Genomic DNA, 240,285 nt, shown 5'->3' on the forward strand with positions numbered 1-240,285 from the left:
CGACACAGCTTAATGAGACTGTTTCCCTAACAAGTTACAACTAAGTGCAACTGGAAGCAGAAAACTTAGAATAAACCCAAAAAGGTTTTGTTTTGATTGCTTTTGCATATCACTATAACTAACTGAAATAAGAGTTGCAGATCATTTAAATGATTACTTACCCTAGAATTACATGCCCTAAAGTATCTTCTGTACATACCGTTTGTAAAACACAGATTTTGCTTCAGCGGGTTATTGCAAGAGGTATTTAGGCATATCAAAATGTGTTTCTGTTGCTATTTCCAATGGTTTCATTAGGAAAAAAAATGTCTTGCCTTTAGTATTGAAATGAAAGCTGAGCCTGGAAAGATGCTAGCAATATGACAGATGCTATTTGTAGCTCTAGAAATATAGTTGTCACTGCAGGGGATCTCCTGCATTGAAGACCCACAGGAGACCAGAACCAAGGGTGAATGAATTAATCTTCTGGCACATCTTATAAAAAATAGCCTGTGCTTAATAGTAAGCAACAGAAGGACAGTTGAATTTCTCTTGTAATTTTTTGATCTTTCCTTACAAAAAATGAATATTTTCATAATCCTTTCAAAGCGTATGGCAGTCTTCAGGATCACTGCTGATTTTTATTGATTGGGTTTTACTTATGCATTCCAGATCTACACTGTGGGTTTTGTACATTTTAGGAACTCCCTCTGTCAGCTTCAAGGGAGCAGCCAGGCTGTCTCTATTTTCACTTAATGAAGCACCACTCTCACTCGTGGTTTTGCTTAATTTTGCTTCTCCTGTCTAGAGCATGACCTGAATTTTTGTTCAGTTATTTCCAATTAATATTCAAGTAAACATCCCTCTTTTCATTTTCTGACTTGCAGCAGTAGAAACGGTTAATCTTTGGAAAGGCTCAGCAATATATGACACAGTTTGGCACAGACAGCTTAAAGAAACAGGGGCAGGTTGAAACATGGCACCGCAGTGCAGGGGTGGCTGCGAGTGCTAATTTTTCTCAGGCACTTGCAGCTACCACTGTTCCCATATAAAACGTACACAGAGACCCGAACCAAAAGCCTGGATTTGAACCCCCAAGGAAAAGCCTGGATTTGAACCCCTGTACCTGCAATGAGCTGAAGTAAGAGATGGCAGATTTGGAAAACTTCAGGTTTGTGTGTGAATTTCAGATCATAGAATCATCAAATCATTCTAGTTGAAAAAGACCTTCAAGATCATCAAGTCCAACTGTAAGACCCTCAATGCCATACCTGCTAAACCATGTCCATAACTGCCTCATCTACACATTTCTTGAGCACTGCGAGGGACAGTGACTCACCACTTCTCCGTGAAGCCTGTTCCAATGCTTCACCAGTGTTTCCATGTAGAAATTCATCTTAATACCCATAAATTTGAGAAGGTTTGAATGACAGGGAGAGGCAAAAATTTGGTTAAAAAGTTGACAAGAGCTACTTGAATACAGTAGGTGAGATCAGGTCTGTTACTAGCTTTATCAGCAGATCCACAGCTAATAAGGAGCACCAACCTGCATGAGGCCTGCTAAGGCTCTTTTCAGGTATGTTACAAACTCTAGGAAAGAAACGAGGTGGTCCTACAGCTGTGTTTTGCACCAGCACCTGAATGATCCTAAACCCTTTTCTGAGACAAGGGTTTCCTGTCACTGTCCAGCAAATTTAGCACTGTTCGAGTACTCCACAACTCCTAGTGATATCTAGGACATAACAGAATAGCCTGCTAATCAGAAGAGCTAAGCCATATAGTTTTTAAAGGGTTTAAAAATGAATAACTAAATAATACTTGAATAATAAAATAATACTGTGCGCTTTGGACTCGTGAAACATACAGCCCTCAGCTCAAACACATGTGATTTTTTGTCCAATAGGTTCCTTCAGTGGATTGCCATGCAAAAAAATGCCTTCTGGGATGTCACAGATGTTAAAAGAAAAATACAGGAGGCAGTATTAATTTCTTACTAAAAAAAGAAGGGAAAAGCATGATTTTTAAATCAATTATATTCTGGACCCTTTATTATTTGGGTCATTAATGATAGTAGCCAGGCTCATTTGGAATGAGATGCTGCAGGGAATCGTGATTTGCCTTTTCTAAAGAGTAGAGTAAGGGTTGATGTGATGCAAACTGACAATCTTATGTAATAACCATTTCCTCCTTCTCTGGAAAAGTTGATCCTAAAGTAAAAATATATTCACCTATCTTGTTGTCATCCATTTGACTCTCTGTTTTTAAGTGCTTCAGACAAATGACTCATCTTTGATTGTGCTAATTGCTGGCACAAACCATGGGGCCAAGCATCGAACCTGCGGCTGCAGCCTGGCTCCGTGCTCGCCTCCAAGGCCAGGGAAAAGGCTGCGGCTCTCACCGGTCTCTTCTTTTCCTGCTCACTCTAATGGAGTAATTTGGTCCAGATCTAATACAGCGTGTGAATTTAAATTCAAACGGGGGATTGCCACAGCTGCAGGTGTGAGAGCCTGTCACCCTCCCCAGAGCGTGCAGAGCTGCGGGTGTCCAGGTGTGATTTAGATGCCCTGAATGTGGTAATGGGTTTCAAAATATATTTGTGTGCAGAACCTGTGGATTCTCCATTTGTCCTTGTATTGTAGGACTGGAAACTTGGTCTTTTAAGGAAAACGAGTTGTGTGGATTTTCTTCTTTTCTGGACTCTTTCATGAAAATCCTGGTCTTTAAATCTTGGAGTTAATGTAAAACTAAATGTAAAAATGCCAAACTTCGGTAATATGAGTGAAACCAGGTCACTTATCTTAAACAGATGATTAATTCATTTATTTGTTTCTCTTACAGAAACGTGGCATCCTGAATAAACAGAGAGAAGAGAGTCAAGCACTCAGTCTGTATTGTGAATAGTAAGTAAGTGAACTAATTACATACTCTGGTGCTGAGCACTATTTGTACTGGCACCCTGTGTATTTTTCCCTCTTTGCACTTATTTTAGTAAGAAGGAGAAGAAACTAGTGCAGTGAACATTCCTGCCTTCTGTCCAACTCAGTTTCATTTCACAAAAGTACATTTTTATTCATCCTATAATCATCTAAGGTAGGAGGCAGTGTATCTCTGTTGCTGCCCATACTGAAAATACAGCTTTTACTTCTTCATAAAACGCAATTGTGTTGGAAATTTTGCAGACCAGTGTCTCAGTTTTGGGTCAGTGAAGTCAGTTGATGTTGGGTGAGAACATAACGAAATAAGAGAGTTCTACGGGTTTGTGTTTGTTATTGAATACTGTTTCAGACCAATCACCTACAAAAAATGCACATCTACTTGTAAGGATTGGTCTTTGATAACTGCTGTTTTATAGAATTTCAAGAACTTAAGACTATCTGTTGAGACAGGAAAATGAGCCGTGTTTATGTTGTGGATGATATTATTGATGTTGTCCTTTGAAAGTAGTCTCAAGTTGCTAAGTAAAGTACCAGTTGTGATACAGTGGAAAACAGACAGTGCTTTTATTGCAGATCCTGGGTGATAGCTGTGGCAAAACAAGCAGGGGATATGGCTGTGCTGCCTTATCGGGTATTGAAGTGTGGCAGTTTGGGAACCAGCATGTGTGAATGCGTGTTAAAGCATTTCTACTAGCAATTCAAAGCAAGCAGTTCCTCTGTGTTATGTGCTAGCAGAGGCTGCCTCTTTGTGGCAGAAGGTTGGGGACAGTATGTGCTGTCCAGAGGACGTGTGCAGTTGGGTAACATTTTGCTCATAGAATATATGTCTGAAAGTATAGCATGAAGTGGAACTGAAAAAATACTGTCATATATGAAATCTTTCTTTAGCCAAACAAGTGTGTGGAACAGACTAGATGTGGATGGGAATACATCTTAGATATTTTTTGACAAGGAAATAAAAAGAATACTCAAAAATGTGGTAAAAAATGTAAACCAAACATATTTTCGGCAGAAGAAAAAATACCAAATGTTTCTCTGAGCAACCAGGTTCAGTGACAGGTCTTAACATTAAGTTTCATCACTGACATCATGAAAGGAGATGTGTGACATTTAACTGAGACTGAAGGTAACATAACTCTTCTTTGAAAATTGGATGCTATATATGTATGGTTACTTATGTAATACACCCAACTGTGCTACCAGCCATATAATGAGTTCCATCAGATCATTAAAAAACAAGTCAACTTTTAAACAGCTCTAAAAAATCAACAGCACTGCTGTCTTCAATTTATTCATTCCTTTTAACTTTCCATTGCTGCTTCTGTCAATCTTTCATTTACAATCTTGACATTCTGTCAATCCTCCGTTTTCTCTTTCCTTCTCACTTCTGAGGTTGACATTGTGCATATACTGTCATACCTCTCCTCACCCTTTATTTTTCAAGTCTTCTATCCATACAGGTAAACCACTTTAATTGAGTAGCTTCTCCTCTTACTGCATACAGTGCCATCCTCTTTGCAGATTTGACTTGTTGAATGTTCCTGATGTTAGACAAATTCTGAGCTCGCCAGGTGTCTATAGTATGAAGTAGATGTACTGCAGACCGAAAGAATCCAATAATGCACAGAACAATGCCATATACCTATGTCCAAGGAATTGTGAAGGGTTGCAATTTATGAAATATATATTGGTCAGCTCTTGCAATTTTTATTTGACATGCAGAGAAATACAGTGGGAGTTTGAGGATTTGTTATTTAAATCTCAGGATACCTTCAAACAAATCAGTTATACTTTTCCCCAGGACCTTAAGTTTTGGCATCAGATGACTGATGGAAACGTGTATAAATGTTAGCAATGCCAAGCAAGTCATATAACATAAATGATGTAGGCATACAACAAATTGAGAAGTTGCTGTAGATGTGTTTGTAGGAAGTGAATTTCCCTGTTACAGCCACTCAGACATATTTTCTTTTTCTTCATATTTTTCTTGCATTCCTCTGTCAACCGCCCAGAACTCACAGACAGATTTTGTTCTAGATTAGCCTCGGTTTATTTGTGTATAGTGAGAAAAACTTAATCAACTCTTGTTGATACTCCATCACATACAAATTCTCTCTCCCCTGCTGGCAGAATAGGTTGATGGAACCTTTTCAGAGTATCCCATCAGTCAATTTTATCAGTCATGGTATTATGATTATAAACTACAAATGTCCTAACAATGAATATATAATTACAGAAATGAAACTATATAGTGGTTATTTAACATTTGTAATGTGTAATTTATTTAGCTCTCTCTTCGGAATATACATGAGAAATTAGAATAATAAAACAGAAATAAATTAGGTTTAACTTTCATCCATCATTGGTGAGGAGAAATGATACCCGCTTCAGCAGAGTATACATTGAGCCATGAAGGGAAGTTCATGTAGGCTACCTTCGGGTCGACTGAAAATACATCCCTTGTGAACTGTATGTTATTTGAACACTAAGGAGTAATTCGTTCTCTTGACACTGGGCTTGTTCAATTATGTGTCTTCATCTTAAAGTATTTCTTTTTCTCAGCTATGTTCCTGAATTAAAAGCTGAATTTGAAAAAAGAGCTAAGAGGCGAAAATGCTGTTTTCCACAAGTAGACAAAATTATTTTTGTTGTAAGTGCTTAAGGAAAGGACAAAATAAAAGCAGTTATATAAACTACATTTTATGTTGTTTAATTTTTATAATCCTTATTTCAAATATCAGGCCTTTGCCATTTGGTTTTGGTATTTCAAAACATTTTGTTGGAGGAGGGAAAAAAATCTTGTGTTCGCACATAGTTAGCAGCAATCAAATTTCATCTGCCACATGCTTTGGTTTATCATCTCTTTGACATCTCTGATGGTTGCTGGTTAATGATAGTTTTTCCATTCTTCTTGCATAAATGCAAGTTCAAGTAATGTCATATAAATTAGAGCACTGCACAAATTAACAGCTAGTGCCAATGGAGGATGGTGGAACTATAATCAGCTGAGAGGTGGTTTGGCCTGTCGAAAATGATTGTGTGGGCAGTCTGACGCCATTACATGTAGAGGAGCTAAATTCATGTTTTACTTGCCATTAGCTCACGAGCACCCAATATTATAGTTGTTTACCCTCATTTCTATTTCAAAAGCTACCGTGATTTATGTTTTACCATTTACCATATAATATCCGGAGGTATGCGGTGTGCCAGAGGTAAGGCAGCTAAATGAACAGATCCTTGATTTTGGAAGGGTCAATTTTGTATAAGTTGAATTTATGAGCCTTCGAAGAAGAAATGAGCCTGCGGTTTCTGAATGTTCTCTGCTAATCACAATAATCTTCCATTATATTACAGTTTCAATATTTCATTGCAATACAGTCATCTAGAAGCAGGATGGAAGTGCCCTCATTACCTGTACTCCTAGGTTTTCTCATTGCCCATTAAGATTCATGTGCATATACTGCAGGTTTGGGTATAATAGTTCATTTGACTGTTCACACTACTTGAATTCTTTAATGAGGTCTTCCCATAAATTAGTTTCACTCTCCTCCCCTCTCCTCCCCCCACGGAAATATAAACTTGTTGATAAGGTATAAAGTAACGTTTGCATAGTGTAACGATTTTTGGTCTCTGTTTTTGTTATCCTTTTAAGACTATTCAGAGTAGTATATTCCCTGTGACTCATTTGCTTACAAAATTCTGTGCCTCAGAAGCAGATTTTTCTTTTTTTTATCGATCTTGTATTACAGCTTCAGCTTTGCATTTTTTAATGTGAGATCTCTGGCATGGATTTAGACTCTGTAGTGCTTTGAGGTATGCTAGTTATGCAACCTAATTTTGCAAAATGGCTCTGTGTATGTACTTCCCTGGGGCTTCAGTTTAGTTGTCATCTATCATTTTAGCACTGTGATTGATTACTCCCCAGTATTTAATTTATCTTCTGCAGCTTTTCAACTTTTTCTTCAAATGGTAAACACATGGTTTTCTAGGCACATTTTCAAATGGTGTGTTTTCCAGGTGCACCAGAAGTCATGTAATCACATTTTTCTCAGCCAGGAATTTAACCTAACCATTTAAATGGGTGACTGGCTGATATTTTATCTTAGATTCCATTATTTGGCAGCTTTGCACGTGAAATCTGTGTTGTATATTTCATTTTTAAATACCATTATTTTGAATTATGCATAATATGCATTTACCAAATAACTCTGTCCATAATATAATAATAATAAAAGGATTGAACCCCCTTTTTAAAAAAAAGTCTCTGGGCCCTACGCATGGCCTGATTGTATCCCCAGATCATGCCAACAGAATTTAACATCTTTACACAATAGCTTTCAAAAGCTGGATATTTGCTAGTTTGATTTATTTGTTGGATTTTCACAGGATGCCTTAATGTGGTAGAGTTAAAAGGTGCTTAGTTTCTTATATACCATGTTACTGTATTGTAATGAGCTACTTTCAGACATTAAATTGACTGTCAGCTTGGCTGTGATTTTAAATAAGGCCCTTGCACAGTCATAGTAGCCTTCCATTAAAGAAAATAATGGTGGGTATTTTTGCATTAAGTCATACTTTGTATGCTTGTGGCTGCAGTTTTACACAGTTGCTGTGGTGACTTCCAGGGACGTGCTGTAGTGAACTGCTTCTGTGATCCGCTGGTATGGAAGCTTTAACTTCAGATTTCTTCCCTCTTACAGTTTTCACTGTGTCTCTCCACTATTTGAGTTTTAGATGGGGACCTTAATCATTTGTTTTGGTTTGTTTTACTTTTTAGTTACAGTCTATATTTAATAGTTATTATTAAAATTTCTTCATAAGAAAAAATTGTTTTTTGTTTTAGTGAGTCATATATTTTGGAGTTTTTCCTCACTACTGCCTGATTCCATTCAGTGTCCTTCAGTCGCATGTTTGAAATCTCCTAAAAGTCAAGGCATAGAACTGCATTCTTCACTGAAAGATGGGATTTTGCTGTATCACATGGATCCAGGAGTTGGCGCTTTCGGGGAACTTCCCCAGACATTCACTGCAAAGTCTGGAAATACTCTGTAAAAGGTATGATAGCCTGGAGAGCTCGACTCGTACTGTACAGCACTGCTCTTTGATCTTTCTAATAATAAGTCTCTCAATACCTTTTCACTTCTAACAGAAACAGTGTCCAGGCTGCTCTGATGCCACGAGCCTTTTTCACTCATCCTTGTGATGCCAAATGAGAACATTTATTTTAGGGAAGAAGAATCAGGAAAAAAAGGAGTGAGATGTCATGTACAGTGTACAGCCTTAACCCCCTTCAATGGGATTTTGCTGTCTGAAGCATGTCTTATGGTTTGTATCTTTAAGTTAGTTAAAATAGGTATTAAAGCATTAGCTGTTAAACTGTTAGCAGTTTATCCTGTTGATAGCAGTGATACATTCTTAAGAGTTGCTGTCTGTTGGGCAAATACAAATATATGGAATTTTTAAAATGGGAATTACATCTAAACTTTGTAAGTATGTACTTAGACATTTCTTAAGCAGCATAGAAGCAGTGGCTGCTTATGTATAAAGCCATATGCTTTTCTGGAAGATGTAAACTTTGACAGTATACACAGCTATTCTTATAATAGGGAACTGCTGTATTAGTTGCTATAAAGTCATTATTTTTAAATTTTCACAAAGTTTACTTATTTGTACTTCAGAGCTTGGAGGTAGGACCTGTCAGTGTAGAGACTCCAGTTGCACCTCTTTCTTTAACTAGTTCTTGTCTCAATTCTTATGGACCAATTACATATTCATTTAAAAATAAACGTAAATGATGCTGGAAAAATTTGAAATCCATCTACCTTTTAAAAATGATAAAGCAGAGAAAGTGAGTTCTTTGTGTGCTGTATGTGAAGGCATCATTAAGGCACAGGAACTTTGCAAACCTTCCGTGTTTGTATAATTTTCACATATACTTGAAAGAGTGCTTCCTCCAGAAGTAATAACTGTCATTTATATTAATAATCTACTGAGCAGGATCATTACATTAAATCACAACTATAATTCTGCACACACTAATTGTCTGTGAAGCTAAATAGTGAATTTAAGCATGCTGAAAGTTGAGCCATGCTATGCCACCCCAGCATGGATCTTATACAGTGGCTCTCACAGCTGTGTGACATTGAAGACGAGTTTGACAGCCATCCTTTCCCATACAGACACAGGCTGTCCTTCGTGTCGGGTCTTTAATGCAGCAGTTTCTCTGCAGCAGTACTAGTAGGGATCATACTCTCAGCCCATCTTGAGTTGCAGTGGGAGGTGTTTCTTGCACTTGTCAAGCACTTTTTGTGCGTCTAGCAGAAGTGCTCCTGTTCATTACTACATACCGCTCTTCTGCCACATTTTACTCATTTTTTTTTTCCCAAAAAGAACTTCAGCTAGCTAACTTTGCTTTCAGTTAATCTGAGGATTGTTTTTCCTGTAAACTTTCATTCTCTTAAGAAAACAACAGATACTCCAAGCTGGAATAGTGAGATGAGGCCATGGAAGAGGAAAGCTCTGGTGCTGTTACCCTGATCCATTACCTACTACTCTGACATCTATCCCCATATTGTTTAAGACTCTCTCTTCTTCCTTTTTTATTTATGTTCCTGTGAACGTTCCTTGGTTCCCCTTCTAGACCTACTTTCACCATACTAATGTCCCTATTTCCCATAGTCACCTAATGTCCCTAATTAGGGACTAAATGTCCCTGACTTCCCACAGTCACCTGATCTGTCACTTCACAGTTTCTGTGGTCCCAAATCGTCTTCATTACTGTGGTTTCAAAGAGATAATAGCAAGGACCAAAGGAGGCTTCTTTCACTTCGTGTCTGCGGGAGATGCATGACTGGGTTGTGACTGACCTTGCAAAGAGGTGCTCGTGCTGGTGTGGTGCCTGTTCGTGTGATAAACGCTCCTTCTAAGCACAGAGACAGCAGCCAAATTTAGATATCCAGCCTTTCCTCCTGGTGCCCAAATATCTTACTGCCATGTTACAGAACCATGAGGGAACCTGACATTTATATGTAAATGATATTAGCTCAATGCCAAACCCTTTGGACCTCTCAATATCCCAGACTACTACTACCTACTCCCTATTCTATGTTTGCTGGACATGGGACAAGCCAGTTTATGTTGCTTCGGATTGAATGCTCTAAATTGGCTAATAAATGACACTCTAAATTGTCTTATAAATGATGCATGACTACAGTACCTGTATTCCCAGTGTCTTTCTGTTGGTAGTTAAACTGTTAATTTGGCATATAGGATTTTCCTAAATAATCTGCCTTTAACACATTATTTCTCTTCTGCTTGAAGAGATTCTGTTTTCTGCTGGTTAAATATTTTAACAAGAGCTGCACAGAACCCCGTGTTTGTTTCTCTGCTTCTCTCCTGTATGCATGCATGTGCAATCCCTCTGTCTCTCTCGTTTGCTCTCGGTCTCTTTCACTCTATTTTCTCCATTTTGCTGGAACATTATGTCCTCAGTTGTCAAATAACTTTCTCTCAGCTGAAGTTCCCATGCAGAACTGAAAGAAATCAACTAGAAGGCCTGGAAAATGGTTCATTTTTACCTCAAGACAAAATTTTAGGAGGCTTAAATTAAGAAAGTGTGTTATTAAACAAATTCGGTATTAGGCTTGCAGAAAGGGATCTCCAAGATTAAGCATCTGAAAGCAGAAATGATATGACAAGATTATGGAACCTTGAGGGTTTATTTTTTAATGATACTCCTATTTCTACAGACTAAATAAAGCTCAGTTTTATTGATCCTAAGTGTCCTTTTATTTGTTGCCTTATATTAAATCAGGCGTAACACTGCAAGGTCCGGCCTTGCTTTCACATTACATTACTTGCCAGAAGTAACAGTGCCAAAGTGCAACTGTCAGGCTGCTGATGAAAAATAAAGTATGGTTGATACCGCAAGTTGATACATTTTCAGAAACTACACATTCTTTTCTGTGCAGTACCAATAAAAGATTCGTAAAAATGTATATAATGTTCAGTAAAGTCTTGAGCAGTCTGTGTTGGTGGACTAATAAACCAATTCTGTGAGTTAATCAGTTGGTTTTTAAGGGAGAACAAGGTTATGAGTTACAGACTTTCCTGAGTTGCCCGGTACAAGGAAAGCAGTTAACACTCCAAGAATTATATGACAGTTGTGAATCCTCGCTGCATAAAGCCGTCATGGGTACAAGGATGGATTAAAGCAGCAGTGTGTTTTCCTGTGGAGTCCTTTCTGGATTATTTTCAAGTATTCTCTTAGTCAGAAATGGAAATTCCTCTGTCTTGTAGGTAAAATCATGAATAAGGAAAGTTTTGCTATGTTCCTTTCACAGAAGGTCAGAGAGCCTTGTGAGAAGTCCAAAAAAACACTTTTGGAGTGTAAATCTACTGGAACTATTGTATGAGGATGACAGATATGTGAGAAAAGGCTTTTCAGTAGCACGGTGCAGAGCTGTGCAGCTAAACATAATGGGAGGTTTTTGGGGGTGGTGAATCAGCATGCAGCTTACCTGTCCCTGATTAGCCTGTGTCTTTCTAGACATATGTTCCCGTTACCAAAATGTTGCTTCACACATTTATTAGCTTAGGAATAAAGTTTAAGAGCTGTGATAGCTTCTCTAGCAGACAATACCCTTGAAAACTATGACTGGGTAATTGGACAGTTTCTTTAACAACTTCAAATTCACAGGTTTACAACGAACTGAGCTCTGATTGCTGATATTGAGGTATCGTGCGCCTGCTTCATGAAAGTTACCTCAAATTGGAGTTTGAGAAATGCTTTGCAGGAGATTTAGATAAAATTTGCTGAGCATTCAGTTCATACTTCTCATATGCAAAGCAGGAGAGCTGATGAGTCCTGGGTTTCAGTCCCAGTTTCAAATAGTGTAGGCAAACAAACACCCCACCACCACAGAAAGAAAAAGAAAAAAAACCCAAAAAACAGAAAAAAAGGCTATATCAAAACATTTGTAAATAGAGCATGCACAGAAAGATTCATAAGATTTTAGGTTTCTCCTTAAATTCTTCTCAAATACTGTGTTTGGACTTAATGTGCTGCCAGCAGAAAGGATTTCTTTTTTTTTCCTTTGGATACTTATGCTTATAAAATACACTGGACAGTACAGAAAATAATTAGGGACATGCAGAGATAATACAAAGAAAGAAGGATGAAAGATGCCACAGTTCCTTAGATTAACAAGGGATCTCCATAGTAACTGCATTTATCTAAGGCATTTAACACTTGTGTTGTTACTTCTTACTCCTCTGAAGTCTAAGAGATCAGGTGAAATTTATTTGGCCACACAGAATTTAATGTGACTGAACCATTGATTTATCTCAGAAAGGACAAGAAATTGAAATTAAAGAAACAAGGATAAGCACATATATCTCGGAAATGTCACTGGGAAAGTGATGACTAAATATATATGTAAGTTCACGATATTCTTTGTTACGAAGTAAAGGTGGTATATGTAAAAACAGAACAGAGTCAAGAATTATTTTCTAAAGGCTTCTAATAAAAAGACATGGTTGAAACAATTTCTGTTACATGTGCAGGTTAAGTATATTGGTAAACAAGAAGAATGGCAAGAGAGGACTTAAAGGATGAAGGTACAGATCTTGTCAAAATAGCACTAAGCTAGCAAAGACAGACTGATGAAAAATTGCTGGTAGTTGATTTTCTCTTGCAGTTTGCCTTGACCTCCAGTATCTCTTTTCTGTAGAACTTGTTGTTTTCTGCAGGGAGCAGTTGCTATACCCTGAAATGTTGTAGAATGCTGTCCTTATATGCTTTCACGATTTGGTATTTGTGACATATATTTATATTTGTTCACAGATTAAACAGTTTTAACTGTGTTTTGGAGGTATATTTTTTATACACCTTTAGTGAACAATTGTAGTACATTGGGGATTTGGGAAAAATAATCACAGAACGTGAGGTCCTATCGCTTGCCTCCATGGGATCCATGTTGCCGCAGCCTCATCACACTAGGGAACGGGTGCATTCCTGTGTTTTACCACTTAACTGCTTGTTTGTTTCATATCTTTTTCTTAATAACTGCAAATTTCTGTCCCTTGTAAAGGTTGTCGACAGGAGCTTATCCCTGGTTTGGTTACCTTGTCATTTTGTGGTGCTGTTAGGACAGTGGTGCTTCTCTGATGGGTGAAACATGCAGGCATATTACCCTTCCTTTTTTTTTTTTTTTTTTTTTTTTTTTTTTTCCTGGAACAGTGAGTTAAAATGTACCACTTTACTGAGAGAAACTTGGAGTGAGTGAGATTTGCCACTTGGCTTTTGGATAGAGTTTCACTTGTCAGTGCTGCTAATTATCCCCTTATGCCTGGATCACCAGCAAAAAAAAGAAAAAAGAATTAGCACAGTTGCTGTAAACCAGAACTTATTCTCTTTTGATTTTCTCTCCTTTCTTAGTCACGTATACCCAGCATCTTATTAACTCTTATGTAAGAAGATAATCTTCACATTAGTAGTTCCTAAGATAATCTGAAGTGAAATCAGTGACAGTGCTGCATGGAAGAGGTAAATGCGGGGAGCTGCTCAGCTCTCCTGCCTGCCTATGGAGAAGAGGCTGGCAGAGCCTTGGTGGCCAAATGTTGTGATCAGGGGACAAGGAAACGAGTCTACCCAGATGCATCTGCTAGCACGGCTCACCGTCTACAGAAACATCCCCTAGAAAAATGGGCAAGTTCTGTAGGCAGAGAGTTCACTTCTGTTGCCTTGTGGCTCTTTCCTGCAACTCTGAAATCTTCCAAGGCATTTTCTTTCCCTGAGTGGAGAATAAAGCACATTTGCACTGTAGTTAACAGTTGTTGCTAGGTAGGATGGGGCTTGTAGCGAGGTAAGTGCTGCTAGTAAAGAAGAACAGTCAGTTATAGAGGTTTTATTCTCTGTTTTATGCTTATTTGCCCTTTTTTGTTGCTTTTGCTACTTGCGTATGCTTAATGCTACATTGTTCTTTGGTGTTACACACCCTACTCTGTATTTGCTTTTTTGCACTTAGTATTTTATTCTTTATTTAAGAATTGTATTAGAATGTGCAGATGGCATTTAATATTTGTCAGTATCAATACAGTCTAACGCTATGAGTGCATAGGGGTCGCTTTCACTAATTTTCATTTTCACACATTTCACCAGTCCATGGTGAAAGATACTTTGGCTAAGAGCAATTTGCTTCTAGAATTTTTCATGGTGATAGCATGTGCCCTGTGCTCTAAGCTTTACAAATGGTTTCCCTGCCTTAGTGCCACAGTTAGGTAATTGCCAAAGATGTCAATGATATCCATAGGAGGAAGTCACAGAATCTTTCCTTGTCTCCATGTGTTTGTTCCTGTGCTCTCCTACTGCTTCTGGATCTTCGTTTCTGCCGGTTTGGGAAACCCAGAACTTCAGGTGGTGCCTGCCATAAGTAGCGCTTGTCACCAGGGCCAGCAATGAGCTCACCCCCAGGTTACAGCAACGCTGCTTCTCAAAGCAGCAGCCCAACCACAGGTTCCTGAGGATAGCCCATGAGATGGCCTTTCCCCAGGGACTGAGCCTCTCCCACGCAAAGCACCGTGTGATGCCTTTGAAATATAAGTACTCAAATGCCACCCATTTATTCCAGCCTAGCTGTCAAGCCACCCAGGTAAATTCTGTAGCATTTTAATTAAAGGTAGATGTCTGAGGAAGCCCAGCAAAAAGCACTTCTCTTAATTAACTCCGTTTGGTTCACCACTCTGTCAGCTGCTGCTGGATTTCTTTAGGTGGATGATTTAGCAAAAGAGACTAGCTCATTGACATGTTTTTCATTAGGGTATCTACTTGGCCTCTCCAGATGCATTGCACCTTAAGCAGAACTACCGAAGGAGTGCAAAGCAGTGCATGTATATATATATATATATGACACTTTGAATTTTGTCCCAAGATGATGTTTCAACTACTGAATGTGCAAATCAAAATAAATAGATATATATCTCCATGCAACATGCTCACCTTCTGCAGTCTTTTATAAGTGATTCCTGAAAAGGCATTTTTTTTATTTTTTTAACCTACAACTATATTTTTAAGAGTCTGCTTGTTGTAGGGCATGTTCATGGTCTGTTGAAACTTCAGGCTATAAAAGAGAGTGGAAAATGGTCTTTAATAGAATTGGTAAAAATATGTAATAGCCCCATATGAAAGGTCACTAAATAGTAGGGCTGTTTTCTAGACCGCATGTAATTATCCCAATTTCAGTGGGGGCAACAGGCAGCTGTGAAAAAGATCAACTCTTATTGCCTGCACTGTTATTTTCTGTTCTATGGTAAAAGTTAAATTCATTCTTTATACCTAAATTAATATTTTATGTCAAAGCTTGGGGAAGAAAGAAAGGGCTTGGGGAGAGGAGATGAAGTTTATATGTATAATTGAAAGCTGCACTGGAAGGATGTTTTGGTTAATGCCAGTTACCATGGTAACTTGCAAATAATTATGCAGTTAAAAATACAGATTTTTTGAAGCCTTCTTCTGGGCAGATAAGTATCCATAGGTTAATTACCATTAGCTTAGTAAGAAGTAAATCATCATACTTTATCTTCCAAATTCAAGTTAGTCTACATATTTTATGCCCATGCATACTGTGCTTATTGGCTTCACTAAGATTAGATTTCAAGTTAGATAATTCTGTTTCTCTAGAATAATCTTATCAGTTCACCATCGCAGTTTATTCTTACCTCCCAAGTTTTACTGTAAGCTATGGATGCCTTTAGAGAAACAGATTTTGTTTTCTTAACTAGCATCTATTACCCATTTAAGACTTTTTCTCTCAGTGCCTTTTTTATTATCTATTTTATTATCTACCTAATTTTATTAAAATCACTTAGATCATGGAAACCAAGATGAAGAAAACATCTTAGCCTGCCCTAGGCTGGTAAGAGACCACTGTTTTTTTTTTTTTTTTTTTTCCTCCACTAATAACAAGTACAAGTTTATCTTGTTAATAATAGGAATAAAATGATTATTAAAGTTGTAATACCATATAGACATGATGTGAAAAATATACAGATTAGATTGTTTTCCAAGTTTTTCTAACTCCAACACTTTTTTGTTGCTGTCCTACATTGTCTTGAAACAGATAGCCTTAAAACTGAAATTTTTCATAATTCTGAATATCTATTTTGAGAAGATTTTGACATTTCTGATCCCTGATTTTCAATAGTGTTTCAGAGGAAAAGATATGTAAGGAGTCCTATTCTAATGATATTATTTCATTTAGAAATGTGGTTTTTATGTTTTCATCAGTGTCTTTATGATTTGTTAGAAAAACAAAGATAATAACAAGATATGTCATTTCATATTAGCCCTACTGGCTTCCTGTTTGCCTTTCTTATCTTTTTATTTTTTAATCAAGGCATTTGGATATTTAGGGTAATAAATCATTATTTTCATAATTAATACCTGCTATAAAATATTCTCTTTAATCATTTTGTGTAATTTTAATTTTTACAGTATGATAATTTTTCAGTTTATAATTAGGTTAATTATTCTCTTCGGTTCCAGCATAGCACATAGATCTGCAATACAGTAAATCTTCACAAAGTACTGTGTTTGTTTTATTTTTTTACTGAAAATCTTCTAATCGAACTTTCTCGTTACCATGAGATGTGATGATATTTTCACAATGAGTCACCATAAAACTAATGGATAAGAAAACATTACTTATTCCCAATACTTATTTCTCATTTTGCCTAGTGAGGCATGATATTCAATATTTATATCTTATTCAAAGAGAAAAATAATTACAACATTAGTAAAGGGATTATGGATTTAATGTTGTGGGTGTGATTTTGTTTTTGTTTTTTTGGGATTTTTTTTTTTTTTTACCAGTATGTTCTTAGAAGTTCACAGCAAGAAAGCGACTGAATCGAGGGATGTTCTAGGTGAAATATACTGTAGACACACTTATAAAAATACCCTAAAGAACAGGGGAGGAAGGGAATATTTTACTAACTATGGTAGGATGTGAAGTTGCAGTGCCAGTTGTAGGTGTGAAGAAAGCAGCCTCTTAAGCGAATGGAGTGGTAGGTATGACATGCTGACTTCAGGTGGCATGTCAGAAGATTTGGGAGGTTTTAACTATGTTTTCCTTGTTCCACCCAAAAATGGGAGCTGACACCAGCACGTAGGTATCTCTTGCAAAGGAAGCAAGAGAAACTTCCTCTCAATTGACAGGAGAAACTCAAGCTAGTTAAGAGAAAAGGAGTTAAGGAAATTTGTTGTCAAGGAGGCCATTTATTAAGTATAATCAAAGTAATTAATCTCCCTTTCTGGTTCGTAACTTTCTTCCATTATTGTGTTAAGGAAATGTATTATTTTATCCTAGGATTTCCTAACATATCCTAACATGGAACTCCATCCCAAGAGTAGCAATGCAGCTCCCATTCCTCAGAGAGCTGGCAAGATAGAGATCTAAGAAGAGATGTGGACGTCAGGATGTCTCCTAACCCATCCTCCCATGCAAAGCAGGGTCAACACTAAATTCAGACCAGGTTATTCAAAACTTTGTCCTGTCAATTCTCTGTGTCTGGAAGATCTCCATGTCTGGAAGTTGTACAGCATGTCAGGGCAACCTGTTCTACTGCTTAATTATTCCCTTGCAAAAATGTTTTTCTTCATATACAGTCAGGACCTCTCTGAGTCAATCTGTAATTATTGTCTCTCATTCACCCACTGTGCTTGTGTCATGTACAAATAAAAACCATCCTGATCTGGAAATACAGTTGACTTAGTTATTACTACATGAAATAGCAATAATGAAATAGATAATCTGTCATGCCAAATTTTGATATAGAAATATAGAAAGAGATATAAAAATCAGAAACAGATTTGGAGATATAATTCAGAAATCTTCCCAAAATACAAGTATCACGAATTATACTTGTGTTTTTAAAAGTGTATATTTGGGCGGAGTTTTAGCAAGGTCAGTATAATTTCACAAACAGTATTGTTTTTTTTCTTTTCCAGTTTGCTTGCTAAAACACACCAAAACACATCCTCAGAAAGACACTGTTGCAGATTTTTTGAACTGCTGTTTAATCAAAATGCAACATGTGGCCCATAGTATGAGGAATATATTTGAACCTGCCATTCAAGAAAAATGAGAATTCCTTATCACCAATAGGTACCTTACTGGTCTGGAAATCTTCAATTCCAAAAAAGTGCAAAAACAGATGTAAGACATGTCTTGATTTTAGTCATATTAATGAACTTGAAAGCGGATTATAAGCTTTTCTGTCATGTCAGTTGTTTGAGCAAAGGATAATAAGAATGACCACACTAGGGTCAGTTCTGGTCAGGGGAATGTGTCATCTTTACTCTGTCAAAAGCCATCACTCTTTTCATGTTTTTGTAGAACTAGCTGAATTATTAGTAATCCTTAGATTCAAAGGGTGAGAAGGGCAGCCTCCACTCAAAAACTACATTTTACTTTTCCTATTCTCCCTTTGGTTTTCTACATCATTTTACTCCTCTTCATACTAAAGTAAATTAGTAAATTTCTGACCTCCTTTCAAATATTCACTTTATGTTCTGCCCTTTTCCCTGTTGGTCTGCTTTATGCCTTTACCATACTTTTATTCTCAGTATTTTCTCCTTCTGTCCTATCTTTCTTTCCAGTTTATTATTGTTACTTCTCTTTGTCCAGTCACATTTGGACCACAGCATAACCCTAGCCATTTTGCCCCTACAGATGCTGTAGAAAAAAATGAGTGAAAAAGAGATAGAGTTCTCCTGAGCATAAGAATTAGTTTACAGACCTCCACAGAGGTTACTCAAAAAAATCTTGCTGCCTGTAAGGCTGAGAGAACAAAAACTAGCTTGGGTAAATGAAATGATACACCACAGTAGGCAACAGAACTGTACTTCAAAATAGTCAGTGCACTGGATTGACTGCAACTTGTCAATTTGAAGGCTGAAATGAAAATTGTCTTGCCACCTCAGTTCCCTTATACATGCCACTGAATTTGTGAAGCGCAGGCATTGTTCAACCTTGCTCTACTGTAAATTCTTTTTGTAGTCTGTTCTATCAGTAATTTTTTCTTCTTTTTACCTTGGAAATAAGAGTAGCTAAGGTCTCCTCTAAGTTTGTTGATGGAGCATAACTGTTGTTTGTTTGTATGTAACAGGAAAACTCAAGTGATTGTAAAACTCCTCTTATTTTTTCAACCACCACTGTAATGCATCAGTCAAGGAATTCAGAATTTGTAGACTTGGGCCAATTCAGTTTCAAAAGACTCAAGGAAGAAACATAATATTCTTTTAGAGCCATTTGATTAAATGTCCATGATTCAATTTAGAGTTGTTTAGATTGAAGTTATACTTGGACAAATTGCATGTTTAAAATGAGCTAATGGGTTATAAATCAATAGATTTTTAATGGTTTGGAAAACCTAGCCTTCAACTTAATATGCATACATCTGAATAAATAAAATAATAATCATCTCATGCAATAACTGTTGCAGTTGAAAGAACACATGGAACAGTCTCCAAAATGATTGGTGTATATGGTTTTCAGTATTACCTAAAAATAAGGCAATTGAGTTCTATGCTGTCATAACCTGTTTCACTGGAACTTAGTGTTATCCTTTATATGTGAGAAGAAACAAGGTACAATGGAAAATTAGTGAATATACCATGAATATGAAAAGGCCACCAGTACAGGTGAGAAAAAAGTTTTTAGCGAAATATTCTTCCTGATGCAGTATTTCTTAATATTTATTTTGAATTCTGCAATGACATTAGAAACATGCCATAACAGACTGCAGTAGCAAGTAAAGTTCTATTGATCATTCAAACTGTTATCTGAATTATTATAAACAACATTTTCATTATTTTAGATTTCATTTCTCCTTGCGTCCAATGAACATTCTTGATAAGAGGCTATGAGGATTTTAACAGAGATGCCAAAATACAGTATATGGCACATTTTCAATTCTGTGTAAAAAGATTTGGTGTTTAGAAACGCTTTTTCTAGGAAAAGAATTAAATCTGAATTTTGTTCTTGTGGAAGTGAACCTTGTGTAATAGTGGGATATATTAACATAAAATTGTGACTGAAAAAGAAAGAAGAATTATAGAATGCTTAAGGCTGGAAGGGACCTCTAGAGGTCGTCTAGTCCAACCCCCCTGCACATGCAGGGTCACCTAGAGCACGTGGCACAGGACTGCGTCCAAGCGGGTTTTGGAGATCTCCAGAGAAGGAGACTCCACAACCTCTCTGGGCAGCCTGTTCCAGTGCTCTGTCACCCTCACTGTCAAGAAAATTTTCTTTAAGTTCCTGTGGAACTTTTGATGCTTCAGTTTCTGGCCTATTCTTCTAGTTCTGTGGGTGGCCACCAGTGAAAAGAGGTCAGCACCATCCTCCTCACTCCCTCCCCTGAGGTACTTATAGACACTGATCAGATCCCCTCTCAGCCTTCTCTTCTCCAGGCTGAACAGGCCCAGCTCCCTCAGCCTCTCCTCATAGGGCAGATGTTCCAGGCCCCTGATCATCCTTGTAGCCCTGTGCTGGACTCTCTCCAGCAGCTCCACATCCCTCTTGTAGTGTGGAGCCCAGAGCTGGACACAGTACTCCAGATGTGGCCTCACCAGGGTTGAGTAGAGGGGCGGGATCCCCTCCCTCGACCTGCTGGAGACAAGTTAATGAACTTTACTTATGAAAGTTTTATCACACCTGTATGTGAAAATGTGCATGTGTATATACATTTATGTATCTTAATACATAGAGGTGCATGCCCATGAGAATACTACTTTTATGCTTCTCCAAAGTTTTGACATTAAAACTCCAAAATAATGACCTATTCCTATGCAGTAATCAGGATACTAAAAGAAGAAGCAGTTCTTCAATATTTAATGGCCAAAAGCCAAAGTCTGGATTGCAAATAATTTATCAGGAAAAAGCATCTAACAAATTTTTCATGTATTTTTCATAGGATTCATTTAATGTTACCACAATGCAGTATCATCATATATGCATATAATTCATACATAGACTAAAAACAGTGCTGTTTTTAACTCAAACATTTAAAAGCCAGGAATTGTTAGAAATAGAGAGGCCTTTCCACTGGCTTTAGCATATGCAACTTTAGTTGTATGATCATATACTAAACTGAATGAGGCAAAGCATTCTAAAATATGAGCAAAATGGAGAGTGTTCATATGTTAGTTTTATCCTTTTTTTAGTGGGATATTTACCATGTGTTATTCAAATCCTCTCAAGACAAGATTATTCTTCCTGTGGTTTTATCTGTGATACTTAATACAACAATACTATGCAGTAGGTGTAATGCTATAGTGCACAGATGCTCAGAAACTTTGAAACACCCATGTAAAAAGAAGAGGCATTAGTTCCATTTTATGGGCGGTAAGGCATGACGACGTTAGGCATCGGACCGTCTCTTCCTTTCATGTGTGTTCAGTGAGCACAAGACTTTCACCATCTTGAGATGTGCAGAATGCTTCATCTTTTTATAGCATGTATTGCATTCACACCCTGGGTTCTTACATATACCATCCTAGAGATACTCCTCTTGTTTTCTCGTTCTTTAGGGAAAAAAGTGATGCAGATGTTCCTGCTCATCTCTAGTCTGCACCTAGATGAGCAGGCTCATTGTTTAGTTAAGTTTAGTCACTTCACATAAATTGGCACATTTCTGGTGCCAGGGTGAACCTTCTAGAAACCTTCTAGAAAGATTTTTTTTGCCCTCAAATATCTTTTTCCTTTTTCACCTTACTTTTAATTCCATACAAGAAAGATATATATACCATGTTGATATTTCAGTCCAAATACATTTGGCTGCATAAATCGAGCCTCAGAATCAGAAGTACTGACAGCTCTTAAAGAATGAGCCTGAGGTTATTGCTTATCACATAGTATTTAAAATAATTTTGTCTGCATTACTTCATATGATAAAATTCAAAAGGAATTGGAGATAAATATCTTTCAAAGTAAACTTCTAAATCTACTCCTTTATAAAAATCAGTATATAAATCATACTCATTAAGCTGGAGGACAAAGGAAGAAAAAATTCAATTACGGGTTCTAATACTGCTGTATTGTGCTGAGATTTAAATGACTGCCATGGAAGGATAAATGAAGTATTTGTTAGACTTTCATTAAGTGACAGTTTACTTCTATTGAAGAATTTAAGCCTGTTTTCAAAAACTCATTTAATATTGTGCTGTCTTCCTTTCTCTGGAAAAAATCTGTTTGGTACATGTTTACAGCAAACTGTTGCTGTTTTGATTGTCAGAACCTTGGAAAATATCAAGGTCAAATATAGAATTGCAAATGAATGCAAAAATGCATTTAATATACTGATAGATGATCTACTCAAATGCTCCTATTTTTACACTTACAATTTTTTAATTGTGAAAGAGAGGAGTGAATTTAATGAGCTGAAACTCAGAGCTTAGTGTTACTAGTTGAAGTTGGAACACTTTGCTACGGTGATGTGCAAGCTTTCTCACAGAGGTCTGCCAATATCATCCAGTCCGGAGCTGAAAAGATTCATGCCAACCTAACTAATATTTAGCACTTCTGGGCCAATATTGGCTCAACAGAAAATGACTTTCACTGAACATCAGAGGAGTAGTGGAGGAAAGGAAGAGAGCAAGTGAACATGCAGGTAATAGGGGTCACAGCACTGTCTGATGGGTCTCTTGATCAGGCTGAATTCAGGAAAAACTTTTTAAAATGACAGATCTGACCACCTTCTCTAGCTAAAATGAAGACACACTTTTTTTCCTTTTATTTTCCAGATGTTCTCTGGGAAAATTCACCATTCTGTTGAAGTGTGTTCTGGAAAGCTCTTTATTGTCTCCATAAGCACCCAAATGCTTGGTTTACATCTTACATGCACTATTGTCTGTGGCATGTTTCTGTTAGTATTTTAATGCTGAGACAAGAGTGTTGGAGTCCGTATCTGTGATTTTTTTCTTCTTTGTATATTGGAAGAGAATAAATTATGATTTAATGTGTAATAATTTGTGTTTCAATGAGTCTCTGTTGCAGTGTCTTTTTGCATAAAAACTGGACATTGTGAATCTATTATAATACCATGCTATTCTCAGTTCTGAATTTTCAAAAATAAAACAGGATTAATTATAAAACAACTTGAAATACGTCATGTCACAGTGGTAATTGTATTGGAGGCTTGGATAATAAGGTGTCAAAGACCATGTACAAGTAAATCTAAATAGGCATGACTTCGGAATTGATTAAGAAAAGAAATATGTATATATATATTTGGAATTTCCTGAGTTAAGCCCTTAAAGGAGTACAAAAACTGGGCTTAGAATAGTAGGGGGTGACAAAACTGCAGATTGAGGTGTTTACAGAGCAGGGGATGGTTGGAAGTGAAGAGGCTCAGTATCAGCCTGGAAACAGCCGACAACATTTTGCGCCTTGCATTAGCCCCTCCAGTTCCCTTTTGTGCTCTAATTCTTAGGGAAGAAAAACTGTTGTGAGTTGTCTGACTTGTCAAAAGAATCGTTTTAAAAATGAAAAGCTGCACGTCAGTTTTGGCCATTTGGCATAGTGATGTTAGCTTATCTTTGAATAAGGGCTCTCTAACTAAGGAAAATTAATAGCTCCATGTATTTCTAAAACTCCAAGCACTTAATCGGTGCGGCGGTTTCATTTTTGCTTTATCTTCTCATTTAAGCCCTGCATCGCAGTTGCCATATGTGCCAGTGGAGCGGGGAGGGAGAACTGTTGGAGTGTGCTCTTCGTGGCTGTCTGGAAGGACGGCCTGTCCTCAGCCAGCACACACAAGGACGCTGCGCTGTCAGTCAGGATACAATTTTAACTTAGAGACAGGATAATACCAGCCAAATGGAGAGCAAAAATCACTTGGGCAGAGGTTAGATATATTTCCTTGCTTCCCCCAAATAATACATGATTTCAGCTTTTGGGTACACTGTGTGATCTCATCCTGCTCTTTTGCTCCTCCCTGCTACTCCCTTCTCCTGCATAGTTTTTCATGTCATTGCAATAGGAAAAGCTGCGCAACAGAAATAATCTTGCCATGTATGTAAACATTTGTGAGCCAAACATCTGTTCTCTCTGCACCTCACTGCAGCTGGAAGAATTTTACCAAACAATCATCTCCAGAAACACTGTAAGCCCCCAGCTGCTGTCATACACCAGTGTAGTCAGCAGAAGCCCAAGTTTGTTCATTCATACAGCTTTGTGGTCATGGTGAGGGTGGTTAGAACGTGGGGGAAGAAGCTGAGCTCAGATTTTATAACCCTGCTTCATGTGCAAGATTCACAATTCCTGGAATAAGAGCTTTATTTGCATGAAAGTGAAGATCGGACTGAATATTACTTTCTAGGGATTTGCAGTAGCATTAAGCATGTGATGTTGTTTTCATACAAAATTCCTGGGAACAATTTGAAAGGAAACAATACAGTAGCTTAATGCCCATAGTTTTAAGTATAAGTTATTAGGCAGCAGGTTTGAAGACACTGCATTTAGCACCGCAGAAAAGGAAAGAAGATGCAACTTCCTGTTGCTTCCACTGGGAGCTTATCTTTCCCTTTCAAAAACGTCTTGGTAAAGGGATAGCTTCCAAAAGAGGGTAGAGAGCCAGTGCTGGCCATGTGTGAAGGAAAGATGAGCAGCAAGCGAGAGGGAAATAAAATGTAAAATTTGACAAACAGCATGAAGGTCAATGAAATCCAGCTGGGCAGTATTTGATTCCACATATATTAGCCAGAGCTAGCACAGGAAGAGAGGTTTTCTTTGGACTCTGGATTTGAGAGTTGTCTTTCTTCTTTGGAGTTGAAGGGTAAAAGGAACAGAACAGGATTCCCAAGAGGTGGAACAGAAAAGGTGGAAAGAAGCTGTGTAAGGATCTCTCACTATCACATTGGGAGAAAAAGTTTGTTCTTCTCTAGCTTTTCCTCCCTCCCTCCTCTCATCCTGAGCAGTCCACTAGAACCTGCTAATGGAGGAAAGGGCAAAAGAAAACAGGAATGAAGCATCACTCACTTAGATCTTCCTTGCAGATGAATTGTTCTTTCCAAACATTCATACCCACAAAGCATGCACAAATGCTGGCAGTAATAAATAATGGGCCACTGTGGGGAGCTGCTAACACTGGATGCCAACTTTCGTATCTTTTATTTTTCCAGCTGAGTGCTTAGTCAGATAAGCTTTGTAAAGTTCAAAGTTTCTCAAAGGGACATGAGAGCTGCCTGGCTGCGCGTTGACGTTCAGAGAGAGCTTAGCCTAGAGTGGAGGGCTCTGGTCTCCTGGATGGGCTTCCCCGCCAGACCAAAGAGTTGGGTGGATGGATGGATGGATGGATGGATGGATGGATGGATGGATGGATGGATGGATGGATGGATTGTGCGTCTGGCCTTGGGCTCTGGTCAAGTATCCACGTGTCTCCATGCCCTTCCACCAACTCCAGTGTTGGAGGGAAGCAAATGGGAAGTGTGTGAACCCATCTCTGCTCTGGCAATAGCCTGAGGACAAAAGTAAGTCGTTTGATTGAGAAGAAGGGTGATCCACAGCTGTGGCTGTGTGACTAGTGGAACGATACGGTCCCTTCCTTCCTGACTGCCTGTGCATGGATCACTCCCATAAGGCATAGTAATCACAGCGTAGAAAAAATTATTCATGTTTGATGCTCTCTTAGTATGTTGATACATAACTCCATAGTTTTACCCTACCAACTGTTGAGGAAAACTGCAACTTCAAAAATTGTGTTTTTAGACATACCTACTTTTCAAATTGAAATATGAGACATATTTATTCAAAATTCTAGTCAGATGCAGGAGCTATGCTTAATAGTTGCTTGGGAAAAAAAATAAGTGCCTTGGAAGCACAATTGAAGGAAAATAAGTGCTTATTGGAGATCAAAGTTGAATGTCAAGCTAACTGCTGGGTAATTTTGTTTTCAAAAGATGACTTTTTGATGACCTGAGGCTAGTAGATTTCTCCTTCCCATTATTTCATCAGCTTAAACCTGGAATATGAAGTATGTTTATTAGGAACCAGTCTGGTCATTGCTTTGAAAGCACGATGCTGACAGTGTAGCTCCTTATAAACTATTTGTGTGTTGCTTTGTCTGGAATTCGGACAAGCTAACTACTGAAGCAGAAAAAGCACAGCCAGCGTTGTCAAATATTATTGGTGCAATGTGCCTTTATATGTGCCTGGCTGAGCAGCATCAAATGGCTTTTGACATGGTTCTTTCCCAAGGCCACAGTTTGCTGCATACAGCAGCCTCAGTTAAATCATTTTTATATTTTATATTTATGCACACATATACACACATCTCATTTATAATCCATCAGGGTGATTTGCATGAATCTGTAAAATATTCTTGCACCTACTCTACTTGATTTTCTCCATTTCATATTAAAAAGTCCCTTTTACAAAAATACATGGCATCTTTCCCAAATAATATAGTTGGATTGAATAAGCCTCGAAACATCTCACTATGCTAATATACAGCAGTCACAAATACGTTTTTTAGAAGTAGTAAAAAAGAGCTTAAATGAGTCATTTAGCAGCTGTTAGATTATAAAGTGAGTTTTTTTTTCTCAATTCCTTATTGGGTGAAGACTTTCAGACCCGTAAATGTTTGTTTTTATGAAGCACCGACCTCTTTGGTAGCTATGGCTATGAGGAAATCTGAACATCATTTACTATCTCTGCCCTCAATGCAAATAGAATTCAAACTCCATTACATAACATATCCTACACACACACATCATGTGGAAATGCCACGGTTTGCTTTTCTAGCACTATTTTTCCACAAGCTGTTGCTTTAATAGGATATGTTTTTTTTTTTTAATACAACTTTCCTCTCTTTACGTAAAAAGGTATTTTTCATGTTCCTTTGTTGACTGTTCCTTTTGGAATTCATCAAAATTGTGTTTCAGAGGGGTAATAACTGTGATGCCCTGGCTGTGCAAATTTAAAATGTAATAGATGTTGGCTTCTCAAATTTTACTTTTCTGTACAAATCTCTTTCTATCCACATAAATGATGTGAGGAATGGATCTTAGCAATGAGTGCAGATACTTCGTATAGCTGTGAAGAATTCAACAAGCATTTCTATTTTAGCTGAATTTCGACTCATCTGGATGGAGTTAAGAGTGGCATCTTCTCTGCATGCCTTTTTTTATTATTATTTTTCTGTTCACTTTAGACTAAAATGAATAGCACCTGCCAATACATATTGAACAGGTTTGCATTTCATTGATTGCTGCCTGCAGATTCAATGCCAGTAACGACTGTGTAACAACTTGGACATGACTACGGTCTGTCTTGTCTTGCATGGGATAACTCCCTAGGGAGAAACACAAAATGGTCCAAACGTCACTGATACTCTGCGCTGGATTTGTCTCTTCAGTAAGACTTTGTTTGCTCTACCTCCTGCCTGCAAACATCTTTTTTAGCCTTGGCTTATGAGCGTATGGTTTTATTAAAGCCTGCGCAGTATGTTGTTAACTTGGTAAGAGAAATCTCTGCACTAACTTTTAATAACCTAGGTAGTAACCTAGGCTGTTTTATTTTAATCCTACCTACATCAAATTCAAAAGGAAGAAATATGTGGTTGATTCTTTCATGAGCTAGGAATAAAATTTAGTGGCAAGCATGTGTTTGGGAACATCCTGTCCAACTGTTTAGGATTTATCAGTTTGTCACCTTATGTGGGTGATTATACACCCTATAATCTTTTTTAGTTAAAGCAGTGATAGAATCTTGGTTCTAGGATTAATTTAAAATATTTTAGACAGGAATTCAGTATCCTCTTTCAAATGTTGTGTAATAATAAAATATAAATAATTATTTTCGTATTTCGAACTTATTATGGTTCAAAATTGTTTAAAAGGATTATATGCAAACTACGCCATGGCATAAATTTTATAAACACGTATGCACCTCTTCCAAGGACGTCAGAATCTAAGGATGACTGCTGTTTTTATTTTAGCTAAAAATCGTGGTTTCTAGATACTTTTCTTTAATGGAAGTTAGTTTTTTTTCACTTGGTGAGACGTGTTGCTGTTGTCTTTTAATATCTTAATTCTAATTTCTGAAACTGAGCTATTAACATTGAATGGAAACTTCAAATTTGTGCTTCATTTCTTTGGGATTGCTCAAGTCTTGTAAAGCACTGAGGTGTTTCCATTGGATGTAGCCTGCTATTTCTTTTATAAGCACCTACATACGTATGAGAATTATCTTAAATTTTTTAAATCGACTATTGTTTCCAACATAGGAAAAGCTTTACTTTTCTTTGTTCTGTAGTTGCTTATGGCTTAGACATTCTTGCCAAGATTCTTTAGAGAATTCAGTGATTTGTGAGTGTCCTTCTTGCGGTGGTTTAGAGGAGCAGGATTTTCAGTGCACAACAAGCATTATTTCTTTAGGAAGTAAGAGCTCTTTACCACAAGCTCTGAGGTTCCAGGAGCCCTCAGTGCATAGTCATGGGCTTGTACGTTTGTTGCAGTCTTGCTGGAGAACTGCATAGCTGTGGTGGCTTCTTTAGTAAGTTTGGCTTGTGCTTGAGTGCTCTCGTTTCTTTAGTGCTGATACGGATTTTCCAAAGGTGGAGCTGAGTTAAGGAAAAGACTTTTCATGATCTCAGCATTGATGGCTTCCCACACGTTCTTTCAGGGTGTGTGAGCAGCACACTAAGCAAGATATTCTGGAGAAAAATATTGAATTGGTCCAGTATATTAGTATTGATCTTTTTTTTTCTTTTTTTTGTCTTTTGGAGAGTCACTAAGATAAATGTGGGAATAAATGCATGCAGTGCAAACCAGAAGCTACCTTCTGTGTAGGTGCACCTCTTAGCATGGCCTGCTTATGCTTGATACCAAGACAGCAATAAGATTAAACTAAGGTTAGTGTTGTTTAACACTTATTTGATGCCCAGAGAGCAATAAGATTAAACCAGAGTTAGTATTCAGGCCAGCTCACATCTTCAAAGCAGTATCTTGGACAGGTAATTCCACTGATTTCAGGCTGTCAAATATAACCAGACTGCTGAAAACTCTGCTAGCATTAATAGAGTAAGCATTTCTTCTTTCGGTTCATGAGAACAGTTTGACCTAGAAAATATGTAATGGGAAATTTTATGCAACTTTAGTCAAATGTCCCCTTCCATCAAAATTGTTGAAGGTGCACTAAGTCAAAAAAAAAAAAGAAAAAGAAAAAAAATCATTGCAAGCCTACATTTTTGAGGAAAAAATAACACTATGTTAATGATTTTTACTTCTCTAAAAAAAAAAAAAAAAAGGCTCAAGATATCATTTCTGATCTGGGAAACCCCTTGTAGAACTGCCTTTATAAGTGTGCAGAAATCTGGAATAATCACCCAATAATTTATTTGGGGAATAAGAATGTTACATTTATAGTAGTATAGTAGTTTTGTGTTTGAACAATAGGTTTCAAGCAATTTTTTTTCCTAATTTGATTCCAGTGCTCACTTTTAGAAAGCAATCACCTATAGGAGGAATAAACCTTTCTATTTAAGTTTTGTATTTCTTTTAATACAAATTCAGAACAAACGCCCAGGCTGAAGTAAAGATTTTTTTTTATACTCTTTTGGGATCATTCTGGGTGTCTGCAAGAAGCAAGGAAATATCTTTTATAACAGGAAACTATTCTGGACTGAGCAGATCCAGAATGTTATCGTCTGGAGATAAATAGGAAGCCACCTTGCTACTCATCTCATAATATACACTGCATCCAGGAATGGACTGAAAAGTGCCCAGGATGGGCAGCAATAAGGAAGGGATGACAAGAGATAATTAATGCAGTTAGACCTCGCAGAGCTAATTCTGTTTGCTCTAGAAATCCTCTGTACCTCATATTTCTTGCTTAAGGATTAGACTTTATAAGTTTATAAGAGCAGCAAGAAAAGAAAATAGCCCCACAGAATATTGTAATTTTACTGTAGGGACGGTAGGTGGATTTTGTAAAGAGACTCAGAGCAAGTTGACTCATAAAATCCTCTATCACTTAATTAGTCATTTAAAAAAATTAAATTCTAAAACATGCATGAACAACAAATTGCAGCATTTTATAACTGTCAAATTATTAATCTAGCAGCTTTTCTTAGATTAATTCTGGTTTTAAGTGATTTAATATTTTATTACATTTATTTAGGACAGTATTCCACAGGTATCTCATTCAAATTGAAAATAAATATTTTATGCTGTTGTGCTGACCTAAAAATCAAGTACTAATGTGACTGTCCAAATAGTTATTAAGGAAACACTAGATACTAACTGTTAGAAGATTTAAGGGTGCATGTTAAAAAAGTCAGTATTTAGATTGAAATATGTAGAACTACTTTGATTTATATTGCTCAGGATTTTATTTTCTTTTTGTACCTATTTTTTCTGAGAATGTTGCATAACATAAAGTATTAGTTAAATAAACCATAAGGAAACAAAATAGAAAAGAGTATTGAAAGGTTTTTGAAATATTTCTGTAGGAAGAAAAAATGCAACATTCAATATGAAACGAATGCAGTTTGCAAAAAAAAAAAAAAGTCTTAATGAATCTGCACCATTTTAAGCACGTGGTGATCTTTGCTATTATTCCTTCTGTGAATCGTAGAATCATTATGGTTGGAAAAGACCTTCAAGATCATTGAGTCCAACCGTAAACCCTTCGATACCTTGTCTGCTAAACCATGTCCCCAAGTGCCTCATCTACTCGTTTCTTGAACGCTGCCAGGGACAGTGACTCCACCACTTCCCTGAGCAGCCTGTCCCAATGCTTCACTACTCCAGCCGCCTAGAAATTCTTCCTAATATCTAACCTGAACCTCCCATGGCGCAACTGGAGGCCATTTCTTCTTATTCTATCGGTAGTTATTCTGGAGAAGAGATGGATCCCCGCCTCACTACAACCTCCTTTCAGGTGGTTGTAGAGAGCAGTAAGGTCTCCCCTGAGCCTCCTCTTCTCCAGACTGAATAACCCCGGCTCCCTCAGTCGCTCCTCATAAGGTCTGTGCTCCAGCCCCTTCACCAGCTTCGTTGCCCTTCTTTGGACACACTCCAGCACCTCCATGTCTTTCTCATAGTGAGGGGCCCAAAACTGAACACAGTGTTCGAGGTGCAGCCTCACCGGCGCCGAGTACAGGGAGACAATCACTTCCCTGGTCCTGCTGGCTACACTGTTCCTGATGTCATGTTCCTGTGAATTATATTTAATTTTCATGTTCAGAGGCCGGTGGAGGTCTATAGCTGTAATTTCCAGGACCTCCAAAGAAATTTATCTTAATTTAAGCCCAAATGTTGGACTGCCCTGTGTATTTTCAGGGAGTTCAAGTGAATCCTGTTACACCAAAATTACGGTTCTGCAGAGAATGAAGCTTATCGTAGCTGTCCTCTGTCCCTCATTATTCAAGGGCAATTTAATACTTCTCATGCGTTTCTACTGTTAAACTTGAACAAGATACCAGGTATGGTGGAAAATGCGCCTGCTACCAAAGCACAGTAATAGTGTGGTGGTCTGCCTGAGTGCTCCTTAGGAATCGTGTTTGGCACTGAGAGACCTTCCAGTGTATCATTCACAATGCAAAATACATTTAGGTTCTCTGTTGTCTCTGTTTGTCCTTTAACTTTCCCTTTAGAATGAGATACAAATAAGTGAGATATAGAGCTCCCATTAAACGTGATTCTCTTTTATTTATCTGGAACTCCCACTACAAAAAGGTGGACACTGCTCATGTCAAACTATTTTGAGTTATAGCAAGTTGATAACTAAATAACAGATCATCTGGTGGGAAACTTTGATTGCCTGTCAAGGCTAGCCAGCCTTCACTGGTGTGGGGAAAAAATAGAAGAAACATTTATTCCAGCATTTTTTTCCTTGTGTAGAAATGGTCAAATAATCCCCCAAGCCCTCCGAGTTGAAAACATCTGTGCGGGGTACTGTAGCTGTTAGGAGTTACCTTTACATTAGTAGATACAGAGAAAATGCTTTCCCTTTGACTCTACAGTTCTGGAGCTCCCTCTCTAAAACGCTGAAAATGGAGCTTCATCTTGTTCTTAATCTTACTCAATTGAAAGCAGGACCAGAATTGCATTCCTAAATCAGCTTTGTCAAGAAAATAAAGGTGATCATTGAAATAAATTGTGAGAAGAAGAAAATAAACTTCTGTCTACATCACGAGCAAAGCAGAAAGGTTGTGGAGAGAATGAACACAGCAGAAAATCACTGCTCTCCATTTTTTTCCAATCAGCATTGTGGAACAAGGTCACCTTTGAGTTGAGAACATCTGCGTTTCGGATCTCCAAAACTGTGTCTATTCAGAAGGCTTCAAGCCGGAGGCCTGACGTTTCATACCTCCATTTATTCAGTAACACAGGAATACTGAATTCTTGATTAAATACAAATAGATAAGTTATCTCTCCAATGAAGAGCATCTCATTATGATCCTTGTTCTTTACTGAAATTTAACATAAAAAGCTGACTTGAGGTGCTTTTGATGACCTTGTATTTTCTCTTTACTCCAAGTCTATTGCAAGACCAGGATCTGCTTTCAGCAGATGTACAGCAGTTGGGCTGAATTGCATTTCATCCGATGCTTAACCGAGTTGATTATTACTATGGTAGTAAAAAGATCTCATTGTGGATCAAGAGTCAAGTCGTTCAAACCTCATGCAAACCTGAAAAAATGCAGTCCGTCTCTGAAAGAATTTGATATGGAACTATGTGTCCTACAAACGTACTAAGCCTTTCGGGAGGGCATAATGAACTGGTTACGCTCAGATGGTTCCCAGATCACGGGTAACGCCATGAAAGGAAGGATGACTTCAGTTCTACCAAGCTGCTGCACCACTCTGTAAAGTCATGGATTCTGTGTTGGCAGTCTGTCTTTAGGGTCACCTTGTTTTATTGCTGTTTCAGAATAATCAGTCAAAGTGTGGCTACCGCTTCTGCAGTACTGCTCCCGTGCAGAGGAGACGCTCCTACAGACTACTGCTAAAATCTACCTTTTTGTACTGAGAAAAAAGTACAAGAAAGCCACAAGATGCTGTTGCTTTTAGCCATTATTTATCTAAACTGTCCAGATGGAAAATTGGCTTGAGACTTCCTGGTCATTTTTCCAGATTGCGGTAGCCTGCAGATGAAGATATAAGTTGGGAGATTTTAGACTCTGTCACTATTCCAGTGCCTGTGTGGTAATATTCAAGTGGCTTTCCTTCTTGGTGAGAAGATTGATAAAGTTGAAGAATCCGTAAGAGAATGAAATGTCTCTTAAGAGAGTAATTGTAGTAGCTAACTGTGTCGTGGAATATGGATGTAGTACTAAGTATACCAGTAGAGCACAAGAGAGGAAATATAACATGTTTTTTGCAGTGGATTTCAATGCATTTTTTTACATATTAAAAATACATATTTGTATGGCTTCCATAATAACTCCTGAACTATTTGCATAATAAGATTTTATGAAAATTAGTTATTAAAAATGAATTGCTTGAATTAATAAAAATTAAATGTAAGTATTAACTTCAAATCACTTTTGTGGCAAAAGTAAAATGTGGTTAGGTCAGAGAGTAAATTAGAAGAATGATGTAAAGAAGGAAACAGCGATGGGGAAAAGTATAAATGGAGAGACAAAGGAATTGGACTAAAAGACAGATATTCATCATGAAGAGTGGATGAGGTACTTTACATTTAGGTCAGTCTATTTTAATTTAAAGCTTGTTTCAAAATTCAAACAATTTTCACCTACTTTAAAGGAATTTTGAAGTTCTTTGTTGTGAGCTAGAAAAAACATCTTTAGTTACAGGCACATGCCTATGAAAGCATATGTGAAAAACATATAGATACTTAGAAAAACAGACTGTCCCTTACTCCAATTCTGTTGTGTAATTCAGTACCTAACAACTTCAGTTGTTTACAACTGAAATTCTATTATTGAAGAACAATTTCAGTATAAACCATATGAGTACAAGCTTCTATGATAGTAAAATATTTCATCTCTTTAGGTTCATCTCTTGATGTGAAAATAGGTCAGCTTTGTTCTCCGATGTCTATCAACAAGTGTGTCAATCAAGCAGGTGATGAACATAGGTCTGGTAGGGGTTATATTTGAGAACATCAACTCATTTCATGTAGGCTACTAAACAGATGGTTTCTCTCGGTCCCTAGAAACATTATCCAGATTTGAACCACTGATGTGAATGTGAAAAAGTCTGTTTATATTCACCAGTTTCCTCAGTCTAGATAGTCTCTCATCTATTAAAATTTTAAAGGTGCAGATTTTATTCTACATGAACAAAGCATATGAAAAATCACTGTACTGGATTAATAAGTAATTAATGGAAATTCCTTCAATTAAAGCTGAACATAAGCCTGCAGCTTTGCATATGCAGTTCATTCTTTAAACCAAAGTAGGTTCCAGTATAACTTGAGACAGAACTGTGATGTAAAATTTGCCAGCATATATTTGTCTGATCAATTTTGAAGCAGATTTGCTTTCTGTGCTTTTCCTCCCCTGATGGTTCCTTTTAAGCTTTTCTGGGTTATGTTTTCTACCGGACTTTCTTGAAAAGAAATGGTTGAGGAACTTGAAAGTTTCTCGGCCATTTGGCAAATAAGGAACTAGCATTACATTCGGGATGAAAATGTACCACTTGAATTATTTCTGGTAATGCAAATAAAATATCAAAGTCATCTCATGGATTTCTCTGTGAATGAGAAATGACCTCCTCTGGTTTCTGTGATACTCCTATCAGGTGGTGACAGATATAAGTTGCAAACCAAGATCCCCATTTTTTTATTTCATTATTTTTTTTCCCTCCTTCTCCCTGGTGATGCAGTACTCCTGAATATTTTTCCTGCTGCTTGATTTTCTGTATTTTTTCAAGCAAAAGGCAGGTTTGACATCCATGGGTGATGGGTAGTCTTTTGTGTTGCAGAATTTAAGTGAATTCCTGGGATACCCAGGCCAGTCAATCAAGAGAAGCATTAGACTTCATTCAGTTATTTACTACCCTTTATTTGATATAGCCTTACTATTAGTAAAGATAATTCCTGTGTGACAACCTGACAGTGTTATGGATATCTCCTATACATTAATGTGAGTGCTTCTAAGTTGCATATGCTACAGATTTATGTAATTGTATGTTGATTGTACTATAAAGCAGTGTCTTGACTGTTTACATAAGTAAGTTTTATTCTATCAAAACATCAGCCCTGACTGTCAGAACTTCTCAAGCATTCAAAATAATAGAGACCACTGTTACCGCTGTTCTAATGGAAATCAATCTTCTGGTGGAAAGCAGCTAGTAATGACTACAAAAATCATTATCAGAGAGCACAAAGGCTAGGAAGTGGAAAAGAAAAACTCAGCTAAAATGCATACTGCTAACATTAACACGTAGCTAGAGAGCCTTTGTTTCTGGAAAGTATTAGTACTCTGTCCAAGTCATAATGATGAGTCTGAAGATACAGGTTAGGGGTTGATACAACAGTCATGCAGTGTTAAATTTGCAGAGTGCTCCAGGATGCTGCTGACAGTTGAGAAACTCACCAGAGAAAGCACTTGCATGTAGATCATCTAAGAAAATAGAATTTTTAATTTACTTTTATGGGCGTGTTTGTCTTTTGCCAAAATTCAGATTTTGGTGTTTTAAAAAATAGTTACCTCTGAATGTATTTTTTGATTAACTTATGCTAAATTATGTTTAAATACTTAAAAAAACACAAAAAAAAACTTTCTGAAAACATCAGAATTATGTTTCATAGGAATTCCTGTTATGATATTTTATGGTCCAGATTACAGGCTAAACATGTCTGTTACATGACCTTGTTCTAGCTTTGGTGTCTCTGCATGGCAGAGCTGCAGCACCCATGCATGGAGCCATTTTGAATCAAAAGCATCTATGTTTTTAGCTAGAAATACTTCAATTTTTGCCTCATCGTGAGTTGTAAGTAGAAATCAAAAGAGCACTCAAACTACCTGTTAAAACATAACCTGAAGCTCCTGCAGTGTGAGGGCTGCATACTGGGTGTTGTGTATGTTAAAAATTAAATGGGTTACCCATGGCAGACATAATTCACAGATGTGTTCACTGTAGCCATGCTTCTTGCTGTGGACTATCAATCTGCTACAGATAAAAGGTAAATTTTTATCACAGTCAGTAAGCTGCTTCTACTGGTGAAGGATAGTATATATCCATGGGGAAGAATTTAGCATCTAAACCATGCTCTCTTTTACTGGGTTACTGACCTAATAAAATGGAAAGCTGTTATCTGTGCTGGATGAAAATATCTATATCTAAATTATTGCATAGTGATACACGGTGAAGCTCTAAGTAGGAAACTTACACTCCGCACTAGTAAAAGTAGTGGCAGACTGGCAATACCTAAGTCTTTAAAGCTGTGAGGGATCTCTCAAATTTAGTTGTGACAAACTCCAAGTAAAAACTTTATTTCTTAAATATGTTAAGTTTGTAAGAATTAAAATCCTAGAAGAAAGTTTCAATGGCCTTTCTCTTCTACTTTTTGTTTTACCTTGGTCAAAAATGAAGGAGAATGTGAAAGTTAAACCTTCAAGGGATCAGAAGTATTAAAAATGTTCAAGCCTATCACTCTTCAATTTTGGTAGAGTGGAAAGCTGAATTTTGCTCCAAGCTAGAATTCATCATCCATACAAAGGCAACAGGCTAGCACTTCATGGAAGTTCAGAATTGAAAGCTCTAAAGCAGTTATTTCCCTTTAATGTATGCCACACATATGTGACTTAGTCACCCTTAGCTGCTGTAGTCAGCAGAGAGAAATAGGTACATCCATAGTGGATCATCTTTAGATTTCTACTTTAAGAAAGACAGCGAAGTCACTAAGTTGGTCCAAAGTAGCTAATAGCAACTCCATGATGCTGGAAAGAGACTTTAGGATGGCTAATGCAGAGGAAGATACCTAAATTGTTGCCATCAATGGGGAAGCTGTAGATGGAATTAATCAGCCTATTTTTTAGATCTCTGCCTTAGAATGGGAGCAACTGTGCTGTAGGCACCATTAAATACCTTGATTAGGCTTCTATTAGTCACCCCACAAGGCTGACTAGCTCAGCTGTAAATGTCTGTGTTGTGGGCATCTAAGATTAGACAAGATGAATTGTTGACTCATCTCTTGCATGCTGAAGTGCCTTCATTTTTTAACATATTAATTTTTTAAAGCGGAATGCTTTGTATTTATTTGTTTCTTATTTATAAAGCATTTATTTGTCCTTTACAGAAACTCTGTAGCTATTTTAGCCACTGGTGATTCAAAATTCAGCATATTATTCTTGTGTTTGTTTTTTGCTATAGGCCTGTAATCTTAGCTCAGTTTTAGCCAGCAATTTACTTTGTGTTTATCTTGGCTTGTCTTGAGACTGTCTAATAAAGTATATTTTCATGCTGTGTCCAGGACTGCTTTCCTTCTGAAATCTTGCTCCTACCAAGCTAGAAGTGGTTATGCTTTGGCCGATAAAATAAACTGTCATGTTCTTTAGCATGTACAGAGCTTATCTCTTCTGTTCATCTTTAGCAAAGATACTAAAGAGTTGCAAAGATCTTTTGTATTTTCTTTCCTCCCAAAATGTAAGGTATTGCTTCTCTGGAGTCAGTTCAGAAGAGCAGTTCTTTAATGGTGATTAACTCCTCTTCACCATGCACTACTTTTCTTTTCAATGCATTCATTATTTTTCTTCTATTTTTCTTTCCCTGGACAAATTGTACAATTTATGGACTTTGGGACACAGATGCTATTTTTGACATACCAGGGGACGTAACTGTTGGTCCTTTTACACTAGACTCATACCCAGTATTTGCCATGACTATTGTTAAGGTTCACATTAGTAAGATACAATTTTTTGTCTAAGCCCGCCAGGAAGGAGGAGTTGCTGCCTCCTTATTTAACTTAGAATCTAAACGATGACAAATTAAGGTACTAATGTCTGTCTAGCTAATCTCTTACCTCATCAGGTCATCAGAGTGAGGAATGAAGGAATATGCTGCTGCCTCTTGACTAATGCAGGTAACAATTACAGCTCACTTAAATCATTGACAATACCAGTTATCTTTGTTGATATTTCTCTAAGCCAGACAATATAGTTTTTAAAACATAGCAGATGATAGGTTTTTTGTCAGTATTGAAGTAAATGCACTTGATGCTACAAAAGTCCTGTATAAAGGCACTGAATGTGTCAATAAGTTTATGGTAGAGACCGTTGTAGTTTAGGATGTCTTTATCTATCTTGTTTAGATCATCTAGTTCATTCCCATAAAAGAGATGAACTAGACTTGAGAGTCTTCCCATTAATGAGTTTCCCAGGCTGTGCAGAATAGCTATTAAGATGAAAAAATTGTGACTTACTGAGGTTAAATTAGATTTGTTACTGCTCACAACTGAACTCTTATGGTAGCTGGAGTGAGCTTCTATAGCAGATGGAAAAAACAGAGCATGAGGCACACAGCAATTTTTCACTGTTATTACAGATGACATATCTAAACTGGCAGTATGCAGGCATGGGAAAGGTATATAAATTAGACAAATAAAAGAATTTCTTTAGACTTTTTCAAAAGCACCAACAGAAATAAAAGAACCAAACTTCAGTGTGATGTGTAAATGAGTATCTTCATCATCTTTTCCAAGCTGTCTTTCACTGCCAAAAAAAATGTACAGAAAGGAAGAGTAGTTTTGGACCTTTGTCCAAGTCAAAAACCAAATATGACATTCAAGGAAAATCTGTACTAACTTACCTTAGTTTCTAATATCATGTGCATATTACAGTCATTTTTCATTTTGAAAAGAAATGACCAGATCAAGGAAAACATTTTTTATAGGGTGGATGCATCTTCCTTTTCGGTGGATATTACTAAAAAATTGTGCATTACACAAAAGAAGTAATAAACATTTCCTGCAAAAAATCTAAACCTTAGGAATTTCAGTAATATTCAGAAGTAAAGTTTATGTGGGGTTAAGAGGTAGAATTTCCTGCCATGGCACCTGTGGGGAGAGTGTTTGACCACAGCAATATGGCACTACCAGCAAAACCGAGCAGTGGCTAATTAAGATACTGCCTGTGCTGTTCCTCTCTTTTCTTGATCTACCTAATTGTATCTGAAATGAGGCTTTTGTACCTGAAACACTTCTGCAGTACTTGATACAAAGGCATAATTAAAACACAAAAAGATATGTGCAAAATAGATTCCGGCCCTTAAAGGTGAGAGTTCTCTTTACAGAGCAAATGAAGAGAAGACCTTTTCACCTTTTCTTCGTCTTGTTAACCTGCTTTAGATCAGGCATGAGGTCTTCATGCATTGAGATTGCATAGTACTTGCTCCCCTTTTTGAAGACCCTCCTATCACACTTGTCTTTTCTCTCTCTTGCAGGAGGTTGATAGTTAGACATTGCTGTAGTTAGACATTGCAACAGGGGATATTTTTAATATATATGGAGTCAGCTTCCTAACCTAGCTGCTTAGCCGCCTGGTAGTTTCCACCAAGTTATTGCTTTTGAGTGTGTTAGACTTCCATAAGGAAGAAACTCTGTCCAAGCAAGTAACAAAGTGTCCCCAGCACTTGAAACTATAAAGCAGGAAATAATTTATTACAAGCTTGAAGCCACTCTCTCCATTTCTGTAATATAGTCTTTTCCCTCTTCTTCTCAAATACAGTGGAGTTTTTTTGTTTGTTTGCTTTTTTCCAAACAACAGGAAAAATGCATGCATTTGTTCTGTCACTGTCATGGTAGTGCTTGGAAATGATAGTATTTGGATTGCATGGTATATTTGCAGCCTGGATGAATGTGCGAGTTGTGCCATAGTCCCAGTGGGGTGAGAGCCGTGAGAGGTTTCTCGGGGCATCCTGGCCCGCAGGGTCTCAGGACCGCGCTGTCGCAGGGCGCTGGGGCAGCACTGGGACACCGGGATGGATCTGGGGCTCTCCATGGTTTTTCATGCCTTCAGCCCACCCGATACACAGCTAATTTGTCACGGTGTGCTGTGTGGGTGATGCCTTGACAGAGAATACACCAGTCCTCACTCAATTCAATTTTTTTTTTTTTTCTAAACTGGTATCAATCAAGCAATAATAACTAACTTCAGTCAGGTAATAGTCCTGAACAAGTCCCCACCTAAACAGTGATTACAGCTAGTAATGCACGTCTCCTCCCTCACCCCTGGCAGGTTACACACTGCCTACAGCCTGTGCCAGGGCTACACCAGGAAAGTCGTGACCTGTCCAGCTCTCTCACCAGGTGACCAGCTGAGGGCACCCATGCCAGCTGAGAAAAATAGGGTTGTAGCAACCGTGGACCAAGTAAGGCTTCCACATGTAACTTTCTTCATCCTGGGACCAGTGCTTCCTCCTGTGAGGCCACAGCCTCTCTGCAGCAGTCAGGCCTGCAGGTGGCCGCCCCCTCGAGGCATTCGGAGGCCCTTCCTAGCGCATCTCCTGGATCTCTCAGTCACCCACATGTTGTTTTACCAAGCTGCTTTTTTTAATGACTGGTCTCCTGGTCTAAGCATTTCATGGGCTGCTGAACCAAATATTGCTTTTGATGATTTCATCCATTTGTTCTCCCTTTCATCCTCTGCTGTCGCTCTCTTCATGCCTTGTCTGCAAGATTTGCATGTTTCATTGTTTGTAGGTCCCGGTGCCCAGATAAGCTTTGTATAGTCAGGTGCAAGCAGAAAGCCTTGATGTTTGAATTCATATTTTGTTTTCTCAACTTTCTTTTTTCATCTGTCTGGATGGTGTGTAGGCTCATCTCAGAAATTCTGACACAATGATGTGATTTAAGTTCCTTTGTAAGCAGTGTTAATTACTGATGCTCATTTCTGATATATCTTGAACTTTTTTTGTTAAACAAATATGCAATGTTACAGGATTTTTGGCCCTTCTCTAGCAACACTGCTTTATGTAACATTTATTTTTTTGCATGGTTCTTACAAATTTTCAGCTTTTTCTTGTTTTCAGAGATTAGCTTCAGTTCAGTCTTGCCACACTGCAGGAGCACCCTGACATCAGAATGTAGATGTGATCAGATAGAAGTGCTGGTTTGATATGTCTTAACATGAAGCATGAAGGTGAAAACTGCAGTCAGTAGTATCAGTGAAATGGATTAATACTGCTGCTGAAACTAGAAAAAATAACTAAGGCAGGGTAAACTAGCCATTTATGGTAAACTCCTGCAAATTGTTACAGTCTCTCACCTTACTTTTAATGATTTGTGAACTAAGGAGTGAGCTTTATTTTGTGCAGTTGTGGATACTTGGAAGTTGCATATTGAAGTTTACAGTATAGACCTCAGTTGCCTTTACAGCCAGTGGAAAGGCAATTCATCTTATTTTATTTCAACCTCTATTGTAGGATAGGATGACTCATCTTCTGAGGGAGCTGTTTCTTGCCATCGACTGTGAAGAACATAGTGTCAGTCAATTAAATTAGGGCAGATGAGCTTGCCATGCAGCTTGCAGTGTTGAACTCCAGGATATATAAATCATATCTGAAACTCAAAATTCTTAAGGGAAATATGCAATTTCTTCAAAGCAGTGGAAACAGCAAATGTTTCAGTGGAGTATGTACTGTGGTAGTGAATTGAAACTTTAGGTTAATATTTATAGATAAGATTTTATTTTGTGTGGTTATCTTTCCCCCACAGACAGTGTATGACTTCTGTATCGAGAAGAAAGGAACATGGACCTGAGGTACTTTTTTCCAGTTACGCAGCTGGTTCAGTGGCTGGCTCGGACGTGCCTTTGTCACATGGATGTGCAGTATTCGGAGAAAGGAAAGGGAAAAATATCTGAGGAGCGTACAGTGATTTTGCTTGGTGCTGATATATGACATCCTTACTTAGTGTAAACTTTACTTCTTTTTTGCCATAGTCAAGAAGAGGTGTTGAATAAACTGTAGTCTTGTAAGCCAGGTTCTTTAAAAAAATAAAGATATAATGTAAAATTTAGATCACAGTGCTTGACTCCCTAAAAAGCAATGCCCCATAATTTCTCAAACTTCTATCCATTTAATGTGTTTTATATTGAAAATTCCAAATAAAAGCAATTAAAATTAGCTTTGGAAGCATCATTTTACAGCTACTGATATCAACAGGAAGTCTCTTTCCACAGTATGTGTAGCCTTCGTCTGTTTTTTCATGGGAAGTGGAAGTGGTGGCTGCAAAGCTGTGAGTCAGAGGACATGGTTTTATGTTCATATTAGACCAGCTTCACAATTAGAAGAAAAAAATGCAGTCTGAAAGATCTTACGTTAATCTTTGAAAGTGTTTTGTGGACAGGCAGGAGTCACAAATCATTTGATTTCTCAACCATTTGCAATTACTGGATTTTGCAAAGGGAAGTGCATTAAAAAGCAGCCAGTACGAACTGGGCATGATTTTTGTCTCTTGCTTTCTCAGAACCTTTTTATGATCTCTTCTATTGCTCTTTCTTCCCCTGATCCTGTTGCCTCTGGACATTTTTTCCCAGCCCCTTTTCTGCCTTCTCCTTTGCATTTCCTAAAGAGATTAGGAATCCACTTAGAATCCAGGTGAACTTTTGAACTTAGCATTCTTGTGCTGATTAGAAAATTGACCTAATGGGGAATCTCATTTTTAACAGTGATTTCATGACAGTAATTGAATAACATCTTTCAGCTGAAGCCCTCAAAGAGCTTTGGGAGCGTGAGGCAGTAATATTATTATTGTTCAACAAATAAAAGAGAAAGTGGAACAGATAAATTTAGGCAGACTTCTTTAAAAATGCACCTTTGAAGTAGGAGTCTGAGCTCTTCTTTAGTATTGAAGCGTTCGGTTGATTATATTGAAAAATGATAATTACCTCCAAGTTCTCTCTGGGTCTGCCGACAGCTGTGGGAACTGAATAGGCAGAAAAATCAGGGGAAAAAAAGAATGAGGAAGAGAAAAAAAGAAGAAAAAAAAGGAAAACAATCTCACATTTATGGAATGGAAAAATGAACCCAATACACAGGCAGTTTTCATCTTCTAGACGTATATGTTTGTCTTACCTGGTAACTTTTTCACGGTCACACAGCCTCAGATGCTTAAGTATGACATTAGAATGGTATTTCAAGCATTTATCTTTTAAAGTCTTCACCAAAGTAATTTTTCTAAGGTCCCAGAGGACTCAGTGCACAGTAACTTTCCATCTCTAATTTTCTTTAAAGTCGGAGCGTACAAAGCAGATTCTAACGGCTTGATGGGCGAAAGGAAGAAAAGGGTTTATAACTGAGCCATAAACATTTCACTTTACAGGAAAGAGAGCTGGATGATTTAATTAAGAAATTAAATAAAGCTGTTATCTGTATTGGAGCTGGGATGATTCAAGGGATTTGGGGGGCTATGAAAATTGGAAGCTATGTCTGTGTCCATTCTATTCAGCTTATAATGGGATCACTCGGAGATTATTATGCTTTCAGTGGGGCCAGAAACAGAGGCAATTTTAGTATCATTTTATAAAGCCAAGTAACTATTTTTTTTTCCATTTCCTTTATTTTCAGATGGAAGAGGTACAGCTGTAGCAGTGTCTCAGACAAAAGCATAGCCAGACTTCATAGTGAACAGTATTTTTAGGAACAATAATAATATCTTTCACGTTCTGTGTTGGAATACTCAGCCACTTGCAATCTACCAATTCATATAAATATGCCATTTGTCACATGTTGTACCTTACAAAATAGGATTTAAGTTCTCTCTAGAGTATATGGATGTGTATGTGAAGAATTAGGCCATGCAAAAACTTTACAGGAAGATTTATATCTTCTCTATAGGAGAAGTATTGAAATGATGTACTAGTGTCAGAGATGAGTTAACTGCTTTTGATCAGTATGGATCAAAGCTCCTTTATAAAGACAGTGGCCAAGCTAAATTGTCTTTTATTGAAATATTTTCCTTCCATATAATTTCTGTTATTATTTTATATGGTTTTACATCACTCTTGTTCCATGTACTGGCAAGATTTTATCTTTGTTAATGGGAAAACCTCTTGTTCTTTTCTCTAGCTAACAAGCGATTTTTTTTCTTCATGAGAGGTAAATCTATGATTAAAGCATATGTTTGGTTCTGAAATTGTTAATGAGCAGGGTTTGCTTTTTAGAACATATCAAGTGAAACGGGAAAGGCTGACCAGTGGCATTTTCCATCACCTGCCATAAGGCTGTCACAAAGGGGCTTTTCTCCTGGAGAATATTATGCAAGATAATGTTGAGGATTCTTTGGAAAGACATCAGCATTTATGTGTGGTGGATGAAATTTGGTGCTCCTAAAGTCAGCATGATGTTTGCTGCTGACTTAGGAGGATCAATATTCCTTGAATAGTATATGTTTGGCGTGAAGAATATACTTTTTTATGGTTGAGTTGGAGAGTTATAGAAAATTTAAGAGATTGTTTGCTATTTTATATTTATGTGCTTACTCAAGCTTCTAGTACTTGTCAATGACGCTTAGCTCAAGTAATGCAGACAATGTGCTTTAAGATTTAACCTTAATCTTTGTAACCACGGACAAAAGTATCCGTGAGTCCACTAAAATACCTAACCTTCTGGTCTGCTTCAGAGCAAAAACTAATCTTATCTGGTTAAAAACTGACTGTGAGTGCATGTGTCCTGAGTTGGATATTGGTGAATTTCTTGTTGCATGCCCATATCTACACATAACTTAAATGCAATTATGATAATTAGAGGAGGTGTATACATAGGGAATTATAAATAACCGTTGTTAGCAGTCAAAACTAAAACTAATAGAAAATTAAAATTTACTTCATTTTTCTTGGACAACAAGAAACAACATGCTATAGATTCAGCAGTGCAATCTAATTGCAGAGCTAGATCTTACAGCTATGTTTCCACTTCAATTTTGTCTGTACTATGTTTTCACCGAGACCATTAGTTTACCAAGCTAAACAGAAGGGCTAGATGTTGTATTGCTAACTGAATGAAAGCCTGTAACTTGCAAAACTAACCACTAAAATAAATTCTTGAATCTTTGTCTTCCTATTGTTGTTGAATACTCTGTTACTAGATAATAATTGAGAGGACAAAATTTAAACGTAGGTAGTATCATGTCTTACTAATTACAATTCTAGTGATATTAAAGTGGTTGTAAATTCAAGGAGTTGAATTCTTTTTGTATTAAAATGGAATAATGCCGTGCAAAGGGTAGAAAATAATGTTAGTGAGTATGACTAAGCCTATATGTAGATTCTGCTTGAGTTCTATGTTTGACTTTCAGGGAATGTTGCGGAGAGCTGCTTGCAAGTATCTGTAGTAGAATAGAGCAATGTTATTACAAATTTAACTTTGCACTTGCATACATGGGTCCTATTCTGCTATCTACGTTAACATTCTCTTCTGCTGGCGCTTTCAACAAAACCTTTCAACAAAAGGATATCAGGATTATATCAAAAAGAGTTGTGAGCCTCATGGCCTACTATAGCTAACTGGAGTCGGATGCTTGTTTATTTTTTCCACATTTTTCTTGAATTCTTTTTCTCTTGTAGTAAAAAAAAAAAAGATTATCAAACTTTTGTCATTTGTGCTGCATATTATGGGCCAGATGTGACTCAAAAAATCACCCTGCTACATGTTGCTTGTGAATGTTGCTGATTCCACATAGAGCGAGTTATTTCCATGGTACTTCTTCTCTGTTCTAAAACCTTATCCATGACTGCTTATGCATTTTTAATTTACCAGCAAGCAAAAAAAAACAACAGAAACTGTACAATTTTGGTGTAATGCCTAGTAGTACTGTATGGGTCAATGTCAAGCTAAAGAATGAGTGACCTCTCTCCATGATTCAGAGATCGCATGTGTGCAGGCTTTTTTTTTTTAAGCTCTTTTTTTAATGAATTCTCCCCAGCTGTGACCTGCCAGGTATTTCTTAAGTTTTGAAGTGCTTTCCATGCCTCTGGGACCCCTTTGCTTCCCATTTTTTGTTATTAAAGGTCCATCATGAGATGCTATTTTGAACCTGCTAAGAAATTCATTCACTTGGCTGCAACTTTGCAATAAATTTAGTGTGACTCTGCTAAGTCAAGTCTTGCAGGATTTGTTCTTTTTTGCTTCCATAGATAATTAGACAAGTGTTTAGCTCTTGGGAAAGAAGAGTCTGTAATATTTTTGCAGATGTGAAAAATGAATCTATAGCTGCCTAAACTTCAGAACTCTTGGGGAAAAGCTTTTTGGTTACTGACCTTTCTCGACATGATCTTCTCATTAGAGCCTTTCTTCTTCCTGAAGAATATCTTTAGCTACAGTTTTCTATGGCTGTGTCCAAACGTGCATGTTTGAGGTGCACTAAGTTGGATCTACTTTAGTCCCATCTCTGAAAATGAATAAGCAATAATAATTCAATTAGCATTGTAGAAATGATGGTTCTGATCGAATAACGTCTGTGGCAGATGAAGAGGAATTAAAGCCAGAAGTGTTTCTAAATATTTCTGTTCTGTATTTCAGAGTAAGCTGGTAGTTGACTACTATTGCATCATGATTATGAAATTCTTTTTACTGAAACAATCATGAATGCTACTAACGCTGGACATGTTAGGTCAGTGTATTGGCATAAGTTACACTGAAATATTTTTAGAGGGTTAGAGAAAAAACTCTCTGGATTTTTGATATTGATTTTCATTATATCTTGGAGCACTGGGAATGTTTCAGAAGCCTGGAAGGTCATGCTAACATTTTTTTAAAGATGGGTAAGATAACCTAGGCAATTATAAACCTGTCAGTCTGGCATCAGTTGCAGGCAAAATAATGTAAATCCAGATGTGGAATTTGAATAATAAAGAACTGAACTGTGCTCAAGCAAACAGTATATTTTAATAATAACATGTTTAAGATACGAGGAAAGCAAGTCAAAATGCAGAATAGGAGATGCTAGCCAGGAAATCCATGAGAAGCGCGTAGGTGTAAGAATGGATAGAAATCCGAGCCTGTGTTTTCCATCCAGAACAACAGGCAACAAGAGCTAATGTAATCACCAAATGTGTAAACAGGGGAATATAGAATAAAAATAAGAAGGTCATGTATCTCTTTAACTCTGTCTAGCTATTAAATACTCCTGTTTCCCACTGTTTAGCAAGGATGTTGAAGACCTGAAGAGAGCTCAAGGAGCCACAAGACTAAGCAGAATATGTGCTGCATAGCAATATAGTTTTGAGGTGTTTCATCCAATTTACTTAGCAAAGAAAACGTTAAGGAAAGACTTGATATGAGGCCATAGCTGTCTGCATGGGGAAAAGAAACAGTTTGAAACTGAGACAAAGCAGTAAACAGATTGGAAGGCAAGCAGATTAATTCATACAATAAATAACTGTTGTGACACTTCTGAAAATAGTGCTGGTGAATTCTTCATGCCTGTGAGTTTATAAATCAAAGTAGTTTTCTAAGAGATATTCTGGGCTACAAATAGGACGTTCTTCGGGGAATTCCCAAGCCCTTGTAATACCGGAGGTCAGGCTGCAGGATAACAATAGTCCGCTTCAGCTTTATAATCTTCCTGCGTGTGAGTTAGCAAAGAAAGCTGAAGACTCAGTGGTGCTGGCGCGTCTGCTTTGCAGTTATTGGGTCTCAGCTCTTGGCATCTCGTAGATGAGGCCGTTATACACAGGCCTGCAGGGCGATACCCTCTGACCAATACTTGATCCAGAGAAGAGCACTGACAGATCACACCATTTCTGCATTGACCATAAAGACGTTGTTTTAATTTCGGCCATTTACTTCCAAAACAAAGAATAAGGCAAGAAACCTCATGCAAATGACAATGCGAGAAGAAAGGTCTGCTCACGTCTGGGATTGGGAAGGCCTTCCAGAGTGGTTCGTCCCTGCTTTATTCCAGTGGTTCATTGCATACACAGCTCCAGACCTTTTGCTCTTTCACAAGACCGTTAGCTTCTACCAAGAGTGTGCAGAGTATGGCATTAGGGTGTCTCACTTTCAGTCATAACTATATACATAACTTCCAGTAAATTATTTGCAAATTACTGACCACAGTGTAAAGTTAAAAGAGTTGCAGAGAGCAAAGTTGAACTTAATTTGCTCCCCTCAAACAAAATTTTTAGTATTTCATTATTTTAGTTTTTCAGAATAAACATATGGGGTATTTTAATTGAAATGAAATAATATAATATGTTTTTTCTTTATTAGCCTAACATTGTAAGGTTTTTTCTTTACAAAGATATTCTCGATAGTACCACTTTAGCGTGTGTTGGCAAATATCTGCATATATCTCTAAAAATATGCACACACAAAGATAAAGAACTCACACTGACATCAAGAACAAACTATTTTATCTATTCACAGTAGAGGGATTTTTAATCATTTGCTTTAAAGTAACGACTTAAAATACAGAATGTGTGCATCTTCTGATGTCTCTTTCAAGCTAGTGGTTATTTTTCTATGGCTCTTTTGCTATGGCTTGTTTTGTTTTGGTACCATGGGACCAAAATAAATATACAAGATGTAATGTTTTATTGTACCTATGCATTTATGTTGCAGTGACTTCTAAAACATGTTCCAATGTATGAGTCAGTGATTTTAGGAAGTTTCTTTTGTCCTCAGAATTTTGTATGAATTGTGCCGTTGGTAAAGTGAGCATGAGCTTGAAAACCTTTGGAAAGAAGTAAAGATACTGAAGTGAGAATATATTCAAGAGTGTTTCAGAATTAATTACTTGGATTAATTTTTCCATGCCCTGTCCTGACTCCTAAGTAAGAAAGAGTAACTTGTAATATTAATATGCAATTTGCAGATTAGAGAAGTCTTCTAATTGCAGGCAAGAAAATCCTGGTGCGCGAACTTGATCATCAAGTTGTATTCATTTTTGTATTAACTTTTCTTTTCTATTATTATTTATTAAAAATCTGCCACAGTTCAGATCTTCGTCTTCAGACTCACTGACTGGGTGACAGCTCCCAAGTTTTGAGGGCAGATGTTGGCTGCGCTGAAGCTGAGAGTAGGTGGGAACATTGGGGGCTGTATTAACTTGTGCCACCTTTCCCTGACATCCTTAGGCACTCATGCAAACTGGTGTGAGGTCTGCTCTGCTGCTATGGGAGCGATGCAAGAGCCAGGTATGTGATGGGAATTCTCACTTAGCTACTTGCATTCTGTCTTTTTTATGTTTTATGTTGCTCAGGTGACTCAGCAGACCTGATACTTGATCAGCTTCTGAGTTACAATAACAAAAATTACCTATGATCACCTGAGACCATTGGCACCTTTATATGTGCCTGTGCACTCTGCTTAAGAAGCAAGGAGTTAATGAAGAAGGGCCATTGGAAGAGAAAAAACAGTCTGAAAATAACAGAAGATAAAAAAGATAACTCCGCAGAAAAAAAAATCCATATGCTGCCCTTTTTTCATTATTGTTATTAGTAATTTTTGAATGCTGTCTCTGATTTCTGGATCTGCAGATATATATGCGTGCAAAATGCACTGTAGCGTAATCAAAACTCAGCCTACCTGACCAAGTGTCTGAGTGGTTAACAGATTCTCAGGGGCTCGAAATAGGTAGTTATGGGAGGTAATCAGACTTTAGTCCCGATTTCCTCAGTATGCAGGACTTTGTGCAGGTCTGTTAGCTGTTGTTGATGCTTCTCTTGTGAAGGAGACAGATGAAGAAAAGGCGTGAAGCAGTTACAGCATTCCTGATATTTCTCATACTGATTCCATTTGCCGGTGTTAGTTGTGAGAGAAGCAGTAGGAGGTTGATGTTAACATTGCCAATCACTGCCGCAGGTCTGCTTTAAGAACTATAAATCCCAGATGACTTGCCTCAGCTAACATATCATAGAACCTATGGATTTGTAGGATGTATTTTAAGGCCTTAATTTGTTTATTCAGTTGCTTGATTCTTTTCATCATCTCTTAAGTCTCAGGAATTTCTTTTTTTTCTGAATGGGTAGCCAGTAGCAAAGGGTTAGGAGGATGTAAAGAGATCTCTTAGGTGTATAAAATGCAGCAGAAGAAAACAGTAGAAAAGCTGTTTTTGTCACTTGATAGCTGTAGATCCAACGGAGTGAAACCTTTGCCACACTGGCTACGTGATGATTTGAAATTGCAGTAGTGATTGAGCCATTTAAGGTGCAGCAAACATAAGCACAAAACCTCAGTCTCAGCTACCACCAAACTTATCTGTATCGACATGGAAGAAAAAGGTCCTTTTTGGAAGCCCTTTCAATTGCCCTGTTTCAGTGGACACCTGTGGAGGTCCAGGTTCAAATTGTAGCTCTTCCTTTTTTTTTTTTTTTTTTTTTTTTTTTACAGAAATGTTGACAAGTTGCCTCATTTGCAGTCTTCCCCAGTTGTTTATCTGAAAAAGATGAATAGTCAGGTTTCCTGACTGTCCACAACAGAGGTTTTATCTCTAAGTGCATGAAGCTGAGGTTGCTTTTGTTTACCTGAAGCTGCCGCATCTTGCAGAAGAAAGCCCGAGACTTCTTTGATATCTGTCCTATGCACATAAATGAGGTATTCATAGTTGTGGCACTTAACTGTATTACTTGATTTTAAAGAGTAATTATTGTAGTAAGTGGCTGCTTACTCAAGTGTCATTTAAGGTAAGAATGTTTTCGAGAGAAGGCTCTAATTGAAAATAGTAAAATGCAGGAAGGATAAGGCAACATAATGAAGACAGAGAAGTAAGAACAGAAAAGGCTGAACACCATAAACTGGAATCTGGCTTCCTTAATTATCATATGCCTTCGCTTTCATGGTGATGGCTGGTTTCTTTAAGTGGAAGAAACAGGACTGGGACCTGTGTATATTGATAGACAACTTCACCAGTGGTGTGAAAGTAGCGTTAATATTGCAGATGTGAGAATAAACAAGCAGCTTACCTCTCAAATTGAGTTGCAGCCGGCCACGGCATGACTTGCCGTGTGCTGCTCTCACGCAGAGACACTTGCCGCGCTTGCCTTGTAGCACTTCATCAACGGCCGGCTGCAGCGAGTTAAAATGTCATGACATATTCACTTGCTGCAACCCCAGTATGTCAACACGGCCCTGGGAGTGCTCAACGACGCTTCTGTCCTCACGTCTCTTTTCACCCTCCTTCCTGGCTGCACAAGAGGGAGATGAAGAGAATTCATCAGGTTGGTAGTTCATATTTGTAGGCAGGCAGAGTGGTCCAAACCCTTGGTCTGTTTTCCCTGGAAGTGCTGTGGAATTGCCAAAACCTGCCTGCGGCGAAGGGGCTCAGGTTAAATCTACGTGGTTGTCCATGATGTACGAGATGGGGAGATTTATAGGAGGTGAATCGAATTGCTTGGAAGTCACAAGATTCTATTTTGACAAGGCTATATTATAAACCCAGTGAAAGAAAATTCTTTCCATTATTCCCCAGACAAATATTTTATAAACGTAGAAATTATTAACCGTAGTGGATAATTAATGTTGTTTGCCTAAATATTGCTCTGTCAGTGCTGAACTTCCCTATTTCTCTCTGTGGTCCCATAGCTCCCTGCCACCAAAATCAGGAGCATCTACTTTCCCCTTCTTGCACTCATCGAATCACATTAACTCTGGGACTTTAATGTTTTACTAATTCAGCAAAAAGATAACTTACCAGAAAAAAATAGCTAGGCCAGTCCTTTACTAATAAGTAGGATTATTTCACAGCAAGAGCTAATGAACATCAAAGTGCAAAATAGTTTGTTGGACCACACAGACAACAATAGGGAAAACAGTAAGGAGATGTAAAGATGGGACCTCCTCCCCTTTTCAGCACTGGCAAGTCTTTGAATTAGGTCAGTTCCTCCCAACCCCTCGGCGTGAGGTGATATATCCAATATCGTGTCCCTTTTCCCCTGCTGTCTCAGCTTGTGTCATGACAGCTATTTCTTCTCCAAGCACAGCTTCCATTTTCTTGAACCAGCAAAACTACAACTGTAGGACCTCCCCCTTAAAGCACTAGGGGTCAAGGAAGGCATCACTGTAGTGTCCATAACATATTTAACTCCAGTAATAAATCACCATAACATATTTTCTTTTATTGATAATAAATTTTTAGTACATGGCATTCATAATTGGATATCTGGAAAATTATAAAAACACAGGAAGTTTCATCTCCATATGAGGAAGAACTTCTTTCCTGTGAGGGTGACAGAGCCCTGGAACAGGCTGCCCAGAGAGGCTGTGGAGTCTCCTTCCCTGGAGATCTTCCAAACGCTCCCGGATGCCACCCTGTGCCACGTGCTCTGGGTGACCCTGCGTGTGCAGGGGGGTTGGACTAGATGATCTCTAGAGGCCCCGTCCAGCCTCAACCATCCTGTGAGTCTGTGAGTCTGTGATTCCGTGATTAAGAATATCACAGCTGTAGTTTCTACCAGATAAAAATAATCGGTCCTTGTTCAAGTGTCAGCAAAGGGATTGCTAGTTACAAAGTACATTTTTTAAGTTTGACCACACAGCGAATGTTTTGCATGCAAATGTATCATGATGTATCAGAGAAAGAACAGGCTAAATTTCCACTTTTTATTTTAAATGAAATCCTTGCAATCCTCTGTGCTTCTCTATCCTTATCTTGCAAAATCTGCTAGTAAATATTTCTATATATCATGCATACTGCTTAGAGTTTTTATCCCTGTACAAAGAAATGCTTAGCTTTCTGAAGAAAATAACTGCTAAGTATTTTTTCCATTATGAAATCTGTTACTTTTGAAGTGCTGTTCCTTGTGTTTCTGCATATTCATACAACTGCAGCAATGTTATATAAGTTCAAGAAGTATTAATATAAAAGGTAGCTGAGCTTTATATGAAACATAGAGATCATAGCTGCTACAGAAAGCCCGAAATAAGTTGTTGGTTTATCCAGACATGTTTCCTGAGGAGCTGAGGAGTTATGAATTTGTTGCAAGAATGTAGTCAAACCTTTAGAACAACATATATTTTAGAGGATTTTTTGATATTGAAGTGGTAAAATTAAGTTTTCTAACTTAAAAAGCAGCTGTGCACAAGCAATGAGTGTGCTAAAATCAAATCTCTACTAATTCCATAATAAATCTTTTTTTCTGTATTCTTTAACATGATTTTAATTATTTGTCAATAAAGCATATATATACATATTTGTTTATCTGTATGAGTGAATAATATATGTGATGTTATGATATGATAATGATATATTACCTCAGCAATACTGTTCATTATGTTAAACAGTCTGTGTCGTTGATTCATTTCCTTTGTTGGTGCATTTGGATGAGCACCAGGACTCAAGTTTAGCTGGAGATATGGAATTAGCATATTGTTTCTTGGGGAATGCCCTTGAATGTGCTATCTTGTAGCTGCCTTGTGTGAGATGTGAGCAGCATTGCTTAAAGAAAGAATGAAAATTTGCTTCAAGCAGTATGCTGTGCTGCTGTGCCTACTGTAAAACCTTAGGAAAGCTCCTCAGAATGCCCGGATCCTCACTGAATGAGCAGCAAACACCAATGGTGGATTGGTTTGTCACCTGGAAAGTCAGTGTTAGGTCACTTTACAGAGCATTATGGTAGAGCTCTGAACAGCACCTATACTGGAGCCATGTGAGAATCTAATTTCACTTTTGGTAACTTAAACTTGTCATCAAGCAAAAGAAAGGCAAACCTAAGCCCTTCCTGTTGCTTCTACTGAGAGTGAGGGGAGGATGCATGTTCTGAGGAAGACATGCAATATAATCTGTCAAAGGTTGGGGGTTGTTCCAGAGTTGCATTTATTTTCAGAAATCCGCTTCAGATTTAAATAGGGATATGTCTGAAAAAGTCTTACTGCATACTAAAGGCTATCAAAAATCAACCTTGATGTGACCAACTGAGAGAGACAAGCAACACGACTTTTTATTAATGTCACCTGCCAAGGAACATTGTGTTGCTTGCTAAGATGAATAGAACAAGATGTTTCCTTTTGGCACAGAGCTTAGAAATGGGTAAAATTGCAATCGATCAAATACAGCAACATTAGTGAAAGTTGGGTGAAAAATCTAGTAGAATAGTAACTGTGTAACTATCTCCCAGTATTGCACATTCAGTTCATATGCAATCCGATTGTGGGACTTAAATTTTATTCTCATTGCACTTCTAATCAAGACCTTATTGTGAGAAGTACAATTCCATTGAAATATCCAAAAACTGTTGTTTGAGTGCATATTTTCTTCTGTATATGTCACATGATTTAAACTTGAGAAGGTCTGCATGTGCAATCAGCGTAACATATTTTAATGTATTTAATGATGGTAGTCGTGTCAGGCATAGATAGAAGGGTAAAATGTTTGAACTGCTTAATAAAAGATGACATCTTGCAGAGTTGCAGGGAACACCATGGTCCATATCAGCAAGTGCCATTTTATACCTCAGGTAAACCCAGCTGATGGCAATGGATGTAACAATTAGGACATAGAGAAAAAAATCAGTTGTAGAGCTTTTGTGTAGGCTTGCTTTAAAATTGATGAGATCTTTTATTGCTGTGTAAGTCATTTAAAATACATTTGGGTGTATGCACGCATATAGGCAACATTTCCCTATGACTCTTTCTGTAAACGGCATCTTTAATAAGCTTTGTTGAGTGAATTTTGGAGTAAATAATGTTGCCAGGAGCTTTTTATTTCCACCCTAAGGAACAGTAGTCGTTACATGTACGACTTTCCGTATGTGTAGATGAATGATCATCTTCCGTTATGTATTACTATGTTGTACGCTATGTTCTCAGTGTTTCTTCCAGTTTGAAAACCGGTAGCGCTTCTGGGGAGCAAAAAGGAGCTGGATTTTAAATTAAACCTGCAAACAAATAATGATATTTTATTTAGCTGTTATTTTTTCTTATTACTTTGCTATAAAATAGTAACTGTTTACTGATCTTAGCTTTTACGTTTCTTACTGCAGAAAGCGTTTCAGCCACTGTAGTGCCATTGTGCTTGGTGGCCTTGGAGGGAAACAAAGCAGAGTTATTCACTGCTAAAACTTGCAATAGTGCTGTAACCACCATTCGGGCTTTTTTTTTTTCCCCTTGAAAATCAAGAGGATTGAATATTGCTCAAGTTTATCTTTTTCCACAGGAAAAATGAGAACAAGAATGATGAGAAGACTAAGCTGCACATGATGAAAAAACACACGTTCAGGCCCGGATTCCAAGGCATTTTTAAGTCTACATCGAGTAGATTTTAATGATTCTTAAAAGCCTTTCTAAATATAGGTCATAATATTTGAGGACCAAAAAACCACATTTCTAATAGGTGATTTTGACTATTTCTGTAGAACAGATGCTGGTGTGAATGACACCAAAAGAAGTCCAAAGTATCCTCTTGAATCAATCGTTATTTACTTTGGATTTTTCTTTTATAGTTTGAAACGAGACCTTTTCAGATCTTGTGCTAGCAAGCGTTATGCATTAATTACTGGTTTTAAATAGTGCTTAAAAAGAATGCAACATTACAGAAAGCCATTCATATACAGATGAAGTTCTGACACTCCATTGGATAATATTAGATATACAGGGATAAACATTGCTCTGAGTTATGTAAGTGTAAGGGTTAGCTCTATTGAAATCAGTCATTTTTGTATTTTATATTTTTATCACTATTTCTGAGAATAAAATGCGGCTTGCATGTTTTTGGATGAAAAATGTAAAAGAAGACTCTAGAAACAGCATCTCTCTACTCCCTCATAATCTCACTTAGCTAAATTAAGTAAAGAAAGAGGGTTTTATCTCCTTTAAGTAGCTACTTTCATTGAAGTCAAATTGTTTTTATAAGCATTGAGACTCAGTGAAAACAGCTTTTTTACTTCTTTCTTTATTACAGAAATTCTTTTTGTATTACAGAATAATTCCCTCGTATGAAAATTTATTTGCCTAATTATTGCATTTTCATAGTTTCTGAATAACTCACAAAAGTGTTTCACTGAATTTCATGTATGACTGCTCTCTCCTACCCCCTACCTCCAAATCAAAGTATTTTGAACACATTTCCATTAATTTCCATCACTATTTTGTTCATTCTGTTATCAAACAGCAGGAAGTAGGCGAAGGGTAATAAATAGTCTGCTTTTCTTATGTAAGACAGCCTATATTAAAATTAATAATGGTAGATTTACTTTTATCTTGTGTTTATTCTTCCCCATTCACTTCCAAACATCTTCTACTTTCATTTGGTCACATCCTGTAGCTTGTCTATCACTTTGATTTTAAATTATTTTTAAGACAGCTGCATATGTGTAGAAGCATAGCTTGGATTCCAGAGATTTCCACCTTCTCACCACAGTCAAGTTTTGACATGTGTCAAGGATCTGACCATAAAAGTTTCCAGAGTACAGTATCACTAGTAAACGCAGATTTTATTAGTTTAGTCTTTGTATACAATACCGAGATTTAGTCCTTTGCATTCAAATAAGAGACTTCCAGCTACGATTTTTTTAACTTTCTCAAAAGTCCGTCTGCAGGTGTAATATTGTGAGCTACTGGACTCAGTGATTTGAGCAGTGGCAACAAAAATCTGGGCTATTTTAGCCATGTATTGTCAGTCTACAGGAAATTGTGAATATTGCTATATTTGCTACTTTATTATCTTTTTTTTTCTAACTTACCAGCTAATCACGAATGAATCACTTATCAGCTGATCACTAAAATAGTTTATTTTTCTCACTTTTAGTAAATGATAAGGCTGACAAGTTGTAAATTCTACTGAAACAATCTTTTAATGGTCAGTATTGGCACTCAATGTATGCTATGGGAAAGATAAAAAAGGAAAAGTTTTTGCTGTGGAAAAGTCCATATGAAAATGTTTTTGTTGATAGAGGAGGAGGAGGAGGAAAAATTAACATCAATATTAAAGTCCAGTTGGGCTCGATCAGAATCTTCATAATGCTCCTGGGAACAGAATAATGTAAATCACTGCAGGTATAATTATGAAGGTAATTGCAATGCAGTATAAGTAGTACCAAAAAAAAAATTGCAAAGCAAATAAAATCACAAGCAGGCAAAAGACAAAAAGTTTGTGATAAATGGTTCATTTAGACCTGCAGTGCTGTGTGGGCAAAATTGGATTGCAATCATAGCCATTTCAAAAATGAAAACATTAAGAGAAAAGGAAATTGGACAGAAATGGCATGGAAATTACAGCCTTTGATCCGTTTTTGAAGAACCTTTTATGAGACATCATCATGAGTGGGCAGCAAATTCTTTCCAATCTCCTCTTAAAGCACTTGTGAAAGCTTGGAGACCATGAGACTGAAATGAATGTTTAAGCACAGATTGTAGGAGCATATCTCTCTCTGCTGACCTTTTTAGCTTTTATAAGCAGCATAAAATTGCACTGAATGTTTAGTACTGTAATATCGAATGTATATCATACATGCAATTGTGTAGAATATAGCTTAGCTTAGATACATAGAATAGAAATGATATTTTATGTGGTAGCACTAGTATCTCATTCATCTTCTGTTAATAATTGGACCTACAGATGGGGCACATCTACAGGTTGTTCTCAGAGCTGTTTCTCAGGTAGAAGTGCAGATGTCTTTTGCAGCGTATGATTTTGAAAGCTCCTTTTGTGTGGGCTGATCGTCCCTGTCCAAATTTGCCCAAGTTCCTTACAAGGAAGACTCTGTCCTTTTCTTCTCACTAATGCATAGTCTTGAACCTTCTGGGTTATCCTTCTGTCTTAAGGGAATTATGATATCCTTTGAAATATGCAATAAATGTATAATTTCAGTATATGTTCAGAGAAAAGGAGTAAATTGTTAACATGAATAATATACCGTAATTGCCAAAGTGTAGCCCAGCTCGGCATTAGCTAAAATTAGATTAAGCTCTGAGGCTATAAAGCAAAGATGATCATAGACTTGTTCCATCACTATTAAAATATCTGTAATTCTGTTGTAAAACATTAATGTATGGATGTATTTGGCTGCGTTCTTTATTAAATACTAGTAATTAAAATCAAAATACTTTGGGTTAGCTGTCCTGTTCTGTAAAATCTGAGCAATTATCTTTCAGGTAATTGGTTAGATTAGTTACTGTACATAAATGTTCTCTTAGATTATTGTCAATAGCAAGAAGTGTGTTACATCCTGATTTGAAGGATGAGGAATGCTGTCACATAAAAGAATAAGCACAGTATTTTACATTTCAGTAAACAACAGCTGGATTCTTCCAGAAGTGCTGCTTAAATCAGATTCAAGCTGCCTGAAGCAAAATCTCTGTTTATTTTCTCTTTTTTTTTTTATTTGACTTGACTGGGTTCTGTTTTCATTAACATTTTCTGTCTGACCTTTCGAATTAGAGAACCTTTTTATTCTGCAGAAAAAGTCAAGTTTTCCTGGAATTTGTGAAATTTGGGATCTCTTTTTTTGACTTTTTGTAGCATTATTAGGGTGGAATATAGTGTATTCAATAAATTCAAATACAGTTTATAGGGAAAACAAATGTAAAAGTAGTAAAAAATGTGTTCTGATTTGTAGACTATTTGTTTTACTTTTTATCTTCCTATTGGATTACTAAGTGGGAGATGAAGATGGAGCTCTGGCTTGCCCTTGTGCTACTGCTATTATTATTATTATTAATCATTTATATAGTTTATATATATCTGCTGTTCACATCGCAGGCAAATAAAAATGTCATCCATGCCCTGAAGTGTTTGTAATCTAAAATTAGACAAAAGAGTAACAAAAGACATAACAGATAATAGTGATTAGCTTAAGGGATGGGAAGGTTGGAAGAATGCATCATTGTTTTAATTACTGCCTTCTTGCCACTTTCAGTTTGCAGTGCCTGGTTTTTGCAGAATTGCCGAATAGTTGGGTTTGAAAGGGACATGTGGAGACCTCATCCGGGTCTAGTCCAACCTCCCCCAGCTTAAAGCAGGATCAGCTAAGCAGGTGGCCCAGGGCTAGGTCCAGCTGGGTTTTGAGCATCTCCAGGGATGCTCAAGAATCTCCAAGGGTGGAGGAGGCAGCCTCACTGGCCAAGCTGTTTCGATGTTCAACCAGCATCACAGGCAAAAGCCTTCTGATAGTTAAATGGAATTTAGTTTGTGCCCATTATTGCCCACTGAGAAATGGGCACCAATGAGAGAACCCTGACACCTTCCTCCTCAGTCTTCCGCCATCATGTACTTACACCCATTGCCAAGATCCCCCAGAGTTTTCTATGCTCCAGGCTGAACAGTCTTAGTTCCCTCAGCCCCCCATCTGAGAGTTGCTCCGGGCTCTTAATAATCTTTGTGGCCCTTTGCTGGACTTGCTCCAGTATGTCCATATCTTTATTGTACTGTGGAGCCCAGATCTAGAGGCAGTGCTCCAGATGTGGTCTCACCAGGACTGATTCTACAGATTGTCAATAAGTAACAGATGGGATGAGAGGAGGTCGTGATTGGCGTGTGAGTAGTAAGCATTTAAGAAAGGTAATAGGAGAAAAGTTTGCAAGAAAGAAGAGGGAAAGAAAAAGTGAAGTCTGAACAGTGAAACAGAGAAAAGTCAATGAGAGAGAAAGCACAGATAATTGGAAGCAGGAAAATAAAGCAGAAGGATGAGATACATATACTGGTGAGGTGAGTAGGAGGGTGAGGATAAGAGGAAGTAGCTAAAGTCTGACAAAAAGTTAATTGAAGTCAGTGGGAATCATGGTTAGAGAACAGGTTGTACAATTGGCAGGATGCTAGAAATAAGACAGACCCTTGTGAAGACTTCACATTTCCAAAAGTTCAGCCACAGCAAGTGTGTCTGGGGCTTTGAACTAGTTTTCTTGCGTTGGTGGTTGATGGCAGTTCAGTGGGATGAGCTTAGAAGAGGAATCAGCTCTAATAACAGCTGTATCAGGAGGAAATTCTAATTTACAGAGGTCATTCTTCTGGGGAAGAAAAATCTGCCCAGTTGTGGCTGAGAAGTCAATTGCTCAGATGCTCCAAAGAGTGAGAATATATGTGAGTATATATAGTGAATATATCTCTTCAGAGCACAGAAAAGCTGCATGAAATGAAAACAGGGCCAAAGGGATATTTTTAATTCCCAAGTTCTCACTGGGAAGATAAAAGCCAAGCTTTTATATACTGCTTAAATTATACACGTTTTTTTTACTGAGCCACTGAACTGTTAAGAAGCTTAAATGGTCTTAATAAGGGTAGCATCAGGTTTGTAATGGGTTTATTGTTTAAGAACTGCACCACATATCTTGTATGTGGCTGAGCCCTGAGGACTGGGAGGGCATGGGTCTTAGCGCCCTGTCTGTGGGATAGTTGGCTTTTTAAGTATTTCCTTCTTTGTTGTTGTTTTTATTTTTGTTTTACAACTAACTTGAGATTCAGTTCTAAAGTGTAAAATATACACTAGCCATTCAGTTTTGCTGCTATAAATTTCTTCAACCCTAAATCTCCAAAAAGGGGTTGATTTCTCTTTGGACATTTCTGTGTTAAAGAGTGTTGCTGCCATGGTCATCTCCACGTGGGAAACGACTAATGTAGTAAGATGTCCAGTGAAAGAATAGCTGTGTTAGGTCTGTGTCCATGTTAGGTCTTTGTGAAATGCTGTGATAAAAATACCTATTTTATTTATTTATTCTGGTTTATAAACTCCACAAATCTCTGCATAATGTTTGATTTCCAAAGCATCAAAACCCTTTTCCACATGAAAAAAAGGGAAATCCCTCAAGCCTCTAGATGCCACATGTTGTAGCACACACAGGAGTTTTGTGTGATATATCCAGGTAGTTGGCAAGTCAGGTCTTTTGTAAAATGGAGACAAGTGAAGAGAATGAATTCCAAAGGTTAGGGGCAAATAAAATACTTTCCTTCAGATCAAGAGAGGACTTGTTATATCCTTTCTACTGAACCATTATAATAGTACCGTAAGTACAGATGTGCCGGTATGTGAGAACAGGATCTCTTCTAGAACAAAACTGTATTAACTATAATAGATATTAACACATATTTCTTCTCATAGCAAATAATAGATAAGTGGGAAAAGGGAAAAAGGATTCACAGATAACTAAGGCAATACTATTCAACCAAGGATTTCATATACTTGTGTAGGATTACGTACAATAGGGAATGGTGGAGATTTCTTAACCGTTTCTCAGTTTCTCATATCTGGGGCTGTAGAAAAGCATGACAAGTTTCGAATACAAAATGTGGAATTGCTTTAGTGATAGCTGAAAGCACGTAGTGTTTTTCCGGTTTGTGCTGGGGAGGTACTGAAGATGTTGGAGACTAGGGGCAAATCTTTTTTTTCCATTCTACCTAAAGCATTGTGTTATGTTAAGGGTTCTTACCCTCTCTTCAAACTTCAAGCAGAAAATATGGGAAATAGCTTCTATTACTATTCAGCAATATTTCTAAGGCTGGTGAAAGAAAAGCTCATAAAAAGATATTTCTAAAGTCTTAACATACTGACTTTTTCATTACCATAGCAGGTGGTCATTTTCATATAAATGAAACTTGTAAATAGCAACCCACCTTTTCCACATAGATTCAATCACAGTGAATATTTGGAAAGGCCAACTGCTTGGAAAAGGCTTCTTTTTCATTCTCTCTCTAACCAAATAAAATACATTTTAAAATCTTCTTTCTGCTCATAGTTTCTTTCTGTTCGTGTTTACTGTTCATAGTCTAAGAGCAGTAATATATAAAATGGTACTGAACTGCTTTGTATTTTTTCTCATATCTTTTTTCTCTTTATTCTTCTTTATAGTTGTTAGTAAAGCTGTATATTATCTTTTTACTAAAGTGATACAGCTTAAGCCAAAGTGAAATTTACTTTTTCTGATCACATATATGTAAAATACCTTTAGGTTTCTCACAGAATGATATTTACCATTGCAGTAATCTTCCTTTTCCTCACTTATATGTTCATAAAATTCACCCTATTATTTGGGGTAATCATTATTTTCCTTTCTGCTGTCTTCTCGAAAACAAACCGAGTGCTATGTATGGCGCCTCATAAACTCCCCAAGCACCAACCTAGTAGAATTCATCTCACTTAATCTCAGATGTTTAAACCTTAGGTGTCACATGAAAACATATAAAAATCAGATGAAATTCTATGCACTTTCCTCTGCAGGTGTCCCTTTCTCTCCATTCTCTATTCTCTCTAGTCAGATGTTGGCTCTAACTTGGTATCTAAAGGCAAATGAGACAAATCCTATTCTGCAGGTCTTCTGTACCCTAGGAGTTCTAGCTAAAGCACTAATCTGTCTAAAGATTATTAGTTATATGAAAAAGAACCAACACAAAGTACTGATCATTGATAATGCTAGTATTGTGTGCATGAATTATATTGCAAAAGTTCATAGTATTTTACGGAGTCCGTAAAAGTTGAAATGATATTTCTAAGTAAAATGAAATGCTTCGTGAAAAAGCATCGAAGACAGCTAGACAACATTTTAAACAGCAATTCTTAACTACTGCTTAGGGGAGAAGAAGTACAGCTTATCTTAGAAGTGCAGTATTTAACCTGTATGCCTCTAGGACCAACAATGAAAGTAAATACTGCTCCTGGTGGGATTTCCTAGCAGAACAAGGTCTAAAGAAATCATTCCCCAAGATAAATTTACAAAGATATTATTGGTATAACCATGAGGAAGCACTGTCTTCACTCAGGAGTAAAACTGCTCGCTTCAACTCTTTAGGTTCTGCTGAAGAAAAACAGATGAAATTGCATGAAGAGTTTGCACAAAATTGGTCAATTTAACTGGGACTTCTAACTCTTCCAATCTGTCCTTGCATACAGTAACCTGCTGGCGGACAAAGATGGCAATTTAAGTCCTTCGCATATTAGATCATTTTAAACACAGCTGAAGGAAGCTTCCTCCACTCATCTTGGTGGGAAAGGTTTCTCAAGCTGTATATATCTGCTGGGCTTCGTTCAAGGTGGCCAATATACCTAGCAATTAAAATTCCGTTTCCCTGTGTAATCCACTGTAATTGAAATTGCTCACCCTAAACTAGGCTAGCTTCTATCCTAAGCACACTGGCACATTAGCACATTGCAAAACAGAAAAGTTAGCCCACGTCACATGATGGTTTAGTGACTACTTCGACGCATGGTTCATATTTTTTCAAAATTATTGTTCTTAAGGCCAACCGCTGATGGAAAATATGTATTCATTAATTAGTACATGGAGTGATAAGCATATTAAATCAGGCACATTATTTTGTGCATATAAATTATGATATTACAGAAGAAATGTTGTTGAGCTGGACATCCAAGTGCTAATAGCGCTGATAGTAATTTGTAAAACAATTTTTATAATGAAAAGATGTTCAAGTTTATTATGAAAGGCAGTTTCAGAAGTAAGCAGTAAATAACCTTCCTTTTCCACGTTTTCACCCTTCCTCATGTACCTTCCTCACCATATACCACTCTCCTTTTTTTTTTTTTTTTCCAACAGCTCTATTTGTGCTATTGAAGCATGAGATGCTGCATCCAAGTCCTTCACACTGACCCTAAACAAAGATTCTGGAATTTCATTTCAGATATTGTGGGGGCCTTGTCTTCAAAGGCATGAATGAGCTTGTTACAGTGTCTATGACAGGGAAGACCGAGATTATTCTATTTTGCAGTTTCTCACTACAAACAGAGCATGTAAATCTATTACACTTTCCAGTTAAATAACCCATAAACTGTTACTTGAACTACAGAGATAACTGTAAGTTTCTCATTCCTCTCACATAAAGATTTACTGAAATCTAAGCCACAGGCAGATTTTAATATTGTATTAGCACCATTTCACATGATTCCTAAGTCAAATCTTTCAAATCTTTCTACAGGAGTGTAAAATAATATTGATATGTCACTAAAAAACAATATCACTGATTTGTATGAAGTCCTTTCAGTGGAAATGGTTTTGTTAAAACCAGCAGCCAAATATGTCTGTTCATATCATTTACATGTTTATACAATTTTCAACTCAAACCACATCTAGAATATTTTGCAGATAACACATAGCTGTTTAGTTGATGGAAAGTCTGCCTGAATAAAGATTTTTGCCTCGTGTTCTCTATACACAACAAGTGCTACTTAAATAAATCTGTCTAGCCTGAGTTTCTAAAGGCAAATACACAAACCTGCAAGATCTGGAAGCTGCCTGAATAAGGCGTCTGCTTTGCAGTGGTGGTGGGAACCCAAGCTGCCATTAATGTGAAGAAGTTAGTTACATGTGTGCAGCAGCTCTAAATAGTACATCCTTTGCTTATGGCCCTGTTCTTTGGCAGAACTATTTTTCAGGTGTCAGGTTAGGCTTATGTTCCATAACCACTTCTCCTTAGTAAACATCATGAAATGCCAAGCTGGTGAATCAGTTCAGCTGGGGCATGAAACACTATAGTCTAGAGATCCTGTGTTTGAGGATAGCATCTACCTTTCTTCCTGACAGAAGGTTTGTACTAGGCAAGAAATATTAATACCCCAGAGCAGCAAGCCTGAAGATTAGATATTTGGTATTTTGGGGTATGCTTTATTACGTTAAAAATCATGTTAAGCAAAATAAACTGATAAAAATGTATCTTTAATTTAAAATAATGTGTTTGAGTAATGAGCATGGGTAATACACGTGATTTTTCAGAAGTGGTAACATATTTTGGAATTTTTTGTTTTCTTTTTAATTTATCATGCCTATTTTCATTTCATATTGCCTGTGATTTTTTGAAAACTGTAAATAATTTAGAGACGTCCTAGATTTAGAAAACGATGCTTTAAAAATCCATAGTTTAAAGTGTGTCTGGGAAATACATTTTATTCTACATATTTTTTTCTTGCTTTCCTATAAGAAGATGATCTGAGCAATGGCAAGAAATTCCCACTTCAGCAACTGCAAGGATTTAAATGATGTTTTAGTGGAAACAATAATTAAGGACATGGATGTAATGGAAGCACATGTGTAACTACCAAAGATAGAGCATGACAGACTAAACTGATAATGTTCTTTGTTGAAATAACTCTCTTTTCTTAACACAGAAGGTTCAGTAGAGTTTATCTGTATGGATTTTATTGCATTTAATATGATACATTAAAAATAAAGATTTTATACTGTAACTATTCAAAAGCTGTAAAGTGAACGAACTGGCAGAATGGGAAAACATTATAGCTTTGTTGAAAGTTATTAGATGAGAAGGAGGTTATTAGTACAGTTCTTAAAGGAATTTAAAGTCTTGGATCAATATTATTCATTTAACAACTTGCTCTAGAAAGTGAAGAAGAGAAAGATATTTGCTGATGATGCTGATTTTAAAAGTGTTGGCAGCTTGTGGGAGGACTGAGATATCATTCAGGAAGAGAGATGTGATTAAGGAGAGGATCATTAGGAATGGGTGGCATTTATAACTACAAAAGGAAGGATAATCAATGACCCCCCCCCCCAAAAAAAAAAACCTTCCATGTCTGGGATCTCATCCCGTGAAAATGACAAAGAAAGAATAAAAGATCAGGTGACTAAAGACATCTACGTGAAAAACTGAAAGATTCCTAGGAATGATCAGGCAAGGTATTGAGGAAAATTAGAGATGTGTTACTTTAATAAGACATGGGTAGAATTCTAGTTGCAATATTGTGTACAGCTCTCACCATCAACCATCAATAGCAAATAAATTCATACTAGAGCAGTTCCAGAGGTGGGTTATTAAAATGGTGGAAGAAGAGGGAAAATCCATTGCACAGGCAAGATCAATTAATGATCAGACATCTGTCAAGACTGTCTTAATAGAAGAGGGTTGGACAAGGACCCCAGAGGTGCCAGCACAGTGTGGAAAATAAGTTTCAAAAGACCTCAGATGATAGAGAACAGATATTCCATGTAGTGTTTGAATCCCTGTGCAGAGTTTTCTGTGTTCCTTAATATTCCTTGATGCCAGTTCTTATAAACCCTGCATAAACTTGTGTTTGTTTTTGTGATTAAGCAGCATCTTGATGGTCTGTCATTTTAGCAGCTCCCATCAGTGAACATGTATTTTCAAATAGTGTTGCACCGAGATATTCAGCATCCTCTGAAACATCATTTAGTGACCTACCAAAGATCACATCATTTCAGTGATATGGCTTAATCTAAAGTCCAAGACTACCATTTCAAAGACTGATTAATTATTTTTGTGATTTCAGTTATGGTGGTACATATGACACATAAGTTCATTAGCAAAAAGATGCCAACAGAAAATCCCTGAGAGTTCAGACTTACTCTTTCTAAGTACGGAGTGCTCTTTGGTCTGATAGTATTATTTCAATATTTTTGAAATAGGTGAGTGGTACAGCATTCAGTTAAGTGATCAAGGCAAAAACTGCATTATTGTTTGTGGAAAAAATATTGCCTCTTCTAAAAAAATTACATTTTAGAATAATGTCATGTTATTTTAATATATGAGGCCAGACTTTGGTATAAGGGGTAGTCCTGTAATTCATTTATGTAGATATTTACATTGAGCAGGGCCTCTTCCCTATTATTCATTGTTGAAGATTGCTCAATACTACAAACTCAGGATGAATCACATTGTGCAGCTTTGAAAATGCCACATATGAGTCAATAGTTGTGGTGTTAATCTGTACAGTTCAAGCCAAATTTTCTTCTGTCAGGGCAAATACTTTTGAAAAAGGGTTGAAATCCTGCTGGTATAAAAGACTATATCGGACTGAATTACTTGGACCAGTCTTTGCTGGGGAGATGTTGCTGGATTAAGGACAAGAAAAACAAAAAAAAAATAATTTTATGGAGATAATGGATCCTTGTTCTGCTTTTTTAGATGGGGAGGACTGGCTGCTATTTAAAATGCTTGCCTTCATCTGGTAATTTTAGTTTGCTCCACAAACTTACCACGTTATATCAACTGGAGAGTTTCCCCAGCGTTAGGTTCATAAAGCCAGATCTTCGAAGTCGTATACAGCAGCACAGCAGTGTTAGTATGCACAACACATGATGTGTTCAGGGTGCTATTCTCAGACATAGCACTAAATTTTCAGCAGATGTTTAATTCATTGAAAATTGCAAATTTGGAAATTACTGCTGATTAAAAAAAAAAACCCTTTGTCTGTTATAGTGGCTGGCATTTCATATATGAAGGGATGCTAGGGGGCTTTCTCTGTTTAGAAAAGATTCAAGCCACTTGTTTTATCAAATCATCTTTTCTCCTGTTCTGATGTATGTGGAGCCTTCGTTGTCATCCCTGCGTTCAAGAACTGAGGTATAAACGGGTGATTATCTGTCTTTACCTAGGCAGGCACTGCTATCTGAAGTAGCTTGGTGCTGAAGTAGCTCAGCTTCCTGAGCCTGCCGTGGAATTCCATTTCTTCCAATTTTCTTTCTAAAATTTGAAATGCAAGTTTAAAACCCTCAAAAATATTGCTAGAACGGTTGCTGTTTCAAGTCTTTCTAAACTCTTCATTTCCCTTCAAAACTGGATCTCTTCACTAGTCCTTTATGTGTTGTGACTTCTCAGACAAAGTCATTTTATTAAGCTTTTAGTGTCATCGAGTTTAAGAACAGCAGCTCAGGCCTTCTGCCAAGTCAGTGTTTTGGGACTGAAATTGCCATTGTTTTCCTTTGTTGGTTTAAAAAAAATAGAGAAGTTCAAAGCTGAGGCCAAAGTCTTTTTTTTTTTTTGATAGAATAAATAATTATTCTGGCATAATTTGCAGCTTGTATATTTGGCTTTTATTTAGGTAGCAGTTTCTCATAGTTTTGAACTGAGAGTTCCTTGTGGGAAATAAGTTCTGTGTATTGTGAACTCTCTTATTTAATGTCATATTTGGACTTGCAAGAAGCTTCATGTTTCCAGTGCTAGACATTTTAATGGCTGGATGCAAAATCTTTTACCCTTGATGAAATGGTATCCGGTATTTCTGTACATGTAAGGACTATTATCCTCATATTGCTGCGCTTCACATTACTATCTAGAGGACTGACTATGGAAAAAACAGTATCACACCCTTGAGTGTTAGCTATATATATTCACGTCTCACTTAAACATTAAACCCATTTACCTCCAAGGTCTGAAGACATTTTGCTGCCCTGGTACATGTTACAGAAAACTGAGACATCAGAGATGCTGAAATTTGAAGGAGATAAAACGTGCTTGCAAGGAAACTGCATCCGAGAGCATTTTAAAATTTGTCTCAGTTTTGCTGTGCTGCTGATTTTGCTTATTTGTTTTTATGCTCCTGCTTTGCCTTTCAGGATAACATTCTTGTTTTATATTGGCACTTACAGAGCTATGGTGGTACAATATTTGGGTGTAAAGATACTGGCAGGGGTAAGCTGGGAATCAGTTTTTCCATAATACTCTATGTGACATTGCTGAAGTCCCTAATTTTCTGTGCTCCAGTTGCCCATACAAAACAGAGAGAATAGTTCCCTGCTGCCAGGCATCCTATTTTCGCATTCCCCCTCTGGTAAGAGATACTCAGAATAGTTAGCCTAAGGGAACTCAAGACACACATGTGGTTGAGGGTAATCGAGCAAATTCAGAATCTTAAGAAAAGGGAGGTTTTGCTGCTTGTTTACAAATGATTTGTTGCATTTATGTGCCTCGCCAGTATGAAAAACTCTAGCTGGCTTTTTAGGGGTGTGCATCACAGTGCAAAATAATGAGGGCAACTTTGGATGAATCCTGTAGCAAGGCAGAAGGTACTAGAACAGTCTCTTTGTGATTTGTCTGAGCATATAATCGTTTTGCAGGATCAGGATTCACCTGTCATATCTGTCCTTACGTGGAGGTGACAAATCAGGGGAAACAGTGGAGTGCACTTTTCACATAAAATTATTTTTCAAATAAAAGGGAAAACATATAATATGCATATTCAGTTGGGATCACAAATATACATTCTTTAGAGAAAAGCAAAGTGCAAAACTTGCTCTAGTTCAGATATGCAGCCAGAATAAATATACCAAATTTTAAAGAGAGACATTAGCTGCAAATGAGAAGTTCCTATTGTGAGATTGTGAGTTGTTGCCTTGCAAATACAAGGGACAAAAATCAAGGGAGCCTTGTAAGTTTGCAGTGCCAACAGTGAAGGCCAGTTGCCACCTGCCTCCGCTCCTCTGCTGAGGTCCTGCCAAAACCCCAGCCTCACTCCTCAGAACATCAAGTTTTTTGGATAGTTAAGACCTGCGGGTTCAAAACCATGGTCAGGAGTGTATGTGTAGTCGTAAAGGGATGAGGAAGCAACAGAGACTTGCCAAGCACCGGGTGGCTTCAGCAGGGGCTTGGTGGCCATGGGACAACCTCTGCTGTGGCTGGTGGCTCCTCGTCCACCCCCAGTGCAGGCTCTGAGCACTGGCCGCGTGAGCGGGAGCAGAGTTATTTCAAACTTTGCAAGAAAGGACTTGCTTGAATCCATCTCAGTATGAAAAGGGGAAAATTATACTTGATATTTTTTTTTGTTCGATTTCCGTGAGAAGGGGCTTGCTTCCTGCTCGGCACCAGGCAATTTGAGGCTGCAGGTCTCAGGCACGTACAAATACACTTTCACAGTGCTTAACTGCAGGCTTTGGGTTGGAAGCACTTCAGAGGAATATCTGAACATTCCCATTGGATATTTAAATAATACAGAATGGAGATTTTTGCCTCATGTATGTGTATGCGGGTGTACTTTCACTGACCTCAATTTTAGCACAGGGATGAACGGAAGGCATCCCTCTGGAAAGCTCCTGTCTGGGTAGGAGCTGGTGGAACTGGAGCTGTAGTGCCAGCAGCTCCTTCCCGTGCCCTTCGTGCCTGCCAAGGCCCTGGCATGCGGCGGGACCCGCGCGTGCCCACGGGGGCCGGCACCGGCCTGCCGGGCCAGGCCGCTGCGTCGCCCTCCGGAGCTGCCACCCGCGCTCTGCTCCTTCCGCACTCACATAATTACCTCGGCCGGAGGAACAACTCAAATATGGCAAAGAGTAATTAACAAAAGAAAACAAAATCTTACTGCTGTTCTTTTTCTTTTCCCCCCTTTCTTTTTATTTTCCCTTCCTTTTTTTTTTCCCTCCTCAGCCTGCTGGGAGCATATCCACAGCCACGGGCTGTAGCTGACCCACTTTAAAGGCGTGCAGCAGGAATGACACTGAGGGCGCTGATGCCATCTACTGACTGAAGCATCCTTACCACCAGCCTTGCCGGCTCCCGGGTGTCACAGTGTTAAAATATTCAGGCCTTTATGTCCACCTCTTTGATTAAATATAAAACGGGCTTGAGAATCAACCAGGTGCTTCAGAAATCAGGAGTCGCTTCTGTCAAGTTCGCTCGACAGCAGCAAGGAAACATCTGCTAAGAAGCCTAAAATAATCTGATGTTAGAAAAGCCTCCCAAAAACCTGATTTTTTTTTCAGAATTGCTGAGTATGTTCTCTGCCATCGTCTTCAGTGACATTTTGTGCATTCTCAGGATCTCGGAAAATCTGTGCTGATACTGTTTTGCTAAAAATATACTCAGTTAGCGTGGGGGGAAAAGTGCCCCTTCTTTTTCATCTCCAGTGATCACTTCAAAGAATTTTACCCAACGGTGCTGCCAAGTGGCTGTTTTCCCTTCACAGGTGAGACTGAGCGGTTTGATCCCTCAGTCTGCATTAAACACATAATCAGTATTAAGTAGGTCTCTGATTTATGGTATCTGCAAATAGCCACTTAAGTCAAAATATCTTTTTCTGTGTTTAAATTAAGAGATATTAAATTTTATTTTGATAACTTTAATGCAATATATAGAGAAAATTTGCATTTGAAATAAGATACTGCTAAAAATCATTCAGTGAGCAAGCTGGATTACATGTAAGATAGCAGCAGCCTCCAGGTTAATAACAGAGAACATTTTCCCTAATAATGAATAATCACCTCTACACAGTAAAAGCAAATCACTGTGCTCAGCTCTTTTCTTAGACAATTAAATAATAAATCATAGTCTCATTAAAGGAGATGAGCTACTTCAGTATATTTTTAAGCGAGGGGGAGTCACTTACTTGAACTGGTGTCACTTTTCGGTGATCTGAAACGTTAACAAAATCCAGCTGGTCTTGTAGGACTTCATAACCTTGCAGAAAGAAATGCTGCCTCCTGTTAAAGTGCAGTGTATCTTTTCAAGCCACCATTCACCCACCAAAGAAATACTTGCTGGATTAAATCAGAGAATCTCTCTCTACTTGGGAGTTGATGCCCAGCTTCAAGACTTTTTTTTGTATTCATATTCAACTTAACTGCTCACAGGTGGTTGTTTATGAGGAAACAAGGTCCATAGCTAACTTGTAGATAAAGGAACATTACATAATAGAATATACAATTTTCTCATCACAGATCTTTAATTATTTTCCTGCAGAAGTATTTCACACAGATGAGAACAAATTTTTATATGTATCTATATATAGGGTTGTAATAAAATATTCTGTACTCATTGTTAAGACATTTTTCACCTTTCAAGGTTGCAATTTCCACATTAGTTTAAAAATATACAGTCTGTGTTATGGACAGTACAGCTGAGCAGCATGCATATTGAATAGCAGAATAACAGTGATCGCTTCTGCTTTTCTTTCAATAGCCCAGATTCTTTGCAATCCACCTCTTGTCAGGTGAGGGAGGTCTAGATTTTGTTTTCTGTTTGCCATGGACTGTCCTCTTTCACAGAAGTTTACAATATAGCATCTCAGATTAGTCTTGACTTGATTTTCACTCTGGATGAGCAATGAGCTTTGGGACAAGGATTCAGACTCCACGACCTATGAATAAGGCCTTCACCTAAGACTAGGCAGGACAATTATAACACTACTGCATTATGCAAAGAGAATTCTGTACAAACCATGAATTATGATTTTGTTTCTGTAGAATTTTTAAATCAGTCAAATGGCTGTGTAATTTTCTATTGCATTTTTATGGTTCTGAAATGGTGTTGAAAGTCTTTAGGAGAGGACTTTTTTCTCAGTTATGTTCCATTGGTTCTAATAATAATTATAAATATATAATATATAAATTATAAGTTATATATTTACGCATGTAAATGGTAATTATGTATTTTTTTATGAAGAGTCTATACTTTATTGGAGTTTTCCTATGCAGAAAGCATTTTTTGGAGACAGATGAACAGTATTTTTATTGCTTTTGGTAAAGTAAAAATGTTATCTAGTATTGGCTGAGGATAATATTAAGTTTGGGTTTTCTAGCACTGCTGAGATTTGTTCCATGCTGTTTTAGCACATAAAGGCAATAGGATGGGGATGGAGGGGGAGGTTTGTTGTTGCACTAGTTATGTGGTTGCTTTGTTTTTAGAAATTTGAGTAGTTTCTCTAGTCACATTCAAAATATTTTTTCATACTCACAGAGGAGATAGAGCAGAAAATATTGAAGGACTTATTGCAAGAATATGTACAGTAGTCAACTCTGTTGTTTGCTGTATGCAGGTATTTTTAAACAAGTACTTTACGAACTGCAGCATGTGCAAGCATGGGGAGTATACTAGCTCATAGAAAATGGGGTACTGGTTTCAGAAAAAATATGCTAAATATTATGCTGCAATTAGTGGCTGTCTGGGAGAGATGAAGATTATGCAAGCAGCCCCCAGGAAGATGTTGTATTTGTAAATAGGACGTGAAAGCCCATTTTGAACTACTTCATGAAATGTGATGGCTTCAGAGTAACCTTTGTGCCGTACAAACTGTCGGCCTTGCTTTTTAGAGGCATGGATTAGAGTGGGATTAGTGCTCGGGTGGGAGGCTCGCGCCACAAGTGGGTCACCGGGATCATCCCAGCTAGTGGGCAGGAGGCAGCAAAACCCCCCTGTGCATCAGAGCAGCCACGAGCCCAGCCGTGATAACCTGAGAGCAGCCGGGTGGTTTGGTCACGTCGTGGTTGGTGTCGCTGAATGTTTTGCCCTGCAATTTGAGAAGAAAATTCCCCATTGCTGTTGGCTCTCTCTCCCGGGGGTTCTGCAGCGCTGCGTGCCAAGAAATAACAGGCTGGGATCTTCGTTAGTCTTTCTGGTTAGTGAGGTGTTACTGGTGGGCCTGAAATTCCGGAAGATGTCAAAAATAAACTGTGATTTATCTTTATTTCACTTCTTAGTTATGTAACCCAGCATGTTCCACAGTATTGTGAAGAAGAATCAGAATAAACTTAACATTTTTTAAAATAGGAAGATATGTAGAATATATTCCAAGGATGGCAATTAATACACATCGACTAAATGAGACACTTCCAGAATTGCATCCTTTTTTATTTATGCATTCCTTTCACTTCTAGCTTTCCTTCTCGTGACCTTCCTTGAGACCTGTGACTCATCCTTCTGTGGCCTCTTTTCTCCCTCTTCCCTATCTCATCTTTTCCCTTCTCATCTGCTCACTCCCACTGTTCCTCTTCTTTGGTTTTCCCATTCTGTCTCCTAAATTTCCCTCAACAGTTGCCCCTCTCTGTCCGTCACCTTCAGCAATAACTATTTTATTACCTGGAGCATTTTTTAAGCAGCTTCTTCTTCTTCCCTTGATCGGTGCCCCTTTCAGGATTTCCTCTTCCCACCACAGGCCTTTTTGAGGTTATCCTTTTCCCTGCAGATCTGTCTCCTCTCCTTTGGCATTACTGAATTCCCTCTGCAGTAGCAAGAATGGGGGCAGACAGACACTAATTCCATCCCCAGGCAGCATCACCTGTAAGCGAAGGCGAAGGAAAGCTTGCGGCTGGATTTAGCCCCGGCTTTTCCTTCCCCTCTTGGTACTGCTGGCGTCAGGGGAGGGAGCAGACTTCACAAGCCTGAAATGCCAGTTGGAAACATCAATGAAGGTCAACGCGGAAAACAGCGCTCGCCCTTTTAAATGCTCACTGGGTGTAAATGTTAATATTGAGCTTCTGTGAGATACAGAGTTGGGGGATTTGGAGATCATGGCCATTACTATTTAATTAGTTATTTCTCTTACCATAAGTTGAGATCTGCTTTTGCTCTTTCTGGCATTTGATTGCTACACTCCCAAGTCTTCTTAGCCAAAGTTTGTTAATAAATATTACATAACAGGAGATGGGGGATGATGTCCTCTGGTGGGGTGCACTGAATATAGAAATACTGCATTAGGCACCACTTGTTTGTCTAAGTCAAGTCTTCATTTATTTTGTGTATATTGCGTCATCTTAGTGTGCCTCTTTTTTCTCCTCCTACGGAGGAAGAGAGCAGAGAGTAAAAAAATCTCAGCAGTGAGATGAAAAAGCCTCATTTGGGAATGCCTCTTCCACATATTGTCAGTCTTTGTATGAGAAATACTGTATGCGGTCTGATGTAGGCATCCTAAATAGTTCCTTGGAAACCTTAATTAAAAGATTTAGCTTAGGTTGTTTAGGGTTTTTGTTTTGTTTTGTTTGTTTGTTTGCTTATTGATCAAGCTCATCATGACAAAGAAAGCTGTGGCTAGGATAAAAAAATATAAAAGGTATAAAATTGTTCTTCGGCTTTGAATTATTGTTTCCCGTTCTGTAACTCCTGTACCCACTACCTATTTACAAAGCGAGGATCCTGAGGTGCCAAAAGCAGGCCCTGGGAAGGGATTCAGGAAGCAGGGCCTAAAATAACACTTAAAAAGTAGGTGTATAATGGAGAGAGGACAAAGATGATCATAGGTAGCAGCTGCACAAGGCAAAAGTGTATTTCACAGTAATTGTGCTGGGCTATTTGTGTCATCACAGGCTCAGTGCTATCCAAGATGCTCTCAGTACCTCTCTCACCTTCTTTTGAGATCCTCTCTTTCTCTATCAATCTCTGGTCAATGACAGCAGGTGCTCTCAGGACTAGTAGGATGTATCCAGAGTGAGGAGAGAGTGCTGAAGAATAGAAAAATGTCTAATAAGGTAATCAGAGGACTCGATAACCAGAATTTTACAAAAAGCGAGTAAGAGAACAAACTTATTAAATTAGGAAAAAGAAGGATGAAAGGAATATTGAAAAATACTGTTGGCAAAAATAATTACAAGGGCAAAATACTACAGCAACCTAAAGAAAGGGCTGACTAAACTTAGGTTGGAAATTAAAGGTAGGTTTCCAATGATTGGGACAATGATCAAGATTCAGGAACTATCTTTCTGTAAGAGTTGGAGAAGAAACAGCCTGAACTGTATTTAAGAGGAATTTTGACAAATTTCAAAAAAGGGGCTGCACTTTGGCTTGAAGTAGTAGCGTACTGGAGTCTCTGGCTTTACTTGCCTTATTTCCCAGCTAGCTTTCACTTTAGGCTACATTCTTCAAACACTTAAGAGTCTTTTTTTTAAATTTTTTATACTATGTCAGAGCATTTTTCCAAAATGTCTTTTTTTTTTCTCAGCTCACATGAATCATCACTTAACAAGATTCTTCCAGGGAATGTTTTTGGGGAAAGTCTTTTTTTTTAGGAAAGCACACATTTAACCCTTTTCATTTCACCCTCAGCATTTTTTACAATTGTTTTAGGCTTCCTTATATCCATAAGTGGGAGGAGCCCAGTTGGGTTGATTTTGGAGCTGGTGCAGAAATGGATAGCTTTTTCTAGAAATGCAAAACTAATTGCTGATCCATAGCATCCTAACCATCTAACGCAATAGATTGAGCCCTTTGAGCATGGGAGCTGTGAACTAAGCTTTCACAACTCTGAAATGATTGTTCTTGAAAACAGAGGTTTTCAGAATTTTTTTTCCTTTGTTTGTGTTTTGGTATAATTAGGATGAGCATTGGTTGAGCCTATCCGTATAGCCAATGCGAAGCCATGTTCAAAAATGAATGCTTTATTTCTAGACTATACCTCTTAAAAATCTCTAAGCTGTAGCTCTAGGACATGACCCTGTTTTGTCTATTGTCACTGGGTTGCCCTTAATTATATTGATATATTCAGAGACTTCCTGTATTTAAAAGACTAAAATGCTGCATCATATTTTGCTACTATGTTTTCCTCCCATCTGCATTTCTTAAAATGCCTTGGAATTTTGTCACAGTGCCTTCATGCATATGCATCACATGCCACTGCAGAAGACAGAACTCTTTATTTTTAGAACTTATGAAAAATGCATCCAAACTTCAAAGATGAGTTAGAAATTGAGTTTTCTGATTAGATATTTTGGGATTCAAATCATATGAGACCACTGGAATGTAGACAATAAAAAGGCTGCTATTAATGTATCTTTACAGAGAAAAAAATATAAGATTTTGCATAAATCCCAAGCAGTCTTCTAAGCATCTAGGAGACAGGAAATAGATATGTGAAGCTAAAATGACACTTGGAAAGCCTGCAGTTTGCAGCTCGCAATAGTTTTAGTATGATTGGCTATTGTTTTTGGCTGATACAACACAAAGCATGTGAAGTGTCCTGGAATAATCTGTGTTCTATATATAATTCACTGAAACACAAACAGAAAGCCATAGCGTAACGTTTTAAAAATTCAGTAAGCATTATTTGCAGGGATAGATTAAATTGCAGGATTTAGCTGCTTTACTAATGCCTTTATCATGAGTGTGACATTATTACATAATACTATCTTTACTGTAAATATGTGTTTTAGCACCAGGTGAAAATCCACTAAGCAAGGTTGGAAATGTTCTATTAATTTTCAGCTGTCAGAAAATTAGAAATATAAATTCTTTACAAATGAATGATTTTAATTAAGAATTTAACATGTTAAACAAATAGCACAGCCCATTATTAATTTGTGCTTGCTAAATTTGGCAGTATTTTATATTACAAACATTTCATCTGACTTCTTAAAAATAAATTCTACAGATGCTGTTATGAAACCTGTTACAAGCCTATGGGAGTGAAATAGTGAGCTAGTAGTATAGAAAATACACAAGAAAAAAAAAAGGAGGCTTCTGTATTTATGAAGCTCGTGAGGTCTTTGAACTTTGTCCAATGCCTACAGCTTATGAAATTCATAAGCTTCTCCATTTGAAAATGATTCACTCCTCTTCCAATGATTGTGTAGTTTGCCAAAGAAAGTATCATCTCTTCCGTGCTGAGGAACCGAAGGCACAACGAGCCCCGCTGAGCAGTTTATAAGCTGTGCAGCAGAACAAAGGTGTCAGAACAGAATCTGCTTCAGGATTTTCTTTTTACAAAGAAAGTTTTCTCTGGTCCCAACTCTTTCTCTTTGGGTCAGTTCATTAACAAGTAGCTGGTTGTCTGCCCAGAGCTATGCCCATTTACAAAACCTGTGTATTAACTGTCATATTTAATTAGTTCTCCTTCACAGTTATTGTAGTCCCTCCCAGAGTAATAAAGGTGCTGCGTGCACAAAAATCATGCTTTTAACTTCTTATAGCATATTATCTGTAAACAACAAAATACAGCTATACCTTAAACATTTCAAATTTGCTACTCAAATTTGTGAGCTTCACTCACAAAATTTTGTCTTCAGGCATTTAAAATAAGAATCAATATTATTACTGAGTGACTAATGGGAAGACCTTATTTTCAAACATTATCCCTTCCATTTTATCTTCTTTATATCCGTACCCAATATGGATTGCACAGTAACAGAATAACAATAAAGCAAAACCAAAGGATTCCACCCCAGAGAATAAGAAGGGAAAGTGTCATTCAGATGAAATGGTGATAGGCAGGAAAACATGAAAACACTGATGTAGTTGGCCTTGAGCATAGTAGGAAGGGATGGTGACCATTAAAATGACTTCAAAATTTATCAGGATGTGGTACTCTAAAATTATCAAGATGTGATGTGGTACTCTAAAGTGGTAGAAGTAGTTTTTGCAACACTAGTGAATTCTGAGCTTTTTGAGCATTATAGGCAGTTTAGTATAATTAAATGAATGGGAGCTGGATGTTTCCCATATTTACAGAGCCTTGACATGATTCATAAATAGTGTGTAAAGTATGCAACACAAATGCAGTAGACCTTGCAATATGACCAAACACAGATCCATGTATTCAGTATTCAGTACTCAGATCTATAAAGATTTACTGTATGAGATTAAAACCTATATTCCATCCAGGTTAGTACCCATCCCACATGACAGGTAGCATGTGGCAGTGCTTAGAATCAGATGCGTCAAAAAGACATGCAAGAAATCTTAAAACAGCTTGTCGGGGAGTAATGTATCATACAGGAAATTTCTAAACCTCTATTGCTCAGAGGTCCATAAGTGCACCAAGGAATGAGATTTTGTAGCTTTCCAAAGGTAGTGAGGGTATTTTCAGAATAGACAATTTAGTCTGTGAGAGAAGACTTTGTGGGTCACATAACATTTCACTTCCCCAAAAGTATACTTGATGTCTCTCTGTTTATACAAAATACTTATTTTTTCAATTACTCTCATAACTCAGGAGAGAAAGGTTCCTGATCTTGTGTGCCTAGAACATTAGATCTAAGGCATTTATTAAATTATAAAACCAAAAAAAAATTATTGAGATTTTTATTAACAAAAGTTTTAAATTGTTCCTGATAGATGCCCAAAATACAATTTTATTTCACCTTTTCAGTGCCAGTTTCCATTACAAGTAGAGAGTTAGGCTCAAAATATAGCCAGATAAGTTTTGCACAGCATCACTATGATAAAATGCACAATGAGATATACAGGTTTACTAAAAGCAGGCCTTCGTTTTCTGTACTACTATTTTAATGAATTTTCTTACGCAAGTTTTTTAACAGTTCAATGTTTCAATGAGACAAACATTTTAAATTAATATTTCCATCACTCCTAAGCAGCTGTGATTTATGAAAAAGATCTGAAAAGATCTGATTCTTACTCAAACCAGCTATGCTAAATGGAAGTATCGAACTGAAGTTAAATTCCCCAACCGAACCACTTCCTTAGCTCATTGGATAAACACAGAGTATCAGCGTCCGTAAATACATTCTATCAGATATTTATTTCGCACAATAATGAATGTTCTTCATTGCCTTTTTAGATTCTAGAAGGACAATCTCTGCATCACAGACTGTCTAAAATCTTGTCTTCTGCCGCTGTTACTGCACTGACTGAATCCCGTCTGTGTCATAGATTATGTGCTAGAGAAGAGGCAGGTTTGCTGGTGGAGTTGTACTTCCTTATGAAATAAGAAAATGCAGCTGACAAAAGCTGCCTTCCATTAGGATGACTACACACCTTAGCAGTTTTGCTGGCATAATCTGCACTGCAAAGATTTGCTGGGGAAGCTGTGGCTAAGTTAGATAAGCAATAAAGGATAAAGAGAACAGAGAAAGGAAGGGGCAGATGAAGAAGAGGAGAAGACTTTAAAGCAAAAAAGGGTCCTGCCTCATTGCAAGAGAGCTATGAAGATGTAGGTGGAGATTTTTGGAAAGACATGAATGATAGCTGTGTTTAAATTTCCCTTTCTGCCTCTGAAAAGTCAGCACATTAGGGAGAAGTAGAAACCAAGTCTTCAAAAGGCCCAAGTGGTTTGTCTGAAAAGCCTTTGATGCAGGTTATGCTGGGATATCTGATGTGGACAAGGTGAGTGCTGGGTTGAAAAGCAGAAATCCAAAGGCTTCAGAGGTAACTTCTGAGAGCTCAAGATTATAACTTCTGCACTTTTATGAGGTTATAATTGCTGCACTCTTGTGACCCAGCCAGAGGTGGGTTCCCCTCTGCAGTGAGCACTGGCCCGTCAGCACTGTGCTGCAGCCCAGCTCTCCTCAGCTGCAGGGTCTCACCACACAGGTCCCCTCTGTGAATCCAGCCCACTCTGCCAAGAGAAAATGCCTGCAGCTCTTCAGCTGTTCCCATGTCGCAGACAGCAAGTATTTTCTGAAAGGTTGTAGCATCACAGCTTGCTTTGGTGAAGTTGTGCTGAAGGGCTGCATAACCTCCCTGGGTTTTGTTCCTTAAGCTGTCCCCTACTAATTATAAACTCATGGGACTAGAACGCAGGGTAAACACATAATTAGCGAAGCCGTCACCAAGCTTTAATCAGGGTTCTGCAGGCACAAAGAATAATAAACGGTTGAGCAAAAGAAGCAAAGAAGAGAAAAAGAAGCTTTACGCTACACAGTTTGGGCTCGAGTTCTGTTTGCAGGCAGGCACAGTGCTTCTGCCACCCTCCTGCTTCCTACCTTCTTCTTACACTAAAGTTACAGCCTCCGATTTATGTCCGTTATCAACCCCAGCCATAAGCCAGTGGCGGGAAGATATTGCAGTTCTTTCCTCTTTAGCATTTCTTCTGTAAGAGCTGACAGTGTTTCACGGAGATGACACCCGTGCTCTTTGGAGACACCCAGCTGCCACTATATTTTCTTCTCTCCCAGTGGTGTATTTTGGCAGTAGATTTCCTTTGCAGCTGTGACTACAATTTGCATTTGGAGAGTATTGCTTTAGAAAGAGAAGGCATTTAACAGAGCTAACAATTATTGTTTTCATAAGCTCGGAAAGGTGATGAAAATTCCCGTCACTGCTTGTGCTCATGGTTTAAACACAAATATCACTGGTTACCATAAACACTGCCTCTCTCTCCTGCTGTGACTGCTGAAAGCAGCTCAAACACAGATGCCACCTTTGCCCATGTTTTGGTAGGAAGGGACTTTTGGTGGAGATTTACTCCCCAGCCGGAATCCTGGGTTGTTCAACTCTTCAAGGACTACCTGACTATGCATGAGAAGGGCAAGGAAGCTGCCCTTGTCTTAACCTCCATGGGGTAACTTGACCTTTCTGTAGGTGCTCTGCAAACTTGCAACTGTTATTTTTATAATGGGCAAAGGACATGAAAAAACAAGTACCACTTACTGTGTTAAAATGATCAGATACTACACATTTCTATTTGCGGAAAAAGTCCTTAGTGTGTGTTTAAAGAATTATCTTATGTACATTTTTTGAATAGCAAAAAATGTGAGCAGAATGAAGTCCAAAGTTATTTTAAGCTTTTATCTCTTTTTTTTCCCCTAGCAATTAACAGTAAACAAGAAGTACAAGCTTATAATTAAGGTTTTAGTAGTTACTGCTTGGTTTAAAATGGCCTTGAAGTGGTAAAGTGGTATTCTTACTTTTATCTTTTTTTTTTTTTTTTTTGCTAATGTGCACTCCAGCAAGGCTAGTTCACTTTCCTTTCTCCAAGAGCTTTGTTGGAGAGAAGACAAAACTTTGACTTTCCTGTCTTCATATTTATAATAATCTTTTTCTTGTCACGCTCTTAACATTTTGCTGCATCCACTTTTATTCCATTGTGAATGTTCCTTCTGCCATAAGTCCAATTTTCTGCTTTTACCTCACCGTGCTTAAACTATCCATTCTATTCTGCTCTGTTTTCATGAACAACCAGCCCTTGGCAACTAGATAACAGCCCGATACTGCAGATTTCTTCTTTTCACACACTATAATACATCTTTTCTCTTCCAAAGAGATTTCTGGAGCTCATCAAATACCCTTGCTGCAGAACAATGCAGCCATGCGCTTTCTCTCTAATATCTTTTCTCTTCACAGAACTTTGAGGGAATGGTAACTTATTTATTACTCCCTTCTAAAGAGAAAGCAAACAGTTTCATCGCTCATGTTGAATTCTTTTGTGCTCCCTTTTTATAATGCTGCAGTTATCTCTGGAAAGCTCTTGGCTGCACGTTCTTTAAAGAAAGCCAATGATTTCTTTAATAATTAGTGCTACATTTATCATGCAGGAACAAGGTCTGGCAAGTAATGCTCTTGCGTTGTCTTTGATTTCAGTCCTGTGTTTTGTGCTTTGATGAAGACAAATGGCCCATGCCACAGAGCATCCTTCCCAGAGCAAAGCTCTTTGGTTTACAGATTGCAAATGGCAAAAAAGAAAGCAGCTACAAGAGGCTGGAAATGAAGTCAAGAAATCCATTGTCCGAAATCTTCTTCCTAGCAAGCACATGCAGCAGAATTGAGGCTGAGCGAGGGAAGAACCACTGTTGTCTCAGCCTCTTTGGTAGTCACGTTTGGCAGCCGGGAGGTGGAATCCCACCTCGCTGAACGGCGTCCGTCTGTCTGACTGCTGAAGTTGTCTGGCTGCGGTCTGCTGTGCCGCAGAGTGCTCAGCAGACCACAGGTCCTGCAAAATTCATACTCTTTTCAGCTCAAAGTTTGATGAAGAGGTGTAGTTGTCTACACCTTTGCCTTTAGATCTATTGTGATCTAAAAAAAGTGGGAACCCATTGTATAACTGTCTTTGTTCTCTGCGCGCTGTGATATTTTGCTGGCTGCATATAAGCAAAACTTCAGTTTCATGTGTAATTGGATGATGGTTATAGGTTGAGGATCATCACCAGGAGATGGTTATAATGTCATAGCTGAATATAGAGCAAAAACTGAACAAAGAAGTCAAAAAAACATTCTTATGTTGAAGTATTCGATTAGACAACATGAATGCAATCACCACCAAATAAATTAAGACAGAAGAAACAGAAGAGTTTTTTTTTTAATTATATCAATAAGAGGTCAAGACAGAGTAGAATTCTTGTCTCATTTTCTATGTCTTTACTCACTTAAGCTGTTGTTTTTGTACCTGAATGCTTAAAGCACAGCACTTGCCATACATGCAGTCTTCCTGTATCTTTCCTGATGTCCCAGCTGGACGATAGCTCTAGCAAGTAAATCTACAGGAAACGTGCAGGGTATGTAACAGCTCACATTAAGGTGTCTGACTGCTACAGATCTCCACACAGCAGCAGTACTTGCTGCTTGGGGTTAAATAGCCACATTCCTGGAACTATGCTGTGATCAATCAGGTGCTCCAGCTCAATTACTACTTGGTTCTTTCTGGAAAGTGTAAGTAAAATTTGCTCAAGTTGCTATACACAAACTTGAAAAATTGCATTTTCCTACTTGCAGGTTCTTGATGAACAGCCTTTTGTCTCCAACCAGTAGTGAGTCAGTTCTTTAAACCAAAGGACTGTACTGGGCAGAAGAAAAGAGCACGGAACAAAATTGGAAGAGCCAACAATAGCAATAAATCAGCCATGCCTGTTAAGTAGCTCCCCAGGTTGTTTTGGCAACAGTGCTAACCTTAGTTGCCCTCCTACAGCAGTAAGTGGCTAATGAGGCAGCATGGTCTATCAATCACTGCTTCAGCCAGAGCAGAGTTACTGCAGAGAGTTGTCCAAGTTGGGGGTAGATCCATCTCTCCATCTGAAAGGGCGCGATGCCCTGAGACTTTCCCTGCTCTCCCAGATGAGGCAATCTGATGCCAGGCAGGAGAGCTGATTTCAGAATTCAGCCCAGGCATTTTGCCTGGCCTCAGTCTTTCAGCTGTCTCGATCTTCCAAGTATGTTTCAAAGCTGTGCTGAACTCTCCGATGGAAATGAGTGATACCCACGACCCAGAAAGGGCCCTATCATCCTAGACAGAGAGACTCCAGACTGCTTTTGTCTTTTTATCTTTGCAAGCGGAGCAAATTCAGGTTGTGAATTTGATCATAGGCTCCCTATGCTGCGCTTATAAATATCGCTGTTCTCTACAACCTTAGGCATCGTGCTAGCTGTAGACCCAGCCGCCCGTGTGTCAGGGAGACGTGTTTCACAATGGGATGCTCCGCAGCCGCCTGCTGAGTGCGGAGCTGCCTCATCAGCAGGATACACTAAAAACAGCCGTGACTCATAAATCCTGCTCCTCCTCAGAGCTGTCTTTCTCCAAGGTGAGATTTACATCCTCTCCTGAATGCAGGTGCCCAAGCTCTTTTTCTGAAGAGACTCCTGTCTCTCCGTGCACACGCAAAGGCCGGCAGCAATGCCATTTTAGGCAAAACCCAGAGATGAGAAGAGTCACCTCAGTGAAGACAACCTGAGGTCCAGGTCTGCCATCCATCCAAACTGATTCAAAACTATGTCACATCAGCTTTTGTTAGTCTAGGGAAGAGATGGGAACCTAACAGTCTGTCAGTGGCTACCTAAGAGGAAAAATCACCTCACATTGGACTAGATGATCTCTAGAGGTGCCTTCCAACTACAAACATTCTGTGATTCTGTGATTTTAGGAAAATCTCACATTAGGAAAATCTATTTTCACCTGAGAGCCACTACACACTTACAACTCTACCTTCCCTTAAGGCATGTTTAGACAAGCATCTGTCAGAAGTGGTACAGTTCCTGCAGGACTGTCCCCACATATTGCAGATTCCTGCCTTTGGTTGGAATGGTTTCACTGTAGACTTACAGAGAAGAGCAACATCAATAAAGTAAGGAGTTGTTAGTGCCTGGGAACAAGAGGTAGAATTGTACCAAAACCCCCTCTGCACTACTCCTCATATTATTGCTAAATTGTCCCAGCGCATTATGGAGCAATTAGTCATTGAATGACCTTTCTACCATAAACAGAATATTTTGTTGCCAAGACTGACTCAAGTAACCACATCCAGTGATCCGACATGCAAAAATCCTGAAAGTTTTAAGTTTGTGAAAATCTCTGAGTTACGTTTCTGTCCCCAAACAGAATGAAACAAAAATCCTAAGTGTTTTTTTCCCTTAGGTTTTCATGCTTCCACATCTTCATTCTGAAGTTATTTTCTACTTTACTATTGATACATTTTAGGTATTGCCTTCCTGTGACTAGGTTCCTTCTGAGATTGTTCATCTATAGAAACAGCAACAGAATAAGAAATAATAATACTTACAAAAAAAAAAAGTAGTGTTTATATGGATGTTTTTTAAAGTGCCACAGTTAGGAGTTTTCTGTTTCCTTTAAAATAATTCCAGATGTAAATGTTGATAAGGACACATTTTAAAAAGATGAATTTTCAAAATGTCATGAAGGATCCATCATTTTTGATCTCAAATTAGGATCTTTTTTCTTCTTTTCAGTAGAAAAATGTTACAAGTTAGAAATTAATTGTCTCATAATTGATTGGTAATTTTCTCTCTTGCATGTGGAAAGCTACTGGATGACAGGCATATCACTCTACAGAAGAAGAAAGTATCAGTCATTATGGGACAATTAGCTCCAATTTCCACTATTTCCCTTTCTATGTGCTGGTAGGATTGCCGTCAAAATGTCAGTACAGTAATTAACCATAAATATCAAGTAACTTTATTTTTATTTTTAACTTAAAAAACAAATCTAAATGCAGATGCTTCCTGCGCACCATGCTATTGTTTCTTGGATTGGTGGCATTCATGAAATAGTAATTTCCATTTGGCTGCAATTAACAGGAGCTGTCACAGTCAGTCAGCTTATACTCATGGCTTTTGCAAAGTTGTTCCCAGTTTTAGTACTGATATGATATGGCTGAGAAAAAAAAAATTAATCAGCATCACTGTTCATGAAAATTATTTATTTCCTCACAAAATCATAATCCCTTTATAGGAAGACTCTTGGATTGCTTGCTTTTTTGTCAGTCAAATCCTAATACTTGCAAAGTCACTTTATAGCATGGTAGCATATCATTAGTGTGCACATGGGATGTTTATGCCTAGGATGCATTTATATAGAGAGATGTATTTGTACACAAATAGGTACTTTACATATATGTATTTGAGATATATGAGGAACTACTGAGATGTTTTTTTTAACCTGAAACAACAGAATCCTTTACCACACACAACTTGCAAAGCTTGATCCACAAAAATCAATCAATCACAAGTATTTTTCCCATTAGTACACTTGGGTGACACAAGTTAAATCTTTAACACCAAAATCCAACTGTTTACAAGTGCAAAAACTTTTTCTAAATATCAGACATCTAATTTTATCATATGCCCTGAAAAACTAGTTGAACTGTTTACTTCTCCCACCTACCACCGGTAAAGCAACCCAAATTTTATGTGTTTGGCTGCAAGGGTGTCATCTCATACCATCAGGTATAACTAATCTGTGATAGGTTCTTAGAGATATAATCAAGTGGCCTTTGAAAATTAATAATTATATTAGTGATGCAAAATCCTGCACAAGTTCTTCTACAGTTTTGTTACTGCAGGTCTAACAGAAAAAGAAGCACTGGGTAGTGGAGTCGGAATACAGTAGTCATTTAATTCAGCATATATGGCTGAATATACACAGAGAGCGGATCTTTCTCGGAAGGAAGGTGCCATTTTTATACAGTCGCTTGTCAGAGTAGAATCACACTCAGAGATGCCAGTTATTTTGAAACTGAAGTCCAAGACTTAACTAATCCGTGAGGTAGCACTGAATCGCGTGTCTCCGCTTCCCATATTTAGTTGCCTGCATCATCCTTTTGTTCCTAATTAATTTTACTAATCCCGTGGTTGCTGAGTGCAGAAATTAGACAAAGGAGGCAATATCAACAGAAGGAAAATTCAAAGGGGAAATAGTGAATTGTGACCTACAGATATGAAAACAAGAATATTAGCAGTCTCTCTCTCTATTATCTTACAGTTTCTGTTGTATTCTTCCTTATGAATTTTACTATTGCTTAGTTAATCTCTATGGCACTTCACTGGTTTCTAGGCTTTATTAGGGGCATTGATTGGACAGTAGCCAAATATATGAATATAAATTGATTTTCTGCAATGTAAACAACAGGAATTTATTGATATAAAGGGCTTCATTATTTGCAGGATTACTCTAAAATGATTTTGGAACAGCTAGAATTCTCTGTGGACTATATTAGAATTTCATGCTTAAATGCAGTTGAACACTAATTTTTATATGAATCCTTTTGTCTCCTATTGCTGTGTAAAGGAAGTCTGGAAGTAAATACCAGGGGAGTAGAAATGCAGATTACAGCTTCAGGAAACAAGATGCAAGTGAGAGAGATGACAGAAAGATCATGTGGGAGGAAATTACTGTAGGTTCTCTCTTTCCTTGATTCCTATTCATAACTCTGGCAAGTATCAAGGACCTCCGTGATTTTGATGCAGCATTTGCAGTAATAGAGGAAGACAGAGGGGTTAATTTACACATATTTTACACATATTCTGACACTTGGACTGGTTTGGTAGCCTTAGCACTGCTGAAACATGACAGGAGTGTCAACAACCAGAGAGACAAGCCTGTCTGCAGCCCCACTACCTTTAAAAATCAAAAGAAATATATGACCAAGAAATGCCTTATACTTAGGGGAAAAGCGTATTTTCAGAACACAGTCAAGGAAACAGGCATTTATATTGGGAATCTGCGCAAGGGACTCGCACCTCCTGACTTGCCGCATTGTTACCTGCTCTTGATTTTTATGTTTCTCCGCACTGTGACTCCCATGGCTCCTGTATGCTCGTTTGCATTGCAGGAATGGAAGCTTGAAGTGCAGTCAAAAATTATGGCTTCTAGCTGCAAAGAATTTACTGTTGGCCTCGCTGTTCTCATTTAAATCAACAGCACTCTTATCAACAACTTAAGGGGTGATTCTGAAAGTGCCATTTTGCAGAGCTCGGTACTGTAAAATATGCATGGATTAACTCTTCATGGATTACATCATCAGACTGAGGTTTTTTTTTTTTTCCTGAAAATCAGAGCCAAAGTTTCTCTTGCACAAACTGCACCAGGAGATATTTTGGAGCCCTGCATGTTGACAGTTCCATCTTATTTAATAGCAGGTGACAAGAAAATGTAAACATGTGAATTATGCAATATACTAAGGATTTTGTCTTTCTCCAGTTTTCACTGTATCCATATCTCTCCTAAAATAGTTAAATGCTTTGCTGTCCACTAGGCTTCCTGTGACATTTTATGGTTATTTTTGAAACATGTATAGAGGTGAAATCATAATATCTAAGAATTTTGACTAATGTAACGAGTTGGTCATGGCAGTGAACTGTGTACTCTGCCTATTCCACATGCAGGCTACATTTATTAAGCATTTAGTAAACAAAAATAAATGAAAATAGTAAATAAAGAGCAGACTAAGAGGACCCAAAGATTTAAATATTATTTGGTTATAACTCATACTCCAATAACAGGTTTGCAATATGAACATTAGGCAGGAAATCTTACAAGATTTCGTTTTCCTGTGACTCTTCTTGTTGTTGTTCTCTCTGGATATTAAAGGAAGACCAGCATTGAAACAGATATCTCAATGCACAAAACTTCTGTAGAGTTACACAGGCAGAATCACCTATAATAATAACTAAATGCCTGTCTCGAGAGAAGGCAATATGTTTGAACCTACAAACACAGAGAATAAGTTTGGGTTTGGCCAAGTTAAGTTTGAGGTTTTTTCTTCTATTTTTCTAAAGATGTTTGTTCCTATTTTAAGCAAATTCTAGAAAATGATACTGAACTGATGACTAATATTGGGAAGATTGCTGCCTCGTTCAGGACTGTGCTGTAGATAACTTGTTCTAAGTAGTTATTGGCTCCCAAAACTAACAGTTTTGATTAACTGTCAAAAACTATTTCTGCCAAGCTCTCCTCCTCTCTACTCCCTCCACATTGCAGCTCTTCTGCCTGGCTGGGTATGTGACTCCTCTTCCACCTCCACACTTGCTTAGACCGAGGCTCAGAAGTCCCCACCTCCATGCATGTGGATGCTTCATCCCTACTGACTCACCACCTCTTGGTCCTCTTCCTACCTACAGCACAGTCTTCCTCCATCCTACTCTTGCTACTCTTTTGTCAGGTGATCAGTGTCATCGCCCTTTCTCAAACTGAACAATAAAGTAGCCAGGGACCTTTAGAGGAGATTTATATATTTTATCTTGCTTATTCACATGGTGTGTTTCCAGCTAATCTGCCACAGTCACAGCCTAGGTTTGGAGCTGTTCTGGAGTCATCTGCAGCTTGTTGTCCAAGATAGAAACTCTGTGTTTTGTAGGGCACTTGCTTACACTTATTGCTACCGTTAGTCCACATGGAGTCCATAAACACAGTGCTTTGCCAAAGGAAGTTCATAAATGTTTTGAATGAAAATCAGCTGTTCTCATGTGCTGTCAAGTGCTTCTGAAGCATCATTAAAGAAGAGGCTTGTTGGTATGATCTGCTTTGCTGTTTTTCAGTTTTCTACTTTACTGTTTGACAAGAGAAAATGAGAATTTTAATGTATTATTCCTCTTCAGGACTCAAAAGAGAGTGTTTGGGGTGTTTTACATCTTTTCTGCCTGTGGTTGCTGCTGCTGTTAAACTGGCGATTATATTAGGTTAGATTGAAAATGGAGGCATGACTTTCATGTTTGTGACTTGTTTTCATGATCAAACCAATGAAACTACTGATATAACATTATTAACGAGCATGGAAAGCAGTTTTAAAGGGCTACTGTATATCTGAGCTCTAGAAAGCATCAACAGAGTTGATGGTTTGTATGTGGCAGCAGGAGAAAGGTCTCTTCTCCACCAATAGAGACTTCAAGATGTGATTCTGTGGGTGCTGGGACATTTGTTGTGCGTCTGTGGCAGTACAGACACCAGGACACCTGAATTCCCTCACCCAGGTTCTTTCTTTACTTTTTTTTTTTATATATACAAGAAATGTTGGGCCTTTCCTGTATCTTCTTGAAAGCAGTACTAAATACAGATTGCATTTTATGCTTCTTGTTGGTACTGAAAAGGCTATTTTGATACGACATCTTTGTCATGACCTTCCTTTCTTCCGAAAATGTAGTTACAAGCCTATCTTTATAAAAGGCCAAGAAAGGCTCTTTTCTGAGCTTGTCTTTTAAAATAAATGCCCCTTACTGAAGCTTGAAAGATAGCATATTTCATTAATGTGATGATGAATCAGTAAAAAATGTATTATTAACACCCCAGAATACGTAAATCTAGGAAGAGATCGCTTATTGTAGATATCTTTAGACATTCTGGTAATGTTCCCATCTTCTTAATGATGAATTCATTTCATTAAAAGCATTCTAATGGAATAGGGTAAATTTGCTGTGTATGTGGTATGAAACCTTTCTTTGTTAACGGTGCATTCTTACCATGAACATATCATCACTGCCAGCTGATAGTTCCTTTCTCAGTGCACGGCAGCTGTAAACACAAATGACAGGAACTCAAGTGATATGTACATGGGCAATATTTCTTTTTGTCTTGGATAAATTTTGTGACTAGGTTCTAAGCAAGATGCAGCTGTGGAGGTGATCATATTTGGGATGCTGAATAAGCTGTACAGAAAATACTGTTTAAAAACCTAGATGCAAATTTAGAATTTTTCCTGCTTATTGAGGTACAGTGGCTGGTTTTGTAACAGTTACAGCATTCATCATTGAAAGCATGGTAACAGTCACTGCAAACATCTGAATTACCCATAGAAACAGTATATCCATAAGCTTTCAATAATTTGATTTGTTTCATTTTTTTAGTGTGGTAGAAAAATCTGAGGGGCAAGAAGGACACTCTCCAGTAAATCTCTTATAGTGAGAGAATGATTTGGCCACGGGAGGTCTGACCTATCTGTTCTCTTTTCACTCTGCCCAATCTGCATTCAGGTGAAAAGAGAAGGAGCAAGAAAAATTAAATTATCTGAAAAGCACCATGTGGTAAGGATGGCAGCAATTTCCTGTCAATGGAATTAAGAATCTGCTAAATCTACCAAATTGTTGGCAGACCATCTGTAATTTAACTGCAAAGAAATCATAAACAGTCACTGTGTTTTCTTTCAAACTTTCTTTTTTAATTCTATAATGAATCTCCCCAAGGTTTGACAGGGGATGATACACCACTCTGAATTTTACCTTCATACTCTGTAATAAACCATGTCCAAAGTCCTTCTCTCTTCTCATCCTCTCGTACGTGGTGGGTTCCAAGAGAGCTCTTACAGGCACGATCCAAACTAGAATATTAAAGGCAGTCAGCCAATACTTTGTATCTCCGTAAGGAAATCTCTTGCTTCTGGTGAATCTCCACAGTGCATTTGTATATTATTCAGATCCGAAAACTTAGTAGTGCTTGGCTAGTGTGATGGGGGATAACCTTGCTTCCGTTTCAGAAGAAATGACACAGAAGATTAAGCTGATATTTATTTTTGTTAGAATTTTTCTTGCACAGGGAAGAGCGGGATTCCCTGGTCGCATTAAGGCCATCATCTCCAGCTTTTTAGTCAACACTTGCCTATTCCTGTGTAGAAATTACAACAGATATTTGTAGTTTCCAACATTCCATATATCATCTGTTCAATGCTTTGCTTTCAATCTGCTTTGTAATCAGCATGCTTAAGGAATATAGAAGCACATAAATTAAATTTTACACTTATTTATGACTATAAATGCACGTGCAACTGCAATGTTTCCTACCTACCAGGATAATCATTATAATGAACAATGGAAATGGAAATCATAATTGAATTCTATGCCATTTCATTTTAACCTACATGTAATTTTTTATGCTTATATTTGCAACTGTCATTTCATAAATGGCACATAATCTGCTAGTATATTATAGATTTTACCTGCAGTGCACTGCAGAATTAAAGTAACCCTTTTCTATATAAAAGGCCAATTTAAATCTTATTATCCCCGTACTCTACAGTCTCTAATAATACCACAGCGTTTATACCATTACTGTGGAATACTGCAGTATTGAAATAATAGAAGCCATTAGATGTTATCTCCGTGAGGGAGTTGGCATGTGCTCTTTCAAAACTTCTTTCCTGTAGAAAGCTCTTTCTGAGACAAGATCCTTTTTCAGTCCCTTCACACCTATTTAAACTACTAGGACAGTGTCACTGGCGTGTAGAGGTTGAAGGCTCTGCAGCAAGTCTCCGAGCATTCGTGCATGCCTCATTACATGTAGTGACCTCCAGCTGCACTAAGGATCTGCTGAGGGTTCTTCCTGTTGTTTTTTCTTTCTTTTAAGTAAATGGAAGTGTAACACCTCAAATTGCTTCTTGTAATATATTTTCAAAATATAGCTCCAAAACTGGAAGCAAATAAATTACAACATTTGCCTTAATTTTTAATTAGCTGAAAGTCATCACTGCAAATTGTGTCTTCCATTACAAAACAAAATAGTCAACTGCCAAGCCTGAAATAATTAAGCAATATATTATAATTAAGCAATTTAATTTTGATTTAATTATGATATATCATGCAATTTTTCTTCTGATTTAACTGACATTCATTGACAAAATGCTGTAATATAAAACAACACTAACATTTATAGCTGATGGCTCTGCATGTTTTGCTTCATGGTATTTGGCATTCATCAGAGCATATGGAAAAAGTCTCCTAATCCAAAATAGCTGGCACATTATTTCATAGTCCACAAATTATGCAGTCCAGGTTTTCCCTGTTGTTACTGTGGGAGACAAGTGGAGAAATCTTTGCAGACATCGGACCTGAGCCAAAGTTCATGGATATTAACTGGAATCTTTCCATCGCCTTCAGCCTGCTTTAGACAGTGAACTACTCCCGTGTTGTTACAGGCAAATAGATAGGGCCACCTGCTTGTGAAATATTTATGGGGCTAGAGCACGTATGTATTATGTGTCAACATCAACATGATTTTATGTGAGGTTTGAGACTGGAAGGGCAAAGGCAGAAGCGACGGGCAGGCAGGGAATACAGCTTCGTTCAGTGCTGCGGCAAAAAATTGCCACAAAACAGCCACCAAATTGCTTCTTCAGAACAAGGCTGGTCCCCTATTCGGCAAAAATCTTTTTCATAGAGTGAAGGATGCCACAGGATGGTATCTACTCTGGAAATCACTTTCACATGTGTCCCTTTTTAATGACAAGAATGGACTGGATGACTTCGAAAGGTTAATTCTGCCCAGTATGTGCTCTCAGGCTGCCCAGCTGCAGCCTCAGGGGAAGGACGAAAAGCCAACCCTCGTTTTGACTTAGTGTTTTGAACACTCTCAGCCACATCCATGTAAACAGTCACAGAAGGCCACAAAGCTCATGATTCATCACACTGTACACAGGCAGATGCTCTTATGCCCCTTTAATTTTGATGTTTTGCAGCGTTTTTTCGTATGATGATGTTCAGATTTCTCAGCTTTGACAGGTCGAAGGCCAAGCTTCCTTTGGGACTGGGAGCAATTGTGTACTCAGAACAATAATGAATGTTTGCTCTCTCTCAAACTCCTTTCTCTCTTTGTTTTTCTGGAAAAAAAATAGCATGACTATTCAGATTGGAGATATTTAGGATGCAGCAGAAAATCAAACAGCGTATTCAAAACCGTGTAAACATTTCAGCTGACCTTCTTGTGATATGGAAATTGCATGGTGCATCTCATCTCCACCTTCACCCTGCTGGCCCCAAATTCATTGCTTTATACTGAAAGTTCAAGGAAAGGTTTTGCAAAATGCCCGTTCAACAACATTAAATCCAAAATATGCTGGTGTGGGATTTTATTTGTGACAGGCTTTCTGATTCTTCAATATAGCAGCATTTAGATATCCTAAAGATGTCATAGCTTCACAAATACACCGATGAGACCTGTGAATAATTTAACAGAATATTGTGTGTAGCAAATGTCATGCAAAGTAACCAGAAGGAAAATTGCCTTCAATAAGTGAAGATAAAAATGGATGCAAATCAATTTCTGCTTAATGTACAGCTCACTTAAATGGGAAACAATATTTTATTACTTTGACAGGAAAGTTGGAAGTGTTTTTATTACAGCCTTATCACTTCATTTATTTTATATAGAAACTTCAGCTTTGGATCTGCTCTTCTGTAACTCTCATAGATAAATAAGCCTGTAAATACAATGTGAAATTTGCTCATAGAGAGCAGTTGTCAGGCAATTTACTCCTACTTTCAATACTGAAGAGCAAATGTAAATCTACATGAGAGTTTTATAGGAATTTTGAGGTTTGACATTCAGCAGTTTAAAATTCAGCACTATAGGAGAAGAACTGTAAGCAATAAAACAATTGTGGCTGAAATTAACCCTACAAAAGTCTTTTCCCTCTGGTCTAATAAATATTGTATGAAGAGTGAAGCAATATGCTGATGCGGTTATATTTACCCAGAAAGCATGAGCACCGAGTGATATGCTGCCTAGTTAGTATTTTATTGATATGAGAACCATTTTGATGATTTAAACATTTTCTTTTGTTGTTTTTTTTGCCTCCAACAGCTAACGCAAGGGTTAAAATGGTGAGTGAAAGTCATCATGAGGCCCTGGCAGCACCGCCAGCCACCACGGTAGCAGCAGCCCCTCCGAGTAATGTCACCGAGCCAGCCAGTCCTGGGGGAGGCGGCGGGAAAGAAGATGCATTTTCTAAGTTAAAAGAGAAGTTCATGAATGAACTGAATAAAATTCCACGTAAGTAAAATTTGCTTGATTAAAAACTTCTCATGGGGTAGTAGATTTAACTTGGGGTTTTCTTCTCTGTCATTTGTCTGGAGAGCATGCTAAATATTTTCTAGTCAAAAGTTTTCGTTTTTAAAGGTTAACATTTGTAGAAAAGAATGATGTATGACTGATAATGACAGATAACAAATTAGAATATTAGTCGATTTTTTATCTTTAGAGCGGGTCTTGGCAATGTGGCAGATGAAGTTTTTGCAAAATTGATAGCAAGCAGCTTTGCTCTGTCACTCAAAATTCTCACTGGCAAGAAGAAAGGTGTTACAATGTTAAGAAGTCTTATGTCATTAGCTTGGTAATCTGCACAGTCCACTGCAGACTATATTCAAGTGAAATTGCTTGATGGGACAAGGAAACTACTGGAAGAGAAGGGGACAAAAAACAAAACAAGATCTAGAGGTAGAAATGCTCAGCATTTGAGAAATGGAATCCTCTAATTCATAGCTCAGTGTGAGATGTAAATGAGGTAGATAGATAACACTTGTAGATATCCCTTTATTTTTCAGCTTTGATTTTAACATAACAAAGGTGTAAATGGATTGCACTGTGTGAAACTCTGTGGTTGGTAGGTGTGGGGAAAGGTCTGTAGATTGAGATGAATTTTAAATTCACTGGCACATCCTTTTATAAACAATGATGAACACAAATGGAAAGTTCAGTTTTGAGAATCTTTCCAAATAAGACTTTGATTTGTGCAAAGAGCGAACATTCTAGTACATAACAATAAGTTTGCTCAGGAAAGTGCACTGGGCCATAGAACTCTATTTATTATGAAATACACTTTAACAATTAAAAAATGTGGTAGGTTACACTAATAGAATAGAACATGTGGTGGCTCTCCTTTTTTCACTTAGAGAAGTTCTTTTCAGCATCATGTTAAACAAAATAGCAATCTGCATCCTTAGAGCACTGTGGTGCCTCCAAATAACCCAACCAAAACAACTATCCTCATTTTGTTGTGCCTCAAGGCAGAATTAATTGAGTAGCTCGATCATTTTCATCACACAAGATTATTTCTTCTATTAGTTTATTCTCCTGCCTGTAATAATTCCCCCTGTTTTGGCAGAGAGCCCACTGCATTCTCTTAAAGTTTCCACCAGATCAGTGTTTCGGAAGACAAGTCCCAAATGTTTAAAATCTTGGCCCCTACTGGGTGCCCTGATTGCTTCTTGCAGTTTATGCCTCTCACTTTTCATTTCAGTAACAACAGAGCTTCATCTGCCACCTAACAGTGCTCATTTCCACTCACGTCTCTCGTTCTAGTTTTGCAATAGAAACTACTCTTGACTGTTTAAAATATAATTGGCAAACTCAAACTCAAGTTTCAAAATAGTTTTTGTTTGTAATGTTCAGCTATTGTTTGGAAACAAATATGCTGTTGACAATTTGGAGCATATTATGTCCCAAATATCTTCTGCTTTCCCTTTGGAGAGCAAACCCTCCATGTATGAGCTACAGCAAACCAGTCTAAATATGTTTGTTGTCAAAAAAACAACTGTCCCTCACATTGCTAATGGCAAATTTGGGGGGAATCTCTCTTAAACAAAATCAGACTGTATGCTTGTTCCAACCAGTCCTTTTAATAGGCAATTTCTGATCCAGATGAAGTTTCTTGCCATGTGACAGTGGAAAGAGCAGAGAGGTAGTGAATAGTCTTCCTTTGGATAGCACGTTTCCTCAGCTCCAAAAATGCCTGTGGCATGTGGAAGACCATGGGCCACGTTTTTGCTGGAGCAGAGTCAAACTGGAGGCTTGACCTTGAGTCTTACATGTGCCAGAGGAATGCCCATAGGGAGCAAGTTCTCTCATCTTTACAGATGGGACACAAGCATGTTTTCTGTCATATGTATTTTTTCATTAATAACTTCCAAAGTTGTCCTATTCATCAACACATGACAGGAAGGCTTTGAAAGCTCAGTGGCTACTGAGAGAGGATTTTTTTTTCAGTGCTGTTTTGTGTATATGTGATACAGAATTAATTAAAAGGAATATTGCTGCCTTACTGCCTAAAATGTCTGCAGATAGAAAATAAGCTACCATGATTTAATGGATGCATAGTATGACAAGATGTAATGTATCCGTGCTGGCAAAAAGCTCACCAGTAATCAACTTGGCTAGAGCGATTAAAAAAAAAAAGTGTTAAGGGCATTTGAATACAGCCTCCTCATTAAAACTTTCAACAGAAGATCCACGATAGCAAGTTATACTTGCACTAAAAGTTGTTCAATAGTGGACTCTAGGAAGCAAAAATAGAGGTACATCATGCTATATCCAACTGAATAGATGCTGCTCCTTCTGTGTGGATTAAAATAGAATAGTCATCTTTTAAAAACGATATATTTTGTAGAACGTATAAAGGCCACAAGTTAAATACGCTAGACATACTTAGCTAACTAAAAATGTCAGGATCCCTATTAACATTTCTCTTTACAAAAATCCAAAATAGGGTCTGTACAGTTAAAATAGCACTGATATTTTCTCCTTTAGAGTATGTACCACAGAAGCCTTATTTTTATTAAAAACAGATGATTTTTAAAAAATGAGGGAATTTCAAAAAAAGCAGAGATGCCATTTGTAGTAGTGTGTATATCTAACAGTAGTGATGACATATGTAAACCTGTCAAAATATTGATTGATACAAGCAGAATTTCTGATATTCCTTTGTTTTGCTTCTTTCTAAAGAAGAACACATGTTGGATTTTGGGTCAGAAGAGTGTAGACTTGGGAAAACACGTAGATCATTGGGAACAGTGATGTCCTACTACGTATCTACTCTAGGAACCAAAGGAATTGGGATCGTTTTGTAGCAATGACTCATACAATTAAAGAGCAAGAATCCTATAAGGTTACTGAAGCATAACTGTGAAGAATTTTTTTCTCAGTTATGTAAATCCCTGCATTTTGGTTTTGAGAGGCTAATCTGCATAATCACAGTACAGTTGTTTCTCAATAACTGCAGTGTGTGTAAGTCATTATATCTTAATTGGTTCTTCTCTACTATCTTTCCCAATTTATCTTTAATCTGCAGAATTTTTAAACTGTTTGCCAAAGAGAGAAAAAAAGACCCCAACCTCAGCTTTTACATTTTTCATTTTAAATGTATTCCATCACCTTAATTCCAACATGTTAAGCTGGTAAAATGAAGCAGATAAAATGGAACTTAAAGTTTTGAAAATGAAATCTAATTTAAAGTATTTTTAAGACTTTTTTAGTCTTTCCTTCCTCTCACTGCTTTTTCCATCTGGGTCCTTGTCTACAGGCTAGCAATATTCCTTTTTTTTTTTCAGAGTCTGCCACATATTCATGTTAAGCAAGTTCTAGCTTCTGCGTGAGTATGGCAATTCAAGACAGCAACAGCTTTTGGGCTGAGGCTCTAAATGTCAGAGTAACGATAATAACTATACAAAGATTAAACTTAACGTTAGTCAACATAATTTACTTAATAAGTGTTTTGTAAAATCAAAGTGATCTTGATATATTTCCTAAAAATACATTTCTATGCAAACAGCTGACCTTGTTCCACCTACACCGTAAACAGAGCGCTCTGCCAGTACAATCCCAGCACAGCTCTGACGGATTAATAATACTCTGCTCGTGCTTGTACTGCACTTTTGAATAGCTGTAATATCTGACTGCATTAAATCCAGGATATTAGTGCTAGCTCATTAATAGGAAGTTATTGCATATTTATAATGCTTTTTGCTGTCCTAATTGGATAAGAAGGTCTGTTTCTGCACTAACTTTATTCTGAAATGTTTGGCTGGCCTGCGGCTCCACTTGGCCTCTGTAGCTGCTGCTCGAAACCCCTAGGTTTGATTTTCATCCTGCACGGCAGACAGACAGTCCTCAAAGCAGGTGCTTAAACGCGGGTCATGGCTCAGGCTAAAAATCTGTGTTCTGTTTAGACTTACTTCACATCCTATTTTCAGCTGTGCGGACAAAGACTTATTAACCTCTCCTTGGCTTAGTGAGTAACTCTCGAAACAAAATGGGGCTGGAGGGCAGAGAGGAAATAAAAATATACAAATAATCATAGGAAAGCAAAAGCAAACCGTAAGAATCATGTCTGGGTTAATTCCAAGTAACAGCTCAGTAAATCGAAGTGCAGGCTTGCATCTTTCAGGCTGTATATCTGTATTTGGGTAAATTAGCAAATAAAATAATCCTTGATTTATATGTTCAGCCATTAAGGTTAAATATTCAGGTCTTGCTCAGTCTTCAGCTATCGGTATAGACACAGTTCATCATTTATTGCTTCCTGCTGCTCTTCCCTTTTCCATCCTTCTGCTTTTCTTCCTTGATCATTTAAGATTGTATTAAGAGTTCTTATTGGCAAGCCCCTTTACTGGCAATAAAATTAATGCATTAATTTTCATTTTTGTTTGGCATCAACATTCAGGGTTTAGGTAATATTGGCTTGTGTCTGTGATTAGAAAATTGAGGATTTTGTGCATAGGGTCATTCTGAAATCTAGTTCCTATGGAACTGGCTAGTTGATGATGTGCAGAAAGTGAATTCAGACTCTTCCTTGCACTGGCTTTGATTTGTTTTTTACAGCACTGGCACTGACACAGAGGAAGAAGGACAGGTTCTTTTCTAAGTTCATAGCAAAGAAGCAAAATACTGCTGAGGGAATCCTTCCAGATTTCAGTACTGGATTAATAGAGAGATAAATACAGAAAATCAGCTATTGTTTATATAAGCACACCACATATTAGTGATAGTCTTGCTGCTCTTGTCAGGCAAATATATGCAGCTTTTGCACTGAGGAAGAAAGAAACATGAGAAATTAGAAGCAAGGATTTGTTTTGCAACACGGAATAGATACAAGAAAGAGATATTACAGTACAATGCAGTACAATGCAATGCAGTACAGTACACGAAAAAAAAAGTCAGTATTTCTAACTATAGCACTTTAAATGCAACACACAGATTACTTTGATTTTTTTTTTCTGAAACCTCCACTTTGAGAACTTCAGTATGTTTTTTGCATTTAAGAAAAGGGTTCCAAACCAAATGCTACTAGGGAAAGCTTGAGCATGTCATCTACATAAATCCATAAAACACAGAAATCATTATGCAAAGAAAAGCAGTTCACTCTGTGTTAGTCTATACTCTCATAATATAAAAATATATCAATTATTTTTAAATGCCTAACATATTTTGAACAGTTGAAGTTAGGAGTTCTGACTTTTAAGCCAAAGTGTCTAAAATAGATACTGAGGGATGGAAAGAGGAAATGAAAAACTCTTGGAGCAGAACATGGATGAGAATCCTTATTTATGTGAAAGGAATAGTGCACGATCTCAGCTCCTGCTGCATTTTGCTCTGTGTGGAGCAGGCAGAGGCGAGCCCACATGCTCGCCAGCACATTACTCGTCTCCTGTGATCCGAGGAAGCTCATCCCACACATCTGACGCATGTCGGGCTGAGCCAGGACCCTGTTCCTGGGCTGGCCGGTGCCTTGGCTGTCAACGGGAGGGTACAGGAGACAACAGCCAACTCCTAGACTTTGAACAGCACAACCTGGCACGCTGTAACCTCAAGGACTTTTCCACAGCACCTTGTGAATGTTTTGTCCTGTTGGGAAAGAAATACAGTCTCTTAACCAGAGCCACGCTGGGAGCACAACCTCAGCGTCAAACAGAATTATCCGCTATTGATCGCGCCGTCCTGGAACATCATTTTCAGCAGCAGCTGTTGTGCTGGAGCTGTGTAATCTGAAACAAGGGCAAAAGGAAGCAAGCCCTCCTGTAATATATGAGGTGCCACGAACATTTTAGCAAGTGGTGAAAAAACAAAAACCCTCTCCAGATCAAATTTTACTGCCATGGGGGTGAAATTCATCTATTGCGGAAATGAGGGTGAGCACCTACCTTGTGTTTGGTGACAAGATTTTAACAAGGGGTCCCTGAGAACCCTCGCCATGTCCCCTCTGGTCCATCATTGTGATTATTATTCTATATGTTACAGTGTGTGTGTAGGTATTTTATTGCACTATAGATATGTCAAGTTGTGCCAGTGCCTTATAAATTGAGGAGAGAATTCAATTTACAAGCAGAAAACTGAACATGTTTGCCAGCTTACATGCAGTACTGGGAATGTCTCTTAAAATTTCATTACTTTGTGAAAGAAGAAGCATCCATTAAAATTATGTTTACGTACATAAAATTGCTGCAATCTTTGCTAGTCTTTTTCAAACTTAAGTGGGTGAAATGTTTACCAAAATTACCCATTACCTGTTATAATTCAGTTCATAATCTTGCACTGAAAATGCTCTATAAAGAGAGTTTAAGGAACAGTTGTTCTCAACTTAAAATTGACAACACATTCAAAGATTGCTTCTTAGAAACATACTGCGTAAAAGAAAAAAAGCACTTGGGACTCTGTTTAATAGATTTGCTTTAAAAATATAGTCTATAAATGTGCAATAAAATATAGGAATTAGTGGCAAGATTGATATTACTTCCATACCTCAGCTACATGTGCCTAGGCATTATGGCAAGCTATAAGATGTTATCGTGCATTTTTATGTGAACCGAGAGTAGATAATGAAACCTCTATGTTTTAAGTGGGCACGGATTAAAAATAGAATATCATTCTTGAATGATATTGTTATGAATTCTGCTTAGGACCGAGTGAGTTTGATGCTGAAAATTATCCAAAATAATCCAGGACTTCTCTGAGGGATTATAAATACGTAATCTCTCACTTATTTTAGTTGGTGTGTATTTTCTAAGGTATTTAGCTTTAAATTTTTTAATGATACCTTCTTTGGTATCTGTTGTGTTTTAGACTTCTGACAGTCTCCCAGGTGGACAGAATATTAAGCCCCAGAACACTCGCAGCCGCTTTTGGGAGCTATGTGGGTGCAGAGAGTGCCCTTTCCTGCATTTTTCCCATCTCTGCAGGCTCAGCTAGTGTTTCAGGCAAGCTCTTCAACTGCCTAAATGAGGAAGTCCCTGCTGCTTTCAGAGCACCCAGCCAGTTTGCACGAGTCCGGAGGTGCCCTCAGATCTTCAGACAGATCTTGCCATGCGTAGACTTTGCTCTGGCTCTACAGGAGCTGGCACTGCTGAACTCGAGCGGCTGCCGGAGGAAGGCAGAGCTCCAGCTGGCAGCTGAGCAGCCATCTGCTCGCTCCTGCGCAGGTTCCCGAGTCTGAAGATAATCTTAATTATCAACTTCAGCAAGAGCTCCCTAATTTGCTCACGGCCCCTATATCATCTGGGGACATTGTTTTAGGACTGTAGCTGGCACTGTTTCCCTACAGCTGTGAGAGCCACCAAAGTTAAAGATGGGGTTTGTCCTTTCGAGTGAGAAAGACATGTCAGCCCACGTCTCCAAGTGAACTTCAGAAATGCCCAGGATTCCTATGCTTAACTTTTAAGAATCGAGCTCTGGAAGTCAGATTCACAAATCTGAATTGAATGCCTTAATTCTCTGCAGAAGCCTCCAGAAGTAGGGGGCCCAATTTGTCCCAAAGGGAAAACTGGAGGGAGATGTGCCTGGAGTCATACTGATCTCACAGACTTTTGTACCTAAAGAGAACCCTAGATGAGGCCTTCGCAACAGACAACTTCACAGCCTGAAACCGTTCTCCCTGACTTGGAGACCTGATTTATCTCCCTTTGAGAGCAATTGGCTCACTCACTTCCATCAAAGTCCAATCTGATGAAAAATGAGATAACTTAGTGGACCAGAGAGCTGACTCAAGGACAGCATATGCATTTTGCAGTGAAATGGCATTGGACTAAAGCAAATAGCAGTGGGTGTTGAGGGCTCCTTACTATTAAACTAGTCTTACTAGGCTACAGAATCTGGCCCCATGAATCCTGCATTTGTTTTCTAGCTGTTTCCACAGAGACACATCCAAATTAGTTATTCAGCTTGATCCTTTGATCCCCTTTAGTCCCAGGAAGAGCAAGAACCCCGGTGCTAGGCAGGCTATAGCCTAAATGATATTCCCCAGCCTGTACTGGCAACTCCTATGTTGCCTAAAACCACCTGTTTGACGCTTTCTGGGCATGGAAAGGAGAAGGACTATCCTAAAGTTGGTGAGCTGTTGATAGAATTGAAAGTCATTTTCACACAAGTTTTCTTGCCCTAGGTCCATTTCTCAAAGGGCAGCACCCTAGAAGGGAGAGAACGTCCAGGAAGAACTGGAACATTTTATTTCTTTCCTTTTTTTTTTTTTTACTGCAACCAGTATATAGAGAGGCAGTGTATTTATTAACACTATTTTCCTAGCTGGAACTCACATTTAAAAAAAAGTGCAGAAAATATGCTTGCTATCCCAACATTTAGACTCATTTCTTCTTTAGATTTAAAACCTCCCTCCTCTTCCGAAACCAACTATTTTACAGTGTTTTCCAAGACCTCAGGAGGCAATCTGCAGCAAACACTAGCTCTGAGCTGCAATGTAGCGTTTCAGGTCTCAGCCCAGCAGCCAGTTATGTGTCTGTAATATTCCATGGGTGCAGACTGACTTGCAGCAAGGGCAATGGAAGGATGACAGAGGAAGATAAGGCAAACTTACTATTCATAAATTTCAGTCTAGCATAACATTTTAGATTACAACTCTGTGATGGTAATCACCTCATATGAAACTGTTCCAGAATACCAATTTCTAAACTCTGTTTCTTCATAAAATATTTATTGATGGGTTTTAAGTCCTAGGACTGGTAGGTGTCCCAGCTGAGAGAAAATAGCATGCAGGGATAGGGGTGAGGGCACAGTGGACAAATGAGAAAGCTTAATGTTATCTGAACTCAGGGCATAACATTGAGGATGATAAAATAGCATGAAGAAATGTCAAAATTGACTTGACTGGCAGCTATTCTGAGACAGTCATGCATTTATCTAACTGTGATTGTAGAGTACAAAAATACTTACGCACACTGCTTTTTTGATATAAATATAGGTATGTAGGAAGATACAGAATAGAAGAGGGAACCTACTTAAATCATTTTTCTATGGAGTTAATGTATTAACTGAAGTGTTTAATCTGTGCAACATCTTTGATTTGAAACAGCTCATTTTCATTCGGCAATATTGATAGTTGAATTTTGATTTTGCACAGTGCGTGGATCTGTCCAACATTGCTACTACTTCTCATTGCCACCTGGAATAAGACTTAATAAGAAAACTAGATATAACTTTATATTGACAATGACAAGAGGCATTTTTATTCTGCTCAAGTGAATATTTATCACAATAATTAGTAGAGCAAGAACAGAACAGGAAGATTTTATATATATAATATAAATTGATCTTAATTCTGCTTATTAAAACTCTGCAATTATATACATGATGCAATTTTAGAAATATATATTACACACAAGTAAGGTGGTAGTAAACAAATCTCTTTTCATATACTTGTAAATACCAAGGTATTTTTTCTCCCAGTTCATTTTAGGAGACTGCTTATTAAGCACTGTACACTTCATTGCTACATGACCCGTGACCGATTATCACAACATTTTCATGATTACAGTCAGAAGAGACAGCATTGGGACAGGTGTTAAGCTTAAATGATCAGTGCAGTGCTACTATGAGATGATTTGGGGAGGGGGAGGATTTGAAAATTTCCAATGGAAGCTGTTGGAAGAATGTAATTACTTCACTTGGGATTTGGGCCAACCTTGCAAACATCCCATTTCCACACAAGTGATTGAGATTCCTTCCATTTAGTTTAATGAGAGTTGAATGGGGCCATAAGGCATGACAGTCCTTTTGGGAAAATCCCAGGGGATCTTCCATCAACTCAAAAGCTTGGGGCATCCATTTAATGCCTCCAAAGCACAGAAACATTAGCATTAGTGCACTTCCAACAGGGTTCCTCAGCACTGCTGGCTCAGAAGGGAGCGTGCCACCATGGTGCCACGTTCCGTGCTGGGAGGGATCCAGGAGACTGGCAGATGATGTTGTTTAGCTTTCTCCTTTTTCACATAGTGTAGGTCACCCATGAACTTTAGGGAACTGTTTAGCTGTCTGGGGGGTATATTGGACAGTCTGTGGCAATAAGCAGGGAGTCAATGTGATGCCTAACTATTTCTTCCCTCCTTGCAGTTTCAGTGCTGAGAAACATCTGTAAGTCAGCTTTCGAATTTCACAGGCTTCAGGACCTTTTTCAGTGGTTGAACACCGGCAGTACTTTAATCCTTGCAGACAAAAGTCTGGGGTTGCCCCCAGTGCCAATGCCAGTCCTCTGTTGGGACAGACTTCTTCAATCTTCCCCCTAGTACCAGGGGGCATTATGAAGTACTAGGACTTTATATCACAGTCATGCATACTAAGATAGGTCATTTTAAGTAGACCAGCAAGTGTTAAAATGCCAGTCTGCTCAAAGATGGTTTTATTTGTTTTAAGATGTAGAGACAAGGTATAAGGCACTTACCTCAACACAGGATGCGAATAAATGATGTCTGTGCTTGCAGTTGTTGGGGAGGGTACTTGGGACCCAGTTCCTGAGCTTAATGAGGCTGCACCCAAATTGTTAGGATGCTGAATTACAGCAGTTTGTTACTCACTCAGCATTGTCAGAATGATGGTTGGGAGCCATTAGGAGGCTGAAGTGGCAATGAGGATGCTTGCTGTTGCAAAGCAATGCTGATGGTGTCTGTTTTTGCAAAATATTTCATGGCACAATGGAAATAGGAGGGGGTTCAAACCATTATTTTGTTCCTACTGACATTTGGGAGTAGAGAATTAAAAGCTGCAAAAATGTCTATGTCCCTATCTTGATACTAGATTATCTTTCATTAAATGGCCTTTTCTAAGGAAAAAACAATCAGTAATTGTGATGGCAATTAGTCATTGTTATCTGTAATAATAAGACATGATCTAAAAAACATTCTTTGGAGTATGCCTGGGCAAAAATCTTGTCAAGTAATAACACAGAATAATTTTCTAAAATGTTTTAAACTATGCAGACTCTCACTAAGAAATACCATTACCTTCCTTTCCCTTTGTCCTCCAAAAGGATTCAGCTGATGTATTTGTTTCCATGAGGCAGATGACCACTAATGACAGTATATGTCTTCACATCCTCGGCATCAGCAGGGCGATGTCCTGAGAGCTGCTGTTGCGAACAGGCTGATGAGATGTATGGCTCGTAAGCATTCGAGGTCACATCTGCCATCTGAGTGATCCTAATTTGTGACTTGCAGCTCCAGTACTTCTCCCAAACTTTCATCTACTTCCTCTTTTCCCTGGCTTGCTCATCACACAGCATGTGTCGTTTCTGCTTCCTGCCTCTCCAGAAAAAGCCGAGTTTTGCCATGCTAAGGCTTTCACAGAGAATACAGCTGCTTCCTCACTAATCTACCAGAGAAAGGAGAAAAGTTAAAGTCTCTGAAACTTTTTTGACATATGGCTGAGAGAGGCATAAAACTCCCTGTGGGTTCTAGTCTGTACTTCATTCTCTATGTTATGTGTCTGGCATAAGATACTTCTAATGAAAGATAAAAAACGTAAACCAGTTTCTCCCTTCTGTCTATTGTGTCCTAAGTACTTATCCTTCCACTTCACACAAAGCATGCTAAAGAGTGAAAATCATTCAGGTAACCTTCTAGCAAAACATACCCCTGAATACTGATGTTTATTTCTTAGTAGCTGTAGGTCTAATGTACTGTAAAATATACCAATTTTTTCCTGTCACGATGGAGAGAAGGACTAGCTCTTTTTTTGCTGCAAAATAACAGTGCTCCTGTCAATGATTGCCCCTTACAACATGAATATGATGAACATCCCTCCACTGACCCATGAACTAGAAACCTCATATCTCCACTCAAGTGTTCTCTAAATGCTAAGCTACTAAGTTGGATGAGATGAATTTCTGGAAGGAGAGACAGAAGGGAAAAGTGTGTGGTTTATGCTCCAGCGGTGTTAGTGGTTGTCAGTAAAGCCATGTGTGGTCTCAGGTAAGGATCATGGAATTGAGACCAGCAACGATAAATTTCATCATGGTCAAAATTACAGAGAGGCCAAAGTAATCATAGAATCATAGAATGCTTAAGGTTGGAATCCAAAATTGGTTACAGTGCTGGCTTCCAGAAAGAAGTTGTCTTTCTGGTATGACTTGACTTACTTTAAGGCATGTGAGGCCAATTAAATAGTCCACTTCCAAGGTGTGTGTTTATGCAAAAATTATTTTCAGGAAGGGAAAAAAGACTTTCAAACAAAAGACAGTTCACATGTTAGCCACAATGTTCCCATAACTGAAATATTATGCCTGATAAAATAGAGATGTTTAATAGGGTTTGGATCGTTGGTTTTGTTTGTTTGTTTGTTTTAATTCTCCAATGCTTTAATCTGTAAAAGCCACTACAGAGATGCTGGATCTGTAAGCCATCCACAGTGAGCTAAATGCCTGCCTGCTCCAGAGAGGGCTCACTCTTCCATCATGTGTCACCTCTGCCATGATGGCCCTGAATAAGTGTAACTCACTCCTGTTAGTAGTCTGCTGGCACGATACTGCCAGCATAAGTTATTTATGGTTTGCGATGGGTTGAATACTAGTCACAGCACAGAAATAATATTCCCTTCCAAGCTCATTGCATAATGGAGACAAAAACTTTATCCTTCCTAAAGGACAATTTCACCATAACAATATAATTGATAGACCCGTTTTTTTCCCATGCCAACTGCACTTCTCATATGCTCGAATGTTCACTGTGTAGAGTCATAACTTTGGCTTGGAAGCACCAATGAAGGCTGTTATTGATGTGGTCTTCCTTTCCCTCAGCTCAAGGGCAGCCTCCTCACTGCCTAGAAGATTCATGAGTTTGTGATAAGTCTGATTAGAAGCACTCCAGCTGTCTTCTCAAAATGAGCTGAACTTCTCTACTAGTTGCTGGAAACCTCATTTGAGTTTTACCCAATTAGTCTTACTTCCACTGCAGTGCAGAACAATATGCTAGTATCAGTGATCAGAAAGCAAGGCAAATATCTTTCTTCTGAAAGAATTAGGGCAAGTTAATCATGATTTCTCTGATGTCTTTGATTCTTGAAAATATTGCAAAGGCAGCACAGATTTGAGATTCACAATTAATTGAGTAGTGGACTCACCAAGTTATTAGTGCTTAAAGTCTAACTAAAAAGGTACCAATTTTGACTTCCTTTGTTCTTTTCAAAAATAATTTGTATCTATCTCCTTACAATAATGTCTTGGGGGTTGTTTTACAACATATAACTTACTATTTGGTATTTAGAATATTCTTAACCTTCAAACTCTAGACTGATTTCATGACAACTCACAGGCTGCTGAGCCATAAAACATTTATCTTATTATATATATATAAAATATATATGCTCTATATATAATATATGCATATTACATATATATTTATATATATGTAAAAGACATTATAAAATCTATTTGTCTTACAGGTGCTATAGATTTAGCTAACCCAGGAGCAAAGAGTAATTAAAGTTATGCAAGCATAATCATAAAGACAAGTAAATAAGCAATACATTAATACTAGATAATAGATCACTAATAATAAAAAGAGTAAAATAAATACAGTGTACATATACAGGCACTTGCTTTTACCACACTTTAAAAAGTACAAACTGCCCTGACATCAAAATAGGGTGTAAAAATAGCAACATATTTTACAATATCTTTTTCACTCATACATTTATAAATGTATGAAACCTAGATAAAAACATTTAAAAAATGTATCTGAATAATCTGAATCTGGCGCAAAGTTAAATGTTTTCAAACTTTTCTTTATGCTATGTATTTAGTGGGAAAAAAATATATTTTTTGGAGTCTCTGTTACCCCTTAGCGTTTTACAGTACTTCACAGTGCTATTAGCCACCAATGCACATATTCACAAGGTGGATATTCATTCACAGGACTCTCTGACAGCCCATGCAGTACATAAGCGTCACCTCAATGTACGCTTGGAATTATGAAATTTGCCTTTTGCAAGCTTCACATTTCAGACCAAGATATACAAAAAATGGCATGAAAATTACTACTTGCTTAGCAATTTCACACTGACATTTTATTTTTAAATTACTTATGACTTACCAAGATCCCCTTTTCTACAGATCACCACACTTACCTTTCCAGGTTAAAGGAATTTTGTCAAAAGCAGCCAATGAATTTTTCTCTATACACCTCAGGACCTAATCCTGAAAACACACTATTTCTGAAATTAATGGGTCTAATTACAGTAGAAAGGACCCAAATCAGACCTATACTTCTCCAGAAACTTCAGGTGGCAAAGAAAACGTCTTTTGAGAGTTTTCATCATTTACGAATTCTGTTTGACCATAGAGCCCTATATGTACGTGTGTCAAGCAGCAGACGCTGTTTTCATGATCGGATTCACCTGCATTGGGATCTTGGAATAGGGAACAGGAGATCCCTATAGGAGATGCAACCTAGCCTCCGGCCAAGTAGCTAAGGGTAGCAACCAAAAAAAAAAAAAAAAAAGAATGCAGAGCTCTACCCTTGAGGTTATTTCAGTTCTTCATCCAGTGACTATTTTATCTAAAACAGTAGAAAGAGCCAGTTTGCTTTCCTTCTAGGAAAGTCTCATATCTACAATATAATTTTACATCTTCTTGCATGTTCTCTTTGCATGAATCTTACTTTAACATGAAGTGTAGCCTGATGTGGAGAACTTGCCAGCAGTATAGAGCTGTAGCTGTCCTACAAAGTAAGGCCATATTGGAATTAAATATTTTAGCAATTTGGTGAGCATTGAGAAATGATGAGAGGAAGCAAACAACCAGATCTTGACAGGCGATTTTTCCTGCATGAATTCAGACCTACCAGGAGCCCATTTAAATATATGCAGTATATTAATATCCAGTGGCTTCCTACAAGCTTATTTATTTTAGGCTGCAACAACATCAAGGCAGTTTGGACAAGCTTTCTTTTTCTCTAAGACATGAATAGACAAGAGTGTCTATAATACCCTACGGAAGTATATCATGAAGAAGAACTCCTTCAGGTTTGTCCTTTTATGACTCCTTTTTTCATTTACTTTAAGGATTTTTAAAACAAATTTATAAGATGAAGGGGTTTTTTCCCTTAAGCCATGAAACCTCTGCAATGTATTCTTTTCCACTGGACTCAAGTGGAGACCAGCATACAGTCTCATTTTTGGAAGAATGTATGACCGGGCACAGGGTCACAGAGTTTAAAGCACAAACATATATTGCATATTTCATTTCATATTCTTTGGTCATTTCATATCTTAATACTAAACTCAGTTATCGCAGTATTCAAATTGGGAGCAGTAAGTTTTCATACTGCATACAGTATCTGGGCGTATTTATTTGCCAGGAAAAAAAATCAATGGTAAGAAATATTTTAAAAGAACTCACTTAGCAAAGAAGAGGTTTTGATCACACCTGATTTTGCCGGGGAGTTTGTGTCAGTGAAACAACACCTCTGCATTAACGTTCCTTTGTATGTGAATTCTGCCCCAATTAGTAAGGCTGCAGGATGACTTATGGCTTGAAGCTTTTTTTTTTTTTTTTTCTCCAATAGTATCATTTTGTCTAATGAAAGGATATTTTCTTGCCCAGTCAACTTGGCCTCAGTTGTTGTTGTGATGGTCTAAAGGTACCTTATTACTGCTTCTGTGAATGTGCAATTTGAAAGCATCCACATGGAATTCATTTGCTGATTACTCACCTGCTATTAAAGTAGTTCCAAATAAAGTTAAATGGCAGCCTGACTAGCTTCTTGGATGCTCTTCTCACTATAAAAGAAATTCTATGTGTTTTGTGCAGTGCTCAAGCTGCTTTACAGATGCACCATATTTAATTAGATTAGTTTTAATTAGACTACAGATGCAAAGTTGCATCTGTGTTTCACGATTAGTCTGTTTCTAGGCTCTTTCAGCCAATAATGAACCACCATCTCATTTGCATTCATTTAAGTGTGTTAACCTTTCGTTTGCTGGAGTAATCACTGGGGAAGAATGCAGATAACATACAGATTAATATGTCAGTATTGCAGTGTGACACCATATACATACATATACAGAAAGTGAACTGGCCTGAGAGAAAACCAGGCAAGGAAAGAAAGAAAGAAAGAAAGAAAGAAGGAAATTGCACCGAAGAATTAATTCACTCTTAAATAAGTTTTTCTGATAATTCCTTTTATACTTATTTAAATTCCTCTAGAGCCCTTATTTTCGAAGTTGCAAGCTTTGGACTTTATTGATTGCTCTTTTACCCTTAATGTTTGTTTTCTTTATGATCTTTTCATTTATACTTCTTCATGCATCACAGAGCCCATTTTCTTTTGCTGCTTCTCCCTTTTCTGCCATAACTAGCTTAACTCACTTCTGAGGAGACTCAGAATTAATTGTCATTACTGATGATGCCTTGGGTTTGAAGGATTTGTCAATTAACTATTGCAAAGTTGTTGTTATCAGGAGAGAGCACAGCTGCTTCTGTAGCTAATGGCAGAGTGCTTGCATGAGAAACTGGGAACTTGGGGCAGAGTCGTAGTTGTACTGAAATCATCAGGAGCTTTGCCGTTGATTTTGGCAGAGTGAGGCTTTTACTCTGACTTCTAATTCTAGGAGTTACTATTTTTGCAGTTTTTAATTATGGCATTCCCCTTTCATTTATATTTATGCTTTTTGAGTAAATTTCAGTTTAATTGCTCTAAGTTTGACTGTATTTATACAGGGGCAAAAGGAAGAACTTTGCTGTATGCTTTTAATTTTAAGATGTGATTTTTTTTTCAGCCTCTTTGATCAGTAGCAATGTAATGAATCCAATGAGGAGAATGAGTTTTAATTAAACAAATTTAAGAAGTGGGATGAACTTTTAAGCAGGCAGGGAATAAAGAGGGTTGTTGAATAGCAATAGGAAAATGTGTCTGTGTACAGCAGCCACAAAGAGTGACTTTAAATTCTGGAGAAAAATACTACTACTACAGTGGAAATATGATGATTTCAGGAGGCAAATGTGTGCTGAGCACAGGGTTACGTTCCCCATTCTCAAGATTTAGTGATGGATCACAGAGTACTGGTCATCTTGTCCTGGTTATACTCTGGTTATGACAACTAGCAATTTGGCATTCATAAAGCCCTTCAAAGGTAAAGGCAATGACTTAATGCCACGGAGCAATATAATTCCATGAGCATTGAGTTATGTAACCTATAGGACTGTAGATCCAGATCTGTTATAGAACTTTCAGGCAGACTCTGATCACCATTTACTGAAATAAAGTCAATTCAGGATATCTAATGACTGGTTTTCATAGTCTGCATAAGGTTTGGATCCTGGATTCAGTTCTCTTCCCACTGAACAGAAGAAACTGGCAACATTTCAAAGGCTGAGTTTTCAGGACGCCCTAACAGGGATGCTTCACGTGGTGGAGAAAGTCTGGCCTGGCCATATCTGTAGGATCTGTACTGAGCACATTCAGTGTCAGTAAGATTGGATAGAAGAAGACAGGAAGAAAATGGCCCTTCTGTGAATTCAGCTTGTACAATGAGATCCCGTAAGGGACATAAGTGCCTACAAATGTCTGTTTTCAGCTGAACAGCATAAGACAAAATTGATGCCTACTGCACAGATAGTCGAAGGTGAGCTCTAGTGCTGAGAGAGGGGATTCATTCTTTCTGTCATACCCAGGAAAAATGATGGAATCATTTGAGGAAACCTTGCATCCTACATTGTTTTGCATGACTGGACTTCAAACTCAGCATAGGAGGGAGTCAAGGGGTCTCAAAAGAGTAAAAAAACCTCTCAGACTGCCTGCCCAGGAGCCAGCCAGGGAGAGGGGTGAAGGAGGATTTCCTGCGGAAAGGTTCAGCACCTGGCTGAGAGCAACCAGCGGGCTCCTAGTCCACCTAACTCCGGGGAGAGCAGATTCCCCTCTGAAGCACAGGTGCTTATAGCCATTCTTTTGGGAGAATAGGAGTAGAAGTGGAACAAGGATGAGTCTTCTAATACTGGGCTGGTAGCGCCTCTCTCCACTTTTTATGTTAATCTGGAAGTTGGAGTGTCCCTCCAGGAGATGGGGAGACATAGGTTAAATTTCTTTATCATCACAACGTCAATCATATAGCCCATATAACCATATAACTCATATAACCATGAGGTATATGTCACTCACATAATATGTCACTCACATAACCATATAACCCAGAAAGATGCCCTTCTTGTTAGACTGGAAGCTATAATAGATAAGAGCACTCTGAACCCCTGTTGAAATCATGCCATTGTATAGGAAACAATTCAAAATAAAAACCAAATTGCGAGAGAAGAAAAGGTTTCTGGTTGTCATTCTCAGCATTGCTCTATTTTAGAAAAAAGCATTACTCTATATATAATCTAGTTGTTTCTGAAAAGGGCCTTCTTTCTGATAGTTCTTGCTCTGTCCCAAAGCTTGCAACATCATACTTCACCTCTACTTCATGTCAGGTTTTAAAAAAAGGAGATAAAAATACCAGGTGAGATGTTTTTTGTGAGAGTTGCCATTGTATGAGTCAAACCGCTAACAGTTGCTTTTGCTGATGGCCAATAAGATTAACAGGACACAGAAAGCATGGAGACAAACTACCTGCATTAATCCACACTGGGCAAGGACATTTTGTGCTGCCCTTTAGGGTGATATGTGTGCTTATAAAAATAAAAGTCCTTTCCAGAGATCTCTCAGGTTGCATCATTCCCAACATCTTCAGTATTAACCATGGGTTATAGCTGTAATGTTTCCTCATGGTCTAGCTAAATACAGTGCCTGACTAGAGCTTTTGTAAATTAATTATTCCAGCTAATTAGCAGAAGTCTGAAGCACAACATGAGAGGAAATATATTCCAGGAATGCTAAATTAATAACTACTAACATTGTCCTCAGTTGCTAGATATGCAAAGTGAGAAGCACAGCAACGGTGATAATTGCCTTACAGAAGTAAAAATAAAGGATTAGGGAAAGTGTTTGGGTAGCATGTAGGAGTAAGAGGTCAAAAGACAGTCTGCAGCATTTTCGTGTCACAGACGTGGACTAAATCCATACAACTGTGTAATTTTAATGTAGATGTCAACATATTAACATGAAATTCCAGGCATGTATAAACAGAGGTTGTGTTATTTGTTCCTACTGCAAACTGACCACTTTTCCAAGAAATGCAGTTTCCTTGGCCTTCACAGAAAGGGTGACTATGTAGTGCTGAGGTCTCCTGAGAAGAGTTTTGCCTTGATCCAAACTGAACAAGTAAGGGAAAAATGAATATATATAACATTTACACAAAGCGTTTTGAAGAGATTTCTCATCTTACCTCAGTGGGATGTTTCAGCCTTCATATTTATGGAGGCCAGGAAAAAACACTCTGAGTTCTTGTCCTAAATGATAGTCCTCCTTCTTAGAGGGGCATAACTCCAGATTTGATTAGAGCTATTAATGAGGTCAAATGATGCTTTTAGGCTGGTAGCTAATGTAAACCAAATCTATTTATCACTTTGGCAGTAGTTCCTGCAAGAAAGTTAATGACCATTACTGCACGGCTAGCTGGCCAATCAGGAACCCTGCTTCTTGTGCAAAAAGGCCGACGTTAGTAATCAATCATCATCATCCTCATCATAATAGTGCTGCTAAATGAGCTTCTAAAAAAGAACAACGTGGCTATTAACCTTAACTGCATCTTGAAAATAGATTTCTCCCTACAAAGGCCATCACCGTTATGTGGGTTGCAGCCTTGATAGTTTCTTGCAGAATAAAGGAGGTTGAAATAGTAGGCAAGAGCACAACCTATATTTAGATTCCCTGCTTCAGTCTTTTAAAATAAAAATGAAGGTTTAAAAGAAAAAAGGTCAAAGCCTACTTTTTTTGCTTTTTAATAGCAAGTGAAAACAACATTCCCCCCAAGAGACTTCAGTTGTATTGTCAGTTAATAATAATAAAAAAAAAATTGCCTTTGCAATATGACTGTCTAGTAGCATCCAGATTCCACAAAATTCTGTGTCTTTAAAAACATAACACATTTTCATATTGACAACCATATCACATGATGGTAGAAGTGGTTGTTGCAAAAAACTGCTGTGCATATCCTGGTATTTTCTGGGAGAGTGTGCCGTGGCCAGGAAGGAGTGGGAAGAGTTTTCTGTCCTGGTGCTTGTTGAGACAGAAGTGAGGAATGCCAAAGGAACGCGTTCCTCTTCCATCCCAACGTTATAGCAGTGCTCAGAACAGCAGGGCCATTGGTGCCAGCTCCCTCAAAATTTACGAATACCAGGAACACAGTCTAATAGACTGAGGTTGTGAAAACATTTCAGCTAGAGTGCCCAGGATGGCCTTGAGACCTTCAGCGCTTGCACTTAATTACTCCATCTTGCCAAACGTTCCACAAACCAGGGCAGCTGAGTCCACACCATTCCTGGCCCCATTCCCATGACCCAGTGCCGCTCGTATAACGTGCTGAAGAAATCTGCAGTGCAGCTGGCTTATTCTCTCACATTTACTGGGCTGACCAGGCTGCCGCATCAATGCTAGAGATGCCTGCCAGGATTGCTCTCCCTCATGCTTCTACACAGCTGAATCAATAGACAATTTGATCCCCTCTGAAAGATCAATGTATACAGCCACAGCCAGCCTGGCTTAGTCCCGTGACGATGGATGGAGAGCCAGGCAGGCAGGGGAACAGCAGGATCTCCGTGCTTGCATCCTGCTCTGCGGCACTCCGGCTCTGACACATGATGTGAGCCCTTTCTCACTGTGTGTTAGGTATGCAGGATCACAGGCACCACAACCAAGAGTACTGAGCAATTCAAGCATCCAATTGCATCCAGATTTGACCAGACCAAATTTGACTTTAGACCAACAAAATGTGTGTTGTTGACGACCCTTCTGAACATGTATGGCTCATGCTGGCTGCACCTATCAGCAGCAGCACATAACTATTACAAGGACATACATGGGTTTATGGACACCCTAGAAACAAACATGGCCCTCTGAGATGTTTTGGTTCTGGTGACTAGAGATAGGTAATTTTCTTTCATACAGAGGGTTCATGTGATTGAGGTACAACCATTTCTGTGAAGAATTCTTAGTCAAGTCCTTTGAATTAAATTAGCATTGTCAGAATATGCAATCTCTTGATTGCAGGTCTAAAAACACAGTGATTAAGGCTTCATAAATGACTATTGCCTTTAAAGACAGTTGGTTTATTCTTGTATTTTATTACCAATTCTCTGTCTCGGAAGAGTCTTCTTAAGACCTGCCTTGGATTATCTCCAAAATCAATTCTAATGTAAGTCTAACGCCGAGGTGACCCAGGAGCTCAAGTGCCAGATATGCCTTCTGGGAAGGAGTGGAGCTTGCAGACAAGACTGTGCAGTCTAAGGAGCTATCGAATGCACCATATTTTTATTTGGAGCATTCCTGTTATGAGTTCCATTCTGCCAGCTGGTTTCATAGTTGCTCAAAAGCCTGAGGACCAATCCTCTGTCTTGATCTGGAGGTTGGTCTAGGAGACCAGAAAGGTCTTCTGAAAGGCTACCAGAAAAACTGGTATCGCAGTCAGCTCAGATATTCTTTTCAGCAGGTTCCAGCCAAAACCACTTTCTCTCTTTCAGGGCCCAATCCTGGCAATAACTCTGGCCGCTGATGAGCTATGCGGGCTCCAGGCTGGCTTTCCAGCTTCCCTTGGGAAAAAAAGCGATATTCATTTCCTACATGGAAGGAAGGGGTAGACTATCTTGTGATGATGAATTGATTCTGGCATTAGCACCAGGCTGCCCAAGCCCGGTGCGTGAGCACACTGACTCTTCCCAGTGCAAACTGATGCACGTGTGGCAAGGGCAGCGCAGTGAGGGAGACCAGCGGTGCAGAGCGCCTGGCACTTGCCCCATGTCAACAGGTTTTGATATAGAACATCGGTGGGTCATGGGCTGTGCATGACACAGAGAACCTATGCAAGGAGGATCTTGTGGAGGTGCTAAGAGGGTTATTTAGTAAGTGTGGTGCACGTGAGGCAGTGTGGTGGCGCAGATGGGATGTTGCAGTGTGCAAGCCTGGCACGTTCTGCAAAGCTGAGATGAGGACATGGCTTTGCGAGTGACTCACCAGGCCCCATGGAGATGTCTCTGTACCCTGTGGCGCAGGCTTGGGAGCGTGCGCCGGGACGCCTCACGGGCAAGGCTGCCTTTTCATTCCTCTGCGTGCGCTGTCTCATCTAGCGAGTCATGTCTTCTGAGCTGGTGCCTCTAGGTACTACCCACACACAAATAAGTGCCTATTAATAATGATAATATTTAACTAATCTTGTTCTCTCAAAGTTACAGCTGCACATTTAAAATGACAGATCAAGAAACGCAGGCATGCAGTTGATTTCACCGGGTAAATGCTGTTGCCCAGCAAAAGAATCACACGTTTATAGATACAATCCAGTCACAGAAGAAAACATGGCTCTTCATACTAGCACTTGCTGCCTACATCCTGCAGCTGGCCCATCATTCAGCAGGAATAAATTTAAAAACAAAGGTTTGATGCTACCTGGAAGAAAGAGGTTGTTCTTAGTTTGCTCCTTGATTGTTTTTATCTCCACTTTCACCTGGAGATAAAGTACATTTCACTAAAAAATTTAGTCGGTGGCAACTGAAACTCAGAATGGGCAACAAGGCTGAGGAACAGGAGAGTTAGCTGAGTAGGTAAGTTCATCCAGTTAAGTATATATGAGAAGCAGGTTTATGCTCTGCCATCCCATACTTTGCCTGAATCTATGAATTCTGGGCACAACATTGCCATTTTGATAATAAAATGGAAAGAGTCAGGAAAAAATGATTATTTTAATAACTTTAATAGGTGAAAAATTATTATAAATATTAGCACATCATGATATATAAAACTGCTAGCCTGTTTACTTAAGCTACCTCTCTGCAGTGATAAACAAAATTGATTATTAAGGGTCCAAACTCTCTTCAAACATGGTACATTTTGACTGTGCAAACCAGGAACATTTTCACTTTTCATGAGACAATAATTACCCTGCTGACAGTAATTCTCCACAGCCAGGTGGGAAGTGCTATGTTCCAGCCTTTCTTTTCATCAAGGCCGCTATTTTAGATGAAAATAGTCTTGGATAAAGCATGGCAGCAGTCCCCTGACTTTCTGCTTGGGAAGGAGCAACCAAAGAGAGGTGGCCGAGAGCTGTGTGAAGCTCCCGGTGCTGGAGAACTGATGCTCCACTGAGACGTGCGGGAGATGTGAGGGGCCTGGAGCTGGGACTGAGATGGTTGTGGCTGATGCCTGGCTCTGGTGCCTGGCACTGCACCAGTGCACCCACCTTGTCTTCTCTACAGTGCTATCCAAAGTAGTGTTATTCTCTGTGTTTTAATGTCTGCATTTCTATAGATGCAATGCTTACTGCTATTGTGAGACCCTTTGAGATTTACTGAAGAAAAACGCTATAGACGAGCCATTTTTATTTGAGACCTTCTAAATGAATGTTAAATCTCAGTAAGAAATAAAATTGGTAATTCTTTTTAGTGGAAACTAAGTGTCTGAGACCACTGATGGTCACTTCTTTTCACAGGAGCTGTTCTGCTTTAAAACCTAAGCCTATATCAAATAGCATTCTGTGTATATATTCTTGTATATATTAGCAGGTCATTGACTTACAGATAGAATCTGTATAATATCATCTGTCAGAAATCATACATCCAGATCCTTTTTTTTAAAAAAGGCACTATACCTGCATAATGTTTTATAACAAAATATACAGAATTAGCTTTTCCTTTCTTGGAAAAGGAGTTTTAAACTAATTTTAGAACTTTTAAAATTCAACATGGTCTATGTGTGACTAATTCTTCTGGTATGCAAGAACTGCCATTCCTGTTTTGAAAAATGAAGTACAATCCTAGCCTCGTATTTTCAGGGGAAACCCTGACAATGTGGCATAAATACATTCCCAAGTGCCTAAGCACAAAGCAGCAGAATAAAAACCAAAAACAGCATTCATTGTATATAATGAATGTAATCTGCTAAGAAAAGCTAAAGCATAATTAATTTTTCCCATCATTTTTGTTACTTTTTAGTCTCATTCTCTTCAATTCGGAATCCTGGGATTGATATGGCTAGAGCATTTTGTTCCTTTGAAAATGCCAGTTTAAAGTCACAGGCACGACTCCTTTTTTACTGCTCTTTTCCTTCAACCTATCAATCAAAGTTTTAAGTGTAACACACAGTAAATGTCACAGGAAAAGTGAAATGCTCTTTAACCACCAAATACCATTGTCCATAACATGATTGGAAACACTCATCTTAGGCTTCTACAGTTCTTTTCTTCTGTGCTGAATATTCGCCCTTTGAGTTGTTTCATCCCTTCTCAGGAAAGTATCTAGCCTCAGCTGCTGCTGGTGCAAATATGTGTTTTTGGAAAGCCTTCAACACGGCTGTCTGCCTTCCAGGTTGGGTATAGAAGCTCCAGCTTTCTTCATCTTCCCCAGCTGTTCAGTGTGTCCAGTGCTTTCTCTGGCAATTACCTAGAGCTTGAATTCATTTATTTTATTTTAAATGCTTTATGCCAGCAGGTATCGTGAGCTGGTTGGAGGCATCAGTCTAAGAAATTACCTGCTTAGTCAAAAAGCGTCCTCCCCAGAGGTCTTGCCTTTCCCTATTCCATTTTTTATAGTAACCAGCCTCAGGTTTGGCCAGAGAGAGGAGACTTTATTTGTTTGTTGGAATGCACAGCGATATGGAGCTTCACAGCGGGGACATGTCTGTCATAAGGGACATGTCTATGGAACAGGCAGCCAGGTTTCTCCTCTGGGCTGCTGTTTGTCACGATGGGGAGATGTTCACGATAGTGGGGATATGGCTTGTTTGCTGAACGCTATGGAAAGTGCTCAGGGGAGAAACACTTACATTTGGGCAAGGCAGGGGGTAGGAAGAGCGGGTAGAAGGGAAGCAGGTACAGTGGGAGGTGGTGTGGCTGTAAAAGGCGCTGCTGAGCAGGTCACGGAGCAGAGCAAGGAGGAGGACACAGAGCAGGGCACGGAGCAGAGCACAGAGCAGGGCAAGAAGCAGGCCAGTCAGGCATCAAAGGCAACAGCAGGAACTTTTCCGGGGCACCATGCTGTGTTCGCTCCCGCTAGGGAAGCTGCTGCAAGGTGGCCAGGCTGAAAGCCAGCCTGCAAGAACTGATCTGCTGTGACACAGCAGGCTCAGCTCAGTTTTAACTCCTTTTTATTTATATTCTGTTTCATCTTAAATTTGGGAGGGAATAGGCTGATTAACAGAGGAGCTATTTGTATTATTATTTATTTGGATGAAACCTGGCTTCTGAGCTTGAAAGCCCTTGTGATCTCTCTGAAGAGAGGCACCTTGGCAGCTTCACTTACACTTTTTGGCTGACTCACCACCGTGTCATACCTGGAAACTCCTCTGCCTCACGCTTGCTGTGGTCTGTCTCCAGAGATGAGGAGCAGAGGAGTTGATCAGACTGAGCAATGCGGAAAGAGAGGGAGAGCCGCAGAGGCAGGAATAGTTCTGCTCTGCAGAAAGAAGACATGCTGTTGAGTCCTGGTTTTTACCAGGACACAGAACCTACCATGTGCCCTATAAGCAGAATTAATATTAACAAAGTATTAACTAAATCAGAGTGCCCTTCAAATTCCAATAGCATGTGTGGCTTCGCCTTCAGGGAAATATCTGAGTCACTTCACGCATTTTGGCCTCCAGCTTTGGAAGCAGGTAGTAGGCACATCAGGTGCAATAGGCTGTCAGGAGCAGCCCAAGCATCTTGGCCAAATCTGTAGCCATGTTTAGGGTTACGGCTAGATTCAGTGTCAGTTTTCTGGGAAGACGGGACTTTTCAGCTGCACAAAGTTTGGATAATTTCATATGATTATGGCTAACAAAATAAGCTATAGACAGGAGAGTATTTGATCGGTGAAACCCATCTGATCAGTTTTAGAGGGTGTGGGAAACCCTCACTGTCCAAAAACACATTTCTTAGCTCAGCTAAGGCTTCAGTGACTTCCATAAACTATCCTCAGAGATAACCTTATGCAACAGCACATTGAATGCTGAAATGAGAAAGAGGAGAAATGTCAGCACGAGAGCATTCATCAAGATATTTAGTAGTAGTTCCTTCTAGTGACAGGTCAAAGGTACAGCCATTAATTTGAGTCACATAAAAAAATCTGAGATAAACATTAAAAAAAGGAAATAATATTTTTCAAATGTGCTGTTAAAGCTAGGTATCATATATAATCGTGTTTGGCAAGGAGATGTAGCTGTATAAACCTGAAGACCAGCATTAAAATTATCAGTATTTGTGTGTATTGGCAGTTTTTATCTTCTTGTTTTACAAGCTGTTCTACCATGTATCAGCATTTCCTTTTCTTTGCATCGATCACTCCTGTATACCTTCTTCTGTGAATAGTGGTATCTATTACTTGGGCCCTTGCTCTCTCAGTACATTTTCTTTTTTTTTTTTTTTTTAAGTAACTTCTAATGAAAGTCAAACCAGTTCTCAGAACATGGCCCCTGGGAAGTTTTTATAAAGAAAATGTAAATGGGGCTATATATTACCTTTTCTCCCTGATTAGAAGCTTTAAGTGCAAAAAAAGCTAAGATAAAACTACAGTTTAATAAATGAGAACTGCCACTGCTCTCAATGTTCGGGCTACCACTGGTTTAGATTAATGTGATGCTCTTCACATACAACAGTTTGGCAATTGCAGCTTCCTGTTTATTATCACGTCCCTTCTGAAACACGGAGTATTAATATTTATCAATTCTGATGTGGCAGTGGCCTTTGTAGAGTAATATGGAATCTGCCATCATCAGATAGTCCTTTTCTGTCAGCCCTGGTTTAAGTAGGGCTGTTCTTGCCTATATAAGAGTCATCAGAGGATGGACAGTGTTCTCAGTACAGCAGTCTTCACTTTGTAATTCATCTCCTCTATTCCTTCTTGACCTTCCCTCTCTTCAGATCATTTTTTAAGACAGAAAAGTTTCGCAGAGAAAGGAGGGAATATTATTAGCATTAAGGGCTTTATTCTGTCATAGAGACCACAGCACTTTGATGGTGTTACACATTTTCTGTCTTCCTTTTTACTGTCTTTTCCTTTGGAGTCAAATGTCCTCTGAGGCATTTGATAATTTTAGATAGTCTAGCTAAAATGTCAGTATTAAACCCAAGACCCTTACCTCTCCAAGCGTTTTGTAAAGCTAAGTAAGGATATCTTTATATAAAGAGCATAATTTTTAGCTCTTAAATTGAATAACTCATTAATAAGTGTTTTCCTTTGAACCCAGTGTAGTCAGTGGAATAAGATTTAATGACAGGTTGAGACACAACCTATATTTAGGGCAATAGAAGAAATCCATAGTGTGAAGCAGTTGATCTCAAGTGCGAAAGCACACTGCAGATGTTATGGGGGTGATACTGGAGAGGTCTGCCCTGGTGGGCTGTGGGTCTTCTGCAGTCAGAACATGGATGCTCTGGGGGCATGTATTCCCATTCAGTGCCTCCAGGCACTCCCATACTGCTGAAAAGCACAAGTCCAAGAATGGTAAATGGGGATGGTCTGGAGATTTGCCTCCTAAGTGCACTCATAGCCTAAATGAAAATGCTAATGGCAGTGTACTGTAAAAGGTCTGCGTAATTGAAGGGCCAGGAATGCACCAAATGCCCCGCAACATGCACACAACCCACACTGACATTAACGGTGGGGAAGGACAGAGAACGGAAGGAGAGCTCAGGATTTCTCTACCTACATCCATGTTCAGCATGAGTGAAGGGTGCAGGATTGGTGCCTGAAATGCCTGAATATCAACAGTCTTAGTTTCAGTTCCCTGCTATTGCTCTGCCAAGCATTTTATTTTCTCTGTGGTCTCCTTTTGCAGATAGTAGGCTCTATTCCTGCATTTCTGAACACAGTCCTAGGTTGCATCCTGTTTTGACTGGATCAAGAAGACTAATTCAAGCCCTTACTTACCAAGTATGCTACCGTGGCAGATCCCCTCCCATAGATTTTCTTTAGCAGCCTTTAAGAATCACTGAATCATGTAGTGATTCACGACAGCTTTTTCTAAATAAGTATTATTTATTTGCCCACAGGAACTGTGCAGAGAATATAGCATTGGTGCGCTGGAAAGCTTATACATATATTAATTATGCTTAAACCTTAGCTTTTCCTTGATAGCATAGGGGAGTATTGCTGGTTTCAAGGCACCCCCTTGTGCTGGCACTGGGTAAGACAAGTTGTACAAGAAGATCCCAACTTCATTCCTTGGTTAAGGTCTGTGTTTTTTATGTCACCCGTTGTCCTACATCTACAGCACAGGTCTGTCGTTCAGTACTCATGTCCTAAGACCCTTGAGGTTTCATGCTGAACTACAGAACCTGATCAAGCTGATTTAAGACAGATTGAATTAGTGTTCAAACTGCAGGGAGCACCAGGGAAATTAAGTTATTTGAAAATTATGCATATGGATAGAAAACTCTTAATTGTTTAATAAACTGCAAAAATGCATTATAAACATTATGCATCTCTGAAATGATCCATTCTGCAATAACAGGAAGGTTCACACGCTATCCATAAGCTATTAGTAGATACAAGTCCCAATTGCTATCCCAAAATATTAAAGGCTGTAGGTATGAGTTTTCAAAATTGGTAACTTAGTCATTTCGTTCTGGGTGTGCACCACACTTTGCAGAAAAATATTTTTTAGGAACTCAGCTTTTGCTGAAAATGAATCTCCCCTGGCAGTTTCATGAATTGGGAAGCCCAAAAAAATGAAAAGCCTACAAGACTTTCCTCATTCTGGAAAATCTTGTCTGTAATGTGTAAAATGATTAACATTTGGAATTACTTAAATAATATTTTTGAAAGGAAGCAAACACCACTGCAAAGTCGGTGCTATCTCTAGGTTTCACTTGTCCTAAATCTAACATGTACATCAAGCACCCCCAATATTTGCTTGAACGTTCTCTGTCAGTGGCAATATTCTGATGAGCCATCTGCTTGACAGAGATAGTGCACTATTATTAGGAAAAACATCTCTTTTTTGCTGTGCTTTTTCAGAAATGAGTGTTGAAGCTTTTTGGAAATGTCCAGATTTTGGGTAACCCTTCAAAAATTCTTTCTTATTTCTGCTTTCTTTAACAAAAAATAATAAAATTAAAAAGAGGGCATTTTCTTTGAATTCTCAGATATTAATTTCATGATCATTTAATTGTATCACAAGACCTAGTAGGGGAAATTAAATTACAAATAGATGAGAGCAGATAACACATCACAGAAGAGCTGCTGAAGATACCCACAAGTGTTTGAACTGCGCCACGGGCTCCCTGCATTGTGCGCTGGAGATGCAACGCAGTGATGCCAGAACCCACTTACAGGCACTGACTCCACAAGCTTTTTCAACTATGGCAGTTGTATATGGGTCATATACAGCCCAACTTAATTTTCTGTGGACTTACGGATGTTGACTGTGTGCATTTTCTTTCCTACCGTGGTGCCACCATGCCCACATGGTCCCTTCCCATGTTCCAGCTCCCTCTTCCCTGGAACTCCTGGATTTTAGAGCCCTGCTGACAAGGCAGCAAAGCAAAGAGCAGGTGCATTTAGGGTCATCATTCATTTCATATGGACAAAATTCCTCTAAATTAGCTCAAATAGGAAGCATAGCATTATTTAAGTACAATTTAAAAGGCTTTGTCTAGCACAGGAAAAAGTGAAGTATGGGATTTGGAAAGAATGCACAACAGTGAAAGGCACTGGTTCTTTGATGTAAAAGTAATATTTTGTAGCAGGGCCAGTTGTCCCATGAAATGTTACAACACCAGATTTGAGGATAATGTTAAATCATTAATGCATGAAATATAGGAAAGTAAGTTGTGATAAGTGCAGATCCAAACGCAACTTTAACTGCAGAATTGTTGTTGATGACTTCATAAAATACATCCCTTAAACAGCTGTTAATCTGTTCACTGTTTATCTTTTAGCATTCATTTGTTTAGTAATCAGTTCTCATTTGTTCTACATATGGTGCTGCTCCTCTCATAGAGCAGCTGCATTAAATGAACATTTGGAGGCACAGTAAGTGTTACAGAAATTATTGATTATTTTTGTATCTACCACCAAGGACATCTGAATAAAAGGTAGAAATATGGCTGTTAAACTTAGGATAAGGAAATTAAAAATATTTTATCCTGTTCCTGAAATGGTATTTTCTCGTGCAGCTTCCTGTGACTATACTTTACACTCTGCTTAGCTCCTTTAAGCAATTAATTTTCTCTATTTATACTGTCCGTTCTCTTCTGTGATTCACTGACGTCAACATGTCAAATTTGATTCACTCTTCGGTTTTGCTCTGTATCGTATTAGAGACCTTTGGGTAATGCATTGAGAGACTATCTTGCAGACCCTATAGACTGAGTACATTTTGAGATTTTAGAGAATGACAATTTATAACATTTTAAGTTTTGTCAGGTATTTTGGTTAAATGTGAGAAGCAGTGGTCATTAAAGCTGATTTGTATGAGGATAATTCTCAGCTGAAGTACTTGCATTTAAATGTCATCTTACTTCCTTATTTTCCAAAATCCTGATGTTTAGCAAGAGCACTTATCATAGTCAGTGTATGGTATTATTTATTTATACTTCAGCTATGTCCAGAACCCTGAAATGAATAAATAAACTGAACATAAGCCTTCATTTGTAGGAACATAGGTGGAAGTCTAGTTATTTACTAAAACTGTGCTAATGTTAGGGCATGATGACTAATAGCATAAATGCCCTTGGGCTGGACAGTCCTCTGTCCTTCCTCAGTGTTTACTGGTGACCTTGACCTGCATGTGCAGTAAGGACTGTGCAAGTCTGCCAAGTGCAGCAGTGGGCACAGGAGAAGGGCTGTTTGTTAAAACCGACTGCTGGGATCGTGTGCCAAAGGGAGATTCCCAGAGAATCCCACCCGATCCATCCGCAATGCCAGGTGGGTTGTGCAGACAATTCAAATAAGAAGCAAGTGAATTCTCAAATGTGCTGAGCGTTTTACAGATTTGGGCAGTGTAAATATTTGGGGTATATTGTTTTAACCTGGTTGATTAATCCAAATAGCTGCGAGTTAGCTTGATATTTGCCACCAGGCATGTAAATAGATCCCACGTGATGTGTTAAATTGGGGTTGTGTGTGCAAATGCTCATCCAGGAGAAACATACATGTGATTACAGGGCATCCTAGAAAGCATCTTAGGTATTTTTGCATGGCATTTTCATTGAAAAAGCCTTAACTGTAAGAAAAGCATGCTTGTTTCTTAAATTAACCTAACTAACACTTTGCTGCTTTCTGTTTGTGTGTGTGTTTCTTTTTCTCTTCCAGTGCCACCTTGGGCCTTAATAGCCATAGCCATAGTTGCAGTCCTATTAATCCTTACCTGCTGCTTTTGTCTCTGTAAGAAATGCTTGTTCAAAAAGAAGAACAAGAAGAAGGGAAAGGAGAAGGGAGGGAAGAATGCTATTAACATGAAAGATGTTAAAGATTTAGGGAAGACCATGAAAGACCAGGTAAAGTCTCCCTCCTTTTTTTTTTTTTTTTTTTTTTAACTCTTAGGTTGCATTTGAAGGATTCTGCCTGATATGTCTACCAATGTGTCTGCTTGTTGCCTCTTTAGGGGCTCTGTGAAGAGGGGACAGATTGGCAGCACATTCTCAGTGGTGTCACTAAAGATGGCTTTGGATGTGGCACCACTGATGAAGCCATCAGCCAATTTCCCTTCCCTGTTAAAAATAGTGAATACATAATGATTTCTATGGAAAGTGCAAGAGTATCTTGGTTGTCCCCATAATGCATCTGTAAGCTATTCTCACTGTCTTTTTGTTTCAGGACCAAGTATGGTGTTTATATATGTTTATATTTCTAGCAGTACTTCTGAGCTTACGTGATAAACAAGTAGTTCTGCACTGTAAATCTCTTTTCTCCACCAGGGCAAAAATTTAGCTGAGAAAGAAACAAAGAGAATAGTATAGTAGAGAAAAATGGCAATCAAAGGAACAGGGGAAAATAATCAAAAAGAAAGAATTAAGTAGAATTCAACCAAGTGATGATGGGAAAATTATATTTATAGGAGAGAGAAGGAGGCTGAAGATAACAGAATGTACTTTTAGCAGCAAGTCAACTGAATAACCTGTAGGAAAAGATTAACATGGTGTCCTTTGAGCAGCATCTTTTTCATAGTGGCAGAAAAACCTGTCTATCAGATATGCTTCATGTCAGAAGAGCAGAAGGTTGCAGGACTTGTTTCTAAGGACTACAGAATTAATTAACATGTTATTGGAAGAAAATAAAGCTTCTTCCAACTGTCCTCTTATCTCATGATTAGGGTGCTACAAATTCATGTGGCAAACTGTTGAGATTAAGTAGAAGAATGAATGGGAAATAAATGTGAAGCTGACTATATTTACTGCATGGCCAGATTTCCTAATCCAAAAAGACAGAGCCATATTTTAAATAGAAATAATGGGGGAACTTGAACTACTGCTTTGAAAAAGCCTTTCAGTGGGAGACAGTAAATTTGTATGCTCAATTTTGTGTTTCTAAAATCCATGGTAAGGCTGAACCAGAGCAGTGCAACATTGCTTATCTAACTGAAGAGAGAAGATGAAACATGGTAAGAAATAAGCACTTCCTCCCACAGGTTGGGATCTAGAGTGTGCAGAAAGCCAGGCTGGAGACAGGTTGATTAGCAGCACCAACCAAAGTTGGGAATGCAAGGACTAGGAAGAGCTGGTGAGGAACAGCATCCGAGAGAAAAAGCCTAGAGCACAGTAACGGAGAGGCCCCCAGAGCAGTCTAGAGGTGGTGGGATACCACTGTACTGCAGTGGAGCAGCCTCTGTTGTTGCCGCTCAGACAGTCCACATCAGCCAAGGACAGGCTCTGAATAGAGCGTGAAAGCAGAGAGTAGAGTTCTGATCCCTGAAGGAAAATAATGGATAAGCTTTAAAGGTACAGAGCTACTTCCACTTTCAAGTAATGGCCAAGGAACAGCTTTTGTTGTGGTTCACTGGAAAAAGAAAATCGTTGTAGATCCAGATGTTTTGTTCCTAGTAGTGTTGCTTAATCACAGAAGCCACTCTGGAGATGTTGATGTACTAGACATCAGTTAACTTAACATTTAATTTTACATTGATCTTTTATAGTGACCACAGTATAGTGTCATCCGCTGAGTCCTGAGGGAAAGAGTGAGGTTTCACTTTGATTCTCAGACTGTATGTATACTCTGCCTGCTTACAGCTAATGAAGTTCACACCAGTGGCCCGTCCTAGGCACGCATCATGTTTCTGCAGCTAGTAGGCAATGCAAAGCAGATTTCTCTGCAGCCATCCCATACTGCTGTATCACGACTAAGCATCCTGGCAGAGAAAGCAAATGGCTGGAGAACCTGGCATCTGTGGACAAGTGGAGCACATTAGATGATAGATAGATAGTACTCTGGTGCTCTGCTTCAGCCCTGGCTCCGCCATCAGGGAGGACGTTTCATGAACAACTCCCATGTGCTGGAGCACAAGCTGCAGGACTCCAAGTGTAGGCCCAAGACAAATTCACAACTGAATTGAATCTGTCCCGTGCATTAAATCACTATCAATCAGAGACAGACCTGTAAGTCTAGAATGTGAATTCCAGAGTTAGGATCAGTGAGTTCGAGCTTAGAAAACACTTGAGTAGAAATATCAAGTCTTTGCTTGAAAAAAAAAGTGTACTATGATGAATGTGAAGTAAATCTATTTTCTTTAAGCACCTTGATTTAGCATTCATGGCTTCCATGTATTTGATTTATAGACCTTGTTCTAGTTTATTAATATTAAGTAATTATGGGATATTTTCCCTCAGCCATACATGGAAAATCAGATCAACTGCGAGGGTACCTTGGGTTCTGTTAGCCACATTCCTGCCATTGGAGCAAAAATAATTTGGAAGAACTGTAATTATATTTGTGGAAAAAATTCCTTGTGATGTTTGTTTGTTCTACAAATGATACTAATGATAACAAGTGCAATACTTTGTTGTGGGACAGGAAATGTACAATTTGTTGACTGATATCTATGTAGAGTTTGTTCCATATCATGTAAGATCATTGTTGTATTTACAATATACAATTAAGTGTTTTTAATTATATTTGTTGGAACCTGGATAAATGACCGAGGATTCTAGGAACAAAAGTATTATAAATGTAAAATCATGTTACAAAATAAATAGTTTAATATTTTTCTCTTGAAGAGGAAAATCGATTTAAAAAACAGAATAATTAATCTCTTCTCTGTACTTTGAACTATTGTACAGATTATGTAGTTATTTGAAGATTCCATTTGAAATAATCTGTGTAGTTATTTTCAAGTATTTTTGTCCAAATATTTAGAATATAATCAATATATTTTAGTTCTGCAGAGTTAAATCTAAAGATGGTAAAGATGATACATTTAAATTTTACCATTTAAAATATAAATGTAAAATTTTTACATCAAAATAGTTGATGTAATTGTCGTATTTTTAGTAAGTGAATGGTTACATCACAAACTCTCCAACCAAGCTTCCTCTCCTGAAACTGTCTGGATTTTCAAATACAGGCTGTTTGAATTAGCCTCTTAAATTCATATCTAGCAGCTAGTCTGATAGCGTATTATCTTAAGCCTTGGCATTCAGCAGCCCCTTTACTGATTTAATTCCTAATTTGAGAAATCTTGCTTGACTTTTATTCTTTTTTCAGCATGACTGATATTGATACTTTAATCTTGATTTATGCAATGCTAAATATAAAATATTTCAGTAATGAGAAGTGAATCACTTTAGTGCTGTCCCACAAACTAGTAGAGGGAAGAACGCTATTTAAAGAAGCCAATTTTAATATAAAAAAATAAGTTTAGTTGAAAATTAAGGTGGAAATCTCATGCCCTTTTAAAGGGCACAGTACAGTACAAAAGATCTGAAATGTTGTCCAAAAAAAAAAACCCAAAAACTTATTCCAGTCCCTGTTAGGACTGAACCTGCAAGTGCTAATCACCTGCTGCCTTTAGCTGAGAGCACGTAATAGCAGCTGAGAGGCACTTGGCATCTTGCAAGATCTCAGCTCCCTGAGCACCACACTGAACTAGAAAGGGAGCAGCATTGCGTAAATCTGAAATTTGCAGTCTTGAAACCCTTCTGCACTGCAGGCAATTGGTACTTGTTCAAGTAGAGCGCACGGCTGTGCAAAGGCCAGTGGGAGGAGGAGATGCTCATTACAGGAGGCAAATCATTATAAGAATGGACTGGTATAAAAGGTCATTTCTCCGTGGTTTTTACTAACGTTTGTGTGTGGATGTTTTAATTTTTATTTCTTCCTTCTATGTCCTCCTTGTCTATGTTGTGTCTCATGACTGTTCTGGATTATCACTTGCGGTAGGTTTTTCTTGCTATTTGGACGCACCTACTCTAAGGTGTTCTGACAGCTCTGGCTCCTCAGCTGAGATTTATACGTAGCTTTGACACACACATCAAGAGGCTGAACTAAATTGATTGCGTATTTTCTTTGAGGGGGGCGAGGGGTGCAAGAAGAGGCAGTAGAAAAAAATCGTCTTTTTTCTCTATAGTTAAAACTTATTCCATCAAACTGTACTAGAAAGCTCAAGTTTAAAATCAGTAAGCACATAAAAATAACTTGTGAGTTTTATTTCCATTTTTGTATAAATGCCACCATATTAAATGTAGGCTAAAGCAATATGTATTTTTAATGTCTTTTTCTTAGTGTCACTAAAATGACTGATACCTCATGAAAATTGCTGAGGGCTCTCTCGTCATCACATACAGTGTGCACAAGTTACATTCTTAATCAAAGTATGCTCCTTACCAAACTGTTTTAAACAGTCCTACTCCAGAATTGTGTTGGAGTACCTGTGTGAAGACAAGCAAGAGCACTTCTAGAACACCTTCCCATCACGGTTTTCATCTTTAGAGTTTTCCAGTACCTGCCATGCCTTTAATGTCTCCCACATTTTTTTTTCTTCAGAAAAAAAAGGACAGCAAGTGCTCAGCTCTAGACATATTGTAATAGCTGCTGATTTATTGGGTCTGAGTTTAATGCATTAGTACAGCAAAATTCTTGCTTAAGCTCAGCCTGTAGGCTATGGAAAGGAAGAGACTTAATCATTTAAGTCATGTACAGTGGAACTGAAAAATTACTAAAATTTAGCCTTTTTGCTTGGAGAATAATTGCTGCGGTGGTCTGAACCTTTTATTAGGTCACAACACATTTGTGGAGAAGGAGATTTAATATCTCAGTCACTTCTCATTGCATCAGGTTGAAACAAAGTCACAAGTGCAAGATTTTGGTTTTACAGAGAATGAGTCTGTCTGTTAGGTGAAACGGGAGATTTGGGGTCAGCATATGGAGTATCCCCTGGAGTGTACCGAGTATATTCTTAGCTCTGCTGCTGTCCTGTTGTGGCCTTCCATCAGTCATCCGACTTCTCTGCGTGTTTTCCTTCTATATAGGCTTTCTTTGTACATTGGGATAATAATGCCAACCTCATCAGAATGGTCTGATTAATGTTCATGTTCATCTGTGAACTATTTGGGCATTACAAAGTTATATGCTATAGGGAGATGCAATTGCATCCAAACAATCTTCAACATATAACAGTGTCCTTAGACTAATTCATCTTATGATTTTAGCTCTTGAGCTAAAACAAAATACTAAAAGAAAAAAAACTTTCTGTTGTTACATACCCTCAGAAATATTCCAAAATGATATGTGCTGACCTGTAAAGCATAAGCATGATCCTAGCCAATATCAAGTCAGTAAAATGCACAGACTTTCATAGAGGCTGGATTTCTCTTGAAGGATCAAATGGTTTTATTGCCAGTCATAATCGGATAGGATCTATCTGGAGGAGAGGAATTTCCTTGCTGGCATTGGTCCTTTCTTCTGCACCTTTTCTTTGCTTGCTTGTTTATTTTCACAAGTGAATCCCCAGGGAGTAGTGTGTTTATTCCACCTATCTCAACATGCCATTTGCCATTTGTTGACATCCTCTAGTCTGTGCTGAAGTTTATGCATGTTGGCCATGGCTTATAATGTAGAGTGCATATGTGCTGCAAAGCCATTACAGAGTAGTCAATTAGTCAAAAATAATGCAAACAGGTCATTTTTTTGGGGGGAAAAAATGCTTAATCAGTCATCCTGCATTTTCTCCTGTCACAGACACCGTGTGAGATGCAGAAGACCTCATGAAAAATGTGAAATTACTTCATTTATTACTTACATTTATTGTAACTTATTTTATTGCAAGGGTGATTTGAAGATACAGGCCTTGCTCCTTTCCTTGCGTATCTTGCTTTCTGTACTACAGGTCTAGCCACTGGAAACGTCCATAGTTAAAGATTTTTCCTTCTTGTCTTCTCTTGCTTAATAGACCAAATTTTGAACTCCTTTTTCAAGACCAGAGTGTGCAGATAGGAGTGATGTTTAGGAATTACATTAGCAATACACAATTATTGCTTAAATAGAGTGGACTGAATCATTGTCTCAAGGCATCCACTAATTATATGGGAAGCTAAACTTACCCTAAGTGCCTGAAGTTAGTAGATATGAATACCTACAACAAGAACAGCAGGTCCTATCAATGAGCTATAGACTTCCAACCCCATGGGGAATATTTAAACATTTATTTCTTAAGTAAAGACATTTATTCACTGCAAACAAAATGATAGATGATAAGTATGAATAGCAAAGTTGTCTTCAAGCATGAGAAAACCAGATAATGATAAAGTCCTGTTGTGAGGATGCTCAAAGGATGATCTTACCTATTTTCAGAGCAGCTAAGCCAAAGGACAAGTCTTTGCCAGCTTTTTTCTCTGTATATAAATTGGGCACCCCATAAATCATGTCTGGCTATATTTAGGTTAATTTTTACCACTAAATAGATAGCAGCTCTAATGATATAGTATGACAAATTGTCAAATGGAAATAAATTCAGTGCTCAGAGCAGTCTTTTCATACCCAGGTGCCAAAACCTGGCTTCCACATGGCCCCTGCCATACATTTGGGGAGGATGAGGAGGGATTGCTTGGGCAGCACGGGCTGGCCAGGCAGCCTCAAGCTGCTTCCCTGCTATGCACAGCCCAGTGCTCAGCACAGCCAGCCACAACCATCTGGGGATGGAGGCAGAGCTTGCAAGTGCACTTGCAAGATCTCTTGCTCCCCTTTGTTCATGCATGTGGGCCCAGCATCCAGAGCAGAGTCCTGGCCCGCAGGATGGGCTTCCAAATTGAGTCCTCAGGTTGAGGCTGTCTGCATCATTTTTTCAGCAAAGAAAGGCTGACTGCAAGAATAATGTCTGACTTAACAGCTCCAGCTTGAATATACTTCTCTGTATTTTATATTAAATCCCCTCCAGCATTTGCTAAATTGCACCAAGAGGAGTCAGTATTTCAGTACCCAAACCATCCCAAGAGTTCCTAAGCAGAATTCTATAACCTGTGTCCTATGTCACAGCTCTGCTAAAGGACTAGAGACTTTTGAATGATCCAGCAGACCATTTAAAACCTGGATAACAAGCAAGAAAGTAATGGCAAGGCATCGTGTGCTGGACACAGCAGGGCTGTGCTCATTCTGCGCATCGTCGTGGGCTGCTGCTGGTGCACGAGGCCAACAGTCCTGCGGCACTAACGGCAAAGTGGATTTCACAGTGACCAAAGCTTGGCTCAGCCCCTGGAAACCCAGGCATAACACGTTCCTTAAATTAATTCATGGAGAGAAAGCAGATGCCGAAAGAATGAAATTCTGCCTTTCCTTCTGAGGGACTCTGATAGACAACGTTTTACAACTGCAAGAAGAGTAGGCTTTTCTGGTGAAGCAGACAGGAATTTTTAAAGGTTCTTCTTGGTCCCCTGGGATAAGAATCGGCCGGGTCAAAATAGTGTTGTTCTTGAATGTGAAAGAAATGGATAAGAGATGCACCACCATTAGTGGAAATACAGCTATTCCTAAGCATGGACATCAATAGAAGGAAAAATTGTTTTTGTGATAAATTCGTTGTTGGACATGGCACAGTACATTCCTGCTACAGAATAATATTGTTTCCTTCTGTTCAACTCAGCAGACATTGCACCAGCCTGAGGACTGGGCATCATTCACACATTAAAAAAATATCCCCTTCACTGTATGAACAAAAAGAATGACTGATGGGATAGACTTAGGTGGAATTCAGACCACAAAATGCACCGTGCTGCACATAAACTTACAGGCTGCCAGCAGCGTGGTATTTTTCCTGCCTGAGGTGTCTCACTCTTGTTTATTGGTAACTGTTTCCTTAAAAGTGGAATCATAAGTCACCTCTTCCATCAAGGAAGGCAGTCATAAAAGTACCGTTAATGGATATATTTCTTTGCATATTACTGTGTCCTAAATAGATTGGGGAATGAATGAGGCATTAACAAATGCAACACCAAGATAAGAGGGCAGAATCGACGAGCAGAGTATTCTTTCACGAAGCTTTCTGTCATGTTGGTGACTCAGTTGTGGCATCTGCCTCACTTTACATGGTGTAAAACAGCCCCCTAAGCCCCCTAAGCAGAGTTAAGCAGTTTTGACATTTGAACCTTGTATCAATTTGCTTTCTTGGAGTTTTTTCACGTACAGAATCTAAAGACAAATAAAAGACCAACAGTGATAAATTCCTTGCAGACCCTCCTGGTTTCTATGAGAAATTTGGGGAGGCATTAAATGAAAATATTCATAAAGATACTTTAATCCCCGGAATCCTCCTTATGCCAGTAGTGTAAACCTGGTCATTGGGTGCAGGACTTTTGGTGGAGATGAACTGGGAGGAAGCTGCAGAAGAGCAGCCAGCATTGCAAAGTGGTTTTTGTTGCCTTGTAGGGTGGAACAGTGAAGAAGTGTAAAATGTGTTCCAGCCTGCTTTCTTTTTTTCTTTCATTTTTTTTTCTTTCGTTCTGATGAAAAAGACGAGTCTACAAAATATGAAAATGAAGTATTTTCTTTAACAACTCAGAAGAAAACAAGAGGCTGTAAAATTACTCTTAATCATGTTGTAGAAATGAAGAAAGAACCATCAGATTGAAACTGTGTATCTTGAATTGCTGTAATTTAGCCCTGTTTTTTTGTAGGAACTCCAGCACAGTAGGTGAGCTTGAAAACAATTGACTAAGCGTAAAGAAAATCCTAATGGCATATGTAGATTCTGATCTGCACCCTTGGCTAGAACTAGTTACAGAGCTCATTCAAATGTGCATCAAACAACACATTGCTCAAAAAGATTCACTTGCCTTCAACCTATAATAAAGTACATATTGCCTTTTGTGTGGCTCAGCTGAGGTACTTGACACAGCAGAACTTTTTTACTTTCTGATTTCATTAGATATAAATGTATCACCTGGTTGTGTTGGATGAGCACTTTTTTCATATGTTTTTATACCTGCTTACACATCGGCGTACATTTTTCAGACACTTATACACGTGTAAGAGTATATGGTAGTTCTGCTGCTGTGTGTTTCCGCATGTGTTATGCAAACGAAGAAATCACTTGAGTGAATTTCATAGTCATCCTAAATTAGAAAAAAAAATCCTTTCTCAGACACTATCGAATAATGTGTTTCCATGCTGCATATTTCACAGAGAAGGCATTAAAAATGTCATGAGATTAAAAGAAATACTAGGAAAGGAAAGCCTTGTATTCCTCTGCATCTAAATACAGTCTTTCTGATCTCAGTCATGTCAGTTGGAGGGGCTTGAGGAAAAAGCTGGCTTGTAATTAAAAATATTCTATTGTCTCCAAATCCAAGAAAATATAGCTGCTTATTTTAATTGATTGTAGCAATACAACAGCAAGATCCAATACAGTGTGATACAGTGTGCTATAAATTGAGGTTTGCAGTGCTATTCCATTAAATATTGATCTTTTGGAGAATCTCAATACAAAATGAAAATCCCTACGGGGTGTTTCAAGTACTTTGAAGCAGTCTAATTCTTCTTCCCCTTTGGAACACAGCAGCTGCATCAAACATGAGAAACTTCTGTGCTTCCTTTGACTCCTAAAGCATTGGCTCCTAGTTTGAAAGCAAATTCCTCTCTTAAAAGATAAGAACTATTATGTACAGACTGCTTTAGAGATAATCATTTGTCATTTCCTCCCTTCCCTGGCTCCACGACCCTGGCAAAATCAGAACACTCTGTCTCGTTCTTAGTGTTTCATAGTTCTTCAGTATTTCTGAGTCAAGGTCAAAAAGAATCACATAGCTCTTCTGCCAACGTGAGTAATGTGAAATGTTTTGTGTATCCTGGGAAATAGCTTTCGCCTTCCGACAGGCCTGCCATAACCTCTGGTGAAGAGCTTCCCAGTCCTTCGGTATGTTCTTACCTGCACTTGAGAACTCCTGTACAAGAAGCACATTGTTTACTCTGCTTCCCATATTTTTCCCTGGAGCCATATAGGAAGAGCTCCTTCATACTGGGTTACCCGTCACTGACATCTCCCAGATTGTTTAGCTATGCAGAAGAGCATATATTTTTTCTAAGGAGAACACAGAGATGTAACTATTTTCTCAGTGCATAGCTTACAAATGCCTTATACCTAGAAAACAACATTATTCTTTGCATTATTAGAGAGGCAGGTCCCTTTTATCCCTGAGGAAAGAGTGTAGAGTAGTCCCCCTCAAAAAAATCCCATGACAACACTAGATGTAGCAGCAGAGAGGCCAGTACTTATCCCAGCAACTAAGATATATCTGTCTGGATAACTATACAGGTGCTGTTAATCACTCTTCTACAGTGAAGTCCTCTCCTGGGGCAGTACTGAGATGATTCAGAGCAGTGTCTCTCAAGAGTTAATGTCCAACTGTGAATTACTGCTTCCTAGTGTCTCCAGACTGAGACAGATGTGGTTGCCTCAGTTGCACTGAGTCACATCTTCATAATTTTTCATGATCAGAGAGTCTTGAAGCTTATTTTTATTACCAGGGAAAGGAAGGAGTCTGATATGATCATCTCACTCCATCGCCGGAAAGCCCCATGCATGGTCCTGCAAGGACTGAGCCTCGGGCTGGCTTCGTTCCAGTCCAGTTCACTCCTGCCTTAGAGCCTGTCAGTTCTGAAGTGCCGTGTTTGTTCCTCTGTTAACAAAAGTGTTGTTTTGCTATGGCCAGGGATTTCACTAGCAGCTCAGCGATTAAAATATCTCAAAATGACTTTCATTTCAGGCAGTTTAGCACTTCCAAATAGAAATGATCTGGCTCAGAATCACCACAGGTGATTCTCATCCACTATAAACCTTCCTCTCCAATCTCATTCACATACACTGTAATTTATTTTCCTAGTAAAGAGTCCATCATTCACTCACATTCACATATTTAACGCTAACCCCGCTTCTCAGCTTGCATAAATCAATGTTTTTCCATTGATTTCAGTTGAGCTGTGCCAGCTGAAGTTCTATTTTATTTCAAAAGTAGAAAAATAATTGCTTAATTCTGTGCAATTTTGAGTCTGACCTTTTGAATTTAAAATTGGCTCCTGAAAAACAACATTTTCTTCTTCAGAGATCAATCTTGCCTCTTACCCCACCCAGACCATAGTCTAAAAGTGCTAACACTTTTCTTTTCTTACTTCCTTTCACCAACTAGCATTAACCATGGGCAAAGCATGGCTAGAGCAAGTTTCCAGTCTTTGTTCCAACCTCTCTCTCTCCAGATATAGAGCTGCAGCTGCAACCTATTATTTCTAACTGCTGTAGCTTTCTTCAGACCATCCAACACTGTGAAGGAAGAGAAACAAAACAAGACAGAACAAATCTTATGCCTGCAGTTAATAATCTGTCTGTGTAGGCAGAAACTTCATGCTGAAGCCATTTTCATCCAGATAAGGCTCTTATAGATAACCATCGCCTTCTGTATTATGCAGATAGTAATTCTATATAAGTGCTCAGCATCGATTCTTTGTTTTCACATTTTGAAATTTATTTTCACATTTTCCACTTTTTTTTTTTTTTTTTTTTTTTTTCTGTTTGCCTAATCACTTTGGACCATTTTTCAATTTGTACTCAAGTAAGAATCTGGCTGAATAAGAACTACACAGTTATTGTTCTATAATCATAGAAATTCCCATTTTCACAGTGCAAACACTTCTGCTTTCTGGTACAGCAAAAAAAAAAATGATGATATCACTTAGTATTTTAATTGTGCATAGAATCTAATATAACTGCTGGGTCCTTTAAAAGTAGCAGGTTTATTTAATAGACAAAACTACAAGCAATTCCGTATTTCTTTACTTCTGTGTTTCTTTCTAAGCAAACTAAAATTAGTTTTCAATCAATTTGGTTCAGCCTAGCTTTATAGTGAGAATGAATAAAAAAGGAAATGGGTCTTGGGAGGGGGGGAAAAGGAGAAACATGCATTTGCTAATGGCATGGTGATAACTTTGCTTCCATATTCATTCTAAATAAACATAAAAAATGTTTGGCATATGATTGTAGGAAGAACTCGTCCACAGCACATTGTCTTTATCATAATAATCCTACAGAAACATGTTGCCAGTTGCAAATGATTCACAGCATGCACAGCTAGGTTTGACATTGCCAAGATATTTGTAAGTTGAATGATGTGATTTTGCTTATTTAATAGCATGTTTGCCTCCTTGTGCCTCTTTAAAAGACAGTTTGAGTCCAGAAGATTTTTTTCATATCAAGTTGATATTTTCTTTCTACTTCCAGGTTTATAACAGTTGTTGCTTGCAATATTCCAAGAAGCTTTCTTCCTACTTCCATTGCTTGCTTGCTGGTTTTAAAGTTTTATTGAGCAACCTAAATAGACTGCATATATGGATTTCTGCTGTCATGCTTGCTTTTACTGGCTTTACAGTAGATCTGAGGGCAGTGTCTATTTCGAACTGGTGCTTAAGAGCTAGCCTGTTTTCATTAGTATTGTCTTCCTTCTTTCTAGGCTCTTAAGGATGACGATGCTGAGACTGGGCTGACTGATGGGGAAGAGAAAGAAGAACCCAAAGAAGTGGAGAAATTAGGGAAAATCCAATATTCTTTGGATTATGACTTCCAGAATAACCAGGTTTGAAACATAAAGCATGTACCATTTCATTTATGTGTTGGCGAGGGGAGAGTAAAGTAAGCCGTTTAGGTACAGTAGATACTTCTGAAATGATTATTTGCTTCCACTGAGTTGTGAGTTAATCTAAGACTGAATGTTTGTGATGGTTCATGACAAAGTATTACTAAACTGATATTTAGTGTATTCTGAAACTATATCGTACCTTTAATCAAAATTGATTATGTGGTTTTATCTAATTATTATTAATAATTTGTATTAAAGTGTCACCAATAAATGTCAAGTCACATTATACTATATAGTTTACATGCAGACAGTAAAAGACAGCATCTGCCTTTAGGCAGTTAAAATGTAAGTGAAGAAAAGATGGGGAAAAAGAGAAGAACGCAGAAGTGATTCATCGTATGTCTTTTAGCAAGGTTAAAAGACCCTTGGAATAGCTTCCTGTCACTATATGAAGAGTCCACTTTACTTCATTAACCTGCTGCATCCGATTCTGTTGCTCTCCATAAAAGTACATCTATCAGCCAACAGATGTTTAGTTTGAAACTAGAGTCCAAATAAAAAGGTCTGTCTCCCAAAGAATCATAGAATCATAGAATGCTTAGGGTTGGAAGGGACCTCTAGAGATCATCTAGTCCAACCCCCCTGCATACGCAGGGACACCTAGAGCACGTGGCACAGGACTGCATCCAAGCGGGTTTTGAAGATCTCCAGAGAAGGAGACTCCACAACCTCTCTGGGCAGCCTGTTCCAGTACTCTGTCACCCTCACTGTTAAGAAATTTTTCCTTAAGTTCCTATGGAATTTTTGATGTTTCAGTTTCCGGTCATTTCCTCTAGTCCTATCAGTGGCCACCACTGAAAAGAGACCATGACCGTCCTCTGCACTCCCTCCCTTGAGGTATTTATATACACTGATTAGATCCCCTCTCAGCCTTCTCTTCTCCAGGCTGAACAGGCCCAGCTCCCTCAGCCTCTCCTCATAGGGCAGATGTTCCAGGCCCCTGATCATCCTTGTAGCCCTGCGCTGGACTCTCTCCAGCAGCTCCACATCCCTCTTGTACTGTGGAGCCCAGAACTGGACACAATACTCCAGATGCGGCCTCACCAGGGCTGAGTAGAGGGGCAGGATCACCTCCCTCGACCTGCTAGATGAAGAACAGGAAAGATGGACAGAAAGAATCTCTAGTCAAGGACTAGTTTTCCTCTGCACCTCTCTGAAGCTGAGGTGTTGCATGGATAAGACCAAACTTTGGCATATATCCCCAGCTTTTAGCCACTCTAAGGTGTTGTAAACATAAACCCAATGCATTTAGCAAGCCTGGTGACATCCTAGGCTAGCCTACCCTGTGGCCTCTTGCCATGGTTGAGGCCACCTTCATCAATTATTACAGTTTATAGACTCATTAAAACTCATTGTTCTTCACTTTGGAGTAAGTGCACAGAAACATCTTCCTTACTTCTACTACATGTATTCCTGTGAAATTGAAAACATATATCATGTTTTTCAACAATGTCAGCCAAAGCACATCATTTTTCTCTGTTTAGGGAAGGAAATGACTACTGCACTGAAATCCCTGTTAGTTCCTACTCTGTGTCTAAACAGACTTCTAGATCTACTTGTGATTTATTTCCACAGTATGAATTCAGTCTTTATCCGATGCTGTTTGTGGAATGAAGCAAAATCACTTGTTGCAAGACAAAGAACAGAAAGAGAAATTAAGAAAATTTTCCATGTCAACAGTAGTATATTTGCAGACAGCTATGATCTGGCACAATGCATAATATTTCCCTATGTTCTCAACTGTCTTCTGACTACCCATGCTTGTTTGTCAAAGCAAAAGACAAAAAGAATTCAGAAGCCTTTCAAGAATCTATGGTTAAAGCAGCTTTTCCTCAACTCCCAAAGCAAAATCTTCAGCAAAATCCTTTTTCCTGTCCATGCAATGAGTCACACTGATCCCTCTTGAAATCGGTGTGAAATGTTAGATCCTTCAAAAGCAGAAGATCTAAAGGGGGAAAGGAAAAGCTGCAAATGTGTTCTGACAAATGGATTTTAGTTTCCTTACAATATAAAAATAAGCTTTCTGTGTGAATTTCATTAAGGGAAATGTCATGTTGATTTTGAGAGCTATGCAAAAGAAAATAGGATGAGAAAGCAACAACTCTGTAAAAGTGTGTAGTATTTAATTAAGGTAATAAATTCTGTGAGTTGTGAATTCGTATTTTATTTTGCTACCCTAAACTGGCTTGCACTCTGGAATTTGTTTGGGGAGTATAAAAGAGTAAAACAAGAGATTCTGTTAGGTTGGTATAGCATGGTGGCATGAAAATATGAACCAGAAATTCAGTTATTAGTCAATATGTTGCACAGGATTATAAATGGCGGCAAGATGGCCAAAGTACTCTCCGGAGCATGATGTTTCAGCTTTAGGGAGAAAAAATTTCAAAGGGAAGTGAATTGCTTTTCCACTGTAAACTAAAAGATCTTGAGCCTATCAATGTATTTATGAACAATTTTGCATCTAGAATAACAATGAGAGAGAAAAAGGAGAAGTGTTTGATACAGATAAAGAAAAATGCCTCATGAAGCTTAAGGGTCCACAGGTGGGAAGGCATGCAGACCATACTATGAATTTAAAACTGGCAGAAATAAATTCAACTTTAAATAATTTCATGAAGTCATAGCAACTTCTTTATAGCCTGGCAAGTGTTCTGTAGTCCAATTTTTGGATCTTCTGTTTCAAATTTTAAACAGGTCATCCATGAGAGAAGCACTTTTCTCAGATTTAGCAACCAGTTCTCAATCTCTTCTTTTCAGATTGACTTTAATGAGTTGCTTGAATATTTATATTAGTTCCATGTAGATGAAATGAGTGTTAAAAATACATTCTTCCTCCTAATTCCCTTGTTCTAATGAGGCCTAACATAGGCTGAGAGGTCTCGATATTATTGTAACACAAACTGTATTAGTGACCAGTTTAGAATAACGTGAGCGTTCTTTTATAACACTCAAAAATGACCACAGCATTTAAAAGCTTCAAATGTGTTTCCATCTTATTTTTAAAAAGTTGTTTAAGAAACTAATATTCCCATTCTGCAATGAAAGAAGAACTGATATTAGAACTTAGTTACCAAAAGTTAGGCCTGATTTTTTTTTAAGACTTTGTCCTTAGGTAATCACTTAAGCTCCTTTGTGCACATTGCGATGGAAATTAAATATAAGGAAGACTGCAAAACTCACCTGCAGAGCTCAACCTGAAAATTTTCTGCTTTCTATATCTCCTTCTTGTGCTTGAGAGTGGGGGTGGGTGTTCTGTGTTGAGGATTTAGAATTCAAATTTTGTAGTTAAAATTACACATTCTTGATTGTTTAATAATGTGATTTCTATTCATGGTGCCCAGCATAGGAAAATAATACACAAGAGGCAATGGCAATTGAAAGTTATTTGATTGCAGTCTTTAAAAAGATTAATTCTGTATTTAGCCGTAATCAGCAGCCCTTTAAAATCTCTTTTCTGCTTAAAAAGAGTCTTTGTAGAGCCAGCATCTGCCATAATTCGTTTGTAGTCTACAGCTTTGCTTCGTTTGCTTTTCTTGAAGAGTTTCCTTGAGGGGCAGGGGAAACATTTTTTCATAGACCAGATATGTATGTATATGTGTACATGTGTGTGTGTATTTTTCTGTTAAATATTTTTTTATAAATATCTATTTGAAGTTACATTTTGCTGTTTTTTTTTCTTTTTTCAGCTTTTGGTTGGGATCATTCAAGCAGCTGAGCTACCTGCATTAGATATGGGTGGTACCTCTGATCCCTATGTAAAAGTTTTCCTTCTGCCTGATAAGAAGAAGAAATATGAGACAAAAGTCCACAGAAAGACCCTTAACCCTGTTTTCAATGAGCAATTTACATTCAAGGTATTTCTGCTATTTATTGAAATATCTTTCTTTAATCACTTTGCACACTAACAAGTCATCTCATGCTCAACTACCAAGACACATCTTAAGTTTACTGGTAACCAGGGCAATTGGAATTTTTCAGTTGCAGAAACATCTGATATTCAATCTAATGTCGAGAATGGTATTAAAGAGGGATAGATTCTCAGCAGGTGTAAAAGGCTGGAGCTATCCTGATTTATGACAGTCTGATTCATATATTGGAGACTACTTATATAAAAGTTGGAGACTACTTATATGAAAATAGGAAAAGAGTGACATTTTGAGAAATGCCAGGTGAATTTCACTAAACCAGCATTTTCTTTAAATGTCTTTGTTGTCTGATTTATGAAATTCAGTATACCATTTCATTTTCCCTCAAAAATAAATTAAAACTCAGGGAAGGCAAATGGATGAAGGAAGACACATCAGATTAATCTTGTTATATTTTGCCTCTCTCCTGTCATATCAATTCTTTACCATGCCACTTTACATATGAGAAGAAATTGTGACTCTGGTTAATGATATCAATATTAAATAAATATAGCTAAGCTTATATTTTAATATTTAAGTTCTTCCAATAGTAGCTATGAACAATGTCTTCCTAAAATTGTAGCCATGCCTAAACTCCAGTTAAATTTAAAAAAAAAATGGAATGCAATTCTGCATGTTTCAAAGGGCTTCTCCTAATATACATTTGTCTGCTGTTACTTTAGGCCTTTCACTCTATGCCCAGTCTTATAATGACAGCTACAAATTGAAAGCAGGAACAGGGAGAGACTCAGGCTGTGTAATCATTCAATGAGAAAGATATCCCTGGAGGTCACAGCTACTACTGCATACATAAGCTTATTTTTTTCCCTTGAAGATGTTCATAAAAATAATCTTTTTGTGGGAAGGTATTTTTTTCCTTGAGCTTTCCTTAGAGAGTATTTAAAAGAAAACAGAGTTATAAATTACAGATTCCAGTGCAGCACACACAAACAAACAGAAAAAAAGAAATAACCAGTAATCCTGTCATTGAAAATGAAGGTACAAACTATAATCAGAGCATCCACTCCTGGGCTATAATGTCCACTCGTTTGAAGTCACGTCTTTGATATTCAGATTTTACTCTTCAGAAGAAAATTACAGCTTTCTAAGCAAGAATTGGCAGTGATGTTTAGGTGCATCCCAATAGGGTACTGGTCATCCCCTGGATACTGCTTTCTGTACTTAGGAGAAAGCAAACAGAACATGCCAAGTACTATCATTCTTCCAGGGACTGTACTAAAAAAGACAAGTGACCAAGAATACCCGTGAACTGGTGCTGCAGCTTTAATAATTATCTTGTTTGGGGACCACTATATTTTGTTTTATTTATTCTGGCACAGCCTTACTCATGTGAATCATTTGCACAGTTTGTGGCTCCCCTTGGCAGCCCTCCTACCCATGTCTGGGCAAAGCTGCCGATGGGGCACCCCAACTGGGCGCTGCTGCCCTCTCCCAGGCTCGCAGATGTGAGCCACCTGCTTTCCTCTAGCAAAGGGTTGAGGGGGAAGAGATGGGCTATTTCTCTGCTCTGCTACGTCTTCAGACCCAAACCCCATCCCTTATCTTCTTGAGGTGGCTCCTTCCATTTCTATTTCTCAGACACCTGCAGCACAGCTCTGTGGCTCAGATGTCTCTCAGGGCAGGTTCAGCTCGACCTGTCAGGGCAAAAAAAAAGACTCCTATATGTGTCTCCTTACCAAGGTCTCACCTGCATTGTCTGAGCTTAAACTGAGCATCTCTGAGCTGAGTAGAAAGCTGGGAGAGGGAACAAGCCTTTAAGGGAGCCAAGAACATCTTCTGCTGCCCCGAACAAGGCCAACGCTGCATTAGAGGAACAGAAATGGAGGAAGCCTAGATCTTCTTGCAAGATAACTGAGCTTTATTGAAGTCAAGTTAATGATAAAAATTAAAAAAAAAAAAAACAATAAATGTAGCCTTCTCATGCCCATCCCAAATTATGGGACCCATTAAGCAATCTTGTAAACTGGTAGAAAACAAAGCTTTAAAATGTCTCTAGTTTTAATGCTATGTAAAATGCATGTGAAATTATTTAGAGTTTTGTCATCCATACACACTTATCTTCTATAGCTTTTTAGAAGGATAATTACATAACTAATTTACATAATCAAAATAAAATTTGCTATAGTGTTTATTTCCTTTTTAATATAATACTCAGCCCTGCAGCTCCTTCATTGATTGTACACAGGAATGGAAACAAGAGTTGGCCCTCAATTTTAAAAGTTTCTTGTGAATGTTATGTAACATGAAGTAGAAAAACTTCTTATGTTATTATTTAGCATTTTAAAAATCAATTTGAAGCCAAACAATAACAAAATGTGTGAGGCTCCTAAGGTTTAAATAGACCGGAACATACGGCTATTAGCATGGCCAATGATAATGCCATGCTTTCATTTCTCTTTTAATACAGACATTTAATAAAGAAATGTCTACTGAAGCCCATGGAAACCATTTATACTTCCAAAATATATTCAAACTGACCAAGGGTTCAATGTTAAGTCCAAATAATTCCTAAATAAGGCTTTTCCAGACAGCCACTCAAGTGTAACTTACCTGAACTGCACAGCTTTGTCTGAATATTAAAAATGTGACTCATAAACATCTTAACCTACAGCATCTGTCTGAAGTACATCAGAACAGCTGGAGAATTAGTCAGAACTTGGCTTTCTGCCACCACAATTTCTAACTGTGCACTGTGACTTTAGAACAAACCTCAGTGTCCACAGTGTGAAAGGTATAATAATGAATAATATGTCTTGGCAAGTAATAGGTAGTTGTACTGTAAGGGAACTATTCAGTGCCTAATTAGTTTGTGTTGAATACAGTAAGCCAATTCTGTTTTTTTTCCATCAGTCTGTGAGCTAGCCATTTCCAAGTAATGACAGTTGATTTATTGAGGAAAAAATACTCTTGTGCGGAAAGTTCATATGTCTTAGGTGCAAATAATTGAGCTTCCTGTTTCAGTTTCATCATCCACAGAATAATTTGGAGTAGAATGGAAAAAAACCCCGAAAGTGATGAGTGAGCTGCCACCTTGTTCTATTGAGTGCAATAGCCGAGTCACACAAAATGCTGCAGCTGGTGATGCTGAAACAAATATGCCCCATAATTTTCCCTGCAGTTCAATTTACCTGAGATGACAGCTGATAAAGCAAAGAAATAGATTTGCATTGTAGTGGACTCATCTTTATTGTCTGAGCGTTTGTCATTTTTCTCTCCTCTGCAGGTGCCATACTCGGAGCTGGGTGGAAAAACTTTAGTGATGGCAGTTTATGACTTTGATCGTTTCTCCAAACACGATATCATTGGGGAATATAAAGTTGCGATGAACACGGTGGACTTCGGTCATGTGACGGAGGAGTGGAGGGACTTGCAAAGTGCTGAGAAGGAAGAGGTAGGAAAAATCATTTGTTTATATCAAGACACTTTTATCCTCAGCTGGAGAAAGAGTCAAAACAGAAACTTTTTTTTTTTTTCTAAAACATTCTCATCTGCTATGAGCATTTCTCAGGTTGATAAATTTTTGATATATCCTGTATTAATCCTACTTTTAGGAGTTTTTTAATCAATCCTTTTGATACTTTAAGCAACATATTAAGGAAATTTTCATGAGTTTGACTTGAAATGGTGCGGTTTATATCTTACTGTGCAGGAAGGTAATGGCAGATCTTAATTGAAATACTTCTGCCGCACAATAATAACCATTGATTAGAATTGTGTGTTTAACAAAGATCTTGGAATGAGCAGCATCTATTAGCTCCTAATAATACAAATATTAGCTCCTTCTACTATTTTCCTCTCTCTGCCACCATCCTGTGTGTTCTTTAGTAGATATATGTACACAAGACACTTTTTCGAAATATTTCATAACAAATTTTGCATTTCGTGAGATTCTTCATCCTGGCAAGTCCACCTTCTTGCTTACTATGGGAACATTTTCTGCTCAGTTTTACTTTATTTTTCTTTTTGATTGCTAGGTAATATCTGCCCACTCATACTAGTCAGGGTGCACAGCACGCTTCATTCTCTAGTGAGAGGAGGATGAATCTAAGCCTGACTCCCTCATTGTCTGATTTAGCTAATAAACTGCTTTGTATTCCAACCACTGCTTCTGTAATTGAAAAACCAATCTTTGGTTGACATTTTTCCTTAATACATGTAATGAAAACCTGAATATTGTATTCAGAATACAAGTTGAGAAAATTCAGCAAATAATTATTTTCATTCCCCCTTTTAATTTTCAGCAGTACCGTGCTGCCCACTCAGATTTTACAAGGTGGTAGATTTTATAGTCTTGCTTTTTGTAGTGTTGTTTTTTTAAGACTGTGTTTTCAGTTCTGTTTCTTCTGCTTCTTGTTAATTTGAAAGCCATTGCTACACTGAGGCTATCCTGCATAGCATTTTTTTTTTTTTCATTGGGACATCATGTGCAGGACTCTAACTGTAATTGCTTGTGATGGCAACCACACTATACAATGTATTTTGCTTCCACTTTGAGAGCTAAAGATGAATATGTCAAAATGTTTGCAGCTCAAGGACCTTTAAAGTCTGGACACGCTGAAAGATGAAAAAGTGAAATCAGAGTGTATTAATCCTTCCCAACAGTATGAAATATGACTAATTCTGAATTCTATCACCTAAGCTTCTGTTCTAGTACTGTAATATCAACATGCATACTGCTTTCCTGTTGCAAAAAAAATGTAAAATATAGACCAAAAAAAGAACTTAACCTCTCTCCTTTTAGTATAAATTTAACATTTTAGAACATTAGCAATATTCCCATATGTAGGTGACTGATAAAATGATATACAGTAGAGTGGGTTTTTATTTACATTGAACAGCAAAACATTGAACTTGCTCACTCACAATGACAGATTGACACAATGACAGTCTCTGGTTCCTTCATAAAGTTCATACCCTCCTAATACAAAACAATGTTAAAGTGACTTGAAATAGGTATTGACCAGTGTGAGCTACTTCTAGTACCAAAGTATATATTGTAAAATAGAAGAAGCACAAATGCATTATGACTTGAATGGAACTTGTTGAAATAAAACAAGGTAGTTAAATGAAACAATTCTGACAGTATTTGGAAATTGGAAGAATATTTCAAGAAGTTCAAACAATTTGCAGCAAGATATAAATCTAAAATGAAGCTTATTTGTGCTTTCAGAGCTCACGTAAAGTGACAGATTTGCATGTATTTGTCTTTTGTTCATGCAAATGCCATATTTGCATGGTAACTGGAAGCTGCCTGTCCTCAGTTCTCATTTGAGCCTTTGCCCTCTCCATAGTCATATTTGAGCCTCAGCCCTTCTCAGCCTGCCTTTATATTTCCTGTGCTGCATATGCAGGGGAAAAAATGCCATTTTTGCAGAGTGTTTTTTTTTTTTTAATAGGGACTTTTAGAAGCCATAACTCAAGTGTTATTTTTAATAAGAAGCCCAGCTTATGAGCCTGTGAAAATATTCTTGCACTCTTTTTTATTATTATTATTATGTATGTATGTATGTATTTATTTATTTATTTATTTGGTAATAGTAAAGGCTTCTGTTTCACTTCCACATCTCTGCTCACCAACATCCAAAGTATCCAGTGAATATGGAAAATTGTCATAGCATTAGCTGGAGACTTAGTTAATCTTGAATTTCCGTAAAATAGAATTTGACCTGATAAAAATGAAATTTGATCCCACAGAAACCAGTTAGCCAAGAGTTAGGTAAGACAAGTGTATTCAAACCAAAATGTCTTCGTTTGTGTTTGAGCTAATTTATGTGTGTCACACATATGTTGAACCTCATCTAAATAATTGCTTAGCACAATTTAGGGAAGAAATCTCTACCCAAGCCAAGAGAGTTATGTGTTTAATGGTTTGGGGAGCTGTGGTTCCCAGGAAATGACGTTTCCTGGGAAATGTGTTTCCATATTTGATTATTGCCAAGTCACTGCTCCTTTGCTCGGCAGCAAAGACGCCAGCCAAGCTGTTGGTCGTAAGTCTGTCATAACAAGCAAGGGGCAGGGAGGCACAGAAGAGATGGGATCTCCATTAAGCTGTTATCAGCTAATACAGCAGGCATGCAGAATTTGCAGCAGACATAATGCACCAAAACCACAAATTAAATGCAGAGCCTATAGTAAGATCAGGCATACCTGATACTTAGTGGGTTTTGGTCTCCTGCAATGATTTGGTCTCCTGCAATGATGCTTTCACAGCTTGTCTGAAGCTATGTATAAGCTAGCATTTCAGAACACTGTTAGCTACAAGGAAATGTCTAAAACTTTAGAGTAATACTACTTTACTTTGTCTGAAAATGTGATCTGCCTGGCATTTTGGAATTATTAGGCAGTAAGGAGTCAGAGAACACCTGGGATACTCTAATATGTTAATAGAAATGTTTTATGCATACTGCATATATGTAACTTAAAGACATTTTTAATATTTCACAATTGTTACTATGGGCTTTGGCTTGCAAATATGCACACCAAGCGGTACCCTCACTTCGGAACTAACAAATACCATACTGCAAGTACAAAGGCTAATATGATTTGCCTAGGCTAGATGTGTAGCAACAGGCGCATCCTTACATCTTGTTAGCGATTACAAGCATGGTGGGGCAACCTGGATCTGTAATTCTAAGAAAACATAAACTTGGAATTAAAACCTTAAGCAAGTAGATTTCATCAAGAATAGTATGGCAAATATAATTATGTTTTATTAACATGAAAAATCTCTTGCAGTAGTCCACATTTTATAATTACAAATCGTGAATTTGTCCCTGAAAAGCATATCTGTATGTAGTCTACATAATTCGAGAAATAGCAGTTTTTGTCTTTTTTTTTTTTTTGCCCTTACAGGATTTAGATAGATTTTTCAGTTCCTTACAACCTACCACTAATTTAGAATGCTAAACCTGTTATCAATTAAGTGTACCAAACTATTCTTTATGTTTTAATTATGAACCAAATACAAGATATATGCCAAAGCACATCAGTGGCAAACATGACCAGTTTTGAAATAGTCATCTAAGTGGCATCAATAGAGTACAAAAATCTTATTTTCATTTCACTTTATGTAGAATTCGTTTGTTGCACATCACAGAATATACAATCTAATGAGCACTATAATCATAAAAGAGGAATTCATTTTACAAGCAGTTATTCTTCTTTTTTACTCAGAAAGCTCCACTGTACTTTCCATGCATTTTTTTTTCTATATGGGCTTAAAATTCCTAGCAAAGGATGAAGGTTTAATGAAATATTTGAAGCTTACCTACCTCTGCTGGCCCAGCTATCTGAATGTCATCTCAGTGACATTCCATTTGCTTCTGGGAAAGCTCTTGTCAATATATGTATTGGTTAAGCACTTGGAAAGTAAAGGACTCTGTAAGCTTTTGTTATGCCTGTGGAGTGCTTTGGGAATGTACAAGTCTGCAGAATGGTTGCTAAGTATTGGGGAGGCCACTATTAATGAGCTACATACTTGAATCCTTTTTCCTGAGCTGTTTTTAGTTCTGCTACCTTTGTGAAGTATGGTGGCAATTTATCTAATAGTCCTTCAGTCTCATATGACTGAGGGCATGGGAGGGAAGAGAGCTAGATACTGAAAGATTATTCCCTTTTACCAAGTTTGACATATAATGGTTTGGGCACAAAGTGTAAAAAAACAGATGATAGGAGTTTGCTCCTCTGTGTCATCTACCAGATGCCACTGCCATTAACTTTATCTGAGTACACACTGCATCCAATATCTGTTATCACTCCAGTACATAAGGCTAGACAGAGCTCTCCTTCACTCCCAGCAGTATGAATCATTCTGAGAGTCATCTCCTGCATACCTCAACCGATTGCTCTCCAGACGCTTTGTTATATTGGCACTTAAATTAAAAACCTGTCGTAGCAAATATTCCAAGAAATCTGGAGGATTGTGGGAATACCAAGAGGAGCAGAAAGGGCTCCTCTTTGGAAGTAGTGGGGAAGCAGAACTTCCTTCTATAGGGAGGAGGATCTTCAGCCTGCAGAATCCACCCCAAAGACTTATGCAGAACCTCTAGGAGTCCCCACAAGTATGACAGTGGCCTGGGAAATGGAAGGCTGGATCTGTGAAATGTCACATGTATGCTCTTCATGCGGGTTATTCTTTCCTCTGTCTTCGAAAAGTAAAGCTGAAAGCAAGAGTGCCTGTGGTAACCTTCATGGAAGTTGAAGATTGACAAAACTAGTAAGCCATCTAGCTCCATGAATCTTCAGCACTGAGACGTGCAGAGAGTTTAGAAGAAAGGACATTGGTAAAAATGTTGCCGTCAAATCACACCAGCAAATCACTGTCATTTTGCGTTATCCCAGAGACGGACGGATGATCTAATAGGCCTTTTCCCATCTCTAATAATAACACTTAGCTCTTATACAGCTTTGCAGATATCACCGTGCTTTGCAAAAGAAAGTATCATTATCCCTATGGAGATGCTGTCAGAGTGTCCAACATTTTAAAATGTGAGGTCACCTTTGCTTAGATGCATGTTAAATGGGCTCACTATGTTTGCTGCATGGTATTCAACTTTTCCCAAGTTCACTCCATCTTATGACTACTTGAAATTTTAAATAAAAGGTTTTTTTAATGGTCAGATTTTGTGGCAGCATAGTATACAGTAAATGAACTGTGAACGGCAGCAACTGTCCTCAAGAGGAACTGAACTTGATAGGGAGACAGGGAGCAAAAGAGAGGTTGTTAAAATGTGGGAGATGGCTTAAATTTGGGGAATAAGCATGATGTGAAATTCTTCAACAGCTAGTTAGCTTCTTTTCCTCTTGAAATTTAAGAAGTTAAAATGCTGTGATTTGAAACGTAAAACCCTATGACTCAAATGGAGCGTTTGCAACACTTTGTTCCAGGCTATTAGGATTCTGCGTTTCTTTCCCTGCCTTTCATACTGATATTTTTGGCACTCCCACCGTATACCTTTGTCTTCTGTTAATACACACCCTCTCTGGAAAAGAAGCCAACCTTCGGAGGTCAGAGGCACTGTCTTCCTTTACAGACATTAAATTGGAATACAGAGACAGTAAAAATGAAGCAGAAGTTCAGAGATAGTGCTAAACAATATGCTCTCCAGAGACCAGAAAAACTTGCATTGCATATTTGTCAGAAAAGTACTTGTTACCATTTGGCTTTCAAGTACAGAAGGTCATCTTGAGGTACAACTGTGCTGACAAAGTGAGACCTAGGTCTGAACATCTATACTTATTGTGAACATCTAATGATCTAATAACATTTACAAAATAATACTAATAATTATTCTCAAAAAGGCCCATTCATAAAGGCCTTCCAGAAACTCACTGAAATATAAAGAAGTTATGGGGAAGATATAGTGCAAGAAAGATTCCCCATCTTTGCCTCTTGTAATGTAGTTGTTTTGATTTTTTGTTGCTCAAGTATAGGATATTTTAAAAAGCTTAACAGAGAAAACAGGGCAGGCCAACCGAAAGAGATTGAATAGCACTGGACTTGTATGTTAAGCATACAGGAGGATTTGGAAAGCAATGTTCTAAAGAGCTGAGAAGCTTTCTAGAAAGATGGTGAAAGAAAGCCTTAAAAATTCATTTAGCAAGACTTAAGTAGAATCTGCATTGCTTAGATCTTGAAAGTATTCTGCCATCTACCTACAGGTAATTTGGTCAATTATTATATTAGCCATCTGCATGGCTTGAAGTACGCTCAGAAAGAAGGTGCTAAAGGTTTGTGACACAGAAGTGTCTTGAGTTGAAGCTGTGAAAGGACTTCTGGGGAATTCAGCCATAATCCGTCATGGGGTCCTCCCAGTTATTAATAATAGCTCTATAATCTGGGAGAGATTGTAAATGCACTTGCAGAATGTGTCATTCAGTGTAAAAGGACCATGGAATATGCTATAAATGCCATTTTCCTGCTTTAATCTTCACCCTGACTTTTATTTATTTACTAATTTTTCTGATTGCCAACATCTGTAAATACTTTGTCCAAGCGCAGAATTTGCAGCCCTTACTAGGATTCTGCTCAAAAGCTTTGCACTAGTCCATGCTATTATCACATATCCTTTTGTCCCCTTCCTTTGCAAATGGCCAGAGTGACATTTATGTTTTATGAATGAGGGTGAGGAGCTAAAGGAAAGTGTAAGATGACTATATCAAAATACTCCATGATAAGTGTCATTAGCAGGAAACCTTCTCAGCAACCTTCAGAAGAATATGTTTTAACAGAAGAAGTGTTTTAACCGAAGAAGTGTTTCAACCATCAGGAAGAAAGAGCAGTTCTCTGAAACAAAAGACAACTTGCTCAGTAAAGGTTGAGACACAGGATGTGCCTGTCTTCTCCTATCTCTGTTGTGCCCACTCCATGCAGAACTAAAGGGCCGTAGTCTCCAGATGGATCAGAGAAAGATGCATTTTTGAAAAGGGTGAAGACAAAGATTTAGGAATAGTAGTCTAAGAGAGATTAGTATTCCTTCATCTTTTCTTTTTTTTTTTTCCTCTTTAAGCTCTTAAACACCGATTTAGACCATGTCAAGGATTACCATAGTAACCATTTAACCTCTTTTCAGAGCCTGTTGTATTTCAGTTTGGTTTAACAACGTGCTTAACTGGCACTTGAAGCACTTTGCATTATGCCTATGGCACAAATTGGCACCAAATGCCCTTATTTTAGAAAAAAAAATCACAGAATCTGGAAAAAAATACTGTATTAGAACTCTGAAGATATTAGACTATTTTTTTTTATTATGGTAATATTTTTAACAGGTAGAGGGCATGTAGATAGGGATACCAGGTCTTCTTTCTAGTCCAGATGATAATAGATAGAGAAAACTTGTTCCCGTAACTACCTGACAGTTAAATTCCACCAAAAGCCAAGAAATTACTCACATAGACAATTGATGAGGCTGCGTGTCTTTAGTACAATCAACCCTGTACCTCTTTCCTCTTTTCTTTGCAGCCTACTCTGTGATTGTAATTAGCATAATACAAAAAAAAAAAAAAAAAAAAGACATCATGATTTAAAATAGATTCTAAAATACTGCTGGAATAGCACAGCCTTTTTCTCTTGTTCATGTCTAATTCAGTCTTGGCAGGATGCTGTTATATAAAATAATAACCTGCAGAAAAAGCCTTTTTCACAGAATACCTCTGTTTCTGCATTTTATGCATTCCTGCCTTGTAGGTTAATGGAAAACTGACTGTCTAGATTTCTGGATCTTGCAGTCTGTGGCATAGACATAGGTCTTTCGAAGGACTGATTATAGCAAGGCTTTCACTTTCAGTCAAACAGACCAAAGCAAGTACTGTTATTCATGGATGTTCATAGGTAACTGTATGTGATACATAAAATTTAAAGAGGAAAACAAGATAGATATAAATGCTTTTCTGTGGCTTATCTGAATGTGTACATTTGTAATATTGGTGCTGTACAATTCAAATTGCTTTTTAACCTCTCTGTCATCTAAACCTCTAATAGTGAGGAATTTTAGTCCAAGAATGATGCTGCTGTTTAAATTCAAATCATTTGCCCTCTCTCCTCTGCCATTCTTTCTCCAGTCACTCATATTCTGGGCCGCAAAATGGGACAAAAAATCGTAAAACGGCACTGATTTCTTAGTTTGTCATTCTTTTAGGTTCTCTTTTTAACCTCTACCATCATTCCAAACACCTGAGTAGCCAGTTAATAATAATTAAGCGGGACTGTTTAGCCTGCACAGCCTTAAGCTGCTGTCACCTGTAGTGTCTAAGCCAGAGGTCAAACTTCTGTGGCTCATTCCACCACCCCTCTCCTCAGCGTGTTCTCCTTCTGTGTGTGGGGGAGAGCGGAAATAGATCCTACTTTCGTGGTACATTTTGTGGTGGAGCTTAAAAAGCTTTTATGAAGACTCTAATAATTTTGGCAGCAGCCTTTAATTGCATTTATGGTGACCTTTTTTGTTTTGGATGGCTGCCTAGATGAGTGGGTGCTCTGCCCCTTCCACCCATGGCTTTCAGAATTACGGCTCCTGCTGTCTGCTGAGAGCCGAATGCAGCTCATGTTGAGCTGTGCATGAAATTCTCTTCTGATCACCTTGAACCCAGGCACCGTCCGGCTGTTTCTCAGAACTGCTTGGCGGCCTAGTGCCAGGTGAGGGGAAATACCTGGAATTCAGTCCTGGAGGATGGCACCTGCAATTACTATGGTTGAACTAGCACCAAAGGCAGGAGTTTCCAAAGCAGCATAAGAGCTTGAGGCCGTATGGCCTTGCTGTTTGGTCAGCCAGATGCATTCTGCTATTACCTACCAGCGTTAGGGCTTAGGGCCTCTTCCACTGCCACAGATAATGGCAACGAAATTTGCAAGCCTTTCTCCAGTGCCTCTTTCCACTTGTGGCTGACCTTGAGTTCAAATCACTTTTTCTTAGATGAAAAGCTTTCTGGGAAATTCTGGCTTAAATCACTGCCTGGAATATTACCCTTACACAGAGTTTAGAAGTTGTTTGTGACGCCCTGAGTGCAGAGCTGGGCAGCGGGGCTTCTTGGTGGTACAGATGGCTGTAGCCAGACAAGGCTTGATGAGGCTATGAACAAATTTTCAGTGCTGTTTAAATCGTTCCTGGTAATCTTCAAAGATACGGGGTTGCCTGGAGCCTAGTTATTTTATGCTTGTTTTTCCACTTTTTCCATAGTAACTGAAAAATTGCAGGTGAGTCTCTGCTGTCAACAACTAGAGTTTGGGCATCTGAGCTGGCAGCAGTGCCCAAGATCTGCAGCTGACATCTCCGGTCTCTCTTAATGCCCAGCCCAGAATTAGGTAGCAGCGGATTATCCTAAAAGTATTTGTATTCATTCAGACTTTCACATTAATCAGTCAGGCTGAACATTAATTTTCTCTGATGCGTTAGAGCAGGCAAATTTTCCAGGAGATTATTTGAATTAATTTTGATTACTCTTAATTTTGGGGGGGCTTTTACTTATTGTACAGAAAATAGGCACAATTATTGCAATTCTGCGACACAAAGGAAGAGCTTCGCTTCTAACAGCACATCATTAAAACCCATGCTTCCTTTCTTGAAATATTAGTTTTCAACCCTGTTTTTTCTAGTTGTATCACTCCTAAAGACTAACTTTTATGTGACAACGCATGTCAGAGCCTTCAAAAATCCCTGGACGTTGCCATCTAAATATGATGTGCCATCTAAATATGTACCAATGCACATGCTTCCTAGTCAATTTTTGCAATGAGGAATAATTAATCTCATCGCAATTTGATATAGTTAAAAATGAAGTTTCTCCAGGTGTAGAACCATACTTTTCAACATATCCTTGAAATTGTTGCAGCATTTAAAATCACTTGAAAGACATGATCATTTCTTAAGAATGCCCGTGACAGTTGATTCAGTCAATTATTTATTAGTTGATTTTTAATGGACAATAGGAAAAAAATGAATGTGCAATGTATTGAAATTTACAGATTTTTTATTTAAAATATAGAACCCAGTAATTAATATATTCTGATATATGATAATTTTAAATGAGAACAAGTTTAATTAAGCCTTACTACATTTGCAGCAGCAATCATTTGCTCCAAAATGACATGAGAGTATTACCTTCCTGCTTGCATTTTAAGTTTAGATTTTTTACAGATGGCATGAGCTAGGAACTTAAGACTCTCAAAATTTCCTGTTTATATATTCCTTGTCTTGAAAATTGACTGTTTTTCAGTCTCCAGAATAATCACTAAATACAGAGCTGTGAATATCTTATATCTAAACACTGCAACATGCTCCTTAGACTTTCTAATCCACCTGTTCATTGATTCATTGCACTAAAGAACCACCACTATAGGAGCTCTTCCGACTTGCTGAGTGTGACAGCTCTTTACGTTTTGTCTATTTTGTATAAATTGTAAACTAGCAACTAGCTAGCATTAAAATTCTCTTTCTACAAAACAAAACAAAAAATCTACTATTTCAAAAAACTTTTTTTTTGAATTAGAAATGTTTCTATCAAATTGGATGTTTCCTAAACAAAATGAGATTGTCTTCCCTAAATCAGAGGTCTCAAAAGTCTATTAGGAGCATACTAAAGAATCCTGTATAATCAATTTAGGAAACAGGAAGAATTTGGGAGATAGCATGTTCTCCACCATGCCAGGTTGGGAAGGAGGGAGCACAAGGCAACCCTCTGACAAGCTTAAAGTTAGATATGCTTGTTCCGGGAGCAAAGAACTAGGAACCATCTGATTTTCAGACCATGACAGTTTGTTATGTTTACATGTCTTAGACTACACACTTTGAAAGCTCAGATTTCCTCATGTCATTCTGCCTTTCAGCATTATCCAGCACGTTTTTGATGGAAGACCAGCAAAAGCCACCACCATCCCATGAAACATTTTGATAGAATCTAATCAGAATTTTTTGGAAATTGCATTGGAAAATTCTGCTTGGGATGTCACTAATAGAAGATTATTGTCAGTAGACCTGTGTTTGTTATAGATAGCTTTGAACCTCTGCTGAAACAGTCTTAGAGGGTCTACAAATCAAAATAAGCTGCAAGTTACTGATCTGAAAACTTCGGGAGATGGAGAAACTTATACTTCCCTGAAAACTTCAGCAGTTTCTCTCAGTTAAAACTGTATTCTTCTTATCTAAGTGTTTTTGGAGCCTGCTTCAAGTCCTTGGTACTTGCCTTTCTTCACTAGATGCCTTCTTCACTAGATTCAAGCCCTTTAGTGCATGGTGCTTCCTCTTCATGTGTGTACTTATGCCCTCTAATCAAATCACTTGCAATCCTCTTTTCAAAAAGCTACAGAAATGTATATTTTATCACTATCAGGCTTTTTCTCCCTTTTTCCAATAAGCAGTGTGACTTTTTACATTTTTTCTTAGTGTGCAGCATCTTTAAAACTGTTTACATAAAAATGGTATAAAGTATTCCAGATACTCTTGCCGAAGGCATATACTACTTCTGCTGACTTTTGCTGCTGAGTCCCTTGCATACTGTGGCACTAGTATTTCATGTTCTGGGGCTTGTAATCCTAAACCCTCACCAGGAGACACTGCCTTGTCAAATACAGTTCCCGATCCAGTAGATATTTAGACATAGTCCAAGTTCTTTGTGTTAGGATGTAAGTTTTAGGATATTTGCTTTTGGATGTAAGAAAATGTACTCTCTGTGGCTGACTCCTGCTAAGTGATTTAGCCCTTTCTTATTCATTCATCGTTTCTTCATTAGCTTATGCTAATTCTTGCATCACCTGCTTACTTTATCAGTAGAAATTTTATCTTCAACTTTCGTAAGAATAGCAGTAGACCTTGAACAGAACAAAAAGAATGGCAAATTATTTTTTTTCTCTGAATACTTTGAAATAAGAAGTTGAAACAACTTAGTCCTGCTTTCTTATTAAACCAAATATAGAGTCTTTTCTCAGAATGTATCTGGTTTTAGTTGAAAAGACATGTTTTCCATAAAACCATGTGAGTACATATTCATGATATTTTATATTCTTTAAACCATAATTAATGCAAACTTTTATGAGTTCTTCCTTTGTTTTACCTCGTCTTGATAAAAAACAAATGGCTGATAGATACTGCCTTCATTCCATTTGGCTTTTGTGAGTAATGTGGGCATAACACTAGCAGTGTTCCAGTCTTCTGGAAATTCCCTTGTGATCTAAAATTTATTAAAAATGAACAACATTGAGCCAGAGATCTCGATAGGAGAGTTGTCTTTCCTAGATTTTTATAGATGACTGCGGTGACCTCTTTCTTCTTACTGAAGAGATTAATGAAATTCAGTGTGTAGTACTGATTGCTACAATGACCTTTGATGAGCTGACTTGTCTTCCTAAAGAATGTGTTAAGAGAGTACATTTTTCAAAGTGATGTAGTCAGAAGTAGAGTAATAAGAGTTTTTTGTCTGTATGTTTTTAGCCCCTCAAAATAGAATATATTTCAGTATTTTCATGAAAATAACTTTTCAAAAGCTTGGTTTAGAAGTGGACACGAGTCTGGTAAGGAAAAGTTCATAGGATTGAATTCACAGCAGTAGTTTAGAAGCACTTCAGTATTGAACTGAACATAAATTCTTAATTAGCTGAACTTTAAACTTATAACATGGGGTTGTGGAGAGAGGCATGTGTTAGTTTCTTCATTTCAGGTGGGAAATTATATTGAATATTGAAATGATCTGAGAGAGCATTTTACATATTTCTGGAGGCACTAGAGCAAGAGTGTTTCCAAGCTTTCGCTAGCATTTTCCATCTTGCCTCTTTTCTAAATCTCTATCCTTTACCCTATCTCATCTTACTGGGATATTTAAAGGCTCAGGAAAAATAGCTAGTACAAAGGTCAGTGAAAGAAGACGATTTAACACAACTTTCCAAATGAAGAACAGAGAGGGATTTCAGCCCCTGCCTGTGCTTCTGGCACAGGGGCAGCAGATGGAAATAGAAGATTGGCTTTGGCTGAGATGAAATCACTCTTGAAGGACAAAGTCGTCTTCATATTGCTGAATTACAAATGGAGAGATGTCTTGTTGTAAGACATCACTTTTCAGCTGTTAACTCACAGTAGTTGAACATGGTTTTGCTGTTAGCAACCCTTTTCAGCTCTGTTTCCTGAAGACGCAAAGCTTGTGCAGCCCTCATTCCCAGCACTGCCATTAGAATACACTGTATCACCGAGGAAAACATGTCACATCCTGCCTCCACCTTGGATGGCATCAGTGTTGTGAGGTCCCCAGGTCCCAGCCGCTTCCGCTCCACCGCTACAGTGCACACAGGGTCCTCACCTGCCCATATGGCTCAGGGTTCTTCCTGTGGAAATGGAGGTGGAAAGTTGTGGGTTTGGTGCAGAATTGCATTGTGTGCTGCCTTGGAAACCAGAAGGTGTGATAAGAAGACTTCTGTAGAAATGATGAAAATCAATGGCTGAAAGAGGAAAGAAAATCCTACCCTGTCCAAGAAAACTCTTGAGCATGTGCTCAGGGTCCTTAGGTGTTTTATATGGATAGCTAACCAGCATAGTTGTGGTTTTAAAACCATCAAATATGTTTAACTGTCCACTGAGGAGATATTGGAAGGGGCTGCTGTGTTGTGTGGGTTTGTGATCTGCAGTCCTGGAAGTAAGCTGAAGGTAGCACAGGGAGATGTCGTGATGTTGTGGAGGAATGAGAAAGCTGAACTGGTACTAATGCAAGCAGGAGATGGGAGAAAATAGGACATAAATCCACAGGTGAGTGAATTAAACTGTGTTGGTGTCACTGCACAGGGAACTATTTGCTTCTCATGAAGCTATGACTAGTCAAGGCGCAAAGTCTTCACCTTCAAATTTTGTTGCAGAGGAAAAGTGAAAAAGAAGTGGTCATCTGTGAAGGCAGTCCACAAGTTCCACTGAATTTTCAGTCTTTCAGATCAAACAAAAATATATGGTGCAGCTTCAGTAATGGCATCAGTGAATTCACCTAATACTCATTGAGCAGAGATGTTGGATTTTAGCAGCATTTGCCAGTAGCTATAGGGAATTACTCATTCCATCATTCCAGTCATTCCCACCTACTGGTTTGTTTAATCTGTCTGTTCTGTCTTATCATTAATTGAAAATGTGATGCCACTGCAGCAGGGACTCTGTTCATGCCAAATTTTTAATATAACACCGCCTACAATGGAATATTGACCCTGACCAAAATCTGCATGTGTTATTTTAAGGAAAAAAAGTACATAGTAAAGATGCTATTTGGGGTGTAAATAAGAAATCTGTAATTGATTTAGTTCTTTGGCTTTTTATTACATTTCTCTGATGTCTGCTGACCCTCCATATTTTCTGATGTACGCTGTGATTTCAAGCCATAGCCTGAAGCCTTTGAGTCAGTCACTTTGAGAATCCAAGGCAAGCTTTAGGTAGTGCCTTAACTAAGCATTGAAGTGCCCATGCTTACTCTATGGCCGAAGTGAAGCTATTTTCACTTCCAGTGAGGGTGCTGTGCTGTAACTACCGGTATGCTATCACAGTAGGACAAGGATTATCTACAGAGTGACTGCAATGCACATGTAATTTTCTGATAATTATGGGAAAGCTTTGTGATTTCACTTCTCACAGTGTATGATAATCCAGAAGAAATCTTTTGAATGTATTACATTTCCTCTCAATGTTGTACTTAGGCTATTCACTCCAAGGCTACCTTGTGACATGCTGTAGTTAATAAGTTTTCCATGCTGTCAAAAGTAATAATATTAATGTGCCATTCAGTTAAATTAATTTTGTTTTGTGCACTAGCCTGCATAAACGTGAGTGACATTTAGAAATACGATCAGGCAGGAGCTGAGAAGAAGCCAAGTAGCAAAACAGAACGAGATGTAATCATTAGAGCAGAACAGCCAGCTGCACGCATTTTGGGTAGGCAAATAGTCACAGAAAGCCAGCCTGTGATGTGTGGGGGTACATATTTGTTTTAATTCATTCTTGTGTATTGAAGAAAATTATTTTCCTCTTGTTTAACTAAGAGCTCAGTATGTTTCATAGCATGCTGTCGTGTTTGGCAATCAAAGGGTGTGTTTCTGCTAATTTTTGATATCAAGTACCTTCAGCCACGGCTTTTCTAATTTTGCAAGAGGCAACACTGATTGTAATGCTTTTAAGCTGATGACCATGAAGTGTCATCTTCCACTAATAATGATGGGTTTTATTCTTCCTATTTGTTCAGCTTTTAAAAAATGCTTTCTCTAAGCTGTTAAAAATGAGGAGTAAAAGAAGGAAGCTGACAGAACTTGACTTGTTATTTTTTTTTAATAAAGATTGGCTCAAATCATTGCCTAGCTTGCTTTAAATTCTGATCGGAGAGTATTACATAATTAGGACAGTTAAACTAAATGGAATCCACTACTTATGTAATATAATATGTATATATATACACATATATAAATATAGAGATAGATTGCAAAAGAAGACAGAGATTTGTGAAGAACTGTGATAATAATTTCTGTGCCAAATGGTGCTGTTCATAGTGAAAAAAATAGATTTCATTTCCATAGGAAGATCCTGCCAGCTCTGTTCCCTTTAAGCAATGGTAAAAAATAGTGCTGGCTTACAGAAGTTGTATGACAAAGGAGACACAGAGTAGGACTATAGTAGGGAAAGCAGTCGAAAGGAATATGCAATTAAAGCTGTTTCACTTGGCTCTTCCACAGTCCTGCTTTATATCTTACCTGTATCCCCACAGATAGCACCTCCTGATACCTCTAATAAATTCACTTTGAAAGATTGTTCCCGGGCCGCTCAGAAACTTCTGTCTTTTAAAAGTTCCCTTGTGGACCTTTGATTCTATTTCTGTTCTCTGTTCACCTAGCATCAGTCTCCTCTCTCTTCCCTCTTAGTCTGTTGTCCCTGCTGGTCCCTTTTTTACCGCATCTCAAACAGGCTCTCTGGATCCTTGCTTCAGGCAGCCTCTGCTTCTCTGTAGCTCTCCCGTTATCACTTATTTCACTTTGCTTTGCCTCTTAATCCACTTGCTGGGTGGCTTGTAACTGAACGCTTTAGCGGGAACTTCTCTTTATGGACAAGTTTGTACATTTAGAGAGTATGACCTCTGAAATGCATTTCTGAGATAACATTGCTAAGATCAAAGAGGGGAGTCTTTTGACCACAGATATTTTGTACTTCCATTATGGAAGACAAGTGGGTTATTCCTGTGAATAAAGACTGATCCCTGAGTAGGGGAATGAACAACAGGAGACTTGTCTCTTGATACTTGTATTATTTTAAGATATTTTCTTCCAAAGAGCAATACATACAACCCTGAAGAAGCTTCCTCCTTATCTCCAGAGGCATTTAGGCCCTTTTCAGTGCTGGTTCTCTAATAGTGTCGCCGCTGCTCACACGGAGTTGAAATTCTTTCAGATGCTAAAGGAATTGGTCTGCTTGTCAGGCTGGGGATTTCGTTGTTAAAATCTTTCAGTTTACATTGACTAGGTTTGTAATTAAAATTTCCTAAGTCTGAAATATCTACTTCTATAATGAGCCTTTAGATTCAAAAGGCAGGGGAAAATTCTGCTTTTCCCATTCACCCTCCATAGTTTATTCTCCAGAAACTAAACTAGTCCATAGATCTGAGGATGTTGGTATGCATATTCAGGTGAGAATCTGTAAAAGGGACATAGCAGTGGGCTGGCATATCAGCTGAAATATCCTTGCAGCTTTTCTGTCTTTTTCCTGTTCTCCTTTTCCTTTCTCTCCTATACCATCTATTTCTAGCCTGTTTATGTAAACTGGATTTTAAGAACTTCTTGCTCACTTCCCACTCCTTTGCTAACTGTGGCAGAATCATCTTCATGTTGTGGGTCATCTGTCTCCTTATTTGCAGGTCTAAGAAAAAAGTTTTTCTTTCTTGCCTGACACCTATTGCAGGGCTAAAATTTTCTGTTTTATTCTTAAATCATGTATTTATCAAAACTATAATGCCCTTGAAGCTGGTAAGGTTAAAGACAACTTTTGCAGAATAAATTTTCATGTTTAGAGAAAAGGGAGCCCAACAAATCAGTATCTCCTTCTCCTTTGCTCAGTATGTTCCTTATTTGTAGTGGTGGGGGAAAACACAGAATATTTTCCCAGTTGTAGGTCATGGCTACGTACATGGGTCGCTAATTCTGCCCACTTGCTAATGAAGTTATGGCCAGTCCACATTACCCTTTTCTGCATCCATGTGATTCTGCTGCTAGTGTTAGAATGACGCCTTAGGGGCTTCGTATTCATTGCTGACATGCCAGGATAACTAATCTGTTGGATGTGAGGTCTCTGTAAGTAGACACAGGATGAAATGGCCTCAAAACTAACTGGACCCCACGGATGTGGGATTTTCACTTCATGTTGCTTAGAATTAGAGAATCACATCCTACTGTGTATCTCTGAAGAGAGAGTACCAGACCTGGTACTGGATTTGGAAACCCTACTGTGTGTTTTTATTCTTCCATTGACTGTTTTGGAGTCTTAGATTCAATTAGAAAAAAAAAACTTAGGGTGTTGTGACTGGTTATTTTGAAGGCAAGCATCAACTTTTTTGTATCCCTTTACATGAAAAATATGGAGAATATTTATATTAAGAAGACAGATATTACTGCTAGAGATTCTGCAGTGTGAATGAGAGTAATCTGCATAAATAGCATTTTTCTCAATAGCTCATTAGAACAGTTATCAAGGCCAAAATGAATAGTGATGAGTAGAAGAAGGAACATGAGACAAGCAGGAATCACTCAGAGTCTTCTCTGAAAGACCAGATTCTCAATAGGACCTAAAATAGCCTTTTATAAGCTGAAGAAGTGGTACCAGTGCTGTCTATGCCATTTATGTCTTGTTGCATCGCATCCTCTTTAAATGTAATGAAATTATGAAGTTGCCTAGATGGAGGGAGTCTTTTGATTGGTGTTTAGCCATTATACATGAATAGGTTAATGCGTGTGAACCTCCCAGTTGGAAGTTTCTAACATCAACTTGCAGTTTCCATCAGAGATCAAAGTAATTTGCTAACATAAATTATTTATATATTGGGCTGAAAGAAATTCATAATAACAATAAGGCACCTCCATGCGATAATCACTGTGCCAGAAGCACTCGGCTGTACCTCATAGCCCTGCAGGGGTTTGTAATTATCTCCTGCAAACCACACCTCTAGTGATTGCTTTTTGTGGCTTCCTTGCAGTGCTGCCACTCGCAGTACTTTTTGCCTGACAAATATTTTAAGGTCTTGCAGAAAAAAAAGTACCAACCAACTTAGGAACAAAGAGCTTGTGGCAGTCATGCAAAAAGAAAACGTTAATATGCAAGAAATATGGAGGAATGCAGATAACAGATTTTATTAACAACAAAAAATGTACTAAATGCCATTCTGCTGGAATCTGAAGAGGAACCTATGCTTCTGTTTTCAAGTTTTTCACTGGAATGAGTCCATCATCTGCTGCCATTTCCCATAGCTTGCTGGTGATCTCCAGAAAACTGCTGTTTACAAGGTGTTGGCTTCTCCCCCATGCTTCCTGCAGCTAAAATTACAATAATAGACGCGAAAAATGCTCTCATAAAATTACCTTTCTGTGTAGACAATTGCAGTATTTGCACAGAAGTGTAACATGGTTACAGATGGAAAAAGGCTGGTGAGAGATGGTGGTCTCTGTGGCAATACCTGTGCTTGTAAAGCACCTCCTCCAACCTCTGCCGAAGCACTCAAATCAGAAACAACTACCCCAACACAATTTTGTGCCTCCTAAACACACTCAAATCTTAACAAAAATACATACATACACACAGAATACCTGGATAAGAACAGTCCAAGGAAATGTATATAGGAAGTGTTTTATTAATTTAAAAATAACTACCAAAATAAATGGTAGTCAGTAAATGAGTTATTGTTTTGAGGATTACAATATTCCCATGCTGCTATGACCAAAGTTCTGCCTCCTGAATCTGGGTGCGATGGCAGAGCCCTCATGTGCTAGATGATATGTGAGCAAAAAGGTCTCTGAGACAGGGCACGAAGAAGAGCTTTCAAATATGTTCTGATTCAGTCTTATTCAAAGCGCTATAAATCAACCTGGCTAATTTAAACCAAGTCTACCATGTAATAGAGCAGCTACTGCAAAGGACACAAGGAGGCTTGGTTATCTATGGTCGTGATAACACAAATCAATAGGCAATTGATTTCTTCCATTCGAAACAAGCCGCAAGTGATAGATCAACTTCACTGTGAGCCCAGCAAGCACAGTCTGCTCCAAAACTGAATGTCAAGAGAGCAGAAGTGTGCTTTGCCATCACCAGGTCATTGCATGGTCAGTTAGAGCCAAGTATGAGATATGCAGATTGAGCAGCCAAAATCCATATTTCCATGGTCAGAACCTACACTGAGATTTTTACAGCCTATATGGATAGATAAGAGTGGCAGGTATCTGTAAAAACACAGTCCAAAGTATCTTGAGTTATTTAGATATGAGTAAAAAACGTAAATTTTGTGATACCAGGGTCTCTTCTTTTCAAAGGTCATAATATCATTATAGCTTTGTTATGGCAGTTGCCCCTTCCTTTCCAGCCTGAAGAATTGTACTCTACTTAGCTCTTCCTGATACAGAAGCTGTGTCGTATCTTTGATCATTCCTGCTACTCTTGAAGTCTTTCCAAATTTTATCATATTCTCTATTTTTTTTTTTTTTTTTGGCAGAGGGAGGCACAGGAGACGTGAAGCAGGGGAATAACTAATTTACTATTCAAGATAATAGTGCACTTGAATTTATATAGTGTTTTTATGCATGAATTTGTACATTTAACATCATGAGCTGTTTCATCTTGCTTTGCCTTTCCTCTTTTTTAACTTTATGTTAGTTCTACATCTTTTCTGGCCACTGGAGATCACTGAGCTAATGTTTTATATGGAGCTCTCTATTGCAACCCTTAAGGTCTTGTTCTCAGTTTGTAATGATTACTTGAGAGTGTATTGCCTTAGCGGTGTTAGAGTATCATCAAAGTTTTTAAGTTTTCGAAAATTAGAAGGAACAATAACTACATGATGCCAATATATAAGGCTCCAGTCCTTCATTTAGAATAACTAGATTCCTGCATTTCCAGGAAAGTCTTTTAAAATGGACCTGTGCACCCTTTGATACAGGAGGGACCTGTAACCTTGAAGCATGTTTGAGTACCTGGCACACATCCTTCAGGTGGATATACTGCAGGTTCTTATCTAAACCTGGATAAAAAAGTGATGATGTGAAAAGAGATGTTGAGAAAAAATGCAAGGAAATGACAATATGTAGAATATATGCTATTCCGTAGGAATTTAATTTTCAAAAATGCTAATGTACACAGAGATATTCAGATACTTGATTGCACTAAATTGCACAATGAATAAAACACACTTTAAGGTAGCATATGCACTTAATTTTTATTTAAAAAGTACTTCTAAAACATGGTCTTATGTATCTAGATATCTAGATACCTATATCTACATGATGCCAAAACTCTGGCCTAGTAGTTAAAGCTCAGCTTCTCTCAAATGACTTAGAAGTTTAAGCTCCCAGTTTGAGAAGAACATTTTGGTAGATTTTACTTGGGAAAACTCTTTGAAAATGGTCTGTCTTTTCTCTGTGAAATACTTGTGAAAAGTGGTGTTGCCCAGGCTCCCTGGATGAAGATCTGATTTGTCTCTTTCCCCTTGACTTTTTAGTCACCGTGTCTTTTTGTATTTGCAGAGGGAAGGTGGGAGTGCATAATTCCTCCAAAAATTAGCTCGTGTCTTAGCAAAGAGCTTGGATATACCCCCAAAACTCTTCAACAACCAACCTTGCAGTACATTCCAAAAAAAAAGATAAAAAAGAAAGGAGAAGACACTGGAGCCTTATCTTGACAGAAATGTACTTTATAGTCTACTGCCAGAATAAATTGTGCAAATAGATATGTGCCATAAGCACCGCTGCCTTTGAAAGAGGAACAGTGCTGTCAGAAATGCCTTTCGGGGCTGTTTAGTGTGAGCTGATCCGCCTCCTCTCCAGAGCACTGTGGTTAACTCCCCAGAGAGACCGCAGTGCTGCAGAAAAAGGGGAACAGCAGCTCTCATGGTTCTAATGATTTTTTTTTCTAAGTGCTGCTCTGCTCTCTTCTCTCTCTTATATCTGCAAGTCCAAGCAGTCCTAAAATCAAGTTCCTGTAATTCTGGTGTGGAGGGAAAGGCTTAATTATGTTCAGACTTGTTGACGAAGTACAAAGCAATGAACCCTGAAAGGATCCCAGGTGATGGGTGAGAGTCTGAAGGCAAAACCAAATCCAAAACCAAAACCAATTTGTGACAGCAAGAGGGATGCACCTTGAGCCTTCACCCTCCTCTCTTGCCTGTTTGATGGGAGACAGAGCCTTTTTAGACTGATTCTTTGCACTCAGTGGTTATTTTACCTTGCTGCTTTTGGGACACAATGTGATGAGAAAGACCCATGTCGTTATGTCATGGGAAACAGCCCGGTGAGTTCGTACACCTGTGTGTTAATGGGCTTCCACTGAAAGACAGTCTGAGGAAAAAAGTCGTGCTAGGGGCAATCTGAAATGTCATCCTGTTGACTGCGGCTTTCAAAACTATATTTAAAAGGTGCAAACAAACAAACAAATGAAAAAAAGGGCAAAAACAAAACAAACTGTCTTGTTTGCTTTCCAGCAAGAAAAACTGGGTGACATCTGCTTCTCCCTCCGTTATGTGCCTACTGCTGGCAAGCTTACTGTCGTCATCCTAGAGGCAAAGAACCTGAAGAAGATGGATGTCGGAGGGCTATCAGGTAAGAGCATCAATATCTGCCTGTAGATCATGCAGGCTTGTAGGCCTGAAAAGCAACTCACTTTCCCCTGGTCATCTCACGAATGAGAAGGTAAGGTCTCTTATTCGCAGTCTGAAAAATGTTCCTTGTGTTTTCTGAGACTCGATGAAGGACTTGAGCCTATCAGAATTGGTTCTAGCTTAAAAAAAAAAAAAAAAGGGAATTTCATTATGCATTACACTCCACGACGAGGTCTGAAGAGTTAAGCAGTCAGATGGCATTGCAAGCTCTCTGCACCTTCCTGCTTCCCTGTTGCCTGGAGATAAATATGGACTATTCAGGCAGGAGAAAAAAAAATCTGACTACAATTCCTATTGTCTGTTTAATCTCACAAAATGTGAGCATTTTCCTGCAATGTTGCTGATAATACCTAATAGAGGAACTTACAACAGGTCACGGCGCTGACTGCTGGTTGAGGGGCTGCGATAGCGCTCGGTACATCTCAAGGGCTCAGGTGCGAGTGGCCAGTGCACAAGGCTGGGAGGGAGGGATGGGGCCTCGTTCTCCTCACGGAGCTCCACGTTCTCGGCTGCATCGGGAGTTCTTGGAAGCCGACTACTGTCTGAATTAGCCGAGGACAAATTAAATAACAAGATGTTTTATCAGGAGAAGTCTTTCCGGGAGAAATTTGCTTCATATACCTGCTGTTCAAAAGGGGTAGTAGTGAGGATGAGGATGTTTCCAGAACAGCTCTAGAATGAAAATTTCTATTACTGTCAGTAACACACAGAGGTGATTTCCCTTTGACAAAGGACAGACAAAATTAGTGTTTCACTTTTGTTTCCTGTCTTTGAACTAGGTAGGAGTTAAACTTAAAATATGCATAGAAATGGGAACCTGATCCAACTGAACCCAGAGGTCTTAGGTACTATCTTTGATGAGCAGTAGCAGAAAGAATGGTCACAAAGTGAGAGGGAACAAGTCCCTTCCTAGTTAGAAGATATCTTTATTTTCTTTTGCTTGCTTTTGAAGTCTTTCACTGTACAGTAAGAGCCTCCACAATGTAAAAGTCATCAAACACGACATTGTTTTAGTTGTTGTCTGAATCGATCTAGCTTTTTCAACGACTATTTTAAAATGTGGACACTAGTTTAGGACACACCACTAATAGTTTCCCTGACATCTCTACTGGACCAATTGCAAATTAATGTTCTTAGACATATGACCTTATAAACTGTATCCTAATGAAAGATTAGACTCTCTCTCGCTAATGAAGAGGCATGATTTTTGTGACTCGAATACAGGCTGAAAAGCCAGAGCATCTATACTCTTTTCCAGGATTGCAATGAATGTGATAAATAATGGCTACTCAGCTTGTAAGAAAATAAAGGGGCAGGAGAAACACTAATGAACTGAACACATTTTACAGATTTCAGGAGGAAAATATAATGCACTGGGCTGCAAATAGCTAGGAGAAAATGGTCATTTGCTCACCTGTTTGTGCTAAAATGCCAGAACAGTGTAAAAGGACATTTAAATATATTTCTAGAAGATGATGGGTTTTGTTCTCCTTTTCTTAGGGCCATTTCAACCTAAAAACATCATGTTCTCTCAGAGACAAACAAACCCAGTGGGATACTGCGGTTGTAGCAGGAATTCAAAAGTCACTGACAGTGATAAATAGCGGTTAGTATGGTATTCCTGAGGCAGTAATTATAGATGAAATAATGTTGGTTTAAAGTGAATCCAGTGAATCTTTCATTAGGGAATTTTTCTTTGAATAAATTATGCAGAAATAACTTTTGAAATCAAGCTGAGATTTTGTTTTCATAATTCACAATAAATAATACCTTCTCTCAAAGTAAGGCACTGTTTAATTACAATGAAGGTGGCAGGATTTTATCTCAATTAGTGAGCACTTTTCCCACTAGTTTTGTTATTTTTCTCTAAAAACTAAAATTGCTTCCCATTTTGCAAAACTGAAAGTTTTGCATTGCAATGGAGGTGGCAAATGTTAACAATCAAATACATTCTGAATGTTACCTATAGACTCAACAGCACTTACTGTTACCAAGCAAAGGCCATTACCGGGAGATAAAAATTATGTGGGTGTCACAAAATAAAATGAAATGCTAAAAGTCTGTCAAAAATAGGCAAAAAAGTGCCTGAGTTTTCAGTTTAAAATATGTTTTTGTTGTTCTCGCCTCTTTTGGAGAAGATGCCAGAAAAGCCAAATGGAGATGTTTGGAAAGAGCAGGGCTTTTTCTCCCACCTCCCAGGGGAGATGAGTCATGCTACAGAAAGGAGAGCACTTGGGTGCCCACTGCCCTGCACATTTTGGTATTCCTGCTTCTGTTGAGTATGTGCTATACCTTTGCTCCTCAGCAATGCTTGAACATATCCTCAAAGAGTTGTCTTATTTTTTGCATCTGTAAGCGTGGTTAATTTTAAAGCATATATTTATGCTTTAAAGCATAAAGCATATATATTTATGTTGTCCTGAAGTAGAGCCATCCCAACAAGACAGCCGCTGAAAGCAACAGTCTGCTCAAAAGAGATTGAAAGTGCTACCTCCCCTAGCGTTTTTAGTGGTGTGATTCTAGTTATGAAATACCGACCCAGCTACTCAGTATATGTATCCCACTGGATGGTTACTACAGTTGCAAATGAAACCTTCATCTCCAGTGTTCTGAACTTTTCCATAAATTTTATTTGCAGTCGAAAGCCAAATGCAAATTACTTTGGAATCAGACAATAAAAGACAACAGACTAATCATCAAATTCATTAGACTTCTTGTAACAAAACCAGATCACCCATCTGAGCAATAAACTCCCAGGTCTTAAACTTAATTGCAACATCAGGCTGTGACTAAAGCAAACCTTGGCACAGATGCCAAAACTGTTCAGCTTGAGCTCATCAAGTCACCAGAACAAGTGAAAATTATTACTTCTGGTGAGCGAGGGCCTCTGGCAAACAATTATGCATGTTTTAAAATGGCATTTTAATTATTTAAATTATATTCAAATGTATTTTTAATGAATCTGACATCTGGCAGGTGATATGTAGGAATGTTGACTATAAAGAGATTATTATTATTTGTGTGAGTTTGGTAAACCCCTGTTACATAACATTATACGTATTCTTCACCCAAAATACCTAGGTGACTTAGAAGCTTATATCTTACTGAAAATAAAGGGAACTTAGACTCCTAAGTAATTGTGGGGATTAACAAAAAAAAAAAAAAGAGTTGAAAACCAGCTTGCAGTTTAATCTCCACAGCCATAAAGACAAAGTCCAGATAATTTTTCCAGAGGACGCAGCGAGACTCGGTGATGCCATTAAGTTCACTAGGGTTCCCCACACTTACTGATACTTTATTCATGTTCATAATCCTCGGAGTTGAGAAAGGCGGCAGGAATTATCTTCATCTCCCCTGTGAGATATTCATTTAAATCAGAGTGGTGGTGATTTCAGTTACTGATTTAATGAGAAAGCAGCAAAGTGTTATTTAAATTAATCTTGATCTTATTTCGTACTTGTAATCTTTATTTATTTGCTAAAGAAAAAATAGTTTTTTAGGACTTAGCACATATGACTTGCAAATAAATGCAGTCTGATCAATAAATATGCTTCTCCTTTTCATTACATAGGAAGATTCCCCATATTAATGCACATTTATGCAGACAATTCTATGGCTTTTCATGCATTTAGTCATGTCTTGCATTTGGATTCACTTTTGTTCCCAAGGAGAAATAGAAGTTTTCTTTCTAACTTCCAGCAGCTCTGCCTGTTTTGACTGAGCCAATCATTGAAATAAATTACCTGGAAGCATTGGAAAAGTTTTCCCTCTCAACTTTGAGAAGCACCTGGGGCTGGCACCTAAGCGAACTGTTGTTGTGGGTCTTTAGCTGCCTAGGCTCCTTGGCTTAAAACACTGTCTTAAGAACTCCAGTGGCAATATGTACGGCTGGCGAAATACTGTTTTGCTTTACATCTAAAATGCTTCACTTTTTAGTAGCTGATAACAAGTGTAAGCCTGAAAATAGTTTATCATTCTTTCAGGATTAATTTCAACATGGTTTATTCCTTTTACAAAATTTTGAAAATGAGCGTTTGTATTTTATGCGTATTATTTTAATATGCTTAGCCTTTAGTCAGTCTAATTAGCAGGAATGTATCCTAGTAGCAGGCTTTTTTTTTCTTCCCTTATCTCCTTAGCAATGCTGCCCTTCTCCATTCCCCCTGGTCAGACCTGGAGCAGCGGCGGGAAGGAAAGGGCCCTAGGGACACGTGCTCAAGGATTTCCTTGGGAGCTGTTGCCAAGTATCATAGATTAGTGCAGACCCTAAACTGCACCTATTTGTGCCAGTTTAATGCAAAGGAAGAATTGCAAAGAGAAAAGAGTTGTGATGGGATCCGTGTTGCAGGAGGGTGCAGATGCTGCCATGGAAGAGAATGGGGCCCACGGTCCCATCCATTATGTGTGAAAGCTAATCTCGATATTTATGGGTTATAAATAGAAAATACACAGCGCTTCTTTGTATCTGCCAAGCAAATACTATAAAGCCAGAACCACTTCTGAGGACCAAATAACACAACAGGAGAAATAAAGCTAGTTTTCTACAATTACATATTTGTTTTAAATATTGCATAAAATTTCAAAAGGCTTTGTTGTATGTCTTATGAAAGAATGTCATTGAAAAATAAAAAATAGGTTAGAACCTGGACCGTTGATGAGGGATTGTGAATGCTCCCTCAGTATTAATTATGCAGTCAGAGCATTCACTTTAATAACTTCATTAAAATAGAAGAAACCTTAAAAGTTAGCTAACATGAATGCAATATTATGGGAAGATAAATATGCTATTAGTGTTATGGCCTTGATATAAGCCATATTTTAAGCATAATTCAGCAAACATTAAGAGAAAACAGCCTTATTAAACAACAAAATTAAAAATAAAAGCACCACCACAACAGCTGCATTTCCAGCTAGCTTAATCCTAGAGAACCCTTCAGAGATCAGTACCAGCAAATATTTTAAGATCTCAAGTTACAGTAAGGATTTCTGTAATATCGCTACTGTAATTCACTCACTGGCAGAATTGCCAACAGTCGATGGCTGAAACAGCAACGCACCTCTGCAGTGCTTCCAAAGTAGTCTGTCAGCGTCACAGTAAATTCATTTTGTGTTCTTGTGGTGGTGATGGGATCAGTCCTAAAACCTCTGTGATGAACGTTGCTGTTGGTAATATCTTCCCCCATACTGGGCAGTAACAACAGGGTTCTTGTCTGAAATGGTTCTCTATCAGGGAGGAAAAGGTCTTTCTGAGTTGTTTCTTCAAATCCCAGCTTGAGTCTTTGACTTCAAATCACCTTCCTCTTCAAGTTGAGAGTTTGCAATTCCAAAGTTAAAATTTTAAAGGGATTCAACATGGCAAGGTATTCATCATAGAAGCAATGCTGAAAGATACCTAAACTCCCCTATTTCAGGACATTTTGGGCGGTTGTTATGAGGAGCTGTCATTGTGCAGTGAGTCCAGGTTTTGCACTAAGTCATATGCTACAGGCTACTGCATACAATAATATATATTGTATTAAATGAACAATCAAATGCGGCAATTCCAACAAAGAAGCAAAGTCAAATTGTTCTGCTCCGTTTTCTGCCTCCTATGCCTAAACTGAGGAAAATAAAAGGTTATACTAGTTGCCAATAAAGTCTGTACAATCATTCCTCTCAGAAACCTTAGGACAAACACTGTGCCAAAAAAAACAATTGCCTGGGCTCAGCCAGAATCATTATATAGAAGATTGAGATTGATTGATTTGCCTGATTTCAGAAAGTATCTAGTAGAAATCTAGCAGTACATGAACATCTCCTCAGTCATCCACTCTGGCAAAAGGTACAGCAGACCAGCAACTAGCTATGTGGACTCTGTCAGACGGCAATCATCATTTGCTGGCCTTGCCATAGATTTCCCACCTCCCCTCTTCTTATTTTATCTGAATATACACGTCTATATACTTTGTGTGCTTATGTGTGCACACACTTATTTCTGCCTAGATTATAGTGGTTTTATTTGGTTATTTAGCTCCCAAAGCAAGTATGAAGACGTGTGTTAATTACTTGTCTGAAAATGAGATAGCTAATACTTTTAAAGTTTCAAGCACTACAGGAATTTCATAAAAAGATGAGCGGCTGTAAAATAGATGTTGAAATACTGTAGATAGGTTCTCGGGTCCTTAGGGAAATTAGTCAGAGTTGTTCTCTTACGAGTAAGTTTAATTTATTTTTACTCTCTGAAAATTGCAACCTATTTCTTACTTTTTTTTAATGGGTTAGAAGGAGAAATTAAAGTATGAACTCAGAAAGAAAATGACTTTTTCATCTCTATAAATACAGTTTAGATCAGTATTTAAATGTTCACGGAAGCTTGAAAAGTATAATTGAGAGTATTTCTTTTTTAGGACTATGTAAAGTCATACAGATTCTTAAGACAGCATGAGCATTTTATTAGCACTGTTGTGCAGCTGAGTTTTGATGGACTTTTTAGGACTTTCTGCAGGAAGCAAAGCAATCTTAAAACCCAGCTTGTGCATTACTTTAAATCCCACATGCATTTTTCTTTGTTTAATCCCTCATGGGCAGGAAAGGCAATTAGTTTTTGTGAGTTCTTATATGGTTACATCTTACAGGCCTCACGGCTCTTTTTCCAAAACATAGCTGCCTTGTGCGTGCATCCTGACAGAAAGAAACATTCCACAAATTAGACACCTGATCCTGACTTGTCCCTGAAGTGAGCAAGACTTGTGTGCAAAGAAGGGAACTGCATGCCTCCTTGGGTACCCTGGACTGGAAACTAGAAAGATAAAGTGATGCTTCTAGCAAATGTATGCTTTATTTTAATGAAAAATATAGGAAGAAAGGTGTTTCTAGTTTGTCAGTAACATTACTTATATATTTCATGGATGATAGTTGCTCAAATCTGTTTTCAGATTTGACAAGTGAAACTCCCCTCTGGCAGCTACAAGATGTTTACCACTCAACAAAAATGTAGTAGACCTTTTCTCATTACCAGTTTCAAAATTCATTTGCCAGAACTTTCTAACTGAAGGTAAAAAGTCAAGTGCTGCCCTTTCTCTACCAACCCAGTTTGAAGAAGAGTTGCCGTTACTCTTCCATAAGTAACAGGAAGCAGTCTGATCACTCACTGAGACTATGGTGCCAAAATCCAGGTATCGTTAACGTACCTTTTGTGCCTCTCAGAAGAATGGTATGAATCTCAGCGGTACTCTCTTTCGTACTATTTTACCCCTCACTTTCATTCCGTGATCTGTAAGTGTGGTAGAAAAGCCAACATCTCAGCCATGTTTCTACCTGTCAACACAGGCCATACCATCCATCCTAGAGCCGCCTGGTTCTAGTTGAGTGAGTTGCAGTGTTTTTGATTAAATGCAAATTAACTGCTGACCAGGTAGAAGAGTAAGGCATAGGAATGTCACTCTTCCTCTGTAAAAAATTTTGGTGGTGGTGGTGGCGATGGTAGAAGGGAGAATTTGTCAGGCTCTAATTTCTAGCTCCCGGTTCTTGTGCTTTTCTCTGCTAGCTGTAGAAGTCAATGCAAGTATCACGCTGTCGTGAGGAACTTCTGTATCATCACTATGTAGTCTTGTATCTTCTTTTCCAGCTGAACAATTGAGCTCCTTAAGCATATTATTGTCAACAGGATGTGTCTCACTTCTGTGACACTTTCAGATGTACTGAAAGGCAAGAAAAGACCGAGTATGAATGAGGTTATGTACACGAGCCAGACTTTTGTTTAGATACTTCACTTTGTTTGGACAGCTGAGGTGGTTTTGCTGAAGGAAAGATAAAAGAGTAATGATGTGGTCTGCTTTCTTCCCCTAAGACTGTGATTGTTTTTAAACTAAAAAACATCATTACACTTCTGTTTTTGGCAAGATGGTGCCAGAAGTATTTCCCTCAACTGATGCATCTATCAAAAATAAAACGCAACAGCAAAACTGGCGTTATGAAGCAAAAATCTCTTTCTGACATTTTACGGTTGTTAGTCCAGTGATTTTATTCCATAGAAAGAGATTAAGATTGTCTTCCCTTTTTCTTTATTATGCTGCCTTTTTTTCTGTCTTATTGATGAATATGCTATTGCTGGTTCCCTGCATGAATTCCTTACATTTCTGATGAGAACTCTTCAAATTTACAAATAATAGCATTTTTCAATCATCTTAAATCAAAATATTTATGTGCAGTGTCTTCTCGTGGCATCCAATCACATTAGATATTAATGTAATAATTATTGTATAGTAAAATATATAACTCTCATTAAGGGGAGACACAAAACAAAGATCACATAGCATCTGTCCAATTTATATGCCAACAGGCATAAATTTCCTTATTTGACCAATGCTTGATGAATAATATTTTGAGTTTGTCATGCAAAACACGCATAAAAGGAAATCTACCGTATAGAATCCCACCCACTGCAGAACTCAATTGGATTTTTTATATCTGGGGTGAAAACGGGAAGGACTTGTAAGCTCTGTGTTGTGATTTCTGTCACAACATACTCTGTCTTAGAATTCTTTGCCGAAAACCAAATATAGCTGCAGATGTACATTATAAAACTCTGCATGATTTAACAGTAGACAGAAGCAAGTTTTAATTCCCAGCCCTGAAATACTGACACATGAGAATTTCAGGATCCAAATGTGACCTGCGCAGCTCAGCAGCATCCCCATAGGAATTGTTCAGCTGGTAGAATAAGGGTACTGTTTATTCTTAGCTGTCAAACCTAGCCCGTGGTACCTCTTTTTTTTCATGTTCCCGCAGAATTCCTGTTTAACAGAACACTTTAGCTATACAAATCCGCAGGTTAAATCTACCTTCCCGTTGAAAAGACTGTGACAGTGGCATGACTTAGCCCTAGTGAGAAAGGTTCTTAAATTCCAGAGATCTTTCCAGTACAGCTGGCTCTGGGGCCATTATTTTTAAAATATTGTCATGAGGGATATGTTCCTGCAGTAAGTTCCAGGAAGCTGAGTTTGGTGCTCAGCTGTATCACTTGGTTTCCCTCGGTAAACCATCACATGATTGTCGACATTTGAAGGATACTAAAAGCAGTGATTATGAGAGCATGCAACATGATGGATTTTTTAAGTTCAGAAGCCATGGCTATGTGGGATGTGAAGAACCATTTATGTAACTATGTGACAGCATCAGCAAGTCTTGCACAGCAAATTGTTTCAGCTGGTTGGCAACTAAGAATTCAGGCTGCTTCCTTATGGCTAAAAAAAAAAGTATAAAAGGGAATATGTAATTAAGGAGAAGCTGTATGTTGTACAAACAACATATTTGGGGTCTGCTGTGGGACAAAGCTTTGTTTCTGGGAGAGGTTTCTTACTGTTGTCAATCAAAGTTGCTTTCATTGTAGCTACAGCAAGCTTAAAGTGAACTGGATCAAACTCCTTCTGCAGGTCAAGTGCAAGCCATTCCTGGAGACTTTCCCATTGCTGAGGGAACATGTACTTCGGGAAGTTACTATCTGGCTTCTGGTCAGGAAAACAAGAGCAGCATTTCCATCTGCTGCTTAGCCTTCATCTTCTGGTAGACACTATGGGAGAGTGAGTGAGTGATTTCCTAAATTGAGTTTTTTGACCTCAATTAGTCGAGACGTTGATTCATATGAGAAAGACATGGTTTCTGGCCAATTTAGCCATGGATTCAAGCTCTTTGACCAGGATTTGGATTCTTCTCATAAGAAAACAGAGAACTGTAAGAGGATCAAGGTCAAAGAAGAGACAGTCATCCAAGTTTTGTAAGTGAAAATTACTCAGACAATAGGCACATCTTCCAGGTACACACGTTTCTTTGTGTAGGTAGTATGTCTGTGGTATTTATAGAATACCAACTGCTATAACATCTTAAGTATTAGATCCTCAACCTTAGATTCCATGAAGAAGCAGGGGATATGCTGCTGATGTCATAACTTTTCAACTTTAGATTTTGCACTAGGGAAATACTCCATTGCATTAAGAGTTGGCAAAAACCCAAGGCCAACAGTAGTCCTCACATAATTTAAAGTGCAGTTCTCTGAGCAGTGGAAAAGGTATAATTTTCTTTGAATTTCTGAGTGTGATTACCCATCATGATGTCTAATAAAATACATGCTTCAACTGAACCCTTTTTCCACCTATAATATCTCTTTTCCACATGTATTTTCTCCTGTGTGGTAATTGGTGAGACCATGCCGCATCTTTCAGCACATATAAGGATACTTAGTAGGCTCTCCCATTCTACCCGGCTGTCTACTTTCACAAAGCTTGTAGGCATTTAATATGTTTCAGAGTCCTGTAATCCTGTCAGGTTTGATTGACACTGACCAATATACTAAAAAGGTATGGAAAGTCAATCACCAGGGTGATACTTACACATAAAGAAGACAGGATGAACTACTAGACAGTGTTTCCTTGGGAATGTGAACAGAAAAAAAAGATTTTTTATATATATTTTATTGCAAACCCAGTGACAAAACATTCTGTGGTGATGCATATTCAAATATATTCTCACTTTTTTACATGGACACCCTTTTTTTTCCTTGTTTCTGGCTAAAACAAATACCTTTTAAAAATCTACAGGTTTGCTCAGAATCATTCCATTGCTTTCCCTCTAGTTTTAATTGATCTCTGTGCATAGGAGACACTGAATCTGAATAACATAAGTTATGCCCTGACTTTAGAAACCTATTTAGCTTCTTTGACTGTTGGCTTCATAACTGGGCACAGAACACAGTCCCTAAGCATGCCATTGCTCTGTAGGTGCATACAAGTTTGCTTTCTACAAAGCTAGATACTGCTAGATAAGCATTTTGGCTTTTCTTGTTTGCCTTGTTTGCTATATATTCCTCTTTGTTTACAGTTTTAATATCTTTGAATTCTGATAGGAAATGGAAAGGAAGAATAGCATCATCCACAGTGCTACTGGTTGAGCTATCCAGCTCACAAATCTTGCTTTTAGAAAAGTCCCGTTATTTTTCACCATCACTTTGAGGTGCATTTAAATCTGCTTTGGCATCTGTCCAGCCCTGCATAATATCAAGCAGGGGACATCCTGTCTGAGAGAACAGATTGTTATTTCAATTATATTCCTGAAATTGAGTTAAATTTCATGAAATCTGCTTCAAATGTGAAGAACCCTAGGGGATTTGGGTTTTTTTTTGTTTGTTTGACTTATATTATAGCAATCAGGCATACTAAATGAGATGTATTGTATAAATGTGTGCTCTGCATGCTGCTTATGGCTGTTTATCTCATGTGTTTGATAACAGGGTGAATTGAGTAAATTGATAGTACTGCCATCTATAGACAAGAGCAAGCTATTGTACTCATTACATAATGAGGAAAGTGGTTTGTCTTACATTTTTAATAATGTTATATTGCAACCAAAGGGAAAATAGAAATGCTGTGAGCTTCATCTCAATAGGGCTAATGACTGCGCCGGAAAATCAAATTTTATGGCACTGGCCTGGGTTTCTGAGTTTCTGAAAGAAGACACAGTAATTAAACCATCCTTCAGTATCTGTGGGTCAGAATTGGGGGCAGGCACTTGCTCAGGACTATTCAGAGCATGTTTGCCAAGTCAGTATATTGAAAAGAAAGGTCGTCTTGTATCACACATAATTTCAGTCTACTTTTTGGTAAAAAGACAGATGGTGCATTTTTTTCTGGCAGAGATCCAAACATCCATATGGTACAGTAGTGTTCTGTATTAATTCCAACGTTGTTTAAATGAAAGATATTGTTCTGGTCATACTCAAACTTTCACATTCAGTTTTATATTCCTACCTGTTTTCCTCTCTTAGTTTGTATTCTTGGAAGATTTAGAACCATCTTTCTCCATCTGCCTGTTTTATCCTTACATGTACAGTGAATGTTGTTTTTCTCCTTTCCTCTCAAATTACATAAGTATCTGAAGAAACAAAAATTGTCTATGACATACAAAGGTAGATTCTGTCATTTCACAACATGCCAATGAGACCTACTCACAAATTGTCCCGTTCATTTTTGTGGGGTGAAGTTTCTACTTTTCCTATAAAGGGTGATAGAACTCAGATTTTTGCTTTCTAATATTGTTTTATTTAAATATAGATGTATAGCCACAGATTTATTAAAGGTTTTGGCTTATTACTGGAGCACCATGTGTTGCCTTGATGTTTATTCTGTCTTTGCATAAATAAATGCTACCTTTTTGCCTTCCGGAAATGAGAAGGAGCATTGTCTATCATCTGTTTTTTGTTTAATTTCTTCTTGGCAATTTCCCTATGACTTTTTACATGGGGAAAATAAATCAGTCTGAATAGCTATTATTCCTAAATAGTCTGCAAGCCATATTAAAAAGAAAAAGCACTGTGATTAGAGATTGTCTCACAAGCTAATCAGAATAAAAGAAATACGACATATAAGAAGCAGTAAATCCCTTGATGACTTAATCAAGTTGTCATGATACTTAATCAGGTTATCGTGATAAATAGTGATGCTCAGAGAGATGTTAAAAGCCTAAATAATTTCAATAATTTTTTTTAAAAAAAGATGAAACACAAATCATCAAGACTACTTTTTTTTTCTTTTTTTTTTTTTTTTTTGGCAGAAGACATCAAGAGATTCCAGGTATGCTCACCAAAGACTTGGGCAAGCTAAAAGACAGTCACATTGTGGTTTTGACAATGGTCATAAAGCACAAGCCACTATAGAACAGCACAAGCTTTTCAATAGCCACACTAAATCCACATAAAGCTTGCCTTTTCCTCTCTAGAGGCCTGGTAAGCTGCAGCATTAACATTGGCTCAAAAGCACATTTTCAAACTTCCCATCAACACGTTTGACACCACAGCATATGTTGACATGAGACATCCAGTTCTACTCTCTGCAATGGGCAAAGCGTTCAGTATACAACCTACTAATAAATCAAAAGAAATAGCAAGCTTTATTTAAAAACTTATGCATAACATTTTAATTTCATTTATTTTATGGGCAATCCGTAAAAGTGAACTTCAGTGGATGAATGAATTTCTTTCTTTTCCTAAGGTGAATAGAACACAGATATGTCTTTTGCATGCAATTATAGTACCAGGCTAGTGATTTTTAACAAACAAAAGAAGCATGCATGTATAAATAATTTTGCACTTAACTATGGAAGAAAATTGCTGAGTAAAATAATACAGTGAATTTTAGAAACAGGAAGGTAGATCTCTGGTCACATTTTGAAGTCATTTATGTGTCTTGAGCTACAGAATTAGAAGCTGGATGGGATCTCTGGAAGGTTCCTAGATATGCACTTTTGCAAATCCATCTGTACTTCTATGTTAAGTACATCTTAAAACGTACTTTTATCAGCTTCTCCCAGTTCAGTCAGTCACAGGGACCAAAATATGCATTGCATCAGCTGTTCAGGGCCAAGTATTCATGAGCTGAGAAGCAGAGGATTGGTGTCTCAGTTAAACTCTTTAACACAGCTCTTTGCAGAGAGAAGCTGTTATTGTTTTGTTTATGAATTAAAGGACTTCAAGAAATTCTTTCTAATACTTGTGGATTCGTAGAGATTTGGGGGCTTAAGCTAATGCTTACCCAGGGCTCTCAGATGTGAAGTCAATAGGGAAATAATGGAGTCCATGCTAATTTAGCCATCTATCTTGACTTGATAGCCAAATTTGAAAAGTAGTATGCAGAAGAAAAATTTGTGTATTGCACTCCCTTGAGCTCCTGTGCTGAAAATCTGATTCCTAGAGGCCAATAGTGCTAAATGTTGTACTAAATGATAAAAATATTATTTCAAGGCAAGCTTAGACTAGTTAGAACACTGATTTTCTAAGGCATCAAAACAAAACCTAAAGAGATAAAGTTTGGCAGTATTTCTCTAAGTATCTCTAGCAATTCACAGGGAGTCTCTATATATTAATATTCCCCAAGGCTCTGCACATGCTGTTGCATGTGGCAGTAGAGATACGGATGCCATGGGAACACGACTAGTTTAGTAATAGTACCTGAAACTGTCAGGGAAATCTTAGGTGGTAGTTCCTGCCCTGGTGCATGCTTTGTGGTTTTTAACTCATAACTTCCTAATGCAGAAATCTTGCATGATACTACCAAAGTAAAATCTCCCAAATTACAGATCTTCATCTGTCCTTATCCATTTGAGTGCCCCAACCTCTGGTTTACAAATCAAGACGTTTCCTACAAGATGTTCTTCCTACTGCAAGCGCCTTTCCTTCTCATTAGCTTGTGCCAAGATTTCAGAAATGGATTTGATTTCCTAACCGGTAACCAAGACGAGAGCCTGGTGGTTAGGAAGAGGAGATGGAGGATTGCCTTCCTTCCCATTGAGTAGGAAACAGAAACAGGATTCTTGCTTCCCACATGCATGTACCATTCATGAAAACTCAGAACCACGTTCTCTGTTTTCACAGGCAAGATTCATTGCTGAGTTTGTGAAGGCTATGCCCTGTGCAGAGCTCAGTCACAGCGCTGTGCTAAGCATGACCAGAGCATGCCAATCCAACTACCTCCCAGAGGAATCCAAGTGTGCAATTTTCTGTATCTCTTAAAATTTGAGGACAGTGAGGGCATCTTGACATATGGGAAATCCAGGCAGATGTGTTCTACGGAATGTGCAGTAGTAGAATATTGGACACTTAGGAAAGAAGAAATATTTTTTTCCAGCAAACAGTGGTATCTGTGGCTTCTTACATGCCCCCATATTATCTTGCATTTACTGTTTTGGGTACCTAAGATGTGCCAGTATTGTTCTGTGTGCACCTCAATGCTATTTTGGGCCTTAAGGCTAAATTTGACCTTGGAAAGCATTTCTCCATACCTTTGTTCATCCTCATCTCTAAGCTGGCATAGGGCTGCCTCTTACATTATAGAACCAAAGTTCAACTGAAAGACACCTCTTAGGGCTACTCTGGCAATAATAGCAACAATGTCATGATTTTTCTGTATACATACACAGATTTTTTGGTCCAAAGCCTTGAGATTCTCTCACTTCCTTCACTGTGTGCAAATATAATTCTTCCTGAAGAATATACAGCCATGCTATATATTTGTATCTTGACTGTACTCAACTAAGATATGCAGGCACTTTGGTGTTGCAAGAGAGATCAGACCCCAGAAAACATTACTCCAAAAGCCACATAGCAGAATTCTGGATACTGTTCTTCCTTGCTATCATCTGAACACGAGTCAGGAATATAATGGATAAACAAAAAATGGTAAGCACTTCTTATGAAATGCATAGAATAGGGTATTTTGCTAGGGCCGTTAACTTGTTTACAACTGCTACTTGTGATATGCAAGCCTTAATAAGAGCCATTAGCCCAACACAGCTTAACAACTCACAGCTGAAAATGTTCTCGGCAGTTCTCATGCTTACGAAATCTGAGGTACACAATTCTCTAGTTCAAATTTGTGATAGATTCGTTCAAATTATCTATGTGCTCAGTCTCACTGACTGAATGGAGGAGCATCTGTAGATTTCCAAGTAAATTTTGGTACATCTGTAGCTGAAACCATCTCAAGTTCCCATTGAATGAGATACAATTCTTATCAGATATCCTTGAGGATGATAAGAGGATCAACACTGTCAGCAAGTACAAAGCAGCACAAAAATACAGTTGGGTAAAAAGAAGCTTCATTGTAATGCAAAAAACATCTCAGTGCCCCAGCCATTCTGGGAGCGTGCATGCAAGAGTTTGAGTGATTTGAATACAGGATTTCTGATACACTAATTTCTGTCACGAATGAGACCTGAAATGATTACTTGTCCCTGTCGGGTAAGTGGACCTGCTCATCATGCAGGTCCTTGTAGAGATAATGTATACATCTGTTAGGAAGATTTAATAGTCATAGTTGAAATACCAGGTTTGCAGCTCAAAGGTTAGGAAAGATGGTTAAGCTTTAAAATCACCTGGAAACAGCTGATTTTAAGTTGCCATGGCAAAGGATTTTCAGACAAAGAGAAGCTTTTACATTAATATCTTTGTAAGCCTTGTTGTGATAGAATTGTTTCTGTGAAGAGCAGTCCCTTTCTTGCTCCTGCCGACACGCACACTGATAAAATCATAAACTAATTATACTGTGCTATAATGATTTCTGGGCTCCTTGTCTGAGAGTTTTGCAGCTGGTTTGCTGATTATGTCTCCAGTAGATTTTTAAAATAGGAGCCTGTATTATTGAAAATTTTGCTATCAATGATTAATCAAGATAAGCTCCTATGTTTTTAAAAATACTAATGTATGGAAATGGCAGTGATTTTCAGTTCTGTTAGTCTATTAATTTGGAGAAGTAACTGAATGGAAACAAGCTGTTCTCTTGAAATGGAAAATAATTTCTTTATTTAATTAGGTTATTTCTTTAGATTTCTTTTAACTTTGTGGCTCTTGCGGCCTGAATCTTCTAGTGTTTTGCCATGTATTTTCAAATTACATTCTGCGCTCCTCTAGTTTTCCTCTTTACATACCAAAATATGTGATTAGAAAAGTATGATCCATCTATGATTATGCTAAGATAAGAAAAAAAAAGCATGTTGGTAGGTGAAAAGCTTGTGGAGAAATTGGTAAGGACTTTTTACCTTTGGGAGGAGAGAATGCAAAGTCTGCTCTTCTCAAGTCATCCTTCGTCATTGTTGCTGGTGGCAGTGGTGCCATGTTGGCACTGAAGGTTGCTCTTGTGTAGACCAGGACCAGAACATAGGACTGCTACACGGGTGAGCTGGCTCCTAAGGTCCTCCCATGTGGACATCATTGAACCTCAGCGTGGGAAGGTCCGAAGGTCAATTCTGCTGTTTGCACTTGACAGCTCCCCAGAAGCAAATACTTGCAAGTGCTTCTGGGCAACATGTATTTCAGGCACTGAGTACCTGTGTCTGTTCCCTGCCACCTCCCAGAGGCCAGTTGCAGTCCTGGGCATTCTGGAGGTGACTTTTCTGAGATGCCTCTTTTCCTCTCTACTAATGAGACAAAGCGCAAGATAAAAAACTTTGCAGGCCAAATAAGAGCTGTTTGGAAAACAGCACTGAATCTCTTAGCAGCATTGAACCGCTGATATTCACGCCTAGTGGCACTTTGTCATATTGAAATTTAATGGGCTTCAGGACATTAAGTGAGGTGTATTTGTTCTGACACATTTAATTAAGGTTTTTATCAAATGTGTTTTAATTTAATTTTTACTTGACAATGACCATTCCTTGTTTGGGACTCAGCAGGTCTGGAAAGCTTTCAAGTAGGGCTTTAATTGGAGGCTTTTCAATGTAATTATTAGTTGTGTATTACATGGGAATGCAGCCGATTCTTTCAAGTTAGCACAGCATAAATGCTTCATACGCTGAACTGCAATGCTGATGCACAGGAGTGGAATCTGCATTACAATACTGTCTGTACAGCAGCAGAGATGATAGACTATTTACTCCGTTTAGTGGCAGCAGCTGCACACAAGCAATTGAGGCCTGGTGATTCTCTATGGGTATCATTAATTTAGTGGTAGATCTAAGTCATTTGAGGTACCAAATGCCATCCAAGATACAAACATATTTAAACAGACAGAGATTGATTGTGCTACATAAACAGATAGATTGGATTAATCTCAAAGGCATTTAAGACTTAGATTATTACTTGTATTACTTGTATATAACCATGGAGTGAGTTGGTCACTCGATTTCCATTCTTCAAACAACTAATGCATGGGTATGGAAAAGAATACTTCGCTCATCAAGAGCAGCTATTAGTTGTTAACTCTTTGAAATCAGCCAAAATATTTAAGCTAAGTAAAATAGATATTCTAAGAAAGCTTTCAGAGATAACTGAAATCATTCATAATATTAATCATTTGAAACACCCCAAAATAAAATTACAAAAAAACCCAATATTTTTAATGAGAAGATTCAGTAATAAGTAAAAAGCAAGACAGACAAAATAAAGGGTGCTGAGTAGTGGGGTGGGAATAGGCACTGTTTATGTAACAAGAGAATTTAGAAAGTGAAGTATAGAAATAGATGGGAAACTAAGAAATAACTGCATTGCAGCTTTCACATACTCTCAACTCTATAATTTAAAGCAACAAGAAGAAATTATTCAGTTCGTATGGGAGCACAGCAGGGCTTAAATACTCCAATCTTTTTTCCATCATGCAACTGAAGATATGCTCTCGGCACGACCAAAGTTCTGGTATCCCCTTCCTATCTGTTCACATGCTGTGGACTGAATATATCGTGGTCGTGTGATGAATGTGCTTCTAGTCAGGCAATAAGAGGCAGTAATTTAAGCTCTCTGGAAAACCAACAGCAGGAAGGACACCATGCAGTCCTTCAACGTGATTGCCATCCCTTCCCTCACTGGAAGACATGGAGAGAAAGAGGACCTTACCGAAGAGGCAGCCTCACGAGGAAGTGCTGGCACACTCTAGGTGCCTCCTATACTGTAGGAATAGTTTCTAGTTGATTATTTTAAGCTGTGGAGTCACAGTCTGGTCTATAGGGCTCAGCTAGTGGGAAGTCGCACTTTATGCAAGATTTGCATAAGACTTTTGTTTATGAGGGACTCACATAGGAGGCAAAAGATTTGCCTCAGGATGAGTTGAGACTTAAAGTAGCAATAACCTTTTAAGAGTATATAATGCCACTGTGTTTTTAAATGCTCTAAGTTGGGTGTGTATTTTCCAGAGAAATTGGTTGCAGTACTATTTCTTCCATGTAGAAAATGAACAGCAATTGTTGCTGAATTGATTCTCAGATATATGATGCTATGAATCATCCAGTAGTGTAAAGGGCATGAGCCAGGAGGCGTCTAGCCAAATGACTAGAAAATGTTTTTCAAAGACTTTTCGGTTGATCAAATGTCACTGAATCACAGTAGATTTATATAAGAAAGTTTGCACCCTTGTTTCGGCCTGTCATACACACCAGAGAATGTGCACACCTTGATGTAGGAAATAAAATTAATAATAGGAAGCCAATCATTTAAATGATTTAAATGATTAATCTTGCAATGGTAAAGTTTTTTGGAATACGTATGTGGCAACATAGTTGTTGTAATAGCAATGAACGTGAAATTAAAGAGTAAGTGTGGTAGAAAAATAAGACTATTAATAATGGCAACTGGGATTCATAATTATGATAAATGAATGTGTGTGCAGAGATGTGGATTCCTGTTTGTTACACTTAGTGATTTGGTCAATAGTCGATAGTGTATAATTGCTTATATAGTAAATAAAAACCTGTAAATACTAGCCTTTCTTGCTGCATAAATCCCTTGTGTAGGAGTAATGCTCCTGCAGGGGTGGTACTGAACAGATGTCATTCGCCCTCGCTCCCACACTGCTTCCAAATGGGAATAGCTGGTTGTTCTTATAAACAAGGCAGCCTGCAAGAAATGAATAGTCATTTCTCCAGTACAACATTAAATCAGCCCTGCATATCATACACGGCCATTCCTGCGAGGCATGTGCATGTGTATGAAATAAGTATGTGTATACATTGAATTAATAATTATGGATGTGGGGTTGTTTGTTAAGTAAAGACCTCTTTGTCAAATAGTGACCATATTTCAGCTTGGAAATTGGAAATTTGGGATAGAAAAAGATTATAACCAAACTTCCTGAATGCTAAAACCAAAAATGCTATTTTGTTAAAAAGATGTTTAAATGAGATTTGTATCACACTCAGTAATGTTCAGAAATCCAAAGTCTATCACTGGAGCTGAAGGAAAATAATAGATACAATGTTATCTCCACCAATGTACTTGGTATCATACCACACTGTTATCTAAAAAAATCAATTATACATTACCATGCTACTTGCATGGTAAAGAAAAAGATTGGGCTGGAGTTAAGGCACATGGAAGTGCTCAGTATATTGTTGAGTATATATTGGAAATCTGATGCTATTCTTGGCAATGATAATGTGCAACTGGTAAAAACGTGCCCCATGGGAAATTTCTCGTATTTTTAGGGCTATCAAGAAGCTTTTCAGAGATGTGCAGGCTGCCTTCTGTGGTGCCTGAGCATCTTCCCCGATGCAGCCAGAAGCTTGTCTTCTGCTCACAGGGACTGAGGTTTTAGCATTTTATTCAGGGGCCAGCCCTAATCATTCCTATTGCCAGTAATACCAAGGCTTTCTCATCGCTTTCAGCTAGGTAGCACACTTCATGAAAAGTTGTGCAAACCATTTTTGCAATGACTTTTTTTTTGCCTGTTTTCATCTTTTTCTCATTTTTATGACATCTGGAGTAATGATGCCAGCTTGTACACAGTTCAATTATTTTTTGGGTCCTAATTTTATCACTTCACAAATTACCTTGTGAGTGAAAAAATAAAACATTTTTTCCTAAAAAAGTACTTTGTTTTTAAAGAACTTTATACCCACCTATTATAGCTCTAGTTTAATATACCCTGCTATACAGTACCATCACAGAATTTAAAGTGACAGATGCACATATCATGTTTATTCTGTTTTCATGGCACATGTGAAATAAATTGTTACTTTTTACTGCTTATTTTATTATTTACTCTTTATTTTTATACCACTTAAATGGCATTCTCCTGACTTCCATGGGCAATATTTTTCTTAATTTTTGCATATAAAGCATGTTTAATACCAAAAGCTCTGAAATATTGTTTGACTGTTCTCCTTTGATTTGTATCCTCAGAGAATGATTTATGGGACATGTCAATTGTAGATATTGTATAGCCAACTTGGATTAAGCTAAGCATATCTCTGAGAGCTGCTAAAGAACACCTTAGTTGAAGAATGCAAAATAAAACTATCTTGTCTTCTTTATACAAACAGCTAAATCTGAGAGGCAGTATTTGATCCTATCCTGACAGTGTGGCCTATAATTCTTTAATGCAACAGTCATTTTTCCTGCCTATTTGTGCACAGTTGACCTAGGATCAGGATCCCACTGTGTTAGACTGTGTAAAGAGATGGCTTACGAGGGTAATCTAGCAATATTGTGAGTACGAGCCTTCCTCGGCAACTTAATTCTGACTTCTGTATCATGTAAATATTGCTCCATAAGTTAAAGTACCAATTAGATGAGAAAGAAGAATTTAACTTTTCATTTTTTGGTTGAAAGGAAGTAGATTGCCTACCTCTAATTTGTCCTTTCTAACTAGTCTACATTCTTTCTGCATTCAATACTAAAGTGATTGCTCAACCTAAAGAAAGTAAGCAGTACTTTTAGTGCTTCGCTTGTGGTAAAGGCCTGCCAATTACTAGACTTCATTTCTTCCACCACTGAAACGAAGTTGCATATTGTTGAATATTTTCAGAGAAATTCTTTAATTGATATTCCGACTGTAGTTTGTGAGATGGAAGAGAGAGGGTATTTACAGGAAAAGTTCATAGTGCAAGGCTCTGTTTGTATTGCCCGCTGACTGAGCAGAGATTCTCTCTCCTCTCTTGCTCTTTTCATATGTGCATTGAAAATGAAACCTATCAAAAGAAATAATAAATAATAAGGAAAATTCCATATATTAATGACTAATGCTAGACCTTTTTTCCAGAATTGTTCTGATCTCAATATCAGTCTCTAAGCAAATTCTTGAACAATAATTTGAATAGAGCATTACTCCAGCTACATGCTACGAAAGTTGTTTAAATACAGGAAAACAACTTTTTTTTCTTTTCCCGGAATGTTAGGGCTAAAGACAACCTAAAAGTTTGTTGCTAGCAATTTGAAAAGAAAAGCAAACAAAACGAAACAAAACAAAACAAAAAACAAGAAGAAATTGATAGAAAAAGACAAAATCCACAAGTCATTGGTTCTAACGTATTTGAAGAAGATGGCCAGCAGCTAAAATGGACTTTTATCATTATTTTCTAGACATTGGTAAGATTTTTATGAAAAAAGAAAGATATCTTCTTTTAGAATCTTTACCTTCATTACCTGACCAGAGAATAAGCATTGCACATTATTGGAGGACTATCAGAAGTGAATTTAGGAAAGAGATGAGGATTTTGTTTTGTTCAGACTGCTGTACTTATTGTGTAAGAAACCTGAGAGTACAAAACATGTGAGAAAATATGGGACAACAACATGGGTCTACATATGGTAACAAGCTGAAGCTCTGGATGGATAAATGAGCACAAGAATTTCTGAGATAGATAACAGGTTTTGGACTAAGATGCTCTAGCAACACGAATTAATGGGTATTTTAACCATTCAAAAAATGCCATACCCTGCTCCACTTAATCATTCTGAATGGCTATTAAAATGCTCATTTTGCTGGAATTAAAATTTTGTGGAAGTACAGACAACACGCACTAATGTTTTTTTCCTTGTTTCTGCTAAAGGCAAGGGTTAAGTCTCTCAGACTAATGGGATAAAACTTGATTTCAAGGACCTTAGGCATTCAAATTGAATAGAAATTAAATGTAACGTTCACAGAACCTTGTAATTTAGCATTTTGAGTTTCTATTTTGATCGCAGTCGAAGGAGAGCTATTTCTGATAGATTATGTGCTAAGAAAATTAGGACTATATGAAATACAGTCAGCAAATATTAATATTACATTAGCAAAATCTCTTACAAACGAAGGCATGATACCATAAAATGTAAAAAGAATGCCAACTACAGGGAACCAGGACAAAATCCCTTTCCCTGTGCATGCTGTGCATTTGCTTCACATCTCACATACTGTAGGAGCTATCTAGCTATAGGATGTATGCTGTTTAAAATCTGTACTGACTTCAGACATAAGCAGACATATTCTAGACATGAAGGCGGCGCAGTCAGAATCTCAAAAGAAAGTGTAAGTATCCAGCAAGGTTAATATGCATGAGCAGCTGATTAGGAAGAAGAGGTGTCAGTCTCAACAGTAAATGACTTCCCAGGTGCAAGATAATGGCAGTGATTACAGATGCCAGAAGGGTACATGGACTATCATCCTCCTCAAGAGAGAAAGCAACAAGCAACAAGTGGAAAAGTTATTCACATTTAAATGAAGACAGTACATTCCTAACATTTTTTTTTGTTGTGGATGTTTAGATCTGAACTAGACAAACTCTCCTGAGGGAGAAGAGAGTTTTCATCTCTCCTCAGTCCTTAAATTGAACGTCAGATTGCAAGATGGAAAGTCATTATTAGGAAATTGGCCTTGGGATGAGCATGAACCTGTTTTCCTGGCTGAACGAAAGACTTGTTCAATCACGTAGCTGTGTGTGAAAGGTGATGTAAAGTGTGAGCAGGCTGCAAAGTCATGGCTCTGTGCTGTTTCAGGACAGATGCAAATCGGTTAATAAGACAGAAAGGCGTAAGTTCAGGTATAAAAAAATAGCTAATCCCATCATTTTGAACAACTAAGTACTTTATGAAGGAGCGTGCCTGGTATTTTCAGTGTTAGATGGCAAGCGTAGAGTAGACTTCTCAAATTTTTACTAATGCGCCTTTCTTTTTGCTGATCTTGACATTTCTAATGGACTTGCCTATTGATCTGAATTGAAACGGGCAGACTGATAAATGCCTAAGTGACATCTCAATTTATACTCTTATCAAAGAGGAAAATATTGTCACTGTTTTTGCTTCATTAGGAAGTAGAAAGCAGAGGAAATAAATGAGGGAACAAAAAACATACAGTAAAAAAAAAGACAAAGTGTGCCAGAATTATTCCAATGCAGCAGGTAGTTATTCCAGTCTGGCAGATACACTGTCCTGCAATATCTGAAGCAGTGCCTCTGTGGCAATTCGTTATCACTGTATAGCACCATTAGAATTAATAATAACAAAAGATGATCATAAACATAATGATAGACATCATGGTGTTCCTACATGGCTTTATAACTAAGGGGCTAAATAACTGGGTTTTTTTTTGCAGAGATAGTTCCATTATAAAGGAAGCAAAATAATCTTTACAGATAAGTAGTAGCGTAATTCTCTGCTTACTTGAACAGGTAAAATTTCACCAAAGATGCTGGCAATGTGTCCATTTAATCTGACAGTGATCTGAATCACCTGAGGCAGTTTGAATCCTTCTCAAAGGATTCAGTCCTGCATTCCAAGCAGCTGCTGGCCGTATGTGTATGTATATATACATATGCACACACACACATATACACACATATACATGTATATACATATGTAAGCCAATATATTGTGCAATGAGGTGCTGCTGGCTCCCACCCCATGCCTGCCACAGAGCTCACCCGCATCCTTGTTCTGCCATCCCTGCAGGCTGCAATGGGCTCAGCCAGTCCTTGTTTCTCAAGAGTTGCATCTGGGTTTTTGCATGCAGCGTTTTGAATTGCCAGTAAATCCAATCTGGGATACCTCACTCACGCACAACAGATATTTACTTTTATTGTAAGACTCAGACCCTGTCTGCGAAACAAGGAAATTTTCATTCCCATTACATGGGAGTGTGGTGTGAAAATAACATCATTTACACTGAAGTGCTCAGGAAGCCAAGACAACAATTTAGCAAAACAGGTTAGTTCTTGGCTCCTCTGAGCTCCTCAGAACTCTTTAACTTCCTCAGAACTCAACTTACCAGTTGCCTGATCTTACAGATACTAAAGTTTCTACTCCTTGCAAAGAACACATCCAGAGTTTTTCAAATTAGGCATTTGAAGAGTGTCAGCTTCATTTGGAGTAGGGAACCAGCTTTCCTCAGAGAAGTCACCTCCAAGGCAGTTTGTTAGCAATTAGACATTAGCCATGCCCAAGATATTCCAACTTTTCTGTAGTTTTCTTAACCATTGTGTTCAGTGCTTCTTCCTTACTTCTTTTTTCTATTTATCATTCAGTGATTTTCATAACAAAAACCCAAACGGGTCTTGGCAGCCAGCTCCAGGGCCCCTTCTTTTTAACATAATAAAATTTTAAGCTATGATGCAAAGACTAGCTAGCTGACCTCTTGCAATTCCTAAGAAACATCATTTTTCAAAGCAATCAAAAGGTTTTATTGTCTTTGTGTCTCAGTAGGAATAGGTCACTGTTATCTTCCAATTCTATTCTATTAATTCTTCCATGACTTAAACGGTACTTTTATCTAGTCTTTTGGAAACAATAGAGGAACACAAAGATAGAATTGTTGGGCTTTCAAAAGCCTTTGCACTTCCTCTTCTAATCATTGTTTTTATTTTGAAAAGTTACTATGATCAGCAAATGAAAGAAAGATATCAAACAAAGCTGAGTACACTCATCTTTGTCACTTCACCAAGTTGAATGTACCTATAAATAAGTAGCTTCTAACAGCTGTGAAGCCTTCTATAAGGTCTTTTTTATATATAATCTAGCTCAGCTATGTAATTCTTTTAAACTACTGAATCTTTTTTTTTCTTTGCAATAATTGTGTTACTGTGATATTTCTAATTCTTAGCATGAAATGCTGAATATCAAATTCTTAGTATATCACACCCCTATATCTAAGCCAAAACTTCCAGAATTGATGCATGAGGAAGGAAAAGAAGATCTCTGTTTCAGAGGTACTCATAGCTATTAAGAGGTTTTTGAGTTCACTGGGTTTCTTTAAATCCCTTCAAAGCTTCTCAGAGGTTGATAATATGGGGGAGGATTGATAATATGGGTAATAAGAGAGTCATCCCAAGAGAGTCAGTGCGAAAGCAATTTAAAGACAGGGAATATGGTTAGCCTGAAGTCTGTAAATCTAGTTTGGTGTCTTTCTAAAGGATCATCTCTAGCTCCCATAGAAGATACCACCCTGATGAAGTAATCATTTGGTAAAATAGTACCTGTGGATGCTCAAGATCATATTGGCTGGTTTCAGTGTGCTCTCTTTGCCTTCACGTACAAATAACATCCAATTTGATGAAAAATAGATGCCAAGGGAGCTTGTTTACTGAACCATGGAAGAAAAAGTCTTGACTCAGATTGTAATTATGGCCAAACATCAGTGGAAGACTGCCCAAGGCAATAAAAGCATGATTTGGGTATTAGTCCACCCTCAAAGTTGCTTTCAGAGGTAGATCTCATTTTATAGAGCACAAGGTAAACAGACATAAGCTAGGAAACCTCTACTGTCTGCACATAAATAAAAAGCTAGAGAACTGTGATTAGGGCGATTGAAGTCTTTATTCCATGCTAACAAACCAGGGACTAGAAATCCCGTGTCATTAACTGAGTGTGATAGAGTGCAGGAGCCTCATGAGGGTGGTACATTAGGATGAGGGACACCAGCCTAATCAGCAATCTTTAGGAGAGCAGTCACAGTGTAGGCGAGGACCTTGTTTGTGCCTTGTCTCTCTTTATTTATAAGGTCATTTCAGAATGACTTAGAGTAAGAGCGTAACTCAGGTGCTTCTCTCCTTACTCACTGTATAGGGAGCCTCAAGTAAGGCAGTCTGAGAAAATCGCCCTGTATATCCCATTGCCCTTCCTTGCAACTCTTGTTTCACACTTGCCCAAGCTCTGAGTTTAATTTTGACCAAACTGAAGCAGAATAAACAGGTACCCTCTGTCAATTGCGAGGCACAGCTATTTTGCTGCAGAAACTGCAGGGAGGCTGTTTGCATCCAGCACTTCAGAACCCTACTTTAGCCTGATTAGTCTTCTAAATTGCTTTATTTTCTCCTCGGGAGAATACCTAAATTATAATGGACAAGGGAGTTTTCTATCATGCTTTAAACTAGAAGAGGGCAGTAGGAAATTTAGTGATAAATCTTCTCCGGACAATAAAAAAACAGTGTCACACAGACTACAGCAGCTAGAAAAATATTTACCAAAACTGTGAGAACACTTGTGAGGATAATTTCATACTGACCTGGTAGTGAGCTAACCCGTGTGTTTGTGGTTGTTTTCCTGTGGCTATTTTGATGTTTTGCCCACTTCATTAGGGTACTACAGCCACTATCATCTACCAAAAGAGGATACAAGAAGAATGTTCTTAAGACTTCATTTTAACTGATTCTTTCACTCAGTTCTGCGAATTTCCTGGAAGAAATGTTAGGCAAAACTACAATGAAAGGCTTCCTTAACTCTGCTCATTCAAAAAGGTTGAAGTGGGAAACGGGACAGAGATGACTCAAGTAAAAAGGTCACAAATGGCTCAGTTTTATAGTATGTTTTTGATGGTCAGAGCACAGTAGCAGTACTGCCAAATTCAGATTTTCAAAATTCTGTATTATGGCTTAAAAATAAATTCATTTTAAATAAAAATAAATAAATTAGTACTAATTTGAAGCTTTCAGTTCTATGATTTCCACTTTTTATTTCTAGTCATGAAACTTTGAAAATGTATTTTTGGGTTGAAATTCATTCCAAGTTGCAAATCTCACATGATAGCATTACTCCAAGAAATGAAGGCTTTAAGAATATACTGCCTATCTAAAGGACTGTGATAAAAATCATAAGAGCTGGTAGCAGTGCAGTATTTCCAAAAGTTGCATACAGATCATTTTACACTCTCACTTTTTTAATGATACAGTACTTACAGGAGCTGGGTGCTGGCATGAATATCAATGCCAGAATTTTTCCATGAGTTGTTTATGGTCATTAAGTAGGCTGATGCCATAGAACAAGGTCCAGCTTCAGATTCACCGAGAATTATTCAAAAAAGACAAAAAGCAAACCTAACCTTCAGTAACCATTAGCAAATAGAAAGTATTTCAAAATATATTTCCATATATGCAAAAATTATGAGTTTATATATAAAATTGCATCATTTTATGTGATTGTTCTGCAGACTCTGTGGCCTGTAGTTGGGGGCATTGCTTCAGTGTTTGATATCAGCCTTTACTCCGACTTGCTAGTGTGAGAAAGCCACAATGCACCAGCACATCCAAAACACTGTCCCAAGAAAGGATTCTGCTGACATTTTGCTAGAGACCCTTACTTAATGTTAAGGTCACCTGCAGCTTGGACAAAGAAGAACAGAATGAAACACTGACTTTTACTGTCATCGAAGCTGCTATTTTTTAAACTGCCTTTGACTCATATAGATTTTTTTAAAAAATAAGAGCTCTTATCATTGAAGTCAGCACTGAATAAAGCTCTACCCAAGCAACTTTCCTAGTGTATAAAGTGAGTCAGAACATCTAAAAACTTCTGGAGTATTGCAGCACTGTAGTAGAAAATAGGTTGTTATTTAAAGTGCCCCCAACATTTTTTCCCTGAAATGTGTTGGATTGTTGAATAAGAATAGCAACTTTTTGGAGGTTAAAGTGCTTGTTTACCTTCCCTTACAAGATCATCCATTTTTTTCAAAGCAAAGAAGTTTTAGCTAAAAGTTTCTGAGGTGCCTAATACTGTATTCTGGCCTAGTCAATAGCTGCAAATGATAAAAGGTTTTCTCTCAGCCTTTGTGTTCTCTGCATTAGAGACTGAGTGAAGATACATGATATTACACAGCAGGCTTTTTAATCCTTTAGAAATGGTTGGCAAAGTCACCTCTTTGCTTACAAAAGGTAAAGCATATAAAGTTGGAGCATGTTTTTTTTTAAGTAACTGTCCAATCTTCCTGTAATGCACTGTATTTTCACAGCCTGGGGTTGAGTGAAGGACAACATTTTAACAAGCCAAGACATGGTTATGGCAAGTTCAAAAGTTCAGGAAACAAAAGCATGGTAATTCCATGAGAAGCGGAAGAACACAGGGCTTTTCAAAAGCTTCAGTGGATTTTGGTTACAACTGTGCCAGGAATTGGCTATGGTTGGAATGAGAAGTACATCATGAAATGCTGGAAATGGATAGCTCGTCGTAGACACATAGATGTCACAGAGCTCCCTTTAAAGGCACTTTCAGCCTTGATTTTGTGAAAATCTGATATAGATACCAAGAGTATGCCAATAATACTTGGAGTTTATATTCTATCCCTTTTTCTTTATTCCTGGCTGATTTAAAGAAAATTCAATTGACTGAAAATTATAGCAGTATAAAAGGTGTATTTTTCACATCTTTTTGCTAAATTGCCTGCTTTTCTTTGTAATGTGCAGCTTTCACTATGAGCATTGTATTGCTCTTTTAAACACCAACTCTTAGTTAAAAAATAATTCCTTGTGGATGAGCAACATTCGATACAAGATATATCATAACTGTCTTGCCAAGAAGAGTCTAATTAACTTGCTGAAAAAAATGGGTCTTCTCTAAATGCTGTAGCCTTCTTGTCTCTTTTTAATCAATAATATAGGTAGCCATTCCATAATCTGTAATAAAAGTCTTTCAAATCATACCATTCTATACTGTCTTTAAATTCCTACTCAGCAGCATTCTTATTTTTAATAGCCACAAGTGTAGCTGAGAAAACAGAATACAACTTCCTTGCTCACTCCCATTAGAAAAGAATATTGAACCCAAATTATCAGCAATGTTGCCGTTGGCTGACTTATCCCATTGCATCCACTGGGTGCCACCACTTCACCTTGCAGAGGAATTAAGCCTGAATTTAGCTTAAACCACCGCAGGCCCCAGGGCTGTCCCAGGCCCCATGGTGAAATCCGGCCTCCAGGCTCGCACAGCTGACAAGCACCGAGTTGTGTAAGGCCCCAGGAAAGCGTCTTTCACATCTCCTACGTTTGCAGAGTATGAGTTCAGCCTCTGAGCATGGGTCCACGTGATGCCCATACAACCAAGAATATCATGGCAGGAAGCGCAGTGATGGAAAAGATACCAGTGTGTCTTGTGAACCTCTGTTTTTCCTTCTGGTGTTTCTTGGGGTGGATAGGAATATCTTGCCACTGCTCTCCTTGCATTACAGACAGTTGTTGTTTGTTCGTAGTCGGCGGGTATTCGAGTAGTTACAGCTTGCTTTGGGGAAATCAGCAGGCTTGGAGCTGACAAGAGCACGCAGCTGCAGAGCCTTTGCAAGAAGGAAGAAAGAATAACAGTGAAATCAGTATGCTGGAGAGGACACATCACATAATTAGGAAACTGCGGCTTTCTTCTTGTCTCAAAGGCCATAGAGAGCCATGACTGCCATCCCATTTCTGCATTCCCTCAGCCATGGCATAGTTTCATACTGTGACAACATGCTGTTTAACAGACTCCTGGTGCTTTTCTTCCCTTAAACAAATAAGAGATATTCAAATTTCTTTTTATTGCTATTCTACCCCCTTCCAAAAACCGCCTCTCCTCTTAAAAGAGGCAGTGATGTTTCCGTGGGCTAAATGTCATTTCTGTCACTACCTTTACAACCCTTTGAATTAAATTCTGTGGGGGAACTACCATACACATTTCAGTTGTGTCAGAAAAGGCCCTAATGTCTGAGGGTTAGAACAAGGTGTGGATAGGACCATTTCTTTGCTCCCTGCCCACTGCAACCAACGGCAACCAGCACATGAGCTAGGAGGATGCACTGCTCTTGTTGCTCAATAATGTATCAGTCTCCCTGCTTTTGCTTTACTCATCTGTCAGTTTTCTGCCTCTCTGTGAAGTAACAGATGCCAAAAGCTAAGTTCATATGGATTTCACAAGGGAGAAAAAACAAAACACAAAAACTTACCTCCATCTTCATTTTGTTAAGCATATTGACATGGAGAAGTCTGCTCCCTTGCACAGTGTGAGGACAGCACGATGGCTTGCACTGCGGGCTGCTGTGTGGTGAGAGGGAGGATGAAATACCACCGTGTGACACACGATTCCAGCCATCATGTCGGGAGCCCTTCCAGCCTCTGTGTCGAGCCCTCTCTGCGCGGCCTGCGTGCTTCTGAGCAGCCACCATGTCACAGCACCTGCCACGCTGGCAGCAGGGACTTGCCACAGAACATTTATGAACCTAATTTGTGATCACTATTATGGTTCAATTTCAATCTTTCCTCTGTTGTAAACTTATCTATAGCAAGAAGATAAGTGTTGCTTACAATCATAAAAACTTTGACTCAGGGTTAAACTTGGCAGTCCTTTTTTTTTTTTAACTAACTAACTCGTTGGTTTTGTTATGGTGTGTTCAACATTTTGAGGTAGGGCTTGGGCTTTGAAGCCATGTGGCAGTGGTCTATGGCAAACATGGTTCAAAAGAGGCAGCTAGATTTGGAAAAGGAAGTATTTTGGAAGGACTTGACCAGTAGAAAAGCTCTCAGATTATTTAACCGATGGAGCTCCTTCAGATTTTTTACATAACCTGGTGATGCTTTATTTTTTGGGTTCATTATTCAAGACTCTTAATGCCTCTTTCCACTGGACAGGGCATGACATCTGGGGAGAAAAACAATGTAAGTGCTGGTAGCTGGATTAGGTAAGCCAAAATGGGTATTCCTCCACCGCTCCCACCTCCCAGCATCAGCTACCGGGCACTCTCAGTATGCCAGCTGCTTCAGGTGGTGGATTTAGCTGCTAGCATTGAGCTTTGTAGACAAAAGTTGTGGGAAGACAATCTCACATCATGAATGCGACTGCGCACTGATACGGCCTTGCGCCTTTGGCCCTCATTCACACAGAATGAATGCCACATTTGTAGATTTCAAGCATATCTAGATGGAATTGCTTCCTTTCACTGGGGGGAGAATGAATAAGGTAACTTTCAGACTCTTTGCTGTTGAAGATTGTTGAGAATACATCTGCACACATGAACTCCAGTAAAATACCAGGTTCTGTGTTCCACCTTCATGCCTACAGAGCTGAACCATTTTACAAAATATACACTTCAAATAAGGTTTCCTATGGATTTCCTAGGGAGTACAAGGCTGATCAGCAGTGAAAGAACCGACTATCTCTACTATTAGGGGAAATCTTGGTGGAAGGGGCAGATGGACAGCTGCTGTAAAGTGAAATTTCTGTCAGTACAATAAGTGTGATTTACGCTGGCTCCACTGCCGAATAATGATGCATTTCCAGCCAAAAAAAGATGTGTTAAAAATGTTTAAAAGTCATGGTTGTTATGCATCTCAGGATTTTTTCACTCCACAGGGAAAAAAAAAAATATAAGGAACACGGTTTTCTCAAAATCTGCTACTTTTTAGCTAAACTTTGGCAGGAAGTATGATAAACTCCAAACAGATAAAGCAGCAGCAAGTCCTACTGCTTGGGATTTGTTTTTGAATTCTTATTTATTTTGTTTCCTCAATCACTTTGCTTTACTCATTTGGCTGGAAGGCAAATACATTCCCTGTTGATTTATCCCAACTCAGCCGGGGGCTTTTGCTCTGCGGTTTGATTCCTAATATGGAAGCGAAAGCAGATTTTGTGCAAGCTCCAGAGAGCTCCTCTCAGCTTGCGGAATGTGGCGAGAAAAGAGTCCTGCCGAGACAAACAAAGATACTTGTCACTCCAGTGCTAACAAAGGCCACGAAATGGGCGTTCCCCAGCGTCCTGAGATTTCTGCTTTCACTACCCTTTAAATCACCATTTTTGGCTTACTTTGTGCTAAGGCTGCAGATTGTTTCCCCTTACCTTTCTTGACGACATCTGAAAAGATTTTTCCGACAACTTCGGAAAACACCTCCTCCATCACAGTGAAGCTTTTATTATACGAGCATATGGCCTGGAGCAGGCTGCCACAGGATCGGTGGATTAATTGTAGCACGTTTGTAGAGGAATTAAATGACAAAGAAAGTGAAAAAAAAAACCCTCATGATTTCACTTTTTTAATTTTCCTTTTAGATTCTCAATGCTTCGATATATCTGCTCTCTGCTTATAGAAGGAGACCAGCTTTCTATAATTTTTTTATTAAAGTTTTCTTCTGATAATAGATTATTGAGCTCACCAAACCCAGAAATGGCCTTTGTCAGTGGAAATACCAAAATCCAAAGGATTAAAGTCCTCCCCAAACAGAGGCTCTAAAAGGTTAATATGGGGCTGGAAATTAATTTCATTCCAAATAGAGAATAATAGTGTGCAGTGACATGACTTTGTGATAAGCATTTGTTGAAGCTAAATCCTCCCTAAGCCCTGCAATTGTTTTCCTTTGTGCTAATGGCAAGGGAACAGGAGGTGCTCCCTCCCTCTCCCTGTCGCTCCCAAAGGTATCAGAAAGGCAAGTTTATTGTTTGCTAAATCTGCTTTTTTTTTTTGGGGGGGGGGGTTGTTTTGTTTTGTTTTGTTTCTGTTAAAAGCTCAGTTCTCTTTAGGTCATTTTCTTTTAATGGTTGCACCCTTTGTTTCTGGCAGGAGAATATTTGGTCTTCCTGAAATCCACAAATTTACTTTTCTCGTTTGCTGATTGCTGTTGCTGGGGATGCACGTTAAACAATAAGAACTTACACTATTTCTTCTTTCTTTATTCAGACCAAAAAAAGAGGCTTATTGCCATAGGTCTGTAGGTACGGACTGGTGCATGCAAGTGTTCAGTAGGAGTTTCCAAATGAAATCTGAAGCCAAAGATTCCAGGGAAGTTGGTTGCTTAACATTCTTCCGAGTGCTTTTCAACAGGCGTGAGGTGCCCTTGAGAATGGCCCTTGAGAATCTATCAGAATTCGATTATCTATTTGAAAATATACTCAAAAATTGGTGAACATTTCTTGAAACGCTCTTCCAGCTTAGTTTCTGTGGAATTGTTTGTATTCTTGTATTATACTCTACAAGTACTGCCTTGAAACCATCCTTCTCTTACAATCCTTAACATCTCTTGCTTCCAAACACTTATCAATTCCACATCCTCTTGCTTCTCCCCAGTCTTATAACCCTAAGCATTTTGTTAAATATGCCTACTTTCCGTTCTGGAAAGTCAGAGGGTTTCTGAAATTCATAGGTGCATTTTGGATTCTTGGGCTGTCTGATTTTATTATAGCACGTGGTGTGTTGACTAGACTACATCAAGACCTTGTGTCTATGGAATAGCAAACAGAAATATGCTGAGCTGCCAAGATTTAATCTGGGTTGTCAGTGAAGCACCAGAGCAGTCTGCTCCACGACTTTTGCACCAAATTGTATAGCTGCTGTATAAATTTGTAGCAGGTATCCAAGCTGAAAACGATCATGTACCTTTGGATTTTGTCACGTTTCACTGCCTTTTAAGTGAAAGTTTTATACAGTAAGTGGTGAAACCATAACGCGTCAGTCAAATACCCATTTGTGCCATTAAATGTCTGGTAGAATTTGAAGAATCTGTGCAAATATTGGGGCATGAGCGGTTTACTGTCTGTGAAATCAGAAATACTTGGGTCTTTCATCGAATTATACAATTTGTCAAGTTATCTTTTCTCTTGTCTTATAATTGGAATAACGTTCTCAGAAGCCGAGTACTTTTACTGCAGATGCTGTTGGCCTTGAATGTTTGTTCTTTGGTCTGCCTTGAATATTATCACTTAAATTTTATAGTATTCTGTTTACAACACAGAGGCCTCATTGCCTTGTACTTATTTGTAGCTTGCCTGAGGCACCGTGGAGAAGTAAATTGTTTGTTCTACCAAGAGCTTCAGCCCTTATATAACTCTTCGGACGACATAATCTCACTTAGATGCTACTCTTGTTTAAGGAAAAAAAATGCCTTAAGTTTCAGGTCACTGCTTTTCATTACGTGGAATCAGCAGAGACGTATGCAGGCAGCCAGCCCTCGGTCTGCAGGTACCTCAGTTCAAAAGCTGGCCTTCAGGCTTTTTAAAGCTTAATTTTATTTTGATAATGCAAAATAGGTTTTTAAGAAATTGTCATTTTTTATAAATGGATGAAAATTAGTTCAACTCAGTCAAAACTGTCGATAAATTCAGCCTATGTAGTAACTTCTCTCACTGACTTTGAGATTATGATGTTGCCCATCCCAAGGAAATCCTTAAAGCTCAAATTTGACAGAAAAATAATACAAACCAAAGGAAAGCCAAAAGTTTTTTACACATAGAAACTTTTTACATAGAAGAGATGTTGGGAATATATTTCAAACTCAGGCTGAAAAATGGGAGTCATGGACTCCATTTATATACAACCATGGATGGATGAGATGTACCTTGGAAGTCTTGATATGCTTTTAAAATAAATATCAACTTTGCCAAAGCACAAAAAGGACTGTTTTTTCATCAGGTTGCTCAGGTTGCTTTCCTGATTGTGTGGAAGCTCTAAGACTTTCTTTTTGCCATTCCTCCTGTACTGCAGCATTCCTGCACTATTAGCTCTCAGGGGTATTTCTGGTTTAATCATCCGAATCATAAAACATCTCTCTCCCACGTTGTCTAAGACAAAATGTTGACCCGAATGATGAAAAGCAGATTGCTAAGCAGCAGCAATAGGTTTTTATTCAGAACATTGCAGTTACTTTTCAGTATATTGCTTTGCATTTGTCTGATGTTTATAGGAACATAGGAACTCAGGTAGCTCAGGGCTTCCTACCCATTTGGGTCATGTGTAGATAGTGCCCGCTGCTGCCTTGCTTCTCATCCCAGCTCATGGCACATCATCCTGGGCTGGGAGGAGATGGGCTCTGCCAGCAGCTCTGGATTCACTGCATTTGAGAGAGCAGTACTCTTCAGTACCCTTTTTCAAACAGGTGTCATTTCTACTTTTGTCTGATCAGCATTGATTCCTTGGAATAAGAGCTCCCTATCAACACAGCCACTTGCCAAAGGAGGAAAATGCCCTCCTGGGCTGGCTCCCCGTGACTCTCAGGTCTTCACCCTTGTCTCTGGGGCACACAGTTGGTGTCCTTGAGGCACACGCAGCTTTCCCACGGATGGTCCTTCCCGAGGTTCAAGTCTGGCAGTGCACGGGAGCAGCCGTGCAAATAGAAATGTCCGATGAAGCAAAATGCCTAAGTCTACCATGGTTTCTTTCACTCAGAAGAGTCAATATATTTGCCTAAAACGTTGACAGTGCCATGACCAGAGAACGGTTAATGGAGGAGGCTGGTGGAGGCCGGAGGCTGGAAAATGGTGGAGGCCACAATTCCTCCTCACCTTTGCATTTTTGTAGACTTGTTTAGGCAGCTCCCCAGGTGCCTCCAATGCCGCTGTCTGGCACCCAGACCCCCTGCAGTGCCCTCAGCTTTGACAGAGGTGCCAGGGGGCTGATTGGCACTGTGGATTTCAGTGGGCACCCCACGCTGCAGAGCGAGCAGCTGCCCTTCTGTCCCTTGGCCCCAAACATTGGTGCCACTTTCTTAGGCAGCCATCCCTTCTGCAAGGCTTGCAACAGCTCCCGAGCACACCTGCAAAATACACCATTATTTCCCAGTTCCTGGCTTTTCTGCTAAACTTCTCTCATGGTCTGTTATCTGTGGTTTTTATTTTTATTTTTTTTTTCATTTGATGTGTTTTTGCCTCTGTCTCTGCTTTTCTGTATGTCATTCCTGCTGAGTCAGGGCAGGTTTTCTCCCCCCAGCCCCAGCAGTTCACTTGAGGACAGCATTTGGAAGCTCCCTAAGCCTCTGTGTGTTATCTTCTCTCTTGGATTTTCAGTGCCACCAATTTCATAAATATAAATTCAATTAATTCTTTCTCCCTACCACCAAAAGGCGTGACGTAAAAGCAAACTCGGCAGTCTGCTGGAGCTGCCTGCCTCAAGTATCGCCAGTTCCCTTTGGATTCTTTGTCTGGAGAGCCCGTATGTGTTGGCCACCCCAATTACTTTCCACTATGTTAATGCACTCCTCATCTTAGACATTATTGTATTCTTTGCAGTTGCATACAAACACAGCATATCACAATAGGCTTTTATTTAGCTATTGTTATCTGAAATTTCAGGTGTCCTCCTACAACACTTTTTTTTTTGCATTTCCTAGCTGCTATCTGGCTTCAGGAGCAGTCAGTCCCCCTCTTTTTGATACATATATGGTGGAGCAAGGTTTACTGCTTTGGTGCTCATAGCATCCCTGTAATCTCATTTACAAAGTGCTCAGCTCGGTCGCTTTACTTTTCCACGAGGGTATTCTGTGTTTACACAGAGACAAAATTTCAGGTGCAATTTCTAAGCTGCATTTCCTGTTCTTTCAGCCCCCATTTCCTGCGCTTTGTGAAACTATTTGCATTGCCCCTGTGTAACTATGTTGAAATGAACTTCTGGGCTACAGGACAGCCAGATCAACTGCCCTTGCTCTGACAGTAAACTTAATCATAAGCACTAATCATAAGCACTAATTTAGCCTCTTTTTAAATAAGGGTTTTGGCTGCTTTTTTCAGCATTTCAATAGCAACACGATGTCCACTTAGCCGCAGGGCAATGGGGAGCTGTTGTTTTGCTACGGGGCTTTCCCACACTCCCCACCTAAATGTCTTTGTTATGGGCAGCTGCTGTCCCTTGTTATAAATACCCAGCCCGTCCACCCTGGTGTAAATGCACTACTGGAATCCATCATTCCTCAGAGGGCAGGTCTCATTGGATATGCATTTCCACATATTCCCATTTAACAATTATCCTCTCTTACTTCTTTTCTTCTGTTAAAGAGGCTCGTGGAAATACATAGAGAAGCTCAAACCACTTAAGCTGCTGCACTCTAGTATCTAATACCAGGATCTTAAGGAAAAAATTCTTAACAGTGAGGGTGACAGAGCCATGGAACAGGCTGCCCAGAGAGGCTGTGGAGTCTCCTTCTCTGGAGAGCTTCAAAACCCACCTGGATGCCACCCTGTGCCCCGTGCTCTAGGTGACCCTGCGTGTGCAGGGGGGTTGGACTAGATGATCTCTAGATGTCCCTTCCAACCTTAAGCATTCTATGATTCTATGATTCAATGATTCAATGATCTTTATCTCCTATCGTGGTAAGTTACAGGTGTGCTCTGGAGCACTCTGGAGCAGACGTTAACAGGTAGAATAGGAGTCTTTTTAACCAAACTGTTCACAGCTCTCTGTGGTTGCTCTGTCAGCCCGACTGAACTGGTTGCAATTTCTTAACTCATGGACAGTTTGCCAGGGCTGGTGTTTGGAGACCTGCCAGGCACACACTTGAATCCTCAGCACATTTGCTATCGTGATTTTTATGTAAGTAAGTGCTTTACTGGCAGCAGGGCTGGTCTAGACACTACCAGGGACCTGCAGCCAGTGCTTGGCTACCCAGCTTTCTCTTGTGCATGCATTGAGTATCAGCTTCAGTGAAAGATTCGTCACATAAACACCAAGTAAAGCACAGCCTCATGGGGCTACGGAAACTACGATGGAGCTGCAGCTAAATAGATAGGAACACTAGCTGAGCACTACACCTTAGGCAGAAAATAAACTTCAGGAACAACCCCAAAATGTGGTTTCCAAGGAAATGTTGTAGATAAGAAAAGAAATACAAAGCCTATATTTTGTGCCAAGAGAATTGCTTCTAATGAGAATGGCTTTCAGTATTTCCCTTGAGACATTAGCTGCTCTTTAAAGATAATGTTCCACCTTTAATTTGCTCAATTGTGGAGAAAGGTAGAAGGCCCAACAGCTTGCATCAGTGTGCATAAACCATAACTTTTATGCAGTCTAAAATTTACCACAGTGCTTGTACTGCTTCCTAGTAATTGCACCTTATATTGCTTCTCCCCTAGAAAACACATTTTCCCCCCTCTGGCTTTTCTTCCCAATCGGAGGCTTTCTGTTTGTCTGCAAAATATTGGTTCAGACAATCCAGACACAATATCACTCTAAACTCATTATTCCAGAGGCCTTAATTATCCCCCGACTTCCATACATGAATAAACAGAAAAAAAAAAAGTCACCGTGGCCACAAGCATTGCGTGAATCATCCCTCCCGCGGGAGAGAAGGGTTTATGGGCCCACAGAGGGAGGATATTCCAGGATCCTTGAGAAAAAAAAAAAAAAAAAAAATCTGTGGGAACTACCAGGAAAGTTTGGCCTATTTTGCCTTACTTTCATTCCCCCGCTGTGGAAACCGCTGCTGCTGAGAGCACACAGGTATCACCATTGCCAACAACCCGCAGCGCAAGTCATTTCTGCCCCAACTCTGATTTCGGAGCCTTTTATAAAGTTGCGCTTCCAAATCTGATTTTCTTTATATGTTGGATCAATTCCCAAGCTCTTCAGGAATTTGTTCTGCTTCTGAAAATGGAAATGCTGCTGACACCTTTGCTCTAAATGTCAGTGAGGCGAGCTTTGGCACGGGCTTGGTATAAATTGTCTTCTGATGGGGAGAAACATGTGCTAATTAGCACCCAGTTACCCTGAACATTTTGAAGACAAAAATACAGCTGGAGGTGATTCTGACACTCCTAAGCTTCTTTTATTTGAGCACGTCTTCTGATTTACAGTGTTTTCTCATATGAAACTTTTTATTCAGCCATATTTATTACTAGCTTGTTCTGGCTCTTCTTTTTCCTATTGCTCATGTTAGGCTTCCTCTAGGCTTGCAGAAGTTTTTGCCTGATCCCATTGCACTTTGTTGTGCACTTTTTTTTTTTTTCTTCCTTTAAACCACTGCCCCTCCTGCACAGGCTCGGGGCTGTAATTGCATCCCTAATCAATTCTCAGTGTTTCCCTGGCAGCATTTTTCAAATTTGTCAACTTTCTGGCTGCTTGCTTTCCCTATTTTGATTAGATTACAGAAGCCTTGCAAATATTTATCAAAGATCAGCCCTGTCATTATGTTTGTGCTCAGCATAAGCCCTTGTAGTGAAACCATTCCAAGCCAGGCACTTTGTTGACATTTTTTTGCCAAAGATCCATAAATACACTTGGAAATATGTACTAAATAAATATGTGTGTGCTAAATTCTCTCTTAGCTAAGTGAAAAATGATTTTTCATTAACTACTGATCTCTATATATAAAAAAGTCTTAAAATCCATCAACAGTAGATTCTCAGGTTCCAGTTTTTCCTCAGATATTTCCATTAGCAGTAATTTTCCGCGATGTCGTATTTTCTGGCAAATGTCAAGCTTACTTTTTTCTAACCTCTAATAATTAAGTACATCTTGTCTACATCATGGTGATGATGATGAACTAGCCTCACTTCTAAGACGCTTTTATTTGCAGATTGGTCTTGCAGCCCAAATGAATCAAGAAGGCTTTACCTGTTATTACATGCCATTTCAGTTATATTTTAAATAATGTATTGGCGTCTTGCTGTAAACTTTGGGAAGAACAAAACATGTCAGTTGGTCCCCCAGTGCTTTCAAAGCTGTTCAGCTAGCCTCCCTTGAGATGCTCTTGTAAAATCCACAGTGCACAATTAGTTATGAATTTTACAGCTTTTTATCATTCATGGATGGACCGTTAATGAGGGAAGAAATAGCAGAATTTTGTTTAATCCCATGCATAGCCTAACATGAGTTGTTAAGCAAGATCCCTTTAGCAGAGGGATGTTGGATACTGTATTCTTACTATGTGGGTGGGCAAGGTCCCTCTATAGATCTCTGTGGATGTCATGTGGATCTAAATTCCTTTTTACTTAAGGGAACAAAATTGTAGGAAAAAAACAGCGTGATGTTCACCTCTCTTAATCTTACAGGTCCGCAATATAACTGCTACATCAAAGCTAATTGCTGCAGGCTTTCTTGTATAGTCAGTGGAGAGAAATATATGTTTTTGGGGGCAATTCACTGGACCAGACAGATATCTGCTCTGGGATGAGATAATTACCCAGAGTGGTATCTCTCTGAAGAGAAATGCTTAGCTCTTTTCATTGGACAGAGATGATCAGACCAGATATCGACATTTATTTACATTTGGTCAAAAGAATTCCACCCTCTACACCCAATCTGTTCACTCAATGTACAATTTATCATAGCTGGGATACAATATAAGTTCTGTAATCCTTACTAGTCTCACTTATTCAATGAGGCTATTTCCATATTAAAGTATTACTCAGCCTGAGTAATGGTGCTGAGGTTATGTTACAAGTACAGATAAGAGCAGTTTCCATTAGCACTAAACTTTATCAGAAAAATCACTAGAGACCGGCACTTCGCCAAGACTGTGCTTCCTTTGGATTATCCTCCCTTCTTCCAATAATTGACTCCAAGAAATTTAGCTTCTGTTATTTGGTGCAATAGAAATCTTTATTTTCCAGAGATTTATTCATGAAGACACAAGAAAGTGAGTGCTTCGGTATCCGACTGCCAGTGTAGATCGTGAGCAAAGAGATTACTGGAGAGTTAGCAGGGAGTTAGCAATAATGTGGTGGGATAACGGAGATAACTTACGGAAGTGCAGGGCTTGGGCAGGTCATATATGAGACCCAGGGGAGTAAAGAGAGGGGAGAGCGAGGTAAGACCAGAAGACTTGGGGAAATGGAAAGTGGATGTAGAGTCAAATGAGGCTGAGCTCAGTTTAAATCTCCACTGGCACATCCACGTACTTGAGCTGGACACCCTGTTCTCTCTGCAGTGTTTTTGCAATTAGTAAAATAAATGTCATTTAATACTTTCCTTCGAAAGTAGAATTAGAAATATGATTTTATACAGGTGATATTTAATTTGCAAGTGGCTTGTCATGACAATTTTGCATTCAGATTGATCTGAAACAAACAAACAAACAAACAAGGATACTGGCCCACATGATATACTCCCCTTCTGTGCTCTCGTGGGGGTCACTGCCATTTCTGGTTTGGCACTACAGTGGCATCTAGTGCCATTTGGATCTCTGCTACTAAAACTGGCCTTTCATTGGGGTCAAACAAACCAACAAAAAAAACACACACATCTGATGGACAAACATGAGAAGCTGGTTAAGCCCATGAAAAAGAAACCACTGAAACCCAGTTTCGCCATCTGGTCTCATGGTACCCAGACATCCAGATATCCAGGGCCAGATTTTGCTCTAATGCCACTGTGAAAATCGAAAATCTATTAAAGGCAGTGGAAGCAAATCATTTTAAGTTCAAGCAGTTCCCAAGCTTCATATACACTTGGTTAACAACAGGTTAAAAATAGTTTTCTCTAAAATATGGCATGTTTATATAAATATTAACATATATCTTCACTGCTATAAGCCATTACTATAGAGTTCTCTATGGGCATATGAATAAATATCCAGTTTGTGTATATGGTCTATGTGCATACAGAGATCCGTGTTTTCTTGTATCTACTAAATTAATTTCAATACTATTCTTCAATTCTATTACCCTTAATAATAACAACAGATGACTGCACTGATTAGACTCCCAGCTCATTGCAGTTCTTCAAGTTATAATATAACAACATCATATCTTATTTCCATATTTTAATACGCTACCACAGGCTTCTTGACTGATCAATTTTCTTACTATTTATGATCAATACCAAAAATGTCCTTTATTGGTATAAGAGTACAGTTGTGCATTCAGCTCAGAACCTCTGCAAAAGTGATGAGATCACCAAGTTCCCTCATATGGACTAATGTTGAGGAACTCAAGATCTTCCCAGTTTTTCACCTTCAAAACCCGATTAGCAGTGATGTTGAGCCCAGTATTCAAGAGGAAATAGAACTTTTGCTTTTCTGATAGCACTGGCGCTCTTCACATAATAGTCCTTAATTCATAGACTGAGTAGCCAAAAGGGACCTGTCTAGAGCTCGGAACTACCCAGGTTTAATTTGTCCTTGAACTTAAATATTTGTATCTGAACTTTTGGGAATAGAGAAGCCTTGACTCTCTGCAACAGACAGTTCACCACAAGCACTGAGAAGCTATTTCAGTGGCTAAGTACTCTCACTGCTAAAATACGTGTCCATGTCTAAGTCACAATTTGTCCATTTTCTTCTTTGGATCTTCTTATACCTTTGACTGCGGGCCAGGAGCGCCCACCACCAAAGTTATGCTCCCTTTGTAGGTACTGCAGACTGCGAGCAAGTCGCTCCAGGAACGTGGCTGCTCTGAACTCCTGGGGCTTTCATGGTCAGGGATATTTTGACTGTAGCCCAAAGCAATTCCTTTCAGATACTCCAAGCATGAATTTTGTTGGACAGTCCTAAAGGATGGTGTGTTTAGTGATAATATCTAATTTCAGTGTTCTTTTGTCTTTCTCCCATACGCCATCCTTTGCTCATAAGGGGAAGCAGAAGCTCTTTCCCTCGGTGCCTGCATCCAGGTTCTCTCAGTTTGCATGACAAATGACTTCTGGCTGGCAGGAGTTTGTGTGACTCCCTCCACCGCGCTTGAGGGAAGGCTCCTTTAGACCCTCATCACAGCTCAGCTCCCTAAAGCCAAGAGAGGCAGCCTGCCCAGCTTTGGGTGTAACATGCTGGTTGTTGGAGAAGATGAGCCTCCATCTCTTCCAGCAGAGCCTCAGGATAAACCTAGACAAAAAAAGGTGCCTGAGCTCAGTGCCAGTACAGCTAATTCACACCGCCATGGCAGAGGAGCTGCAAGTTTATTCTCTAAATAGAAATGTGGTTCCTGTACCAGGTTAAAGACTGATACCTCTATTTTTCTAAGCGGGCAAACTTTCCCTTTAAAGTGTAACCACTGAGGTGTCACCTGACAGCAGCAACCTCAATGAGAATTTTGCTTGCATGAGAAATATTTGATGAGGAACTAAAAGTCAGCTCTGTTACTTGGCTGCCAGAAGTTCCACAAAATAACGATGGGAAGTCAGTAGAGAGTTGCAAAAACAATTCATAATTTATATGGATATTGCGGCCCGAACCTTATTCTAGCTCCTTGTAGCGCTAAGACACAGAATGGGTATTTAAGGGACAAAGTCCTTAAATGCAATCTGGCCGCATGCCAGACTAATGGATACTCCGCTTGTCGGTCACAACCCACTGGGAAGGTGAAAGAATGGGAAAAAACAGTCGCATCCTCTCAGGAGGGCAATGGGAAGAGGTGCCTGACAGCTCCATGCCCACATCGCCACGCACTCCCTTTCAGCAGCAATCGGGGCACTTAAGGAAAACTACCCCACGGCGCCAGGCCCTGTTGCAAAGAAACTTTTCCAGTAAGTAAATAACATTTAAGGAGAACATTTCCAGTACAACTCCTGAAGTAGAGAATAAAACCAGGTGGGAATTTACCCCTCCTTCCTGCTGCTAAGGAGACAGTGCAATAAAAGCCTGTGCTTATTCCACCAGGAGCACTTTGCAATGTTTCAGGAGTTATTTTCTTTCTCCACATTTCAGGTAAAGGAAATGAAGCCTTTGTGTAAATATGAGGTGTTTGTAGCTGGAGATATTTCTTTCCTTTTCTCTTTCATCAAATCTGGGAGATGAAAATCTGTTGAAAACATGCAGAGTGCTACCTTTCTTAGCCCTTCCTCCCCTCTGTGATTCTCTAGATCCCTATGTGAAAATCCACCTGATGCAGAATGGCAAGAGGCTGAAGAAGAAAAAGACGACAATTAAGAAGAACACCCTGAATCCCTACTACAATGAGTCGTTCAGCTTTGAAGTACCCTTCGAGCAAATTCAGGTAATGTCAAACAGCGTTTTGTCCTCTCTCTGCCTTCCATTTCTCAACCCTAATAAATATTTAACAGGAACCTTGTTAATTATCATGTGTGCATGCCTTCATTAGCACCTAGGTGCCAGCCCTGTGCTACATTAGATGAGTGTGACTGCTTCAAGAAGGAGCAGATAAAATGCACAGTACTTAGGAGGCTTTGATTCATCAGCAAGAAATGGATAAATGACATTTTATGTTAACAGAAATGGATTCTAGATAAAAAAAAAACACAGGGAGATAGTAAGAAATGTGCCCACAGAAAATGTAGACATAAAAGAAAATGAATATACAGCAATTTTCCCTATATTATTTGGAATGCTAAATTGCCATCATCGGTCACATTTGTGTTACCTATGTACTTATATTTCCCGCTTTTTGAAAGCACTGCAGCATCTGTCTTAAGTAAAATATGCTATTTAATCAGAAGTATTTTTCAGTCTTCCACCATATCATGAAAACTTCTTCAGTTTTCCCTGTCCCTCGGGAAGACATTTGATAATCCCGGGGGTCAGAGCTGCAGTATCAGCAGGGCTGCAACCCGGTGGAGTCGCAGCCCCAGGTGTTCTCTGGGGACTCATCTTGGAGAGCCCGCTGCCTAAACCGGGGTCCCCCCGAGGCCACCTGGTACTTCCAGAGGGAACCCACCTAGCTAGTCGTAGAAAATGCCAGTGGAGGGGATCTGGCTGTTTGTGTCAGGGACTTGCTTCCCAGCAGCCCGCAGGCAGGTGTCTAAGTCATCTCTTGCTCGGGACTTAACTTCTCCTAATGTTAACTAACCTGTTGTCTCAGGAGGAGGGGTGGAGGTGTCCACAGCCACCCTAGAGATATGTGGAAACCCACGTCCTATTCCCTGTCCTCCCAACCTGTGTCTGCAAAGCCTCGAGCACATACTCTAATATGGTTAGTGGCAGGAGTGTGACACTTCTGCATCTTCTTGAACAATGAAGGAAGGAGTTTTATATACCTTGCTACTGCCAGGATTTAAATATCTTGGCCCAAATTTGGAGCTAAGAGCCAATTTCAGAAAAAAAATCTTGGGCTATAGGAACTTACAGCATCTTCTTGATGAGATGGGAGTACAGTAAGGGTTTTGACAGCTTATATTCTGGACTATGGTGGACAAGATGAGGCCATGGGAATAGTGGCTTGGAAGCATGACTAGCTCATGCAAGAGGCTTTTTCACATCCCATAGTATATACAGATATCTATGGAATTTAGCAATCCTAAAATGGGAAGTCCGCTGGTACCTAATTCCCCTTGACTTTAATGGAAGTTAGTCAGTGTGCTTGTGAAGAATCTCATAATAAGCATCTAAGAACCAGAATTTTGGCAGGGGTAGGTGTATTTTCTAGGTGCTTGGGCATTTTGTCTTCTACTGCTAAAAAAAAAGTTTTGAAAAGTGGTCATAAGCCCGTTAGAAACAGCTGTAGTTTAACTTCTCAGGATTTTGCTTTATATTTTGGTAGGTTTATTGGACTGACTTCATAGCTATTTACTTCAGTATATAGCCTCAATTTAAAATCTGTAATTATGGACTTTGGTCATATGCCAGTGCTTTTTGAAATTAGTTTTAAAGGACTGTATTTAGAAATGATTTCATTATGGTTTCTGAAGTAATTTCATCATTAGGAAAAGAACACACATTTTAAATGTTATTTAGAATTAATAGTGTAAGAATCACTGTGACCTTTGGGTAATTCATGCATAAGTCATTAAGCAAACTTTCACTATCAAACAAGAAAATAACAGTTATTCCAGTTTCATGATGGTTTGAAAGCAAAGACAAGAGAGATTACGGCCTGATTTTGTGCTAAAAGCAGATCCAAAGCAGTGCAGCCATAGAATTTCAGAAGAGACCAACATTAACATTTTTCAAGAATTTAATAGCAGATACAGATTCTGGTTCTTAAGAAATGTGTATGTGAGCCATAGCCACAGCTGGGCACTCTCTCAGAAGAATGAATGGTGGAAAGCAGCTAACGGTGGCGCACCAGGTTTGAAAACAAAACCTTGGAAGGGAAGTTGGATCTCACAAGGCAATGGGAGCTCCCTCTGCGAAGCTGAGCCACGTTGATAGAAGCAGATTAATCACATTTTGCCACTTTTAGGACACAGCATGTGCTGTACGCAGAGAAGCAGTCATGCCTCCAGAACCTGTCGCTCCCACGAATGCCTTTTCCCACCACGGAAACTGCTCATCCCGGTGTAGCTGAGCAGAAGTGGTGCTTTTCACGAGCACCGCTTCGTTTTAGCACTGCAGCTGCTTCCTCGGTGTGCAGTACCGAGGGGCAGAGACACACATTTCCTCACACATCTCCTTGTCAAGCCAGACACCATGAGCTGAAAGGCATCGCAAGTGTTAATCGTCAGCTGTTCTTACTGCTTTATGGATCGATAAATAAGCGTCTTTCTTTACAATGCCCTTTGTTTGCTATCATTAACAACAACAAAAAAGCCAATAGTAACTATCTTCTAGGTACAGCAGGCACCTTTCTGGTCCCATAAAATAAAAGTCTCATGCCTGCTTTCTCTATTTGTGATTGTACTACGCATCTACAACAGAGATGTTCATTTGGGGAGGTGTTTGGGGAGGTGCTATCAACATTAAAAGGGAGGATATTGCAAATGGCACCATTGAAACAGCATTTTGGCATCTCGAAATACTTGCTAAAGGATATTGCCTTTTATCATGAGTGCTCTTGTGAGAGAGAGTCTTGAGTCGGAGGTGCACTTTTGTCATCAGCTGCTGTGTAAATACTTCTGTGTCTGTTGGAAGCATCTCTTTCTCTGACTCAGTGATTTGCACAAGCTTCTAAGGGAACCTCATAGGTCTGGTCTTGCAGGCATGCTTTAAAGAGTAAATTGCTCTTAAAAGAATCATCCTATTACTAGCAATGAAATTAAGTGTGCTGCTAAGAACTCCAAGATCTACTTTTATTTAAAACCCTAAATTTAAAACCCTGATGCTTCAACATAAAGACTTTTCTGGAAGAAGTGTGTTTCAATGCATTTCTTCCTCCAAGTAAGAAAAGCTGTGTGTGGGATGAGGAGCTGTGTGTATTTATCATGGGATGAGTCACGAAAATAGCTGCATGTTTGTCTTTAAAATTTGAAGTGTGAGAGGAAAAGTATTTACAGTTAAGTAAAATTGGCCCAAAGCTATAAAGTCTTAGATGCTGTTGGGGAAAACACCATCCCGCTGGAGGAATAGCTGCCTGGCTCTTCTGACAAATATTAATGAGTGGATTGAGCAGAATGAGTGCAAACACATGCCTGAATGCCTAACTCGAACATCACCTCTCTGTATGGCCCGGTCTAAGTGAATGGGAAATTGAGCCCCGGCAGATGGGCTGCCATGGGTTTTGTGGGAACACCTTAACTGCGTTTGCCAGAGGTTCCTGCTCCGACGGCACAAGTGCTGCCCTAGTGCTGGCATGGGTGTGGGTCGGACTCCGATGCATCTGGCGGAGCTGTCAAAGCCCTGAAACTGTGCGGGTTATGCTGCATTGACTGCCCTCGAGCAAAAAGGCTGTTTTCTCAGCTGTTATCTGCGTATTTATGCACATTGACAGTGAGGGTGACAGAGCCCTGGAACAGGCTGCCCAGAGAGGCTGTGGAGTCTCCTTCTCTGGAGATCTTCCAAACCTGCCTGGATGCCACCCTGTGCCACGTGCTCTGGGTGTCCCTGCTGGAGCAGGGGGGTTGGACTAGATGATCTCTAGGGGTCCCTTCCAACCTTAAGGATTCTATGTACACACACTCATGCATGTGTGTATATACATACACACAAACATATATGTAACTGTGTATAAACTGTGTGGGCTATCATTTCTGAATTTAGCTGCAAGTAGCTGGCCAGCGTGCTGGGACAGAGTTTAAAAGTAGAAGGGCAACCAAAAGGATAAAATTAAAACATTGCCAATGATCCCTTGGAGTGGAGCCATTTCGGTATTTCCCCTGCTGAGCTCAGCTTACCTAGTAATGATGTGTTAAATTGCACTACTTTTCATTTAGCTTAGCTTCAGATCTCACTGTTAGCTCTGCAGACTTCTAACAAACTGATTTCTCAATAACAACAACAAAATCCACACGTTACGTATCTGTTAAAGGACAAATACTGCCTGATTCCTGCGGGAGGTTCTTCAGTGCAAGGGGCCAAATTTCAAGTGAACGAGTTGGTTTTGAACCTGATTTTATTCGGAAGAGTTATAAGAAGCAAACGCTGAAAGCTCTGAGTTGAATTTCCTTGTTGTTGGGGGTACTTTGCTCTGGCAGCCACTTGCCCACTTTGCAGACCTCAAGACCTCAAGTTGCCCATCCCTGAGGTTCCTCCTGCCCCTTCCCAGCGCGCTCACTGCTCTTTCCGTGTCTCTTTGCAGAAAGTGCAAATTGTTGTGACTGTTTTGGACTATGACAAGATTGGCAAGAACGATGCCATCGGCAAGGTGTTTGTGGGCTACAACAGCACCGGCGCGGAGCTGCGGCACTGGTCGGACATGCTGGCCAACCCGCGGCGGCCCATCGCGCAGTGGCACACGCTGCAGCCCGAGGAGGAGGTCGACGCCATGCTGGCCGTCAAGAAGTAAATGCAATTAAATTTAAATCACACACACACACACACACACAGAGAAAGAAAAAAAAGAAGAAAAAAAACAAAAGAAGAAGAAGCCTTTCTGCATTTGCCCACATAGTGCTCTTTAGCCAGTATCTGTAAATACCTCAGTAATATGGGTCCTTTCATTTCCAGCCATGTGTTCCTGACACGGAGCAGTTGTTACTTTTAAAATCCTGTTTTAATTTGCACAACTTTAAATGTAGAGAGCCCTCCAAAGGCGCTTCATTTCACGACTGCCCCCCCAGATCTACTCTTCTTTTAAGCAATATGATGTGTAGATAGAGCATGACAGAAATTATTTATTGTATCACACAGTTGTATATATACACCAGTATGCTGAGAATTTATTTCTAGTTTGTGTATTTGTATGTTGTAAGCGTTTCCTAATCTGTGTATATCTAGATGTTTTTAATAAGATGTTCTATTTTAAATTATGTAAATTGACTGAGATATAGGAGAGCTGATAATATATTATAGGGTAACTATTGTATCGTCTGCATTCCAGAAAAAAAAAATCTAACTTGTAAGGCACTAGTAGTGTTACACTGACATCTTAAAGGACAACTTAAATCTGAGCTTTCAAGGGAACCATCCTAACAACACACATCACGTTCACAGTGAATCATGGAGGGGCAAATCCCACCTGGTAGACTTCTTTCACAGGCAACTTAGCATGATGTGAGCAGCTCCGTGGCTGACCTCAAGGAGACGTAGCCAGAAGCCAGGATAGCAATGTTTCCCTGTGTATATATTCCAAAGCGAACATGCCACAGCCCGAAATGGCTTTAGTTGGAGCGCTGAGGAGGCAGCCGCGCTGCGGGGTGTGCAGGGCTGGGGGCGCGAGGGGACGCGGGGCCCAGCGCCGCCTCCCTCATCACCCTTATGCAAAATCTGCGTACTGTGAGTTCCATCCACGAGTTCACCCGATAATGAGTTTGCACATTAGACTTTGTAACAAAATATTTTATTATACTAACTCAGATTAAGAAGGAATGCAGAATATTTTTTAGACACAGCCGTGTGAGTTTATTATACAAAATAGTTTCATGGTAAACAGACAGTATTGTAATCCCATCAGAAGATGACAAAATTTAGCCATAGTTCTAAATGCACTTCAAAGTAAGCCAAAAGAGAACAGCTAGTGACCTTTTATATACTATTTATACTTAAGTTTTAATTTGTCCTTTAAAAAAAAAGTGAAAACAAACAAAGAACAAGTTCTAGAAAACTGAAGCAACCTCTTCTGTATACTAGATGCTCGTTTCAGGAGGAGTTTTTAAATGTTTTCAATGTTATTATGTAGTAAATGGCACTATTATGAAGCTATTAGTCATTCCATAAGAGTCTTGAAAGACTGCTCTGTGTATCACTGTGACTGCCGTGTGTGCTTAGAAATGTAGTTTTCTCAGTGGATAGCAATCAATTTATTCCGTAGTGATATTGTAATAATACTGCCATTCCCTTCTACTGCACTGCCGAAGGACCCCATGGCACAGGCCGTTCTAGTTATCCCGGACCAATTTAGAACTGGCGAGCCATGCCGGGAACAAGGATGTTACATAGACTGGGTTGACCACGCAGCATTTTGTCAATCCCTGTGCAATATTCTACATTTCCAACGCCCCTCCCCGCCCCTCTATATTGTAGACAGTCATCTTATGGCTAGACAGCACGTCATCTCAGCTTGTGGCATCTCATCAAGTCATTTAGGGCATCGCTTCGACCCTGTGTACCATCCTTTGAGGCCCCTTGTTTACCTTTCCAAGCTGTGAATATATTTATAACGCTTTGAAGACTCATTATTTTCAGCACCGCAAGCTACCCCAGAAATGTGGAATTGCTATACTTTTTGGAGGGAGGCATGAGATGCTATTAATCATCTTACCAGTGGTATCTAAAACAAACTATTGAGAGGGGGAAAAAGAAAAAAAAAACGATGGATGTGATCACGTAATTCTGTACTGAAAACTAAATTCTACAACCTCCAGCTCCTGGGGAAGGTGGGACAGTCTGAGGGGTCAGTGGGATGGCCAAGCACCAACATTTTCAGTACCTTGGGGTAAGGGAAGTAGCAAAGAAATGGGAGGAGAATTTAAATAAATAAAAGAATCACTCCCCACCTCCAAAAGTAAGAATAGCAAGACACATTTTTTCTATTTTTTACATGAAACATGGAAAAAACACAAGTGAGACATTTTCTGATCTAAACAGGCGCATACATGCAAAAGCATCAAGCTGGAATACTTTAAAAAATCTTAACTTTAAGGACCAAAGCCCACCAAAGAGCAGAAGAGCTAGCCAGGCAGATTCCCAGCATGAGAACAGACATTCAGCTCCACAATACCAACCTTTAGTTGTTCATTCAGGATAGCCGCAGGTTCGAGCTGCCAGGCCGGTGCATTGTGCTACGGTAATTCCTACTGCTGTCTCTGCCTACACTGCCAGACTGAATGTCACCATAGAACTGGGTTGTAAAGTGCTATGATTCTCAGAGACTGAACCTGCTATATGACCAAGATGACATTTTCATCCTCAAAGAAGCCACATGTACCTTTCTGACAAAGCTGTGTGAAGTATTAGAATCTGATGCTGTAGAAAGATCCTAGTTGCCTTTGTGTATATTTACTGCCTGCTTGAGTGTTTCTCTGTGTGGGTTTTCTCTGTATCTTGTAGAAATGTTTGGGGTGTTTTATCCTGCCATACTCGCTCGTGGCCCGCGAGCTGACAACTTTAGCCGTATTTTACCTTCATTTTTGATGAGGTGGTTTATATTTTGTTTCACTTTGTGTAGTGACTTCCCACAGTAGATTTCCAATTGTCGTTAAAATAACATACATATTACACAGATATTCAATAAAAACGTTTTATTTCCTGTTGATGTTTTAGTGTTTCTCTTCTGATTTAAAGTTAAAAAGAAAAAAAAAATCACCCTGAGACTATAATCTAGCAAGTTTTCCAAATGTAACATCTGCTTCATGTTCGGAGTTGCTGTCAACTGCTGCTTTCCCCTGCGTCACGCGACACGGAGCCACAGCCAGGAGACTGCCCGTAGAGAAGTCTTCATCTCTATGCAAACCAAGAAATATTACGCTCTTTTCTCAGAGATTCTGATTATTTGGCCTCTGAGAATATCATTCTTTATCAAAACAAAGGCTAGTTTGTATCCAGTTACAAAGACACCAAGTAGTGCCCCGCGCAGTACTCTAGGGACTTGCATTGCAGCAGTAGTAGATGTTTTGGGTTGGAGGCAGATGTTATATTTTAACCTAAATGCATGAGCTGCTTCTAAGATGGCCACAAAATCAGGCTTCTTGCAGCCTTAAGATCATTAAATAAGAGATTAATGCTGTTTATGGAAAAATATATATGTATGTGGGAGGAAGTGAATCCACAAATCAAAAAAATGATCAAAACAACATTGTGCTATGCAGCAATTCAAGTTCCTGTGTTTATCAAGAGAAACAGCCCCCAAAGCTGTACCCTTGTTTGTGTTACATAAGTTTTCCACAGCAATCCCTCCCTGTTACCGTGCTCTCAAAGGAAATATGCCAGTCACTACTGATCTGCGCCCATTTAACCACAACCATTGACTGCACCAAGATAAGAATTAGCTTAGGTATTTTTGAGGCATTTCCAGGGTTTTCCCCTGGAAACAGGGGCTCTCCCTATTGCCCCTGTTCATCATGTGCTCTCTTTTCTCCCCACTGTATTCTTGTCCCATCACCTAGAGCCAGTGAGCACCAAATGGAAGAGAGGCCACTTCAACCTCAAGCCAGCATCTCCAGGAGGCTCTTGATGCCAAAGAGAGTTTGAAAACAGTTGTTGGGAGGTCCTGCCTGTTTGGTCTGCAGGACCCAAACTTCACTATACTTCCCTGTAGATTTCAGCAGGCACCACATGATGAAGATAGGAGATGCTGCTGGTCCTTTCTGCTGCGAGGTGGCCCTTCCTTCATCATCCAAGCTGCCGCAAGAACACTGCAAACATGTACTAAGCACAGCAGTTTCCTTAAGAATGGACTCAAATCGAGGGCTATCAATGTAAACAAATAAAAACACTCTGATTCTGTATGTATTGGACATTTTTGCTCATGCTGAGAACACCAAGATGACACCTTTGTCAATCAAAATGAATTCTTTTAACAGAGTTAATCAGGTAAAGCTAGCGGTTACAACTAATGTAAGGAAAAATGCTTCATATAATAGCTGTTACACTAAGTGGGAAAAGCAGCAAAAATTACCAATTTTATTCAGCTCATTTAACCCCTAATCAACTGTCGAGAAAAGCATTCTTCCCAGCTGACAGACTCAGTTACCAAAGCAAAGGATCTACGTCTTTTGATCACTCTTCACATCATGAGTCAATGAAAGTTAATTGCCTGTTTTTTATGCAAAGCAAGAATTAGATCATTATATTTTCTGATTACTCTAACAGTCAATTCCCTTATTTATTTATGCATTAGCATTTTCACTCCAGGCATCCAGTTCAGTCTTCAGTTTTTATACACAAACTGTCCTGCTTTTCACACATCTAGCAAATTCTTGTCCAGCCCCTGTTTTTAGTGTCAGTTAGAAGTCAAGCTTTGTTTGGGTTGCTGTCCAAAGATTAAAGAAATTAAATTGAACTATTTCTCTGTACAAATCACAGAGAAGATTCTTTTCTTACACTGCTTTGTCTTCTGTGCTCAATGATTGCTTTGATAGCACCTTTTTTTAAACATACCTCACAATTTTATCCAATTTTAGTGACCTTTACCTTAAGTGCAGTAAGTCCTTCTACACTCAGTATAGAGAATACTTCTAAAACTGCACAGAATAGCTGCAATAGTATGTGACAAACTAGTGCAGGAAGAAATTTAACTCTTATCAGGTACTGATATGTACACGAGATCTTGAGACTTAAGAAATAGGAGAGAGATCTTGCTGTGTTCAGTCTAAAAAGAAAGTTTCTAGAAAATTACAGGATGTTCTAGCATCGTCTTATAAGCACTTATGGGGCTTATGAAGAGACCAGATAAGCTGGAGGGTGAAGAGTCTTCTTATAAGCTTTCTGGATGGGGAGAATTTGGAGAGCTAGAAGGATTATTGTTTTTGGATGTGCTATGCAGAGTGAGCTCTTGATCAGTTATCTAGACAAAAACAAAAACGAGTTTTCATCTTCCAACAGCACCAGGCTCATCATTTTGACAGCTCACATTCAACTTCAATCAAGTACTTCAAAACTTTGTATACCCTGTTGTTGCTTACAAACAACAACAAAAGCATTCAGTATGTGACACACTAGTGTCATACACTAAAAAGAAGGCCTTTTAGGTCTTGTCAAAAAAGTCAGAAGACCAGCGCACAGAATTGGCAGAATATTCTCTGATCTGCTGATCAAGATTATCCCACAAACCTGCACAAGTCTCCTAAATTTTACTCTTGCTCTAGCACGTTTCTTCTTTCATGTCTCTCTTTCCTAAGAAGAGCACCCACTATCACCAAAAGGTTGTTCCAGTCACTACAAATGGATCTGTCATCCACGAACTCCAAATTGGGTTTAGGGTGTATTTGTGTTCTCCTGAAGACCAGTGATCACAGGGAGGAGGGACTGTAATGCGGAGCAAAAGCCTGAGCGGGGCTGGTGACCGAAGTCAAATACTTCACCCTTAGTCAGAAACGTTACCATTCTCTCATACCGCCCAAAGACAGACTCAGAGATTCAGTAACTTACGTCTCACTGAAGACACTTCCTTCTTTGCGGAACTGACAATATTATTAATCCTACTTTTTGGAGATATTCTCTGTGACATTCACAAAGTCAAATGGCTTTCACATCTTTTCTCCCTTTCACATAACAGGTTGCTTCCCTTGTTTAGCTCAGCTAAGAATGTCAGAGCTGACTCTTCAGGGTTTTTAAAAGTGGCTAAATTGTGTAATCGGCTCTAACAACCTCCTCCTTGCTTCAGTAGCCTCTATCAAACTTCTAATGGTTTCAGTCACTCCTCTCCAAGCCCACACTGGGAGCTGTCACCGACAGACAAATGCCCTAATGGAAGGTTATCAAGGAAATTAAGTAATCACAGGGCAAGTGATAGAGTTCATGGATTAGAAATTAGGGAAAAAAAATAAAATCAACATTGAAAACTTCAGCACAGTGTAAAGATGAACAGTGGGGTGTTAAGAGGTTTCTTTGTTGTGGTTTAATATTTATTAATGATCTGGAAAATAGAGCTGAAAGATGAGTTGGCAAAATTTACCAATGGCATCAAATTGTTTCAGCTGAGGCTGATCTAAATTATGAGGCTTCTTCATTTACTGGGAACTAAATATTCAGACAGGCACTTTAAGCCAAATTTTATTGTTCACTGCTTCTGGACAAGCTGTGAACAAAACTGTTCTTAGAGATGATCTCGAAGAAGATCAGAAAATAATAGAGCTCTTCAAACCATTAATGACAATGAAGGCAGAACCTCTTTTTCTTAGAGGAATTAGTAACAGGAAAATAAACCCAAACTTTTCCCTCAATATTTCCCAACAATGCACGTGAAAAGATATGATAAAGTGGGAGTTCAAAAATGTTATTCAAACTGCTAACTTGACATACAGTTTTAAACTTCATGCACGTTATTTGGAATGCGTTTAGTAATAAAAATATCTTGCAAATCCATAGGACATGTCAACACGTCCCAGTGCACTAGTGCAACGAAGGGCTGCGGTCCCTGGAAGGCACATATGGGCACTTGGGATGCTCCCTGGCTTTGGTAAAGGCATTTCCCCATCGCAGTGACTGCACATGAACAAGCGTCAAAATGTTTTTCAGTGTTCAAACTAGTCCTTGGACACTATCCGTTGGAAAACTGGAAACTATTACCCTGATAAAAGCTGTTATATGAGCTGGTATACAACAAGAAAGTCTCCAGAGCTGCTAAATCGGCTAAGTCCCTAGTTCAGACACAGGGTGTAAAAAAGATTTGAGAAAGTCTCTGGCAGGAAAAAGCTGTGAGAAATAGATCTAAAAGCAAACAATCTTGGGGGAAACATAAGACATTTATAGAGGTTATTAAAATTAACAGAAAATTAAATGTGTGGTAAATGGCAGATGTTTCCTTGCTAGCCACTTGTACCGGAGCAAAGATAATTCCCACCTATGCCACACATTGTCTTATGTCTGAGCCTTTAATAAAAACTGGGGAGCTCTGCTTCATGCCTCAAAAAAAAAGAGTGTTTTTCACCCCACAGAGAATGACATTTCCCCGTCCAGTCCCTTCACCAGGAGAAGTGGTTAAATCTTTCACTCCTCGGATTTAGCACGACCAAATAGCTACCCCAAAGGTTTGAGCGCTCTGGCCATACTGAAATCTGCAGTAGTCAGTAGTGTGATAACAGCAAGCACACAAAGCAAGCAAGCTTCCCTAGCTTGCCTTAGTATCTTACGTTCAGATAATACAGGGAATAAGCAGGGAGAAATGCAGGGGAAAAAAGATCACTGCCGAATCAGGGGACCAAATCTTCGTCTCTTGCCGAGGCCCAGGACCACACAGTTTGATTTGTTTTTGTCATTCCTCATGTCACTGGACTAACAAAATCTCTTCTAACTTAAATTTTGATCCCGTGTTTGCTACTTTTGATGCTTTTGCAGCACCCCATCACCCAGCCAAGCACAAGCTGCTCTACTGTTGATTCCTCTCATTTTATCCTTGCTCCACTTCTAGACAGCCTTTCTTTCCTTCCTAAAATTCGTTCTGTGGGCTGAATTCAGCTCCCAAAAATCTCTCAAGAACATGGATTTATGGAAAAAAAAAAAAAACAAGCTTCGAAAGCCTCTGTGACCAATTAATACTTGTTTTATGGTATAAATTAGAAAGATGCTACAATAATTAATCATTTCCACAGTATAATCTCTCTTCTGCACACACAGTGTGAGTGTACTGTCTTCATGATCTCATAGTATAGTCTCAGCAGCAGGGATGATGAGTCACACCAGCAATTCAAAGAAATGCAGTGGCCCTTCTGCAATGTGATGGATGGGGCCACACCACGGCAGGCTTTTTTCTCCCTTCATACCAGAAATTCCCCATCCATCCCCACCACGACTTTCATCCTCTCAAGCGCCTCCATCACCTCCCAGTGACCCGCACGGCCCTCCCGTAGGGCTCTGGCTTCCGAGCGGGAATAGCCAAGGATGCGGATGACCCGCACGGGCCGCACGGCGGCCTCGGCCGCTCTCCTCCCAGCCCTGTTGGAGCTGATGGCACAAGATGCTTTTCCTTTGATCGCACACAGAGAGGGCTGTCCCTGCCCTCGCAGGAACGCGGGCGGCTTCGGCTCACGCTCTCGCTCCAAGGCGTCCCCCCGGACACGGCGCGAGCTTTTGCTCACACCATGATGCCTCAACCATTTCCAGTCATTGCAAAGAGCAAAACCGAGGGACTGGGGTAGATCACAAGCGTTGCAAGGAATGGCGCTGCAGGTGAAGCACAAGCAAACTTACTGGAATCCAGATCTTAAAATAAATCAGAAGAAAGCCAAAAGCATTAATTATCCGGGAAGCCCTTCATTCTCCTGATAGCCAGGCTATCATCTGCTTTATAGCATCTTCCCTTTCATTAGTGCTTGCGTGCATTAGCTATCTTCTGGGTGACAGCTACATAAATCCTTTCACACCCTGGATATATTCAAGGATAGACGAGAGGCTCCTTCACAACAGGAGGTTTCATGTCCCCGCACAATTGCACACCAGGTTCCTCGACCAGCAGCTGCTCAGTACGAACATGCTCTGCACCTCCACCGCTCGGCAGCCGCCCACCGTTCCTCCCCGAGTGCACTGCACGGCACACAACATGCTCTTCTACCTCAGGTACACTCACATTCTTACTGCACTTGTCCTATTTTTTTCCCCGGCATGTACAGCATAAGGAGTCGGGGTGCACAGTCTGGGCATTGCTCCACTACAAATGCTGGATATACAAATGCTGAAGCCACAGGAAAAAAAAAAAAAAACCTTTGAGACCTCTAGCTTTTAACTTTGTAAATGTGAAATTACAATTGACACAATCCGCTACACAATCATTTTATTGTCAATCAAGCCATCTTTTCAAAAGGTCTCTGGCTAGGCTTTAAGATTGCTGTGCTCCTCTTTACCCAGAGATTTAGAGAAAGAAAAAAGACAAGATAAATGCCATTTCCTGATGATCTCATTAACAATATATTTCCATACTGCAGAAGAGCCGCTTACTGTGACATGGTTCTGTAGAGCCGAGTTAGCTTACAAAACCCTGCAAAGCCCTCTTCCTCTGAACTACTTATCAGAGCATAAGAAAACATCTGATCCCGTTAATTATCTAAAACAGTTATCCATGGAGTGTGTTTCATCTTATTAGCAGCAATGTGGCAGGAAAAAAAAACAGTGAAAGACCATCTTGGGAATTACTGATCAGACTAATCTGACTAATATCGCGAAATAACTGATTCCTAACACATTGCTCCCCAAGACCATCTGGAAAATACAGTCCAGTGTTAGCCCTAGGCGTAAGAACAGGAAGCAGGGACTTTGTAAAGAACCATGACCTATTTGCTTAGTTTTTGGATGCAGGCAGGCGTGCAGTTTTCCTGCAACTATAGAAAGGCAAGACGTAAGGTCTGGTCTTCTTTACTGGCATTTCAGGATGTTACTAGGAGGACACTGTTCAGGGGGTGCAAAGTGGCTCAGCTTGGGCAGAAAGAGATTTTGCACCAATAAAACCTCTTCTTGCTTCCCTTCCCTCCCTGCTGGGCCTAAAAGGCACACAAGGGAGTTGAGTCAGTGCTTTACTGGTAGACTAACAACGAGAAGCCAGATTTCTATGGCTAGCATTAGTCAAAGCAGTCCAAACTAAATGTTAAATTTAATTAAATTTTCTCAGTTACAAAGCTGAGTCCTTCCTCCACTTGCACTGAAGGGTGAATCCCACCCATAAGACATTTGCTACATTTTCTTTGGTGCTCTGGGGTTGCATTTCCCAAGCCTGCCCAAATCCCACCGCTCTTCCAGATCTGCTTGGGTTTTAGCTTCTTGTGGGTTTACAAGCCAATTAAATACCTGCTGGCCTGATGGGCAGAAGGCTACATTGTAACTAGGGTGATCAACTAACTCTGAAATGTGAAATGGCTTTTTTTTTTCCCTCCCAAGGAATCTCACTCATGTAACTTACTTCCCCTTGCTTTTGCCTGTTTCCACCCAAGCAACTCAGAAACAGTGTGCCCATCAGCTTTCCAGCGTGCCATATAAACCCTGACCAGCGTATCTAAACAATTATTCCAGCACTGAGTTGGTAAGCATTAATAAATACACTTACCCTGCAGATAGAATTTGAATGGCACATATTTAACTTCAGGTCAGCTCTGCTCCACACTGGGATGCAGGTTTTTGGTCATGACTCAGCTCAGGCCCTAAGGATCTCTGGACATTGTCACTGAGCGGTGAGGTATCAATTAAGTGTTTTGAGATAGAACCAAGCTGCAGCCTGGAACAGCAGCAGACATCCATACTAGAGATGAACATCCCACTGGTCGGTCTCTATCTGCCAACAAAAGTATCATTTTCAAAACAAATTGCTGTCTTTCTTTTCTAAGCAACATTTCCTACCCACCTCCATGTAAGATTTATGGCAAGGTAAGGGGATGGTGTGACACGAACAAGCACTACATATGCGTTTGATTGCTCACTCTGGATCCTTAAAGCCTGATTTTAGATCTAGATCCAGAATTCTGACCAGAAGCCTGATTTCTAGATGCAGAACATTTTTGATTGAGAGCATTGCAAAGCCAAGCAAAGCAGCCTGGCTTTGCAATGCTATCCCTCCTTCATATTCAACTGTCAAGCTGCAACTTTCTTTAAATTGAGAATATTGTTTCCTTATGTTTTAGGGAGTTACTCAGATTCCCTCCTCTTAGTGCAGCTGTAGCTCCACTTTGTGGAAGATGACTTGCAGGGCATTCAAATTTTTCCATGCGTTTTGTTGTATTTCTTCCTTCCACCTAGCTGCTAAATATATGAAAAGGAGCTGCAAAACACAGCAATCAAGAAGCTGAAAGAAAATGCATTTCCTACATTTTTAGACAGGCATCTCTGGAAATTGCCTAATTACTGGGCCATTTCTGCAAAGAAGAAAGAGGATTTTTTTCAACCTGTTCAGCATCCTGTTGAATATTATAATGAAAATTAATTTCATCTCCCAGGAAATTTTCCAGCTTTCGAGTTAATGTTGGAGCTGAAATGGCATCATTTTGAGCATTCAGATGCTACAGTTATGAATACTCGCAAAGGCATTTTATAATAGAAATAGATAATTCTTAATTCTTTTTAAAACCTGTTTTCCACATGATGACAGAGGAAAATCACTGAACTGAAAAAGGTTTTCCAAGGACGGCAGTTTGGAATAGACTTTCTTAAATAAAAAGCTGCTGGTACTCCTGGATGCTGGCAAATGGGCACAGTTTGTGATGATGGTGGGAGTTTGGCATCTGACCGTACGTGCCCATGTACAGGTGTCTGCACACCCACCAGATGTTTAATTCCCAGTGTAGGCGCTGGGGATTTGGTGAAGACATGACAGACAGGTTAGATGATAGTCATTTCAGTGTCTGGGCACCTGGATTTAATATCAGTTTAGAAACAAATCTCTCTCAGAACATCCAGAGCGACCCCCTCGGGGGCTGGGATAAAACACTGTTCAGGCACGCAGCTCGGGAGCGCTTCTCGGAGCAGACCACATCCTGCGCTCCAGCAGAGCGTGTTCCCTTAATTGCAGGTTCATGTCATGTCAGGCTGTGCCAAGAGCCTTACTAAGTGCTGGTCACGTCAGCCTGATCAAACCCGGATCCACGTCAGAATAATAGGGAGCGAGAGGAGCCGGATTATCCTTTTATCAGGCAAGGGCATTATCTCAGCTTTGGAGCCCGGGGCCAGGACTCCTAATGCCTTGCGGGCCGTACTCGAGCCAGAGGCAATAAGAGAAGTGAAGGCAGCTAAGGGGCTTTGAAATGCTTACCCGTGGCTCTGTCGTCTTGGCAATTTCATTCCAGCAATGGTCTTGTCTGAGGCGTAAGTCCCACGTAAGAAGTAGGACAGAGACGTGTTCTGAACAAGCTTTGTAAGTCATTTGGGGAACTTTCTAAGGTAGGATACGAGCAGAAGGGTAAAGGAAGAAAAGCAACGAGATCATTTGCCCTGATGTGGAGGTGCTGAGCCGGGGATTTCACTATTCCTGCATGTGGAGCTGAGCAAACAACATTGAACATGACGAGATGGAGCCCTTGCAGCCACAAAACACACAGCTCCTGCAGCAAATGCAGGGTGAATGCAGAAAACAAAAACAGCAGAAAGAAACACGAGCAAGCTGGATGTTCTCCAGTGCCTCCCTTTCCCCAAGGAAAACTTTAAGCTTGACTCTAAGCTCAACTCTAGGCAGTCTGAAACCTGCTGTCACGAGCCCAGGGCTTGGCATTCCCACCAGACCCCCACCCAGACCACGATGTGGGGAGTTCCCCAGGCAGACGCCTTCGGGGCCATGGAAGCGCCGTCGTCCTCGGGGTCAGCCGAGCGCCAGGCGCGCGCCGTGCAAACAGCGCGGGCCTCCGGAGCAAGGAATGCAGGAGGAATGAGGGCGAAGGGCTGGAGAGCATCCCGGTAAACAAAACGGTCCGCGTCTCTAACGTTAAACGCATTCCTATCTTCCTGCTTCACATATGCGCGACCAGCGCGGTTCATTCCTGAAACAGGAGAGCCAGTGGTCTGGCTTGCAAGGAAACACTGCTCTAAGCTTTACTTAAGGAATTAAATTTGTTAAGAGTATAAAGAGTGAACTACGCTGAGGTTTGCTGTGACACGACACAAGTCTCAAAGCTGCAGGCAAGGCACCGAATAAATTTAAGAAAATGGTGACACTTCAGAATAGGGTTGAAATCCATCTCATTTATTTGATATGTGTTTTAAAAGATCCTTCTCCCTTTTATTTTTTTTTTCCCCTGAAATGTCATCAAAATAAAGAGCTCTGTAAGAGAGGCTTGGAAACGGGGATAACTCCAAATGCAGAGTATGTGCAAGCTTTTGGTATGCAAATACAACGAAGAAGACAGAATATTCTTGCATGTCTGTGAAACCCTGTTTGAATGGGTTGAACCCCACCAAACAATTTCCCTGGAGCCTGCAGTGCTGCTCCTTAACGGCAGCACAGGACGCTGTGCAGTATGTGGCAGTCACCGCAAGATGTCAGGAAGAGACCGGGAGCGCCGGCCGCTCCGTGCAGAGGGGCCAAGGCACCAGAAATCCAAACCTAGACACTCACTGGAAAACCCCTTGGCAAGCACGCTTCCTCATTACTTCACACATAAGAAAATGCCCATATGGGAAAACAGGAAAAAACAAAAACTGATTTTGCTGAATTTCTAAAATGAAAGAAAAAAGTATCTGTAATTCACTCTTTTAATACTTCAGAACATTAAGCTAAGAATTGAATATTATCATGCTTTAAACCAAGGCACCTGTGCAGGTGCATGTGTGCACTCGGCACACAGCCTCTGCTCAGAGCATGCCATGTGCATGGCACATGCTACAACAGCTCATCTCAATAACTTTTCCCAAGGACAACTTTCTGAAGCTAAAATCCGTGTATTACACATTGCAAACTTTGCAATGAGTGCATAGGTTTTAAAACAGTTCACCAGAATCATTTTGTTAACAAAACACAAAGACTTCTTTTGACTGCTGCCCTTATTTTAGCAGAATCTCCTTTAGTGTACTCAAGAGAAGGTATTGATTGCTAAGAATAGAACTGAGGTCAGTATGTTGTAGACCTAAATGCTTATGACATTTACGATTACACTGCTTATCTACTCCCTGGCTTTTGCCCTCGCTTCATAAGATTTTACTCTGGGAGATTTGTGTGACTTTTCTATTTCCTTATAGCCACCCATAACTTTTACCAAGCGTGGTGATGGCAAAAAGGACAATAACCTCCAATGTGTGGAGTCATAAATATGGGTGGCTACTGCTAAGGAGGTGGCAACTTGCAGTGTATTTGAAGATATGCAGCTCTACTATTGCAGCTGCACTGATTTTTTTTTCTAAAATTTCCTAAAACTGCACTCTCCATACTTCCCAGAAGTAGTTACCATTACTTTGGGATTTTTTCCCTTTTTTTTTTTTTTTTCCTTTTTCTTCTTCTTTTTTCTTTTTCTTTTTTTTTTTCTATTTGCTATTTGCTTGTTTGTTTTACATCAGTCGAGATAAAGCAGGACTCACTAACCCTAACTTGAATCTGATTCAAGCCACACATCTGTATCTACTCCATGTCAAATCAACCACGAGCCCTACGCAATCTGCTGACCTGAAGTGCTGGATTTTTTTTAATGGTGTTCACAAACCAGCATGGCAGGTCAAGAAAAAACTGCTGAAAAAGGGGATACAGTGAGCAGACCAGCCAAGAGATATGACTTTATCAAGGCTCTGGTTCGCATGGTATTTCAGTACGAGGAGAACACAGCTTTGAGCCATCGCACATCTCGGGGCTTTCCTAACAGGAGGCAAGTAAAGCTGTTGAACCTTATGCTATGAAATATATTCTGCAAAGTGAAATTGCCATGTTGCACAGGATGAGAGGAAAGTCAGACTATGGGTTTTTATTTCTCCTTTAATTAAATTGGTGAGTGAGTCATGGGCAAAACAATGTCAGCCCCACCTCTTCCTTATCAGAGGCCCTTGCAGAGTCTCTCAGTTAGAAAGCAGCCTTCCACCTTTTCACGAAGAACTACTAGGCCCTTTTGTTTCCTTTTTCTTTTTACATGGTTCTAGCAGTAATGTATATCTGATGTTCAAATTGCACTCTGCAAAAGTATAAATGAGATATGCTACTACTCCTGAGCAGCAATTCTAAGAAACTTAACAATCTGTTTAATTTTAAAGAAGTAACACTCACCTTTCTGACATGCAGTGCCATCATATACAAATTTTCCTTCAGGATGTTTTGGTTTCTTCAAGGCTTGTGAAATGACCTGGCCTCAAACTACAGCAGAAGTCTTTAGCTTTAGTCATTTCAGGGGGAGAATTCAAGCACAAAACAGCAATCAAAATAATGCCAGTGGCTGGATCTCACTAGGTGCCTCGGTCTCCTTTATCCTGCAAAGTCCTTCGCACTCCACGCAGGGTTTCCGTGTATTAGGGCAGACTGCTGGCTTTTGTTGGATCACTTTTCCTTTACTTATGGACAGGACTTTTTATACACCCAAACGCACATGCACACATGCCCCATTTAGACAGGCTCCCTTCAGCCTCACCGGGCAAGGAAGAATCTATGGGACCTTATATGCAGGGAGCAACTTGCCACAAGGTTTTCTGCCTTTCCTTGTCCAGGTCTCTGTTCTGGCTCTTTCAGAAGGCTCCCAGCCTGGCCATCTACATTTCCTGAAAAAAGGGACTGGAGAACTGGCTTCCAGACTCAATTCCCAGCTAACTGCTTCCCATATTACAGTTCTCCAATCCTAGCCTTCCCAGGAGGCCTTTTCCAGGAGATTATCAGCACACGCTGTTCCGCGGTATTTCTACCTTGAGTAAGGTGCAGAGAGCTTTCACGGTGCCAGCCCTCACCCAACCCTACCAGGCCAGGTCAGGAAGCTGTATTTGGGATGGAGTGCGTACCAAAACCTGCTGCAGTCTACAGAGAGTCCCTGTCTACTGGACTTGGTCCATCCTGACGGTTGACATCCTCCTCTCGTCAACAGGCTGCAGAGGTAGATTTCATGAACAACTTAATGCCAGTGGTTTCACAACTTTGGGCCATTAATCCTATGCCCATGATCTGCAGAAGCTTGGCAGACTCTACTCATTTTACTTGGAAACAACAAATGAGAAGAAAATGTACTAAAGAGAAAAATGGATTGTACAGTTATATTAACAGAAAATAAAATATTACAGAGGCATGCTAGAAACACAGATGCTTTCCTATGGTTACTTTTCCATCTAAGCATTTTCTATAATTGCTGTAGAAGTAGTTATGCAACCTTGAACAGATCCTCTATGTAACATGGTTATATTTGGAAGGGAGCTTGGGAATCGGTTTTTGTTCTTGTACAATGAAATTACTTGTGGTGAGACTGCCCTCTTCCTGGCTTTCTAGCACACGGCTCTCACAGAAGGGCTTCTTGGTGTCAAGGGAAAGTAGATGGTGACTAATTAGTCTTGGTTGCATGTGTTTTTAATTCGTAATTCAGTGTATAAAACAGATTCTAGAACAGCCATCCTAGGTTCTGGCCACACTTTCCAAAACACCCAGCCCTCCAAGAACACAAAAACCTACAGTCTTAGCAATGATCATCAAAACCACCTCTCCCATTCTAAGAAATAATCATTTCAAATCCTTTTGCTACCACCTTACCCTAATTGGAAAAAAAAAGGGGGAAGGAATGAGAAGAAGTGTTTACAGACAGCTGAAACATTTGTTGTCCTGAATACTAAACACGGCTGTATACACAGAAGGGGATGCCAGAGCTGAAAAGTTCTCCTACTAGGAGACCTCTCCCCTTTACCAGGGAAATTCTGTCTAAAATAAGATCAGGGTCCTTCCACAGCAGACAAGAGAAACATGAAAGTCAAGTTCCCTTTCCATCAAATGCACTTGGCGCTATGAATCAGATAAAGGCATTTCCTCTCCCGTTTCCAAGTTCCTGATGCTGCCCAAGTTTTTAATACAATCTACAAAATGCCCCTGGCTAAGATCCTCCTATAGCACTATCCATAGATATTATCTACTATCCACTGTTATTAGCAAGCCACAGATTGGACAACCTTGGTCTTACTTTGGCTGAGATTCAAAGGAGCAGAATATCACTGCTGGGGACACCTGCATGCAGAGAGGCTTCGCAGGCCTCAGTTCCTACCGCTACTGCTCACAGGCACATTTCCCTCTTTACTCAATGAAGAAATTCTTCTTCTTCTTAGTTCTTCTTCTCCCAGACAGGAATTCCAAAAAAAAATGTAAAAAAAAAAAAACAGGTGCCAAGTGAATACACAAAAGCACACAAGTATTCACAGCCCTTGTTTCAAAATCCAGGTTTTGCTATCACTTCCGCCAAGCTTTCTTCATTACCGCAGATATGTTTTCCCCTTCTTACTGCAGGTCATTGAGACAATTTTTAACATTACATGTCCCAAATGCCTTTTCCAAAATTGAAAATCTGTAATACATTTTAAGCACTGTAGTGCTACGCTTACCAAAGATCACACATACTTAATAAGAGTATATAGATTTCTTATCAACAGAAAACTGACCAGTGCTGTAGCCTTAAAAAGAGATTGTATCCCTGAAAAGGAAGAACCTTCCGGTTCTCACCTTTCACAGTTCATAGTCTGGATGCCTTTCTGCGTTGACTGGATGCCTTTCTGGTTGACTGATATTATTTTGCTGAGTGCTGGGACAGGCTGTCTGCTGGCTCCAGCCACTCGCCTCTCGCATTGGACTCGCTGGGGCCCCCATTTTGTTTTCAAACCTTCGCTTTTTGGCGACATTTTGTTCCTTATCACTCTGCTCCCTCTTCTGTGGCTTTCAGGCTTCCTCGGCCTCCGGTAGCCGTTGTTCCCTATTGCACTAAATCAATAAAAGGCAATGCAGGATCAGCAGGTGTGAGGACTCAGTTTAAATGTACCCTGGTAAGGAGTTACTTTGGGCAGGCATGGTGCGGCCTAGCTGCTGTGGGAGCTCCCACAGGGCTGACATTTCACCCGAGAGCACTGGCTCTCCCCTCCCAAGCCAGTATCACCCTCGCACACAAGCAGGTCTCTTACACGGGTGCTCATATAACCCAGCTGCTCGGCCCCTGCCCACGGTCAGACCTTTGCACGAGCTCCCGTCTCCCGGGCGCGCCCTCAGCTCGGCCACGTGCAAACCAAAAACATTGCAGCCAAGCCGGGCCGCGCAGAAACAGCGTGGGACAAATGCAAAATGCTCCATAACCCAGCATTGTCCCTGGGACTTGATCTAACACCAACGGTTTGCCCTGCCTGGACTTTCAGCTTGCCTGCGGCCACGTTATTAGGAAAAGCCAACTTGTTTAGATTGTACTGGTTGCTATCTGGACCACCAGCACAGGATAATGTAATCTATATATTCAAAGCTTTCGTTGTTCTATGCTTTTAAAGCATATTTGACTCTTAACAGAGACCAGCCCTCTGCCGTGTTCTTATACACACGTGTTTGTTCTTTACACATTACAGGGGAGGACAAGGATCACTAAAAACTCACACCGAACACAAGTGTTTCCTTTTCTAGCTGGGCATGTGAAAGGCCTAATAAATATTTAGCCCCAATCTGTGCTCATTAGGACATTATTTTGTAGGGATCTGTTTTTTTAAGTACTGAAAAAATAATTCTTCAGAATGTCATTTTATCTCTTCTGGAAAGTGCCAAGAATGTTTAACAAGCTCACAAATAGAACATTACACAGGGGAGAAAACAGCAAAAAAATACTCTGGCCAAGTTAGGGTGCATTATCCACAGTGATTTAATTATTACTTTAAGAGGTGATAATTTATTAAAATCTAAAGTACTATTTGTCCAGATCTCCAGAGAGTCTGATTTTTTAACTCTTCCATAATTATAAGGACAAATATGTTTTGTTTCAGTCTCTTTGGTGAGAAGATATGGCATTTTGCCATGTTACACGGAGGAAAATTCTCTTTGGTGCCAACGCCTAGTAAACGGCATCCTGTGTCTCACTGCCTTGATCCCCAGCAAGTCAGCTGACAAATTAGGTGACTTGCTTTAAAACCTTCCTGTTTCTTAGTAGAACACAATGTAATTTGTAAAAGAGCAAGGGGGGAAGAAAGGGCGAAAATTCATAGAGGAAGAGCAGAGGAGGAACACGACATTTTGCCAATTTGCAAATCAGTGGGAGCTTATTCATCCTGTCCGGTGGGTTTTCATACCAGCACTTGGTTAATGATACTGCCCTGAAATATGTTGGTTCAGCTGTCTAGTCAGAAAGCTCAGTGGACAGCACAATATAATCTAGTGCACGGCCTAAGAGAGGAAAAACCAAACAAAGTGCTTACCTACAACTCCTGTTCTCTGAATAGGCACTTCTGTTATTTACTTTCTGCAAAAGTTCACATAGCTCTGGCTGCAGCACAGGGCCAGGAAAGGCTGCTATTCAAACACTGTGTATTCGGTGACCTCATGAAGGTATTGCCTCAGCCCTCTGATTAGTACTTTTGTCTTCATGACATTAAAAACTTGGTAAGATATACAGAACATGCCAAATTCAGAGAAAACAGTCATCTGCTGGGACAGCCCTCCTGAGATTCAGAATGTTAGCTGAACTGTAATTCACCCTAAACACTAAAAACATGTATATCAGTAAGAGGAGAATACCGGGGGGAAAATCACTCTGGTTTATACAGGTACGTGTTAATACCTGCCAGTCATTGCTGCCTTTGAATCAGTGGCCATTCCCACCTGTCAATACAAATCCCAAAGAGCAATTGACTTTTTTCTCACTAGTGAAGTATCTTGCAGTTATTGCCAGTAGTAGTTTCCAAATATTGAAATATCCTTTTGCTGAAGGTGGCCAATGCAATGCACTCTGTCAACTGCCTCAGCTAATGTTCAAAAACATCCTTCCTGTGCTGCAATGGATAGGGATGTAAAATAAAAAGGATGAGATTGCAAAATAAACTTTTCCAAGGAGACTGCTGGCAGCGGTTTCGAAGAAATTGGAATAAAGAGCACATGCTGAGTTGCATCGGTGAGTTAATAAGATCCTTGTGCTGTTGCTGGTATTCGTAACAAAGTGTGCATGCACCAAAGGCATCTTTCCCCTGCTGTAAAACAGGTCAACCAATATGAAATCTGGGTTGAACAGGTAAGAAGGAAAGTAAAGCATGCTACTGAATGTTAAATAAATAGGTAAATGTGAATAGCCCCTCTTTAAGTAGTCCTAGGTATTACTTACAATAATGAGTATAGTTCTTCCAGGAACATGATGTCTGAGTCATCAATTTTCAGAATAAATTTTTTCTTTGTAATAAAAAATGATGGACCATTTTGCTAGTGGCAAACTTCTGATTTTAGTTAACATTTCTTATAACAAAAGTTAACCTTTCAAATAAGTATATTGACATGTGTAAACAAAACACCTAAATACACCCTTTCCCAGATACTTAAAACATCTTTCCTAAATTTGTACACAAAAAAGGGGATACTTATAATTGATTACTTTGTGTTTTTTTAAAAAAATATAAAAGCACCAGCACATTTGAATAGGCACATGGAATTAAAGTTAAATATGCTTAATGACTTACTTAACTCATTAACTTACCTCAGTAACATCATATATAATGTGCTTTAAAAGCTTTTATTTGTCCTGTAACATTTACATAGTAGTGTCACCGGGTGTCTTGCAAAAAGCGGTATTTTGTCGTTGACAGATCTCGTGTCACTTGCAGGACAAGGCTGCATTGCACTGAACTGTGCAGGATGGAAATCAGAGATCCCACATAAAGCACCGCCACTTCAGCGGGGGGATCCCAACCTATCCTGAGAAATCCTGAGAACCGGCTGTGTCGCAGTTCTGCCCGAGGCCCACGGAGCTGGGGCCAACCTGCACCCTCCGAAAACTCCCGTCACACCAACTGCTGCTGCTGCTGCAGCACTACCACGAGTGAGGTCATATTTGGAAAGCAACACTCGGAATTTCTGCCTAGTCATCTACAGTCCAGCAGGGAATATGAAAGCCACGATCAAAGCTGCACTTTTATATCGCAATTTGCATTTCTTGAAGAGCTGTAGGTCTTATTCTCTTTGCTTTTAAGGATTTGTGTGCAGGCAAGCAAATGGAAGGCTGGAGATCATGTTTTCTCTTGAGAGCACTGTCCTGTAGTGGAAACTAGAAGCATTCTTAGACATTTATAGGATAAAGTAGACAGCTTGCCATCTTCTCCTTCCTGTTGAAAACTATATGAAAAGTGTTGGAGACAATCTAAGTTTTCTTCATCCTTACACACCCGTTCCTTTCCCAAATATCCAGCAATTCATAGATGTTGGTCACCCCAGTATTATTTTAACTTTGTTCCCATTTTAGCTATCCTCACAAAATCCTAAGTCTGACTACTGAAAGTTGGAAGTGGCCAATCTTTTTTAAATGGCACTGCTTGAATTGAACATGCAAACTCCAAGCAGCACAATTACAGAACTTTCGAAGTAGTATTTTTTTTTTTTTTTACACACTACAGCAAGTAGAAGCAGTTATGAAGAAAGAGTGATTCAGTTGGGAACAATTAGCATTTTCTATGTAATTGCTTCACAGAGAAATATGAGAGTTATTTCTAGAGAGTCTAAACTTGCAAAGCTTCAGTGGTTTTTATTGTCCCCACCCATTAAATATATTTGGTAGCTGGCTGTAACCACACTTACACTGTTGCAATCAAAAGTTTAAACTCCCTAAAATGCATCATTGTTATGAAGAGCCTTGGGCAAAAGAAGAGATTAACATTTCTAAGAAAGTGAAAAACAAAGATTTAATTCCACAGGATCTTGGTCTACAAAATCTGATTCCCAGAGATAATAAATAATAATGGGGCAATGTCAAGCTGCCAATCACCAACTTGAAGTCTTCTCAAATATAATCTTGTGCAACAGAAAAACACACTTTTTTTTTCTTTAAAATTATGCGTATAGTTCTTAGATAACATCCATGGTATAAGGAAAGGACAAAGATAATGCTGGCTTGTACATGAGATTAAGCAATATCTTGTTGAGCGTGCCTGCAATACCTAAATATCTTCGGGTCATTTCATCAAGGAAAACTCTGATAAAATTTGTTTTTGTTCCCTCCCTTAAAGACTAAGCATAGATTAAGTTCTCATTTTTGCTGTAGCCACATTTTAAGTGCATGCTTTTGCTATTTTAGAAAGCACAGATCTTCGTTAACCATAATAACCCAGAAAGTTAACACAGCACTAATGAATTATAAAACTTGTTCACATTCAGTAACATTTCTATTTATCAGAAAAAAAGGCAGAGAATTAGCTCCAGCAGGAATATGTTCTCAGTAACTCCTTTATTAAAGAAGATACCCGGTTTTCAAAACAAGGTTCAATACCTACATTATTTAATGTGCTTACAAATATACAGCGTACTGATTAAAACAAAACAGGCCAGACCGGCTATTATTATCTCTGCAGCACAGATAGGTTTTATCTTTTACTGTCTGTAATAAAGTTTTACCATGTAACAAATACCTAAAAGTCAAAGACATTACACAAAGATTTATAAAATTTCTATTTTTACCTCAAAGTTTCTTTACAAGACATACACAATTATTGCCAGTGTTTTAACTGTTTAATCTCTCAGCAATAAACATTAAAGACACATTTCTCAAAGGCTATATAGAAATAAAAAAGATAGGAGAATCTCACTCTTCCCACCCCTTTATTAGCAATACCATCTACAACACGATTACTAATTCCTAAGGATGTTTTGAAAGGTTTGGTCCAAACTAGTAGAAAATGCAAGTCCGTTATTGCATTTTCTATATGCATTTCTGTTATTCTTCAGGGGTTTGAAGGACGTAAATCTACACACGTGATTGATTTTTCTTAGAGGATCATCACTTACTGCCAAGGTAGACATTCAGAAACACTGTTTTTTTTTTTCTGTTTTCATTATTCACCAGATTTTCTGTAGGAAACAGTAAAGGCTTTCGCATCTCCCTTGATACTGAAGAGTTTAATCTGCTCCTAGGTCTTTTTCAAAAGAATTTAACTTCTAGTGCTTGTTAAAGAGAACGCCTGACTTCTTGTGTTTGTTGGGGTGAGCACCTGATCAGACTGTAATGAGCCTTATTTAAAGGTGTTAAAAGTCTTCTCTGGAGGCAGCAACTTCTCTTTGAAGAAAAGGCCTAAAAGACGCACCAATGCCCAAGAAAATGACGTGCGATCTTTTTACGTGGCATAAAAGGGCTCCGTCTCCTTCCTAATCCTTTTTCCAAGTATGTCAAGAGCTTAAAATTGCTTCAACTGCCTTGAGTCAATTATGCTTGCACAGAAATCCTTAGCGAGACACCAGCGCGAGCGGCTGGGACACGGGCTGTGCGAGGAGAGCTCCCTTCCCGCTCCAGGAATGCTGAGTGTAAGTGACCGCCGGCATCGGCCGCCTCGCTCGACGCGTTGCCAGCTCCTAGCCTGCGAGCTCCCCACTTCGAGCGAGCAAACGTGGGTGGGAAAAGCCAAAGACCACGAAACTGCTGCTATCTGGGAATGCTAGAAGCACCTCAGAATGCCATCCTCGTGGGGGACGCCTGTCCAAACGCTTTCTGTGTCAGCGCCCTTCGGAGATCTATCTATCTGTCGCATTCCTCCACACGTTCATTCTGCTTTTTCATAGCTAGGGAGGGGGTTGAACCTTTACAAATCTTTTTGCAGTGTAACTATATCTTTGGAGGTCCTCTATATCTGCATCAATATTCAATCCCTCTCAAAACTGCAGGATCCCGAAACAACTTCATACTGCAGCAGGTCCCACAGTGTAATTACTCACCACATAAGAAAATTTTGGTATATAAAAGTTTGTTTTCTGTTTGAAAAAAATAAAAAGAAAAAAAAAGAACAAAAAATATTTTTACCTTATTGACATCGTTAGGTCTCACAGATACCACTTGAAGCTTCTAGTAAAACAGAGGAAACAAGAAGATATCAAAATTGCAGAAGAAAAAATGAAGAGATGGGCTATGAGAGAAAAGGTAGAGCATTTCAGAAGGAAAACAACAGTGTAAGATCAGACAGTTATTTTATGGTAAGTGCAGAAGAACAGAACACACGCTTATGTACTTGGACCTAAAACTTCCCAAGAAGACTGAACAAAGTAAAATGCCCAAAGCGTTAAGGAAGAAAATGTTTCCAGATTTCTCCAAGAAAGAAAATACTTCCAGATTTTAAAACCAGACAAAAATCTGAAGGCTACTGGCCTTTTGCAAAGGACATCATTTGTAGGAGTAATAAAATCCTGAGCCAAATCTATCCAACAATTTAAACACTGTAAATGCAAATGGCCGTTAACACCTTATCGTAGGTGACCAGGGTGTTGAGTGAATGGTTTCATGCAGTTATGTTTCAGGTTGTTATTTTCAGTCAATATTCTAAACTGTATAAAACTGAGAAAAGCTAAACTTAAATCTTTGAAGGATGAGAAAAGGTCATTTCTGTCTGGCTGACTGAAGGGAAGGTGTTAAGTTCCTGAAGGCAGAACGAGTGAAAACTAGTGCGGTGGAAGTAGGAGGATTTCTCCTGTTTGCGAGTGTGCTTGAAGA

The 240,285-nt window shown here is 38.9% G+C and overlaps 1 protein-coding gene across 2 annotated transcripts; it reads left to right on the forward strand.

Annotated features, from left to right (window-relative positions):
- Nucleotides 1-2,817: 2,817 nt before the first annotated feature.
- On the forward strand, nt 2,818-215,974 carry SYT1 (synaptotagmin 1). Of its 2 annotated transcripts, none has more exons than XM_088531211.1 (9): nt 2,818-2,879; nt 93,666-93,854; nt 125,221-125,405; nt 137,826-137,948; nt 141,698-141,865; nt 145,161-145,328; nt 167,099-167,216; nt 211,189-211,322; nt 215,736-215,974. In XM_088531211.1, exons 2-9 carry the CDS (start codon nt 93,683-93,685, stop codon nt 215,940-215,942), a joined length of 1,275 nt encoding a protein of 424 aa, XP_088387337.1. In that variant the 5' UTR covers nt 2,818-2,879; nt 93,666-93,682; the 3' UTR covers nt 215,943-215,974. The 2 variants fall into 2 exon arrangements, with proteins under 2 accessions (XP_088387337.1, XP_088387338.1); XM_088531212.1 differs by having other exon boundaries at nt 137,835-137,948.
- The last annotated feature ends 24,311 nt before the right edge of the window (nt 215,975-240,285 follow it).

Source organism: Tinamus guttatus, unplaced genomic scaffold, assembly GCF_059628265.1.
Source record: "Tinamus guttatus ecotype Peru unplaced genomic scaffold, ASM5962826v1 Tinamus_guttatus_pri_ptg000399l, whole genome shotgun sequence".
Lineage (NCBI taxonomy): Eukaryota > Metazoa > Chordata > Aves > Tinamiformes > Tinamidae > Tinamus > Tinamus guttatus.

Excerpts from the sequence above, each read along its gene's own strand:
- SYT1 (XM_088531211.1), top strand. The coding sequence starts at position 93,683 with ATGGTGAGTGAAAGTCATCATGAGGCCCTGGCAGCACCGCCAGCCACC. Across the intron at positions 93,855-125,220 it reads TGAACTGAATAAAATTCCAC|TGCCACCTTGGGCCTTAATA; the intron begins GTAAGTAAAATT and ends TTTCTCTTCCAG. Across the intron at positions 211,323-215,735 it reads TACCCTTCGAGCAAATTCAG|AAAGTGCAAATTGTTGTGAC; the intron begins GTAATGTCAAAC and ends GTCTCTTTGCAG.